A 288358-nucleotide genomic window follows, 5' to 3' on the forward strand; every position below is an offset into this window, starting at 1 on the left:
AAGACATGAAATTGAAGACTTCGTCTAGCTGTAAAATTGTATTTAGGTATGCATATAGGAAATGTATACAGAAGAAAATATCCTGTTGAATTTTATTCCTTGCCTTTGACCATAAAAACATAAGAGAATATATTACTATTAATTGTGCATAGAAAGCAGGCCATAAATTTCTTTCTAAAAAGCCTGTGAAAAACTGGTGGTGGTAACGCAAGAAGAAGGTTCATTTTTACTCCTGTTAATGCAATAGGTCACCACAAAAGCTGCTGCAGTAAAAACCAATTAAAGAGCCTAAAGAATGCAAAAAGCTTAACTATACATAGGACTGCAGTCCCCTTGCATTTATCCTGAAGAGAGAAATAACCGTTATATCATATTAGCAAGCTTCAAATAAATTTGAGAGACTTGTACTCCTATGAATATAGGGTCTGTCCCACAAGCCTCAGAGTAATGGACACAAACATCATAACCTGACCTTAGCAAACACCTATCTTAAAATGCAGTGAATTTAATGCAGGAAATTGCACTCTGTTCTCTACGTTGTTGCTTATCTCAGTTATTGTCAATTCATCTGTGTCACATACACATTCTTGCTCTTACCACCCATGTGAAAAGCATAGAATCTAGCCAGAAAAAGGAATTCAACATAAATAATCTAACAAAATAATAAAAAAGCAAAGCAGTAACAGAGTATCTGCATTAATTATACTTCTCCTCACACCACTCATGCATCCCAAATTCTATATGTGGCCATCACTTGGTATTAATTGAGCAACGTATCAATCTCATATACTACCAGCTATACTTTCAGAATCTAGAAAGCAAACAGTTTGCATCTAACTGCTAGATACACAATCACTTGGCAATAATCTCGATTAAATCAAGACTCTAAATTGTTTGTTACTGTCTTTTTGGTGGAGATTATGACCTGTACATTTGAACCTTGTAAAACGAAAGGTACAAATACTTTTCATGTGCTTCAGTGTGAAGCTTAAGCAGATGACGATGTTTTGAGGCAACTCAGCTGACTTATGAATATCAATACTTGGAATGTAAAAAGGTATTTTTATGTGCCTGGCAATAGGAAGACTTCTAATTTCTTTGTTTAGTGTAAAAGCTTACATTTCAGCAGGTTATTATAAATCAGGTTGTTTGGCTTGACTTTCTGTGCTGATCTTCAGTAAACATTTTTCTATGTGCTTTGTTCATGATTACCATTACAGTAGAAGAGCAAGAACTATATGAAAGAGGCCAGTGATGAGAAATGCATTTGTTTAAATAATTACTTGTACAGTGGTAGCACACCTAGAGACTCCTATGAAGCCTTCATTTTGCTATGAGTCGTGATTTAAAAAACAGTTGTTGAAGAGCTTATTGTGAGAAGGCAATAGGGAAATCACAAGTGAGGGAAGGCAGCAAGTGACACAATTTTTATTAGCTTAATAAGCAGCAGAACTGTCTATGGCTGCCTGAACTGTACTTGCCTGAGTTGCAGCTTACCAGCAAGAACTTAATTTAATTTCTAAGAACGAGAACACTACAAACAAGAATCCTTCTTTTTTCAATCAGGTTTTTCCTGCTGACAAAATGGTGGAAAACTGGCAGTGCTCTCAGTTAAAGTCATCCTAGCTTTGCAAAAGCAGCCCCCCATGCTAGTCTTACTTGTGCAGTCTAGTAAATGTCTCATGTATTTCCTACTTACACGCTCAATTTCAGAGCTGCCCAAAACCTCAGCTATATCCCTTAAGAACAGAGAAAAGGTAGAGTTCAATTTTTAATAAGCAGCAGAAACCTGAAATTGGTGCAAGCTGTTTAGCTCTAGATAAAACTACGGCAGTTAAACCACAGTTAAAACCCCAAAGAGAGAATGACTGAGAATCAGGAGCACATCCAAAACACCTGCAGCATTTAATTGACTCTCGTGATGCACTGTAAGCAAGGTATGACTACAGTCACATGAAACTTAAGAAATCTTCATTTTATTTTCTTGATCTTCCTTTTCTTTGAAAAGAAAACTAATTTTGTTGTTCTTGTTTCCCATGCTGGAAGCTCGGCTACCTACATTGCAGTAAAATTTGAGGCCAGCATCTTTAAAGAAACAGAAGACGGGTTATAACTGAGACCGTCACATTTCCTTGTGGTAACTTTTGAAACGGATCTGGCAGCTTACTCTTGCCTTTCTCTGGCATCAACTGCAGCCAAAAAAGGCCTGGAATGCAAGTTGCCCTGCCTCAATACTGGAAGCGCTATAGCAAAGCACTTGAATTTTACTTCCTTTTAAACTGCGCTGCCCCACAAAAAAAAGACCATGGCCACTGAAGTCAGCCCACAGGCATGGTACAGAGATGGCATTTTTTGATTGGTTATGTCTAAAGAGGAAACTTCTCTGCCTTTAAGGTTTTTTCAGCATCTTCAGTGACTGCTCTGTAAAAATAGCCCCGAGTTTGCCAGTAGGCATCTCTTTGAAGGGAGGAATAGACTTCAAGCATGGACCTTGGAATAGAGCTGCAGTGAGAAGTCATTCTCTCAGCTGCATTTATAGATGCAATTTTTTTTAATGTACCAGTACACTAAAGAAGCAATTCTGTGTTTGAGTATCAAATTTCTACCCACTGCAAGTGAGAGCAAGTCAGATCCACAACCTTTCCGGTATACTCTGCTCAGGCTTAGTACAGATGAATTATGGTAGCCAGACCACTGGCCTGGTCTTCCAAGCTTTCTCCAAGAGTAGGCAAGTTTGATGCGTAAGTGCTGTTCTCTTCAAGGTAGGCAGTGATAGTAAGATTTCTTTCATCTCTGAGATGCCTAGAGCGACTTGACTTCTCTCTAGCTTAAACCGTATTTGGCTACTGAAACTTGTAGTCTAAATAAACCTGCTGTCCTACCATTGTCCTTGACCTGCTTATGATTTGGTTTTCTGTTCATTTAAAAGTTGTCAAGGATTTGTTTAAAATTTTGGCTTTATTGGGACAATCTGTGAGATTTGAGTATGTAATTTTTTCTTAATTCATTTTCCCAGCTCATGAGAGCATCAAATCCATTGTCCTTTGTCTAAGATGTACCAAAGCTGCTCATGGCTTTAGAGGAAAGAAAAAAAAGTTTGAGACACTCAAGCCCTAACTAGCAGGCTGTACTGCAGCAGTGCAGCAATAAGAGAACTGCATAAAGCAAAATTATGTTGCTTTTAACTTCTCTATGTTCCCTTGCTGGCATCCAGCCCGTTTCTAAGCTATGTCAGAACAATTTCTATGGGTTAGTTTTCCTTGATGTCAGAGTAGCAGCTGAGCAATTAATTCTTTTTTTATTTCATTTTGGAAATAAAAAAAGCCAAGAAACAAACCCTTCAGTTGCATTACAGGCAGTTTTTGCACGCAAAGTAGTCAGATATATTTCTGTTTAGATAAAACAGAATATATTTCTTCTGAGGTACAGCAATGAAAACAAAATAAGTGATTTTTAAACATTAACTGCCTGACAGTGTAAGCACAATGAGCTTCTCTGCAACTTGCACTACGAAGCATTTAGAATAATTTCCAGGTACCTTTAAGAGACAGAACTGAGAACGACTTGTCTAAACAGCCAAACGTTTCCGTCCTCAGCGCTGGAGCCAAAGATGCATTTTCAGATCACATCCACAGTGCTGTGCTTCTCTGAGGAAGACTCTCCTCAGATAACCCTTTTGGTAACCCGCTTGTCTTTTTTTTTAAAAAAAAAAAAAGCATAAAAAGTCTGTTGGGAAATACTTCATAGCCTAAGACTGAGCCAAGCCTTCGTTTAGTGCTAACAGATCTGTTAAACGTACATTTCTGGTCTGCAGAAAGCACGCATTTGGCCTGCTGACTTCCTGTGAGTGTTTGGGTATCTGCATCGGAGCACGATGCAGGGAGCCCTGAACCTCTGCCAGGGCAGGGCGAGTTCACCGAGCCCAGTACTGCACCGCACAGACGAGCTAGTTTGGATCCAGCAGCAGCAACGTCCCATCCGCAGAAAGTTGCCTTGGGGCTAAAGAGCTCAGCTTTTCCAGTGCAATCTCCTATGCACAGCTCTGCCTCTTCTGGATACGAGCTGGTTCACGCAGCGTGGGGTATGAGGAAGGAATTAGAACAGTAAATAAAACCCAAATGTAAGTACCAGTGAGATTTATCTCTATCATCTCTGTCCCTGCTTTAATGAATTTTTGCTACACAAATGGCAGGTCATCGGAACAGGCCTGGCTCCTAAAACATATTTGATGTTATAGATTATGCCAAGTCATCACTAGCTAAGGATCTTACAGTCACAGCGGCTTTAGATCACTGAACATGGATAAAATCTGTTCTCCCCTCTTTTTTCTCCCACAGTGGGTTGGCAGTAGAGTTGTGTGAACAATTTTCCTCAGTCATTTCAGCATGCAGAAAAAAAGTACTTTCCTTTGTCTGATCCAAACCAAGTTTTTTCAATTTAAAAAAAAAAAAAAAAGTTTAATCCAAACCAGAATTTTTTCTTCGTTTCAGGCATCTTTAATCAAAAATAAGGCAAAGGAAGTGAATGACTATGAACCTTACCAAACACACATAAAGCAGCAGCTTGTCAAAAAACGTGAGATGCAGTAGTTTTTAATCTACCATCAAAAGGTGCCTGTTTTTTTGAGAGAAAGCCTCAAGTATATGCTTAGAGAAGATTGTGATGTAACTCTTTTATCACTATTAACACTGCTTGCTTTGAATTAAATGCTTAAGCGTACACAACTACAGCACAGGTATCTCACTTCCTAGATGAGTGCCTAGTAATTCATCCCCAGTCTTTGGCTCAAGGAATACTTACAATTGTCCCATGCAAAGCAGAAAACCTACAACAGGAAATTTCTGAAAGTCGTTTGCGCGCCAATCTCACAGGGCCCCTCCCCCGTATCAAGGATTTCCTTGTGGATCTAGTAGGTAGGAAAAGTAGGTTTAGGTCTTCACAGGTAGAAATGGGATTTTTAATTTCTTGGATGATCCTGGGTGAAAATGGAAGAAACTAATTCCTTCAAAGTCCCTCCTCAGAAAATTCAATGTTAATTCTTGAGTTGTTTTGAAGAGACTAAATAAATTACTCAACAAGAAGTCACCAAATCTGTACCTCTGTACTAATTAGAGGCAGCAAGAAAATTCACCAAAGAGGAAAACTGTCCAGGAACTAGCATTTGTACTGTATACTATTAGTAAGATTAATTTAATTACCTGTGGGAAAAACAGTAGCAGACATCCAGATTTGTGTTCAAATAATATGAGTATTGCAAAGAGTAACTTTTATTCCTTGTCATGGATAGGTAGGTTGTGGCAGGCTTCTCTTGCCCATCACAATATCAGCCACATTTTGTGGTTGGTTTTAGCTGGTGTTCGTCTCAGACAAAAATCTTTGAGCTTTTCTTATTCCTGTAGATTCTGGTCAATGACCTTTCTTTATTTGAACACATGGACGTTCAGCTTTTTTAGCACCTGTGGTGTGCACACCACCGATCTCCGATGTTAACCATGCAGTTACAAAGACTATGCTTCCGTTCAGCTCAAAGAGGTGCGAACAAACTGATTTGCCACTTACTGCCTCAGAACTGGAGCCCCTTTATTAGAAGGTTTCTAACCTTCTGCCCATTAGACAGCTTTGCTCAGTCAGGTTGCTGAGTCGGGTGGGTAGTTTGGGCAGAAAGCTACTCAGTTCGGCCAGGCAGGGAGCCTTGCCTTCCCTCCCTGCTTATGAGCAAAGGCAAATCGACAACGGCTTTAATCCTTTTGTTAACGCAAAGCGTATTGCTAAAGAACTTAAGCCATATTACAGTGCAGAGAGTTTACATTTTTGTTTCTTGAGACCAGGGCAGACGACTCTGGACACTTCAGAAGTTGCTGGGAGTCTCTGCTGAAGCCCCGCTAATGCTCGTACCTGCAACAACTACAAGAGCTGTTTGAGCGTGGTGCCTGCCTTCAAAGCCCACACGGGGAGCCCTGCTAAAGCAGCAGGTGATGGCAATATAGCAGTTAGAGGGAAGGAGGCAACACTGGTGAGGTCCTTGCCCAGAGAAGGGAGGACTCTGTAGGCGAGATGGCAGAGTGCTATTTACAAGTGCTATCACACTCCTGGCTTGTGATAAACAAATGAACCTGTGTTTCTTACAAGCAGGGAGCATGTGAATGTACTTGAAAATAGCATCTGCGGCTTCACGTGCACGGAGGCTGACAGCAACTGCCCAAAGCCTGTCGCAAGCACTCAGCGAGGCTCTGATAGCCCCCACTCTGTTCGCTGCACAGCCCTCAGAGCAGTGGGTCTACTCAGCTCCTCCTGAAGCCTCTGGCTTAAAAGACCACCTTTTCTAAGAAGACGGGCAAAAGATGCTTCTTCAGTGGGAGCTTTTGCATCCCTTTGAAACAACTTCATATTCTCCCTCAGCTATTTGCTGCTTGTTCCCAGAAGAGGATATTGCTTGCAGGATCATCTTCATATCATCAGATATTTTTTTCCTGAATCTACAAAAACACCTTTCTCCTGCTTTGTTAAATGCTCCACGTTCTATTAAAAGGGGTATGCTCCCATTAAAAATACATTGTTTTTTTTTTACTTTCACTGCTTATGGTGGTTTTCAAATGCCCCATATTGCTGGCTTGTGAGCCCGCCTTTAACTGAAAACAAATACACTTCAATCTGATAGCTCACTAATCTTCCATTGCAGCACTATCCGCTGAGTCCCAGAGAGATATAGTACTTCTCATGTTTTTTGTTTATACTGAGTATACTTTGCCAAAATTAAACTCCTGCCAAACCATGGAATTTGCAAGAACCGTGGTTGTTCTTCTAAATGCAAAGGATTGTCTTGGCTTATTTTGTTTTTCACAACATAAATAGCTTTGTATGTGGAGGGTTTTTTTTTTTTGTGTGGACTCTGCCTTTTGCTTTCTCTCTGATTTTTTTTTTACAGCATTTTGAATTTTCTAAAAGAGAAATGCTCAACCTTAGCAATGAGACATTAACTTTATGACTTTCTATAGCCTACACAAAGAGCGTAACAAAGCAGTTTCTGCTCCAGTGCTCCATAGATGTGTGTTTGAACCTGTCTGGGTCCCTCTCTCAAACCACATAAAATCAACATCTCAAATATATTGTCCATAAGCTGCTGTATGGACTGCCGAACTTCTGTTTGGCATTCTTCTCTTTCTAACTATTAGTTTTGTTTCGCTAGTGGCTGTCTTTTTCTTGGCCTTGAAACTTTCTTATTGCCTGATTTTTCATGAAGGGCATCACAAGACAGCAAGAAGCAGGTGAAAATATGTTTTGCTTCTTCAAACGATTTGCAAGCTACCTTAGGATCTCCCAGACTTTTCACCTTTGTACAAATGTTATACTTTTCAAATTTCTGTTACATGGTTTCATAGCTGAGTTAACAGAAAACTATTTAACACATCTAGTGTTCAAACCCAGACATTGTCAGAAAATACAAGTCTATTCTGATTGCGTTCCTTTTTCTGGCATCCATTCCTTAGAGTGACAAAGTTCTGTTTGAACCCTTTCCAATTGTCTTCCATAATTCCAGAAAAAAAAAAAATCATCTCAGATGAGGCTTTTAACTGTACCATTTTTCCATTTGGGATATTTTTAAATTTCACTTAACTCCTAGTACTATTGTTGCTCAGCTGTCATTTAAAGTTTAATACAGGTCTGCTTTGTTGAGTCACTGATTAGAATTGCATACCCTGAGCTGCTGTACAAGAAAAGCAACTTAATTGTTTTGGGTGGCTGGGCTAGAGCTTCTTAACTCACTACAAAATCAGGCTTTGAGGGCATCAGAAAGAATAGCAGAATACCCTGCCATTCCTCTACGGGGAATCCAAATTTTGAATAACCCAGGTCAAATGCACCAAGCTCTAATACTTCCAGCTTCATGTGCTGATTAAAATACACCTTTTGTTCTTTTAGAGAAGATTTGCAGGAAAGCAAAGCAAGTGGCAGCAAAACTCTTCCATGTGCTCCCTCCTACCCAAACCCTGGCCCTGGGAGCCTAAAACTAAATGTGTGTTTATAAAACACCAAATAAATGGATCCTGACTTTTTGACAGTGGTCTGCAGCTATCTCTTCACCCTGGCGCAGCATGCGTGCCATGGTCATCTCTGCAGTGCAGGTCTCGGGCTGTGTCCCAGTGGTGAGGCTGGCGCAGCCTGTAGCATCCTGCACAATCTGGTCCCTTGGATGTCGAGATCGGAGCACACCCTGGCTCCCTCTCTGCCTGGGAATACAAGAGGACCGTGCACACTCATTCACATCTGAACACGCAGCTGGGGCAGGGGTCTAGGCACACAAAGCAGGGTTACAAACTGTGCTGTGGAGCCCACCTGCCTCAGCCTTGATAAAAATGCTGAATTCAAGCACCATTAGCACTCTTGAAAGTCACGCAGTCTTTTGAAAATCTGTGGAAGAATTTAGCGCCCCAACTTTAAAGCATTTAATCTTTAATAACCTTGATATTTTCAAAGCAGGCCTGCTCCTCCTCTTATAGAAGGTGACAGCTGCCACCTGCTTTTCAGGACAAAGTTCAGAAGGGTCCTACAAAGAAACTGTAGTCAGACCTTCGTAAACAATCTGGTTTTCTTTCAGGAGGTTTATAGAGCTTCTTGGAATGGCAGAAGCTTGGCTGATAGCATATTTGCCTGCTTAACTTTCTCTGCTCTTCTCTGATATCAAAGGAAACAAGTGTTTAGGGGGAAGGGACGAGGAGGAAGATGGAGGGGGAGAGAGGAAGGAGATGAGTTAAGTGAACGATAAAAGCAGCATTTGCTGGCATCAGATCTTCTGTGGGAGAGTTTTGGTGGGTAGGTCAGCCTGTACATTACAGTGATAAAGTACTAGCATGAGAACTAGAGTCCAGTGAAGAATAAGAGCCGCTCAAACCACAGGAGAGGAAAAGGATCTGGACCTACGACATTTCTCAGATGGAACTCTGCTTTACAGAGGTTTTACTCATCAGCTTCACACCAGCTTCCAATGTGAGAAATCCAGAAGCCATCAGTTAGCGTATACATATTGCGATCTAACTGAAAGACCTTTGAATATGTTTTCTGCTGAAGCTATAGCATGAAAACACCTATCCAAATTTAAGATACTTAAAGCTTTTTCAAAAAAGTATAGATTTGTACAGACATTTTGTGTCTTTTCATTACTGGAGAGATATTACTGCCTTATCTTTATATAAGTGGTAGAAGAAAGAAAAAGAGAAAAGAAATAAAAACCTGCCTGAAATGGGGCGTCTGGTAGAACGTATGCAGTCATTGTCAAAGAACACAGTGTATCTACCTTTAAATCAGTTCATTAAGCAATTCAAATTCCCCCCAGTATCAACTGTTTAGTCCTACAAGCAATTACTACACTGGCCTTTCTATTATCTCTGAGCTCTATTTCTTTCAGCAACGTAATTATTAATGGTGAAATTTTTTCACTTCCACATTCTCAAATCAAGAGATAAATTTAAACTTCTTTTAAAAAAATCCCTTGTCACGCTTGCTGACTCTGCTTTGTAATCTTTAATGGGATATGGCATATCAGGCTACTGAATAAATTGCTTATAGAGACAATCTCCAAAAACTATAATCTAGCTTTCTCGAAGAAAGCTCCAGTGAGCAGTGCATGAAGAAAAATGCAGTATATGCCTACAATGAGAAGCTAAAGTAAATCAGCAGTCAAGAAGGAAATGGTAGTACGGATCTGTCTAAACCACAGGTTCAGGGACTCACATGACATCAGGTTGTGCAGCCCAGAATTACATTGCAGCTATTAGGAGAATTTGCAACTCTGCATCACCTGGAGGACTCTCTCACATGACAACTCTCCCTATACAGACCTCTTATACTACTAAAGCGCCCTTAATCTGAATGGAGCTATAAGTAACAGGCAAATCTGCATTTTGTTCTTCAGTAGCCAGAGCATGCCATGGACACAACCAAGCCTTACCACAGAAGATGCAGTTTTGATATTGCAGTTGTGCATACACTGAAAGGACATGCCCCAGGCTCGGAGTTGCCCATGAAAGGTCTAAGAAACTCATTGCACTGGAGTCTTCTGCACATTAGTCATGACAAGCAGTGTGTATCTGTTAGTATAACTGTGTTGTCAGAAATCTGCTGTGAAAAAGTGACCAAGAGAAACTACTAATGGAGAGGAGCAACATTAACAGACTTCTCCTACCATTTAAAGAAGGAAAAATATTACCATATGCTATATGGCTCTTGGATTTCTGCAGATGGTACCTTCTGTTGCACAGTTGAGAGAAAATTGGATTTTACTCAATTTTTACACAGGTCCTACAAAATTTGCGCACATCTCTTGCATGTCAAGTGGGTGTGTTTACTCCTCTTTTTAATTTACCACACTTTCTCTGCATACCTACCAGCTGCACATTGTGTTTTATACTCCACCACAGTGAGGCAGCACGATGATGTGGGGCAGCCTCCAAATATATGTATGGCTCTTCACTCTTTTTATGCAAGCATCTTCCAATGACTCTTAGCTTTGGGAGAGTTTGCCATGCAGGCTGCAAATCTCTCTACCTTTCCTTCTCCACATGGCTCTGAGTTTGCTAATGATCACATTTAAGACCATTTGGTGCCAGCAGCTAACTTTTAGGGCTGCTCAGTGAATATGCTGTACCAATGTGGGATGAGTGGGTGGAATGTTTTCTACTGTTTTACTTTTTATGGGAAAATACAACTAATCTGGTGGTTTTAACAGTTGTACCATCACTGATATGGCCACAGTGATGAATAAATTGTTCAATTTTGACAAGATCTTCATCAGCAAGATTACTCATTAGATTTCACAGCATACACACTTCAACTGCATTCTGTGCACCTGTGGTGCTGCCAACTGTTTAGGATATTTTTTAGATATATACACACAGATACCCATTTTTTTTTGACTTCAAGATTTGGTGCTTGTGGCTTAGTTTATAAACAAACAGGATCCTAAATCTTGACATTTTACTTCATTGCTAATGCATAATCTTCAGTACTCTGACTGGGACCTAGTGCCTTGATAAGAGTCGCTCCATTAAGGATCACAATATCATCAGAATGGCTTCTTTACAAAAGTCTGTATAAAATCAATTTTGCTGGTTGATTTTAGTTCATTATTTTCAAACTAAGATGGGCATTTGTTTTCATGCCAGATGTTTCTGTGAATCATCTATATTATGATGTATTAAAGCTTTTATAATTTGATAGCATTAAGAGCACCCAGATAACCAACAAAAAGTTTCCATGTCATTCCACAGTGCATTACGTTAATTAGCAAGAAAACATATTTTACATTTTTCAGTAATAACGGGTCTGTTAAGCCTATGAGAAAGTTTCCATTTTAATTCTGGGTGTTCTGCCTTCAGGCTTCTCTCAAGCCACATACATCACGGCAGCCAACATTCAAGGCTGACTGTGGGTGGACAAAGAAACGTGCCGTTTTACAGATGCTTTCAGTGAGAACCTTGGAATTACCTTCTCAAAGGACAGAAAACACATGAGACATGATATCTTCCTCTTGTAATGAGTCAGAACTTAACATTGAAATATATTGCCAAAAAAAGTTTCAAGGCTATTGTCTAGAGGAGCAGCAGAAAATATCCCATGGGTGTGTACATACTATCATTAGTGTTTTAAAGGGAAAAAACTCAGCTCTCAATGACTTCCATATTCTCCTGGGATTCAGTTGACCTACTGTCTTTAAGTCAGTTACCAACAAATGTGTAAGTGTCACTAAACTTCACAACAAAGTTATTTTCCCTAAAGTTTCTGAACAGATACATTGTTCTCTTTCTGATATAAAAAAAAAGAGTTGAATCAGCTGTCATCCCTGTTGTCTGACCAAACTCACTCACTCATTTGTTTCACAAGATCACAGGACTATGAATCGTGAAGGGATGTGAGGCCTCTGTTCAGAAGCTGCAGATTAATTCACAATAATTTGATCACTTCAGCTTACTTCCTAGAGCATTGATCATAAAATTCCCAAGACTTGATGTCATGCAAGTGCTTAATCTTATTTTTTTCATACTGAGGTCTTTGCTGATTTAGACCTCCTTTGGAGATAAATGAGGAAATCCTTTTTCGGAAAAACAGGGATTATATTAGGACACCACAATGGCAATACTGGTTCTACAGCTAATTGAAAGTACGGCAATGTTATTTATAAAGGGTTTTCATCATATGGATATTAGATTGTCAGCCCTGTGGAAAGCATCTCTTCTATTGGCGAATTGGGTTAAAGTTTCATTTTTTGCCAGATGCCATCACAAGTAAACTTTTTCATAGTTTTGGTGGTCTTTTAGGAACTTTTAGCATCAAACCATCTGCTGATCCTATCAAAAAGATTGTCTGAGAACATCTTAATCTATCGTGAATGGATAAGGAGTTTTCCTTGCCTTGACAGTGGCATACTGATAGTGGATTATAAAATCAATTTCAACATTTATAATGTATTAAAAAAAGCAACCAAAATATAAAACCAACATGTTTTTCAGAAGTGTTCTGTCACTCATGTTTTATAGATGTGTTTGGTTTATTTATTACTGTTCCTAATGAGCTACTGAGAGTTAGAAAAAATTGCTAAGAGATTCCTATCTTCTAAACTGTATTTACAATTTTCTCATGACAAAGAGACCCTCATTGTCTTCCTGGACATAAGCTTTGCCTAGTGCTGTCCTGTCTCAAGTGTAATGAAGCCATCAGGGTCTTCCTGACTGTAACTAAGTTACAAGAAGAGAAGTCTCCATTCTCTGTAAACACAGTCCATTTAACAGTAGAATAAGACATTCTAATCAATGAGAATTTAGTTATCTTAAATACAGCTGGTTTATCATTCTTCGTTATTTAGTAATAAAAGAATATCTCAGAGTGCCAAGTCATTCTCAACATCATCAGAATTCACTGAGAAGAGCCTTTTTGCTGTAGTGCCTTGTTTCAGAATGAAACCAGAGTGCTGGCATGATAAACTGCTCCTATTGCCTTCATGTCACCAGCATTTAATTTTGCCAAATTGATTTATCTTGAGAAACTGTAACAATAACCTGAACACAATGTTTCCTGTATTGTTATGGATCGCCAAGGCAGGTTGGAAAGTGACATGTCCCACTGCGGCACTATTTTTAATTTTTATATTTTTATTTTTTAGTTTACTGTTTCATCAATATCGCTACTTCTAAGTAACTCTTTGGAAACAGGGCTTTTCCTCAGACTGTACAACAGGCTGAACACATTTCAAGCCTTTCTGACTTTGCTGAATTGTACCGTAACTGACAAGACTTACATGATTTCGCTTTATTAGGCAAGGAGATGGCCTTCACCTAATTTATCTAGCGAAGCCAGAAGATTCGGTGTCCTAAGGACAGAGGTTTATTGCAATATCCCGTACTGACGTCACAGAAACAAAAAATACTCATTTACCTGCTTATTTTTAATAAAATTGTACAAAATTCCCTATTGATAGCACTGGCATTAGAACAAGTCAGTAATATACTGAGGGATAATTATTCATTTTCATCTCATTTAATATACTTTACTTTTCCCCCATGAGGTCAATGTCTCTGGCTAGCAGTCTCTCTTGCAGTTTTATTCTAGTCACACATTTCACATCACAAATATCTCCGTGATCTTAACATGCATCAGCAGAGAAGACCAAGGAGATGACTTGGGTCACTCACCATGCCACCTGGGTTCACTTAGGATTAAGCAACAAGTGCTTAACAGACTCTGTGTGTGTAGGGGGAAGGGACTGACATCATTATAATATAATACTATACCATATGGTTTATCAGGAGGTCAAGCTTTATCTTCTGATTATCTCGTTCATGATTCACCAACGTATTTTTTTTATTAGTGTTCATATTAGTGAACAAATGAGACTCCTCCAAGTTTAAGATCTTAGAATGCAGAGCCCATTCTGAACACACAGAATATGCATAAAATTAAGATTATAGCCATGTAAACTACATTTCTGATCAGTTAAAGTATCTTAGCAGTTAATATTTACAGATAAGCCACTCCCTCTCCCCATTTAAGTACATCAGAAGGACTATCCTATAATTTGCAATAGCAAATCTCATTTTCCTTGGCTGATCCAACATTAACTAACAAGATCGAACATTTCTTTTTGATCATTGATGTTCTATTAATAGAAAAAAAAGCTTAGATTTAGCAACTTATGTGCAATTTGCTATAGTGATTACAATTTGATATTCTTCACAGTTTCCCTCAAATCATTCTAAAGAACTACTTGATAGCAGCCAGTTCTTCCCCACTTGTGGCATGGCACAGCTGGAGCAGTCATTCTCTGTGGGAATCTCAAGTCTTCCTTCTCTATAGATACAAAGATATTCAACAAGACCCTCAGCTAAGATTCTTTAAGAAACTAACCTGCCATGGGATAAAGGTCCTCAAATGATCATGTAACAGGTAAAAGATAGGAAAAAAAGGGATTTTGTATTAGGAGGAGGTCACCAAAAAAGTCCCTTAGGAATCTGCACTGGGACATGTCCCATTCAACATACCAGAAATTATCTAGAAAAAGAACATGCCACATGATAACAAACTTTATTGGGAAGTCTAAATTAATAGACAAAGATCTACCACAAAGAGTTGCCAAAACACTGAACAGAAGTGTTATAAAAAAAGGCAGAGGAGGTACAGTGTATGTAAAGCACCACCCACAGGGAGCACCAGCAACTTTACATGCACTTTTGTGATGACGGTCAACACTTTGAAGTAAGGTCTTAGCATTGTAAGAGAACTGTGAAAAATGCCAGTTCATTGCTCATCAGTGGCCAAAAAGCAAGTGGAAAGGCATGACCAATTAGGACAGGAATAGAGACCAAAGTGGATCATCATCATGCAATTGTATACATTTACGATGCACTCACATTTTGAGTATTGCATCATTGCCCTGGTACCCTCCCCCCAGACCTATCCCTAGAATCATAACAGAACTGTAAAAATTAGAGATGGGCATCAGAGCCCCAGAAATCACAGGTAAAATAGTAAGAGAGTGGATAGGAAATGACTTGAACACAAAAGCGAAGAAACAAATGCGACAGATAAAAAATAAACAAAATGGTATCCTTTTAAGTAAGGCATAGTTGAACTGTGGAACTCCTTGCCAAAGGACATTATCAACACCAGAAGTTTACCTAAATGCAAAAAGTGACTGAACACATTCATGAGAAAGAATCGATTCAGTATTACCATATCTAAAAGCATCACCTCCAGTTGAGGAAGTACCTGAGCAGTAATCAGGCTGGCTGGTTTGTTAGTTTAGATGTTCTTGTGTCACATACCCATTTGTAGAGTGCATTGAAATGCATGATCATATTTATGCTGAGACATTTACACTCTGACCAACATGATTATATCATCCTCATCCCCCATCTATGATACATCCCTTTTATGTGACATTATTTTCATTTGCTGCCTTGCAGGTGTTGCTTCCTGCCTTTCAGAGACAAACCAAACTACTTCACAAACAGGGGGCTTAGACAGGAAAGGAAATAATATTGCCTCAAACCCTGCTTCCTGTGTCACCCTGAAACCTCCTTCCAAAAAACAGGTGCAAGCGCTCCAAAAGACACAAAAACCATCCTCCTTGATCACCAGTCCCAAAAGATGTCACAAGTTGCCATCAAAACTCAAAGTAAGATCTTCTTCCACCACTAGCAAAGTTTCTGTGAAGACCATCTACCTTACTTCTACATTCAATGTCCTTCAATATTTGGGAAACACTGTAGTGAGCAATGTAATTCTGCAGCCAACACCTTCCTCTCAGGATAGCGTGCAGGTAGCTGGCAAGTCCTCTGTCCTTCTCCAAGGCCCAGTGAGTTTACACAGTCCATGCCACACGATTTCAGATTTCTTCATTCTCTCCACTTGCAGTCTGCTTTCTAGTGCTTGCTGGATGAGAATTCCCCGATAGCTCAGCTAGGCACATCAGCCCTTCACAGTTTAGTGTGCGTTATCAGGATCACCTTTTGTGCTGCAGGCAATTCTTACCGTCACCCCAGGTGAGTATAATATTGAATATGTCAAGCTGCTTCAACAGAGCTCAGGTTGTCCAGGGTTTAAGTAATCATTATAATTTAAATCATCATTATTCAACAGTAGGTCTTCCTAGTAAAGGTTAAAACCTAATAATGAAAACCATTAACAACCATCTTTTAACAGAGCATTTCAAAATCAGGTAACACATCTGTGTGTATTCACTTATATGGTTTCAGCTCTGGTCAGAGACTCAGGCTTACCAATCACAAACCCAAAACTCTTCAGTTACTCATACAACATGAGCACCTTCATCAGGAACACGGCAAGCTTTTCCTTGACTCAGTCCCTTCTGTCAGTCTCTTGACCTTGAAGGAATTCAAATCTTAGTTATTTCTAGACATTAAACAATTGCTAAGTTAAAATCTGTAATTTTTAACATTTTCTAAGCAGGTCCATTGTCAGAGAGATGTCCTTAGATCCATAAGAAAACAAAAATGTGTTCATTTTGTTAGCTGAGCTGAAGAAGCGACTCTTGCTTTTGCCTTGCCACACCATAGCATTGTTCACTACTGGGGAATGGCAGTGGCATTCAGAGCACCTACGCTGCTGGAGGAGATGTCACTGTCAGATAAATTTTTGCATCCTGCACAGAGCTGTTCTGGAGCGTGTAGAAAATAATTTTATGGAGGATCCTAAGATGAGTGACCGCTCTGAAGGTGCTGGAAGATGCACTTTATTCCAATAGAGAGACATAACTGCCAACACAGAAGTACTAAGCGTTTCGAGAATAAAAGAGAAGACACTGCCATGGAAGTACAGAGCAGAGAAGCTTTTGTTGCAAATTACCTATTTAAAAAAAAAGGCATCCTATGTGTTTACTGGTGCTTGGAAGTATACAGTCAGAAAGCCAATGTTGCTTGTTGCAAAAAGCTGATATGCAAAAGTTCAAATCTGCTTATCTTTAAAATATTTTTGAAATTAATAAATTGATTTCTAGTTAGTTAGAATATTAATGTTATTTTCATAAGCATAATATAATTTTAAAATACTTAATATAATGTAACAAAATGATTGCATCTTATCTGCATTCTCATGTGAGTTGGACAGGTGCCTAGTTATGCACCGATATCTCACATCAGCACATTACCATGTGACAAGTAAACGGCAGATCACTGCCCACAAGGACTCTTTGTCATGTCTCCTAGTGAAAAGGAGCCATAAAACTTCTCTAAGAGAGTCATCAGCGCATTCCTCCACAGATGGGGAATTATTCTGGTTCCAGACACACTCCTGCATCCCAAAGACGGAATATACCGAACGGTAATAAATGGCTGCAGGGTTATTTCAAACCAGCATAATTAATTAGCTCAGAGGCAGAACACATCCCCAGCTGGCCCTAGGAAGCAGAGGAAGAATATAAAGGTGGCATTCCCACTTGTATAGTTAGTCCTCAGTGTAATCTTGTCATTGGGTTGCAAGGCAGTGCTCATGGGAACCGTGTAGAAGATAAAACTCACAGGTGGAGAGGGAGAGAAAAGCATACATTAATCTTGAAACCAGCAGCTGCTCTGCCTGTAAAGCTGCACATAGGTATGCTACTATTCAGTATGCTGTGGGCTGGGTGAGTGCTTTCTGGTACACAGATCAGGCCAACATCAAGCTTGGGACTGTGCCAAGGACAGTGTGGCACTCTGTGTGACATGTAAGACTGTGTTGCACTCAGACTTTCTGAGGATGTTTTTTCTGTAGTTGAATGGCTGTTCTAGGAAACAGAAACCAAATCCTTGTTAAATCTGTAAGCACTTTTGTGACAGTATCTCCCATTTAATGCTCATCCTCTTTCCCTACTCTGATACCCTCCGGCAACCTTTCTTAAGAGATCGATGTTTCATTGCTCTCCAGTGACAGCCCCTCAATCCCACAGCTGTCACCAGTCAGCAGAGCAGCTCCACCTCTCTCAAATTACATACACCACCCTACAGGTTAAAAAAAATCAGTCTGCAGGAGCCTGTGAAGTGCAGAGCTGGCTCAAGCTTCATCCTTCCAGAAGAGGAGCCACATAGCTGGCTGCTATTTACTGCATTTTTCCCCCCTTCCTCTTCCTTAGGATGAGGCTTGAAAGGCGCAGTAGCGGCAACTGCTGTTACCAGTTTTTGCAGTATGAAGTGATTGCTTTTGAACAAAGACTGAACTCCGTTAATTTATTCTTCATGTCAAAACCTCAGCTCTAGTTTAGACAAGATTCTACTCAATAATTTAATTTAAATACATTTTCTCCTTGGATAGGGGAAAACAGCTTACAGTCATCAACAGCTACAGAGCAGCACATGAAGCGAATTAAAGAAATACCTTTTCACATTTATAAAGCCTCAATTGAAGCTTCAATTTTATTTTTAAATATTCTTGTTAAGCGAAGTTTCTCAGTATTTTCTCCTGGAGAACTAAACATTATTTTCTTACTCTCCCTTTTGTTTTCTCATTTGATGGGCTGGGTCTTGCCACAGCTTCCCTCTGTATGCTTTGAAAAAGTTGAATGAGGAATTGTGTGGAATTTTTTCCATCTTAATCTGTAGAATTGAGTAATCCCACAACAATGTTATAGATAAATGAGCAGCACTTGGAGGGGAAAGCTTATGACTTTTAAAAGATCTTCTTAGTCTAAAATAAATACAGTGATGGTCAATCCCATTCTGGCCAGAGTACATGACAGCCTAATACAATAGCAGTACCTGGCGATTTGAGGTTTGGTACCCACTCCAGCATGTAGCTGGGTATTATTCTTTGCTCATTTTAAATTTTTACACTTACTTTTGCTACAGTATACAAAGACCTCCCACAAAAGCATTATGCAACCTCATTATTTCCTTATTTTTGTTCCCACATCTCCTGCCTCTGCTACTGTCTGTTTAAACTGGTCAAACTTTTAAAATTCACTTGTTTAAGTAGGAATCAGGTCAACAAGTATTTGCATCATTTGTTATGCTAACATTATACATTTGCATAATGTTAGCATACCCATTAGCAAATACCTGATGCAAATAACTGCATTCTCATTTCAGAACGACTATTTCTGGTAGAGTTCTTGGTAGTTGACATGTACAGTTTTAGATGAAGAGACATCTTCCTTTAGCTTTGTGCCATTTCCCATCACCTCTATTTGTTGATTCTTAAATCAAGCCTGTACAGAAAGGGTTCAGCACACTTTTCCATCTACCTACTCTTCCACAAAATACAGCCGCCTTTAAACTGAGGCCTTGAGGAGCTATTTTAATGTGGCTGATTTATTCTATCCTCACTGCTAATGAGGACTCACAAATTAAACTTTCATTTTATGAAAATCTAGTATAATGTTGATTTCTATTTCTCCCTTATGTGTATTTTAGATTCAGCCATCCCCATGGCATCGTCTTTTTACATTTTTGTCTCATCTCCCGATTCAGTTGTTCCAAGAGATAAATCATCCTTTCCTTACTCCTGCCACAAGGTCTTCATGTTTGCCTTCTCATCAAAGGTTCTTCTCTTCCATTTCATTCAAAGAGCTCAAGGACAAGGTCCTAACCTCCAGTTCTTCTTGCCAGAAGAGGAAAATTAAGACTCCATCATCCTGAATCCCCTCCCAGATAATTCAGGAGATACTGCTGAAAAAGCAAACAGTTTTTATAGCAGAACTTGCCACATTTCCAGTGGGAGCTGGCGGAAATTTCCTCTGCAGGATAGTACTTATGTGCCCTGTGCGACCTTCTGCTGGAGGCTCGTTCTTTATGGATACTAACCAAAAGCCATGGTCTTGGAGATAAAAAAAATGCACCCAGGGCAATATAGGTATTATGGTCCAAGAGCTGCAAACTATTAAAAGGCAAGGTGGAAATCATGGTTAATGCCATTCAGCATATGATCAGATTTTGGACAATGCCTTCCAAACCTTAAGGATGCCTCTAGTCACCTCTAGTTCTCAGGATGACTACACCAGACTCCTTTGTGCTTTGTGCCATTGTTCTCTTGCAATATATGTCATACAGGCCATCAGATTTCATTTATGGTGTTCAAGTAATTACAATCAGAAACGCAAAGCTGTTCAATTCTCTTCTTGAATATAACCTTTTTACATCTTGCCCTTTGCGCTTTCTCACTACTAAAAATGTTAGCAAGTCCCCATTGATCAAGAGTTTAATCCTCAAGAACTCGCTCTGTGTACAAGACAAATATTTGTGCAGTCATATCTGCCTGGGTGTTACTTAGCTATCTGCACATTCATCTGTGTTTGCATCTGTGGGTTCTCCCTGCATTTCCCAATAATCTGGTCTTCTCATAAACAGAAAAAAAAAGATGTCTTATCAGCAAACCATCAGGACAGTAGTGGGGAAACACATAAAAGGATAGTATGAAGGATGCCCACGGGCTGCTATAGGAAATAGCAGGCAAGAGGTGGAAGATTTAGGATCAAAAGCTAAAAAGGACCCAAGTGAAACCTCTATGAAAATGTTTATTGCATCAAGAGGGAAACCACTGCCTTAAACTAGGAAATATTCTGCGCGATACAGAACCTGATTTATAACAACTCTGTAAACAAGTCTCTATGTTTTTAAGTGGTGGACTTCTTAAAGTGTTATTTTCAATTTGTTTTCTCGTACCACAGACTACATAGACTCTGAAGCACTGTGTTTTACAATCCACAGCCTCACTGTCCTTCTAGAGCAATCAGAAATTTTCCTCTTGGCAGCTTGCCAGTACACGTTCTGCATACATTTATAAAATAGCAAGCAGTTTCTTCCCTGCCTACAAAAACCAAAACAGAATAGGTGAATTTTCCATTTTCCTTGACATGAACGTGTTGCGAGGGCAAAGGACTGACGCAGGAGTGGTGGCTGACCACTCCTAGGAACTGTACGGTACCCAATGAACCATGCAACTGACCCAAACAGATTTTGCTACCCTGGGTGTCACAACCATCATAAACTAAACTGACTCAATGATAACTAAAATAGACAGTTTAACTTAACCCTGTCAGCACAATCCAGATATATACATATATTTTGAAAAATCCTTTGATCTACAGAAACAACTCTGCCTTAAAGTTCTTGAGATGTTCTCACTCCTAGAATATCTCTGGAGCAGATACTTATGACATGATCTCTGGACAGCCTTAGCCACAACTTAAGGCAAGTCCCTAAACACATACAAGCAACCTGATCTTCAGTAAAGCAGAGTGCATCCACCGGCCTTCTTTCCATGACATGGTGTTTGCAGCAGAGAACAGAATTGAATCCTTCCAGCATAGAGCGTCACCAATGTGATTCATTCAGGCTGGACAGAGCTGAAATGTTGACTCAGAGACCTCTAAAAATATCCACGCACTGAAGAAAACAGAGGTTGTAATTCATATATGACATCCTTCCTTTTGAGATAATATTTAGCTGACCAACAAGATGTAAGAAGAAACAAGGACTTCTATACACACTGTCTAGCAGAGGCAGCACAGGAAAGAAATTCTGAATGATTGATTTTTTTTTTGTGTTAACCTTGCCTGTCACGAATTTTCACAAGTAAAAAGCCCTCCCTGCATTTTAACCACAGGTCCAGTATATTTCACTTAACATAAAAGTCTTCCTTGCAATTCAACTGAAAGTACGTTTCATTCTCTGTTGTGAACTGTCATATAATATTGCTGAGATACAACTGAATTTAACCCCAGAAATAGCAAAGTTTCAGCTATGGCTTAAGTACAATTTGTACAGCTATTTAAACACTTTAGTATCTTTAAGAAGGAGTGTCGATGTATAACAAAGAACACTTCAGAAACACAGGACCTTTATAAAGAATACCCTGTCTCCCACTCTCTCAAAATTTTGTACCAATTTCAACCCCAAAGTGTCCTTTCACATAAACAACTTTTGAACTATATAAAGGTGCCAGCTACAGTTAATACAAAACATAACTTGTCACAGTGTTTTATATTATCAGTGGACCAATCATATGTTATATCATCCCAAACAAATGACCCTGCTCTCTAAAGGGTGTTCAATATACCAAGGCAACTATGGCTTTTGCTATGCCTCTTCCAAAACAGCCTGAGAGGCAGAGCCGTGGTGCCTCCCTTGTACACGCAGTGCTGCGGCATCTGCAGACATTGACCTACAGCAGCTCTAGGATGAAGCTGTGCCTCCAGGCACTTCTACCTGGAAAGCTCGACCTCTGTGCCCACACAGCACTGCCTGCTCCCTTGAAAGGCAAAACAGAGCCTTGAACAGAAGGGGAGGAAGAGAACAACAAGGGGTTAATAGATTTACGTGCCAATACTAAGAGAATCAGCTGATGGTGTTGAGGGCACTGAAGAATACACATAATATCAGAAGTTCATCGACTGGAGAAGCTGAGAACTGGAAACAGGAGTGGATATGCCAATAATAGACTCAATGTGGCTGATTTCAAGTGGCTGTTTAAACACTGTCTGATAAAGGACTAATGGGAGAATAAGCGACTGGTGAGGTTTGTTTGGAAGGCAGCACACAGAGGGGAAGAGAGAGAGAGAGAGAGGATGGATGGGCTCTGATCGTCATGCTTCGGTGAAAGAGAAAACTGCTGTTAATCAGAAGCTGTCTGACACTGATGAATATATTAAAATCCACTGTGGACACATTGCCTTCCTCCCTCCTTCCACCCAGAGGAGCAACTAGGAGGTTTCTGCTGTGGCTGCTGCCAGTGAGTTGTCTAAAGCTTTTTGCATTTAGAAAATATGACCCCTATGGAAGGTTTGTCTGCTGAGAATTTGGTCTTGCCTGCCCCTAACCATAAAGGTGTCTGAAATAAATCCAGGTAACTCCCATCAAAAGGAAGGACATGAGGATCTGATGATGTATAAAAGATGAAAATGAGCAAACAAGCACAAAGAAAATTTCCCTGATGCTAGCCCTCTCTCTTAATCCTCTGTTGAAGTAATGAGTCAGTTGTGGTTGGGCAAAAAAAATGACAGACAGCCTGTTTTCTGCAGCACAGTTTTCCCTTTCTCGTCTTAAACTACTGGCAAATATTTTTGCTCAATGTTAGTCTTTCTCCATGACCCAATTTCTACCTCCTCCACAATTTGGGATGTTTTGGCAGATGCCTGCAATTTTTATGAATTAAAGTAAATTTCAGAAGGGAAGCTGCTCCCCCCATCATGTTCAAAGAGCTGGAAATAAACCTCCATGTCTAAGGTTATAAAGCTCAACGTTCCATTTTGGAAAATTGCTAGAACAAGTTCACTTAGCAGTTCCACGTTCAAAAACGCTTCCAGAAGAGTTTCTGAATTCCCTCAAACCAAATCAAAGAACAACAAAAGCTATATCCCAATATCATTTTTACAAATGCTTTTCCCGTAACAGCTTCAGTCTGCACACTTATTTTAGCACCAGTCCCTTAATATTTTATACTTTTTCAGATAGATTTGTAACTGTAGAGGTCTTGAAACAGAATTTTAAAAGTCAAGCTGGTTGCAAGCTGAACTAACTGTACTGCATTGATCCCAAACCTCAAGATTGGATAAGGAAAGAAAACTATTTCATGGTTGGAGGTGCAAAGCTACAGAAACAGGTGCAACTTCATAGCTGTTCTTGGGAGTCTGATGGGGTAGAGATGAACTCTCTCTCACCAGCCCCAGTTTGGGTTTTTTTTCACCCCCCTCCCCCCTCGTTTCTCCTCCAAGCTAGTTACTGCTCAAAAAATGCAACGAAAATGGCTTTCCCCAACTGGACAAGAACCTTGTACTCCTTTACTTGTCCCTTTGAATGCAGCAGTTTTCTCACTATGAATACTCTCCGAGATCCATAGCAGCCCCCTTCTGATGCCTGCAAATGATTCCCATGGCCTGACTTCAGGTCTTTTTTGCTATGACAGAGGATAAAAGACTTGGCAATGAGGAAAAGCTAAAAGACAGAAAAGTTTCCTCAAACAGCGTGATGGGACAGAAGGGCACAGATACAAGCAAGGATTCCATCTCTGCAACTTTTTTGGGGGAGTTTCCTTCCCATCTACCCCTTAGCATAGTAAACCTTATTTGCAGCCCTTGATTTGAAGCTCACAGAGGAACTGATCATTTCAGGATCCCTCAAAACACTATAATAGGATAAATTACTACACCAGTGAGATATTATCTTTCTTCTACATATCTGTAGCTTCTGTACGCTTTCAAAGAACAGATCACGTTTTAAAATAAAATTTGTTTTTTGAAATTCTCATTTAATAGTGCTGCACTACAACTTCTGAAAAAAAACAGTGAGCCTGCAATACCAAATGAACATTTCTAGTCTCAAGATTAATTATGTTAATGGTCTAAGCAAAACTAATCTCCTCTAACTCAGACAAATTAGTGTTTCCATGTGGCTCATTAATCCCTGCCTCTTCATCTGAAGAGGCTATGCTTCATAGGACCAATGTATGCAAAAGAATAGCATGCCAGGATACCTCAGTTTGGAAATGCTGCCATCAGTAGAAGCATTGTCTGATTTTATCTAGACATCTAAGGTAGCTTTTTGTGCTCTGTCCACCATTCATTTATCCCCCTTGCTTTAAAGAAGCCTAGGATATACCACCAAGTGCCGCGATCGGCTGTGATCCCACTGAAACTAGAATTTGAAATTTAAGGAACAGCCATGTATTGCACATTTTGTCAGAGAAAGCTTTTGCACCTGGACAAAGGAAGAAGGAAACAAAGTGTCTGCAAATCTAACAACCTTGTCGCTGACATTCATCCATTAATAACAGTTAAGAATCATCTTGCTGACAGACCTTCACATATGGTTTCAAGTAAAAGCAGGCAACTGAAGAAATTTCTTCCCAACCCTTTCAGACTTTCTTCAGAGGTTGGGCTGTCCTGTCCCTGCCAGCTCAACTCAGGTACCCCCCAGATACAACTCCCTGAGAAAGGAACAGCCCAGCACCAAGCTCAGGTTCACCTCCAGACAACCACTGCCTACGTTTCGCCTGTTTTCGCTGAGGATGTGCCTTGGTTATAGTCTTCAGCTGTCAGTACCAATGCAAGCAATAAGCACAGGCCAGTCAACGTGCTGCTTTGGGTGGTACAAAATTTACAATACAATTAAGTTACACTTGTGATAATTTTCAGTACTTGTGTATGATCACACATAAAAATCTATGGCAAAGTAAGGAACTGATTTGTTCATTATTATCCTCCTTCAGGATCTAGCCTGGGTATCATCTCCCTTTCTTTATAATCCCTCCTGATTTAAAATTACTTTACTGCTCTCTCAAGGTATTTGATCCCTGAGGCCTGAAATCCTCAGTGTGGGTGCCACTGCTCACAAATCAGTTGTTACTGTCACATCTGATATCGATTCCTGCAGTGCAGTGTCTAGGAGCAGCAGACGCAAAAATGCCAATTTCAATTACTAAACAAAACAGAAGATTTATTTGTGATTAGATGACAAGAGGAAGTTTACCACTAGCTACATTCTGGGAAGAAAAAAATTCAAATGTCCTCACTTTGCAAAAGATATGGAAATCTATATAGATACTAGATATATCCAGCTATATTATGTCTTTTTCCACACTGTTGAAACAGTTGATATATATACGCATATAAATCTATAAAAAGACATATAAAAAAAGACACATAGAGTTGCGCCACAACAACATATACCTCTGAATGCAATTCAGACCAATAAGAGAGAAGTGAGACAGGGTGATTTTCCAGTGCGTTTCCTTGAACTTCCCTGTGCTACACGCATTTTGATGAATTTTAACCAGATCCTTTTAATGCCCTCCATCATCACTGTGTCCAGGCACCTCATTAGCATCACTGAATTTAGCCTGACAAAACACTCCGTTGTGGGAAGTGTATCTCATAGCAAACACAGGGAGATGAGTGGAGCTGAAAAAATAGGTCCAAGAAGCACAGAGGGGGTGTGTCTTGGCAAAGAGAAGAACCATCTCTAGATCTCCAGGCCCCTGACATCACCATCTCTTGAAGGGCAACTCACACTAGAAGAACCACATAATCTCCTGGCAAAGAAAACTGAAGAACAATTTCTTTTCTGTGTTTTGGCCACTGCTCCCACTGACATGTTTTCAGCCCTACCTCTGCCAGCAATAACGACCTTCCCTTTGGAGTCCTGTTTCCTGATGCCCAAACTCAGAGGACCATGTTACACCAGGCATCGCGCTCACTGCTGCAATAAGAGATCAGTGATCAGCTGACCCATGGTGGCAATGCCACCCCAGAGAGGGTGACAGCAGCAGCACAGAGGAGAACAAAGCCTCTCTGCCTTTGGTTCAGCCAATGCTATTTCCATTAACTCCTGCAGATGTTGCACAGGGCTGTTCACCTTCCTATTCATAGAATCATAGAATGGTTTGGGTTGGAACGGACCTCAAAGATCATCTAGTCCCAACTCCCCTGCCATGGGCAGGGACACTTTCCACTAGATCAGGTTCCAGGTTTGCCTGACCCACAGCAGGAGAGGTGACCACAGCCCACGCAGGCTGGCTTCCACAGAGGTAACCACTGCAGGTGGGCAGACTAGGCAGACATCAGTGCATGTGGCCAGCTAATGGTATGACACCTGCGGAAATGGCTTTGCCTCCATGTTCTCATTGCAGATGTTTCCTATCTGTGGTTTAATCTCCCCAGGGTACATCTGCACAGGCTGCAGCTTGGCTTCCTCATACTGTGTAGAGAAATCTCAGTTACATTGCAGTGAGCAAACTGACACAGTATGAGACGGTGATGCTGGAGACACCAGTGACTTCCTGACATCAGCACATCAACCTCTTCCACCAGCAACAACGCTTGGGCAAGCAGCATTGAGAATCGGCCATCGCAGACACTGTCAGCGGGGATATCCTCTTGGTTCTTGACTTGGTGACAGCTGTAGTCCTTGTCTTTGGCTCACATGTCATACTAAAAACTTTTTCTATGTTCTCCTATTTCTTGAGGGGCGGGGTGACTGTTCCTGCATCAAAACTACAGTACTGAGATGCAGGTGGGCAAAACAGTGAGCTCCATGGAGGTTGCAGGGCATTATTCAGGGAAGCAGACCCATTCTATCTCATGTTTTCTCTTCTGCTGGAAGGAGAGGTAGGGAAAGCAAGAGAAAAGCAGGCTAGATGCGCTTCAGCTCTTATTAAGAGAGTACTCCATGCAGCTTTCACATAGCTTCTGATTCAGCTCAGAGCATGGCTGCAGGGGATGCAATGCCACGCAATGCTATGAAGGGCAACATCTGAGGCACAAAACATATAGAATAAAATCTGCACACCCTCATACTTTGCCTTCCTCTACACTCCCCTAACTCTCTCTCTCTAGTTTAGCCAATATGTTTCTTGCTAAAACCTGATGCATAAGAGGAAAAGGAGACTTATTTCCTGCAACATGGCTTCCTTTTTTAAAAAATAACATTGCTTTTTGGACTAGCAACATCAACAACGTCCATCTGTCAACAACAGTTAGAAAAAAAAACAGTATTTTCATGCCATTGCAGATCCTTGTGCTGGCCCTTGAACTGCAACATGAGTCAAAGTTATTTCTGAGACTGTTAAAGCACAAGGAACATTTTCCTGAATCCATTTCGCTGGAAAATTATGTGCAAAACATTACTTTAGACATCTAGAGAGATCTGTATTTAGACTTCGATTTTTCCTTTGAAGATACCACTGATATTAAGACTGAATCTTACGTGCAGAAGGGATGCTGTTCCCAGTGGCACAATAAAAAATATTCCCACTACAGCCTTGGTGCAAAGGGCAGAGCAAACCCTTGACTTTTTTAGAGTTACTACCCCAGGTCCAGCTCTACAAGGGGTAGCTGATCTTGCTGCTTTTAGAAGTGTAATTCCTACCTTTCTGTAGCTTGAAGCAACTTCAGTAGAAAAAGCTGAATTGCATTTGCTTAAATATGTGTTTTGTTGGGGTTTATTTTACTGTACAAGAGCCTCAGGTTCCTGTGTCAGCTGGTGACTGCAAAGATGCACAGAGCAAATTAAGAAGCGGTACGGTCTTGCCACAGGGCCCCTCTGATCCACGGTTCATGGAGTGTGACAGACAAGCCCTCATAGACTTCAGATGGCTTCTGACCCAGACCTTCTGCATTAGGTATGCCACAGGATCAAGGCAGTTCCATCAAGCCCTGAGTCAGCTTTCAGCAATCTAACATCCCTGGTGGGACTCCATGTCATCCTCCATACTATTCCTCTGCATCCCTTTACTTCAAAACTGTAGTTTGTAACTAGCTTTAATCAGCAGAAAGGGCAAGCTGAGTCTGTTTTTCTGGAATTACTCATACCTCAGATCACAAAGAACACTTAAAAACATCCTCATTGACTTCAGATCAGAATATCCAAGTCAAGCAGGCTAACAGAGAAGAGAGTAGGCTCCTTGATTTTGCAGGAATCAGCAAGAGAAGCCCCAGCTGTTGCCTGAGTGAGCAGCTGTAACGTCTGGGAGCCAATAGGTGAATCCTACAAATTTGTCATGGTTTAGGCCCAACCAGCAACTGAGCACCACGCAGCCACTTGCTCACTCCTCTCTACCCTGGTAGGATGGGGAGGAAAAAATATAACCAAAGGCTCGTGTGTCGAGACAAGGACAAGGAGGGCTCACTCATCAATTATGGTCATGGGCAAAACAGACTCCACTTGGGGAAAAAACATCAATTTAATTTGTTACCAATCAAATCAGAGTAGGATAATGAGAGATAAAACCAAACCTTTAAAACACCTTCTCCTCACCCCTCCCTTCTTCCTGGCTCTACCTCCTCCCCACAGCGGTGCAAGGGGATGGGGAACAGGGGTTGCAATCAGTTCATCAGATGTTTCTGCCACTCCTTCCTCCTTGGGGGAGGACTCCTCACACTCTTCCCATGCTCCAGCATGAGGTCCCTCTCATGGTAGACAGTCCTGCATGAACTTCTGACATGAGTCCTTCCCACAGGCTGCAGTTCTTCACAAACTGCTTCAGCGTGGGTCTCTCCCGTGAGGTGCAGTCCTTCAGGAACAGACTGCTCCAGCATGGAATTCCCATAGAGTCACGATACAGCCACTCGCTCAGGCATGGGGTCCTCCACCGGTTGCAGGTGGATCTCTGCTCCACCATTCATCTCCAAGGGCTGCAGGGAGACAGCCTGCAGTCACACCACAGGCTGCAAGGGAATCTCAGCACCAGTCTACCTACTCCCCCTCCTCCTTCACTGACCTTGGTTGTCTGCATAGTTGTTTCTCTCACATCTCACTCCTCTCTCCCCATGGCTGCGCAGGGGCCGACTAGTCCGACGAACCCTGGCAGCCCTGCCCACAGACTGCCATCCGTGTGGGAGGCAGAGGCAAGGCCCCCACCTCCTCCCCTCTCTCTGCTGCAGGTTCCCCAGCAGTTTTTTCTCCCTTTCTTAAATATGTTATCACAGAGGCACTACCACCATGGCTGACTGGCTCAGCCTTGGCCAGAGGCAGGTCCAACTTGGAGCCAGGGAAGCTTCTAGCAGCTTCTCACAGGAGCCAACACTGATGACCCTCCCCCAATACCAAAACCTCACCATACAAACCCAACAAAAGAGTTCATCCAAAATGCACCAAAAGTTACAGAAGCAAAAGCTTCTTAAATAAACATCTCATCTCACAAGGACTATTTTGGCATGCCACAATCAGCAAGACCACAAACTGGGCCAGAAGGCTATTTCTTGAAGGTGAAATCAAACAGCTTGGCTCAGGGAGTTTACAAACTCCACTGGATTCTTGGGCAGAGCCCATCAGTCTCCTGTGAAGGGAGAAAAGTTTAGCCAGCACTCATCAAGTTCACAGGCAGTGGTAGGAGAGCACATAACCGATTTGGACCTGAGTGGTAAGGCTGGTGGAATTTAACATTAACTATCTGCAAGAGCACAGCCCAACTGCCAGCTCTCAACCCAAGCAGTGGGGCTTACAGAGTTTGGGAACCTCAGTCCCTCTTCCACAGCCCAGCACCACCAGCCTATGGTGTGCCTTTTGAGCACACCAGATACAATCTTTAAGCGGGCTTCATGTTTTCTGGCCTTTGCTCTGTAGATACCCAAGCAGGCATGGATCAGAAAAGTTAGAGAAGTACTGGATGCTCTGGAAAATTCTACCTCTGCAGTCTGCAGCCAGCGAGTATTGCAAAAATTCAGAGGCCTGGCCAAATGCTTAAAAAATATTTCCTAATTTGATCTGAAGTTGTACTTTATGTCAGCATATCATCAAGGATTCTTGCAGAATCAGAGTTTCTAGGCCAAGTCACTTTTGAGATGGAGTCTGAGAAAGAAGTGTTTGCAAAAAGCAAACAGCACCGTTGATATTAGAATTTCATTCCAACAAAACAGCTTTAAATTGCCAGAAATATGGCTTGTTGGCCACACTTCACACAAACAAACAATCAAGAGAATGGACTTTGTTACTGAGGGGATTTAGAAGGCTTCGAAATTGGATGCAAAGCTAGTTAAAATCATTACCACATAGACATTGCCAATTCTCCATGCTGTATGCTTATGTACACAAGTTGTGTAGTCACAGGGGCGAACTTGCTGAGAGAAAGTATAAGAAAATATTCCACTTTTGTGGAAATGTTTACTTCAAAGGTATAATATGTTCTCCTGACAAGGAGAGGTTATACCATACACGATTAGGAGTGCCTCATTATACCAAAATTTGGATATTGCATCTCTTATAAAAATTGGTCTCTGACAACACCCGAGTTGTTTAATAGCACTTGGCATATTAGTAGCACACACAGTATTAGCAGGAGTGTGACAGTCATTGCTAAATAATCTGTGCAGCTTTATCAACGAGCAAACATTGCAGATGCACAGCAGCAAAATCTTTATAAAACGTGCTTCACATATGCAAGCGTGAATAATATTTTCAAATCCTCTTTCTCTCAGTTGTGTCATCTCCTTGTAAGATGGACCTGCCTAATATTGGTGGAAAACCCTTTTGCGAATGGAAAAGGCTCCTTTTCTGATAAGCTTTACTTATACAGGGCGAGCAATCCTCATTCATAACACAGTCTGCACTTGTCCCCGTTTATGCAGTTTAACTGTTAGAAATTAAACAGTATGTTTTAAGAAGCTCCCACTTTCAAGGTCGTATGGCTTCGAGCAAAGTCCATTAGGGAGCCATTTGCAAGGCTGAGTGAACTCGGGACTTTTGCTTAAAGACCTGCACGTTATCTGTTTGATGTACATGTATTGGTAGGTTCAAGATATACATGATATAGAGGCAAAGTAGTCCACTCTTTGCTTTCTAATGTCTCTGGGAAACGCTCCATTTAGCAAGGCTTGAATCTATTTCGTTTAGCCTAAGGACAGCCTGAAGCCTGCGCCTACCCTAAAAGATTAGGATTTATTTTCTGGGACAACGTTGCAAATATCCGCAGTTCACAGAATCTTCCCAGTGATGACCAGACTTGCTGTAGACCATAGCACTTCATATTGACAAAACTGATTTTGAGCCTTGAAAAAGCACTAAGAAGCAAGTCTACCCACCTTACCTACCACTAGCCACAAATTAAAAAAAGGTGAAGGGATGTGAAGAACAATACTGTTCAGTGAAAGATGCAGCTTTTCAACAGAAAGGCTCGCTTTCTTGTAATAGTTCTTGGGAGAGTATCATGGGTTGGGGTTCAGACTGGATGAAGATGATGCATTTGGTTGTTTTTTTTGTTGTTGGGTCAGTAGGTTTTTTTTCTTTCCTTTTTTTTTAAAAAAAAAACCCTTAAGACATTACAGGAAACACTAAAGTGTTCTGCCATGCGTTAGGAGATGCCCTGACCTTTGCAACCTGCCAATTGACTAAGCTGCATCAAAAAAATGAGTCATAATATTTCCAAATGGAAGGTCTTAGTGGCTGTTTTGTAGCACCAGCCATCTGACAGTGAGCTGCTCTTGGATCATCATAGGGAATATATTGGCCGATCATTGGCTTAGAGAGTGGTACTTTAGGGTGCACTAGAGGTTTATACCTGATCTATCAGGGCAAGTCAGCCAATGCCCTTATACAGAAGATCAACAGCCCTTGGAAATATTACTTTGCACATTGGAAGACACACTGATCCTATTATGCATGGTCAACTGAGCTCACTCAGGGCTGGAATAAGGCAGGAAAAACTCCACCATGATGGTTGTGTGTGTGTCTGAGCCCACTCCTACCAAGCCAGACTGGGAGTCCAAGCACTGCACTTCCTGGTGTTACCAATGTGGAGAAGCCTTTCCAGCTCAGGCCCCGAAACTATAAGAAAAGACAGTGCCTACTCGAGTTCGGAGAGTGAAACGTTTCTTTATCTGTAGGAAGTGTTACCCACAAGGAGAAAAACCTTTCCACTGGTCACAGAGCACTGCCTGTGCAGTGTCGCAGGAGCAATGCCAATGCTACATCCTCCTCCACATCCACCAGCTGAGCAACACTGTGGCCCTTGCATTCAGGATCTCCAGTCCCAGGGACATATTGAATACTAGCCTGCAGACAAGAGTCCTCTAAGTGAAATGAAAAATTCAGCTGCTTCTTTGCCTTGCCCTGCTGGCCTCCTCACCCCCTCCCTTGGTAATGCTGCAGGACACTCTTTGAAGGCCAGGTGCTTCTTGACAATTAGTGACATGATTTACATTTCCATGGCACATTTCACACTAATGGATACCAAAGGACAATTCAAACCATCTTTTGTAGAGAAAGTCTTAGACCTGAGTTATAGTAAAACACTGCAGCACATAAGTATCAGCACAGTAGCCTTATGACAAGCAGCAAAGATGAGTATCAAAGGTAGCTATAAGGGGAATTTTAGTTGGGTGGATACAGTTTCTCACATTGTTTCTGGCCAGAATATCAGAACTAATATCATCCTTGTGCTTACGAAGAATGACATAGAGGTCTTAGTATCTCCAAGTTTTTATATCTCAGAAGATGATGTGTCCTGGAGCCAAAATCATACAGAGGAACTGGAATTAGTAATAAATCAAAAAGAAATGAGTTCCACTTACCGGGTCAGTCCTCACCATGACCTATCATAACATATGTCTTCCCTTCAGCACTCTCTCATCAGGCTTGTAATGACTTATGATGAGATCCCAGCCCAGCTCAAGGCAACATGTCTGGATGCAGAGGGCTAATCCTCTGCTGATGTACACTGACAAGATACCACTGAAGTTGATGAAGCGGTATCAATTTACAACAGCTGAGGATATGTCACATAAGGTAATCAGACTTTAAAAGAAATGTGATGGCGAGAGTCCTAAACATCTTCAAAACACTGCTGTCAGAACAAATCTCAGAATACAAAACCCTTCTTTGAGAAGTTGTCAGACTCAGATGGATTGCTGGTTTGTTTTGCCCTGCCTGGAACATTGTGCACCCATCTCTCCTCTTTATTATTCCTGTATATATAATATAATAATATTCTATTATTATTCCTGTACCCTGAAACCCTACCGACAAGAATCTCTGGTATCATGTCAGCCCCAAAGTTTGGCTTAAAATTGGTCAAATATTTGGCTGAGCTTTCTCCCCGCCCCACCCCGGCTGCTAAAACTTTAGCTTAAAACATTTATTTTTTATTATGCCTGTGAAATGGGGAGTTTAAAAAGAGACAGAAAAACCACCTGTAAAAGGCAATTAATAAAATGTGCCAGCACTCCCAAAATTGTTCTGAACACTTCATTCAACAAGGCATTGAGACAGAACAACAGCAAAGTTGCTAAATAGCATGCAATAAAGCAAAACCCAGGGAAAGGCAAAATAGTGACCTGCATTTCTTAGCATCTTTTATCCAAAGTACTTTGCAGACATATATGCGTATTATATAGGGATCATTCATCTAACTCTGAAATATAGCTGGCTTCACATCAGAATTAAGTTATATAACAGCACATAATAAAACTGTATAGCTGAGTTAGAGAGCGGAAAATGAAGAGTAACTGTTCTAGTTGAAATACAGAACAAATGCCAAGTCAGCAGAATACCACTTTCTCTAGGTGAAATTTAGTGGAACATTGAGGATTGCATTCAAACTTGTGTGGAAGATGTTACAGCATCACTAACGACTAAACCTTTTTGTTTACTTGTAAATGGAAGTATAGTAGCTCCAGCAGCACAATGCCTCTACCACAGTGTTAGAGAGGGTCCAGGTGTTACCCAGGGACTCATCAACACTCATTTCTGAATCACCTGCATTTCCTCAAAGGTCTCCCAGCTGAGTATCAATCAGAGAAGCCCAGTGAACATTAGTATTACTCAAGAGCAAGTAGGTTCATAGCCCTGGCACGAAACCGCTTCTAACACCTTTTTTAGGCCAGGAGCACTCAGTATGGTTTCTGAGAGAGGCCAGTCAGGCCACAGGATGCAATCCCTTACTCTAAAGGCTGTGGTTAACACTATGATGGAAATGAAGTCCATCATATACCAGTGTGATTGCATGGAACAGGGAGGAATTGTGTCTGGCTGTGGACCAAGCTAGCTAGTTAAGCTGCATGAACCCCTTCTAGGTCCTGGAGCTTGGAGATTTGCACAGAGATTGCTGGCAGGTCACCATGCTCATCCAGGAACTAAGATTTTAATTGTTGTTATTTATATAGAAAGTCACTGTTGCATTCTGCATCACAGAGTGCACGTTACAGGCAGGAGCTTTGCTGTTAGGTGACCATTTTCCTTATCGCCTGTGAGTGCCCAGCTCTCACTTGTTTGCATCATAACAAATTTCACATATTCAAATGAATTCAGAAATTTCTGGCCATGGATGCCTGGGGGAGTCAGCTCTGCTCAAAAGCCTTCATTCTGGTGGTTTGCTTTTTCAAGCCTCAAAGTGCATGAAGCTGTAGTTGGTTCATGCTTGGAAGGTTTCTTTGCAAATAAAGGCTAGAAACATTAGTGTAACACCATCTTTGATACTGCAGAGCCTAAACCTATTCCACAGACCAAGGGTAATACCCCTGCAACAGGATTTCCTTCCTTTATCTTACAATACATAGTACTTCTCAATGGTCCATCACAGCACTGCAACCAGAACTTCTCTTGTAGGTAACACCCCCCCCCCCCCCTTTATGCTTCCAGCAAGCTTGGAAGGTGTCAGAAATATAGAACAGTAGAAATACAAGGTGTAATTCACCCTTTCTCCCAACTAGAGGATGGCCAGGCAAAGCAGCTTGTGTTCTTTTCCCACAGAGAATTGCACAAAAATCTTTAGAGGTGAGAAGCAAATGGGAAACCTGAACCGGTGGTTCATCCAAAAAATGGGATCACCACACTCATGGCTGACAAGAAACTGCTGCTGGCTCAGAGCTTGCTCTGAGTCCATCTCCTGCTGAAGCAATATCACTTTCTGCCACCTTCATGTCTGTCTTTGCCTCATCCATCCTCCCAGCACAATTACAAGAAGGCTGCAGGCATACTTGCCCTCTTTTCTTTACACAGTCTGTTTCCTTTCCTCATTCACGCATGTATATTTCAATAGAGTGACTGTTTTCTGTGATTAAAATTATATCCCAGACATTTTAGACCTGTAGCCAAAGCAGATTTAACTAGTCTGAATTCACCTTTGAAGAACAAATAGGAACGTGGAAAGGTGTTGAAATCAAAGCTGTCACAATCAAAGACTGGAAGTCTCCAGCTATGTCTTGAGAGGCTTGATCTGGAGATAAGAGAGCCTTTCCAATTTAAGGAAGAACAAGGAGAGTATTGAGCAACTACTATGTGACTATTTCACCTCCAAGTCCTCCTATAATTTCTCATCTCTATGTGGCTTTTTTGTTCCTGAAAGTCGTCTCTTTCTGAGCCCTTTACTGTGGCATGCCAGCCTGAACACAGGAAAATACCTCCCCAAACCAGGGAGCTTACAGGGACAGACCTGAGTCAGTTAGTCAGCACCAGCTGATAAGGATTAATGCAATACAGTCTATTCTACAGTCTCTGGCCCTGGGACACTAATCCAGAGGCTAATAAAGCAGTAATCCCTTGCTGATCCATAGGCTCTGTTTCCCCCGCTCAGCCCCACGTCATTACTCCTGGTTATATCTGCTCTCGCCACCCTCAATCTCCCTTCCCTCCCTGCTCCCCGACCTTGTGCCATCCTCACCAGGGCAAGATAGTTATAGCCACCTTTCTGGACCCACCTAACAAAGCCATTCATATTTAGTTATTTCAACCTTGCTTCCCTAATTATTGCTACCCCGAAGCACAAGCTCTGCTTTTTGAGCTGGTAGGGTTGAGCTTGTCTCAGAAGTGCCTGTGGTGCTCCAGCATGGGAGCTGCTTCTGGATCCTGGGGAACTGCTGACAACCAGTATGGGAAGCACCATCACCTCCAGAACAGGTTCCCCCCTCCCCAGGCACCCTGACCTGCCCCAGGATGGGAGATGTACCAACGAGCTGATGGGAAGCCCTGGTTACAATGTGACAGCCCCCGTTTACCCTGCCAGCTGCTCGTTTATCTGGAATGGGAAGCCGTAAGTCATGCCATGGATCAACCAACCCTCTGGTTCACTTAATCTTCCTGTAAACATCACTGGCAGCCACAAGTAAGGAGGGAGCAAGGGAAGGAGACGTACAGCTTCCTGGCAAAGCGTAGGGCTGTCATCCCAGGCTAAGCCCCTCTCTAGTTTGGTCTCCCTGTGGCAACTACCAGACACTACAGAGAAGGTAAATGATGCAGAAGCATTGATCTGCTGGGTTAGTCTTATCAGGCTCCTAACAAATAGAAATTGGCTGAGGAACCAAAACATAAGGTTTAGCTTACTATCAGTAAATATTATTATTTATTCTGAAACCTCTGGATTTTCCCAGTTACCTCTCATGCCCAGCCCAAATGAATCTTGAAGAGATTTTGCTTTCTTTTGCTGTTCTGGGGCAGGGAGTTAGTTTTACAGTGTGCTTTCACTTAGCAATCATCTGGATCTTAGTTCCAAGCTTGCCATCTTTTAATTTACTCAGATGGCCTTTGAATAAGGTGCTGTATTTTAGGCATCCCAAAGAGTCTGATATGGAGAGAGCTGAAGTGCTGTTTCTTTCCCACCTTTGAAAAAGCACACCTTTGGCCCACTGCTAGAATTCACCCTGAGACACAAGAGCCAAAGAGAAAAGAAAAAAGGACCCTTAAGAGGATATAGGAAAAGAGATATCAAATGCTTTCAACACCCATTGACTTCTAAGCATGAATTATTTGCTTAGGGTGTCGAACACTAACTAGCAACGCGTATAAGGGTTGCAGGGTAGACTGTCAGTCGTGAGCTCTCTCCCTTAATTTAGAGGATAAGAAAGGCTCCTCACCTTCCACATGGATCTAACTTTACTCCAATTTTTGAAAACTAAGCAGCACTTGAAGAGATCTACGTGCTTCAAATCACAAATAGATTCAGGAAACACAATAGAGCCACAGCGGTCTCCCCGGCTGGTAAAGTGCTATTTAAAGAGGAGTAAGAAGCTGACTACAGTCCTCACTTTCCATCTGTCCCTCCTACATCCTTTTCATTCTCCCCGTTCTTCAGATGCTGAGGAAAATGGGTGCACTATAGAGATCAACAGGTTGGGGGATTTCGGCTCCTTCTTTCCTGCTGGCTAAGGAGGAATAGAAATGCAAAAGCAAGTACACAAGCCGTAAGCAACAGGATTGCCTTAAAGATGTGCGAGACATCTCTAATGCCACATCCACAGTAGCTATATATAAAAATGACCATAGCAATAAACCCCCTTGTCTAAAAGACCTCTCCATCCCTCAGTGAGGCTTTTCAGAGCTGTCCATTAGAGGTCAGTAGCACTCAGACACAGCAGGAGCCTGGACCCTGCAGATGAAATCCCAGGCACCAGACCTCCAGCCAAAAAAACTTTACCCCTAATCAAAGAGGCAAACCGAACAGAAAACACACACCCTTCTTCACCCTATTGTACGTGAGAAGAAAACTGTTAGTGGGAAAAAATGGAGCTTAGGACCATAAGTGCACATGCCTTTGCCAGAGGTTTGAAGGAGGGAGCCTGGGGAGGCCACCAGCTGCAAGGGCAAGCAATCCTTCCCTTGCAGTGATCCAGCACTCTCAGCAGCAAGCTCAGAGAAGTTATGATTTCTTAGACAAAGGCAAAGATTTAGGCAGGGAAGCTATGCCCTAGATATTAAAACTGCCAGGCCACTCAGGGTTTGATTTCAGCTGCCGTGAGAGAAGCTGCAGAAGAAAAGCAAACTGCTGTCCAGGGCTTGGGAACTGGACGCTCCCTCTGCTCCCATCTGGGAACCATGTCTCTGCTACCACTACCCATCCACCCTCCCTCCCCTGAAGGAGAGAGCACTCCCACCGCAGCCTGCATGTGACACCAGGAGAGAATAATTGTGCTGTGACACCGCACTTGTAGCAAAGCAGTGTCTGCCTGTCCTCGCTGAGAACCCGCTGCAGCTCTCAGCCAAAGCCTCTGCCCCCATCATCCTGTGTGGGTAAGGACACAACACGTCCCTGCCGGCCCAGAGCCGAGTCTAGGAGGAATCTTGGTGACCCAGGTCAAACTGATGTAAAGGGACATCACAACATCTCATGGATCTTGAGAAAAACAAAACAAAAACGCCAAAATGCCCCCACCCTCCAAGTTGCCACCTATTTGCTGTGCTCTGTGGCCAATAACCTGCCTATAAACACTGCAATTACATTGGATCCCAAAGCAGGGGGGCAATTCATCAGCCAGCTGCATCCCTCTCACACACCACCATTTCCTTTTGTCCTGCAATGAGGATAATTTGGCACCTCTCTCATTTCCCAGCCAAGCACACATGACCCTCATCGCGGCTCCGTCCACAGAGCTCCTGGCTAACTGTTGACCCTCAGAATGACATGCTTGTATTTAAAGGTACTCTTGTAGACAGGACACAAGAGCTGCAATGGAGCCATGCTGCTGCGTCAATGTCTGAAGATGTAAAAGCCAGGCTGCAATCTCTTCTGATCCCATTGCCTGCTCCTCCCTCCAAGACAACAAAACTGTGAAAGCAATCCCTCCACATGGCCACCTTGCATCTCTCCAACTGCTCCTGCCCTGGTAGGAGCTTCTGTCCTTAAGCCCCTGACTAGCTCATTTGAGATTACGGTCACAGCCACAGCATACGCTCGCTGTATATGCTCTTTACGAACCCCTGGCAGCATGAGGATGCGGCACACAGAGGCAGCAGGGGGCCAGAGAGAGGGGAAGGATATTTGAGTGCTGATGGGGCTGTCCTCCTGATGAGGGACAATGACAAGCCAGGATTCATCGTCTGCAGCTGCTCCCTTTTAACTGATTATGATGAATATTTACAGAAGGGGATGGGGGGAATCATGAAATTATCTGTTATTTTTTTGCAGCAGGTTTTCTTTCAGAGAAGAGGCCAGTCTGACAGCCACCCAAGCTGCCTCCAGCCCTCTGTTGATACCCAGCTGGCAGAGGCTCTGAGAGTTTGTATGTACACACACGTCTTGCTCGCCTTGGTACTGCCCTGCAGACAGCTAAGGGAGGCGATCAGAGAAGTCAAAGGCTGATGGAGACATTACTCAATGCTATATTGATTTTTCTGACCTGGCACTAGCAGAACCAAAATGAAGCCCAAAGCTGTTAGACAAACCACTTCCAGATCTCATCCTCGTGTTTACGACTGGGTGCGCTGCTGACCTGGGCTGGACCTACAGCATAGCTCAGCCTGAGAGGCTTAATGTCTCCTCTCTAAGGACTGCTATCATCTGACACTTAACTGCTACTGGGCAACCTGCTGCATTAACCAGACTCCCCAGGGGTCATGCCATAAATCTGCCCTTAATTTGCATTCACCTTCACCCCAAGCATTAGCTGCAAGAGGGACCGCAGCTTGGCAAGCCTCGGCTCATAGAGATGTGGCACAGCTGAAGAAGAATTCAGCTAGAAGGGATTCTCAGGAGAAAGAGCCATTTCTTTTCCCACCTTGCTGTTTTCTCCACCTCAGGAAGGGAAGACAAAAACGCAAGACAGAGTTTGTTCTGCTCTTTCCCTTCTGTCTGTGTTGCACAGAAGAGAAAGTACCTCCTTGTATAGCTCTTTATTCTTGCTTTTTCAAGTTTTGCACACAGAAGCACATTCTTGATCTCCAGGCTATGTTTGCCAATGCTTTGAAAAGGCCCTCAAGAGGAAAGCTGGGCAGTCTGCTTCGCTGAGCCCTCTGGTTTGGAGAAGATGCAGGTGAGTTTACTTTGTTGAGCAGTCCCATGAGGGCAGCAAGGAGCAGCCCGCAGGTTTGTTCTGCCCTCAACACCTGCCAGGATATTTGGGGCTTGTTTGGAAGGAAGACAGACTCCCACTGGAGGAGCAGGTGAAGCAGCTGCTCTGTTATTTCAGTGCTCCCCAACTTCTGAGCTAGAAAAGCCTTAGTTCCAAGGATATCTTCTCTCCCATGAGAGGGTGGTAACACAACTCTCCAACAGGCTGAATTAGAGCTCCTTCAAGCTCCCATCCTCACTCTAAGACTGACAAGCAACTACCTCTGCTCTCTAGTCACCTCTGGGCATCACCCATCAGATTTTTCCACCTTTTCCTCCACCTGTGGAGCCCTCTGTAAGCACAGAAATTTTCTGCAGCCACTGATGGTTGTGGGCAGGAGGGTGGCTGAGCATGAAGACTTCCCCTTCTCAGAGGCTCAGTGGCTTAAAAGAGTTTTCCTGAAGGGTAGAGAGCAGTACAAGCCCAGGATTGTCCCTGTCAGCCAGCTCCTTTGCCTTACCCCTGCCCGAGCGAGTGGGAGAGCGCTGTCTGCTTGCGTTAAAGTGATTTCACTGTTGATAAGCTGCAAGCAGGCAAAGAGTTCACTTGTGGAAAACCACAAAGCATGGCAGGGCAGGAGAGACTCTTTTAAAACACTTTTGTCTTTTGATAATCACAGTAATAAGACCTCTGGTGGAAAATCTATACCTAATAAAAAGTTTAACAACTCCAAGGAGATATTAAAGGCTACTGAGACCAACTGGCAAGAGCCTGAGACTTATTCACCAACCCTGAATATGTTAATTCACAATTTACCTGAGAGAAGAACATGACCCAAAGCTCCACAGAGTTACAAAAGCATTACTGCTGGGAGGATCAGGTGAAAATTTTTTACTCTGGTGGTGGTAGCAGCCACTGTTCTTTCAGGAGGAAAGCGAGAAAGAAGCAGTTCAGCTATTTTGGAAGAGACAATTGCAAAAAACCTGCCTGAATCAGTGTTGCAATCACCAAGACTGGTTAGCCTGAGTTTCCATGGAAAGCATTTCCACCAGAAGCTTGAAGCAAACGGTGAGGGCAGTTTTGATGGAGGGGTGCAGAGAAAGGCAGGAGAGGCAGGTGGGAAGCTGGGGAGACATTTCCCACACAACACAGAGCAAGCTAAGGGAGGGGTTTAGTGCAGAACACAGGCAAGGAGAGACACCTGGACTTTTGGGCAACTGTGTTCAGGAAAACAGTAGCTTGTGTATGTTCCTTGTAAATAAAGCAAGCTGCACCAAGAACAGGCTTTCCTCCACTATCATCAGTAACTCATCAACCCTGAGCTAATTGGAGAGGACTGGAGGTAGCACCAGCTGCTGGAAGGGTTTGGGGAGATGCTGTCTCTACTCCTACAGCAAGCACCATCAAAAGGACTCCAGCAGTGGGGAAAGCTGGCAGCATAACTCATGGTACAGGAGAGATGGAGCTACCACTTGCGCTCAGCATCTCCAGCTTCATGTTTGGGGCACACAGGATCACAAACATAGGCCAAGGAGTACATAAGAGCAGTCAGAAGGTTTTACTCTGGGCCCCGCTAGCCCAGGCATCTCCACTTAAAATCCCCCATAAAGTCATTGGCACAGAGATGCACGCAGGGGATCAGTCCCCTCCCATCCAACTAAAAAGCAGTCCCAGAACAGCAATCCCTTGGCCTGGTCATGCACACATACTGCTGGGGAAAAAAGCCTTGCTATCGCTGCTTGACCACCCGTCCCCGAGCTATTCACAAAATACCAAAGCCAGTGCAATGCTGCTTTTCGGTCCCAGCAACAGCAGAAGGCTGGGGAAGGAAACTGCCGGCCCCACCACCCCTCCGCACCACACAGGCAGATGTACAAACTTACCTTTCACTCCTTCCTTCACTAACTGTCTTATCACCATAGCAACTGTAATCCTAGGTCATGCAGCTAGGAAAAAAAAAATTAAAATATATAGCACAAATGAAGACATACACTATCGTCAAACACAGCCTTAGTAGTATAATCTAATTTTCATTAGAGACATAACAGTGGTTTTGCATAATTATACATATATTAATGCCCAACATGCCCATCTTCAGTTAGAATTCATGAAATCAGTTCCAAATAAAAAGCATTGCTCACTGCAGGTTAATTTTAAACATTTTTTTTAAAAAGGAGGAAATATTTCTAAAAGCTCAAATCGTACTTGCACAGCTTTTTCTTAATCCTGAGATTAACAGGGAGAGGAAAATGCAAAGATTAAGTCAGCTCTCAAGTCGAAACATGGTATAAAACATAACAGAAAACTTTGCTACTTTCACAATATGAAGAGTGAGAGCAAGCAATAAAAAAATCAGCCAGATGCTGGAGCATACCTGAAATCAAGACCCAAAGGAAAGCATCTCACGCCTTTCCCTTTAGCGTTTGCAGTGAGAGCAAGGCAGCAGCATCATACTGAGAAGCAACGAACTGCTGTGAGTAACTGAGCGCAGGTTTGCCTGGTACCAGAACTTACTACATGGCTTGAGGTCAGCATTTACAAAAGAAGGTTTATTTACTCTGATGGCACAGATACAAGATAACAGCACCAAGGGACAGCCACAGCCAAGAAAGCCCTGTAAAGCAAAGAAACCCTTCCTCTCTGCCCTTCCTTTTTTTATTTGCTCGTACTACCTTCAGGTTCCTTCGTTACCCACTAAATACAAATGACCTGAGCCTGGTACCCTATTCCCCTCTTCATTACCAGGTTTCCAGGTGGGCCTTGTCTGAGTGATGGGGAGCCCTTGGTGCTGGTCACACCCCACCTTCCCTGGCCCTACCCATGGGGCAGTGCCTGGAGGGTGGTTACTGTCACTACAGGTGACAGGGACCTGGGTATGTAGGAGCTTTGGGACCTCTCAGCGAGCTCTTGCTTTGCAAGCATGCACACAGCTCTGAGGGTGTTTGCAAAACTCTGACCTGCTGCATGCTGGACTTGATATTAAAATAAACGTGGCTTCCTTAGGAGGTGCCTCTTCTTTAATTGTATTGATAATAGCCAGGCAATAAAGGGAAAAGCTACTACCTGGGTTTATCTTCACAGAGGCTTACTTAATTCCTCACTTACAGAAAAGGCAAGGAGGACAGGGACAAAAGGGAGAGGACGGCTGGGCTTGAGAGAAGGGTTTGGGGCTGGAGAAGGGGTAGGGGAAGGAAAAAGAGAGAGATGGCAAAATGAATGGAAAGGCAGAAGAAGAAACAGAGAGAGATCTGTCCTAAAGAACAACGGCAATCCCTTTGTGGCTGTCAATCTCCAGCTCCTCTCCTGCCTGCGCTGTCATTAGCACACAGCAGGAGGAAGAGAGGCTGAGCACAAAGCTCAGCCGGTGTGGGGTAAAAAGCTCCCTTCTTGCTCATGTTTCTGGAGGAGAGAGAGGGAGTCCACCAGCTCTGTGTCTAAGCCCATGTTCACCCTGGCCAGGGTGTTACTTATCCTCATCTCTGCAGCAGGGAGCCCTGGCTGGCACAGACCTTCAGCAGGTGCACAGGGTCCAAATGTGGCCCCTTCACAACATCCTATGAGCACCTCCTGCCCCTTTCCATGCACCTGAGCCCTGGAAGTCCACCTGTTCTTGAGGAAAAGAGAAATAATAGCTTGCTTCAAATGCTGCTGGTCACTAACAGGTTCAATTTTTATTTATTTATTCATTCATTTATTTATTTATTTATAAATGAACATATACCTCTGGCTTACTTGTGCTCATTTTGTTCTCCCTTCTGAAGTGGTGGCCCAGACAGAAAAGATCTTTTTAGAGCTGTCAGATGAGGCCTGACAGAGGCTTCTGCTGGGCAGGAGCTGGGAGCAAAATGGAGGGAAGAACTCACCTCCTCTCCAACTGCTTCCTCCTCCCCCTTGTCTTTCACTTTGGCCCCTGGTTGGGAAATAAAAGGTTGAAAATAAGCTTATACATGTATAGGGTAGCCCATGCTTGGCAAAGCCAGATCTTCAATAGCTGTGCTGTATAGCTGACCTCTATACCCAAAGCGACTCTGACCTGCCCAGACCATGCGTGCCGGGGAGGTGCAGGGTGTTGCAGAGCTGTGCTGTAGGTTTGTGGGGGCTCTTTGCCTAGAATTGCCCACTGCCTAAGAAGGCAACCCAGCCTCCTGCCTGAACAGAGAGCAGTGGCATCACTAAAACCTCCAGAAAAACAGGGAAGGTGTTCAAGTGCCTCTGAGTTACCTCATGGTAACAGGACAGGCATCGAGAGATTGTGGTTCCACATGGGAGGAAAGCCATTAGTCCTAGTGTTAACTTCCCTGTTGTGTATATGGAGAAAAGGTTCAAAATCTTTTCTGAACTGGTGGAGGAAACAAAACCAGCCGCTCCTCTGATTTTTGTGTTATCTGCAGTTACCACCTCTGACTGCCACAAAAGGAGGAAATGAGACACAGAGGGACTTCAGATGGAGGAACGGAAAGGCAAGGAGTGAGACAGGTACAGGACATGTCTATGTGGCCATCAGCGGTAGAACAGCAGGTAAGGTCACCCCAGGTGACTTTCGTTTCACACCAGCCCAGATGCAGGGAGCAGTGAAACTACCCTGGCACAGAGCTGCACAAGTGCCATGTCCCACGTGCACTTGGAGAACTCATGTTGAAGCCTTCTCCTTCCACTCCTTCACAAATGAGTGCCCTGAGTATCTATACTGAAGCAAGTTTGAGTTTGTGACCACAGTCTCCTGTGGTCCACAGCTTTCTAGCAGCTGTGATGTGGGATGGGCTTTGAGGGGACATGGGGCTCTTCCTGGGGGTGAGATGGGAGTGGGACCCTGAAGTGACTGAGGAGGTCCCTGAAGGGGACATACATCAGTCCCCCCAACAGAGGATGTGCCAGCAGTGATGCTGAAAGCCGGGGGTGAGACTGGGGAAACTGGCTCAGCATGGACATTTGTCTCAGGGAAGGGGCATTAACACGATGATGGCTTGAAAAAAGTGAGTCCCCACTCTGAGGGAGCTGAACAGCTCAACGTGTTTAAGGAAACTTGCACAAGCAGCCCCTACATTAGACAAAAGAGGCTCGTGCCAGACCCTCCTCCCCCATGGAGCCAAATAAATGAGCTCAGAAGAGAAAGAGACGAAAGGAGGAGAGGGGTATATAGGAAGGAACTAGGTTAAACTCAAGGAGAAGCTGAAATGATGACTGAGGAAGCTCGTCTCTTCCCCAGAAATGTCATCACACCCCCCCTTCCCTCTCACTGGCTGCTGCGTTTTTTGTACAGGCTGCCTCCCCCTTAGGATTCTTCTCCTGCAGACTCCACTGCACATAGACATTCCTCGATGAGGTGGGGGGAGCCCTGGACCCCCCTCCCCACCCCATCTCTTGGGGATGGGGTGCCCCTCTTACCTGCTGTGGCTTCCACGGTTCTGGGGCAGCGGCAGGGAGAGTTACAGCTCTGCTGGGGACCCCGGCAGGATGGTCCCCTCCCCACAAACGCGGTGGTTGAGCTGCACTGAGGGGAAGCAAAGCAGCAAGAATTGAAGTGACATGGCCTTCGTTCCCCTTTGGAGGGACATTTAAGCCTGCTGGAGAGGCAGAGGGGATCTACGGGCATATCCAGCAGCACAAGCTTTATGATTTAGGCAAACAGTGTCAATGCTTAAGTACTTACACGCTAATGTCTTTCCTAGCGCTTTCGCAAATGGTCTCTCCTGCCCACCTGTGCAGAGCAAGCTCTGCTGCAGCCTCCTAGCGAGGACCTATGTAATTGCCTCCTTCTGCCTACAGGAATCCCTGGAAATCGTATCTGTGCAGTATGGCATCAGATCCTCTCCCTCCACCCTGCCTTCCCATCAGAGGGGACAGGCCAGTGATGCTCAGCCTATCCCCCCACATTGCTGAGGACCTCTGTGCCATGCAGGGCACCTTGGAGGGTGGTATCGAGGGGTAGAACAAGGGGCAGGAAGCAGGTGATTTGTTTCGATGTTTTGCTTAAGTCGTACAGCAATTCCTGATCAGACGGAGAAGTGGAAGACACAGCACGCTGGCGCTCCCCAGACCGGCGCTGGGCTGGAGCCGATGCACGCAGCCGATGCCCGCGCGTACCAGGGTGCGGGCTCTCCTACCCCTCACGGGCCCAGATTTGCTCTCGTGTGTTCCCACAGCAACGGCGAAGCAATCGCATCCCTCCTTCTGTGCCGTGCACGCCGATTAAAATCACACTCGTCACAAGCGCCTTAGCTGGAGCGCCCAGCCCTTTAATTGCTGCAATGAAGGATACGAATGCAGGCGATTCTGAGGCCAGCAAAGCAGAAAATTAGCATTTAGCGTGAAAATGATACCACTGCATCATCACCAGCGCAAAGCAAACAACGCAACCTGCCAGGCTGCCTCTTTCCCTCCCTGTCTGCCTGCTTGGACCCATCGGGTGCAGCAACGGCCCCGTAGCTTCCCGCAGCCATGGGTCCCACTCCGGCGGGGCTGCCACCAGGGACGCCTGGCAGGCAGGGGGCTGCAAGCTGGCATCTGCTTTCTGCCTCTGGACTTTTGATGAAGCAGATTTATATGCTCGCTTCTGACACAATCCTCCCTCAAATGTCAAAAGTGCCACATTAGCCACTGCATTGATTCCTGCAGTATTTACAGAGCAGAAAAATGCAGTGGCAGCGAGCACGGGGCTGGAGGGAAGAAACTCGCACCCTCGGGGTGTCCCTCCGGGTGAATCATCCCTGTCTTAAGCCGGTAGTCAGATCTTCACCTCCTCAGACCCTTAACTAGCTTTCTCCATCGTTAGTGCAAATTCCCCTCAGGGCTTCTCACCTCTCTGTTACCTAGGCTCTATTTTTGCCTGGTTGGACACAAATAAACATTAAAATGCTGTGTCCATCCGAGCACAAAAGGAAAGGCTATTTACCAGCCAGGCTGGGATGAAACCAGGACCCTTAGCCCCACTAAACTTAGGGTTTAGCCTACCAGCAGGTCCCACCAGATCAAGGCCTCGGAGCTGGCTGGGATGGAGTCGATGGCTCTGCATCTGTGGTGGTCGCTGAGCAGGAGTATGGATGAGCGATGGAGGGATCACTGTGGAGCAGGATCCAGAGCCCTGGGCTTGACCCCAGTCACAGAACCGGCAGTCACATGGGCACTCCTGCTTTATTGTGAGATTTCGGGCCATTCAGCCGTGCCCACATTAGAGATGATGAAGATTGAAAGCAAAATCCAAGTTACAGGTCAGACTTCAAACAGGCTCCAAGATGTTGGGGTCTGGGACAGGGGCTTCTGGTTCCTGCTGGCCGTCAGCACTGTCTCTGTTCCACATGCAAACCCATGTAAGGAGCAAGGTTCAGGTGGATGATAAATAACCCTCTGAATTCCTGAGCTGCACAGGGCTGCCCACCACACTCACCCAGCCCAGTCAGGGCTCTGCATGCTGGTGGTTTCTGCTACACAGAGAGCTGACATTTCCCTGGCATCCCTTGTGTGGGTGCCTGCACATCTGTGCCCAAAAGGAAGAGTACTTCTACATGTTTCAGCATGTACCTGTGACCTCTTTGGATTCCTGAGGGGATCATTGATGCTGAAGTGTGCCACAGCTCGAGTCCTGAACTGCAGATGGATGAACAATTTACACAGTGCAAGGAAGGTCCTGGTGGTTCCCAACAGTGCAAGTACCTGCCCATGCCCATGCACACACCTACACAGAGCGGCCCCAGGTCCCTGCACCCCTGGCCACGCAGTCTGCCCCAGCTCCCCATCTGCCCGACCGCTCTCATTTTCCTGCCCCACACACCATGGTTCCCTGAGCAGCAGCCTTGGACATGCCGCGATGGCTGATGTGGGTTGCAGCCGAGCCATGCCTGGCTCCTCGGGCTGCGACGCTTCAAGGTCACCCTTTGCTCCAGGCCCACAGTGCATGGCTGGGACCTGGGGCTCTGTGCCCCAGGGCGAGCAGAGACCTCTGCAACTTGTTGCAGCCAGTGATGGAAGTGCTGACTGGGCACTGTCTGACGAGCGCTGAGGGGACTATTGGTGAGCATCTTCCTGCATCAGCAGTTTGGGCTGTTTATTGCTTTAATATACACTTGAAAAAAAAAAGACCAGTGGGAGATCTGGTTATAAACCACAGCCACCCTGAAACAAGCACATGCCTACACCCACATACACACACACACATGCACACAAAGCACCAGTGACTATGGAAGCATAAGAATAGATATTGAGCAGACACTAAGGGATTTTTGGAATAGTATCTCTGGTTTTTTTATTCAATGCCATCTTGTTTGTTGTTGGCTTCTTTTTTTTTTTTCTTCCTGATTTATTTTCTATGTCTGGGCTTACTATAACAGCAGAAAGTAATCAGTGGCCAATGATGATTAACAGTCTCTCACGTGTTATTAACTCTACATTCAATGGAAGGTCATTTTTAAAGACAGTGGCAAGAAATATAAATGTATGGTGGGGTTGGTTGTATGTATGTAGAGAGAATATAGACACAAAAGCAGCTCTTTTATCCATGCTGCTCCATTCGCATTGCACTTGACTCTTTCTCAGAAATATTTATTATTGTCTAGAATGTGTGTAGTATTTCTGTGCGTAGATTATATCTTGAAACAAACCCTTCATATGGCTCAGATAAGGAGGTGGGAGAAGAAGTGCGTAAATGGGAACATAAATTAACTGTGTTTGTGAAGTTGAAATTGAAAGCAGAAATGGGGTCATCCACTTTCATTGTTATCATCCCAGCGATTATTAGATGCAGCTAAAGGTGACAGTGGCAGCTTTAGAGGAAAGCCCACCTGGTACTTCATGTTGAAAGCTGTGATAACTCAAAAGCGAGGCTTACAGCAAGGACTGACAGGGTAATAAAAATGCCCGCCTGTGCGTGGACCGCGTACCTTAGGTTCGTGCATGACATTTCTCCTCCTCGTGTGTGGGCGGTAGCTCTCTCCTAAGAAGGCACTTTGCAATTTAAGAGCAAAAGCTTGGGTTGAAGATGTTTCACTGAAAAATATTTGCTCTTTGGATTGCCATTCACATGGCCCGTGGTATCACTGATGGTTTGTTTTGCATCAGCATCTTAGCCCATATGGGTGTTTCTGACGGAAGGCGAGGCTGCCACCCCACCTGCTTCTGCTGGGTGGTTGCCAGCCCCCTTTTTGGAGATGCTCTGCCGGGCTCTGTGAAGGGAGAGCGCTATTCCCTTAGCAGTAGTCATGAGAAAAATAAGAAGGGAAACAAAGTGGTGGCAGCAGGGTAATGACAGGCAGCAAATCCCACTGCATCATGGTCAGCACAAACAGGTAACTTACAGAGCAAAAAATTAATCCAGGATGAATAAGCTGGAGGAAAGGGAAGGCAAGAGCTGCGGGAGGAGCTGCTGTGTGCACTGACCCTGCCCCAGCAACCAGAAACAAACACACAAAAAAACCTAAGCCACAGCATCTTTTGAAATTTTCAGAAATAATACAGATAGCTGGAATGGTGTTAGCTGGGGGGCTTAAAGTGCTCTGGTCTCCAGGACAATGTTCTTGGAAAAACAGTCCCTCTCCCACTCTATCATTCTGCTCCGTGGACCACGAGACAAAGAGAGTACTGCATCTGCTGACTTCGGGGACTACAGACAAAACTAAGGAAAAAGGTTTGTATTCCTTTGTGCCCAGCAGCACGGTGCAGTGAAGGGGGAGCATGAGTGGGAGCCTGCTGCGGCTTACGTGGCAACAGCCCAACTGCTAATGGGAGTGATTTCGTGAGGTGCCGAGTCCTCCCTGCTCCTGCTAATGTCACGAACGTGAAAGATGCTCAGCACCTCTGCTGATGGGCAAAGCGATGCTGAGGAGATACCCGGCCATAAGGTCCATCTGTGTGATCCCATCACCAGGACAAGGGAAAGGGCAGAGCCCTTATTACTGCGACTGCTGTCGGAGCAAATGCAGAGTCACGCTGCAAAGCAGAGGCTGGGATGCCGATTTTGCTGGGGTGAGAGCTCTTTACTTGTAAATTGAGCACATCTGCTCTGGAAGTTGCCGAGAGGCATAAATATTGAATATCACACTGCCAGCGCCCGCTCAAAGTGTGACAGGAGCTTCTCAGAAATAAACAGGGGGCTTGGAAATATGCAGAGGAAGAAAAAGTGCTAGAGAAGAAACATATATATCTAAATGAGATGGAAGAAATGAATGATAATTCAAAGATACTGAGATTCTGAGTTCCTACCAGAAGCCAGTCCCTAGCAAGGAACAAAAATAACTTGGAAAAAACTGAGAAGTAAGGCAGATCTCACAAAATAAAGTATTTGTGAAGACCAGGGAAAGAAATATTTGGAAAGACAGATCACATGCCAATAAACTGAACTGGATGGCATAACCCAGGGGCCTGACTTTGCAAAGCACCAAGCACTTCCTACAAGGTGCACTATGTGTTTTGTATCACAGCTAGTCAGAAAATCAGTGGAGTTTAATTTTCCTCCTCTCTGTGAAATTCTTATGATGAGAACAACCAAACCAAAGCCCGTCACGTCTACGTCTTCCATAACAAATTTTAAGGTTTTAGTTATGTCAGCTAAAATAAAATTGAGACACTGCTTCGATGCCTTTTGCTCTTGTTGCACAGTGAGTGTGCAGGGCACATCTCCCATGGCACCTTGTAGGCATCTCACCGCCTGGAGACCCATCTTCAGTGCCCTGTGGGGTGGCCAAGGGGCCTGGTGTCTCCAGGAGACAACCACTGGGAGTCATGTAGGGCACAACATCTCTGCAATGTCCTATAAGGGCATTTTGGACACAAGAGAGCCATTTTGGTGGGAATCATTTCGTTTTCAGTCAAAAGGAAAAGTAGAAAATTCCCAGAAGACATCTAAGTTTTCTGCTTTGAGTTTCTTATATCTGAGAAATTATTTTCCTGCTCAATGACACTTCCAACTTTTCCTTCAGACTGCTCAACTTGTATTAATTTCACAGAAAGTTGGTGGTGTTCAGTCCTTCACAGGACCTAACCTCACAAGAAAACCCCCCCAAAACCCCCAAAAAAACCCAAATGCACAACACTGCCGACTTCCCATGGAAAAAACCCAATGGTTACAGTGGCAATTGCTTCCCATATGTCTAATTTCGCAAAGAAACTTTTGGTAGTAGTAAGGAAGATATATGAAAACAGAGAAGCCACCAGAAGTAGTAAACCTAGCGGTACGCTTTGTTCATTTGACAATTCTGAGACAAGAGTCTCTGGGAGCAGCAGAAATAGTAAACACAGGTGCGTTTTTCATGGGCAGGTTGGAGTGAGGGAGGATTTCGTATGTAAGAGAAGATGGGAAGCCCTCAGGACAGACTCTGCTCTGCAGCTGCAATAAACCACACCGGGCGGGCCCAGAGGTGAGAGGGGAAGATGTACAGGGAGGGCTTAGAAGAAACAAATCAAAAAAAGGTTGAAAAGTGGTGGAGGAACCAGCTGGCAAGCTGACATGAAAGGAGCTAAGTACACCTAGCTTGGTGGAGCCGCTGCCGGAGAAAGACACGGTAGCGGTGTGTGAGCACGTGGAGGAGCTCGGCATCGAGAAGGGAGAGGGACTGCTTTCAGTGGCAGACGCGGAGGAGAGCTGGGCACGAGGGTAACGTGGCAGCGGGACAAAACAGAGCCATCTCGGGCTGACGACAGCAAAGAGCCTCCTGGCAGGAGCTGCCTGTGATACAGTCCCCTGTGGGAAGTGGGAGTACAGGAGGCTGAAAAGACGCCCCGGCAAATCCTGGCTGCCCTCAGGTGTTGTCTGGGAGGTGGGTGGGTGATGACAGAGGTTTTTCCTGGTGCCAACAGCCCGGCATAGCTGGGAAAGGCAGCTTTTGCCAGGAGAAACCGCACAACCCACCCCGCCACAGAAATCCCCAGCAAAAACACGAGGCGTTTGCTGGGTTTTAGTTTTCTGCTTTTTCTTCGGGAAGGATGGATGTTTCCTCCTTCTTCTTCAAACAGTTAGTAAATAATTAAAAGAGAGAGACAAAATATTCTCTGAAGATAACCTAGTCTTCTATTTCCATGGCAACCTCCTTCCTAAGCCAGAGCCTTTTGCTCGAGTCATACAGCGGAGGGTGAAAGCCCTTTTGCAGGGAGGCGGGACCAGTGGCATGACCCCACTGGGAGGTGAAGGGGAGACCTTGTGCAGAGCAGAAGGACTGTCCTGAACCCCAAACCACGAGAGAAATAAAGTTTTTCCTTGCAAGTAATTTCCATGGAATAAGCTGAGAGAGCATCCATCCTAGGGGCTCTAAGTGACCCAGTGAGTTCACCACCCCTATCTTTGCCACCGTTTTTTGACACTTCTCCCCTCCCAACCATCCCAAGTGCAGACCATACTGCTGTTGTGACCAAATATTGGAGTAGCTTCTAGCACCGCACATACCTCTGACCTTTCTCGCATTCCTCAGCTGAAATGTTTCACAGCCCACATAGCTGCCAGGACAGCTCGGAATCCCACCTCCTCTCCTTAAAGCCACCTTCCAGGAAACACTGTGCATTGAGTCATCTGGGATTTGGATGGGTTTCAACTGTTTTGGGGTTTTTTTTGGTAAGCCCTACCTCTGTCTCCAAAGCAGATCTGGGTTTGAGCATAAGCCTTGTGCAGCCCAAATTCGTTGTTCAGCCTTTTGGGGACTGACGGCCCTCCTTCCCTGAGGATGTGAAACCATGTTTCTTGTCTCTCCTCTCTGCCCACAGGAGAGCAGGCAGGAGCAACTCACCCAAAGAACAACCAGTGCAAAAAAAAGCATTTAAAGACCCTTATTATTGCTTTAATAAATTTGGATCAGCATCCTTTCTGCAAGGACATGGACATGGGCTCTCCTATCCTTTCTGCAGGCTTGACCTCGCTGCAGTTAGTGTGCGTGCCTGCCACACAGCAAACATTCCTTCCAGCAAATAAATCAAGTCCATGCAGTAATTATCCTCTTCCTGGCTGTGGGTCCCGTTCCATGTGCTCGCAGTTTACAGCCCCGGTTCGTAAGACGCAGTAGCTGCTTAAAAATCAGACAGGTCACAATAAAACCAGAACATCTGTTTTGTACTTCCCACTTCACAACACTTCAAGTGCCAGCTGGAAGAGCGCTGGGAGGGCTGCAGGGGCCCTGTTATCTGATGGAAAAAAATGGGACAGGAAACCTGGAGGGAGCCCCGCTCCTCCTCTGAGCAAGTGCACCAGACTCCAAACCTCCCTGTCTCCACTGGGCTGCTATCCTCTCCCTGCTGCCCTTCTTGCTCCGTCTTCTCTGACACACCTTGGTGGGGCTTCCCTGGGGTGGTAGGTGACATCTCAAACTCTTCGTGCCCCCAGGTGTCTGGCTTTCCTACCCCACCTGCAAACCTGGGAAGCGTCTGAAACCTCGAGGCTGCTGCCGGAGGAGGTTGCGCTGCTGGGAAGGTAACAGGGGATGCAGCCTCCAGAGGCCTCGCTGCAACCACACCGGGAGCGGATCGTGTGTGCCGGATCAAATCTTGGATCCTGAGGCAGGTCATGGTTCGAGGAGTTGGTCTGCCCTTGCCCTCCACACCGCAGCTCTCCCCACTCCCGGGGTGAATGTACACTCCCCCGCAAGGCAGGGGCAAGGAGAGCTGCAGTTCTCCCTCTCCTCTGTCTCTCCAGCTGGTAAGCCAGTTAGCCCGGACACAACGCACATAACCACCCTGACATTTGCATGCTCACACACACACACACACACACACACACGATAGCATTCCCTGCTCTCCATGTTGCCACTGAGCAGGACTCTGGTCCCAGCTACACTGACGCAAATTAGGAAAACACCAGAGGACGAAGGTGATGCTGGAGAGAAGGCAGAGACACCACTGAGCCAAGAATGTTCTTGCAGAGTCTTCTCCCTGGGACTTGCAGCTGGGTTAGCCCTCAGCCAGGGGACCCACTATGTTTTGTGTTGTTGAAGCCCCCTTTGCTTTTATTTGTCTTTTTTTTTTTAAATTCTAGGTTTTGTCTTCTTTTAATATATATAGCTATAGATACAAAAATAACAGATAGGTTTCTCTAGAGATGATTTTTGCACCTTTGGGCTTCTAAAATAAAATATCACAATTACTGCAAATGAAATAGGGAAAAGTTTGATTTCCTCTCCCTTTTTTACATCCCCCTTCCCCCATGCCTCTTCCACTCCAAATTCCCCCACATATAATTTTTTTCCCTTAGCAGTTCTCTTTCTTTGGAGAACGAAAAAGACAAAACCCAACAAAACAACAGCAAAAATATGCCATGTAGCCCCCATCCCCTCCTCCCATGAGCATGCCCGCTGTGTTCACACATTCCTTTCAAAGCAAGGCTTTTCACCTCAAAACGTTTCACATGCTCCATGGCTGTTTGCTTTTCCCTGCTGCCGGAGCCAGATTTTCACCTGCTGTAAATCAGCATGAATCCACCTCAAGCCAGAGCTCCGCTGCTTTACACCAACAGAAGCGCACAATCGCGTTTTGCCAATTTACACTCAACCTGAAGATCTGGCCCACAATTCTTCATGTCTGAAATGGAAGCATGAACAATCGAAGTTCCCAGAAACTGGCAAGGCAAAGCCCAGATGCTCTTTCCCTTTGCCCCCACCCTCCTTGTTTGGCATAGCACCTCCTTCAGCCCCCATTCGCTTGTTCCTCCTTAGCACTCTCTGAAATTCATAATCTCTCGGTAAAAAAAATAAATAAATCGATCTCTCTCTATATGTATATGTATATAACTAAACAGCTGCCACACAGCAGCCACCTGGCCAGAGGGTCCCGTCCCTCCCAGCCCCACGGCCTTTTCTTGTCACTATAGTCTCTGCAGTGATGGTCCAGGTCTTGCCCTCGAGCAGGACTGTTCCTGTATTGCTTGCACTCTCCCACGCCTCTGAGGTACGGTACCAGAGTATTTATTCTATATATATACATATATATATATTTATGTATATATATATATATTTATAAATTCTTGTTTGCCTGGTTCTTTTTCTTGCAAATCCTTTGGAATTGCTGCTGGGGAGAAGCTAGTGAAACGCGCTCCCCACGCCGGCGGCCAAATGCTCCCTTCCCTGTGCCCCAGGAACCCTCATCTGTTCCTCTTGCTGACTCCGTCACCCAGCTCCAGCTTGGATGGGAGCGGGGAGCTGTGGTCTCCCGTCCCCAGTCTGCCAGGGCCATCTGGCTTCTCTCCTTTCCCAGGCGAGGGGGTGTCCTTGCAGAAGTCTGTCACCCAGGAGGGCATGGAGAGGAAGCCCCGGGGGTCAACGGTGTAGAAGGGCTTGGTGTGGTGGGTGGTGGGGCGGCGGGGCGAGGGGCTGGCGTGGAGGCTGCTGGTGCTGCTGCACTTCTTCACCAGCGTCAGCCCTGGTGGTGGGGGAGAGAAGAGGGAAGTCAGGGAGAGGCTGCTGAGGGTCTCTGAGGGCTCGCTGTTGTTGCCACCCCCCCGCAGGCTGCTGCCCACCCCCTCCTCGTCTGAGGGGTCCATGGAGTCGTGGTGGGTGCAGCCGGGGCTGGTGCTCCCGCCACTGCTGTGGCTGCGCTGGTGCCGACGGATGCTTTGCAGGCTGAAGAGCCCCCGGCCCCGCAGGCTCCGGCGGCGGGAGGCGGGGGAGAGGGGGGCTGCCAGGGGTCTTTGGCTGCCGGCAGCTGGCACGGGGCACAGAGTCACTGGGAGGTCCAGGGTGCACTGGGGAGAGTCGCTGAGGTTGAGGCTGTCCTCCAGCGTGGTCTGCAGGCTGCCCGCCGAGCTGCTGCTCCGGCTGTCCAGTGAGGTATCGCTCTCGGGGGCCTGGGGAGCAGGAGCACGAAAACACAGTTCTCAGGAAAGAGATGGGCAGGGTCATGAAATTTTGCATTTTGCGCCTTTTTTTTTTTTTTTACTATTTTCAGGTGTGAAAATAAACCACAATTATAGAAAAGGTGAAAAAATTCCTATTCCTCTCTCACTCTCTTCTGCTATAAACCACCTGAGCAATGCTACAAAGCACCAGCCACACCATTTGCCCAGGGGAGTCCCTTCCAGGGGATAAGGAAAGGTTTCAATATTTTGCACTCTGATTTCATTTGGCTCCAAGATGAATTTTCCCCTCCCACTTGAAATGCTCCACCAAAGTGAAGGGGTGGTGGGTCTGTGAACTCTGCAGCCCCTGCTGCTGGGTTGTTCCTGCTCCCTGGCGGTCTAGGAGGTGGCAGAGCCGAGGTTCCCTGTGGGTTCCCACTCTTGGCTTCCCTGTGAACCTGCCACACAGACTGAAGACATGTCAAAACCATCAGCTGGCCAGAAATCAAGGGACTTCTGTACGTAGACCTCAGGCTCTTTACATAGACCTCCTCTCATTAAAATTCAGCAGTTTGGGGAGAGAAAAGAGGCTTCATGGTTCTTCTGACCAGCACTAGTGGTGATGATGGTATTGATGGGCAGAAAGGTGGGGTCCTCTTCCAGCAGGATTGGGAAACAGCCTTAATTTCCTTGTATCAGGGCTCAGTTAGCTAATCTGCATTTCAGTTGTTCCTAGGAATTAGTCTGCGTTATGAGATCATCACTGAGACACAGCACTGGAAATGTCGTGTGTAGGACTGGAAACAGTCTCCTGAACCATAGCTATTCAATACAGTCTGCATCACCATTCATCAACTTCTCCTTTACAACAGTTCAGTACTTTTGCCCCCAACGGTATGCCAGCTCCAGAGCTCTTTGTCTTCATGTCTATACCTATACCAGAAGTTTCAACACTGCAACAACTCAGTGGCCTCAGCTCAAGGCTAAATTTATCCCTGGCAAATTTATACACATTTGAACTGTGCCAACAGCATCTGTCACACAGAACTGGATAGCATATGATTTTATTTTTATTTTTTAGTTTGTCTGGAATAGAGTGTCCCTGTACTCCTCAAACAGGAATTGTTCATGGAGTATCTTCCAAGAAAAATTACACGGATCTCTACTGGACTTTAATCTCAGCCTCCTCTGCTCTTCAGAGACACTTGATATTCTCTTTCATTACTGAGAAATAGCTGCCTTATAAGAAAGAGATAGCACCTTTCTGGGATGTAAGAGCTAAGTGGGCAGAGGAAAACAGTGGGCTCAGGGATGTGGTGTGTGGATGTGGCACAAAGGGCTGTGGAGAAGGTAGGCGGGGAGAAGCCTGTTCCAACCAAGCAGGTGCATGATCCAGAGTCATGGCACTAAGAGGAGCTGAGGTGGCTGTGTGGCTGCCATCTCCCTGGCTCACATTGCGGCTGCTGTGCATGCAGGTGTCTGCAGTGCGCTCGGCACAGGGGACCCCGGGTGAGCTAAAAGGTGATGCAATTTTGTCTTCATGTAGGGCTAGCTGCAGCTGTCGAACTATTTTTTGATCCAAAGCAGAAGAATTTATGATTTCAAGGAGTGAGAGCTATACAACACCCCTTGGTTATACAACCCTCCTCCTCAACACTCCTACGCTCTGCAGTCCACTGTGCTCTTCCAACAGGTTAGATCTAGGTCACCCAACCCATGACCACAGCTACCTCTACCCTTCCTTTGCCCTCCTCCCCGTTCGGCCCCCTCTGTTTGGGTGTGATGTGAAGATCAAGCTTTTCTAGCAGAGGGAAGTGGGGGTCCTCACCTGATGAAGTAGCGAACAGTTCACACTCGGAGATCTCAGTGACGCCCATGAGCCTTGTAGAGAGATCTTAGGGAGGTTGCGTGGACACGAGACTTTCTCAGGCCCTGTCTGGGTGGCAGAGATGGCTGGGTGGAAAAATTCTGCTGGTACAGGTAACAGCGGGCAAGATGCACCTGGAGAGAAAGGGCTGGGAGGGACTGACAAAGCACCAAAAGAAATGGGGAGGAAAACAGAAAAAAAAAATAAAGTTGAAGAGTCCTCTGATTTGATTTGATGCCTTTGCTGCTGTTACACTGAGGGTCCTGCAAGTCCAGTGTTCGAAGGATATTTAGTAACACACAATCCTGGCCAAGAAGCCTTAGTCTAGTGTTCACACCATGGGTCCCATTTTCTACACAAGGACCAAAACCTGCACCAGATCCAGGAGATCTAACATGGCTCAGAGCCATAAAGCAACAGCCCAGCTTGCCTCTGCCATTGCTGCTCTCACAGAGAAATGCCGAGCCGTAAGACCTTGACTCAACGTATGTATCACTACCAAAGGACTTTCAGCCCAGATCCTGCAAGGCAAGGGAAATAAACAAACCAGTTGTTTGGGAAACCTAGGGACCACAGGAGGCCAGAGCGTGCTCAAGAGAACTGGAGCACTTCCACCAAGGACAGACATGTATTACATGTTCGCTGAACCTGTACCTGAGGAGTCCGGTCTCAGGGGCAGCAACATTTTACCGTGCTGAGCAAGCACAGTTCATCCAGCTGGCATGTCAGAGGAGTCTGTTCCCACTCTTCTCTGACCACGCACGGGTGCACTAGTGTAAGTGGGGATCAGCTCTTTCATGATACTTCATGTAGACAGGTCTGAGGGAAGCTATAAGATCTAGCAACAAAAGAAGGAACTGCTCCTCACCATATCCCTGAAGACTGGCAAACTGAAAGATAATTCTTGGTTAGTGTAACCCCACGTCACATCAGCTCCTGGCAGGGGAGAAGCAGAACGGCAGATGAGCTGAACCAACCCACACTTTCAGCAGACCTGGAGAATGATGAAAGCTGTGCTTACCTTTGGAACTTTCATGCTTTAGCCAAGACTGGACTGAGTTGAAAGGAGTTTTCTCCATTTCGCATAGGTAACTGTCCGGGTGTGTAGAGCCATCTGCACTGGATATTGGGAGCAGGCATTCCCCTAGATCATCTACCTCATTTGAGTCAGGGCTGTCCTGGCCATCCTGCTGGAAAAAAAAAGTAGGACAAAGCCTTGTGAAATTTAATGGCAGATGACAGACCAGCCTTGTCAAAGGCTCAAGAAAGGCTGATTCTGAAGATATCTTCAAGGTAGCTAAGAGGTGATCAGGCTTCCAGCCCAAATCCCTTAAATTTAGGCTCGTTCAGAGGAAGTTACTAACAGTAGTGAAGAGAACTTTCAAAAACATACATCCCTTTTTTGTCCTCAAATCCTTCTCCACGGTATGTCTCTATGGAGAAGCTCTTGAAAAGTGACCAGAATTTATATTCCTCAGCAGGGACACTTGGATGAATACAGAGCACTTCGAATGAGCAGGGGCAGAAATATAGCGCATGGTGCAACGTGCCCATGATTGCCTGGGGCTAACCTTGATCTCCTTAGGACTCAGCTGAGAAGCACTTCGATTGTCTGACTCATCTCCTAGAAGGATGGAAGAGGACTTGTCTGAGTTGAGGGATAATGCTTCCATTTCAGCCAGCTGGACCTGCAGAGAGGGAAAGGAGCTGTCACAGGTCATGCCTGGCATCCACATTCCAATCAGTCACACTGTTTATGCTGGATAAGTGAGAGCCTGTAGACTTGAGATCAATTTTAGGCTACATTCCTTGGATACATTGAGTACTGCCTAACCCAGACCTGGGCTGGGAAGAAGAATCCACTTTTTAGGGATAGTTGACATATGATCTGCAAGCAGTTCACAACCAGTCCATGCTCCTCTAGTGCCAGAATTGGAGGAAGGAGTCCTGAATCTGTCCCAGCGATATGGCTGGCACAAGGCCCTGCAAGTAAAGCCAGGCAGGGAGAGGGGTTCCTCAGGCCGGTGACAAGGCAGTCTGCTCTGCTGGGGGATGAGGAGTGGACCCCTCTCTCTGAAGGCGCCACAGACAGCCCTGCTTAAACATGAGGGTGCTTTCATTCCAGGGATAGTCATGCCTCTTGCAGTCCATGCCAGTATCATGCTTTTCATATTCTCTTACCTTCATCACTGAAACCCTGTTTCCCTCCAGCTTTCCTGTGTCTTCCTTCTCCCCTCTCCTTTAACCTACCCAAGACCTCAGCTAACACCATCTCCCATCCTGCTCTCCATCCCTAAACTCACTTCTCCTGCCCCCTCATACTTGTGCTCTCTTGCTTTCTGAAACTAAGTCTGATCACTGCGTCTTTCTCATCCTTGAGCCTCAGTTCTGCTCCAGTCCCATGCCTGGCCTTGCTTCATCTTTTGGGCTGTTTCATACTACATGTGCCCCTCTCTCATCCTCTTTCTCCTCTTTCCTCCAAGATTTCAATTCCTCTCTGCCTGACATCTCTTTCCCACAATGCCTGAGAAGCATCTCCTTTTTCTAGTGGCCTAAGTGGCTGCTCTGTCCCTCCTGTGCTTGGCTTTCCATCACTGGTCTCTAGAGTCCCACTAGTTCCCACCACCAGAACCTGACCCTTGAGAGTGATATTCTGGGTTGTCTCAGTCAGGACAGCTTGCTTCCTGGCCGTTTATCTTGTCCTCCCTTGTGTTTGTGTTTGCAAGAGGCAGGTACAGCTTTTGTGCTACAAGAGCAGGTGGGACGTTTGGAGAGATGACTCCTTCGAGCTGGGAGTTTAGCGGCTTGTGCCAATGCCAGAGACTGGAAGAGGTCTCCATCCAAGGGATAATGCACTTTGAATAAAGAAGATGGAAAACCAGAGCTTGATTTAAATAAAGGGCATAAATGACATCCTTGTCTGGGATATTATTCTGACATGGGAACACAGTGCCATTCAACCATGAAGAGAGTCCAAAACCAACAACTACTGCTCGGAGCGTGGACGCACCGGAGAGCCCACAATGAAGTATGTCAAGTACTGACAAAGCCACCAGTCATCTACTACTTGTGTAGAGAAACACAGTTTCATTCAGTCCCACTTAATGTGCGTACTCATCCATTACTCGCCTAAGTGCTTGTTACACCAGAAGAGCCTTACAGCTGTGCTTGTAGAGACGCGAGCATGAAATGTGGTAACATCTGCGACTACCTTCTCCCTCCATAAAAAAGGGTTCCAACAAAAGCCAGAATAGTCTGTTCTTCACTGAATCGCTTGCTCACAAATTCTGGCCACCCTGGGATCTACACAAAAAACATAATCAACCAAGTCATGCACAGATACACTGCATGTGTGGAAACAACGGTTCACCGCTGCTCACTGGCAAACTCCTGCCGTTGGCTAAACAAACTATTAGCCACCAATACACAGATGTCTAACTGTCAACCAGCCCAAGAGTGAAAGGATAGTGATGACAAGAGAAGAGGTTAGGGGTATGAAAAAAAGTTGTTTTGTTCTTACAGCTTCTGTTATTGCAGAACTGACTAAAGATGAGGAACAAAAAATTTTAAAAACTGCAGTGAGGGAAGAAGGGCGGTTCACTAGGAGTCCAATCCATGAAAAGTGCCAGGGACATCAACCTGAGACACTGAATCATGCACACATATCTCTTAGAAAATAACTGCTTGCGGATATAACGTATCTTTAAAAATAGAGTAATGATTACAAAAATCCTTAATTGTACAAATAGTTGTTTTGAAAATAAGATCCCAGCAGCGTGACTGGAAAAGATGCTGAGCACTTCTACTCAATGCAACAAAAAGCACATATTAATAACTTTGAGTATGTGTTCAAGTGTTGTGTCCATCCACTGTGCTCAGCATCTCGACAGATTAAACTACAACGAAATGGGAATGAACGTTTTTGGCTAGTACATGATTTTAGTCACAAGGGCAGAGTTAAGGGTGATTCGGTGGGCAGCGAGCACACTATTTGGTTCGAACACACGTGTATTCAATAAGACTAAATGAAAACTGTTTTGCCTATATAACTTGCTGTCGACTGCTTCTGAGATAGTACAATTCTGTCTGTGTGTACAATGCACATTTGGATATGTTGATGTACCACAGTGCACTCTAATTTAAGGACTATGTGCATTGCTGGTGTTAGTGCCGGGACAAGCCTATATGTCACTCCATGTGGTGATTTCCTGTTGGAATTTCCTCAATGTTTTTTATACCACGAAATATGAAGAGAAGGTCATGATCAATCATGACTTAAAATCCTGAGCTGTAGTTTTGATTCACGGTTGATCGGAAATAAAATATCTATATTTTACTACTAAAGTTATTCCTGCAGATATAGATAATTTCTTTTGAATTCCACATTTTAGATATATCAAAATATCAATTTTGAAAAATAATTTATGGCTCTATAACAGCCATTAGAAAATAGGATCTAAGAATAATTCCTTGGTTGTGATTATTCTTTTAAACTCTTTGCTGTGGCTGTGGGTTGCACTTGAAGATTTTGCTGTCTAGTTTCCTTGCTGGGAAGGTAAGAAAATCTGGTTGTCTTCATTCCTAGGCAGGATACTGAAGACTATCTGGAAGGTTTTCAAATGCAGCAAACTAGCTGCAAATAACTTAATTTTGGGGTAGTCATTCTGGAATGCCTTAGAAGACCTGATTTTCTGAGAAGGCTAAGCACCAACTGCTGATTATAAGGGCTTATGGAAAGCAGTGGAAATTGCAGTTTACTGAAAAATTTGGCTGCATTAATGCAGCATCCATTTGTGAAATGTTGCAGTACTGATAAACTACAGCAGTGTTTGTGTTTTGCTACTTTCAAAGGGAAGCTATGGGGACAAGCAGGTAGCTGAAAGGCTGAAAAAATTTAAAGCATCAGAACTAGGCATTTGAAGCCAAACAAAATATTGTTTTCTTCAAACGTGGATAGAATAATCTGCCAATGAGAGCTCTCTTCCCAAGTTTCCTAGTTTCTTTATAAGCAATAGCAACATGTGAAGTTAGTTACGGGGAAGGAGATGGTGAAGATGTACTGAGGTATTGACAGATGAGCCGCGCTACTGTTACAAGTCTGACCACGATCATAGCACTTAAATACAATAAAACGAATTCAGAAACAAAACTAATTCTGCTACTCACCTAACTTTTCCCACACTACTTTGCTCCTGAAGTTCCACAACATGGAAAGATTAATTGCTTAGGAGTAGTTCTCCAAAGCATCTACTAAATTTAGAAGCACAAGTCTAAGCCATTTGATGTCCTGCTCTTAGCAACAACCCATTTGTCAGCTAACAAGTTCTACAGCAGAAGAGAGACTCCCAAACTTTCTCAGTGGGCCTGTTTTTCAGTTTTTGCTCAAACTAATTAACTGGTTTTCACCACAAACCAATCCTTCCTCAGAGATGATGACTCTATTCAACAAGGCATTTAAGCATGTGCTTAAGTCATTGACCTCAACAGTGAATAAGCACGCATATGCTTAAAACGAAGACAAAACACATGCTTGAATCTCCCCCTGAATTGGAGGAGTGAGATCCTTTAAGTCCTCCGAACAACATGAGCTTGAACTTCTGCTTTTCTTGCAGAATTGAACACAACAAGAGCTGCCAGGATGCCTTCGTAGTCATTTCTCTACAGCTCATTCAGTCCATCCTGACCTGTGTCCTGGCACATCTCACCTTTCCACCATTTCAAACATCCCCCTATGGCTAAGGAGGGCAGGCCTGTACTAAAGGCAGTATCAGCAATTCATGACAGATGACAAACACAGGTCAACAAGCTCTCTGTCTACACAATCTACAGCCAGGACAACCTGCAGGCATGTGGGTGTGCAGGTCTTGGGGGAGAGAGTCCCCTCACGCATCCTCGTACGCAGGTTACCTCTTGCTTGTCATGGTTACACTTCTCGCACATGGCCGGCGAGGAGTAATGATGGAAGACGGAGCCCGATAGGTTATCGATGATCATTAACTCCCCGTCGAAGGAGTCCTTAATAATTAAAGAGACACTGTCCAGCCATAAGTTCTCCTAGGGGACAAGAAAGGGGGGAGGATGGGAGAGATCATTTTAAGAATTCTGAGTTTTTTGCTTTAAAGTTTCATGTGAATTTGGGGCTGGGTTCTCCACCCTGACTCATATGGAGCAGCACCTTGTTCTGCAGGTACCTGCACAGGGTCACTGGAGGAACATTTCCTCCTTAGGGTGTGTAAAGATGCCAGAATTTAATTTAAAAAAAAAAAAGAAAAAAGGAGGGACTGTCTTCACTCACTGTCAGTGCACCATGGCACTGCTCATGTCTCCCTTCCAGCTCTGCTGGAGTGCCTCACACTTGATCTGCCATTTCTCCTGCTCTGTTCTCCTGAGCTCCCCTCTCAAATTTGCTCCTAGCACACTTTTAGCTGATCTGCTCCATCCCTCCTCTGCTTGACCTCAGGTTCCTACACCGTGATGACAATGAACAGGACCCACTGCTATCACAGCCTTGTCCTCACATGATGCTAGCAACTCAAAAGTCTGTCACTGAAAGCAAACCTGTCACCCTGAGGTGGAAGAGTCTATCTGCTACAGCTAAGACCGCTTATCATCTAGGCTGCTCATCTTCTACCCACAGCTACTTGCTGCAGTTTGGTTGGTAAGCTCAAAGGTGGTACTCACCTGTGCTGGAGAGTAACATCTCATGCACAGACGTCCTTCAGGATCTGTTCTCCCACCACCTCCTCCTGTTACTGCTCCTTTTCCCTGTCCTGAATTCGGGGAGCCTGACTTGCGAGAGCACAGCCCATGCGCAATTTCCAGCTCAATCTCAGCATCCATCTCTGCATCCTCCTGGGCCTCCTTGTTGCTGTCGTCGAGATGTTTCATAAGCACAGCTACCACCACATTGATGAGGACAAACTGGGCTGTGAGCACAAAGCTGACAAAGTACAGTGGAGAGATGAACTGCAGGTTGCTGAGGCAGCTCCGGTCATCATGGCTGCAGTCACGCAAGGTATCCTTGAGGGGAAGTTGGGTTTGAGAGGGAATGATGGAAGGAAGGAAGGAAGGAAGGAAGGAAGGACTAAAGTAAGAATAAAAGCTTAGCTGCTCTTTCTGTCAAAAAACACTGATGCCAACAGAAAGAACAGGGCAAAAATTTCTATCACCCCATACCCTCTAGGATGATGAGGTCCTCAAAGAATGAAGGACTCTATCTGATCACGTGCTCTCTGCTTCAGAGAAAGTATGTCCAAAGGTGTAGAAAGCAAACTACTTCCAGACCATCACACATTGCTGCCACTTTACCCACACATATGTGAGCAAGACAAAACTGAGCAGTCTGGTACTGCCTTCTCACATTCAGACTCAAAAGCACTATATGTGTTCGAAGAACTTTCCTCTCTCCCTGTCCTTTGAAGGAAGTATTTAGTTTTGATTGCCCTGCTAGTTCTACATTCAGCTTTGATAACAGGTCTTATGACAGTGGATATTCCCTCTTAGTCTGGATAGTCGTCTTGTTCCTCCCAAGGACAATTTAGATGACTACAGGACTAGAAGAAACCAAGGCCTGAGTTACTGTCATGGGGAGGGAGATTCTGGCCCAAGCAGGGACCTTATCTAGCAACTCAGCTCCTGCACTCCTTCCCTTTTCTAGCCCAAGCACTGCTGAACAGAGCACACACCAGAATTTCTCCTTCCCCACAACAAGGACACCCATGTCCCTGAGGCCCAGTTACCTTCATGATCCCATTCCAGTTGTCTCCCGTGGACACCTGGAAGAGCGTGAGGAAGGCCATCCCAAAGTTCTCAAAGGTGGCGTGACGGCTCATGCCCTCACAGGGGTTCTCGTCGTTGCATACTGAAAGGAAGGGGATGGTAGCTATCAGCAGAGGACACACTGCTGGCCCTGAGGTCCACAGCAGCAACTGGGGAAGGGAACTTCAGTCTTTTAACAGCCTGGAGACCTCAGGTAATGGCCTCAGCACCCTGCCCAACAATTGGCTGTTGCCCAGCAATATAGAAAAATCCCTGATAGCTCAGCTCTGGGATATGAGGCAGCATAACTCAGTTGCTCAGGGAGATCCTCCCAACGTGTCATTGTGCTGCCTTTCTTCTTGATCAATATTCTATGGCAAGAGACATAAGTAAGGTTTCCCTGAGTTTTTCCTGCAATCTTGAAGGTAACATCATGGTAGGCAGTGCAGAAAAACAAAAGTTTAAGAATGAAAGAGGAATCAGACAATATTTTTATTTTGTTAGGACAATAACAACGACAATTTAGAGGGAAATTCCTCTTCTACCAATTACGCACAAGGGAGAATAAAGGCCACCAAGTAATTCAGCCTCTTTATTGAATGAGTACCAATTTGGAGAAACCTCAGCTTCCCAGCAGGTCTGTAGCTCACACTGGAGCATGATCTGCTTAAGACTCACCCAGTTTTCCAAAGAGCTCGACTCCTAGAGCAGCGTAGATGAAAAAAAGGAGCATGAAAAGCAGTCCAAGGTTTCCCACCTGAAAGCAAATGACATGGTCAGCCTACCCCAAAGCCTATTTCATCCGTACAGGCAAGTGTTTCTGTTTTTCAAAGCCTGAAGAGAACAGCAGCAAATTCCCAGTGTACAAATGCAATCAAACAATTGCTCAACGCTTGGGAAATCACCAGTGATGGCACCAGTTGCAACTGGACTTGAAGGATGCTCTTTTCCCAGTTGCTTCCACTCCAGCACAAGCTCTGGCCAGGGCTGATAGAAGTGTGCAGTTTCTGGGCTGGGTGAGGACAAGCACATGGGAGTAGGGGTGCAGAAGGTGAAGCCAGTTTGGCTGGGTGAATGACAAGCTATGGATTACAGCCTAGAAACATGTGCTGCAGTGCTACCTGCCCCACCAAACTGCCCAAGTCCCTTGAAACTATGCTCATGTGAAGAGCACAATAGCAATGCTCCAAAAAGACAGGGACACAGGTACACCAGCTCCTGCCGTGAATCAGGCAGAGCATGGTGAGGCCAAGCACCAGCCACATGTGGAGGTTACAGCAGGGCTTGTGGAGGGAGTAGGCAGGTGGGAAGGAAGAAGGGTAAAGAGGCCCTCTTGAAATGTGTGGAGAGGAGGAGGAGGAGAAGAGAGGAGAGAAGACTATGAAGGAGCCAAGAGAGGAAGCAGAGCTTCCTTTGCATCTTGTGAATAATAGGTCAAAGCCTGATTTCTAGGACTCCAGCAGCTGCTGTTTGGAAACCTCCCAATGCAAGGATTGCTGGTCCATGGTGCACAAAGACAGCAGTGCCACCAGCAACATGGGCACTGCCCCCAAGTCCTCACTCCCTCAAATCACTGCTTGCCTCTGAATCTCCTGCCTCCCAGCATGTGGAGTAGCTGGGTTATATGTGAGGAGCAGGAGGGGGTTTTGGAAGAGGTAGGCTGAACAGTAACAGAAAACGCCAGCTATGGTTAGCGCACTGTTGGTTGAATGAGAGAAAGTGGGGAAAAATGAAGGACCTAACTGGTATATGGGTGGTTTTGAAAAACTCAACAGTGTCTGGTCTGAATGCGTGTGGTCACTGGGTCTTTGTTAGGATCATCCACTTCAGGAGTCTAATTTAGTCATGCAACTGCTGTGCCATCCAACTTCAGAAGAGAAATGAATGATTCAGTCCACCCACTCCCCTGGGCTGCCAAATCCTGGCTCCCTACATACTCAGTGGAAGGAGTTACTTCTGGTGACTAAATTGGACATCATAGTAAATGCTCTGAACACACACCCCTTGGGTCTGTGACTGCAGGGCATTAAGAAAAAGAAGTTAATAAAACTTAGCTAAGGGCTAAATTTCCAATGGGCTCTTTAAAATTAAAGCTCTATTTGCTAGTAAGAATTGTTGCAGTATAACAAAGACAGGAAGGGAATTGAAACAGGACAACTGGAGATGCCCTATTTGCCATTAGCAAGCCAAATTCCCTGATGTGAGTCTGTGCTCTAGGAACATAAAGAGAAAGGTCGAGAGGAGGAAAAAGCTCAAGGGAAATGACAGCTTATTTTAAACTGCTTCTTTTGGCAAAGCCAATAAATCTTGGAGAATAATGTTACAGATAATTCAATTGTCCCCTGAACACTCAGTGTATAAAATATGGAGTCTGAATTCAATCTTTTAACAGTGAGATGGGGAGATTTTAGCCCTGCTTTAAGTGCAAATTTTTACACAACTTTAACTATGGAATGATTTTTGATCCCTCTGTTATATAACTTTATTAAGTGAAGCCAACCTGTTATAGAAGGAAGCAAAAGCAGATCAATAGGAAGTGGATTGGCCATAGGCTTTGATGCTGCAAGGATTAAGCACTACTTGGTGTTACCTTCCAGGGAATACCTAGAGGCCAGATCTCTACACATCTGCTTGTGACGGTTTTGTGGCAGATATTAACGAACTCGAAAAGACATGACCTATCATCTTGGTTAGCAAAGGACCTGTAGGTGAATGTGAGAGAGAAAAGCCAGAATTTATAAAGTATGAAAGACTATGCTTGTGGTTTGTGGTTAGGGCCAGACAGCAGGGCTCAGAGACTTAAACTGAGGTCCCAGCTGTGCCTTTTGCTATCCTGAGCAAAACACTGCCTGATGACTCAGTTTCTCCACCTACATGACAGGGATATGAACATTTCCTCCTCTCCTATTTATTCCTCATATTTTGGGAGTAGAAGTTGAGTGTCATCATTTAAGTGCAAATATACTGCAGGGTCCTCTTAACTGAGGACTTCTGGATACTACTTCAGCCAGCTCTTAGTATGTGTGTGTTGCATTTATCTGGGTTGCAGAATAAACATGCCACAGACATTCAGATGCCGGATCTGGAGACCTGCTCCGTTCCAGATCCTAACCTGAACAAATCAGCTGTTGTAGCTCCTGCAATGGAAAAGAGCAAGGTGCAAAGAAGCTGCACTGAGCCAGCCTGGGGCAGCAGAGCCAGAACTAATAAACGTTACTGACCCAAAGCTGCCTGCTGTAAGAACACCCTTAATCTCCTGTTCTTTCCATTGTCCATTGTATCTCAGCCCGCAGCTATCCTGGATTATGATATTATTATATATCTTATATAAGAATTATATATTATTATTAGACAAAAATACAAATTATTATTGTATAATGAAAAGCATGAGAGATCAGACAGCACAGGATCCAGGAAAGATCACACTGTTTTTTGTGCAGGAGATTCTTCTAATTCAGATTGGCGTTTATTGTCACCAACATCAGAAGTAAACTCCTTGGGTAACTACTTATGCTGCTTTCAGACTGATTCTCAGCTCCGCGTTGCTCACTGAGACTGGCACATTAGCTGATAAATCGACTGAAAAATGCCCATGCATTTTGATATCATGCAAGATAGCTGCCTGCTCAGGGCCTGCCAGGGGAATGGTCTGATGTATGATCAGTAGAGCCACTTGGTGCCATTACTCCTTGCTTAACTATTCTCTCAGGAGGATCCAAAAGAAGGGGACCAGTCTCTCTGGCTGCTCATCCATCACGGAGGATCCTCAGAGTGGGCTTGAAGCCTGTGTAAAGCACCGTGTCAGCATCTCATTCGGGAACAGCTGCCGCTCACAGCTCATGAAATCCTTCTGTCTCGCTGTCTTGCAGTAGACACTTAACTGCCGGCTGCGTGAGCCACAACAGAGCGCGTCACTGCTGCTCATACATGAAAGGCTCAGAAACACAAAAGGATCCAGGAGAAAGGAAGAAAAGAAAGTAGGAAGGGGGAGGCACTGGCTAAGAAAAGGAGTGAAAGGAGTGCAAATGAAAGAGAGGAGGGGAAAAGGGGGCACATGTGGGGAAGACTGAGAGGGGCAGAGCTGCAAAGACCTCCTTTCCTCCTGAAATGTCTGCCAGTCACTCTAGTGGTAGACACTGGCTAGACATGATGGGAAGAAATCTGCCCTTGTCCAGGAATCAAGCCTTATTTCATTCACCCACTGGAGAACAGAGACATGAGGTGAGCTGTACCCCCATGATTGACAAGAAAACTTGAACATCACCTTCAGGCAGTTGCCTGCACAACACAGTAGACACCACCTCTGAGACTCCACAAGAATCAACCCTTTGGAAAAGGGTGCATGGCAGGAGGGTTGGACTAGATGACCTTTAAAGGTCCCTTCCAGCCCAAACTATTCTATGAGTCTACGATAAAAGGAGAGTCTTTGGGGCAGCTGGCCTGTTTTACCTGTGGCAGGGCTTGAACGACCGTATCCAGCAGTGCTCGCATTCCTGTGGCCATCTTCAGTAGCTTCAGAACTGCCACAACAAGCACAAGAGAAGTGTCACTCAAACTGAGCTCAGAAGGTCCATCCTTTGTGTGACTTACTAATGGCAGTAGCACAAGACAGATGTCCTGTCTCACTTTGCCCTAGAAAAAACTGTACTGTCTCCCTTGGCCTCCTTCTCCCTTTGCCCACTTCTTTTGACTGTACAACCCCAATGGTTCCTTCTCCTCTAGTGCATTTCCTTAATACTCTGTTTCTGCCACCCATGCCTATTGTGCTTCTTCTGCTTCACTTAGACAGTTTAGCCAAGAGCCCTCTTTCTCCCAGCACTGTGTATCACAATTCTCCCTCTGCTCTGATTTTTCATTCCGTCACTTTCTCTTCCTCCAGCCACCATCTGTTAAGGCAGCTTAGCACATCTTGGCCATCACCAGGAAGATTCAGTCCCCTCTCCCTGTGTAAACTTCAACCTGCTTGGTGGCCCCCTCTCCAAACACCACTGTCATACTTGCCCCATAAAAGAATAACAAGGAAAGCCTTAGCCTCTCGGATGTCCTCCGTCACATCCCCTGCTTCCCTCCCAGGGCTAGGGACAGGGGGAGCCCATGACTCTACAGCCACTGTGCAGTCGTGGCATCAAGTCCCACTTCATGGCTACCTATACCCCTGCCTCTGGCCTGTGTCTCTCTCACCCCGGGCAATGCGCAGCACCCTCATGATCCGGATGATAGTGGGGTTAATTGGGAGAGCAGCATTGATTTCAATCTCTTCCAATGTGATGCCCATGACAGACAGCAGCACAATGGCCAGATCTAGCTGGTTCCACCTTAAGAAGAAAAATTGAAGAGAATAAAGGAAGATGGAGTTTTTCCATTTCCCTAAAAAAGAAGGTGAATTGTCTCCACTTTTACCTAAATATTTTTTTATGTATGAATTCAAGGCTCCACTCTGAGTCAGCCTATATGGGCTTTTGCAGACAAACAGAGATTCACTTTGCACACACCCTGAGCAGCCAGAGGCAAGCCAGCCTGATCTGAAAGCATGGAGCTGTGTTACTATGGTGCTATGCTTTGACTAATGGGCTCAGCTTTTTACGGCCTTGCTACCTCGAATCAGCTTCGTTATATACGTTCTGCTTCAGCATGCTCCCAGTTTGCCTCAAGGGCAGGAAAAAAATGGCGCTCTCTAACCCCACCTCCTTTCCTTTCTAGCCTAACCAGCAGATGCCAACCAAGAGGCAGTTTTTGGACAACTCTTACTACTGCCTAGGCATTGCAGCTTGTGTGGGCTGAGGCTAGGTCCATGCTGTGCAGAGCTGGGAGGCAGTCGGGGCACTCTGATATCACCTCACACTCCAGATAAGGATCCATTCTCAAACTCTCCACCCCAAACACAGTTGTTCCACGGCCACGCTTGACATAACTCTCTGCTTACCTGTCTTTGAAGAATCGCCGCAGGCCAAACGCCACCAGTTTGAGGACTGCTTCCAACACAAAGACAGTGGTGAACAGGTAGTTGCAGTACTTGAGGGCGGTCTCCAAGGACTGCCAGAAGAAAGAAAAGGTAAAGAATTGAGGCAAAAGCAACATGAAGCACATAACCTGTGGGGGGAACTGTCCTGAGTGCCAGTAATTCATCAGGTGGGAAAGCTACTCCATGCCTCCTACCTACTTGAATGTGGAGGCTACCTACTAAGGGCAATCATTAACTAGCCCTCTGCCTCATGCTGTTCTCAGCATCAGTTATTGCTCCTTTCTCCTGTACTGCTCAGTATAACAGGGAGGATGCAGCTGTTGTGAGGATAATCCACCAAGTACCATCAGCCTCCTCCTCTGCCAGTAGCCCCACGCCACCTGGATGCCACCACATTAATGGCAGTGACATAGCTATCAACCAGAAGTGAGGCACGGAGGTTACTCTAGTTGTGGACACATTATCTCTGATGGGAGGAAAGTCGTCTGTGCCTTGGTCTGGGGCAGGCACATGTCATGCCACCATTTGGTGGCACTTTATACTGGAAGGGTTCAAAGCACTTTGGCAAGCTTCTTTAGCAGAGCCTGACAGCAGGCTGGCATGGCTGGACCTGCATTCTAGGGGAAGGAGCTGAGGAGGAAGGAAGAGGAGTGACTTGTTCAGCAATAAAGGCCTGACATGAGGATGACAACAGATAAAGGTCGAGAGTTCCTGCAGAGTTAAACTGGGTGCCATCAAGGGCAAGATAAAAGCTGGACAGCTGGGCAATAGGGGTGAGAAACAGAGGAGACTGGCAGTGGATTTGAACGAGGACAGACAGATTCAGTTCCTGATCAAAGCCTGAGCTGCCTTGGGCAGCATCTGCTCAGGCACCAGAGCTGTCACCTCAACGAAGGGTCTCCTGAAGAGAAAACTAAAATGTCACTGTGCAAGTGTCACGATGAATGCTTTGTCTACATGTGGAGGCAGAAAGCTCCTTTGATACATGCAACATACGTTTTTTCTATCAGAGGCATCTAGAGCTTTACCAGGAACACTGAGAAGTATCTGGCCTTCTCCAATCGAAGTATAAAACTCATTTGGCCGTCAAGGTCCTTTTCTGGGAATCGGCCCCTGCAGCTGAGAGAGGCTCTGCTCAGCGCTTTGCCCCTGCAGCTTCTCTTATGCAACAAAGAGTGGCTCAGTAAAGATATCTCATCCCATGACACACAACCAGCCACTCTAGTTCTCTCAACTCAGGCCATATGGAAGGAGAATTGAACTGAGATTTGGAACTCTGATGCAAAGGCTGAAGCTCTCAGGACACTGCTGTTTCCACCACTCCTCCTGTTAAGGATCCAGGGGAACACAAAAAAGCAGACCAGGCAGCTAAACCTGCGCGACCCACATACGCACATAGTAATATAAAGCACAGAGTCTTAATTGCACTGTGCTTTTTAGGGGCCTGACTCTTGCTTGGATACCTTATCTCTATTTATGGATAACAAGTGTTATCCACTTGTATATCCACTACCTTTCTGGATATACATGAAACTCTTCACATAACTTTGCATACTCCATTAACACTTGCAACACTTTAACAGTACTTTTTAGAGACACTCAAGTGTCCTACTTATCCGGGTGGGCAGTGGTCATCAGAGAGCTGTAGTAAAATAACATAATGACTAGAGGCAGGGCTTATCTCCATGATCTCACTCACCACAGGTTGGTTGTAGTGCTCCAAGGACATAGTAACCACGTTGAGGCAGATGATGAAAGTGATGAAGATGTCCAGATAGTGGCTGGTGCAGACCGAATGAATAAGGAGGCGTATGGGGCAGTAGGTAGCATAGTACGGCAAACGCTGCGCCTCTTCAGTGGAAAGAGGGAGATGGGCAGAATTAGGAAGAAATTGGAAGAAAGAGAGAAATGGGTAAGAAACACTGAGGAGGGAGCAGGCATAAAAGTGGTGATAGGTGTTGAAAGAAAAGGGAATGATGGTGGGAGAGAGAAAGAACAGAAAAGGATAGGTAAAAGGGGACATAGGAAGGAGGGAAAAATGCAAAAAAAAGAAGGAAGTAGAAGTGGGGGAAAAAATGAGTAGAAAAAAGACAAGGAAAGGAATGCTAGAAAGAAAATCTGTTAGTCTATGTTTGTGGGAATGGTGCTAAATCAGCATTTCATGCCTCGACAAATTAAGATCACAAATGATAAAAGGGACCAGATGGTTCCAGGAGAGGCCCCAGGGTGTCACAGGAGAGAGGGAAAAACTGGAGCAGAGGAAAGGAAAGCATGCCCACAGGCTGTAAATGGAAGAAAATCATCAGTCTGGGGTATCAGGGATGATTTCCAGGGCCGAGTATGCTTTTGCAAATTTTATCTAAAAGTAATAAAAGAGAGGACAGAAACACCAGGAAGACGTCTTGCTTCACCCCAGAGAGTCTGGGGCCCCAAAGAGTGACATTGCAACACTGATGGAAAGAGCCAGGAACAAAACACAGGGGTCTTCCTCTTTTTTTTCCCCCTCCCTCATCTTTAAATTTGGATTTAAACACAAAGGATGGTCTGTCCAGGTCTTTCCCCAAACATCAGTTGGGTTACAGGAAGCTCAGGTGGGACTATCCCAAGCCCAGGAGGTGTACCAACACGCGCGTGTCCTATGTCAACAGCGCACAGTAGCCAATGCACAGGGGTATTTTTGGTGCATGTTATCTCCCGAGTATCTAAAACCCCAGCAGTTTCCCCAGAGTCCCAGCAGACCTTGTCAGCCACCCCTCTTCCCTAGACTGCCCCGGTGACGTGTGTAGCGACACAGCAGTGGCGCAGGGAGGAAGGCTGAGAGCGCGGTCATAAGCAATGCGTTTTGGAGACGAGTCCATTGGGAAAGAAAAAGAAGAGGAGGAGGTTTTCCTCAGAAAACCTTGGCCTACGAACCGACCAAACACTTAGGCTGTGCCTTACTCCTTCGCTTCTTCTCCAGGCGACGCAGGCGCTTCTCCTCCCGCCGGCGTGCCTCCTCAGCCTCCTGGTGCTGCCGACATTTGTGGAAGTTCTCCACCACCACTCCCACGAACATGTTGAGCACAAAGAAGCTGACGATGAGAAGGAAGGAGATGAAGTAGAGGAGCATCCAGGGGTTGTTGTTGGTCACTGGCTGGAGGAGTGGGGAGAACAGAGGCGGTCAATCAGTTGGATGGGCAGTGGCATGGAAATGATGGGGTGGGACACGCCATGGTGGTTGGCTGCTGGGGAGGTGGGGAGGGGTTATGGAAATCAGGGGAGTGGGCTGGGGAGAGCTGAGGTTACAGGCAAGGCAGTTTGTGATTGGCTGACTGGATTTTGGCATCAGCTGGTGACTGATGGAGAGGCTGGTAGTCAAGGGCCACGTCTCACCTGCACAGTCACCCACAATTCAGGCACAACCCCTGTGCCCCACCACAATGGGTGGTCCAGGCACCGGGAACACCTTTGGCTGGCAGGCAAGCAGAGATCACATCCACACGCCACAAAAAAGGCAACGAGACCGGAATAGAAATGTGATTCAGGCTCAGACAGAAAGGAGGCCCTGGCTTTGACTGGGTCTCCTGACAAAGAGCCCACAAAGCCAACAGTGGTGCATCTTGTGCAGAGGTTCAGAGGTAACTGGAGCATCATCCTTGAGGCTGAGATTTGTCATACTGCAGCCCATGGCAGACAGCAACACCAGAACACTATCAAGGTCATTGCCTTTGCAGTGGAGGAACAGGGATGCAGTGGGCAGCAGCCCAACAGTCCCTGCTTTACAGGGTATTAAAATCACCATCTGTGGGCCAGGAGGGAGCCAGCCTGCCCAGAAAGGCACATGGCGTTGTTGCTCCATCATTACAAATAGATAAAAACCTGCCGTGTGATCCAAACCGAGTAAAGGGTGAGAATTACTACAGACACCCACTGCATGGCCACAGCTGCAACTCCCCGCATGGACCAGGCATGACTCTGACCCCTTGCAACTAGGTGAGCCAAGGATTCATAAGGGGCATACAAGGTACTCCTGGTTTGAAGGAAGTGTGTGAAGCAGGATGTTAGAGCACTTTACTAGCCAAGGAAACTCAAAAAGGTCGTTTCACAAAAAAGTCTTTGTACCTGCTGGTCAACAGCCACAGCATCTAGTCCATTATACATAATATTGACCCAGCCATCCTTGGAAGCCAGAACAAAGAGGGACATCAGAGCCTGCAACACACAAAGCAAAGCAGATGTGGAGCAGGTGCATCTGGCAGGCTGGGAAAAAATCATAGGTTTACGCTCTAACACACACAACATTGAAATACTCTTCCTGCCTGTGTCTCTGCACATCAAAACCTGCTCCTTCCCCCGCGGAGGAGAGGGAGGTAGAACAGGAAGCCATGTGCATCCAGACCCACCAGAGGAGAGAGGTTGTGAAAAACATCTGTTTCATAGCAGGAGGAAAAAGTAAATCAAGCTCTCTGCTGCCACCACTTTTCTTTCCCCCTCTACCTGTAAGCATCATGCTGATACCAACTCACAAGTGACACAGCTTCTGCATGGATACCCATGCCAAATAACCGCTCCACCTGGCCCAGGGATCAGGCTTCCCAGGCATTGCATCTGTGCCACGGGGAAGGGTACTTACAGGAGGAGACAAGCCCTGAGCTGGTTTAACATCAGATACAGAGGCTGCAGGCACACTCACCTGTCCCAGGTTGTCAAAGTTATACTTGTGGTGCACCCATTTGTAGTTGGCCGCCACGCAGTCGGACCGGTTGGTGATGTTCCTGATGTCAACCCCCAGGCAGTGGTAGAACTTGCCCTTGAAGAGCTGCAGGAGGGGAGTGACTCTATCAGCCCCTTTACCCTCAGGGTCCCCCATGCTCCCTGGGATGTTCAGAAGCTCCTGAGATGGTGGGTGGGCTGCAGGACTGCAAGCCAGGCGCAGCAGGACAGAAAGGGAGGACCACTTTATGTCACAGACTCACACATTGCTAAGGAGCCAAGGCCATCCTAATAAACCTGCACCTGGCTTTTCAGCCTCCTCCACTGCCCCAGGCCAGCAGGGACCGTAAGCCCTCACCATCTGACAGCTATTAGGGCAGCCTTTCGGCACACAATTAGAGCCACCAACCTAAAAGGAAAAAACTCTTCTATTCAGTCCCCAAAAGTAATCTACCCTGCTTGCTTCCTAGTTACTGAGAGAGCTGATGGGAAAAGAAGATCTCATCTGAGGGTAAAGAACTAGAAAAAACATCCCCTGCTTCTCAGATGTTGCTTTTTTTTTTTTTTTTTCCACAAAGCTGCACTGCACTGCTGTGGCTCTTCTGCCCAGGGCTCCTTTCCCCATATGGAAGATACTGGATTGTGCATTTGTACAGATGCATCAGAGCAGACTAAGTATAGCGCACTCCCTGAGATGGAAGTAACGCCCACACCCTTGCTCCTCTGCAATGCAACAGCCAAAAATAAAGAGGATTAAATAAAAAAATAAAAGAAGGTTGTGGGTGGATTTAGGGCTCAGAGTGAGGGGGAGAAATGGAGCTGACTGGAGGCAGGGCTCGTGCAAGCAGGCGCTGAGCTGCTTGCTCTTGCAGCGTGGCATGGACGTGGCCAGCCAGTCCTGTGCTATGCCAGCCCTGAGCTCTCCCTGTAACACTGACCCAAACCCTGATCCAGCTCCCGCCAGGCGTGAGCGTTAACTCCTGTCTTGCACATCCAGCGACACCTGCACTCGCTGAGCACGTGGCTGTCTTTGCCAAAGGCTGCAGGGACATCATGGTGGGAGACAGTTCATGGAAGAGGACAACTGCAGAAAGTTTCCTGGCTTGCCTGTCCCTCCTGCTCTGCTGTGTCCCCTGTACCTGGGGGTACAGATGTCCATGGTAGGGGTGAGGGCACGGGGACTGTTTGACAGGCAGTAACTACCCTACCTGCACACCCAGGATGCCAAAGATGATGAAGAAAGCGCAGCAGATGAGGACGATGTTTCCTATAGGCTTGAGGGAAGAAATGAGCGTCTCCACCACCAGCTTCAGGCCAGGGGCTCGGCTGATGACTCTGGAAGGGATGGAAGGGGAGGGGTGATAAAGGGACCGGGCAGGAATGTTTGGCCTAAGCTAAGCACTTTCAGCAGCAACAGACCCCCACTCTCCCTGCGCAGTGACCCATCAGTGGGAATCACTTTCCTGCAATCAAAAAGCCTCTTCTCTCCCATGGGTTGGTTGTCTGACGAGATATGGAGATGTATGGCTAAGGGGAGCCCTGCTGTGGCTCGTGGCTTGTCACACTTTGCCTGGCACAGTGGGATCTGACTCTGGGACCCTTCCTGGGGGTGGCCTGGTGGGAAGAGGGGGCCAAGCAGGGCTCGGCGGGGCTCTGACCGGAGAGGACGTAAGGTGCGCAGCAGCCGAAGGACTCGCAGCACCCCCAGGATTTTGGCACCGCCAGCAGAGGCCACCGAGACCACAATGTCAATGAGAGACACGAAGACCAAGAAGCCATCCAAGATGTTCCAGCTGCTTCGGAGATAAGCCTGATCCCCAAAATACAAGCCTAGAGAGACCACCTGCAAGAGAAGGGAGAGGAGGAGGGGTTAAACAGCTCCCCTCCATGTTGCCTAGTAGAGGGCAGCTGTGGAGAGAGGGGCAGGATATGGAACAGTTATCAATTCTGTGTGACACTGGAGTGTCATCTCATCATCTTTTCCTTTTGGCTGGAAGACTATGAGGGAAAAGGTCTTTGGGGAAAGTGGTGGCACATAACTCCAGAACGTAACAGGGCAATGGTATTTTCTCACCTTTCCTCTGCCTCCCTGGAAACAGGACACTTCAGAGAACCCCCAGGAAACCTTCCCTTGCCATATCACAGACCTGGGGCAAGTCTCCCAGTCCAGAGATCACCTGGGAGGTAAAATCAGGCACCAAAACCCATACACTGGCTCCTAAGGGGGTGAGATTTGATTCTCAGCAGCTCTCAACACCAGTAGGTGCTTACAGACATTGTTGGCCTTGGGCAGAGCTGAACACCCTGCAAACCATGGCCATAATTTAGGTGTGAATTTTAGGGGGTTTAAGCTTAGGCACCCAGTTTTGAGACTGTCTTTACCCAGTTTTGGGACTCTCCCAATCACAAGAAGGGAATAACAAGATTTCCCCATTGTTATAAAGTACTTTATAACACCTATTACATAATTATCTCAACTAAAAGCATGTTATTCATATTGTTGTTATTTCCTCCATTCTTGCTCCAGGAGGAAGGGAATGGACATTTGATATCATTATAAAATCCATACCTGGAGGCCAGCTATTTCTCCCAGATACTAAGATTCCTTTGGATTTAAAGCCCAGGATAAACATCCATGGTTGACAAAAGAGGACTCAATCCCAGGCAGTATCTGCCTTTACCAAGGTAGGGGGAAGGACTGGCACACTGAAGAGATGGAGAGATTTTCAGAAGGGTGCTGAGCAAACATGAACCATGTTGTTCCTGACACTACGAAAAGGTTCTGAGCTGCTCATCTCCACAGTAACTTACCTTCAGTGTCATCTCAGCTACAAAAATTGCTGTGAAAATGTAGTTGGACACAGTGAGAAAGATTCTCTCCTAGAAAAATAAAACAGAAAAAGGCCTTAAATGTATCTTGACTTCTTGATCTGAAAGTTTGGGAAATAAGCAAGGTGCCTTTGGCAAAGGTCAGTGCTGGGCAGCTTTCAGCTCATGCACCTTGGCTCAGGCCTGTGCCACAGCTGGGACAGGATCCTACACAGCTCTGCAAGAGCAGAGTGGATAGGATTTGCAATGCATCCTGCAAATCTGGTTTCAAGGTGCTCTCTGCCCTGTTCTGTCAGTGCTCCTTAAGTCCTGATCTGCTGCGCTGACCTGGGACTCCTTCCCAAAGGGCTGCTGAGCACCAACCACCAGATTGTGTGTAAGTGCAGTAGAGTCTGCGGCTCAGCTAAGGCAGACATGAAAAAAAAAGCCATTTCACTCGCCAGCTTGAGCCATCTCCAAGACAGCTCAAAAGCAGCATACATGAACGATGACGTGCCACTCCTACAGAATGGAAGTTACTTCTATCTTTTAGTTGCCAGTCTCTGTCCCTTTTGCCAGTCATCTCTTAACAGCAGGTGCCTGGGGGACTTTTTTACTCTTCAAGAGGGAGGGAACTAGGTTTACCGTATTATAAAGCAGGTTGCCCCATTATAAGGCCCTGTAGGGGAAGCACACACTATGTAAATGACTAATACTTGGGCACTTGAATAGAAGAACGGGAGCTGGAGTTTAATGCTGAGGTTCTTCCAGAGGTCATATCAGTGCCAGGAACACTTGCAAACCTCTGTCATAGGTTGTGCTAAAAAGCAGGTGGGAGGAAACGGTGCTCACCGTGCTCCTGTGTTCAATCTGCGGTCTCTCCAGGGCAATGGTGATGCAGTTCAGGAAGATGAAGGCGAGCACAACGTAGTCGAAGAGCTTGTGAGCAATGACAGTTTGGCACAGGAGGCGAAACCTGTAAGAGAGTTCTAGTAGGCATCTGTGCCTTGGGCAGAGTGAGGTCAGGGGCTATGAGGACAGAAAATTGAGAGCTCTGGCCAAAACTGAGCATTGACGTAGCAACTTTCCTATCACTGACACTGATGTCCCTTGCCATGGCAATATCCTGGGGTGGTCCACAGTCACATAGGGAGCCTGGAGCAGAGCAAGCACAAAGCAAGGAGCTGAACATTCATCCATTGCCCCAGTGCCAGAGTGGTTTTCTGACCACTGTGGCTTGGTGCTCCTCTCCTGCCTTGTAGAGAAGAGGCTGAATTTCTGTTTTCCTCCCAAACCCGCATTTTGTACCACCCCAGGGCAAAGAGGTCACATGCTGAAAGCTGAAGAGAGGCAGGTAGGTTGGCTGTCATGGGGTTCACACTTCTATTCACTCTGAAAGACCCTGTGCCCATTAGCACAGGTGTCGCACGGAGCAAAGAGCTCTCCCTCATGACCTGTAATGAAACCCCCTTCTTTTCAAGGAGTGATGCACATAGGTGAGAATATTGTTGGCTGAATACATGGACATTTTTTCCGGGTAGGAAGACCCCTTTAGCAGGAAGAATTTATCCCAAATTTCTTTTTTTTGTTCAGGCAAGAAGATTTCTAACTGTGCCCTCAAAGGTGTGATATGACTGCTGATAAGTTGGTACTGGGACTGAAAACTAAATGAAGAGACTGTTCTGGTACCAGAAATATCAGTATTATGGAGTCGTTAATAATACATTCCTTCTCTTTTTTGGGTTAATGTTAGTATTCCCTGCCTTACTTTGCTATAAATATTTATGATTACACAAAAGAAAAATGGGATGCTCCAAAGGGAGAGAAAATCACAATAGCTATTTAGGATTCTCATCCTTCTTTTAATCTCCAGAATCAAGGAAGAGAAGTGTCGTTTGGCTGCAGAAGCAGAGATGGAGGACACAAAACACATTCCCAGTCGGTAAGTTTAAAGTTGCAACCTAATATGCAGCTCAGTATATATGGCCGGCACGGCAACAGAATCTGCCCCATCTTCTCAACCCTCTCATGACAAAAACTGCACAAACCTGTTTTGTGGAGAAAAGAGATATATGGACCAGTCTTCCCGTAACTCGCACCAGTCTGGCTTATAGACTTCCATCATCTTCCGGATGCGAAAGCACAGGCTCTGGAGGGATGCAGCAGAAGCAAGTGCCACTGGTTACCTTCCCACTTACCTGAGAGAGGTACTCCTCCTTTCTCATCTAACCCCAAAGCACCACTACCTGCAGTTCCCCAGGTGCACTACCTGCCTTTCTTCAAGCCCCTGAATGAGGAAATGGACTCAAGAGCAACAAGCCACTGAAAAGGAGGTAGGAGCTGCTTTGCCAGGGCCTGTCTACCTCTTGACATCTAGTTTCCTCCCCAGATCTTTAAAAATAAAACTGCTGGTGTCCTTTCTAGAGCAAGATGTTGTCCATGATGTCTTCTCAGAGTTGTTGGAGTGGCTCTGTTACGAGGACAGTATTTCCTCACCACCTCAGCTAAACGAGAGGCCAGGAAAGGAAGGCTTTCTGTTGGCACTTGGGTTCAGAGGTGATTTAATTTCATACATCATATAGGTCTGTTCAAATTTCTGCTGACCCTCTCTCCACTTTTTCTACCCTTTGATCTGCTAACAGGCTGGGCATTGTGGTTTCCCAGGCCGGCACCACAAAACTTACTTGCCTTGTCTCTTGTGCCTGTGCTTCCTGCCCTGATCTGCTGATGTTCCCCATGCAAAGCTTGCTGCTCACACAGCCTGACCTTTCCTTGCCTGTAGAAATCACTGGCTACACTGTCCTGAAATAACAGCCCCCGAATGACCATGTACGTGCCTCACATCCGCCTTCCTCCCACTGTCCACCTGTACGACTGCCTTGCAGGCAGCCTGACAACATGGTTTGAGCTTGTCTGGGCCTAAAGGTCCCATCTGTGATCAACGTTGTCCTCCAGCTGTACTCAAAGCACCTTCGCAAGCTCCCCCATCAACATGGCAGAGACTGAAACTTGAGCATGAATTTGGGGTTTCCCATAGCACTGCAGTGTAGCCCCAGGTTCCCTCCACTGAGTACTCACATAATCTATCTCTTCATCATCCTCTCCTCGTTCCTTGCGGTTGTTCATCTTTGGGAAGATCTCCTTGGCAATACTGGGCATTTTACCATTGCAGTCTTGATGATCGCTGGCCCCGGATGCTGTTCCCATCTTACAGGTCACCCTGTGGCCAGATGAGACCGAGGCCAACTCCAGCAGGTCACAGAAGCCTTTGTTGTCCAGGGAGAGCGTCCGGCGGTGATGAAACACCCTTGCTGTGCCTTCCGGCTCCCCATCTGCCACCCTGTGCCCAGAGAGGAGGGATTCGTGCTCGGCAGAGGGAGGTTTGTGCTTCAGGCTGTGTCCCCGAGCCAGGCTGTTCCAGCTGGAGCGACGGCTCCCCCAGGCCCCGCTGCGGCCCCAGGCACCGTAGTGGGAACTGCGGGAGCTGGACTGTAAGAGAGTGGGACGGGACTCAGCAACTCCAGGCTTAAGGAGGGAGCACGCGATCCTATTTCAGATCACAGACTTCTCCCTGGACCCCTAACCCAGGAGGTTGCCATTTCTCAGCCGTTGAGGAAGTTGCATGGAGGGAATTTAGCAGCAATCTCCGTAAATCTGACAATAAATTGATAACGAGTTAGCAATGTATGTTGGCTGTGATTACTTTATAGCACCATCTGTGTGCGACGCACTAATGGGGAAGGTAAATAATAAAGCCAAAGGCCAGATGCCTGATGTTGTTACTTACATCAGCACAGGGCAAGAATAAAGCTCTCCAAAAATCTGATTGGCAGCTTTTTACGCTGCCCTGGGGTAAAGGATTACACAAGGTACAGGCTGATGGATAGTCTGACACACTGTCTTTGAGTATAGTCTTAGTGAAAGGAAGAAATGAGAGAAACAGACTTGTTGGTTACAGTCTAGTCCAACCACATCAGCAACTTATCATGTAGTACGTGGCTGCCAGCTCTCCCTGTTTAGAAAAAACAGACATGAACCCTCTGAGCATCTATGCACCCCCTTAAAGGTGTGTGTGTCAGTGGGTAGAAAGCACAGAAGCTGATGTTACAAGGTGGATAGGTCTGAGATGCATTGGCTGGACAGCCCGCAGTGCTTGGGGAAGCACTAAGGGGCAGCAGAACCTGCTATGAGGAGCTCCAAGTCAAGATTTCTCTCTTCACTGTTACGAAAGCCTCCAGAAAACCCATCTGCTATGGGACTTGGCAATTCTGACATCATCCAGATACTCCTATGCTCTTAACTTACTCAAGGCATCATTTTGTGTCCTGTGCTCTAGAAAAACAAGGAAAGGGTGAGAGGACAAAATGTGTTTCACCCTAAGAGGGAGACTCTGTCTCCTTGGTGTTCTCCTCACCCATCAGAATATAAAAGAACTGAATCCCACAGTCAATGGAATATAGATCAATAACCTGGAAACAGACTTCAAAATAATCTGGAAATTTAGATAAATGATGTGAACTGACCTAGCTTCCTAAAGACCAGCAATGTGCTTGTGTTAGAAGCCTACAGCAACAGTGTAATCCTCCACAGCAATCCCCAGACAACGGCAGAAAGACAACAGAGTGTTTGAACTTCAAAAGAAGGATATGACGCGCATTGCTACTCACTCAGCTCACTCACTCACCAAGGACCTCTGGTCATAGGTCATTCTCCCCAGGGACATCACGCTGCTCTTCCGGGAGCCAACAGCAACACGGATCTGGTCAGGCTGGAGGGAGTTCCGCGAAGAGTTGGTGACCCCCCCAGCAGCCACTGGTGGGTTGGAAGTGGGCAAGGATGGGTCCAAGTGTCCATTAGGTGTCACAGAAATTGCACAGAGCTTGGGATCTGGGTGGAAAGGTGTAGGAAGAAGAAAGAGAAAAGAAGAAGATCGGTTCCTCACTAACCAGTGACTGTTTCGATGTCTAAGCTATTTAGCGTGTTACCAGCAGCTAACAGATTATTAGTGTTTTAGCGTCAATCATCTTCAATTCCTTCTGATCTAGGGTATTGCAGCAAAAGCAGCGCAAGCTGGGAAGACTTTGAAGCATTCTCCTCAGTCCCCAAAAGTGATGGCAGCTCTCCTTGGGGCCAGACAGATGAGCAGAGTGCTGGTCAGGCAGAGCAAGAAGCTGAACCCTGACAGCAAGGGGAGGAGAATGTGCTTCTGCATGCCAAGAGCAGACACCTGCATCTTCAGGACTGAACAAATACCACCAACTGTCAAACTGGCTATTTAAAGCAGTTAGGCTGAGACACTGTGGAAGAGACTGAGATGCGGGGACACCCACAGCTATCCATATATTGGGATCGCCTTTAAATTCCTGCAATCCTACCCTTGGTCCCAGTTTACCCTGCTACACTGGGCCTCTTCAAGTGACTGATCATTGACCTTGAAGATCCAGGATGCCTTTGAGGGGTATGTTAGGTGCTCTGGATAACCATTAGCATTTGTCAAGATGGATGGAGAGGGTGGGGTACTGGATTTTAATGCCTGAAAGGACTATAACAATCATTTTATTTGACCTATTGCATAATGAAGGTCACATATCCTTGCCTGCATGCAGTGTCACAGCCATGAGTGCACCAAGAGGCTCCATAACCTCTTTCTTCCCCATCTGCCCTCCTAGGGGCTTGGCTGCCTACCTTCAAGGTAAGCTCTGAAATGGTGCAGCCATGAAACCCAGGATCAGACCGCTGTGAAAACAGCTAAGTTGCAGGAAAGAGCTGTGACAAGCCAAAACTGGAGCCACTGCTCCTTGCCGTAGGAGCTGCATTTTAAGCTCAGACCTGTGCCTGTGGTCCTTGTCTGGGTTATGCTGTGAGCGTGCTTGTGCCTGACCTTGCACCTTGCTGATCCTGATCTTGTCTTGCTGACTGGACTCCTGGGCTTGACCTCAGACCTGCCTCTCCACTGTGGGCTTACCTGGCCATCACTGAACCATCGGCTGACCCTGGCTAGTGTCAGTGGACCGGCTCTGCTCACCTTGTGCAAGTACTGTGTCTTTGTTGGTATGGTCTCTGCCCTCCTGCCTGGCTGTCCCTCCCCCTCAGGCTCCTGCCTCACCATCCATTGTGGAGTAAGCTACCCTTTCAGCTCCCTGCCACCAAGTCTGGTCTGAAGTAGAAAGACTTGCAGTCTTCAAGGAAAGACTTTGAGGGGTGGAGACCTTACCCGTCAGTTTGTAGGCAGACTGTTCCACCAGTTAATTATCTTTCCTTAAAAATGTATGGCTTTTTTCAATCTGAATTTGTCAAGCTTTGGCTTCCAACCTTTACAATCTCATTACGCTTTTTTCTGCTCAATTAAAGAACCATCTACCATCAGAAATCTCTCCTTATGGTCAGCACTCGTGTGTGATCAAGTCACTTCTCTGGTTTCTATAAGCTTTGTTAGGCTCTCACTATGAGGCAAAACTTCAGATTTGTTCGAGTTCTTTTTAACATCTTGGTATCACCTATTCAAATGTGGGTCTCATATTTGAACACAATGTTCCTGAAATTGGGCCCCTGAAGCTAAGCAGAGACAGCCTTACTTCTCACACCTAGTTGCTGTTCTGTAGGTCATTCAAGAACTGCTCCCCTTAGCTATCACATTCCTCAGGATGCCAACACGACTCTGTTTTTCCACAGATAACACCACAAACTAGCATAAAGTTCAAAATGAGAACTGGTAAGTTCTTGTAGATAGGAGTGAATTTTCTGCAGAATCTGCTTTCAGATTTCTCATCAAACAGTAATGGGAGATAAGCAAATGAGGCTGTTTGAGCTATGGTACCTGAGCCTTCCTGGACCTCTTGGAACTGATCTAACTCTTCCATGTTTGATGAACTCTGATCTTCATCTGAGTATGACCGGTTGGCATCACCCTGGAACACACAAATTTAAAAGTTGGGAACTCTTAAATAGAAAAGATCATTATTTGTTCTTGTCTTTCATTGCTGGAACAACTGTAAAATTCTCATTGGCAGCCAGGCATCAGGCTGATCAGTGGAAAGAGTCTCGTGTGACCTGGGACAGCTGACATACCACATTCTTGCTTTTGGAGAGGCAAAGGATGCACCCCTAGAAGGGCAGGGTCTGTTGCAGAGGATGGAAATTGTGAACTCCATTCCAGAGGGCTTCCCTCTTTCCTTGCAAGGATTAACACTTTCACCATTTTTTCTTTTCTTTTTTTTTTTTAAATGAAGCCTACCCTGAACTTAACAAAGTAAATTACAGAAGTGTGATACTTTGGGAGTCCTCCACTGCAGTACCCTCAAAATGTCTTGAAGGTCCCCTTTTTAGCATCTCTATTCTTCCTCCTGATGAGGCCTCAGTGGCAACTCACCTCAGCCTGGAACCCCTCCACGAGAATGGCCACCAACAGATTGAAGAGCACGTAATTGCCAAACGTCATGAGAGCCACAAAGTAGAGGGATGCCCATGGTGAGGTGGAGGCCATGCCATTATAGAGCACAACGTTCCAGTCCTCTTGGGTTAGGATCTGCAACCAGGAGCAGAGGCCACATAAACATGAAAGAACACCACACAGGGGATTCTCAGAAAAGGACAGTGAAAGGATACACATCAGGACCACATCAGGACTCTTAACTTCCCCATAACCACACATCCGCTGTCCAGTGTCACTGTCCAGCTGTGGTACTCCCTCGATGACATTAGCTAAGCAAGAAGAAACAAGAGTGACCACGAGGGCAGTAACATGCTGAGGTTTCGGTGTTAAACATGGCAGTTGCCACAACAGGAGTGACCTTTGCAAACTGTCTCCAAGGAAGGAAGGAGCACCCCTGTCTAAGAGATTGGTTTTGTTTGGTTACAACATGCAATTGTTCTTCCTCCAGACATCACATGCTGGAGTCTTTTGTGCAGCTTTTGTACTGTCAGGAGCAAGTGCAATGCTCTGCAATGAGAAAAAGCACCTCCTGATCCTCTTCATGCTGCTGTGGCCCACCTTCAGAGAGTAAAGTGGGCTCACCTGGAAGACGGTGACGATGGCCCACAGCAGGGAGTCAAAATTCTTCCGGTCAGGAACTGTATCTCCTGTGTCTGTCCTGAGGCTGAACTTGCAACCAAAGATATGCATTCCCAGGATGCTGTTGGGACAAGAAGTGGAGACCAGTGTCAAACATAAATATCTCTGCCACCACAATGAGCTCATCAGAGTCATTCTCTTTTCCTCCTAACAATCTAATGTAATACCACAGGAGTGAGGGGTAGAACAACACAGGCAGACCACTGGGGCTTACCCATGATGAAGGAGCTGTGTATTGCTCCCTTATAGCTCACCAAAAACCTTGCTTTCCATCTGTTCTGCCTCAGAGCTCACGTATTCTCTCCAACCCATCCTTCAGATCTGCTCTCTCCAGTGTTCTTGGTTGCTCTCATTTTTCTTTCATCTCCCTACCACTGCATCCACAGAGTGCACCGACAAAATTTCTTCGTTGCTTCCAGCTGCCCAGCTACCACAGTCAGCCTCCAGACTGAACTGCTCCTGCAGCCAGTGTTGATTACTGAAAGATTTCGCCTATCCCGCGACAGGACATTACACTCAACCCGCCCATTTGGTGGCAGTATTCCTCCACCCCGTTCAAGCCAAATCTTCAGCTGCTGAACCCAACTTAGGGCAGCAGTAACCTCAGCCCTTGTGAACAAATAAACACTTGTCAGTGCTGCCTGAGCCTAAAGCTATGGGCAAGACGAGTCATGCAATCATGGTCTGAAGTTGCTGTCCACGTGAGCCACACAGTGCCTCTGCAAAACACTGCAAGACGACTAACTGCCTCCTCACCTGAATATAAAGATGAAGAGCATGAGGAGCATGCAGAAGGTGGCTACGTTGTCCATAGTCTTCATCAGCACCACAAGCTGGCGGCGCAGTGCAGGCATGAAACGCACCAGCTTCAGCACTCGTAGGAGACGGAAAGTCCTCAGCACAGACAGGCCCCCGTCTGACTGGCCGATGATCTCCCAGATGCTGTGGCCCAGAGAGGCACAGGGAGTACAAGAGACAAAATGAAAGACAAGTGAACAAACAGAACAGAGAGAGGAATAACAATGCTAATCTAACTTTTCACCTCTACATTGGCACCAAGCATAAAAGAGTCAGAAAGAAAATCTGTTTGAGCAAGATACATTTAGAAGTATACACTATAGGCTTATGTGTAGAAAGCTGCATTTCTCCCATAAGAACATGAACATGGCACTGCATGTTGCAGGAACGAGGAAAGGATTGCAGCATTAAATTCCAGCAAGACAAGTTCTTCTATCACACATTAACCTTCTCTTTTCAGCCTTGAAAAGAGAAGACTTCGGGGGGACATAATAGCTGCCTTCCAATACCTGAAGGGAACCTACAGGAAGGCTGGGGAGGGACTTTTTACAAGAGTGTCCACTGATAGGACAAGGGGAAATGGGTTTAAGGTGAAGGAGAACAGATTTAGATTAGATCTTAGGAAGAAATTCTTCAGTATGAGGGTGGTGAGACTTAGGAATAAATTGCCCAGAGAGGTTGTGGATGCCCCCTCCCTGGAGATGTTCAAGGCCAGGTTGAACGGAGCCTTGAGTAGCCTGGTCTAGTTGAGAGGCATCCCTGCCCATGACAGGGAGGTTGGATTAGATGATCTCTAAGGTCGCTTCCAGCCTATGCCATTCTATGATTCTATGATTAAACCTTTGTCGCATCCCTAACTTGCACATTTGAAAAATATTTCACAGTCAATATTTGTTGTGGACTTGCAAGGCAATTATAATTGCCTCCATTCTCCAGAGGAGAGAACTGAGGGGCAGAAATGCTCTGTGGATTGCCTAGGCCCACCAAGTGTTGGGAAAGGACATCTTGGTCTCCCAATCCTTGGGCCTGTGCATCAGCACAGCTCCTCCTAGTACACCTGCTAAACCCTTTTTGAAAAGACACAATGAAACATGCAAGCTCTATGTGTATTTCAGTTAATTCCCAAGGTCCTCGTCACCTGATGATGACGATGATACTGTCAAAGATGTTGTAGGGGTTGCGGAGGTAATCGAAGAGACCAAAAGCAGCAAGTTTCAGGATCATCTCCAGGGCAAACATGCTTGTAAAGACAACGTTGCTGATCTCCAAGATGTTGGTCAATTCCTCTGGCTGGAGAGAAGGCAAATTCAAAGAGTCAGAACTGAAAGAGCCCTGAAATTATGGGAAATAAATTGCCACCATTCCCAGGGGATGGGCTTTGTAGGGAGCTGCAAAGCTCCCATGGGTGAGATTAGAATGGAGCTGGATAGAGCCACTTGCACTCCGATTCCTTTGCACATTTACTACCTTCATCATAGATTATGTCACTAACAAATTCTTTTACTAGAGGCGGTCAGGAGCCCCACAGCCATTCATACAGCCAAGGTTGACCAAGTATCTCCCACATCCCACTTCACACCCTGGTCCCCTGCATAAAAGCTGCTTTACTTTGTGCAAAGAACTTGAGTACTTTTTGAAGCAGGGCAAGAGTGACAGATCTGTGGCCAACCTCCTTCTTCAAGGGTTTCTTCCTCTGAGGTTTCCACAGGTAGCTGGCACAATTTTTGCTGAAATTCTGAAAACATTTGAATGATAGGAACACAGTTCCCCATCTTCCTCTAAACCTCACTGCACTTCTGTGCACCTTTCCCCTCTATTTTTTCCCTTCTCCATTTTTCTCTCCCCTGCTTCCCATCAAATCCTTGATATGCATTAGTTTTCTGGCCTTGCTACAGCAGTTTTTTCTCATGATTCTGTCCTCAGAGTGGTCTCAATAATTACCCAAGTGAATATCAGACTGGATGAACAAGACAACAGCGAGAAGGGGCACATTGCTAATATCCACCTATAAGGGACAGGAAGAGCAGGACAGGTGAGGAAAAGAGAAAATCGGACAGCAAGAGGAGAAAGGCAGATGCACAAGGTGAAAACCTCTAGAGATGACACAAGACGACTGTGTTGAAAGAAAGAAAAAGAAAAAAAAAAAAAAGGAAAGCTGACCCTGCCTCAGGCATCTTTTTTCTGTTGAATCTGTGACACATCTTTCAGCCCCAGTGATACAGCTTTCTCCAGCAGAGACCGATGTGTTTGTGCATATGAGGGAAAGTGTTTTAATGACTCTATCAGTGGAACAAGTCTGAGCAAATTAAATTACTCCCTCTTTTGTTTTCTGAATTAATGACTTCTTCTTCTGTGTGTGCAGCCTTGGAAACTTCTCTGACAAGGTCAGGAAGGGGTCTAGACCGTTTCCTCAGGAACGACGAAACATTGCTTCAGAGGGACACAGAGGCTGCGCTGATGTCATTGATGAGGGATACCAGGATCTTGCCATCCCCTGTGAAACGGTGGCATTCCCTGCACTGAATTTGGGATGGACTCATCTGCTCAAAGCACCTCTTACCCAGGGACTAGGACTGCACCAGGCCAAATGGCAAGGGCTGAGGTCTCGATCAAGACCAGATGCATGAGCCCACCCATGTTTGCACATACTCAGACACACACATACATAGCTCGAGGAGACCACCACAGCAACAGCAAGGTACAAATGTTTCCAAAGTGAGAGGAGAACTTCCTCCCAGTATAACAGGTTGCTTCTTGGGGCCAGGCTAGGCAACCCACGGCCTTCAGACCACATGAGGCTGCTAATTCACCTGGTTGTAGCATGCTGCTGGCCATCACCTTCCCAAGCAGCAGCTGGTGAGGACCTGCTCCAGACGAAGGTGTGCTGCCTTCTCAAGCCGAGGACAAGGCACAGCAGCTCTAAGGCACTTCTTCAGGGCTCCTTTGGCCCAAATTTCCATGTTTACCTTGGGGCAGGTATGTCACACTTCAGACAAGGTTACATATTTGATGCTTAACCTACTAGGCTGCTGAGCCCCAGCTCCAAGCCTTCGAGGTGAGACTGACCCAGGCTCTGTGTACTCTCACAGTTTGGATATCTGTGACAAAAAGGTGGCTGAAGACTCCCCTCTTCCTTCACATTGGTCTGAGCTGTGCCTGGCCACCAGGCCACTCTTTCAAGTATCGCATAAAGTGGATGGGAACAAGAAAACTTCAAAAGCTTGTTGTTTGGGGCAAGAGAGGACAGACGCTCCTGGGACTACAGAAACAAAAATGTGAGTGTCTGCAGGTCAGGGCCAGTATTTTTACCATGAAGTCAGTATTAGTGCCCACTAGGAAGGGGAGTCATGGTCTCTTCCTCAGGACTGCAAAATTACTCTTTTTCTGAAGGGCAGCCTTTGTGTTGGCTGTGTCTGTTACTTCTTCAGCTGGTGGAAGGGGAAGTGAGGAAGGAATGCAATTCTGGGTCTGACTCTCCCCCTGAAGCTGGGGGCAAGCTTTAACCCCTACTCTGGGACCCCCAGGGGCCCAGATCCTCCCAAGTGAGTGAATGGACTGGAAACTGCTCCTCACATCTGTGGCTCCCCACATCCTTTGCTAATTTCTTGCACTCCTCTTTGCGGATTTTTATTGAAATAGTCCATTTCTTTGAAATCAAAAAAGGCGAGATGGCTCAGTTTCATCCATAATTACATTTGAATAATAAAACTAACCTGAAAATGAGGGGGAGAGGATGGGAGATAAGAGCAAAGAGAGAAAAAGAATGAGCAAGTGCACACGGGAAGGCAGAGATGAAGATCACTTCATGGAGACCCAGGCAGTAATGACACTCACTGGGAACATGAGGCCTGTATGCTAAACAGAGATGCTGATTTCAGCCTGGATCAAATGATTATGTCAGTGAGAACGAGCAATGTAAAAAAGCGACAGGCTTTGATGGTGGATTATCCTCTCTGCTGTCCCCACGTTCTCTCTTGTGCGGTCGTAGGGAGCAATTGATGTCTAAAAAGTCATGCTTGCATCTCACTTGTGGAAAAGGTCACCTGTTCCCTTGTCTCTCCTTCCCTCCCTGACATCTGTTTCTCTAGTCAAGCCTCCACCTGTTAATCTTTTTCTAATGGGCCATCAATCAGCCCCAGCAAAACATCCTTCCTAGAGAAAGGGGCAGGAAGAACTGGGCAGAGAGAAAGGCAGTGGAAAAGGAATCAAAAAATAAAGGTGGGGGGAAAAAAAGCAGTAAAATAAACTCACTGGCACCCACAAGAAGTAGAGAAGGAGACGTTTTTAAAAATGGAGTAGGAAAGAAGGAAAGGCTGGAGAAGGAAGATCAACACAAAAGGAATGAACCAAGAGAAAAAAGAAGAAAGGAGAGAGGAGGCAGCTGGAGAGGCACGCTGACTGCCGAAAGGCAGATCCTGCATCCCAGCCCTTCCTGGAGATACAGATAATTCGGCAGAGTGCAAAAAGCCATCGGACAGGAGCTGGGGCTGCAGGGTGGGGTGTGTGTGCTGTGTCCTGTGCGGGGATGCCCCCACACCTGGGGCAGTGTGGCCGTGAGTGACAGTGGACAGGGCCGGTGGCTGGGACACAGCTGGTGCTGGGGGCTCTCTCTGGCCAGGGAAATGCTAACTCGATGAAGGGGGCAAGTGAACAGGGAAAAAGCAGTTCTCCTTTTCTTCCTGCCAACACACAGGATCCCCAACACAATGGATGTGTCACCTCACAGCTATGACAGCTCCCCAGAGCACAGCTTCCTCCTCCCAGACCACTCAGGTTTACCTACAAACTGTAAACTGAAGTGTCCACGAGGCTACTTTAATCTAAGCAAAACCAGGGAACACCAGAAATCTCCCCACAAGAAAAGTCTGTTCATTTTGCCAAGCCAGAATAGACTCATTTACCCATCACACCAGGAGAGAAACTTGAACAAAACTGTGGGAGCTGAGTATTGGGGTGAGGAGGGTGGCTGGAAGGGGAGAGAGATCCAAAGGGCAGAGTATGCTCAGAGCCACTGTTTTAACCAGACTGGTTCATCTACTCTGAATATCGATCTCTTTTCAAATCCAAGAAACTACCTAATCCAGATCTTCATAGCACTAAGTCCTTCATCCCTACCAGTGTAGATCAAATGCTGAGCGTGAAGCGTACACGTTTCAGGTCTACTTCAGGGCTCCAGCCCAGTGATCAGAAACTAGACCTGAGGCAACAGAGGGCAGCTGCTCAGCCTTTTTATCCTTTTCAGCTTCTTACTAACTAACATTGGAATTCTTATCTCATATTAGACTGAAAACGTAATTAGTCCATTATCTGACAGCAGCCAGAAACTCCTGCACTATAGGAAAGGTTAAAAATATGCAGATCAGCACGAAGCCGCTGCAGGAGGAGTTTCTCCTTACCAGGAGTAAATTGGCAACTGTCTAGAAGCTGAAGAGTAATTGGTGTGATCTATGCAGACCAGCCCTACCCAAACTGTACCCGCACATCGTTGCCTCTGAGAACATGAGAGAAAAAATTCCATATAGAGGTCACTCCATCCTGTCCATTTTTACTTACTATTTCAAAGTCACTTGACAATAATCCAAAGAGTCGTAGAAATCAGTCATGGAACATACCAACTAGCTTTTATTTACTCTAATCATAGCCCCACAACCAATGCAGGATTTTGTGATGTTTTGTTATACCCTAGTTTTACAAGACTGAAGTAATGTGGTTTCATCTACCACCCCAGGGAGACTGTTCCATCATTTACTAAATGTCAGTATGACGAGCTGGCTTGGACATTTGCTGAATGTTTCTGACAAGCAGCAAATAGTAAAAAGAGAAGCAATAACTGTAAAATATGAACTTGTGGATGCAATAAATGCTGGTATAAAGGGAAATCACACAGGCTAAAGGATATGAAGGTACTGATCCTCAGGGCTGGTCTAGTTGGGAAACAAGGGATCGTCTCCTGATCCACACAAGACATACTTTATAAAGTATTGATCTGATGTACGAAGGAATATTGTAAGTAGATATTGGAGAAGATAAACCAAGTTACTCAGCAATTGTCTCATTGGCTACTAATAGCAAAGAAGCTGAAGTTCAACAGGCCATTCAAGAAATATATGAGAAAGACAGCCTGGAACATTCAGCAGGGACCAGCCTTTCATCCTCATGCTGAATAAGGGAGAAAAATGGGCAGCACCAGATCCTCTGTGAATATTAAAAAAAATGTAAGCCTCTTTAAAGGATCCTTTTGGACAGCCACAAGCATCTAATATCTTGATTTTCTACACTGGATTTTAAAAATAGGCACTTCCAAGTAGAAGCAGATTTGAAGAACTGCAAAAACTATTTCAAGCAGGGCAAAGCTTGAAATGATGGATTTTAGCTTGTGCAATGTCCTAGCAATATCTGAAGGCCTAATACTGAGGTTATTACATGGTATAATGCACACTGATGGATTTGAATAAACGTATCTATTTACAAGTGATAACTTGTGATAAGCTTAAGGATTAAAAATGACTCATAGCAGTGCAGTTTGTCCCAAAATGAGTTGATTTCCCTCTCAAAAAATGTATAAGAAGATGGGAAGCTGCCTTGGCCAAACAGGACATAACAAGGGACTGGATGGATAAGTCAAACAAAGCCAAATAACAAGGTGATTTGGATCCGAGTAAAGTGGCTTGAATTGCTGAGGTTAAGTCTGCTGGCAGAAAAACACTGTGAATATTAAACCCCTGATAATTTTATTTCATGTTTTTCTTTCTGTTGGTCAAGACTCAGGAATTGAAGGCAAGACTCGCACATGGGCTCTGTCCTGCAGGTTCCTGTGTTTCTGAGCCTGAACCTTGTGCCTGGCTCCTGCAGTCTTTCTCATCCCTCTACCTGGTGGTCGGTAGTGTTTTGGTCATCAGGCCAGGTCACCTGGGTATAGTCTGTGAGCAAGTGGAGCAGCCAGGAGCTGACGGACATGCTGCTGCCAAGACTGCTCAAACCTCTGACATCTTCAGGCTGGGTTTCTGACCTCCCATGCACCAGAGAATAAAAGCTCAAGACATCTCTATACATATTAGGTCTGGGCCAGGAGTGATTCAAGGAAGAAATTTTTCACTCAGAGGGTGGTGAGGCACTGGAACAGGTTGCCCAGAGAAGTTGTAGATGCCTCATCCCTGGAAGTGTTCAAGGCCAGGTTGGATGAGGCTTTGGGCAACCTGGTATAGTGGAGGGTTTCCCTGCCCATGGCAGGGGGGTTGGAACTAGATGATCTTTGAGGTCCCTTCCAACTCTAACCATTCTATGATTCTATGATTCATATAATGAAGTAGCTGAAGCAACAGAAGCTACTTCGGTCATAGGGTGGCGTCACTCTGCAAGTCCCAGATCTCTGTGGGATATCGTTCGGTGAAAACTTGTGTTTCCGGGAGGAAAAACAACAGGAAAAAAGAAAGGAAGGAGAGAAAAGGAGGCAGTGAAGCACCAGTCTGAGATGCACTGATAGCATGGCTTGAGGAAAACTGAAAGAGAGCAAAGGGAAGTGCAAACGTGTATCTGCTTTTGAGTTAACTGCCGACTGAAAAAGACCTGGAATTCATGATATGGTCTGAATATTACTTTTTTTTATCTTCTTGTGTCAGGGAAACGGGATTCAGTACACACATTTCAAATAGACAGGCTGCACCGCGTTTGTCAGTTATGATGAATTCGGCTGACATCTCTTTCTAGTAGAAACAGCATGCAGGGTCATAAGCTTTTCCTAGATACTTATGGATAAAAAGCGACAGCATAAGTTTCAGGACGTGTCATTAATAACCTGCTACTAGAAACCCCAAGGCTGGAGGCAGCTTCCACTCTGCTGCAGGCTGTACAAACACAGCAGAGGCAGCCTAGAAGGACTTAAATTTGCACACACAATAGCCAGAACATGAGAGTGAATTCTCTACCTCCAGCTCAAATATTCTTCTACTAAACTCTTAATTCACGCTGTCTCCAATAACCAAAACGAACAATGGCTCTCCCTGCTTGGTGCTCGTGTCTTTAAAACATCAGTGGGCAGTTTTCATATTATCCTGGGTTTCAACCCTTAGTCATCTCTCTGCTACGTGATAAATACATCACTCTTTTTTATCTATTTCCATGAGTCAACCCCTCCAACCTTTTCTTCATTCTCCTCTCCTCTGAGCTCCTGCCAGTGTTTTTCTGGTACTGAAGCATCCAGTGCAGTTTTGCATTCTGGGATCAAACTAAGGTTTCCCATCCTTGTATCAGAAACTAACTGGGCTTTGAAAAATGGTCTAATGCTTAGTACGTGGGTGAGATCCAGACATCTGGGGCTCCAAATACTGGCTCAGACATTGTGCTGCTTCAAACAGGGAATTTAGGATACTCTGGGTCTCAAGACATTTCCATCCTGATACAGCACAGGACAAATCTGAGTGCCTTCCTTGAACCAGACTCACTGCCTGTCTCTTTGCTGCCTGAGACTGTGTTCAGGACTAGACTTCACCTTGGCTCCAAAGCTTCAATGCAGTCAGCATCTCAGCAGTAGAGTGGTCTCTTATTTTTGTGATCTAGGCAGACACATGGAGCGAATAATGGTCACATTCAGACTAATGGCATAGGTCTGAGACATGGATGTACAGCATGGACTCCTTCAATGCAAAGTGCAGCAGAGCTACCAGCCAGCGTTGCAGATGCAAGGTCATGGGTGCACTTAAAATCCTCTGAAGCTGGTTCTGCACATCACAAAGTAGACGCAGCCTCTGTTTCTCGGCTATAAAATGAGGGCACGCAATCCTTCTCCATCTCACGTCTGTCATTAGGACAAAGCGCACTGCTAACTCAGAGCTGCCTGCAAACTATCAGCATGAAAGTCAAACCTGTGCCCACACCTGCTGTCTATGTCTGACCTATCTATCACTTCTTGCTGTCAGGACAAAGGAAAGGCTCATGTCATCTGAGCCCCCAAAATGACTGGAGATGATGCTTTTCCTAGCCTTCTTGTATAGATAGACTGTGCTGAGGCATCTCTTAATTAAGCTGGAAAGGCTAGCAAGCTGGTGGTTTTGAATTGAGATGCTGGTGAAGTGCCTGTGACATCCCCAGAGGGCACATTAAATTAACCAAATAGACTAAAGATTCAGTAAGCTAATGAAGAGAGAAATGAGAGAGACAGATAAGGAAGGTGGAAGAGATGATGGTGAAAGGAGAGAGAAGAAGATGGAAAGAGAAAACAGGGTAAAAAAGAAAAACAAAGGGATAGAAGTGAGCAAGGAGGAAGAAGAGAGATTGAGAGGAAGTAAGAGGAAGATATATAGAGACAGTGAAAGCGATTAAGTGCAGAGACAAGGAAGAAAAGACCCTGCAAGATCCTGAGGTTTTCTCCAAAGCCATGCTGGCACCATCTGTGCTGTAGCCTGGGGCCAAATTGCTCAATCTCTGCCTTCACCAAGTTGCATCAGCTGCTTAGCAAGGCTGTAATCCTGAGCAGGACTCACCAGTCCCTGCTGCCCATCCTTGTGCCCTGAGGTGCTTTACCTGCTCGTGGTGCTCGATGCCCATGCTGATTGTGTTCACTAGGATTGCGATCATGATCCCACGGTTGAAGTACTTGCTGTCCACAATCCCTCGAAGCTTGACCCTCACTTCTCGCCACATGTCACTGCAAAGCTTCAGCCGTCCGCCTTCCTCCACCCCCTCCTCCTCCTTCTCCAGTGCTGAGGCACCCTGGTCCTGTCTGCTGCCCTCTCCTTCCTCTTCACTGGCTCCTCCGTCCTCTTGGTCTGAGTCAGCGCTATCCAGGACAGAGAGCCTTCCGGATGCTTCATGCTCCCCTCTACGGCATTGGGGACAGTTGGTGGGATCAGAGGTTGCTGTCACGGCAATGGGCTGGACCAAGCCCTGAGGAGGGCAGTCGAGAGAGTTGTGCTGCTGGCAAAGCTCTGGGGAAAGAAATGGTCATGCTTAATGAAGAAGGCTTGGAAAAAGACATCCAAACTGGGCATCTATTTGGCTTTTGGGTATTTAGACAGGGTAACTGGGCTGTAAGGATGATTAAACACTGGCACATCATCTCAAGGGCAGCAATAAAAACTATTGCCATTGGGGGCTTTACGCAGACTGGCTGTGCCACCAAAAGGCACAGTACCGTTCGGCTGCTGGTGATTAGGCTCAACGGGGGCTCACTTCCGTCAGAGGAAAAACTGTTTTGTCTGATGCAGGAATCACAGCTTGAGACTCAGTAGTTTGCGTTAAGTGGGAACTGAGGGAAAAACGATCACGAGGGCTGCTTTTGGCCTGAACAGCTACAAGTGGGGTCTGAGAACCCACATGCTGAGCTGAAGTCTCTAAATTAGGGAAGCTACATTAGCAAAGCATCTCAAGAAGCCAGAAAAAGTAACACAAGGACAGTTCCTCCTGATAGTCTGTACGCTCTGAATCAGAACAGATCTGCTCACTTCAGTGAGAAAACTAAGTTTGTGCTCCACCATCCTCCAGTTGGGCCTGGAAGATCAAATGGACACTGGAGGAATGAATCAATTAATTCCTTAATACAGTGCATGAGGCCTGCAGAAACTTTTCTCCCAGTAAGTAAAGAAAATTAAAAACTGAGGATGCAAGATCAGCTGAAAAATCCACCTTTTCGCTTGTTAATGGGAGCACTACTTATGAAAGGCATCGACAGGCAGTTAATACTGACTATAAAACTATTTTTACAGTCATTTTTCAGGCCAGGAATCCAATTTAAATTGTATCTCATGTCTAATTTTACACAACAGCATGTGCTCCCATCAAGAGAAATTGTCTTCGTTGCCCTTGCATATCAAACTGACTTCTTCAGTATCACTCACTTGGCTCAGGAGACACTACTGCAATTCTACTCCCTTTGCCTCTCTCTTTAGGTCCCACAGTGACACAGTTTAGGAGGAGAGCTCTAGGAGACCTGCTGTGTCAACCAGTACAATCCTGAGTCCCATTCTTTAATATCCTCCTAACACTTAGCACTCCCAGACTGCTACCATCCTCCTGCTATACCAGACCTGGAGCCCTTTACAAGCCTCAGTCGGTGCCTTTAGTGTTATCCCATTGTTGTCTTCTCTGGGTTTCAGACCTGGGTTTCCCATGTTCCCCATTGGTCATCCCTGTTTCATTCCCATTCTTCCTGGTTATCCCCATCTTGCAGGTCTGGTGCACTGGCCACGTCCCTGTGCTCAACTGCCAACGTCAATTCTAATTCTGTGCTTTGTAGACACAAGCCCTTTGTCAAGCTGGCTCATGCTCCCATTACTCTCATGTTTCCACTATTGGCATTTCCAGCTTTACCCATGCAATCCTTACTGTAGTGCCTCTGGCTTTTCCTGTTCATGCCTAGCTTGGCATCGCTCGGCTCCAAGCGGCCCTGGCGCCAGCTCTGTATGCTGTTGTACAGCCCAAGGGTGCGGCGTTTGGCTTTGCGCACGATGTGGCAGACGTATTGGAAGATCTCCTCGTAGCAGTCTCCCGGCTCCATGTAGCTGGCGACAGTGCTGGAGGAGAGGTACCGGGCCCGCTGCTCCTGCATCAGCTGGTGCTCACGCTGCTTCGTCTCTGAGAATTGTGTTGCAATGACCACCAGGCACAGGTTAATCATGAAGAAGGAGCCCACCTAGTAGCAAAGGAGAGGAAGGGACAGTCAATGTCAGCTGGAAAAGCATCATGCAGGAGAGGGAAAGAGGAGAGAGGAGGGGAAAGTGACTGGAGGCAGCAGAGGAACGGGAACCAGTCTGCATATGGAGATGGGATTTCAGAGAAAGCCAGAGCTGGCTAAGCTTGTTTTTAAGAACTCACTCAATGTCATTTCCATGCAGAATTTAGAGCTCTGAACTGAAATTCAGGAAACACAAGCCCTACTTTTGGCTCTTTTGGCAGGATTTAGGACCTTAGAAGGACACTTAGGACCTTAGGTCCTTTAGGACCGTAGCACGTCACTTAGAAGCTACCTGCAAAGAGTTTGATGAAAACTGGACTTTTTCTTTCTCCGTCCTTTGCGTTAAACAGAAGGTGGGAGACAGAGGACTAGCTTGGTAGTTTGGATGCTTTCTCCTCTGCTTGCTCTTTTACTACTGGAAAAATCATGCACTGTCATTAGTAGTCTTCAGTTCTTGGAGGACATGTCAGTATTCTTGGAGCATTTTATTTCTTCCATTTACACCTTAATTCACCATACAGGGAGCCACCACTTTGCGGAAATGAATGAGCTTTTGAAATCAAATAGGAGTTTACAAAAACTAATGACTTTGAGAAGGACACTGTGATGGGTTGAAGTAAAGTAAGTAGTCTGGCAAAACAGTGCATCCTTGCTCATTTTCTATTCTTTTGATACTAGACACATTATACTAGCTCTTATTTTACTTGTCCTCCAGCCTAGGTAGGCTTTCCGCTTCAAACACAAAACCAAACACAACCTACTCCCTCAATTTCTTAGAAACAAAATAAAATGCCTAAGTTCTTCCTATTTTCCATACAGAAGCTAAGAAGTCTGTCAGGCTTATTTTACACCTTTGCATGTTCCCTTTAAGCCTACTTTGCCTCAGTTTTCCTATCTGTAAAATGGAGGAAATATTTCTTGGTGCTGAGAGACCTGAAGGTAAAAATGTCATTCTCAGTGTTACATATTATGATATTACAGATGAATCTCCACTAGAAGATCTGTCCATTACACTCAGGATAAAACCTGGGCTTCAATATGATGAGAATTACATACATAAAAGGACTGACAACCACGTTCAAAATCATTCTCAACAGCTATGATGCCTTGATTGGTGCCTACTCCCCGTAGAGCTGTAAGCGGCGATACGGCATTGATAAAACGAAGAGTCTTATCTCTGAACAAAGACCACACATCTGCACTGCTCTGAAACAGACTGCGGGGCAGCCCCCAGGGAGGAGAGGAAGTATCAGCTCAAGATTTCTGCTTCCCCAGGACCAGGGAGCATCCCTGCTAAGGGACAACCTCACACCGTATTCCTCCTGTATGAACCCACACAGGACCCAATCTCACCTCCCTGTCTCTCCTTTCCAAGCAAACAGCTCTGACACAGAGCTGGATCCAGTCCTGCCCTCATCTTCACAGGTGTCCTCCTCCATTCCAGCAAAGGGGAAGAGGCAAGCAAATGTGATGACAACCTGACCCCAACCCTTGTGCATGGAAAAGGTGGAGGGTTTTTTTCAGCAAGTACCCCAGCTTGCTTTTTCTATCCAAGCCGCCTTCTCAGTGCACAGCCCTTGCCACTCCCCCGCCAGCTTGCCCCCTTGGTTGTCCCTTTCTCTTGCACACAGGTGCCCAGCAGCTCTGTCCAGAGGCTCAATACAGCAGCTCTCAGTATTTCAAAGGGGAGATGTCCCTGCCAGCATCTGAATAAGCCTTTGAAACATGAAGCCCCTCCCAACCAGATTCAGCATAAAGACAATAAACCATCTCAAAATAAAGAGCTCTTTGTTTTTCTCCTCATCCTCTCAGCACCTTTCAAAGCTATTCTAACTCTGTTTCCCTTCATCACTGAACCCTTCTCTTCCTTCTCCTCCTGCTCATATTTCAGCTTATTTTCCCTTCCCCTTCTGTTCATGGCCTTGAAAATTAAAACGATGCCGTGCTCAAATTCCTTTGCTTTCCCCCAATGTTTTCCCTAGTCCATGATGTCTTGCATGTTTTCGCTGATGAGAGTATGATTGGGAATCCAAATTCTTCTCCAACACACTGTCCAGCTCTCTTACCCCTCGGCACCCCACGACACTTGCACAGGCTTGCCTATTCAATCATCTGCCTCCGCTTGCCCTGAGCAAGGCAGGGTGGGCACCCGGACTCCAGCTGTGCATGCATTTCGGAAATGCTAATTGTGACACTGACTGGTACTTTGCAACTCCCAATGACTCCACAAACAACACGAGATTAAGACTTGCAACATCTTCTCTGTAGGCTATAAGCAGAGGAGCTGAGGGCAAGAGATGTCCTCAGCAGGGTCCCACTGAAAGCCTGCAGTTGAATCCAGAGTAGGGTTCACCAAGCCCTGTCCTCACAGGCAGCATTTGCTGTGGTGTCCCTAAAAGATGACCAAAAAGGGGAGGAATGGGAGGATTGGACATGGCAACTAACCCCCAATCCTTAAACCTCTTAGGTCGGAACATCAAACGCAAAACAAATGAGTTTGTTTAATCCTTAAGACGACAGGCAAGTCCATAAACTCTAAGGCTCTGCCGAGCTTGACTCTTCTTGCCAGCTAGAAGGAGGACAGGAAGGGTCCCAGATGGCTCATAATTGAGTGATCCATTTCAGCTAGCTGAGCGGGGAAACCGAAAGTGCCTGACATGGAGTCAGACAAAGCATCTGACAGAGGCAGGAGGAGACCATTGATTCAAAGCTCCAACACAGGAGTCCCGTTCAGCCCTGAGACTAAGCTGTGTCGATTAAGCAGATGCTGGCCTTGTTCATCCCAAGACGATCCCTGTCTCTGCAACACTGGTGCTGGCGATGCTGGCTGACTTGTCCACTTTTTTTTATTGCATACACCTGGATATCCAGCTTGTCTTCTGAAGCCCATATATGTAAGCACAGAGCACTTTGAGGAGGCCATTAAGTGCTCCAATGCGGAGGCCAGCCTGAGAGTTCACAAGAGCTTTCCCTAGCCCAGGAGCCACACCACTGGCCAAGCAGCCAGAGAGGTGACAAACAGACAGCTGGACCTCAAGCAGGAAGACCCAAATGAAACACTGATCCGAGAGGTGAAAGCGTTCCTTCCTCCATGTCACCTCCCTTATCTCTAGCAGAGGGGGAAGCTATTTACGACTTGCTGAATACATGAAATGCTTCTACCAGGTTGTTCTGCAAGACTACTCTGAGTGCCAGAGTCAGCCAGCACTCTTTCCCACAGGGGAGCACGTCTATGCAGGAGTCCTAACCATGCTGGGAATATATCCAGGTGGTGGAGCCTTCTTCCTGCCAGATGAGCAGTAACAGGTAACGTCTTTATGTAGGCGTTTGAAGGCATCTCTGTGACAGAAGGAGAAGTCATGGATGAAAGCACAGCTCTAAAAAAGAGGCTGCGGAGATCTGGCCCCCAAAGAGTAAGACTGAGCCAAGGCTAGGACTTATGTGGAAAAGCAAAGAGTCGGGGCTTGAAGTACGTCTGTCAGAGCAATCCTGCTTAGAAATCCAGACCTTTTGACCTGGAGAAGGCTGGAAGGACTGTGCTTCAAGAGACTTGAAGAGGGATTGTAATTTCTATGAGAAGACTCAGAGGGGAAATGAAACCAAGTGATTTCAAGTTCACATTGTGGTGTTGCTATGTACTGCAAAAGATGCATTGCACACGCAAAGAAGGTAAGAGAAAGGCTAAATGCTTTTTTGGTGTAACTCCACCAAAGACAAAGGAAATATCCCATCTAGCATATGGCTCCTTTGTTCTGAGCAGTCACCAGAGTAGGTTGAGGTTCATGTGCTCCTGTGTTTGATGGAAATAAACCTACATGGCTTCTGCAAATGAGGAGGGAGTGTCTAGAAACGTCAATGACACTCTGCAGTAAAATCTCAGGTGAAGTGCTTAATTGAGGGTTTTCAGCCGCCTGCAAATTCAGAGACAAAGTTTGAATCACTGGGAATCCGCATGAGATTAGCCTGCACTAGAAGGATGTTCCCACTTAGAAACCAAAAATATGCTGACAGAATTTATGTAGTTTGGAGCAGGGGATGAGGGGCGGTTTATCGAACTGGCCTGCAGAGGACAGCCATGCCCACCCCAAAGGCTAAACACTGACTCTGCACAGTCCTTCCTGACTCCAGGAGAGACTGTGTCTGAGGCCAGGATTGAAGTCTGTGCTGAACCGCACGTTGTACAAATCTGCGTATCCTGGATACACTGCTCGAAGCGAAAATGCAAGTATGTGCTAAATATGCAAGTATGTGTGCATGGTGGGAGATCTGAACAAACTTTATGGGAGATAATTGTTTTCTGAACTCACAAAAAGCAGTGGTGTTCAGTTTGCCTTTGGGAATAGAGCCAGCGGAGAGCTCCCCTCCCATCATGTGCAATCATACCTCTGCACTGTCTCTCCTTGGGACTTTCCAGCCTCAAAGTAAAAGCAGTATTCCTCAAGGTGTATTTCACCTCTGCTGTCCTGCCTCATGCAGGTCATCTTTCTGTTTTTCTCTCCTTGTCTTTCCCTTGTGATGGTAGAAGGCCAGAAGGCAGGGACAAATCAAGGATACCATGAAGATTCCACTTTTTCGTAAGTTCTCTGACCTGAACGGACCAGCAGATTTTTTTTGTGTGTGCCACTCCCCATATATACAAGCTGCAGAATTTCTCAGAAACTGGATCAAGATTTGTTTGCTCTCAAATCACGGCATGTCAATTTGAATTTTAACTAGATCCTGTGCCAGATGAGTCTGTTATTGGGTGACTGCTTCTAGAGATCCTATTTCTAGGAGGCCATGGCCACATATGACAAATAGTAAGTGCAGAGCAGAGTCTTAGTCAGGTCCTTTCAAGAGTGCATCCAAATGCAAAGGCTTTGGAGATAGCACTGAGGTCCTTACTGGCTAAACGACCTAGAACTAAATTGCACTTAACTGTGTACAGATTTTATACTTCTCATAATCCATCCTAGGTCTTTCTCTTCTGGTCTTGACTTTGGTCTCCTTGTGGGAAAAGTGCGAGAGTCTTCATAAACATAAAATCCTTCCTTGTTAGAAACAGGATATTCTCTCCAAGAAAATGCACTTACATGTGGGAGGCTTGAGGAACGGAAGAAGCAATGGCATCATGTTTCTTATCTCTCTCTCTCCAGACACCAACAACAAACGTTCTTATAGCAAAACAATCTTCATTTGCATAAATCCATGGGGTTTATAAACTGCTTATTAAGTTCTCATCATGGACACACTTCTCTTTCCATTCCCACCAGCCACAATTGATCTCACATAGCCAGTTTATGTTGGACTGCCGACACTTTTGGAGCAGAGCTCCTTTTTGTTCATGGTGAGGAAGTAATTCAGTGTGACTGACCCTGAATTTGAGACATCCAGGTGCTGCCAAAAGCCATAAAACATGGCTCAAGAAGACTCAAGAGCTTAAAACGTATAAAGAGACCAAGTAGGAGGGCATATGTAAAAACAGTTTCTGTGCTTTTGGGCCTACTGGTTCGGGAAGTTTACTTTCAGAGAAGACCTGTGGATGAGAACGTTATCCTACACTGAGCGTGTATATCTCTAGGAATCAATCCTGAGGATATCTTCGAGTGAAAGAGAATAACCTGACTAACAACTATGTGATTCTGCCACCAACTCTTGATGAAAATCAACTAGCTGAGTTTCTGAGATTCCTAGAAGAAATCCAGGTAAAGTACTTTGCTACTCAGTATCTGTGCTGACCTAACACCTGTCCTAACACCAGTTTGCAACACTGACAGTCATCAAGTCTTATACTTACAATTATTAGCAAAATAAAGTAGATAAAATTGTAGAAGGAATGGGCATCCATCACGTAGTACATGATCTCCACCCACCCTTCCAGTGTGATCACCTGCAAAGACAAACAACAAGAGAAACAGGAGGGAAGTGGGCTTCCAGAGTTCACTCCTCAGTGTATACAGGCAGATACTGGCAGGGCTGTTGCAACCCAAGGAAGGTGAGAAACAACAAATCATTTTAAGGATGCCAAATTTCCATTCCAGAAAATCAGCGTGGTACTCCTCAGTGGCACTGGCATACCATCAAAGCCTATGAGATCATGCTAGTCCACAGCAGGAATATTTCATTAAAATAGTTCATTTCCCTGGATCACAGCGGGGGCTGCCCCTTGGACTGGACACAGCGTACAGACAGCAAAAAAGAAAAAAGAGATGGATTTTAGCTCTCATGTGCGACGTGTGCTGGGGATTAATAATAAATAAATAGGCTCCTTTGCTATTCTGATCTGGATTGAGGGGAAAACTGGTACAAGTCAGCTTGAAGGATGATGGTTGATGAGAAGCTCAACATGAGCTGGCAATGTGCACTTGCAGCCCAGAAAGCCAACCGTATCTTGGGCTGCATCCAAAGAAGCATGGCCAGCAGGTGGAGGGAGGGGATTCTGCCCCTCTGTTCTTGTGAGACCCCACCTGGAATACTGCATTTAGCTCTGGGAGCCTCAACATAAGGAGGACATGGACCTGTTGGAGCAGGTCCAGAGGAGGGCCACAAAGATGATCAGAGGGCTGGAGCATCTCTCCTATGAAGACAGGCTGACAGAGTTGGGGCTGTTCAGCCTGGAGAAGAGAAGGCACCAGGGAGACCTTCTAGCAGCCTTCCAGTACTTAAAGGGGGCCTACGAGAAAGCTGGAGAGGGACTTTTGACAAGGGCATGTAGTGATAGGACAAGGGGCAATGGATTTAAACTGAAAGCGGGTAGATTTAGATTAGGTCTAAGGAAGAAATTGTTTACATTGAGGCTGGTGAAACACTGGAACAGGTTGCCCAGAGATGTTGTGGCTGCCCCATCCCTGGAAGTGTTCAAGGCCAGGTTGGATGAGGCTTTGAGCAACCTGATATAGGGGAAAGTGTCCGTGCCCATGGCAGGAGGGTTGGAACTAGATGGTCTTTAAGATCCCTCCCAACCCAAACCATTCTACGATTCTCTGTAGCTCATTTCAGCAAAGGCCTGGAACACCTCTATATCTCTCCCCATCTTCAGGAACACCGTTTGTGGTGTGCTCGGTCTCTTTTGCCAGAGTAGTTACAAGGCCCTTTTCCCTCTGCAGCTTTATCACACCCTGCAGAAACCATCATAGGAGCAAAGAAAGATTGAGTTGGAAAAAAGAAAAATCGCTCAAGCCTTGTTAGGAGGCTAACTCAGGCTTACCTGAAATATCACAATCCAGGCATACCCGATGTTGTCAAAGTTGATGGCACCCTTGTGCGGGTTGGCGTTGCCTGTACGGCACACATTGTAGTACTGGTTCCAGTTGACACACATACCACTGATGTTGAACTCTTGCCGGACTGAGTTGTAGTAATAATAATCATCCTTGTCCAAACAACATTCATGGCCCCGCTCCTTTAGCGGAGGTATCTCATGACAGCCCATAATTCCATTGTCTCCTGACAGTGAGCAGATAAAGGGCATCTCATCATCTTCCTCAGGTTGGTAGTAAGGGGGCAGGACAATGTCACCTTGTCTGCAAGGATAAAAACCCCACAGTTATAAAGTTCCTTAACAGTTTCCCATCAGCTACACTGGTGCAGCTGGGAGCTCCAATTCTGACATGGGGACTGCACTGGGTAAGGGATTTCCAAGTTTATTGCCTCAGGAGAAGGAAAGGGAAGACAGAATTCCTGGAAAACAGGCAATTTCCAGGGTCAGTTCCCAGCTTTCAGAGCTTTCCCTGCCATCAGATCACTCCAAGCCAAATTACACAATCTGCTTTCATGGAGATGAAGAAAAGCTGGAAAGCAGAGGTTTGCATTCTGATCACTCTCCTCATTAGCATCAAAGCTAAATCAGATGCAGTGATATTAAGGAAGTTCATCAGGCTTTACTGTGATGTGCTCATGTATGTAACCGTTGATGGACATGTTTTATAACATTTGGCAGTGAACCTTCTGTACTCTAAAAACCCCCAAAAAATCCAGTTCATGCATAATTAAGGTTGCACAGTTAAGCCTTAAAATCAGGAAACGCAAAGTTAAAATTGACTTAACCTTAACTTTGACTCCTCGTTGACAGTTGGCATTACGGGTGCAATGTTTCATGACAAGTTCACATGCTTTTTTCCAAATAATGTAAGCACCTTCCAAATGCATGAAAAATTAAAATCATCTATGCTTCCCAAGCTGGAGATGAGCTAATGATGAGAAAAGTGAAGGGTGGAGATTTAAAATTTTCCATTAAACTTTATGTGGTGCATTCCTTGCAGTGCTACAATACGCAGCTTTCACCATTGCATGAATGCAGACTTTTTCACTGCGTCGTTGAAAGAGGACGGGTGTTGATGAAAGAGGAAGTCTCAGATTCCGAACTAAGCAGACTAAACCACAAAGATCTGTCTTTACACATCCACATAGCTGGTGAACCGGGTGCCTGCAGACTTCATTTCTCTAGTAGTGGTCAACCAAAGATTTTCTACTATCTGTCACTGCGCAGGCTGTGGCCCCAATTCACTTCTCAGTTACGTCAACTCTGCATGCATGTAATTAAACTCATTAAAGTAGTACTACTCCCAATCTACATAAAAGATAATCATCCTAAACATTCATTTTTTCCCAAGGAATATATAAACACAGAAAATGGCTGTTTTAAGCAGCTCCTACTCTCCAACCCCACTGCTGTTCTGTAGATTGTATTTTCACACTTTTTTTTTTTCCCAATTGGAGATGATCTAAAGCTTCAGAATTGTTTAATCAGTCTAAACTGATCTACAGCTTTAGGGTTTTTTAAGCAGTCTACACTGCTAGGACACCTGTGATTACTATACAGTTTTAAGAAGACATTTTAAAGCCTGAGCTCTGCTAAAGCCAGAAAGTCAACAGGAGGAGCTGTGCCCTGGAACTGGTGCTCTGCTCCCCAGGAGGTTAACTGGAGAATTCACAGCAAGCAGCAGCTTTTCCATCCCACTGCCTCATGCTCTGCAGACTCCCCTCTGAGACACACCCCGCCCCCCTCCCCCCAAATAAACTTCAGATACTAGTAATCAACTCCTGTGTGGCTCCAAGCTCTCTTTGCCAGGACTGTGCCCACATTTCCCCATGGTTTTTTTTGTCTCATTCAAGCAGCCATTCTTCACTTTCAGATGCTCTCACTTCTACAAGCCCAGCTGTGGGACACTTCTCCCAACAGCCCTCTGTCCCCTCCCCAAGACATCTCCCACAGGCAATTCAGCTCCTGATGTTTTCCAATAACTTCCCCATGTCCCTCCAAAGCCTCCAGAGGTAATACACTACTGTCCAAGCAGTGACCTCAGCTCCACCTTGGAGGTGCCAATGATGTCCCTGGAAGCATCAGGCAGCACCATGGCTTTCCACAAGACTCCTCTTGTTGTTTTTTGAAGAGAGAGCAAGACCAGGATAAAGATGGCATTGTTGGTGTTTCAGAGTTTAAACTATTTCTGGGAGTAGGAGCAGCATCTTGAATCCCTGAGCATGGTTGGAGGAGGCAGCTACGCTAATCTGTGCCTTGGTCAAATCCAAATGAGGCCAGGCATCTGTGGACCGTGAAGACAGACTAAAAACAACTGCCTTTTCCCTCTCTTCCTCTCCAATCACTGCAAGATGTGGCCAACACTCTGCACGGTATCACCCTACAGCCATTCAGAGTACACAGAAAGCCAAGCAGCAGAAGACATGAGTGCAGGGAAGTGGAAAGATAAATGCGTCCAGAAGAAAGAAAGGGGACATCACCTCCCAGGTACTCACATTGTGAAGTTTTCCTCCATGAAGCAGCGGTTGCGGAGCAGCCCAGCCCACAGCTGCACCCCAATGATGCCGAAGATGAAGAAGACAAAGAAGCAAAGAAGAAGGACGTTCCCCAGCATGGGCAAGGTGTCCAGGAGCAAGTTCACAAGGATGCGCATGCCTGCAGCGGGAGAAGAGAGCCGAAAGGAGTAAATGTGGGATGAAGGAACAGAGAAAGAGAGAGAGAAAGGGAAGAGGTGAGGGAAAAGAAAGGAAAATTCAGGAGACAAACCAGAAAAAAAAAACAACCACGCCACAGGAAGATAAAAGCAGAGTGTTGGAAATTAATTACTACCAAAACCAGGCTAGATTTATGATCATTGCTCTTTCTTGTTGTAACCTCTGCTGACAGGCAGCCAGCAGAGCTGCTGTGATGCCATGATCTCTTAACCCTGGGCCTGTCTGCAGCAGCAAGAAGAAAAGTGAATGACATTTCAGGTACCATCAGCTGTCTGACTGATATCCCTTGCTCTTCATTCCCTGCAAAAGGGCAACGGAGTGAAAACTCTGTCCCAAAGGTGCACGGCGACTCAATAGCCCCATCCTCAGATGGCTCGGACTGAAAGTCATCCAGGTTAGTTTGAGGACTGCATGCTGCAACCCATGAGAACATCACTGATGGCCCAAGCCCAGCCTGCCTAGCAGGATGAATCTCTCTAGCACACGCAAACAACTGGCATAAATTAGTCTTCTCAGACAATCTCATCAGGGGACAATTATGGAGACCACACTCTCCTCTCTTGTCAAGACCTCCATCCCAACAGGATGGAGCACACAGGTAGCAGGCACAGCCCAAAATGCTGTTGGCACAGCACCTCTGGCCTTTTTTTTTTTTTCCTTAATTACCTAATGAATTCTTTCTGTAGTTTTATTTCTCCCTGGCTCTTCAGCTCACATAGCCACAAGTAGGAGTAAGGCTAAGCTCGTTTCCCCACAGAGCTAATGACTTTTCCTCTGCTCTCCACGGATGGCGAAAGTCTAGAAATCCTTCTGAGGACCACCATACGGCCTTTACCCCCACGCACACCTCACACAGTCGTCTCTCCTTGCCTCCATGGGGTTCCCTCCCCCAGGGGCTCAGGGAGTTCCTTCACCGAAGATGTTCATGTAGGCCAGCAAATAATTAGCTAATTAGGTATTTATAACCAGCTCATTACTTCAGATGGCAGTAGAAGGGAAAAGAGGAGGGGAAGATGAGATTAGGATTCTCTGACAGCCCTTTGAGGCACTAGTTAATCCCTCTTGTGTGCCCAGCATCAAGTAATTAGCCACACGACGCTGTGCATTATGTTCTGTCTCTACTCCCCAGACTGCTCACACCATGGAGAAGGGAGGGGAGTGGTTTCTGTGGGGAGCACGCAGGCGTGGGTGCACACACATCGAAAGGAGAGGGAGAAGGGTGCCTGACATGGGGCATGGGACTGGTTTAGCTCAGGAGGGAATGTTTCAGGGACAGATGGGGGTTGGAGAGACAGGAGTGGTATTTGCAGGTAGGTGATGTTTAGGAAGGAGAAGATGCTTTAGGATGGCTACATGGGATCATGAAGGACAAGGAACTGATGGCACTAGCTCTAAGGCCAGACTGTGGAGCAGCAGTTAAAGCCCTGCTTGCCTGACTGCCCAGCTGCATCACTAGTCACCAGTTAAGGCAGTTTCTAGACAGTTCATCAGTAATTCAGCAGCGCAGGGGTGCAGTTCCAGCTGCTCACTGGGGATGGTGGACATGCCATGAGTCACCGATGGCTTTCTGATCCATCACCTCGCAAAGTCCAACAGCACAGCCGCAGCCCCCGCTGCCTGTCGCTGCCACCTGCCAGGCTCTGGAGCAACGCTCTGCACAACGCTCTGGCTTTAAAGCCGCACGCCCTCACTGCAGTGCAGCGCATTCCCGGTGTTAACACTGCTTCACAGCATGAGCTCAGTAGTTCCCATAAACCGTCCTGGTCAGTGCATCAGGGAGAGGCAAGTGATGCAGGAAGCTGTGCCAGCAGCACTGCAAGAGGGAGTGATGTTTTTCAGATCAATTGACACTCGCTCCATCTCAGAGCAGAGAGAATGGGAAGAATGAGATTACCCTTACACTGAAACACAGAATGGATAGAACAGACATCCTCACCAGAGTTTTACAGACAACACACTTGTCAGGTCAGAATTTGAAAAAATTGATCTTGTCCATGTTCTGAGAGAAGACAAGCAACTTGCAAAACTTGCCTGCCTTTTCCTTGGAAACATCCTGCCTGCCCATACGTTCTCCATCCTGACTCTCAGAGGGTCTACTGACTGTAGAGCGTTGTGCTATCCACAGCTCCAGGATCACGGCAATTGCCTCATGCTAGGCCTTCTGGGCTACCTGGGCCCATAACCCAAGAACCGGCAGGTGGCCCCAGCATTTGGTGTCTTTTCCAGATCACAAAGAATTTCAGCATCAGTGGGTTCCATTTCTAAGTCCAAATGAAACCTAATTTTAATTTTTAAAAAATCTGTCAGTTGAACAGAGTCATCCTTCTCTGCCCATTGACGCTGACTGTGGATATAAGATTGGCTTTTCCAAAAGCAGGAACGCTGAAGCTACACCCATCCAAACATCAACTACAATTCTCCTGTGGGCCAACCACCTCTAAAACAAATCCATCACTTCACTTTGTGCAAAGCCTCTTTTGCTTCTTGTCCTCATCCACAAAGCAATTGCTCTGGGAAACCATTTTTCACCAGAGGCATCAGTTTTCCATCAGGAAACAAAATGGACCTCCTCTGCTGAGTCCACCCAGTTAGTGGAGGCACTTCAGCTACTACTTACACATATATGAAAGGTATAGTGTAAACACAAGCTCAGTACCTTTGTTCTCACCGCTGTTAGCCTCCCCTGCTGCCTGCAATACTCATGCCCAAGTCCCTGAGCCCCATCCTCTGCTACAGCATTTTGGCAGTGCCTCTCCTGCACCTGTGCCAGCCCCTATGGGCACTTTGGGAGGAAGTCCTCACAGCCTCCCCATCCCTTGAGCTGGCAGCCCTGCATGGGTATGTTCACAGCTGAGGCTTTGCAGTCCCCTGGACCCAGGAAGGGACGGGCTGGTCCAGCAGCCATGTGAGGGCACCTGCTGTGGGTCTCCAAGGAAGGATCCTTACTGCCAGATGTTTGAATGCTTTCATGGGCAGGAGGGGATGAGCCCCACTCAGGCAGGACCCACAGAGCAGTGTGTGTTTTGAGGTCCGCACAGCCTGACGGTGAGCATGCTGCAAATGGTCCCTGGTTACTCAAGCACTCACAAGGTGTCAGGGAAAGAGAGAGAAAGGCTGAAAAGCCTCAGGATGGAGGGTGATGATTTACTGCAAACCCTGGTGGCTGAGATAACAAGGTCTCTACAGCAGCTGCAAGGCAATGGAAACAGGTAGAAGGCATATTTGTCAGTGCAGCTTTGAGAGCATCCTGCCTTGGAGAACTAGGACACCTCTCTTTTCCAAGGGGCCTTTGCTGGACAAGACCCCATCCACAGCAACACTGGCACATCTTGCATGTCAACTTCTGGAAGATGCTAGAAAGCCGGTTCTTCAGCAAAGTCCTGCTGCTGCCTCCTTCCTACCTTCTGCTGCCTCCGCCTGCTCCTCTGCCCTTTACTTTTCTCTCGCTGTGCCTACAACTCCTCTCTGCTTCTGCACTGCTCTGCAGTGTACATGTGCTCATCTCCCGGCTTCCTTCCCCGCTGCTGCCTTTCCCCACATCCCCAATTGTCCTTTACCATTGGCAGAGCAGAAGCCACGCTGGCTCACAGCAAGGAGGGAATATGAAAGGGACTATGACCTTTTCTGAAGCAGCCTTTGAAAAAAGGAGACGTTCCCTGAGAAGAGAAAGGAAGAGGGGCTGGGCAGTCTGGAGGAAAAACATCGATGAAGCAACATTCAGCAACCATACAGGCTCCCAGGGCATCAAATATGAAAAGGTTTTACTCTTCAAGGGGAAGAAAAGCTAGAAACATGAAATATTCATGAGTGCCAGGTGTGGGCACTGAAAGGCCTTTTCTCTCCCCCACTCACCCTCACAAGGAGACCAGGGGAAAGGAGGAAACGAAACACATCAGCTGTGGGCATCCAAGGAAGGATCTCATGAAACAGACGCTCTGATAATGCTTCCCTGCTGCTCACTCATGCCCTCAGGCAAGGGGTGAGGAAGGGTGCTTGATGGGACCTCACTGCAGGGCTAATCCTGGTAGGATATCCTGCGGGAGCACAACAGAGATGGGTTTACTGCTCCAACAGGCAGTGGTCATCAGGGGGAAAGTATGTCGCAGGGATGAGATGCAGTGGGAGGGTGAGAGGAGAGCTGGGGAGCGAGCTGTTAGAGGGAAGCACAAGGCTGAGCAAAGCCAAAAGACAAAGCAGAGTCGCCAAGATCTCTCCCGGGTTCGGACAAAGCGAATCCTTTGCCTCACTCCCGTGGCATCCAGAGACCCTTCCTGACAAACTCTGTAGACGCTACAGTGACTGTAGCTCCCTCCAGACACTTACCATCAACCCTGATTAGCCTGGCCGTCACAGCTAAGCAGGCTCGCCTGGCACGTGCCAGCCCCGGGGAAAGCGTGGCGGTGGCAGTGGCAAGCCACCGGGCAGGGCTGGAGAGGGGGCGAGCTCCAGACAGCCGGAGCCAGCTGCGCAGCACAGGTGTGCCCAGCGGCTTGCCACCGCCTCCTCCTGCTCCTGCTCAGCAGCACTCTGTCGCTTTGCCTTCTCTCCACCTGCCTTTTTCCAAGAGTGAGGCCCAACAGCTGAGCTGATTCACTCCCCGGCACTAATTACTCCATGATCTGAACGAATGACTGGCTGAGGAGAGGGGATGAGAAACCCTGCTCTTTTTGGTTTCTTATCTCTCATTCACCTCTGATGCTTTTGAGACCCATCCAGCAGTACAGTGAGGGACAAAGCTAACACACATGGAGTCAAAAGGAGGCAGCAGTTTGAGGCAATCATTCCCTTGCTTAAGGGAAACCATATGGAAGAGAACATAATTCTTAGGACCCATCTTATCCACATCATGGGCCTGGTCACCAATTGTCTTTCCCATCAGCACTCGTGACTATAGCTGGCAGGACATCTTGCAGCGCAGAGACCAAAGCGTCATTTTGTCCCTCAGCCAGGCCGCTTGTCCAAGCATGCCTTCTTTCCTTCCTCCCCTGCCCCAGGACACATGGCAGTCCACCCAGCTAGCATGGGGTTGGCAGGGTTTTCCTGTGAATGCTCCTTTACAGGAATTTTCAGAAGTGAGGAACTGTTCCAGCAGATAGATTGTATTCGTGCAGAAGGTACAAAAGTACACAGAGATGCACCTCTTTTTTTTGCATCTAACCTCTGTAGTTAAGATAGTCTCAGTTTGTGTGCACAGTGCAAGCTGGTGCCCCAGCTCGTGGCCCTCTTCACTGATTTCTCACTGATCTGAGGTTCAGCCGTCATTTCACACATTGCATTTGTTTACATCAGCTAAAACGTGGGGCCAAACTGCTGCAAAGAGAAACTGATCAGCTCTGTGTGTGTCCAGCAGATGCACTGCAAAGTTCATCGTTACTATAACCCACAGCTTCCTTTCTGTATTCCTCCTAACTAAGGACTCTCCTGCAAACATACATTTTCACCGATTTCTTTGTCTCATTTCCAGAGTGTTTGTAGGATACGTTTAGGGCTGGGGGTTTTGAACTTGCAGGTTGTCAGCATGATCCGCAGTTTAGGAGCACTGCTCCATTCCTCACTGCCACCCTGCTCTTGCCAACAAGCAAAGCTTTCTAGCATCTCTGACTGGCTCAGACACCTCATCCCACTCAGCCTGTTGATGACCTAACCTCCAATTATCCAAAACTTTGTCACTCCTCAGCTTGACCACGGACACAGAAAATATCAAAGCATGACATTTCCAGCACTTACAAAGCTTCAGCCAGTACAAAAAGCTGTTGCTCGTTGTCTCAGTAGCACGGGCACATCAAGCCTTGCCTTGGTTCAGTGACTTCCCTTAAAATACTGAATCGAGTTCAAGCACTAAGTGTCCTCAGTCCTTACTTTCAACGTGCTCCTCAGCTTAAGCCCAAGGTAGCCAAAAGAGAGACTAAAGCTCCAGGAAAAATCTCAGGTCAGAGCTTCACCCTGCTGGGACAACAGAGCTCTCCAGCATAGGTTTAAAGTGTACTAATATAAGAGGAAGAGTTTTCTCAAGATTGCTCCGAGACTGTAGAAATAATTCCCTCAGGAGCCAGGGACTAGCACAGACCTCACTGCTCTTCACTTCGAGAGCAAGATGCTTACCTTAGACGGATCAGGTCAGGGCAATGCGAGCATCATGAAGAAAAAGAAGACAGGAAAACCCACAGCACTTACAATACCCCTCAACACACATTCAGCTAAAACAACCACCAAAAAGAGAGTGCAAATGAAACCCGAGATACGCTGTTTTCCCTCAGAGCTTCCCTTCCTACCTGCCCATCAAATGTCATATGCCTGTCAAGGAAACAGGCCTCTCCTAGTGAGACTTAGCACACAGAAGTGTCAGCAACCTTGAAAATTGTGATTTCCTTTAGCACGGTGTAGAGCAACAAGTTCTGTGGAGCTCTGGCCTGGCTCACACAAGTAGTCATTGCCACATTCCTTTGCTGGAGACCTGCAGTAAATCCTACAGAGAAACAGGTCTAGTTTCCATCACAGGGTAATGAAGATGTCTTTATAAAGGGTTTTTTTTAGAGAATATCAAGATATCAAAGGCAAAAAACACTTAGAGAATGCTGAGAGAAATACACACCAAGGTCAGGGAAAATTATCTTCTCACTTCATAAATAATGCCAAAAATGAACTGTGGCTTGAAGGCTCAGATTCTAGTCTCACCTTCTAAGCCTTTCACAAAAGTCAGGTGTTCTAAATAGACCCTGTGGAGTCAGCTTCATCCAAGGTGCACAAGACCCAGCACATAAAATAGTTCCTCCATGATGGACTAGAGCCTCACCAGCCATACAGAGGGACCAGAAACTAGAACCATGCCAGGTGGAGCTGCCAGGTGCTTTGAAGAAGTAAGCCCAGAGGTGAGGCCTCCTAATTGCAGACCCGACCCCAGGCTTACAGTAGCCTCAAAATGAGGGCAAAATCTAGAGCATTTATTTTGACACCTAAATGCTGACATCCCTGGAAAAAGAGGAGCCTTGGTCCATGCTTTGCTGCGATCCGAACAGGAAACACCTCAGTTTTGCAGCAGGCTGCACCCTATTAGGGATGCTCTGTGCAACTTATTAGGGATGCTCTGAGCCCAACTAAGGTCCACGGGTAGCAGCACAAAGCTCGCCACCACAGACACTCATGTTTGGTATGTGCCACCATAGCACGGTCGGTAGCCACATAATCTCCATGCATGAGCAGAAACAGACACAGGCAAAAGTCTCAGTCGGGAGCCCCCTTCATCACTCACTCTCCCCACTAACCCTTGGAAGCTTTGGGCTGTTAAGTAACCTTGTCTTGGAGAGTGATGTCAGGTGTCAGATTATTCCTGAGAGGTGTCTCTCTGGGGGATTGCTGCTGTTCTGTTCTTTTTTCTAATACTGAACATCTAATAAGCAACACCTACTACCACCTGCTACTGTTGTTCATTCACCGATCATCTCGTTTTTTTCCCCATTTATCACTGCAATGATGATTGCACTCACTTTCAGTGAAAACTCTATTAAAAATATACAGTGCCAGCTTTTCTTTCGGAATTGGGGGGTCACCTAACACTGGGGACAAAAAGTATCTCCAGTGCCATGGCTGCGAGCCACTCGTCTCTGTTCTATAAATACCCTTAAGTTCTTTACACATCTGTAGTGCTGCGTAAGTAGGACAGAATAATGCAAAATATTATGTAAAACAGTGTTAATGCAACTTCTGGTTAACATTTAAGAGAGCTAATATCCTCTTGCTGTCACTAGCATGAATCATGTTTCTTTCTACTGCAGGCAGTGATGTGATGTTAGGTGAAATGTGTATGAAGAGGAGAATCAGGCCCAAAATACACGAAGATCAAGAAATTTAAGGTTATGGTTGTAAATTATCCTTCCCACACACACGAAGTGTAATTTGCATTAGTGTAATATGACATTATCTTTCACCCCATAATACACTGTCATTATTGCTCACATTTCCATGGTATCCATTGCTTGATAGGTCCCATGAGACAGATTTTGCAAAACAGCTCAGCTCCCATTTAGGCAGCAAAATACGTGGCTGGGCTTTCGAGAGCACTGTGTACACCAGAGGCTAAGCTTGTTTGAACAGGCAGCAGAATTGTCACAATGGGAGCTGTGAGGTGCTGAGCATTTTTTAAATTCTGGCTGTGCAAGTTCCCCTAGAGGAGAAGGGAAAAATAAAGATTCCAGCGAAGGTCTCTTTACGACTGGTTTTTGGTTGGGTTTTTTGTTTTTTTGGTTTGTTTGTTGTTGTTTTTTTTTCCCAGGTTTGCTTTACTTCCAATAACACAAACTCCAAAGTGCTGTTGCTAACTCTTGTGATTTTTATCGGGAGTCTCAGGATGCGTGGCATAAACCTTCAGGCGTGAAATCTTGCTATGACTTGATAATCTCGGATCACAATAAAAAAAAAAAAAAGGAAGAAGTTTCTATTTCTCACTACTGTGGGGGGAAAAAAGACGACTACAAGATCCGAGTCATAGGTCTAAAGGTCTGAAAGCCAGGGGAAAAATAAAAATAATCTGTGATTTTTTTTCCCTTTTCTTTTTTCAGATCTCATGGTTTTAAATTCATCTGACATCCTACCAGCACACAATTTGTGCCTTTTGAACACTTGTTTATAATAACAGTGAAATTGAGCAGACTGGTTCAGAGTGGGAAAGATGACTTTCTCCCATGATCTGTGGCCACAAAAAAAGGAACTAAGCAACATATGGCACAAAATAAGGCATTACCAGGTCTACATTTTCTGCTCTTCAGCGTTCTCTAGATCCCTGCCATGATGCTACACTAACACAGAGATATAATTATCTTTGGTTTATTTTTCTCCCAAATTTACTTTGATTATCCATGTAAACATGTGGCAATATATTGCACACTGTGGAACGCACATGAAAACCAGCACTGAGATCAGACAAGTAAATAAAACTGAAGCCTGTCTTCAGTGACTCAAGACTTCCTCCAGCACTACATGATGTGGATCTGTCCCAGCCCGCTCAGTTGGCTAAAAAGCCCCAGAGAAGCATTCATTTGCAAACTCATCCAGCATATTTATCTGAGAGTTAACAAACTTTCTTTATACTAGTCCTTGCCCTTCCTCCACCGCCGTTTCTCTGTATCATCCTACACAAAGGTGCATCACACCTTCGCACGCTGTACCCGACAAAGCCTGCCGCTCACTGCTTGTGCACTTCTCTTTCAAATCCCACTCCTTCTCTGCCTCGTCTCTATCGATCCTCACGCTGCTCCGCTTCCCCTCCCGCAGTTTCCCTGTATCCTGAACACGCCTGTCTCATTTAGGGCTTGACTGACTTGATAAAGAGCTCCACATAGAGGAAAGCGCAGCTCCAAGTTATGTTTCCATCTCTGATCTGACCCCTTCTCTGAGGAAAGGCATCCTTTAATGGCCTGCTCCAGGCATAAATCACATTGCTCTGTTCAGTGCTTCGCTCCACTTCGCGAGGAGATTGGTTTGGGAACAGAGGATATAGACTGAACTCGACCCTGTCGGTCAAGTTCATCTCCCATCAGCTTTTCTCCCTCCTTTCACTGCCTGCCTGCCTGGGACAGAGCCTACAAAAAGCTGGCAGCTTTGTCTTTGGATGCATTTGAGTCACACATAGCCTGACCAGGGAATGAAAAGGGCTTTTTGACCTCTTAACATTTGTGTATGGTTGCTGCGAGAGAACCTCCCTCTTGTCCCTGTACTAACCTGCTCAGGACTGCGGCTGGGTGTGGATAAACCTGCGTGCGTACACGTCTGCACATGGTTCTAAGTACGGTTTGTGTGTCGCTGAGATGTGATGATAAATATTTACAGAGCTGCTTATATGAAGAACTGTGGATGGGGTAAATTTAAATATTTGGAAAATACAACAATATGAGTTTCAGTTATCGCTTCACAAATAAAGCTGTGAGGGGAAAAAACATATTTCCAATATAGTCAAATGGAACAGCACGTTTTTGAAAGGGACTCAGCAACAGAAGGGAACAAGCAAGTGACAGTCCTCTTTCAGAAAGACTGAGGCATCTGAAGCAAAGACCTTGTAGGGGAGGGCTTAGAAGAGGAATCTCATAATCCCTTTGCATTTCCAGCTGGTAGGGCAAGACTGTGCCCGTCAAACGCACTTGCTTTTTGTCTCATCTAGCTGTAAATGAGGCTGTTTTACAACCTAATATATCTCAGTCAGAAGCTAATTTCACACACGCTCATCAGTGAAATTAGTCCTTCAAAAACACATTTAGAGAAGTAAATGTCATCACTTTTCCCCCGTGCCAAGCATGAGGTTCATAGCCAGACTGCTCGGTCTTAGGCACTGTTACAGCACCAAACACAGGCAGCTTGGTGTGGAATACAGATTTAAGGCAGGCATATAAATACAAAACATCTGCTTTTCCTGTGCCAGGGTTCAGCTGCTTCAGACTATTTTTATATTGGTGCTTTGGTTCAGTGAGCTGAACGTGGAGCTAAGAGTTAGGAGATGCCAGTTGTATTCCTGAGTCAGCCAGTGACACTCACTGGGTCTCACTCAACCACTCTTAAACATGAGGAAGATTAAACTATGAAGGCTTGGTTTATATCTGTGAGATCTGTAGAAGAAAAGTAGAAAACTCCAGTTTATTTAGACCCATGGAGCTACTATAATAACAATAATTAATAAAGAAAAATGGAGCTAGACCAAGATTTTCCTACACAGCACATTTACCAGCAAAAAACCCCGCTATTTCATTGAAATGGAAACACTTCAGTGTTGTGATAGTTATTGAAACATCATTTAGCAAAAAAGAGGACAAGAGAAGAGGAAAGCATGTTTATACTAGAATGGCATGGCCGAGGTTTTTTGATTTTTAAACTTCTTTGTCATGACAAAGCATAGGAAAAAAAAAAAAGACAAACAAGCCATCTAAAATTAGGCAGAATAAAACCCTATTAAAATGGATAGGAAACACTTATTCTTGTCCTGACTGAGAAAAAAAAAACACATTTAGAAAGAGCAGAACTTCCCACGAATCTGAAATTCTATTTCCTGCACAGCTAGTAATAAGAATATAACATTATATTTCTAATGCCTATACCTCCACATAAGTATTTCTGCACTTACACACCAAGCATTAGCACATGTATACACTTTCTGTTCAATAAAGTTGCTATGCAACACTCTGCAACAGACTCCTTCACTTCCGTACAGTGTGCTCAGCTGAAGTAATCTGCTTCCAAATGATAAATCAGTTACTAAATTGTAAGTGGAAACTGGAAGACATCAAACATAATGCAAGGACTCTTCTTTGCATAAAACCAATGTGACAAGACAGAGTAAACTGAAGAAACATTTTCTGCTCCAATGTCAAAAAGACATAATAACAGAAGTAAAAGAAATTCAAATTATGAGAAATTTCTACAGACTCCCTGTTCAAAAGCAGGCAGAAATAAAACAAAACCAGCCTCCCCCCCAAATCTTGTGCCTTGCCATGAGAAGAAGGGATGAAAGAGCTAGCAGGAACAGCGATGTTTCACCTAGCAACCTGCCACACAACGGCGAGAGGACAATAACAACAAAGGGATATGGAATTTCACCCCAAGTCCAGGACACAGACGAGCACAGAGCAGAAAGCAACTACCTCTGATAGAGACCTGGAGGGTATTTTTTCCCTCTTTACACTTGTTTGGTGACTTGCAGAGCTTGTTGCACCAGCTCGCCACCACAGAATCAAATCACATGGTAATAGGACCAGAACGATTTATAATTTTTTATTTCATGCATTTTTCAGACAAAATCCAAAAAGGCAGCATTCCTGGGGCTGTAGTCAGGAATGCAAGAGATAAGCAGGAATACTAATGAAGGTATGATCCATGTTACAAAACCAAGGCGCCTCATGTTTTCTCTACTACTATTCAAAGATTACTTGCAAACGCAGGAACGATCAGATAGGTCACTCAGGTTCCTAGAGCCACAGATTTCTTCATCCAGAAGTCAAATTCGAAATGGTCAGTAGCACATCCTGCTGAGAATTGCAAGAAATGCAATCATAGAATGGTTTGGCGTGGAAGGGACCTTAAAGATCATCTTGCATCAATTGCTGATAACCAGTAGCTAAAGATCAGCTCCAACTCTGAAGCAAGAAGGTTTGAAATCTAAAAGTATCTCCACATGAGCTCTCATCCCTCAGACAATCCCATTTTACCTTACTTACATAGTGGCTCTTACTTGATTTGAGGCTGGAAAGACTTCTCATGGCAGAGAGTTTTACAGTCTAATTACGAACTGCGTGGAGAACTTCTTCCTTAATGGATATTCGCCACCCTTTGGTACACTGGATGTCCTTTTCTTCTGCTGTCACAAATCAGGTAGGACAGTTCATGTATCCTTCACGCTATACATAATGAGTATGGCACGTGCAAATAGTATTTGTCAGCTCCTTGTGGAATATTGTTCCAAAGCCTCACATGTTTCACTGTAAGGAAGGGCTTTTGGTAACATCTTGAGAACAAACACAGGTAACCAGAATTTAGGCATATCCAATTTGGACATTTAAACTTCAGCCTTGCCTACCTGCCAAGAATATGAAATAAGTTTATTTAACTTATTTAACAGGTGATACTTTATACTCTACCATGTTACTACTGTTTCCTTAGAGTCATGCTGAACTTCCTCCCTCCTAATTTTCTAGCATCGCTTCTATTTTTGCTTCATGGAGTACGAAATTTCTCTCAAATTTCTCCAAAATTTCTCACTTTAGGACGTAGCCTTTTCAAACAGTGGCTGATTATTAGTGTTACTGTTCTTTGGGCACTAAATAATCTACCCAGATAGACCACTTCAGCACTCTTCCCCTCATGCAGTAATCACTCAGGTTCCTAATCACTTTGCCAGTTCTCCTGATAATAAACTGCCGTTATTGAGTTCACACGGCCAGACTCCTCCGTGAAAATCAGTCCCTGCCTGGGTGCCCACATGGAAGCCTTTGAAAAGGCCACCGGTGAACGCTGGGCCGCATTGTCCCATCGCAGCCTTCTAAACACGGCCGAATATCTGCCGTTGGGATTAACCCTCCTGCCCCTCCCCAAATATCTCACGCTCCCACCAAGACCTCAATCTCCTTCTACCTCCCACTGCCTTATTTCCCACTTTCTTTGCTAGCACCTGCAATACCTCCAGCTTGCTATCATCAGTACATCTCACTAATAGACTTTCCTCTAGCTTCAGATCAGTAATAAAGAACTTCAAAAATATATTAAAAAAAGATTTGTGGCCAAAGGTCCCATTAATTATGTTTGCTGTACCCCACTAGGCACCTTCTTCTAACGCAGCTCATTCCCATTTATCACAAGCCTTTGTTTACAGCTTCTTCACCGGTTTTCAACCCTTGAGTCAGTGCTTCCTCTCCCAGGGAATCTGATTTCTTTTTATTGGTTTTTTTTTAGTTAATGGCAGGTTGTCTTTCTTTCAAAACGTTCTCTGCATATAACCACAGATTTATGTAATGAGAAAGATACATAAAGGTTTAACCACAGAGTGGACATTTAAACAGCATCAATTTCGTACAGGTAGAGTTTTATACCGATAAAAGGAGCAGACAGACAGCGTCACAGCTGGGCAATCAGGGGAAATTCAACAGCCTGTGCTCTGCAAAGGTCAGGCGAGATGATGGAAAGCATTCCTGGTGCCTCCACAGGGACAGAGCGGGTCCTCGTGGGCCAGTTCTGATGCTGCCCACATTCCCGGGACAGCACCTGTCAGTGGGGGGACACCTCCCGCTGTTCCAGCTGATAAATAGGAATAAAATAAGGCCTCAACTTTTTGTCAGTCAAGCTTCACTCCTGACCACCAGTGTACAGCAATTAACAGGCAGAGGTCTGCAGGAATCGATCGGATGTCATTCGAGATGTTCCCACCCGCCACCAAGGTGAAGTCTGCCTTGGTACCAGGGGTCAGCCTCGCAGTGGTCCTTGAGCACGAACTCACGGGACTCCTTGTGAAGCAGGGAGGAAAGGGGGCTGCATAGCGTGAGGACGGTGCTGCCCTCACGCAGCCGTACGCTCCATGGAGGGGGCGAGCTTGCCATGCATGACCTCCAAGACACCTCCTCACAGAAGAGATGACCCCCACCACCACCGCAGTGCATGCCCACAGCCAGGACCGTGGCTGGCTCCCAGACTTCTCCTCTCTCGAAAAGGGACAGAGAGATGGAGGCAGCCTGGGAAAGTTGTTCTGCTGACAGTCAATAGCCCAATGCTTGTTCTTGGCTCTCATTTTTATCACTCCATGACAGACCTGTGACAATCCTGGGTGTGTGCTCAGGACCCAAATCAGTTGCTTGCTCCTCTGCCTGACATCCTCCTGCCATGCTGGGCACGCAGGACTGTGCCTCAGTTCCTCCATCACACCTTTCAGCATCCTCTGTCCCTGGCCATTGTTCAGAGATAAAAAATACACCCAAGAAGACAGAAAAGACCCCTTTCCAGAAAGGCTTTGCATGGAGCCAGAGACCCTGAAATCCACCTCAATAGCATGTTCAAGGAATAGGTGGCATTGTGAAAGTGACTTTGGCATAAGGAAAAACATACGATGCAGACTGGGAGGTTGACTGACCAAACTTGCTCAGATCTCGAAAAGAAAAATGAGCATCTGAGCTCAAGAAAAGGATTAGGAGAGCTCTGACAAGGTCTTAGCCACTGCAGACAGCCTGATTAGAGAGATTTTGGGGAAGGACAAAGAGACTTGCTGCCATTCTGTAAGACAGAAAATCTTGTGGAAGAAACACCTAAAATCTCAGAAGGCTGCACGTAGCAGCTGCTGTCTTTGCACATGGGATAGTCGGAAACATTGGAGTGACACGGTACACTGAGTTCAGTGCTCTTGCAACCCCCTGACCCCAAGAGCATACAACCAGCCCGCCAGTTCACTTCATCCGCCCGGATACAACCACTGTGAAGCCTGAGCCAACTCCACCAGTGTTTCCTGCAGTTAAGTAATGACGCGCCTGCTTACTCGCACCAGGGTTGCAGGGAGAACAGCACGTGGGAGCCACGCGTGTGGCTTGCGTCCCGGGGCTGCAGCCCCTCTCTGGTTTGCATGCAGACCTGAGCTGGGGAACGTGTCTTGCACCTGAATGGTGCTGGTGAGCAGAGTTTTGGCTGCTGACACATCCAGGCTCACACACAGCCTTGGCAGCCCTGTGCCCAGCAGTGTTCAGCCCGGCTCATACACACACGCCAGCTTGCAGCGGGGATAGTTGGCACAAAAAAGAGAGTACAAAGCACGGGGTGAGGAGGAGAGGAAAACAGCTGGTGCTGGGTGCCCCTGAGCAGTAATGGCATGAAAAATTTTCGGATGAGAGGATCTCACACACATCCCTTTTTGAGGCTGCAGACATTATTAAACCTGTGATGTCTTTAGTAACAGCGAGAAAAAAAACCTTTCCTTTACTTCACATTATTCAGCTTCAGCTCCTGAGCCATCAGCACGGCCTTGCATGAAGGATCACCAGGGCAGATACTCTGGGAGGGTGTAGTTTTCCTACACATCCAACAACACCTCTTGGCCCCATGATGGGGAAAAGCCTGCACACACCGTGCAGCAGCCTCCACTCAGTTTGCACCTGAACCCAGCCAGGAAAACACCACCACACACATCCTTACTGATCAGGTGTTCCCCACAAACGAAGCTGAGCAGCTATGAGAGGGAAACACGACTTACTAGGCACACGGTTGATAGCTTTCAAGGGTCTCAGGACACGGACAGTACGGATTGCAGACAAGTTAATGTTTTGGAGATCTAGGGAGTACTCCACCATCCTGCAGAAGGGAAGAAAGAGAGAAAAAGAAAGTTTAAAAGAATCCAGAAACTTGGCTTGAGTCACAAAGTCATTGTCTCTTCATTCAAGGGTTTCTGGAAGTCATGGGGACAAAGCTTGAGTCTTTGGGAGCAAAGCTGAAGCCTCCAGGAGCAGGGCTGAAGCCTCCAGGATCAGGACTGGAGCTCAGGGCTCCCTGTGCAGAAAACAGCCTGTCTGTGAGACGGCAGCAAGGCGGAGAGCGGTGAGAGCGTGCCATGAGGACACAGGCCAGGAGCTGCAAGAACACTTACCTACAGTGACCATCAGGAGGGAAAGGAGCTGCAAGAAGATGCCCCAACAAGGCGCGCGTGCTCCTAGGAAGGGCATGCACGCGGGGTGGACATTTCCCACGAGGCCAGAAGGAGGGGGGCTGCATAGCCGGTTCTGCTGAGCATTACCTGCAGCACAGGGGGTGCTCCTCGTGTTCCCCTCATCTCACAGTGCAGGATGACGTCCCCGCAAGTGGCTTCAGCTACCCTGTTTTACCTCACGTAGAAGTAAACTCTCTACTTAAAGCCGTTGCTTCAGCTCGGTAGGAAGGCTTCTCCCATAGCCATGAATTACCCCTTTCTGACACCGATCAAAAGGGGAAAAGCCTAATTTTAGGACATATGCTAGACCTTAGTTTTCCAAATCCAACAGCATGCTCTCTAAACAACCTCAAAGTGCAAATAGCTATGACTAACACATTGGCTTTGCTGCAAGAGCAGCAGGTGCATTTGAAAAACACTGACCTGGTGCAGCATCCCCCAGCCTAGTGTTCCCTTCCTCGCCCAGTATGGCAAACATCCGGTAATTTGCCTGCCCCTTGAAAAGCATAGCGAGAAACTAGATTGTACTAGCCGTTTACCCTGGCCAGCAATTTCCACCTCAGGATCTCTAAGCATTTTGCGTGTTTTAGTGAACCTAGGTGCACGAGGTCTCCAGGAACACACAGGCTGTTGTCACCAGCTTCCCTGGGGTGACCCTGATGGCAGAGGGGATCAAGAAGGTGACAAAGTTGGCAGGTGAAACAGCAGCAGAGTCAGGACAGGAACTGCTTCTCCTGAATTTCTTCTCAGATGTGAATAGTGAAGCTACAAAAAGCTCTCTTTTCCTTGGCCTTCCAACACGCTCAACAGACAGGGATAGAACAGGGGACACAGGCTTTTGTTACTGCATCCCTTCTCAAACCAAAGACATCACAATTTACATACTACGACCCAAAAGTCAATAGTCCAGTAGCTTAAAGTCCACACAAATCCCTCTGCCCAGGAACTACCGAGGAGTGAATCAGGGAGCCTAAGTGGGACATTGAGAGGGAAATGGGGTACAGCCAGTCCATAAGAAATATCAAGGAAAGGACTTGGGTGAAACTTGAGTGAAATGGATTTATCCTTCCATTGATCGCTCTCTTCACTCAAAAGGACCTTGAAGAGCAAATGTCTAGTTATCTGTCTACACCTTTCACAAAAGGGACTTGTCAGAGTGATAGATTTTCAAACACAATTGGGTAAACCTGTCGAAGTGTTGTGATTATTCTCTCTCATGCTCTCTTTCTTTCTCTCCCTCACTCCTTTCACTCTGTTCTCTCATGCACTTTTAGGGTAATTGCATGAAATAATTCTTCCTCTGAAATGCAGTGGCATTCATTTACCTCCCTGGAGCTGTCAGTTCCACATACACCGAGTGCAGAAGGAGAGAGGAGGGATTTCATGCAAGTAATCAAAATATTCACACTCTCAAAAAAACGCAACCCAAAAAACCCCCACACCAAACCAAGCAGCAATACTTAGATAGCCTACGGAAAGCATTAGTGATAGACAGAGGCTTAGGATCCAGTCAGATTAAATTAAGATTTGCGTATAAAGAACGAAAAACACCCACTGATATAAACGCACAGACACAGGGGCATCATGCAAAGGATATAACTACATGGTGCAGATGAAAACACTGCAAAAAGCCTTGAGTAAGCACTGATCAACCTTGCCCCAAAAGCATAAAGCAAATTGCCTCATCAGCATGTTGAACTAGACAAACTTGCTGAAACTTTGGAACTATGGTTAAGAGCAAAGCACCTTATAGATGTGGCTGTATTGCTCTCAAGACATGGACTAACACCTGTTGGCAACATGGACCATGGGACTGAGTGCACCCTCAGGAAGTTTGCTGACAACACCAAACTGTGTGGTGTCGTTGACATGCTGGAGGGAAGGGATGCCATCCAGAGGGACCTTGACAGGCCGGAGAGGTGGGCCTGTGAGAACCTCATGAAGTTCAACAAGGCCAAGTGCAAGGTCCTGCACATGGGTCTGGGCAATCTAAAGCACAAGTACAGGCTGGGCAGAGAATGGATTGAGCAGCCCTGAGGAAAAGGGCTTGGGGTTGTTGGTTGAGGAGAAACTCAGCATGAGCTGGCAATGTGCGCTTGCAGCCCAGAAAGCCAACCGTATCCTGGGCTGCATCAAAAGAAGCGTGGCCAGCAGGTGGAGGGAGGGGATTATCCCCTCTACTCTGGTCTCGTGAGACCCCACCTGGAGTCCTGTGTTCAGCTCCGGGGCCCCCAACAAGAGAAGGACAAGGAGCTGTTGGAGCAAGTCCAGAGGAGGGCCACAAAGATGTTCAGAGGCCTGGAACACCTCTCCTACAAACAAAAGCTGAGAGGCTTGGTGTTGTTCAGCCTGGAGAAGAGAAGGATCCGGGGTGATCTTATTGCAGTCTTCCAGTACATAAAGGGGCCTACAAGAAAGGTGGAGAAGGACTTTTTGCAAAGGCCTGTAGTAATACGACAAGGGGCAATGGCTTTAAACTGAAAGAGGGTGGATTTAGATTAGATCTAAGGAGGAAATTTTTTACATTGAGGGTGGTGAGGCACTGGAACAAGATGCCCAGAGAAGTTGTGGATGTTCCCTCCCTAGAAGTGTTCAAGGCCAGGTTGGATGATGCTTTGAGCAACCTGATCTAGGGGAAGGTGTCCCTGCCCATGGCAGGAGGGTTGGAACTAGGTGATCTTTGAAGTCCCTTCCAACTCAAACCATTCCGTGATTCTATGATCTCTTCACAGCAGAGAGACCTGACATGTAGAGGCACATTCGTGACTGAAGGAGTGCCTATGCTGCAGTTTGTTATAGGAAATAGGTAGATGCACAGTAACAAAAAGGTCTCCAAGCTTGATGAAGTCCCAGAGAACATCCCTTCCTCTCCTAAAACACATCCCCTCGAGCACAGGGTTGATGTTAGATCTCTGAAGACAAAAAAAAATTTTTGAGCCGTAGCAGAAAAACCTGAAACACACTCCATCAGATGCCAAATAAGCAAATAGCCAAAAATATTTCTAACTTTAAAAGGTGGTCTTTTCTGAACTGCAAGTGACCAAATGAGAAGTCCTGAAGAACATCATGACCCTCACAGAAACTGGGCACAGGAGCAAAGCCCAGAGCTAGGGCCAAGATGACATCTTTTTTTAGGCTTAGCCACGCAAAATTAATTTAAAAGCAGAACCTTCGCTTACAAACCATTCGAGTTTTGTCCTCTCATGGCTACAGCTGTGCTGCTGGCATTACAATGGGAGTCACTTTAACCAGGTGCACATTGCTGCCCTCTCCTAGGTGGAATGAGCTTTCCACCTATATGGCACAGTCTATGTGTCACTAGAAAAGTAATCATCATCAAAGTAGTGAGCCTGGGTCCTTCTGGAGCAAGACAAACATTGCAGCTGTGCAGTTCCTACAGCCTGCGAGTCAGCCACCCTCAGCCCTCAGTGGCTGCAGATTTGCTGTGATTACGTTCCTGTTTAGCTAGGAAAAAAACACCAAAGAGTCAATCACTGCCAATGAAGACAGCAGGCTGTTCCCAGGGATGGGTCAGAGAAGAGCAACTGTTAAATTTTTCAGAGGGCAACTTCTCGCAAAAACAAGCTGAGACCTAGCAGGCTCCAGGGCTTCGGCTTCACTTAGCAGACCTCTTCTGCCTACGGTTCTTCTTGAAGGCTCCTGGTCTTGGCTGTAATAACAGAAACACATCCAGGATGCTTAAATCCCCGAGGATGAGTTACACCTGTTGTAATCACGTAAATCATATCCAAAGCAATTCCAACACAACTTCAGTGCAATTTTGCATTAGAAATGCTCATTCGTGCCTTTTCATTCCTGGTGGTGGCTTTAGCATCAACTTATGTTCACGCTTCTCTTTGCACAAGGGTAGCATGCTCGTACCCTGATAGGTTGCAGGTCACCAGGGTGAAACAAAACCATCAATTAACAAAAAAAAAAATATTTTCTGTGTAGGTAAAACCGATAAATCCAAACATCACTTACTTTCTCTAATGAAACGGGATCTCTAAGTGACAATGCTGGAGTCTCTGGGCACCTGCAGCATTTCAGGGATTGCCAGCCCAGTTGTTTTCGCTCTTATCTTTCTCCAGCCATCCCTGCTCCTCACTGCCTGGAAATCCTATACACATAACCCTTCTAGCTTTGTGCTGTACCAGATCGCCTACTGCCAAACGTGGAGGTGGTGACAGGCTGACAGAGAGTCACAAGGGCATGTCACAAAGAGCTATCAGCCAGAAACTGGGGGCAGATTTATGTCAGGAGGTTCACATTTTCCTGTGTCAGTGTCTCAAGATCTTGTGATGGTGGATTAGGCAGATGGTGCTTATTTGGACTCTCAGGCAGGCATCTGACTTTTGGTGCTTGGATCCTTATTGCACCAACAACTGTGTGTTTGCTGGTGTTCATAAACAAAGAGCAGGGACATGTTAAAGTTAGTACAAAGCAGTTGTCTCCTTATTAAACTCCAGGAGCTTCCAGGCTCCTTATCCTTGCTTTATGGCAGTTCGGTGCCATGAGCAAGAATAGTCCTCACAACCTGACTGCCCTTCATCTAGTTCTTCCCTCTCTTGGCTGCTTTAAGCATGTCTTGTTTGTAAAAGCCTTAGTTTCTTTAAGTTCCAGGGGCAGTCAGAAAAAGTCTTGGAAGAGGAAAAAAATAGCCTGTGCTGGTTGTGAGCTGTCCTTTCCCCTTATCATGATGGGGCAGGGGGGGATGCATCTCTCCCAAAGGAAATGGCAGCTCATTTCTGGCACCACTAAAGTATTTTACGGCCTCTGGCGTGGGTGGGCGAGTGCAGGGGCAGGTTAGGAAGCTGGAACTGTGCTAAATCAGAAAGAAGCTCCTGATCTGTGATGGAATTTGAGCACTGAGCTGTCAAGATAATTGAATTTATACAGTGATTCTTCTTCCCTTGCTAAAGATCCTCTTCTTCAAAACTTTCTGCATGAAACTATTCTAGAAGGTGAGGGGATTGATGCATGCGCTGTCCCCGCACCGTGTGGCTCAAGGTTGATGCATGGTGGGAAATGGGACAGGGGCACCAGCAGTATTCATGGGGTTCATCCTGCAGAGGCAGGGAGGATGCCTGGCAGAGAACACCTCTCCACTCAAGCTCTGCCTCCCTCCCCACTCTCAAGGTATCCCACCTCCTCTCTACCCCCCCTCTTTCTCTTTACATCCTTCTGACTCACGTTTGCCTGCAACATTTCCAGCTCTCATTTTAATCTTCTTCCTTAACTTCCAGTGTTTCCATTTGCCCCTTGCCTTTCCTTCATCTTTTTCCACTTTGCCTCATATCCTCAATTCCCTTCCCAATCCTTTCTTTCCTCTGCCATTTTCGTCTTTATTCCTTTTGTCCATTTCCCTATTCATCATCTCCTGCCTCTTCCTCCTCCTCCGACCTAGTCTCTTCCTGGCTGATGAACATTAGCCTATGCCCAGGTAATCTGCTCAGCTGAGCACACGAGAGACCTTGAGTTTAGCAGAGATGAGACCAAGCTAGCGCAGGGAACAAGTGAGCAATTTGTTAGTGCATTGACCCTGTGCAGAAAGTGCCTGGTGCAGTGTACCTCCATCCCATGCCAAGCCACTGGAGCAGACAGCAAGCACGCACGGACAAAGGGGCACGCAGACCACCAGCACGGCAAACCTTCACTGCTCATGAGGTCTCAACAACAGCAGAATAGCTTCATCAGCTTGGCACTTCTTTCTCCTCTGCACCTGTGAGCTCAACTTGGATCTGTCTTGGCACTCTCTGCTTTCCCAGCAGCAGTGAAACTTGAGAGAGAAGAGTGATGCTCATTGCCTAACAGCAGAAATGCACGGCCAGCGTGGCTCTCTGCCAGGCGCAGGAGAGCAGACTGACCAGCAGGACAGAGGAATAAAAACTAAGTCTGTTTAAAATAGACACAGCAAGAATATGAAAACCATATAAGGAGTCCAGAAAATTCAGACTTTATCTTGCTATATGTGTAACCCAAGATAATGTACTTATGCAGTGCCTGGCTAGCAGCTTCCTTGCAATTACATTCGAGGAAATCCATGGTTAAAACAGTTCAAGCATTACCATCTACCTCTTCATATTTACATCTCCTTATATCTTTATTAAATACCTATTAACTTTCCTAAATCTTAGCTCCTGAACCTCTATTTGCTGAAAATTAGCAGCCAAAAAATAATATTTAAAATGTAGTCTGGAAGCATTCATGAAAAATACTGAGGCAGTATTTTTCTTATGACACAAAGCCAATATGTTTTTGTCAAATTCAAAAGCTGCGTAATTCCCCTTCTCTGATAGGGATTTTCAATTGAAATCTAATTAACTGCAGTCTAATCAATTCATATTTCTTCGTCAAATAAATTTGGGTTTGGCACTGAAGCCAGAAACTTCAGGGCTGTGACTTCCTAGCTGTAATTTCAGGCTAGCTATGAGTCTGTGCAAAATGAAGATTTTCCTGCCTGTGGACTTCTATTTGGTCCTTGCACCTTTGAGTACTTGAGGTGACTGAGGCAGAAGATTATCTGATTGCTTCCTGCTCTGAATTCCTTCAGCTTTCCAGCCATGTCAGAGGTCTATGCCTGACAGGTACCTGTACCATGACTAGATGTGATTTAACCAACATCTTCTGTGTACAAGAATACATCTTTCTCTCCTCAGCTCCTTGATACGGCCATCAAATTCCACAAACTGGTGTTTCTATCACTTCAAAGATCCATATCCAACATAAGAATCACAGGGAAAACATATTTTTCCTGTTTAAATTTTTAATTGAGATACTGGCACCGAAAGTTGAGGCTGATATCTATTTACCAAGGTATGCCCCAGGACTGCAGGGCTCCCAGGCAGGACCTATTTTTTAAGATTTTTGTACCACACCAGCCCTTTTGCTCTACAGCTGGAGCCACATCTGTACTTGTCCCCAGTGGTCTCAGCAGCTACATCAGAAATTAAAGGCTCTTTCTAGGCGTTCCCTTTTCCCTGCTCGAGAGATTTGTGTTGTGGCCCATGCCCCCATTTCCTTCACTTGCTCACAGCTGCCAGAAGGCACAACCTTTACTGGTGCACTGGGAACGGGCAGGGGCTTCAGGCAGCATGGGGCACCAGCCCACATGGGGTGTACTAGGCACAAGCAGACCCCCAGCCACATCAGGGCTGCAGTCGCCTATGTGCTCCTCTTTACAAACATTGTCTTCACAGATGCTCTGGCACCTGATCTTTTGCTATATGGACATAGGTTGCCTCATGGTGCAGGAGGCGTAGGGCTGCCAGGTTGTCCCCAGCACTGAACCTGCTCTCAGTTCCCTTGATAAATACTCGAAGAGCAAGCTGTGCATTTGCACACATTTTGCACGGTTTGGTGCCTTTGGGGCCAGGCTTCAAAATGCACCCTAAACAGACGAGCTAAGCTCCTTTCAACATCTACCATAGAAAGGATGGAATAACATCATATGGGATGTGGCCAGACATTACACAGTAGGCCTCTAAATTGTTCTGCAAACCACAGTGTACTCAGCTAAGTAGTCCTGCTTATCTTTTTTAAAGTTAGAGCTCATCACGCTGCAAAAAGACAACTCTCTGCTCACATAAAAGCTGAAAGATAGAAGTAAAGAAAAAAAAATCCGTTACTAGTAAAACAAGGACTATAAAAATTACATTCTTTTTCCCCCCCTTTATAAAAAAAAATAAATAATTAAAGAGGCTGTAATTCTGTTAGTAAAAAGTAAGACACTTCCTCATGGAGTGACAGATCAATTACTAATTACACAGCCAGTTCCACTGCTACGATGCTTAGTGTTCTTAGAAAACTAACCTGCAACTGTCCCCCCCCACCAGTACAAAACATTTTTTTTACCGTGTTGGGTTTTTTTTTTTTTTAATTGCTCTGCAAGCAAAAGCTGCTGAGAGCCTGTGAGACCGGTCCCTTGCTGTCTGGAATGTGATTATTTCACACCCCTGAACACTGAGATTTCTCTCCAAATTGTGTACTAAGAGAAAACGTCAGAGTTTCCTAATAGTTTTGGAGACATGATACGAAAAGACATAAGCAGGTTTCCACACTGTGATAAGAAAGCCAGAGGGACTCGCCAAGCTCAAATGACTGAAGACGAGAGACGAGGCCTCACTTTTGAAAACCAGGAGCCTGAACACAGGCTCTTGAGCTCTGTAGTTCACTGCCTAGGGGAGAAAAAAAAAAAAAAGAAAAACAAAACCAAAAGGGTGTCTGCATTTTGGTCCTGCAAGCTTCATGTTGCCTTTTTTTTTTTTTTTTTTAAATAAAGCTAAAGATTCACATGGTAAGGAATTAGCTTTTAGGGAGGCAAAAAAATCAGCAGCAATAATTGAGAACTACACATAACACATGCAGGGTACCACTGCCTCCTTGTTTTGATTCTTCTCTGGTGTGATTCATTTAGTTTTGATGACTCTTTTGATTTCAATATGTTGCACATCTATGGATAGTTTTACTAGGAGAAAGCAAATGAAATAATTAGTATCATTAAGGAGGAAAAAGTGAGTGCATGTTGGGGGGGAGAGCTGTGATTCTGATATTTCTGCCTTTGCTTAAGATGCTATTTAGCCTGCTGCTTGCTGGTTTCCATCTTTATCTGATCACTGCTTGAAACACCTAATTGCTGTATTTATTACAGTTTTCTTTAACTTGCCATAATTTTACATAAACTTCCATTTGGCATTGAAGATTAGCTAACTAGGATTTTCTGAACGTTCTGCTGTTTACATTGCTGCTAATAACTATTTAATGGTCAGAGATTTTAAAGTCATAACTATGCAAATTCTGGCCAGGTCCCTGAAGGACCATAGTTAATTAAAAACAAAGAAAAAGCAGAAGATTGGCAACACACTTCCCTGTCTTGCAAGAGTAGGACCAACTGGTGTGTTTCAGGCTAAGTGGCATCTTCCCAGTGTGGAAGGGCATCACGTGGTACCATTTTTTTTTTTTCCTGGGAACAGACGGGCGTTTGAGGCAAGGGGCTGGTAATTCTCATCCTTCAGAGAGCTGCCAGCCCCTTTCCTGGGCTGAAATGCAAGGAGATAAATCTGGGGCTGTAAGTGTAGACTGGTGGCTTCCCAGTAAGAAGAGAGTTGGTGTTCAGAGGCAGATGCACTGATGCTGCACAGCACAGACAAGAACGGGGATGAAAAGAGTTTGGATGGATGGATTTGGGAAAGCAGCATCACCACAAGTTTGTAGAAGAAACGAAGCAATAGCTAAGGAATTAGCAGAAGCAGAAATCAAGGACAGTAGATAACCACCAGCAAGACAAGGTACAAATACTACTAATAATAAACTCAGTTAACAGAGAATAATACTTCCCAGGGTCCCAGCATGGAAGCTGCATAAAGAACTCCTGAAGAAGCAGCTAGCCAAAAGGCATAGGGAGCAAGAAGAAACATTCTGCTCAACCTAAGAGGCTCTGAGGCATGCCTGATAAGGGATCTCCACCTGCACAGAGATGCCAGAAAACCCTCTCCAAAGGCTGCATAACTACTCAGAAAAGAAAGGATGCTTTGGGAAATAAATGAAGATATCAGGACAGCTGTGCTGCCATACTGTAAGTGAAATGAGATACAAAGGCAAATTTAGGAAGGTTTTCAAACTTCCAGGACAATATTTACCTATGATGATGTGTTTTGAAATAAATTGTTTTACTTATCATGATACACCACAGGTTCTAGACAGTTTCTGAAGATGACAGACAAGAAATATTCAGCTGAGCTCCTTGGTGGCCCATCCTGGCCAACAGGCAAAGGCAACAGAGGAATCTGGTAATGAACTGCTGGCTTGGCCAGCCACATAGAGCAGGAGACTTGCAGAGCACAGGGCTACCCCTGGAGAAGCAGAAACATTAAGCAGCATTTCATTAGAAGAGGAATTAGTTTTCAGGGAACTAATAGACCAGTCAGGAGATTGTTAAATAAAAAACCAAAGGCAAAAGTGATGAAATCAGGAAAAAAGTTAATTCTTACAGAGCCTCCATGTCAAGAACAAAACTAATCAAGGTACTAAAAGATGTAAAGCGGGGGAAAATGGTATCGTCTATACACCAGTGCCAGGGGCCTGAGTAATAAAAAGAATAGGAAATGTTCATTTTATGAGCATAAACAGTCTAAATGGCATTAAGAAAGCCTGGTGGGAAGATCTGCGTGAAAGGAATATTAAAATCAATGATTTTATCCTAGCTAGGGAGACTCAAGTGGACAGAAAGGGAGGGGGAGTAGCACACTGTCAAAAACTGGCATTTTCTAACACGGAATCAGTGACAATTCAGAAATTAACACTTGTGTATTAATTTTCTGCCATATAAAGTAGAGGATTCCTCCTGGCTAGAGGGATGGGCTGACAGGAGCCTTCATGAAATTCAAAAGGCAAACGCAAGGTCCTGCACCTGGGCTGGGCTGGACTGACCTGCTACCTCAACACTCGTTGGGTAATGGCTCTGCTGAAAAAGACCTGTCCTGGGGGACAGTAGGGAACACATGGTCTGTGCAAGAAAGGCCAATCGCATGCCAAGCTGCACCAACAGAAGTGGAGCCAGTAGATGAGAGAAGGGATTGTCCCCTTCAGTTTGCACTGGTAGACCACATCTAGAATAGTGCATTCAGTTTTGGGCCCCTCAATACAAGAAAGATGTTGATAAATTGGAGCAAGTTCAGTGGAAAGCCACGAAGATTCTCAGGGGGCTGGAGCACTTACCCTGTGAGGAGAGGCTGAGGAACAGGAGTTTGTTGAACTGGAGAGGAAGTGATTTTGGAGGGACCTAACAGTAGCTCCTTGGTACATATGAGGAGGTCAGTAGGGACTTGGAGCCAGGCTCTTAACAGTGGTGCACAGCAGGAAAACAAGACACGACAGGCATAAATTCAAGTAGAGAAAGGAGGTTCAGACTAGCTACAGTGGGACTAAGGCCCAGAGAGGTGGTGCAGTCTATGTATGTGGAGGTTTCAAGACCTGACTGAGCAACTCTGAGCAATCTCACTTGACTTTGAGCAAAAGGATTGGACTGGAGACCTCACATGGTCCTTTCCAACCTGAATTATCCTATGATCCTATGAATGTGATTATGTCAGGATCACACTGGAAAACAGGCAAGCTAGCTCTTTTGATATTGGTCTGTAATTCATAGGAGAAAAACCCTCCTCTCATCCATCTGCAAGACTTGAATTTGAGTAATGTGTTGAGGACACCTAAATCTCCTTGCATTTTCCCAGCACTTACAATGACACACCTTACAACTCAAAGAAAATAACATTTATGGATGGAAGATATAGAGCTTGTCTATTAAGTGCTTTTTTTTTTAATCATAGAACTTAAAGCTAGGACTACTTGATTACATGTGTTATGTACAAATCAAGTAAGGTCATCAACAGTACTAGATACACTTGGTGGATTAGAGGGGCCATATTCATGAAGTCAAAAACACACAGAAAGAGCCATGCATCAAACTGGTCAGGATAAAGACTTCAATTCATGAACTGTGGATGCCAATCAAGCGATGTTTAGCAATATTTATCAGGTACCCAACAAGCTTCAACAGAAACAAAAAAGCTGAATGAGCTAAAAAGATAGTACAACGTAAGTGAAAGCAAAAGCAGCAATGTCATAGCAAGAGAAGAGAAGCCGATACCCATGCATATAAATTAGGAGATAGAAATTGTAGAAAATTTGTAAGAGAATTGAACGAGCACATAAAATGGTACAGGTTAATCACTGGAACAAGAAAACAGAATTGTCACAAACAGTGTAAAAAAAGGCAGAAAACTTCAATTAAAAAAAAGTTCTACAGGGAAGGTCAGATGATGTGTGTGTACCATAGATGATAATTAGCTAGTTTCAGCTCCAGCTGTGATCAAGTATTTCAGGCTGTGCCTATCAAAATAGGGATATTCTAAGATAAGTAAGCCTGGACAACTCATATCCAAGAGTTTTAAAAGAGATGGCCAGAAAAGATCTTGACCAGTATTGATGATTTTTGATTAGTCTCAGAAAACTGGAAAGCATCCAATGGTCAGAGAAATTCTGATGTTGTGCCAGTACTTTAGAAACACAGTGATCTCAGTAGGCTGACTGGACTGATGCTCATCACAGTACAGTAATGAAATTGCCAATATGCGGCTTCGATAGATTACGGATTAAGGGTGGGTAATAAAATGAACCATAACCAACACAGGTTTAAGGAAAAATAGACATCATCAAACTAATGTGCTATAATTTCTTATGAGATTACAAGTCTGGTTCACACAAGTAATTATGTTGATATGGCTGGAATGATATGAAATCATCATGACATACATTGGCTGGAGAAAAACTGGCTAAGTAATAAACCTCACATGCAATAGTAAATAGGGACTCATTCGCAAGCAGATGTACTTCTGTAACACACAATTCTTGCCGCTCTGTTCTTTATTTATTTATCACAACCTGGCAGAAAATTTTTAAAAATCACTGATAGATTTTGCAGTTGAAGCATATTTTTGGGAGAACAGAAAAAGAAATGAAGAGGACAAGTCGGCGATATAGAACAGCATGAACTGCTTTGGAAATGCAAATAATATGTATTCCAGTGTGAACAAAAGTAACAGCAAACATCTGGGAACAAAGTTTGCTGTTCCTACTAATAGGAAGGGATTCTCTTTCTTCAGAAGAGACTGAGAGGGTAAAAACTCCAACCAACCAATCCTGGAGCCAATGGAGAATGCAACTGAATGCATTGACAGGGAGATGCTGTGATTGATTAGGTGGGCTATCAGGCTACAGCAATCCTTGGCCGTAGGAACAGGGAAATTTCAGGCTGGAATAGAGAGACTGTATTAACACTGAAGGCACTGAAGCGGCTATGCAGAGTACTGTGTCTTATTCTGATGTCCACCACTTTTAAAAGCTGTTAAAAAACCCTGCAAGCAGATCCTAAAATGCCAAAATACACAAAGAGTCATGCCATTCCTCTCATCAAAGGCAAGGCTAGGACAGGAGTTGACCACAGTTCATGAGATTTATGTGGCAAGCTCCAGTGTGATAATGGAAGGAGGCAAAGATGGGGTATTCTCTGAAAGAAACACTAACCTCTCCTTGGCCATTGGAATCCAAGGAGTGAGTAATTAAGGAAAGGTTTTGGACATATTCTGGGCAGACGCTTGTCATCAGAATCATCACCCCGGCCACGCAGTGAAGCCCTCTTCCCCCTTAACCTACCTATTTACGCAAGTAAATTGCATACCAGAACATGTTGTGGGGATGCTGCAGAAGAGGGCAGAGACAGACATAATTCCCACCACAGATTGCTAATTACAGCATTTGGCTCAAGAAAGGCAGAACAAACACAACCTCAGTGGAATTAATACCCTCAAGGCCAGGTAGGTTGCATGAATTCACTCCTTGTATGGAGACCCTCCAGACAGAGTCATGCAAAGGGACATTTCCCTTCCCAGAGGAACAGTGGCCTCATCTCCAACCGCACATGAACACAACTTCTTCACAGAACAGAGCGAGCACTCTTTTTTTTTTGCTAGAGAACTGCCTGACTTAAAAAGCTGATGAGTACTATCCCAGAAATAAGTGACTTTTCTCCTAAATTCATGCACGTAGAGACACTGCCCTGAGTTTCCAACGCGATTAGTGTTCATGTTATCTCAGCTTTCAAAACTTTGTGGGCTCTCAACTTTAGGAAGCTGCCCTTTGAAGTTGCCTCCGATCGAGCTCTCGGAATGCACCCATCACCATGGGAAACAAATGACGACAGACAAGACTTAATCGCAAAAGCAGGGGAAGAGGGACTCCCACCAAGACAGCTGGTGACAAGCACAGTCTGCTTGAAACATCTGGGAACCCGCAACCTCCTGTTGCCAGCGAGCAGTTGGGAGCTGGAGCATCGGCAAGCTGAATTTGCAGCCCTGGTTGCTTGTGTGCACAAGGGCATCAGCATTCGTCAATCCAAACTACCTTGCTTGGTTTTAGAAGCTCCGAGGGGAACAATGAAGGAGAGTGTTGACTTAAGACTGTTGTTTGGGGGTTTTTTTCTAATCCTTTCTGAAAAAAAACGTGTTGAAGGTGGTTGGGGGAGGGAGTGTGCAAGAGGGGAGAAAGCTCTGGTGATGTCAGCTCCTATTGCCATGGAAACTGAACATTTTTAGTGACAATGGAGTCTTCCTCCTTGAGCTGCTGGGTTGCGTGGGGAGCAGGGCCAAGCAGGGCAGGGGCACACGAGGGAATTCAGCTAAGTAAAACTATAGCTTCTGGCTTTCCAAGGAAGTGAGGAGGAAACTACAAATGAATGCCTGAATACACGATTTATGTAACCAAAACACCGTCTAGGGCAATAGCAGCAAATAATCATTATGCTCTTTGATAAAACATGTTGTCATGCAGCGAGCCAGATGGAGGTATCTCAGCTGCCCAGGAGCACCTGACAGAACGGTCCCTTGCCTGCACTTTGCTTTTCCATTCTACAGTTTATTCTTCCAACCTTTGCTGCCTTGTTGGTGTTTGTTTGGAAAGGGATAAAGGAAGAGAAGGCGCTGGAAAGTACAGTCTTTATTCTTGAAATTGAGAGAAGCTGCATATCTTCTAGGCAGTGTGTTACTTCCCAACATGACAGATGTTTTCTTGAGAGTCAAATTTAGGACCTCCCTTGCAGGCAATGAGCGTCCAGAACCATGAAAAGGAGAAAGCCCTTAGCGAAAACTTGATTAGCCTCTGATCAGGATCTAACTCACTACCATGGAGAAAACACACAAGAGCTAATGCAGGGTGTCTTCTCTTAGTCAGAAAGCAAAGACAGCATCTGGATGCAGAGTAAGCTGAAGCCATGATTCCGGTGTGGGACCAATCAGGATAACGCTTGGGGCTTAAATTTGAGGTTAAATGAGAGCCTACAGTCTGTATGTAAGGGCAAGTTTGAGCCTTGGATTTGATTTAAACAGTGCAGAAAATATTAATGAATTTCAAAGAATAATGAATTAATAACCACAAGCTTTTATAACTCGAAATACATTATATAGTCATTAGTTCTATATAACTAAATGGAAAAATCTTTCTTTAGCAGGAGTCTTTTGAGATCAGATATTCTAATGAGATTACTATCATTTCAGCCTGACACTTCATGAGGACAATTGTATAGAAATGAGGAAACAAATTTCTTTCAGTCTTGAACCTGAAATGAAAAATCCTCCACACTGATTATTTTATATCTAAGGAGTCGATTCTAAGTCTCCTTGGCACTGAAAGGAGTTCAGATATGAGCTTTTCTCCTAGTACTGCTATCAGATGCACAAAAGACTCTTTCTCCTCAAATTTCTGCCAGCAATGGCGACCGAGGGAAACGTGTAAATGGGGCTTACTCTCTTCTCCTCTAGGTAGCACAGGTTTCACTTGTTCATGCATGGAATAAATACTTGAGCTCACCCTCTTTCCTTTAGCCTTGCCCCACTGACTTCTTCATCTGTCCAGATAGCACTATTCACATACCATTCTTGCAGGGACATCAGGCAGAGCGAGACCTCCAGTTCTCAAGCCTTTCACCCCATATTCCAGTGATCCTGTGCCCACCTGGAGCAGAGCCTTCCTCCCAGCATACCAGAGCACATCACCCACTCAGAGGAGGACTGTGGGGTCCAAGGTCCCCCTTTCAAACACATCTGTTCTTCCCTTTTCTTCCCAAAGGCTGCTATTGTAGGGTCTTGCTTTCCCTGCATTCCATCACCAGCAATTTTGCTATCAGGGGTTCAGGCTAGAACATACAATGATCTGGCTTTTCTCACCACCATGAGTCAGGTGCTTTAACTTAGCCTTTCCTGATGAACTCGCAGTCACCATGCTGGGCCATTTTAAATCAGATGCTAATCACAGCAGGCTCAGCCGCAGGAAAAGTCTTCCCATCTCACACATGTTGCATTAATTCAGAAAAAGCTACAGCTTTCACCTGCCTGTCCTCCTTTCATACACAAGCTGGCCGAGAATCAGCCTGCAAACTTTTAGAACTGAAGTGAGTTTGAAAATCTCTGCTCCCCTCAGAAGCAAACAATTATAGGTTCCTCCAGAGGGAATGACTTTCAAGTCCTGCTGTAGAACTGTGTCAAAAGCAAATATAAAGACAGTGCTGCTCCACACCACAGGGGAAAACTCTGCAAAGTGAGCTCAAACTCACTGCTGGCTCAGTCAGTAATACACACACTTCCAGGTGTAAGTGCGAATGCAGGTAATTCCTTGCTGGGAGGAAGAGGAAAGTCAGGGTTTCTCTCTGAAAATATATTCACTTGTTTGCTGTGAGAACAGCAATATTACATGTTTATTTCTGATTTTTTTTCCCTCCCTTTTTTTACTATACCACAAGGCAATCTAATTGAAAATGGACAAATTCAAAAAAACCCACATGCCTACTGGTATCAGAGATGGACGTTTTGCTGTGATTCAACAGGCAAATCCTGGTAGGCTTTCCACTTCATACATGCAGAGGGGAAATCAGAGCTTCACCATAGCAACTTTGTTGTAAAAACACTCAAATGTCAACTTGTCCCAATAGTATCGTGGGTAAGGCCAGCGCAATCCAAAGACAAAAAGCCCAAAGTAACAAAAATGACACTCCTACCTTTGAAACACTGCTGCTGGAAACAGAGATGGTAGCTTGGTTCTGGTAAAGGTGACATCTCTTCCACTCAGACATTTTAAAAACAAAAAAGTAGTTTCTGGGCTAGCTCTTCAGCTGGTACAAATTACCACGCTCTACTGAAGTTGTGCAATTTAGATCGCTGCACATCAGCTGGGGAGCTAAGCTGCCTTGTCTGTTTCTTCCACCAACTGCTAACCCCAGCACCTCTGATTCCAGCTCTGTGGATGTACTGGAGTAGCACCAGAGTGGAAACTTTGCCCTTAGTTACACGATGACAAATCAAGAGCTTTACGAAGATTTACTTACACCTGCCATTAGTATAAGAGAGGCTTAACCCTGCTCGGTACGTTTAAGGAAAACATTTGTAGTTGCCACCAACCTTCATGTGGTCTTCAGATGGGGAGCGTTTTCCTGCTCCATGCAAGACGAACAAACACAGAACAAATAAAACCAGAAACTGTCAACCTACCCAGCCATGACGATGAAGAAATCCAGGCGGTTCCAGGTATCTCCAAGGTAACACTTCTTGCCAAAGATCCCCAGGGCCACCATCTTTAAGACCATTTCCATGGCAAAGAAGATGAAGATGAAATCATCAAATACCTGCCAAACAGAAAACCGAGAACACGTTTGATTAGCATTCTCAGCCTTGGACTTCAAAAAGCAAAACATGACATAAATACAAATTTCAGTACTTCTGAAAATGAGTTAGAGGCAGGGCTGGAAAACCTTCCACGCAGCCCTGGCATCACAGCTCCCCATGGCTCAAGTAAGCAAAAAGGGTTTTTTATGGGTTTTTTCCCCATGGGTGAAGCAATTGATGTAGACACAGAGACTCCTTTTATGCAGACTTGAAAGGGGGTGTTGGCTCAGCACCAGCAGGTCTAAACCCAGCCAGGGAAACACCATCCTTCCAAGGTCTCCCAGGAGGGATTCCTCATCACCTCATTGCAAATGGCTCAGCTGAGGACGTAGTGCAGCTTCAGGCACAGCTTGGGCAGCACATTCCAATCACAGATGGAGGCTTCAAATATCTGAACATTGCAGCCTCAGCAACACTATACACGACAAACCTTTGCTGTCACCTTCTCTTTGGGGAAGCAGCAAACACAGCTAATGCATTCATAGGCTGGATGCACCCATGGCTCTTCTTGGCATGCCTTTTGTTTCTTCTTTCTTCAGGCATCCTGAATGCCACGTTACTTGTGGACTCAGTAGCACCCTTGGTCCTCGAAAGGGTAGCAAATGCACTGGGGGCTCCTATTCTTTCCTGCCTGCATGCTATAACCTTAGTTATTTCTCCCTGGCTTACCTCTGAGCCATGTATCTTGTAGCTGCCTATGTCAGGAAACCCTTGCTTATGCATAGGATCAGGAAGGTTAGCAGCTGTTCTGTGTTGCATGGTCACAAGTAGACTTCATTCACTATCTCTCTCTTGCCCCATTGCCCTCTTCAAAGTAAGCTCTTGCCATCTTATAACAGGACAGCTTACTCCCAGGAACATTCTTGCCAACCTGTCTGGGAAGGTGTTGCCACACGCTGAAGGAAAGCATGTGTGAAAATTTGTGACTTGGACTGAGGCACCATCACAACAAGAAGGAAGTCTGCTTACCTGCAAGATTTTACACCTGTCAGAAAGGCAGTCCATATCCTCACACGGCTGGTACATCCCCAGGGTAACGCAGTTTAACAAAATCACCATCATACTGACACACTCAAACCAGGTGGCAAAGAGTCAAGGAAAACTTCTGTAAAAGCATCATGGCTGAGATAAGCTTGCTCTAGGCTTGGGGTGACAAAATAGGAAGATTAAGGGAAATAACAACTGCTGGTAGACCGATTTATTTCATTCTTACGTTTTTTCCCCCTCAGTTCCTTTCTACTCCACTGCTTGATCAAGTCAAAATTCTTTTGAAAAGAGGAAAGCAGAGGTAGCACAAAGGCCCAAGGTATTTATACCAGTCAAATCATCACCACAGTTAAACGCACACTCACTCCTTTCCCCTTGGTTTGCTGAGTCCCTTCCCTCATTGGTTTACTGAATCTTTCAAACACATGGAAAAGACTTTCTGTGGTGGTCTATACTCAAAGGTAGCAGAGATCTTTATGATCTAGGGATATAAATCAAAATAGACAGCTGGATCCCTATGCACACCTGGTGATAACTGCCCTTCTAGGGGGTAAGGCTAGAAGTCTCCCCTCTTCCCTTCTGAGAGGAACTTGGAAATAAAGAGTTGCCATATTGGAAGAGGTCAATGGTCCATCTAATCTGATATTCTGCCCCCAGCAGTGACCCATACTGGATAAAACTCCACAATGGGCCTAATTAAGTTATTCAGTACTCATGGGGGGAAGCTGCATTTCTGACCCCAGCTGGTGATCTGTTTATGCCCTAAAGCACGAGGATTGACAGCCCTTATAATTGTTTTCTCAGCTACACTGGTGTCCCTGCAGATGCTTTGCTTATTCATTTGAATCCTTTGTTGATAATCTTACTAAAATATCTGCTCTGATAATAGTTGGCAGCCGTGAGCCACACTGGCTAATTACACTTTACATTAAAAATCGTTTCCTCTTATTTATTTTAATTTGCTGCCTTTTAATTTCATCAAGTGCCACTTCATTTAAATATTACAGAAGAGGGTAAAAATGGTGTATTTGCTTGACCTGCTCTGTGCTGTCCCCACCCTCTGCCTGCCTCCTCTTCACCATCTCTCTCCTCCTAAAGGCGCCTCAAGACCTGATCCACACTTATCTATCAACTCGTTTACAATATTTTAGCTCTGAAAGCGGCCACGTTTCTGTGATGTCTTTCCCACATTCGCATGGCAAAGCAGTGATGTAGATCTAATGATAATGGACCTCCAACCTCTGGCAGAACCATCCTTCTTGGGTATTTTAACATACCTCTCAAATATATCTGCTCAGTTTCCATTTTCAGACAATTTTTTTTTTTTTTAAATAACGGAGTCAAGAAATTATCCATTTAAAATACAATCCACTAAGTGTGCTCATTTTCAGTCCTTGCAGAACTGAATCCAAAACAGTGGCCTGTATCTCTGGCCACTTCTGAAAGACACTCAACATCTACGGTTTGTTCTGAGCAACTCTTCTGAGCTCATTCTCTGACAGTGATTCATGACTAACCCGCACAATCTGATCTAGAAGATTATTAATTCTTTCTCTTCTCCCTCACCTGGTTTTCTGTGAGCTACCTTCAGTTGCAAAATCAGACAAGAGCAGGGCACCAGCTCTGCTGTGCCAATCATGCTATGAGGTGATTTCAAGAACGTGTTATCACTGTCCCTTGCTAAATTAATCCCAAGTGCTGTACAAAGTAATGCACATGGAGCCCACCCTCAATGTAGGCTTCAAAACCAGAGGCCTTTTCTGGGAGGATTACACCAAAAGGATATAAATAAAATATTTGTCCTCAGAGGGCTACAGAACACAACTTCAACTTTCTGCTTCTCTCTCTCTCACGTGTTTCTTTAACGACCTCATCCAAAGCCCACAAAAGCAATCAGAGAGGTTTCCATTAGCTCTCACAGGCTTTTCAGGTAAGACTGCAATTCTTTTCCAGACTTTTCAAAACCTATTCAGCATGGTCTTTCACAGAGTTACAGAACCACAGAATGGTTGAGGTTGGATTAGGCCTCTGGATGTCTTCTTGTCCAACTCCCCTGCTCAAAGTAGCATCAGCTACAGCAGATTGATCAGAGGTGCATCCAGTTGGGTTTTGAATATCTCCAAGGATGGAGGCACCAGAACCCCTCCAAGACACCTGCTCCAGTGTTTGGCTATCTATACAGTGAAAAAGTGTTTTCTTACGTTTAAATCCCGTGTTTCGGGCTGTGCCCTTTGCCTCTTGTCCTGTCACTGGGCACCACTGCGCAGAGTCTGTCTCCTTTACTCCCCACCCCATGAGGTGTTTATACACATGGATAAGATCCCCCTGAGCCTTCTCTTCTCCAGGATGAGCAGCCTCAGGATTCTCAGTCTCTCCGTTTCACTGCAGGCACTTTGACAGCTACTGGAAAGGCCGTACCAGTACGGTACAGTCCCTGACAGAGGGATCAGTGTTGAACGACACTCTTCAAGGAGCCAAAAGCATTTCAGTGTGAGCTGAGTCAACAGCTGCAAAAGTCTCTCTCCATGGGCATAAAGCAGTCAGAAGTACAAACACAGCCAGGGCTGAGAACAGCCCCACATGAAATTAATACGTAAAAAAACGAAAAGAAGAAACTGTTTTAAAAGCCAGGGTTTTTCTTCAGCAAATATCCAGAAAAACATGACATGAGAGATCCAGAGGCAGGGAGTACTCTCCGACCACAGCCAAACTCAGGGAATTCAGGCAAAGGGGCTCAAAGTCAGGGGTTTATTTCATACAGATCTACGCTTTCGTGCACATGCTTCGGCAGCAGCAGCATGTGGGTGGTCAGGATGCTCTCATGCTCCCTTTGCTGCTCTCATTCCCCTTGCAGTACCCCTCAAATCCCCCAGGCCACACAGACCATGGCAGGGTGCCTTCAGGCAGCTGGTGAGACCCCAAAGCACAAGATTTAGGCAGCTGCAGCAAGTGCTCCCAAAAACTTTGCAATTTGGGCTGGATGCACGAGGCCCTGATCTTCTTGCTCAAAAAGCCGTGGCCGGCTGCACTCAGTTTCTCCTCCCCTGCTTTTTGGATGCCAGCTCTGAAAGTTTGCCAGCGTTGTCCAGGCTTCCTGAGGACGCTGCTGAATCGCTGGCTGTTCCCGGGCTATTAAAGTGACATTAAGAAAAGCTTTCCTCCTGCCACCCCACAGTTTGCCTTTCAGAGCAGGTGGGGACCCTGAAAAGGCATATCCAATCTGCGGCAGAGAGGAAGAAAGCGCAAGGAGAAAACCGGAGCATCTCCTACCCTGAGTCAGGAGGGGTTGCTGCCTGCTTGGGTCGGTGGAGGGGGTAATTAGAAGTACCTGCTGCCTTCAATGTGTCACTGCTGTCAACCACAGCGACTGCCTCTCGTCACCACGGCAACAGCCTGCAGTCAGGTTTATCATCTTTCTTTCGGTGATGCCTCCCTCTCCCCGCATCCTTCATCCCCTCCTTTTCCCTATGCCTGAGCCTGTAATTAACTTCAGCTGCTGACAAAGCTGGTCTTCACAATCTGCATCATTCAGTCAGAAGTTTCATTATTAATTAACTTCTTTCAAAGTTCAAACCTCCTAAGTACAAGCGAACCCATGCACGTGCCGTCCCCCATCCTGCCTCAGCCCTTCCTCCCTGCTGCTCTCCCTTCCCACAGCCCCACTCCCCACGCCTTTCCCAGAGGAGTCTGGGTTCTCTGACAGGTTTTGGAAACTAAAAGAGACCCAGGCAGTTCTGCCTATGGTCAGCTACTCTCTCTTGGCAACCACAAGGTGCTTCAGAAGAGGGTACCAGAAAACCTGCAGCAATCTACTACGTAATAACCTGCTCTTAAAGGCAGATTTCTTTCCCCTAACGGTGACAGTTCACGGTTGATTCAAGCCCTTGCAGATAAAGGGGTCATGGTGCTCATTTCAAAAAGCAAAAACAGCAAAGGAGAAAGGTTCCCTGACTCCTTTAGCCATGGGCTATTCTTATTATCCACATAACTGTCTCCTCCTTGTAAAAGTCCTGTTAAGCTCTTGGCTTCAGCACTATATAGTGGAATCAAGATCCACATCTAGATTAATCATATTTTGTCTAAAACAAGTTTCCTTGGACTGGGTCTATAGCTGGTACTTGCCTGTGTCAGCAACACTTTGCTTTGCTGACAGGTGCCATCCTTGTCCCTCCACATCCCAAGCAGGGCCTGACCAGCTGCTGGCCAGAGGCAGCCACTGTGTATCCATTGATCCTCCATCATGTTTTCCAACAGACAGCACAAGTCAGGGATGGCGAAAGACTCAAGGGGGACATGCATGACCAGCACACACCAAGAAAGAACTATCATCCACCCCAAACCATCTGGGATAGAGTCAGTGTCGAAAGCCACAAGTTACAGGACAATTAAGGAGATCTACAGGTGCTTCTAGCAGCTGGATGTGTTGTGGTAGTGCTTGATAACATGACCATACATAACACAAGATGATGTTAGAAACAGCTGATGAGATACAGGCAAAGCTTTTGGGCTTAATTCCTAAATGACAAAACAGCAGAAGCAAGGTATGCTGCATTGGAGCTGTAAATAGCTTGCACCTGGAAAACTGGGAACCACTTACTGTTCTTGGGATCAGCCTCAATCTCTGCTTTTTATTACTGACAAAAATAAATCAGAGCAAAATGAAACAATACTTTGAGGTCCCCTCTCCTCTTCCTCAATCATCAGCTGAAGATTAAGAGTACACCAGGCACCAAAAGCTCCCCAGGGGCTGGCACTCCTAACAGCACAGAAAACATAAGCTCTACAAGGATGGCAATCCCTCAGTCTTTCCTTTGCTATGTCCAAACCACTCCTAGGGTATGCCTTGTGCCAATTCAGGTCTTGCATATCTCAGAGACCTGTTTAACCTTCAGTAGAAGTGCTTTGGCTACAAAGCACTTACAGCAAGGGGAAAAAGCCAGCCCTGTGGTGTGGCTGGTCATGGCAGCACCCGTTCCTGCCCTGAAACAGAGAGAAGAGTCTGCTGCAGTAAAGCAGTTCAGCAACTGACCTGGAAACACAGAGTCCCATACAATGCATCCTGAATGCCCGTCACCTGAGCACACAACTCCTCATGGTCTCCCACCTCTGAGCCAGTGCCAGGCAGGCACAGCTGTAGGCCCTCCGCAGGTGAGACACCACATTTGCACCATCGCTCCTCCCTGCCTCCCCTTTGGGCTCCGCTCCACCTCCCTCTCATCCCACCAGCTAAACAGCTGCACCCTGTGATTCCAGTTAGTGGCGATTCCATTTTCTTTCCTTCCTTTTGAAATAAGATAAGGCCAGTGTTGTGTTCCTTCCCTATGTTGTGACCCTCCTGCAAGAAGCTGGTAGGATGCTGTAACTGCAGTAGGACAGTTAATATTTCATTTATAATGGAAGGAGTGATTTGTGTTGCAAAGGTCAGAGAAACAAGTAGCTCCAGGGAAAGAAGTGCTTATTTTCTCTCCCTCATTGCTGTTGGCTTTTGCAGATGCCCTCACAGATAAGTCTTTTTTTTTCTCCCTTCTCACTTTTTTCTTATCATCACTCACTTTTTTTCCCCCTTTTCCTATGCTGACGCACAGGAGTTTCATGGTCTTTTTCTACAAAAGAAGCTGACAGAAGCAACAGGGTTCTTCAGCCTGAATCTGCTAAGCTAACCCACTAGAAGTTGAATGTAACACCTGATGTTCACTCAAAGGAAAATACATCTCAAAATGTGTTTGTGTTCAAACAGATCAAAACAATCAAAACATTTCTCAGAACAAAAAGCTTTAAAAATCCTATTTTGGAAAGGCTGAAACATTTCTTCTTTGTCTTTTTTAGTGCAAAGAAATGTTTCAACATTACAGAAAAATGGTTTTTTTGACCTGACTTAGAATTCTTTGAGTTCTGAGTCAATTGGAAATTAAATGCCAATATCCAGCATTGCAATGCTGGGATTTTGCAGCAGCCAAGCCACAGAGGACAAGTTATAAAGCCTTTTTACAAGCCCTCAAGGTCAACACGTTCTAGGTCTTCCCAGGTCATGTAACATCTTGTACGTGTTTGCTTTCATCACATCATCATTTATACAGTCTTCTCATGAAAAAGGAGCATCTGAACTTTAGACAGCTGATACGTGCATCGCTAAGGTCTTCAAGTCTTTCACAATATTGATGCCAAGGAAAGGACTGCAGCACTGCCAAACATGGCAGGGCTGTTATGTTGATTTGAGAGGCACTAGGGAAGACTTACATGACTTGTGATGGTGGTACTGGGAGGCAGGACAACAGACTACAGAAGAGGGAGGCAGTAGAGAGATTTTAAATGCTTGGCAGTACTTTCATTTCCTGCCCTTTGGAAGGGACTTTCCATCAAGAACAGATTTATTAGAAAAGAAAAAGACTCAGTCATATCTAGATGAAATCAGATAAACAACAACAAAAAGCACGATAGGTCAGCCTTTCTGATGGGTCTCACTTGCCAGGACTGCTCAGAAAGCAGGTCCTGTACCAGGCCACATAGGCTTTTGGCTGCGTAGCTCAAATACAGATTTAGCTTAGAGAACTAAGTCAGTTGTGTCTCATACACCATATCGTATCACCCTACAAAGTTAGGTGAGAATTGATGACTGCTTTTGTAAAGTTGTGGTTTTGTTTTATCATTACAGAAACAAAATGAAGTAAATCTCTCATTTCTCAAAACTCCTTTCATAGTGATTTATTTAGACCTGCTAATTGCATCCATTAAACTCTCAAGTCCAGCAAAACCAAAACTAATAGAAAGAAATTTAACCTCTGGCAGGAAAAATGTACACTGGAGATTAAGAGGCTGAGAAGGAATCTGAAGAGCAAATAGACAGAGGTATTAACGCAATGAGACGAGTCTTCAGATACTCCAGAAACACGGAGTCAACGAGAGTACTGACCTAACATAGGGCCTCCACAGGCCACAAAGGGCCCATAATCAAACAGAACGCTGCAGAGAGAAGGCAAGGCTTCCTTACAATGCTCTTCACAACAGTGACCATGAGAGAGCCCGTCAGCCCTAAAGCCAGCATGAGTTATGCCAAGAATTCTGGCTGGCTGTCACACCAGCTGGATGGATATACATTGGTCTTCTAAAGCAACCTGGTGTTTTCTTCTGAAAAGGTGTGCAGATCCCACCGCTAATTAGTCAAATATCTCACAAATACCATGCATCTTCATCAATGCTGCTACACAACCCCACTGTTAATGATTACCTCCTGCCTGCAGCAGCTGGGCCCAGAGCTTCTCTATTGATAATGACCCACCTCCAAATTGCATCTAGCTTTCAGAGTGCAACAGAGCATCTGTTTAACAGCGTGTAACATTCCTACAAAGCTGTTTACTACAGGAAGCATGAAAAAAATACAGTATCTAGAAAAAAAAACACCCAATAATCTTCTTTTAGGTCAGAAGAAAGTAATTACCCAAATTTAAACTTGAGCTGGGTATTAGAGGTAACGACTGTTCCTGGAGAAAGAGATTTTAATATCCTCAGATGTCTGGGACTATGGCTGCATGTCTTACTTGCCAGCAAAGCAATACTCTGTCATGCTGTGGGATCAGTTCAGGACAGACTTGAGGAATCGCACCTCCTGCTGACTCCCCAATGGTACCTCCTGCAGCATTTTGGCTCTGCCTTGGAGATCTCCATCCAAAACCTGACCTGGCTTCACATTAGGAGCTTCAGCAAGGTCACAGCATGAGGGGACAGGACTGCAGCTTGGAACATTACTATGTTATCAGGCAGCTGAAAAGTTTTACTCCAAAATCTCCTCGTCAAAGTGGCAGGTACAGCATCTGCTTCCTGCTGCATCTGGAGCTGTAGGGTAACAGACATCAGGGGAGGACCACCAGCAGAAACCCCCTGAACAAATAAACTGGGACCCAAACTGTAAAGTTCTTACTGCTTATTGAGATTTCACTTTGTGGAGACAATTTCCTACTGACATCAGTGGCAAAGTCAGGATCTTAGAAGAGTTAGTCTTTGGTTTTGCACTCATTTGGACTTCTACTCTAGAGAAGAGGTCCTGGGCATTTCCAACCCAGGAGTGATTTGAATTAGCCATGTGTTCCAGAGTAATAAAATCTGAATTTGATCTGGGCAGCTGAATGCTCTGATACAGGACCCCCATCATGCATGACCCCAGGAAGTGCAGGAAGTGACCCCATTCAGAAAGGCTGGGGCAATCACCATTCTCAAACCAGAGTATGACCCACAGTGGGTGTGGTTTTTATGTTATTTTGTTTTGTTGGTTGTTTTTTTATTTTTTATTTTTATCTGATTTAATCTGGATGTGGTCAAGCTTACTTGTGGGAGTTTCCTTCCAAGGTATAAAAACATGACTTTCTTTGCAAGAAAAATCAAAATCTCTCCTACTCCTCTCTCTTTGCTTCTGTGCTTTACTGCCATGCTTTCCAGAAACACCATTCAGAGCTGTCTAAATTCCTCTGCACCTTTCAAACCGAGGTAATAGTCTTGCCATGTTTGGCAGTATGCAGTCCCTTCTTTGGCCTTCATGTCATGATAGGTTTGAATGGGGTCCTTATCTTGAGTGGGTGCACATGACACATCCACCAGATAAATACAGCACTATAATAGCAATGTCTGTGTGACTAAACTTCAAGAAAGGGAGATGGGAAGAACTAGTGATGATGGATTTGAGAGGGCAGGGAAAGGAAGATAATTTGAAAAAATTAGAAGGCATTGCTTTTATCCCTCCTTACTGCTCCTAATGGTTTCAGGTTTGCTTTTTTTCTTCTGCCTTGGTGTCTTTCTCTTTTGCTTTCCAGAGCCCTCCTTCCCACACCCTAATGAAAGTAATACTTAAATGTTTGGAATGGAACAACATAAAGAGAGGAATAAATGTTTCTTCAGGAATCGGGAACAAAGGGCCAGGTTTTGGAAGACAGGCAGGCCCTTAAGGATGCACAAGATCATTTTGTGGGACCTTTTACAGCGTATAGATCCCTGCATCCCATTGACTTTGGTGAGATCACGTTCTGCCTCTCAAGCCTACCAGGTAAGCTCTCTCTGGTAGCTCACAAAAGCAACAGGCAAAAGGAAAGTGTTTCCACATTGTCCTGGTTCCAGGGGAAAAAGTTGACTGCAAAGCACTAAACAGAGTCTAAAGCAAAGAAAAGTGTGGCTGACTACTTCCATTTCCAGCACAACTTGCACCTTCCCAGTAAAGGGATGTCTTCTCATCTTCCTTTCTGGTGCTTTATAGGTGTAGGGTTTGTGCTCCTATTGTGGGTTTTAGGCTCTGTGGGCCTTGGGAAATGGTTTGTGAGGCACGAAGTGGATATTTCAATGAACCTCCTGAAGTGGGTGCTGCTGCACAGCTGACTGTCTTGGAGGGGTGGGGGGCACCTCCCCACCAGGACTACAGCACAGACATGAGGAGGACAGGGTCCTGGGTGTTGCTTTTGAGAGTTGTTTTCCTCCCCTACTACTTTACAGCAAATACAAAGGGTTGGTGGAAACATCTGCCTTTAAATAAAAAGCTGTTTCCCTGAAGAAAACAGGTAGAAGAAACCCACCAGCACCGAAGGTCTAAAACCCACCACTCACTGTCTTCCTGTATCCTGCTCCTTTTTCCTGCACTGGTCTCTGTTCATCACTGTTGTCTTTCTAGTTCATCCTAGTTTTCAGATGTCACAGATCACTTTTTTCCACTCTTTGCAACTTCCCACCCATCTCTGGCAAAGGTCGCATGAGTCCAGGCTGCGCTCACAGGGACGCACGACTCATGTGTCTGACGGGAGTTCAGGGTACCTTTGATAAAAGGCCATCTTGACTTGCAGGAACGTGGAGATGACAATGAAAGCACAAAGGATGGATTATGGACCTTCTCACAGTTTAAAAGGAGTATGTGTCCTTCTGTGCAGGGGCTCTGCTCTCCGCAGATGTCAGGGCAGTATCCTGCACTCCAGCACATCACTTGGGGAAGGACGTGGAAGCAAGCACCTTGATCCTCCAGCCAGCCAGTTTCCAAGGCTAACTGATCTTAAAGGGTACTCTGACTCCAGTAGCAGTCCTGAATTAGAGAGGCAGAAAGACGGGATAAAGCCACTTTTGCCTTTCTCCCAGCTGGGTGATGCTTTCAGTGGGTACAACATCACTAAATCATGTGCTTGGCGCTTAGCCTAGCAGACTTTTCTGACGAGTGCTTCAATACAGAAAAGAAAGTCATGTGGTGACAAAGCTTTGCAGCAAAGTAAATAAAGATTAATTCAGAAGTGTAGGGAGTGCTCGGTAAGGTCACTCAGAAGAAATTGCATACAGTCTAAGAAAAATGCAGGGCAATAACAAAAGAGCTAGGTATGAGCTCCTGTTGTTTGTTTCACTATTGCCTGTAATTAAACAAAATTCATTATTTTCAGAATTTCAAGATGCCACCACCCCCTACCAAGAATGCACATTTTTCCCCTCACTGTTTTTGATTTTTCTGAAGGCTTGTAGCTGGATACATCCCAGGACCCTTTGCCCTGGCTCCCAGAGGGTATGCTGGAAGAACTGGCACTGATGACCTGCCCGACACGTGCCTGGAGGAAGGACTGATTGCAAATGACCGAGCCCATCTGTCTCAGCAGATAACTGGAGGCTAGGAGCTCCAGCCAACACAGAGGCTTGCAGCAGCTACTGGAACCTCCTGGAAGAGACAAATGGACTCCTGAAAAGAAAGCTCCTGACACGTATGTGTGACGGAGGTATTCTGTGAGGGGTGGTAGAGATGGTCATTATTTAAGCTTCTCATCTGAGGAGAAGGGACTCTGGTGGATGACCAGACGTGCCAGTACTCTCCTCGCACATTTGCTCTCTTTCTCTTCCTTCCCTCCTCTTAAATCCTGCAACAAAGAGCACTCAGTAAAAATTAGATTATTTAAACCATCTAGCACTTCCTTCAAAACACTACGTAAACTTCTACTAATTTCCTATCGTGGGTTAGGCCAACCCGTCAACTAAACGCCACGCAGCTCTCCCACTCCAGTAAAATGGAGAGGAGAAAAATGAAATAAAAGAGCTGAGGATCGAGACAGAAACACAGGAGCACCGACCAACCACGGTCCCAGGCAAAAGAGGCTGTTTTCTTAAAGCAAAACTATTTATTAACAGCTACCGTATTCGGGCTCTGGCATCTCTTCTCGACGTGGATCCTCCACGGGCTGCAAGTGGGTCTCTGCTTGCTCCACTGAGGACTGGTTGCAAAGGGCTGCTCGCAAGGGGGACTCAGCCGCAGCACACGTTGTTCCTTGTTCCGTTGCATCTTCACTGACCTCTTATCTGTGTGGCCGTTTCTCTTAGATTTCAGTCCTTTCTGGGTGAACTCGGCCCGGTGGGTGCCCCGGCAGCGGGGCTCTCCCCGAGTTCCCCAAGCGCCTCCGCCGCCGCCATCCTCGACGGGGCGGGCACCGGCCCAGCCCGGGCCACCGGCCCGGCCGGGAGCCGGGAGCGGGGGCCGTGCCCCTCTCCCGTTCTCCTCGCTCCTGGGCAAAGGCACACACCTTTCCAGTTCCTTTGTCCGATGTAAATAGGGCAATTCGCAGAGGCATCGATTGGCTCAAGCCCCGAGGGGGATAGGAGTCCGGTGTGATGGGCAGCTTCTGCCACCCAGACCTCCCCCCCAACTTCAAACCATGACATTTCCACAACTACCTCTTAAGGTAGATAAACACTTCCCCTTTGTTACTGATTAAGAAAGCAAGCAGGAGAGGAGCAGGTTTTTCCAAAGTGGCATCTGATTTGGGTTCTCCAATGCCTGAGCTTATTAGAGCCTGGTTTTCAGGAGTGTGTAACACTTGTCATTTCTAACGCAGCCAACAAGAACTGTGAAGCTCCAAGCCTTCGAGCATCTGGCTCACACCACCTCAAGTCGGATGGCCAAAGATCAGAGTCCTCTTTAGAAAAAACATTACCCAGAGATCACACATTAAGTCGCTGCCTGGGACTGCATTAAAATTCAGGTGTTCCTGACACCTAGTACATATTCACTAAACCCCTCAGCTTCCTGGCTAGCTGACAGATTGCACCATGCCAGGGAAAGGAGCCAACATGACTCATGCTCCATCACCGCTATGCCGACAGTACTGAGTGCTGTTTTAGGGTGGTTAAACACTGTGAATGTGCTAAGCATTATCAATATTAAAATATTATTAGTATTATTTATGAGGTATCTCCATGTGTCCTAGATGACACTAGCAGAGATGAAATTAAAATTACGCAAAATGTTACATAAACATGCAGTAAAACATGCCGCCTGCTCCAAAGAGTTTTTAATCTAACCAAACAGGATAGGCTAACGATGCATTACGATCTCTGCTTTGCACACAAGAAGCCAGAGCACAGAGGAATGAGCGGATTTACCCAAGGGCAGATAGGAGACATGGGGCACAGCTGGGAACTGGGCGAGAGTCTTCCAATTTGTTCTCCAGCGTCTTTGACCTAAGATCATTCTCCATCTCAATGATAACTGCATTTGATGAGGACAGTGCCCACAGGGAGAATGGTTCTCCCATAAATCTTTCCTGAGAACAATGGAAACAGTCTCCAAGTTCCACTTTATAGAGGCAAGTAATGTACTGCATATAGATTAGCGTAAATGTAGGGCTCGCCGCACCCATTCAGAGAGGTCTCTGGCTGTTCAAGTGCACAGACAAGCTGGAGCCAGAAGACCTATGCTCTCTACCTCCATCTTCCACTGATACCTTCATTGGGATCCCAAGGTAAAATTCAGCCCATAGGTATGACAGTGGAGCAATATGTCCAATCTAATACCCATGCATCTTTCTTTTTTCCAATATGCCAAAGAATTTGCTGCCTTCCAAGGACGCTCTAGGCACCTTCGATAAAAGCGTGCTACGTAAGCACAAATTATCGACACGTTTGACTGCAGAACAACCAGCTCCAAAAAAGGCAGTTCCTACACAGCAAGTTGCTAATAACACAGGCTAGCTAAAGTCTCCATCATCAGTATGGCATAGTTCGGCTACCTCTTTGATGTCTTTCTGCCTGTTATATTCATCATCTTTCTTCAGATTTAGAACTAGTAGTATGTTGCTGTCACCACATTCGTATTCCTGTGACCTATTTGCTTTCATAGAGATTCAACTTCACACTCTATTTATTCTGGAGTTTTTGACAGCCTCTGGAAATATATGCCTCTTCCACTTATTTACAGCCTAACTTACTTTTCCCTGTACAGTTTCCAGTCAGAAACTACAGATGTGCATTAATCTCATTTCATTTTGGACATACCAGTTACAGCCTAGCTCATTGCCTCATCCTTTCCAGCTATGCCAAGCATTTCTCATTCTCTTTTCAGAGTCTTTCTTACGAGCCTATTGGTTTTGTTTTGTTTAAAATTTTAACAGCCATCCCCAATTCTGTGTGACTCTGCAGGAGCTGCTCCTTTATTGGATTACTCTTCACTGTCTCACTGCCATCCATCTTCTGTCACGTTAATTACTGAGCACCAAAGGATCACTTGCATTTTCATTGTCCCATGCAGGTTTCGTTGCCTTCTCCACTAGTCAGCTACCCTCAGATTCCTCCCTCCAGTGCATACACTGTTTAAGTACTGCCCGCTTAACTACCTCATTTCCAGCAGCCTACTTCCTTTTTGCTTGTAACAATAAAGCGACTTTACCTCATTCCAACAGGTCCACATCATTCTTATGCTGGGGGCCCCAGAGCTGAATGCAGTATTCCAGGTGGAGTCTCAGGAGAGCAAAGGGGCAGAATCACCTCCCTCGACCTGCTGGCCACGCTTCTTTGGATGCAGCCCAGGATACAGTCGGCTTTCTGGGCTGCAAGTGCAGGTTGCTGTCTCATGTTGAGCTTCTCATCAACCAACACCCCCAAGTCCTTCTCCTCGGGGCTGCTCTCAATCCATTCTCCATCCAGTCTGTATTTGTGCTTGGGTTTGCCCTGACCCATATGCAGGACCTTGCATCTGGCCTTGTTGAACTTCATGAGGTTCTCACAGGCCCACTTCTCAAGCCTGTCAAGGTTCCTCTGGATGGCATCCCTTCCCTCCAGCGTGTCAACAACACCACACAGCTTAGTGTCATCAACAAACTTACTGAGGGTGCACTTAATCCCACTGTCTATGTTGCCAACAAAGATGTTAAACAGCGCTGGCTCCAATACCGACCCCTGTACAGGTCTCCACTTGGAGACTGAACCATCGACCATAACTCTTTGAGTGCGACCATCCAGCCAATTCCTCATCCATTTAGTGGTTCATCTGTCAAACCCATGTCTCTCCAATTTAGGAACAGGGTTGTTGTGTGGGGCAGTGTCAAATGCTTTGCACAAGTCCAGATAGGTGATGTCAGTTGTGCTTCTTTTATTCACTAACTCATAGAAGGTCACCAAGTTTGTCAGGTGCTATTTGCCCTTTGTGAAGGTATGATGGCTGTCACAAATCACTTATCTTCCATGTGCCTTAGCATAGTTTCCAGGAGCATCTGCTCTGTGATCTTGCCAGGCACAGAGGTGCACATCAGGAACAGTAGCTTCATATGCTGTTCTCCAAGATAACATACCAGCTACTACTACACTCAGGATACCTGCAGTTGGCAGATCCATCACCTTCTGCAAATTTTTTTCTCCTACTCCTTACATGCGAGTGCATCCCTTTCCAAATAGATTTAGCAGTGACTTAAAGCTCACATGTTCTCTACACAATCTTTTCTTTCATCTGAGAAGGATTCTTCCTGTCCAGATACAATCAGACATGAAGCCAGCAGTGTACTAGAAAAGACTACCATAGAAGCTTTAGCTTTAGGCTTCCTTGCTAATAATCTACCCTTATATTTCAGGACTTCTTTCCTGCAGGTTCTTATATCACTGATACTAAGATATACCACGACCACAGGCTCCTTCACAGATGCCTCTAATGTACTCATACACCTTGTGAGATTTGACATCCTTGTATCCAGTAGGCAAATTATCTTACCCGTTTCATGGCCATCACACATCCCACTGTCTGCATGGCAGACAACAGAATTATGTTCTCTCCCCATAACCTGTTTGCACATCACATCCACTCAGCTTATGCAGCCAACGTAGCAGCTATCAAACCCAAACCAGAAGCTGTCTGTGCTCCTGCACAAGCTGACGTCTCTCAAACCCAAATGCCACCTGGCTGGGAAAGCAACGCAGATGCAAACTGACAGTACCAAGTGCGTCCTCATCATCACCATCAGCAAGGTGCTACCGAGCTTGATGGGAGCTCCGGAGAGGAAGGTTGGGAGTTGGAGGGAAGGAGTCCCTCCCTTTAGTCACACATCTAATACTCTGCTGACCACATACATGTGCTTCTCCAAGCAGAAGTAGACCACAGCCCTCGGCCTGTCCCACTGCAGCTTACCTGTGGCAACTCAGAGACAACAGGACTTGGCAAGGAATGTGAGAAAAAACACAAAAGGAACAGTTTTCCTGGAGAGTCAGGAGGCAGGAGGGGGGAGAATATCAAGAATGATAAAGATATGCTGGAAGTACCTGTAGAACAGAAGAAGGGAATTCCAGCCGCTCCAGCCAAGAAGTCAGATTCATACCGCTGTCAGCATGGCACCAGTGCCAGCACCGAGGGTCCAGAGGATGAGGAAGGATCGCAGGTATGTTCAAACGAACTTACACTGCCGTCCAAGAGAACCCCTGTCGCTCCAGCCAGCGAGTCGGCTTTGTCGGAGGCCCAGCTGAAGTGTATATACACCAACGCACGCAGCATGGGAAATAAACAGGATGAGCTGGAGATGCGTGCACATGAGCAGGGCTACGACCTTATTGGCATCACGAAGACGTGGTGGGACGACTCCTATGACTGGAGTGTCAACATGGAGGGGTATAAGCTTTTTAGAAAGGACAGGAACGGGAGACGAGGAGGGGGTGTCGCTCTCTATGTCAGCAACCGGCTGGAGTGCGTGGAGCTTTGCCTGGGGTCGGAGGAGGAGCTGACAGAGAGCTTATGGGTCAAGATTAGAGGACGGGGACGGATAGGGGATGTTACGGTAGGGGTCTGTTACAGGCCACCTGGCCAGGAGGACAGAGCAGATGAGGCGCTTTATAGCCAGATAGGAGCAGCCTCGCGGTCACAAGCCCTGGTCCTCATGGGGGACTTCAACCACCCTGACATCTGTTGGAGAGACAATACGGCAGGGCACAGGCAGTCCAGGAGGTTCCTGGAATGCGTGGATGACAACTTCCTCCTGCAGGTGATAGAGGAGCCGACAAGGAGGGGTGCCATGCTCGACCTTGTGCTCACCAACAGGGAGGGACTGGTGGGTGATGTGAAACTTAAGGACAGCCTTGGCTGCAGTGACCACGACACGGTGGAGTTCAAGATCCATGGGGCAGCAAGGAAACCATTCAGCAAACTCTGTACCCTAGACTTCAAGAAGGCGGATTTCGGCCTCTTCAAGGACTTGATGGGCAAAGTGCCATGGGAGGCGGCCCTGGAGGGACGAGGGGCCCAGGAAAGTTGGTCCACATTCAAGGAGCACCTCCTCCAAGCTCAGCAGAGGTGCATCCCGATGAAGAACAAGTCGGGCAAAAAGACCAGGAGGCCTGCGTGGATGAGCAAGGAGCTCCTGGACCAACTGAAAATGAAGAGGTTAGCCTACAGAGGGTGGAAGCGGAGACAGATAGCCTGGGAGGAATACAGAGAAGCTGTACGAGTGACCAGGGATCAAGTGAGGAAGGCTAAAGCCCTGAAGGAATTGAATTTGGCAAGGGATATAAAAAGCAATAAGAAAAGCTTCTATAGGTATGTAGGGGACAAAAGGAAGTCCAAGGAGAACGTAGGCCCCCTCCGGAAGGATACTGGTGCTCTGGTCACCCGGGACATAGAGAAGGCTGAGGTACTCAATGAATTTTTTGCCTCAGTCTTCACTGATAAAGCCTCTTGTCTTACCACCCAAGCTGTGGAAAGAACTAGCAGGGACTGTAAGGATGAACCACCGCCCACTGTACTTGAAGAGCAGGTTCGGGAACATCTGAGGAACTTGAAGGTGCACAAGTCCATGGGACCTGATGAGATCCATCCGCGGGTCCTGAAGGAACTGGCGGATGAAGTTGCCAAGCCACTGGCCATTGTATTTGAGAAGTCGTGGCGGTCTGGCGAGGTCCCCGATGACTGGAAGAGAGGGAACATAACCCCCATTTTTAAAAAGGGGAACAAGGAGGACCCGGGCAACTACAGGCCGGTCAGCCTCACCTCTGTGCCTGGCAAGGTCATGGAGCAGATTCTCCTGGGAACCATGCTAAGGCACATGGAGAGCAAGGAGGTGGTGGGTGACAGCCAACATGGCTTCACCAAAGGCAGATCGTGCCTGACCAACTTGGTGGCCTTTTATGATGGGGTGACAACATCGGTGGACAAGGGTCAACCAACGGATGTCATCTACCTGGACTTGTGCAAAGCTTTTGACACTGTCCCGCACGACATTCTTCTCTCTAAACTAGAGAGGCATGGGTTTGATGGATGGACCACTCGGTGGATAAGGAATTGGCTCAATGGCCGTACTCAGAGAGTAGTGGTCAACGGCTCGATGTCCATGTGGAGACTGGTCACGAGTGGCGTCCCTCAGGGGTCCGTGTTGGGCCCGGCCCTCTTCAACATCTTTGTCGGTGACGTGGACAGTGGCATGGAGTGCACCCTCAGCAAGTTCGCCGATGACACCAAGCTGTGTGGTGCCGTCGACACGCTGGAAGGGAGGGATGCCATCCAGAGGGACCTCGACAGGCTGGAGAGGTGGGCCCGTACCAACCTCATGAAGTTTAACCAGGCCAAGTGCAAGGTCCTACATCTGGGTCATGGCAATCCCAGGCACAATTACAGACTGGGTGGAGAATGGATCGTGAGCAGCCCTGAGGAGAAGGACTTGGGAGTACTGGTGGACGAGAAGCTCAATATGAGCCGGCAATGTGCTCTTGCGGCCCAGAAGGCCAACCGCATCCTGGGCTGCATCAAGAGGAGCGTGGCCAGCAGGTCGAGGGAGGTGATTCTCCCCCTCTACTCTGCCCTCGTGAGACCTCACTTGGAGTATTGCGTCCAGTTCTGGAGCCCCCAACATAAGAAGGACATGGACCAGTTGGAGAGGGTCCAGAGGAGGGCCACGAAGATGATAAGAGGGCTGGAGCACCTTTCCTATGAGGACAGGCTGAAAGAGTTGGGGCTGTTCAGCCTGGAGAAGAGGAGGCTCCGGGGTGACCTTATAGCGGTCTTCCAGTACCTCAAGGGGGCCTACAAGAAAGATGGGGAGAGGCTGTTCAGGAGGGCCTGTTGTGATAGGACAAGGGGTAATGGTTTTAAAATAGAGGGAGGTAGATTCAGGTTGGATATTAGGAAAAAATTTTTTACCATGAGAGTTGTAGAACACTGGAACAGGTTGCCCAGAGAGGTGGTGGATGCTCCATCCCTGGAGACGTTCAAGGCCCGGTTGGATAAGGCCCTGAGCAACCTGATCTAGTTGGAGATATCCCTGTTCCTTGCAGGGGGGTTGGACTAGATGACCTTTGAAGGTCCCTTCCAGCCCTAACGATTCTATGATTCTATGATTCTATGAGGCAGAGAGAGGCCTGAGGGTGAGAAGTAATTGCTGTGACCTATGCCTCAAGCATCCATCCATTTTGCAGCCAGGATGCACATTGCTTCACACATCCGTTCCCACGGGACATTGTGCTGTGCAGGAAGGATGCCTATTTTGGCCTGAGTCAGGTCAGGGACCAAAACATTTTCCCTCAGGTAGCTGCAGTCACTACTTATCAGGGAGGAAAAGAAGGGACGGTGCTGACATAGCACCTCTTCGAAAGAGAAGAAAACCCCTCTGCACCATTGTTTTTCTGGAAAAGAATTTGGCACACCTGTTGCAGTGGCAGGAGGCTGAAGCAGGAGGTGTCTGCATCTCCACGGCAAAGCACAGCCTCCCCTTAGGCACGCTTTGAGGATCCACTTAGCTTCACCACATTTAAAGAGCTCCCACGTTATTTATGACAGCAAGCGGAACGAAAAGAAAAACCAGAGCTTAGGTCAGGATGATGATGCCAAGACAGACTTGGCACGCCTGGAGGAGCCAGCCGCTGAGGATCCACAGTAAATCTTGAAAAACGAGCGTAAAAGAGCTTCCATCACTTTCCCAGAAAGAACCGCCTGTCCCCAAAGCCAGCTCTGCTCCCAGCCCCTCTGCCTTCAGAGAGGATGATAAATCACCAGCCAACAGCCAGGTGGCCGAGGTCTTGTGGCCCCGTGGGGCGAGGGACCCTTGCCAGGCAGCGGGCAGGGGCCAGGGCAGCTGCAGTGAGCCAGGTCTGGAGCCAACCACGTGCTCGAACCCCTGCATGCTGCGCTGGGCTGATAAGGCCATCTGTCCCCTCCCCTTGCCTTGCTCTGCACCCTTCCCACCCACCTGCCACTAAGGCTGGGGAAGAGGGTGTGGAGGAGGGGAAAAAAAAAAAAATCACAAATTTGCACCAACATTTTGTGTGCAATGACCTCTATTGTATTTTTTTGTTTAAGTCCAGCTTCATTTCTCCAGGGTAATTAGTTCTGGCAACCCTTCAAATACACTTTTCAGCCTCACAGAGCCATAAATTTCCAAGTGACAATTGTCACGCCAGGCTGCACTGTCATGTACAAAGCTCTTTGCTGGTCTTGTCTATCTCCCTGTGCTTTAAGACCACTTCTGTGAAGCCTCCTCACACACAAACAATCCTTTCCTCCTCCATTAGCAGTCACACTTCTCTAGCACTCCTCCTTTCAGCTTCCTGAATGCTGCCTGACAGAGTTTTGTTTGAAGGTGTAATAAAAAAAAAAATATAATCTTACGTTGGCCCTGTTGCAAGCTGCTGCATGACAGCTTTCCAAAGGAAGTATGCCTATGCATGTGTAACATACAAGGATATAGGCCACATACGTAGAACGATCATCAGCTAGCATAGGTCTTTCATTGGGAAGGCACATACATTCAGGTGTTGACGGTTGGTCTAGTGTTTTGTTTCTTTGTCTAGCATACCCAGGCTTTTTGATGACACATTAGTTGCACGTCTTACTTCTAAATGGTCAAAGTCTTCTATTTTAAGCCAGTCATACCTACTTGGAAACTTCATCTTTCTCTTGAGAAGGTCCTTTCCTGCCATGTTTGAGAATTCCCCTACTTTTTCCAATTAACCCTAATTTAAAATAAGCAGAGCAATAGAAGAGGTCGTTATTCCCTATCCTCATTGCACTGAAACCCTGTGCTCTGCAGAAGGAACTACTGTGACCCTTTAGCACCTTCCTCTGTAACTACCACCATCAAGGTGCAAACCAAGCCACTGAAGCCAGCAAACCCCGACATGATGCACAGAGAAAGTCCTGAGTAAAGCAACCACCTTTCGGCTCACAGCACAGAGACAGTGCACTTGTCCAAACACAGAGAAGACATTGACAACTTGAGGTGGGACTAAACATCCATTTCCAGCTCCCCTTTCCAGACTCCATCAGATCTTGGCCACCACATCTCTAATCTCAATAGCACATAAATTTGGGGATCCATGTTTAATTTGCTGCATAATACTTAAAGAGGGAGCAGTGTGGACACACACTTGTATGTTCATTAGCTTGTTTGGTGGAAGAGTGGAATCAAATCTTTGCCTTTTCACCCAGTCAGTGACCACTCTAGGACAGTTTTTTTGCTCCTTGTTTCTTATCTCAGAGCACTGTCCCCACCAACAGCTCTACCAGCAAGCTGGTGAGACCCAGCACAAGTTAGGATAAGGCAACCAGGGCAGAGGAGAGCAGGAACCCACAAAATACATGTAATTCCCAGGGAAATAGAGCCAGTTTTGTACTTGATCTAGGGAGAGAGAATCATTCTTCCAAAAGAAGGAGCCTCCCACTTTCTAGCAATGCTCCTGCTTCCCTTCTAGTTGTGAAACAGCTCAAAAAAGTAAAAAAGCAGATTAGCATTGGAGAAGCTATCATTGGTCATCTTTTAGAAACAGAGATGGTTCTTTCCAGCCCCAGTAGAGCAAGGCTGATGGCACATTACACACCTGACCCTAGCAGGGACAGAAAAACAGCTGCAGGAAAACAAATCTGAATTCCCCAAGCCCTTCAATAATGCAGCCGCTTTCTAATGTGCTTTAGAGCATGTGGTGGTGTGATGGAAAGGTTTTATTAGCACAGAACCTGCATAACCCAATTGTAAGTTTTAATCCATTCCAAATCATGTCAATAAAGTCTGTCTGCCTAATCCTCGTTCTACAGCTGGAATAGCAGAGGATAGTGGCTCAGCTTAAGGAAATATAAACTGGGACAACTCCAGTGCTTACCATCCAATGGCTTTCCAAAAGGGTCCTGTATTTTTACCTGGGCAGGAATAGCTCATAACTCCATCAGTCAGTGGAGCTCTCCACCAATTTACATATCTCAACTCACAGTTCTGCCAACAGCTGCGGCACAGGGACAGACACACATCCTGCTCACTGCAGGAGAACCTCCAGCAGAGGAATAGGGTGGGGAACAGAAGATGGCAATTGCTTCAGTTTCGCCAGTGTAACCCAAAGCTACATGTGGGACAAGACCACACAGCTACAGTCAAAAGCAGAGCTCAAATTTGTCACAGTCGATTTATTACACCACTTGCACGCACACAATCGCATTTTCTGCAATGCAGAGATAGCGTTGGACACCCTCAACCTGCTTTTGAGACATACACTGAAAGCGGCACGCAAAAAAAAAAAACCTACCTCATGGCAAGTCTGGGATAAAGGTTGCGCACCCATGGGTGCTGGGCTCCTTAGGAATGTTTAGATGGAAGTAGAGAGACACCCAGCACTCTGTATAGTAGGGAAGCCAGTTAGTAAGCCTGAGAAACCCTTCTCAACTGTAGCATGGAAGATACTGAGACAGCAGTTTTATCAGTTACCACAGAAAAAGCTGGACGGATTTGGTGCTTGTGACAGCATGATGAAGAGAGAAGCTAAAATCCAGGGCACGGCTTGCAAGACCAAATTCAATCACTCAGCTCTGTCACTTCTGATTTCAGGTTAAAACTTCCACCTCTTCCTATAGCAGCACCTCCAGCTCACCCGGCCCTATGCACAGGCTGGGGAAATGTTTAGTTGTGGTTACAGGTTCGAGCCTAGGAGAAAGGTCTCTATGCTGTCAGGCTCCTTCTGCTGGTGCCCTGTGACAGGATCTCTGTTCAAGCATTTCTGCTCTTTCTTTGCCATGAGGTTACTCTGTTTCTAGACTACACAATTATATTATGAAGAGTCATTTATGAAGGTTCTTGGCATTGGTACCATTTATTTGAAGATGATCAAATCTAGATTTGAAAAAAAAAAAATGCAGATCCCCATCATGTTGGGGAAGTGTAGGAAGGGAGGAATTGTTTGTTTTTCACTGACCCTTTAAAACAAATGTTTTCCTGTCTGGATTAGAAAACATACCACATCTGAGTAAAATTTAACTCAAATCTCCTCTCTGTTTTCTGTTGCTCTTCAAACAGGGAATTTCAGAGACTGCTTCACTGATGAGAAAAAAATGGATTTGGTTTATTTCAGGAGCAGAGGCTGTGCCTTGCTTCTCTCTGATATATGAAACATCCCTTGATTGTGCAAATGCATCCTGATGGTGTCTTTGTGTTCCTGTCACTCCTGATTTATGGGGGCCTTTTCTCCACTCAGAAGAAGAATTTGCATTTCAATTTCCATTACTTGTACCTCTCCCCGCAGGCTCCAGCCCTGGAAGGGAGCTCGTGCTCTGCTCCCCCCCAGACGCCCCACATTGCGCTAGCATCTGGGAGGATACGGGAGCAGGGGTGGTACAGGCACTGCTCTATGGGAACAAGCTCACGCTGCTGAGATCTGCAGAGAGATATGTGTTTGCTTATGCCCAACAAGGGCTCTTGACAGGTTTGGTCCTGTTTCTCAGCTCTTCCTCCATGCTGTGACAGAGGGGGAAGGCAGCAGCACTGTGTTCTGCCTGGCTCCCAACACAGGTCCTCGCTTGCTCACCTGTTTTCTGAGAAACAGCAAACAACAAAAGTGCAAGAAGGACTTGAATATGCTCAGGCTTGTCCTTGCAGGTGACTCGCCCTCCTGCCTTCTCCATTCTTGCAGAGGTGGCAGGAGGACAAGTGGGAAGCCCTCCCTTGGGGACTCATCCCTGCCTTGTTTCCTGTGGGGTTGTGTCTGTTCTGACAACATGAGCTCACAAGCAGACTCTTATCCAAAAATCAACCAAGAGTATAGCAAATGTCTTGGACATGTGGGCTGAACAGGGGTCCGAAAGCTGCTCCCCTCTCCTAGGCTTCATCCTTGCCTTTCCTGCAAACCCTGGTAGTCACCATAAGTTCCTGTGTGAGCCCAGGCTCTGCACTCCCAGCCACACAACGCCTCTTCTCGTTTGTGCAGACTGGATGGGCTGTCACAGGCAGCCTGAGCACAATATAAACCCTCCAAGCCTGCACAAGGGATGGGCTTGGAACCAGCAACATGTGGAAATCCACATCGGCTGCATTGCAGACCCCACTGTTCACCTCACAGCTAAACTTGTGCTTTGATGGATGTAGTTCATGTCTACCTATGAAACATTACAAGCTCTGGGGGAGAGAAGAAGATAGCTTTAGAAACGGAGGAGGAGTTGCCAGGACACATCAAGCTTTAAAGATGAAATGCATTACGGCTCGTTTTTCAGAGCTGTCGGCCCTGCAGCCGTTATCAAAACTAAACTCTCTTAAAAAAAGAGAAACAAACTGAACCTTATTGAGTGTTTGTTTGGACGTTAAGGCCATGAATTCCTAATAGGCTGTTGGAAGTCAAATATGCCGTGTGCCATAAGCCTGCATCTTCTTAATTTGTAATGGCCTGAAACAATATTTTCAAAAATACATTTTGCTTCGATTTGTTTGAAGTACATTGTTTTGACCTAAGGGTTTTGCCTATCGTCATGTTGACTTTTACATCATCATACAAAGCCAAAAGGAAACATGTTGAGCTGATTAAAACACATTATTTCCAGGGGGTGGACGGGTGACGATAAATTTATGCTGATTTCACTGAATCAGCAATTTCCAACTGAAATCAGTCCCAGGGCCAAGTTCTCCAGAAGCACCAGCAGGAACTCACATGCTGTCCCCAGCATGCACCTGAGACACTGCGCACATATGGACAGATTCAAACACCCAAGTTTGGTCCCTTTTTCTCCACTGAACTCCTTTTTTCTGGCTTTCAGAGGATTGTACAGAGTGCTGAAAGCCATTTCGTTCGGCAGTATCTGCCCTATTTATCCAGCTCCCAGCTGGCTGCAGAGGAGCTTTCGTCAGTGGGTCTGAACTCACAAATGCTGACACGGAGATTATCTGCCCCGTGAAGAACAGTTTAACCAGATTAATCTGTGGGAGATCCCATCAGCCTCTTCCCTGCAGAGTCCTACAGCGAAGGACTGGCATAATCTCACAGCCTATGGTGTGTGGCCCCCCAAGGAGAGGAAGCCAACCCCTTCCTCAGGATGCCTAATCCTGTTTTCCTCCCTCGGCTTGGCCCCTTCGCAGTGCCCGCCATCCCCTTCAGAGATGGGCCAGCCTGAAGGACACGAGGGGCTGTGGTGGGATGGAGCAGGAGACTGCACTCTCATTTTCCACACCCTGGAGTTGGCAGCCCTGCTCCCAGCACGGCATATACGATGCTAATAGGGACACAGAGCGAAGCCTCATAGCCCTCAGCCCCTTAACCCTAGCAGGGTTCAGGCGGCAGGGTGGGGTAACGGGAATTACTGAAGGTCTTTTTCTCACCACCTGACTCCGGCTTGCTTGCTTTCATGACAGCAGATAAAAACGTAAAGCAGTTAGCAAATCCAAGCCCAGAAATCACATTCCCTCAGCAATTCACGCAGTTTCAGAGGAGACAGAAGCAGGAAAGACAGATCAAGTCACATCTTACACAGACTCTTAGAAACGGGAGGAAGGTTCGACATTAGCATTTCTACTACTGGCTCTTTTTTTTTTTTTTTTTCTCTTTTACTCCCCTCCCCCACGTCTGGCTTTAAACATCTCGAAATGGGCTGATTTTAAGGTGAACTAGAAATCTTGGCGATGAATGATGACTAATACGCTATGAATGACAGAAACTTGGTGGAACGCTAAAAAGCAAATGGAATATTATAATACCTGGCTGCAAGTTACACAGAAAAGTGGGCTCAAGCCAAAGGGTTGGAGGAAGAATGCAGACTTTTAAATGTCTCCGCGGAGTTAACTCAGAAACCTTAAAACTCTTAAGGGGGAAAACTAAGTGCAGAAGATCATATCATCAACTCTGCATGAATTCACAACCCCAAGAGTTGTAATACATTTATAATCCCATGCTGCACTTTTATCATTAGGGCTCAAAATAAAGGCAACTAGATGTATGGTTTTGAAAGAAACTGTGGCACAACTTGAAGAAAATGAAGATGAGGCAATTCACCTCTAAGCTGCTACAAAGAACACAACAGCTCCTCAGCATTTTAAGCCATTCCTTCTTGGAACAGTTAATTCGAGCACTCACAAGCAAAAGCAGCTACTCCTGACTTCATTTTCAGTAACACACAGGAGCTAATTCATGAAGTGACAATATCTGAGCCCTTAAGTAATAGGGTTCACTATGTAATTAAGTAGTGAAGGAAGAGATACACGAGTGACACTAGATTTTTAGGAAAGTGTTTAGAGCACAAGAGTCATTCAGAAGGACATTAGTTCAGAGTAAAGGAAGCAAGTGCTGTACAGATAGTTTGAATAATATATGTGACATGGGAAGGGAGCTCTTGATGGGGTCGCAGAATCCACAGAGGATATAAGTTATTTTAGGTAGATCAAAACAGCCTCTTAGGACCAGAGAGGACTCTTGGATAGTAAAGTGAGACTTATCCAAGCAAGGCAGGTGGCCAACACAACGATAAATGACACTGTGTCAATAAAAACAAAGTGATTATCTTGGAAAACTCACATTAAAGCTGCACCAAGTCATCTTGCGGGATTTTGAGCAGCAAGAGCCTGTGCAAAGAAGCCAAGGTCCCCACACCCAGCTCAGCGCTCCTCAGCTGAGCACGCTGCCATCAGGCAAGGTGTCCAGCTGCAAAAGGACTGGGAGGAGGAAAGCCACAGATGCTAGGCAGGACTAGTCACCTCAGGTTGCAAAGGATTTTGCAGAACCTGAGAAGGTTCAGAGAAAGGTGACAGAAGTGATGGACAGCCTGGGAACACTGTCCTCTGCAAGGAGAGGGGAAACTTTGGGCCCGTTTCTGGTCTCTTTTACTATGGAAATCCTCTTCCCCACTACAAGCATCAGTTACATTAGCAATACACTTGATTCCTCCCAGGACTGTCACCACAGTACATTACAGTTTATGATTTTTTATATGCTTTTGCGTAGGTCCTACATCTGCAGTAGAGCACACAGAAATATTTCATGACCTCTGATGTGTGAGAGTACGTTTTTGGCAGTTTATTCTGGACGTAACGGCACAGTGGCTCACTATTGCAGAGTGCTGGATAAGGCAACCCCAGCCATCCCTTTTGGTCCCGAGCTCCTCTGAACAGGAAAAATAACAGAATTGTACAAAATAACAAAAACAGTAATTGGGGAACTTCTGTGCTCCCAGGACAGGATCCAGAGGATACACAGTGGCTTTAGAAGACTGCAGATGGGAAATACTGCCTGCCCCCACACCCAGTCATTTCAATATATGATTAAACAGCAGAACTCACTGCCGTAGGAAGGGAGCCAGACCAGGATCCCCACATCAGTCAATACAGGACCAAGCAATCCATAGGAAAATAAAACCATATCCAGAGTTATTGTCACTAGAGAGACTCAAAGTCACAGCACTTACACCAATCTCTAACCCGCATACATGGAATTAATCCACACTTGCTGCAGCGAGGTCTGGACACCTTCTGGTGAGGTGCTCCCTGCTGTGGTTAATCATCAGCAGTTATGTACTGGGCCAGCCCCAGCTCAGCCACTCCTCTCTCATCTGAGCTGGATGACATTTATAATCAAGGCAATCACATTTACTGCTTGATTTTTTTAAGTGCCTAAGCATACGGGGATCATAAGCAGATAAGAAACAGGTCTCTGAGCTGGAGTATGGAGCAAGTGAGGCATCACGTGAAGGCAGCTGTGAGTTGCAGCAGATGAAGTGGGCATCACTGTTAACTTTTCTGATGCTCATTCGTTTTTTTTTTTTTTTCTCCTTCCGGGATCAGTTTTCACTCTCATCATTTTGAGCAAGACCTTCACAGATCAGGCCAAGCAAATCCTGCTTAACACCCCATTTTCAATTTATAAAAATAATTGTATTAATATAGCTGCTATGATTCATGCTAGTTAATACCCCAAAGGTAGACACATCTTTCAGGCAGCTGTCACCTTCCACATCAGTCACTGTCAGAGAGAGACCAGACCAACAATTCAGACATAGCCCAGCACTAGAAATGCCCAACATCCTTATCCTCTTCACATCAGCTTCTTCTGTAAGATAAACTGGCAAAGGAATGTTTGCTTAGCTCAATGTCCAAGGAAAATGCAGCTACAAATTGCATTGCACTGGGATGCTGCAGCGACAGTTTCACAATAAGTAGACTGCTTTGCCAGCCAATTTTATCCAGCACAGTTAGCCACAGTGCCAAACATCCAAGCCTTCTCTGAGCTCCAAGCTCCTTTCAGTCATGGCACTTGACCATCTTTTCTTTATGGATTGCCAGTCAATCTGACTAATGCTCCCAATTCCCAATTAATTTGCTACTCATTTCCTTATCATTGAAAAAGCATATGCATGCAGGATTGCAGCTTACACACGTGTATTATGAGCAGCTAGAGCACATGTTGCTTCCTTTCAATGTAAGATTGTTCTAAATCTCAATAACATCGCTCCCTGCCTGCTGCTGCTTTTCACTGCTCCCAGGATATTGTTTATTCCTTCTCACATCCCTCAGGGTATTCATCTCTTGTACCTTTTGCGCTACTTCCCACTCTTTCCACCCCCTTTCCCAACTCCACTGCCCCACTGTCACGATTTTGAATTTCTTCTCCTCCATTTTTCCTTTGCCATCTTGCTAGAGGTCGCTACTTATACCCCCTGCATGCTCCCACCTTTGCCCTGACATATTCTCACTTTGCAGTCTCCCTCTTCTCAGGAAAGCTAGGAGGGAGGAAATGCCATCTCTCATTTTTATATACAGCATAAACCCAGCCTGGTTTTAGATCAGGCTCTGGCAGAGCCAGAGCACTGGAGCTGCCTGGGATAGCTAATGATCTCATCTTCTGCAAACCAAGAGCTTTTCTTTTGGCTCGTTCTCTTTGACCTTAGCACAGCCTTAAATATTGAGCTGCTGCATCCTCCTGGAATTCAGTGTTGACATCTCTTACTCCTGCCCAGCACTTCTCCTTGTTTGTGATACAACTGCTCTCCCTCCTTCTGTAGGTAATGCCTTTCCTTTGTAGTGCTATCTCCATACATGCTCTTGCCTACTGTAGCCTTCTGATCCCCTTTTTTTAGAACAAAACCGTAAGTGGTCCCTCCTGGACTGCATCAATACCTGGAAACTGCTGCCGTCATGGGTGGGCGTGCTCCCAGTCTTTATCAATCCTTGATGATGGTACCCAGTAAAGTCTAGGACACACTTAATGCTGTGGGTTTTGGCTACAGCCAAGGAAAGAGTGATAGGGCTTCCAATCTGGCTGACTGGTAATTGTCATATTCCTTCTTAATTTTGTGCTGGAGCTAATGCTTCTCTCTCTAGAAATATGTGAGTCAGCAGTGACAGAGGCACATGCAGCAGCCAAGCCTTTTCTCTAGGCTCTGACTAGAAGGATCCTAGCAACACAGTAGAATTTCTAGTGTGTTTGAGCTGGGTTGCAAGTGTCACAAGCCATGGGGCGTTCATCAGCTTAACAACTTCACAGGCACAAAGCTCTCTTGAATATTCAAAATATTTTGTCCCTTTCCTCCTCCATAAGCCTCCAGCATTTCTACAGTCTTAAAGCAAATCCTCTCCATCCCTGGGATAGAAAGTTTTCCTGTTTTTGTAAATTCCTTCCAGGCTCCCCCTTGACTTGTTGCTAAGTCAAACCACCCATAATTGGCACTTTTAATCTTTCCTGCTGAAAAAACACACCTGAATCCTTCCAGATCCTTCAGCATTTCCCTTGTTTTCTCTTTCACTGCTGTTTTCATTTTGCTATTCCCAGAATCCCCCCAGAGCTCAGAGTACTCAATGTGTAACAACACCAGTCTCATAGGAAAAGAGTACTACATGCCAGATATACAGCATGACGTCTTGCTGTACACCCAAACAACAAACTCTTTAAAGCAGGGATCATATTTTCTTCTTATGTTTATACAGGGTCTACCACAACCAGCTTCTGATTGGAAAAGAGGCTGTCTACCACAACCAGCTTCCCTACATAACAGTGAAAGCAAGTGCTCTGAACTGCAGAATTTATGAAGCTTTTACGATTTGTGTCTTATCCCTCCAAGTCTCTTTCAGGAACAGATCTCTGCCCCAGTGCTCCTGAGGGTCCCCCTTCCCACTTCAGAGAGAGAGGGTTGCAGGGGATGAGATACAAGCATGAGGCATTACTAGTTCTGCTGCTGGTAAGACTGCTCTCTTCATCCTCTCTGGGTTTGCCCATCCTCTTTACACCTTGCAACACATCTCAGGTCGACTTCTTCTGCAACCTTATGCACCCTATCACACCACAGTGTTTTTACTTCCTCCCTATGTTCTCAACATCTCAACAGTTTATGACCTCCCCGGCCTAGGTCTATTCCTTGTTCCCACCAGCACACCCTACTCAGCATGGCGTGCCCTACACCAGCATCGCAAACAGCAGCAGCCACCATGGCTGCTCCTGCACTGCACAAGTGCTGGTTGGCCATCTGGCATGGCAAGCTGACTGGGCAGGTGGTCGCTGCCTTTCTGAAACTGCTTGACCAAGCAGAATAGACGAGGATTCTGCTCTGACCATCCTTCCTTTAGTGAGGGCACCAGTAGCACCACTCTCCTCCATCCACCCACCTCAGGTTACAAGACTGAAATTGGCCAACAGGTTTTTACAGGGGGTCATCAATCACCTCCACTTCATTTCCTTAGGAAGCAGAGCTAAAAATAACAATAGTAATAGCATTAACAGCGCAGCTCAAGACTGCACTGAACTTTTCTCCTAATACATGGATTTGTAACTTCATTTCTAATGTATTTACCTTTATTACCTGTAGGACACTCTAAATGTGTGCTAAGCATCTGAACAGCTTTCAGATGTACAGATGGGAAATGTTATTTAGTAGAGTAGCCTTATTAATCATCGTTACAGTTTCCTGGAGTCTCCCTTCCACTGCAACCTTCATCCATGCTTTCATTTCCTCTTATCCTGACCCATTTCCCTATTTTGCCTCAAGTCCCACTTCACTCAAACATGCCCCCAATATCACTCTCTTACTGTTCACTTTGTACAAGGAAAAGCTATCATCTTTATTGCACTTGAACAGCCTCATTAATCTCCAATTCATTTAAAAGATACTAGTTTAACATTTCCCCTTTTTAAAATTTTTGCTCTGGCCTCTTTTCCATTCTTGTCTGCACTAAAAGTGAAAAAATATAGCTGAAGATTGAGGGGTCAGGAGGAGAAGCAGCTCAGGAACAAACCAATATGGTAAAACCCAAGAAGCTACTACTCCCAAATATTACACTACTGATCTCTAAATGACTTGCAACATGAGGCAGCTCCATCACTTAAAAATTCAGTAACATCAACCAAACTGGGGAATTAACAGGCCATACGTTGCGTTTGAAAAGTGTCTTAGGAGCCAACCCAGAGACTTCTAGACAAAGGAGTTTTCAAGTTTGGCCCAGCAAACAGGATGAAATAACCTTTAAAAGTAGATTATCTAAAGATCTGGAAGAAGTGTTGTGACAAACTCCACACTTTTTTTTTAATATATACTGAAGAGAACAATGTATTACCACATCTCAAACATTTTAAACATGACAAGCTAGTAAATGAATGAAATGGGTCAACGTTTATACCCCAGCAGGTTTAAAATCCTTGGCAGTGAATTAATTTCATGATGAATAGAGATTCATTTCTAGGCTGCGTCACATGTTAGAGACACTTATTATCTGGAAATAAGAACACACAGTGAGTGACAAAATTGCAGACAACACCAAGTTATTTGAGGTAGCCAAGACCAGAAGGAACAGGAAAGAACCTGAGTCAGACCTAAGCAAATAGACAATGCAATAATAAGTTACATTCAATGTTGGTAAATGCAAATAATACCTCTAAAGAGAGGAAAACTGTACATTATTCACACATCTTTCAGATTTATGAAATAACTGTCTTGCCAAAGAAAGGAATCGAGATGGCGATAGGAACAGCTGAATGCTGAGCTCAGCTTACTGTGCAGCTGTGGCAAAAACCCAGCCACGATGTCAGAACACAGGAGGAACAGGATGGAGTGATACAAAGACTATGCTGAGCCCTCTATAATTCAGGGGTAGGATCATACCCAGGTTATTATACGCAGTGCTGGTCCTCACCTCAAAGAAAAAAAAAAACTGTCATGGTTTGAAGTGTCCGGACCTCCCCCCCACTTCAAACCATGACAAAAACACACACAGAAATGGGAAGGGTACGTAAAACATAGCTGTGACCATGATCATACTACACAATTTAGGAGAAGATACACCGACAGCTCTTGTAGATGGAGCACTGATCTGGCCTAAGGGCATTCTCCATGTCCCTACCTTCTCCACTGCATTTCAGGCAAAGTAGCCACCCGAATTTCCCCACATATCACTCCCTACCAAAGCGTTTCAGTTGTTTCAGGACTGGCCCGCAAGAGTCAATCTTGCATTGAATTTAACTCCCATGAATATTAAAGCTCATAGCTGGAAACATCTATCTCGTTCTTTCGGTGGTTGATTTCCCCCTTCCCTTCGCTATTGCTATTATTGAATTCCCTACTTCTGTTATGTAAAGCAATTTGTGCTATTGTGTTCAGAGAATACAGCTAGCATGGCAGACAGCACACAAAATAAGATGATATTGTATCACTTATCTGAAAATCTGTGCTTACAGCAGAGGAGAAAGGAGGAGAGAGGGAGCCTCCAGGAACCTCAGGCGGGGGGTCTGCGACAGTACCTGGACTAGAGCAATGAGGTGGGCACTGCCGCATGGCACCACATATGCCACTGGACAGCAAAAGAAGCCCAGGGGAGGTGGCACACATGTATTGCAGATCCCAGGTGCCCACCATCCAGGCAATGCTCCCAAAGAGCAGAGCAAACCCATGCAGCAAAAGGGGTCCCTCCATCCCTCTCTTCCTATGCCAAGGAAACAGCCCACTGCAGCACAGGCTCCTGGCAGCTCTCAGGCTGCCAGCTACTGGATCCTGCTTTACATTTCTGAAAGAGGAGCTGTGACAGAAATGATAAAACTCTCCTCCAGTTGGACGAAGGAAAGGATTTTGTAGCACAAGGGTTTGCTTTGGCTAATTAAAAGCACAAGGCCATGCAAGGAAAGCAGTGCTTTAATCACTGAAAATAGCTGGAATTAAAACTAATCACGAGCATTTAGCATGCCACAGACAAAGATGTTTGAAAGTGTTTGTGCCAGGGGCCTGTGGGCTGCCTTTGCGTAGCTACAGAAAATAAGGTACGCAGAGTCTCTCACTGATGCAGCGTCCTGTCAACCTGTTAGCCTGTACATTCTGCCACCGTCCTCGGGAGCTGAAGAGCCCTGCCAAGAGGGGACAGAGAGTATCAGGGCTCCACTCCTCCAGCAGCAAAGCCCAGCTCCCACCTTGACACAAAGTTAGCTTGCTCCTGGATCAGGAGAGTCTCTCCAAACTGCGCATCAACAGGCCAAGGAGCAGGAGAACCCCAAAGGCAGGGGGAACCACAGCACCCATCCTCTTCTCTCCGTCTGCTGCTGCAGCTCATCAGTCCCTGCAGTCACGGCTCTGCCTCCAAGATTTTCCTCTTTTTACACTCAATGATGCACTGAGGCTCTTGGGTCTGGAAGGTGCTAACAAAATTACTCCAATAACCCAGTATCCCACCACCCGCTCAGTCAAACTTAAAAGACTCTGTAAAACAAAGCTCATCAGAGCCCTGAAGTATGTGGTGGGTGTTTGCTTTGCAGCATGAAGATGAACCAACTCCAAGCTCCTAAGCCAATCAACCACATCAGACAGCCACCACACAGCCAAGAGTCACCACATACCTCATGTTGCTGAGGGAGGGCAGCCAATTCACCCCCATCTACCTCTTACACCCCAGCTTGAAGCCCCAACTTACCCAGCAGCTCTCACGTCAGCCAAGCCCTGCTCTGACACACACACAAAATGGGAAATCACCGAAGCATGCAAACACTCATACAGTCCATGGGCCACCAGTTGTCCTAGCTAAATCGTTAGTGGGGCCTTTCCTTTTAATCTGTTACAACACTAAGTCCTTGGCTCCACTGGAGATTCCCCTAAACACTGACAGAGCACAGCTCCAGCAAGTCCTATCTCCAAGCTTTGAAGCAAAGCTTTTATTCATTTCAGGTTACATCAGGAGAGTGCACTCTTTCCAGCTTCCAAGGAATTTCCTACATCTCCATTTTCTAGTATCCTCCTACAGACTCTAATCATGAATGATTTATAACAAAATTCAAAAGAAAAGGGACTCAGCTTGCAATTCTGAATGGCTTCTCCCTGCAGATTGTCTGTTATTCCTCTTGCTGACTTTCTACTGTATTTTTGAATATTCAAACTGCTTGGGAAATGCCCTGTAATTCATTAATACCATACTTCAGCTACTTACACCAGGCAAAGATGTACATCACACAGCTGTATTAAACCAGCACTGGAAGTAAAACAGCTTTTGAACATCTACCACAGGTTATATTTTCGTGAACCTACAGCTCAGTGGTCATACCAGGCCACGCAGGTGAGGACCATCCGGCTGTGTGAAGACAAGCTTCCATTGTGTGAATGGCAAAGGTCTGTCACGCTACACTGGAATTCAGAATTTATCCACAGGAGAGTCTGAATAGATCGCTTCAGCAGGCCTAAGACTGACGGAGGACTGAAATTATTTAAACGGACCTCCTACGTGACAGACAGACAACATGACAGGTACCTTGCAGACCTAAAAGATTCCAGTGTTTCAGTGGTACCTGGTAGCACATGTTCGGTCATATGAGTATCTGGCCATAGAAACTCAAAGTGCCTTGTTTCCAATGGGTCCAATTTAGCGCTACTAAACAATACATGCTAAATCTTCACTATTTCCAACTGGCTGATTATGAGAAGTTATTTTTGTCGGCTTTTCCTTACAAGAGGCAAGCTCATCCTTATCCAAGCAGCAGATCCCTTTGCAATAGCTTCCACTCACTATCAAACCATCCTCTTTTGCTGACGATAAGGCCAGCAGCTCCATCTTACCTTCAGAGCCCTTACCACCCCCCAGGAGACTGCCGCTCCCACATGCCAAATTCACAGCAGAGATACTGAGCCATGTCCCTTTCGTTCAGGACCAAGATGGGGAAGAGTCAACTGCCAACCAGGGTGATCCCCACTCAGATGCCACAACCAGCCAAATCAGACAGCATGCTTTAAATCAAAGAAAGGTTCAGGAGTCCACTCTCTGCCCCAGCAGCACATGCAGCTGGGAGCACAGAGGGCTGTACTCACAGAACCATAACCAGCAGGTTAAGGAAAGCAATTATTTCCCTTCATACAGTACTTGCTAGACCATAATACGGATACATGGCTCAGCTTTGGATCTGTCGGTACAAGAAAGATGTTGATAAACTGGATCAGGCTCAGTGAAGGGCCACCAAGATGCTCAGGGGACTGAAGCACTTGCCCTGCAATGAGAAGCTGCTGAGGGACTGGCACTTGTTCAGCCTGGAGAGAAGATTTGAGGGACCTAATAGCCCTCCATCCAGTACATAAAAGGAGATGGAGACAGGCTCTTTACTGCAGTACATAGCAGGGTGTCATGGTTTGGCCCAGCTGGCAGCAAAGCCACCACAAGGTTTCTCGCTCACTCCTCCCCATTAGTGAGGTGGAGAGGAGAAAAATGTGACAAAAGGACTGAGGGTCGAGATAAGAACATGGAGGGAGCACCCACCAACCACGGTCCTGGGCAAAACGGACTCAGCTTGGGGACAAAATAATTTAATTAGTTAATGGTTCATTCAGAGAGGATAAAAAGAAACAAAGTCAGATCTCAAAAACACCTTCCCCCTACTCTTCCCTTCTTCCCGGCTCTACCACCAGCCCCAGCAGCACAGGGGGATGAGGAACGGGGGGAGTTGCAGGTCAGTTCATCACACACTCTTTCCGCCACGCCTTTCTTAAAGGAGGAGGGCTCCTGACACTGCTTTCCCCTGCCCAGGGGGGAAAGGAAACTACCTCACAGGACAGTTCACGGACTTCTCCAACGTGAGTCCTTCCCACCATTAGATTGCTCTGCTGCAGGCTTTTACCAGGGTCACGGATTCTTAGAGTCGCTACTCACTCTGGCGTGGGTTCTTGTATGGACTTCAGATGCATCTCTGCTTCGTTGTGAGACTAATTCTCTACAACCTTGCTCAGGCATCTCTGCTCCAGCATGGGCTTCTCCACAGGCTGCGGGCGGCTCTCTGCTCCACCGTGTCTCACCACGGGCTGCAAGGGAATCCCAGCTCCGGCACACCTCCTCCCGCTCCATCTGCACTATAACCTAGTGTCTGTGTGGCCATCTCTCCCAGATCTCAGCCCTCTCTGGACGAACTCGGTCCGGCGGGCACCCCGGGAGCGGGGCACTCCCGAACTCTCCCAGCCACCCCGCCACAGCCATCTCCAGCCGGTGGTGCCGGCCCGATGCAGGCAGCCCCTCCCTGGGAGGCTGGGAAGGGATCAGCTGCTGCCTGCCCCCTCTCTTCACTGCAGGTCCAAAGCCACGTTTCGGGCTCCTTTGTTCCGGTCTTAAATAGCGCATTGGCAGAGGCGCTGATCGGCTCGACCCTGGCCTGAGGGGATGGAGGGGTCCGAGCTGGCCAGAGACCAATCCCACCGGTTTTGGAGCCCAGGAAGTTACAGAGGTTGAAGCTCCTCTCCTGCTACCAAAACCCTTTCACATAAACCCAGCACACGGGGGAACAAGAAACAATAGTCTTTAAATGAAACAGGGCAAAGAGTTTTCCCCACGTAGATGGCATCCCTATAGCAGATGTTGCCCAGAGGGGTGATGCAGACTCCCTCCTTTGAGGTTTTCAAAACCCAACTAGACAACGCCCTGAACAGCCTGGCCCAAGTTCAGTGCTGACCTTGCTTTGAGCAAGAGGTTGGATTCCTGAGGTCCCTTCAAGCCTAAAGGATTCAGTGATTTTTTTTCCCCCCTCAAAACTACAGAACACATTTCCTCAACTTTCAATCTCATCCAGGCATTCAAGTATGGCAGACATTTCAGTAACAAAATAAAATGGGATGGCTTTAAAAAAAACTAAGCCTGTTCCTTAATCACAAAAAAATCAATACAGATATCCGAGGGAATCTTCCCTCCCTTCATCCTTCATGCAGGCAATGTCCCTCTGCCCTCCACACAAAGCATCCTTTCCTGAGGACGGATGCTCCATTTGCTTTTTCATTCTCATTTATTAGGTTAGAGCTCTAACGCTACCCTTACTCTAGGATTCGGCAGCTTTGTTCTCTTGCCAGAGAAGGAAGAAGTTTCTCTGCTGTGACACGAAGAGATGTCACTTTTGTATTCCTGTCATTTTCCCCAGATGCACATCACTCTCCCAGTCTCCAAGGGAATGTACATATTCAAACAAAGTTGGAAATGAATATGCCTGGATCATCCCCCAGACCGGGCATGCATATACAGCCTTGTGCTAACACACCCACCCACTCAAAGATTAACTAAATTTTGACCTGATTGCATCCAATTAACCTGAATTTCTCACTTTCTTGCAAAGCAGTTTCCTTCGCAAGCCCGTTGGCCTTTACCTTGTGGCTATATTATAAGTATGATGCCCTAGAAAAATTGAACAGGAGAGGAAAGCAAGAGTATGGAAGAAAAAAAAGCAGTATAAGACATCAGTATAAGACAAAGACAAGGGAGCAGGAAATTACCAGGGTGTTATTTTCTTACTCAATATAATTTTGCTAAAATGACCATTTGTTTCATACCTTCCCTCTATCTGCCTGTAAATTCAGTGATGGGACAAATTTCACATTTGACACATCGGGAAAGCACCTCCTGTTCTGCAGATGCCTGCTGAAGCAAGGCACTTGGGCACAGGCTTTAGGCTAGCCACATGCCAGGGGAGTCATTGCAATCCCACAGGTGAGAGCAGAACAATGAGAGGAAAATAAAGCAACGGGGAGCATTAATGGGAGGAAAAGAGAGAGAAAAAGCAGGAAGATGTGCAAACAGAACAAAAGACAAAGAGGAGAAAAAAATGGAGAAGAGAAATCAAAGCTTAATAAGACACAGAAGCAAAAAAAGAGTGTACGTAAGGCTGATGAAAGGTGTAGGGCTGCAGTGGATGGAAGAAAAATTATATAGAAATATATTTGGATCAAGAGAAAAAGATTCCAGTCCTGTGGCTGGAGGGGAACCCCAGACAAACATGGAGCTAGTTAGAAGAGATAAAGCTACAGTCAACACAGACCAAGCTCTTGCAGCCCACCACTCCCCAGGTAGAGAGGGCCATCAGTGTCCATCATAGGCGCACCTCTGGCACAACAGATCTAGTCTCAGCTGGGGACATCGTGGTCCAGCATACTTTCAATAAATAGTTATGGTGACATCACAGAGAGAACAGGGGCAGACGGGGATGGAAAGAGAAAACCAAAAATGGGATTAAATGAGAACAAGCCCATTTGTCAAACAGAGATGGAGAAATAGGGACTTATTTTTGGATAGTGCTTCTGAAGTGAGTAACTGTGCCCCCCCTCCCCGCTTGGTCCTGTAGCCCACCTCCCTCCTTCAGTTCACTGCTCTATTTTGGGTTTAATTATACACCGTGCACAGGGACTGGAACACACCAAGATCGTCCCTGGTACAGAATTTAAACTCTTCTGGTTTGCCTTTTCCTCTTTTCATTTCTCACATAGACATCTTAGAAGAAGAAGAAAGAAAATCATTCTTTTGTTTCTCAGATGAACAGGAACATCATTTGTTTTTTCCCCCCTTCAATCAGGCTCATTCTCTGTGCCCCAGAGCCGAGGCAACTCTGTCAATTATGAGCAAAGGTTCTACAGGGCTTTTTTTTTTTTTTCCTTCCTTTCAGAAGGAGATAGCCTGAAAGGGGAAAAATACAAACAACTGCAAAGTAAAACAAGGGAGACAGAAAAAAAGAAGGGAAAGAAGACATTTATTCTTTCTGTAAAAAAGCAAATCGCCTCACCCAGGTACAGAAAACTGTCCACTGCTCTGTCCCCTTTGGGCAGGTCCTCCCCTAAATACCACTGTATGCCACCTGTCAAGATCAGGTAGTCACCCTTGATGCAACAGCAAGACGTGCCAGGTCTGGTGCACGCCCTTGGCCACTAAGGTGGGAGGTGACAGTGAGGAGAGATCTGTGGCCAGCAACAGACCAGCAGCAAGAACTGGGCAGAGGTGACACGGGGCTGGAGGAGCCCCTGTCCCATACGGAGACCATCTGGCATCGAGAGACCAACATCCTTCTGGGCTGCCACTCTGCTCTCAGGGGGGCCTCTGCAACAGGCACAGACCCTGTTTGGGGACACCAGTTTTGGGGACAGCAGGCCATGAGGCTATGTGCAGGCTAAAACAAATCAGCTCCTCCCAGGCCACAGGTGCTAAGTGCTAGGAGCCCACACAAGGTTAAAAGGAAGCTGCCACCGCCACAAAAAGCTGTGCTGATGGCACCCAGGATGGACTCCCTGTTTCTAGACATTTCTCTTCATAAAGCAAAGCTTTCCTCTGCCCAGCCAGCTGGTTCTGAAGAGTTCCTCTGCTGCCCGAGAGCATGTAATTAGAACTACTAATTGTTTGCACAATTGCATTGCTTACGTGCTCTAGTCTGGTCAGGAGCCATATGCCAGGTGCTGCACAGACTAAGCAAAAAGGACAGCACAACAATTTCTTCCCTCCACTGCAGACCACCAAGGGAACCGCAGCAGCCACAGCACTCAAGGCAGCAATACGAAATTTGGGTGGAAGGGAGTGGCTCATCCCCCGCAGCCTCTAAGGGCAGGCAATGCAATTCCTCCTTACCGCAGGCTCCCAGCATAGCAAGCACACCTAAGGCTTTTAGATGAAGAGGAGGATGACAGAAAACAGGGCACAGAGATACTGAGGCAATGAGCCTCTTCCATGCAGAGCACTACTGGCATGGGACCTTCTGCCTTTATTCTTCATCAATGGAAAGATGAATTGGTAGATGCATATGACAGACTTAAAGCTCAAGTATGTCAGTCTGAGAACATATGGTTCTTCAGCAGAAAGATTAGGCTTGTACATAGAATACAAAAGGACAAAACAAGTCTCAGACTCATGTAGGAAGCTGATTTAACCTTAACCCAAGCCAGAGAGAATTTTTCAAATTCTGTGAAATGCAAATTTAGGCTTGAGACAGCAGAAGCAGCTATTCCAGGTGACATCATTTGCAAAAAATAAAACCAAAAAAACCACAAACACAAAGTAATCCCCAGAGCTGAAAGATACAGAAAACTAAAGCAACAACCACAGATCTTCATACCAGAAGTACAAAGGGCCAACTCCACGCCCCATTACAGCCAAGAAAGATCCTCTGGTGCCTCCGCTGCAGCTGTACCAAACCTTACACAAACAGGAAAATAAATCCAGAAAACACTCAACATTTGGTCAATTATGTCATCAGTGCTTACAGACAAGAAATGCTTTTTCAAAGTTATATGGCATCTATAGCCAAAGCCGCTTGCAATGCTTGGGCAGCACCGGAGTAATGATCCATGTCTTTCGGTAACTGTGGTGACCACAGCACAAACTGCTTCAGGTTTGCAGCTACAGCTGAACAATAGAGACAGAGCTCTATCTTTTCTGCCAGGCACTGGTGCTCCGGGCAGTGTTAATCCTAGAAAATGAATAGCATAGCTAAGGAAAATGCAGAGAAATCTAAGGCAAGGCATGCTGCTTATTCAGGACTTGAAGTATAAGGGCAAATAACTATTACCACCCTGCTCAAAAAGAAAAAAATACAGCAGTAGCTTAGTGACAACTTTCCGTACAGTGCATGCAGATCAACACATCGTAGCTAAAAGCCTGCCTCACTGCAATGTCAGGCATGAGAAGATTGGCTGCAAGTGTCTTCTGGTACGGCATGGCTGTCTGCAAGGCCCTGCAGAGGAAAAACAGGGCTCATCTGTCGAGTCGCCCTCCCATCGTGAGCTGCATTAAGATGGAGGGTAATCGCTGCTGAGTCATTTGAATGGGACAGGAAAATAACCTGTGAGTAGCAGGAAGAGGAGGCAGAAGCAACCTTCAGGCTGGAGGTCAACCATCAGATGCATTTCAGAGGCAGCGCACCAGGGAAAAACATTTTTAAAAAATCTCATCTCCATTGTGGTCAAATATTCATCTTCCAAGATGCATGGGCTACCAAGGGGCAAGGATTTCCCTCCATCAGCAGGACTCAACCTTAATGCAGACAAGTGGCAGACTCCTGAGGCACGAGCATGGGCTCTGCAAGGAGCAGGGTCACCCCTGCATGCCTGTGTCCCAAGGCTGAACAGCTGCGTGGAGTCCCTGATGTCTGGTAAGTGTGAGTGCACACAGCAGGATTTCTGCTGCAAAGGCCTTTGTACATGTCTTTTTTTTTTTTAAAGTCTATGTGGCTGCCTCCTTGCAACAGCTTTACTTTGAGACCTGTCAAAAGGGACTGAAGTAGGAACAAGGCATTCAAGAGATGGATGGTCCAGGCACCTACGCTCTTTCCTTAAGGAAACAGAGCTAAAAATTCATTTATCCTAACATACAGAAACCATAATAGTATATAAATTCTGGATAGTTGTATGTCCCAGTTTTAGCTGGGACAGAGTTTTTTTTAACAGCCAGAAGAGCTCCCTGTTTTGGTTTCACTCAGAGGCTCACTCTGAGAAGAATGTTGATAGCAAGCTGATGTTTGTGGTTGGAAGTGAAACTCCAAGGACTTTTCAGTGTGCGGAGTACAGAAACACGGCAGGATAAGGGGGGAGCATAGCTGGGACAAGGGGGACACGATTCCCCTTGTCATTTGTGTGGAACTTAAGACTGAGGGCCAAACTGGCCAATTAGTATTCCATATCATGCAGCGTCATGCCCAGTATAAAAGCGAGGGTCAGCCGGGAAGAAGGGCTTTTGCGCTTTTGCTCTTTTTGCACTTTTGCTCTTTTGCGCTTGCTGCGCTGTTGCTCTGCTGTTTTTTTTCTTTCTTTCTCTCTCTCTCTCTTTCTCTCCCTCTCTGCCCCTCTCTATTTCGGGGCCTCGCGTTCGTCCGGGATTTGCAGTTTTCGGGACGAGACGGGCTTCGCATACGAGGGGTGGTGAGCACCTACATTGTATTAAATCATCTGTATTAAATCACTCTTATCTCAACCCACGGGTTTCACGTTTATCCTTTAATTCTCTCCCTCATTCCTGGGGGTGGGGGAGGGGGAGTGACCGGCTGTGTGTGGGGCGGTTCAACATAACCCACGACATTGTAGAAAAAGTAAAGCTTCCTATAAAGTCAAGAGTCTGTGACTTATTGAAAGGCCATATGAAGTATGGCTATCCAGTGATTCATGGGATTTACATAAAGCCATGTGAACACTATCAGAGAAAATCTACTGCTGAAGAGAAAGCCAAGTTCCCAAAAGACACAGGAGATTATATGTGTATGTACATACAAGCACTTTGGCAAAACACAAGGGTTAAGCTTAAATTAGGGACAGTGCGCACATTGTTCAGATGTCGTCTAAGAGCTGTCTACCTGGTTTTAAATCTTCTCTTTAGGTCTCGCAAAGACTAACTACTTAGATCATTACAGAATTACAAAATAGTGCATTTTAATTATTAAATAATGCATTTCTAATTAGGGTAAGCCATTAAAGGAACAATTAGACAACAGGGCCTAATTCTCCCCTGTGTTATTCCACTTTTGCAAGGTTCTGCCATGAATAACAAGTGGTGAAGAGCACCCTACAGACAAGCTTTGCTGTGAATATACATATATTAGCTAGTAAACATATTAAAAGCATGATTATAGTAGAGAAAATCATCTGTGCTCCACAGTTGAGATTCCCAAGATAAAGCAGCTTTCAGCAAACCACCTAGCAACACAACTCAGAACCATAACACAGGTTTCTCAAGACGAGTTTCCTACTGATTTTTAAGATCACTCAATCCCACCTTTTGAGATAAGAGTCACAGACTTTAAAGTATTCTGCCACAGTAAGAAATCTCACTGGCTTTGGCTTATCGTACTTGACTTTTCCATTTATCTTCAAAACTACAGGGTAGTGAAATTCTCTGGTCCCAAGAGATGCTGGACCTTCACTTGCAGGGGGAAGGATTTTTGGGGAAAGCTGGGTGGCAATTCACATGTCTCATTAATGCAGAGAATCTCAGCATGCTTGGGTGTGCACCTTTGTGCTGTAATATTCACATGCCGACATTTAAGTCTTGCACTGTGTTCGACTCAGGTAACCCACATATAAAAATCCATAAGCTATGGGCTGATCATGACTGTATTCATCCTTGCAAAAACAAAGTGAAGAAATGCATTTTCCACATGATAAATTTGTGTACAGCATATGCATGGATACATCAAAGCAATCATATTTCATATGGTGGCATGTGCACAGAAAACTGATACAAATGGACATATATTTATATGGAAAGCTTTACAGCATACATTTCATATCTGCCAGAGACTAAAGATACAGCAGTACCATGATCCAGAAAACAATATGTACATCTGTTAGTGTCCTTCTCTGTGGGACAAACAGTTCATCTCTGCACAGAAAGTACAACCCATCTTCATTTCAGGAGCCCAGCTCCTGCCCAGCCTTGCATTCACATAAGCTCCTAATAAAATTCAGGCAGATATCAGAGAGGAAGATTCCTCACCTGTGTCCACCTGGGAGCCAAGCAACAGCCAAGCTCTGGGTCATCCCCCTTTTATCAGGAATTTGACTTGCACTGAATGAAGGTGGCTTAAAAAAAAAAAAAGAGCAAAATAAAAGCTGTGGAGTTACTAGCCATGCCAGAACCTAAGTGGATCTTCAAGGATTTGTGAGTGTGATAAAGTTTGAACGAAAAGCACTGCAAATCTACTATTAGGCAGTAAAACCACTTCAAGAAAGTGCTGGAATATGGCTTACCTCCAGCAGCTGGTTTGAAGGGTGTAAAAAGGTACTGGAACAGTTAAACGCACTGATCAACAGGCCAACTTTATACTGTCATTTAAATGTCAGCTGCAATGTCAGCATTTTTTTCCCAAAAAAAAGTACAGAAGGCATTTTGTCCCCTCAGGAGCAGCAGCCAGTTGCATTTGGATTGCAGTGTCTACATGGAGCTAACAGAAACCACGTCCAGGTGTTTTGTTATCTTGCTTTCAAACACGGTATTATATGAGAGAGAGAGAGAGAGAGAGAGAAAGATTAACTGGCTGAAAACCTTTTGAAAGGTTGTATGCCCTTTAGCTTGGTTTATTTTATGCCTACCTTTTAATACAGAACAATAAATTCCCTGATATAAAATTACAATCTCATAAATATCAAACAGATGGCTGCAGGCTCCTCTTAAGAGCGTGCTTTGGAGCAGCACCTAGACTACAATATACGATGCCAAAGCTGAAAATATAATGGAGCTTGTTTCACCTGCAGTTCAATAAATTCACTTCGCACTTCTAAAAATGACGACGCTGTGGTGCAAGGGAGGGTAGCAAAAACTGCCCTTTATTTCCAGGTGGAATACAAACCGAGAAAAGAACCGAGCACACCCACAGCCACATCAGCATTGCTTACGAGCAACGGCCCTGAATGCTCAGGTCACGCAGGACCAACTTCTCCCGTGGGCAGAGGGAGAAGGCAGAGGTGGCTGCAGGCAGTCTCTCCTCGCTGTCACAGCCATACTTGGACTTGCAGTTCCCATGTAAGCGTTGCAACCGACAATCTCAGCTTTCGTTAGAAAACTTGCTGCCTAAAAGTGCGATTTCAGTGAAAAGTCTTGAAAATCAGCCCTTGTAGCAAGAGAATGAGAACTCTCCTGCATTCTCCCAAGCATAAGGTGGTTTTTAAGACAGCGTTGCCTCTATGAAGCAACACGAGTGCATTACACTTTTCTCAGAGTCGGCAGCACTTGCGGGTTTTTTCCACAGCTTTGGGAGGGCTAAATCCTGCCCTGGCCCTTGTTCTCACTCAGCTCTGAGTAGTTTCACACAAAAGTGATGTCCACGCTGTGTCTGGCAAGCAACGTGCACGCCACGCTTGCGCTCAGAGCCAGTGGGAAGCCATGACCACATCAGCACAGCACCGAGCTCAGAGTCACGTGCCATGACCTCAACATGATTTATTGCCTTATTTTTAGTGCCACAACAAACTGCGTGGCTTTGACTCTGCTCATACGAGGCTGGTTGGGAATGCAGGCACACAGAATTTGTGCCTACCTCCGAACGATAGCAGGGACACAGCCTTAGCAAAGCAGCTGTCTCTCCACATCCAAATGTGCAGCATTTCAAGTTGATCGACAAAGAGGTGCCTAATTTTGCATAAGCTGCAATTAGCAGTTTCACAAAGATGGCTTGCAGAAGCAAATTGGGATGGCATTGGACATTGAGGGAAGAAATCAGTGAGGGGAATGTTCTGTTAAATGGAGCAAGACAGATTCCTCTAGCAACACCTAGAAAGAAAAAAAAACCACCACTTGTCCAAATGCTTAGCAGCCAGTCTTGTCTTGGAAAAATTGCAGGTAACAAAAGTTATTTAATTCTGCCATGGGGAGAAAAGCTCAAACAGCAGAGTGGATCATTTGCTGCAAATAGAAACACAGGGGTCCAATTCTCAGCTGGGAAATTTTAGAATTTCACTAAAACACACTAATTTCATCCTTTTACCTCCTCATCAAGATGCACACAGAGAACCAGACGTCCCATTGGACATCAAATATATATGTCTAAAAAGAAGCTAAAATTGACAATCAAGAGCTACATCTATCTCTGCTGGATCTTAGAAACACACCAATGGAAGGATTAGATTTCCTATCACAGATGCCAACAAGTAGACAAACACGGAATTTTTTTTTCCCCACAAGACATCAGTTATCCAAATCTAAGCAAACACCAGACTTGCAAATACAGCTGGGAGAGAGGCAAAATAAACCAAAATTTTACTATGACATATAAAACCATCATTTAGACAATCAACCAGTATGGCTGAGATCAAACAATGACAGCTGGAAATCAAAAAGTAAAGCTGCTCGCCCTGCAACAGCCATGCAATTATGTACTGCAGAGTACAGCAGGTCAGAAAAATGTTTCCTCACCTCCCCAGAGGAAAATCTGTACTTTTTGGAATTAAATCAAAATATTTATTACAGCAAAAAAACATGAACTGTTTGGATTCTGAAATGCAGCTCCATGGGGCTCTCAGCCACTCGCTCAGCATTCAAACTTTTCTCTCTACATTGGGCTCCCTGTTCAAACCCATTTTGTAAAGCAGGGCAGCTATTCTGGCAGCCAGGAGCAGCAAATCCTGACAGCCAAGCAGCTATAATACATCGTAAAAAAAGGTGCCTGGCTGATGTCATACCTTACAGTTGACCTGCTCTGTTATAATGAGACGGAACACGCTGCAGAACCTGGATACTCGGGGCATAGAACAATCATCGCAGGCCTTGCAGCGTTATGCTTGCTGCCCCAAATAATTATTTTCTGTGAAAATGAGACGTTTTCCATGCTAAAGCTTCCATGAAACTGAAAAAACAACTTCTTATTGAAAGGCAGTTGTGATGAGAAGCTCTTTTGAGGAGATCAAAATACAAAGGTACAAGAGAGTAAATAACTAATATTTACCTGAAATACCCAAGACAAAGCAGACAGAAGTTCAAATAGGAAGAGAGACCAAAACGGGCTTCCCTCAGAGGAACTGTATTTTCCATATAGGAATCTCATATATTTCCCAAAAATTCACCGTATGGGAAAAGCAGGGCCCATATTGCCCTGCTTGCAAAACTGGCAAGAGTTTAACACAGGTGTTTGACTCCAAAACAAATAATTGACAGATGCTCCCACTAGGTACAAGGCAAGATCCCACGGATCAGCTGACCCTGAGGAGGCAGCAGCTCCCAGCCTCACTGAAATTGAGCAAAAGCTACACAGCCAAGGGTCTCACTCCACTGCAAGCTGAGGGAACAGCCGCCATGGCATCACCTGAAGCAAAGCATCAACATGATCCCAATGTGATGTGAAGCATTGGGACCTGCATCCCAACCCCCACACCACCCCCAGTCCTTGCTCCCCTGGAAAAGGCTTTTATTACCATGAGAAAGGCATCTTGGTAAAACTTTCTTCCAATTTTGACTGTTGGGCAAGCCATCTACTCAAGCAGCCTGAACCAAAGGTATTTGGATTTCCCTGTTCTACTCTACAGTTTTGGTGGAAAAACAAATGCAATCAGGAAGTTTCCCTCTCTCCTGTGCCAGCACACATGGACTAGCCCACCCAGTGCATCCTATTCTCTCCTGAGAGCATGGTACAATCACACCACCTAGTAACCCATTGCGATGGTGACCCATAGGGACTTTCTTCCAGGGGCTGTTGCTGTCACTGTGGGGTCAGAAGAGAGCTGCACACAGAAAGCCTCTGTCCAGAGGCTCTGACCTCCAGGCAAAATTAGTCACTTTAAGCAGGTGGTCACTAATTCTGTTGTTTTAATATTTTCAGAAATCCCAAGGCCAGCTTGAAGAATGACTGACAGCTCACTTCTGCAGCTGAAGGCTCCACATTTTGAACACAGGAAGTGCTACACTCCACAGGCTCTGAAAAATACCAGTCCCAGGTATCTCCAAGTAGGATTTCAAAAATCACTCGATGCTTCTGATTTCAATCTGCGCCCACTACCAACTCCTCTGTATAAGCTGGGAGCCAAGAGCAGCCCGTTCCTCCCAGGGGTGTTGTAAAGATAAATTAACGTCTGTGAAGCAGTTGAGTTCTATAACGATGAGCACTCAGATACTACCATGATAAAAACAGACTACGAGGAAATCAATAATCCCATCCTCAGAGCAGACTTAAACAGCGTGCTGTCAATAAGGCCTAGAGCCACGCATTGAACAAACACAGGAAAACAAAGTGTAATCTGGTTGCTCATTAAGTGAGCACCATCCTTCAAGCATCTGACAGAGGCAGGAGACTGATAGGAAAAAGATGGTCTGTGTGCACGTAAGGAAAGGCACCGACCAACTTAATTTTGCGCTTCTGAACAGTGGAGCACTTGGTTTTGCATCAGGTCCTTACGTTTCCATCCTCCCCTCTGTCCCAGCTTCTTCCATTACTCAAACAAGCCATAATTAACCATCATAAAAGGCAACAGAGCATGGTTATCCTTATTTTCAGATGAGGAAGTAGTACAGAGGAGTCCAGCAACATGCTTAAGATTAACCTCAGAGGGAAATAAGGAGAGAACTTGGATGATTTCAGCCTTAAACTTTCACTGTGGGACAGCTCTTCCACTACTAGCCAGGTCCCTGACTCAAAGACCATGCTTGTGCATAGAAAAGCTGTAACAGCGATGCTTTCTGCATCCCGATTAAGGCAAAAAGGGAGAAATGCTGAAACATTAATACTGACATATTCTAGTAACATTTATAAAAGAATGAACAGTTGAACACTGAAAATTATTTTCTTGCTGTGGAAAATCATCCTCACACATTTTTAAGTGGCATTTCCAGACAAAACTGAGTCCATAGGTCCAATGCCCTGTTCCAGTAGACCCAGAATTTAGCACTGTGACTCTTGCCTGAGCTGAATGGTTGAACTTGGAAAGTCTCACTGCCTAGGACGACAGGCCCAGGTCTTGCTGGGCTGCCATTGCTTCAGCCACAATAATTTTTTTATATCATTAATAAAATTAGAGGGAAAAAAAAAAAACAAACACACACAGAGAGGAAAGGATGCTTCCCTTGACCCTAGGGGTAAGGAGCAAATGCTATCAACAGGGCTAAAGCAAAGCCAGTCTGCGTGCACTATGAGATAGCTATTCGCCAAGGCGAACAGCAAATTAAAAGGAAAGTGCCAAGAACAGCCACCGTGCCTTGGATTAATGACAAGAAGCAACATCTTTATGTAATAGGATCCAGTGTGTCTAGCACTGTAAACTGCAAGGAAAAATTGAAACATGTACGAAAAAGCTGAAACATTTCCAATTTTGCTCAGGTTTTTTTTTTCAAGCCTTGAGCACACTAGGACACCTCTTCCTGCCAAGGCAAAGAACAGAGAGAATCTGGGGAGCAAAGGCAGAGAAAAGGCAGTGGCAGGAAGAGCTCAGGAGTCAGACAGAGTTCCTCACATCCCTACGCCTGAGGAGCAGCCGCATGTTCACACATGCACGTTGCTCCGCTGACAGCCCCGTCGCCTACTGGGAGCCAGCACCAGGGAACAAAGCGCCTGACCGCCAGCACTCAGAACGCCAGCCTCATCCTTGACGAGCACCACACAAGGATGGAGTGCCATCACCAATGTGCACAGACAGCTGGTGCCATGTGGCTATTAGCAGCCCGAAAGAGCCAAGCTGCCTGCTGCAAAGCAGCAGAAGGACAGCCGAACAGTACACGTTCAGCACAAGTAATGGCAGATGCCTCCCACACGCACCCTCTGCTTCAGATTCCCCTCGTGTCACTTCAGCCAGCAGGCAGGGAGCCCATGGGAAGGTCATGATACAATTTAAGCTAGTAAATCAGGCTACATTTCTAGTAATTGATGGGAGACAGGCACCTCTAGAGGCCATCCAGCCTTGGACATCAGCAACCAGCAGCTCACTTAGAGAAGAGACTTGTCTTCTCAACAGCTCACCTCCACATCTCACACTCCGTGACAGGCCTGTCTGAATTTGAGAAGTCAACTCTCAGCCAAATAAACCCACTCGCAGGGGAGCAGGCTCTCTCTGAAGTGACTTGGATCTATCAGCACATTGCTCACCTGAGCTCAAGAGCCACCGTGATGCCAAGATGATGAGGACACCTGCACCATCAAGCCTGCAGGTGCTCCACAATGAGGTTGCAGCTGACAGCAATCCCCTTTCCTATACCAGCAGGTCTTGTTAGCAGCTCTCCTGCTGGTGTCCAGGCAGGGGGGAGATCCTGTAGCTCTGCAGAGGCTGCGGGCATCTGGGGCTCTCCAACTGCTCTCTGCCTTTCAGGTGAGGCTGGATGCTCAGACAGGCCAAGGCTGCTGAAGGTAGATGGAAAGCCATCCTGCAGAGCAGCACCATCAGCTGCCCTTATTCTTGTCAGCTTCATGTTCTTCTAGCCAGTTCCCTGTCACTCCTCTTTGGAAATACAGATCTGTGTCCACGCCCTGGCCAACTTTAACCTCTGGTTATTCCAGGCTGCCTTAACTTCTGCTTTTGTCATCAAGCCCTCCCTCCATTTGACACACATTGTTTCCCTGTCCCTTGGCTGCCACTCAAACTGTCCTTGTACACCAGGACCCAGAGGAGAAGAGATGCCTGAGGAGAGCCAGTGCAGGAGCGAGAAGCTCCCCACTGCAACATCTCTGGGCATCACCTGCCACGTTGTGGCCAGCTGCTCACCCACACAGATTCCCTCCTTGCACGAATGTAGAATGGAGGCTTTCATGGCTGGTCTGTCTATGCCACCAAAGGTCAGAGCTGACTTAAGTTACATAGGGAGCTTGAAGAGGTCAGTTCCCAACCCAAGGGACTCCAAGGCACCACAGCCATGATCTGTATACATCACACCCCTTCCCCGTATCCACCACACAGTGTTTCCTCACCACTGCTCCAAGGGAGAGCAGAAACGTCAACTGAGGTTGCAATGCATCAGTGAGGGGTGGGGAAAAAAAAAAAAAAAAAAAACAGGTGAAGGAGTCACTGGGAACAGTAAGAGACAAAGGAGAGAGGACCCTGGGGGGAGTGATGTGAGTAGATTAGAGAGATAGGTGCAGACATACTTAATAAGGTAAGAGCTATCAAGGTGATAAAACATTAGATAAGGATCAAGGTGCCTATGACATAAAACAGGTGGAGAGTGTGATTCAGAGAGAAGGAAAATATGTTTATATACTACTGCAAGAGAGACTTCAGGGCAACGTTGCATGTACACCTGAGAGCTCTGCCTACAAGCCTCACTCTCCGAGGAACACAATATCAATCCTTCCTCCTCTTATCAGGGCTCTCTCACCCTGTCTCATCTTGCCTTCTGCCCAGACAGGGACAACCCACAAGGGAGAGCTCAGACAGATACTAAAAAAAAAAAAAAACACCACAAACCACACCATCACCGGTGTCCCTACCCAGTGACCATCAGGCTGCGCCACCCACTGGCAAATGAACCATCTCCCAAACTCCCTCTGGGTTCATTTCATCCTCTGCCCTACTCAACAGTCATTTTCACCCTCTGAAATTTAGCCCAGCACTAGAAAGAGTAATTTTTACAAGTTGTCATTTTCCTTAAGCAACCTTTTAGTCGAATTAGACACTTTATCCAATTTGAATAAATCTCTCCCTTCAACATCTGTCCTGCCTCCCACCATAAATTCCTTCCAAAGATTAACATGAGTTGTATCCCTATGTTTTTTTCATTTTCCCTTTCTATCTAGTTAGGCACACAGACTGCTTCTATTAAGAAGGCAGAGCAGGTTCTCTGGTGACACACTCCTCCAAAGCCTTGGTCATCTTTGTCTCTATTAGCATTAAGCTGTGTTACTGTTATTATAGCACCTGAGAGCAAGCACCATCTCCCAGGGTTTGAAAGCAGACTTTACCCAGGCAAACAGTGAACTACGTTTTCCCATTCCTTTCATTAAGAAATTAAGTAACCACTCTTGCGCGACCCTCAGTCCTTCACAAGGTTGTTTCCTGGATGCCCATGGAAGTCTGTGTTCGTTCACCCCTATCCCTCCCTTCCAGGTCACTATCCTTCAGATTGCTTCATTCTTGCACTCTCTCATTATGTGCAGTCCTGGAAATTAAGCATAAGTCTAGAAAATTTATTAGTAGGTCTTAAAACCACAAACTGCACTGAGTCTAAAGAAAAGGGCATGAGAACAACACCCAAAGCTAAAACCATAATAAAAGAGAGGCCTTGGGTGGAGAAGGTAGAAGGAGCAGTTTGTAGAAAGTAACACTTAACTAATTCTGAGTACGATTTGACAAGAAAAAGCCAGAACTAAAAAGTATGTCTCTCATCCAGACACCCAGCAAACAGCGGAAGCAAAACAGCTCCCTTTGAATCACCTGAATCTTTTGCTGACAAATACTGGTGTTATGACTAAATCCGAACTTCTCAGCCTGTGGGAGCTTGAGCTGTTGTGAGAGTACAGAAAACACTGCAGATCTGGTGTAAAGCCACAAGCAGTGCATGCAAGAGTAGCGCCACGGGTCTAAGCCTTTGTGCAATGAGAGAAAAAAGTTCTGTCCAGCCAGTGGTTTTCTACAGCAGCCTCAGGCTGCTGAACTGCCTGCGCACTTGATTGCTTTGCTACCGGTTTGCCCTTGAATGAACTTCAAGACATGGCTGAGCCTCCCAACTAGTCAGTAAGCTGGTCATTGTAACCAGGGACTGTATCACAGCCCAGAAGGAAAAGGTCACTGTAATTAAATTTTTAGACTACATGCTCAAGGAAGAGAGAGGGAAGATGAACACAAAGCAGACCACAAAGTAGATTCCAGAGTGGTCAGACTAGTGAGAGACAGGCTGACCTGTCCAACCAAGAGAGGTAATCTTCCCCTTGCAAGCAGCTCTTCTCCATGTCGCATCTGTTTACCCAGAAGAGGAAAGTCAGAGCCTGTATTTACCTCTCTCTTCTGGGGGGATTTTTACTCCTGGATTGGTTTTCAGCAGGAGGGATGGAGGACGGGACACTGCTGAGCCTAGGCAGGGATACTTACCCTGTGTGTTCATGCTCCCTCAGTTTGACGTGCTCCTTCGGTGCTCTAGTCAGCAGGCAAACATGGGGTTGGCACCACTGAGTGCTGAGATGGTAGTCTCCAATTCCACCCCACAGATATTGATCATAAAGCAAGAAGTCCCCACCAAGAGGTGTTGAGTAGCCTAGAGCAGCTCCTGTTCCCTCCAGAGCTGGAGGTCTGGTGTCCTTCTGGCTGGGAATAACCATCAAAAGGGCAAGTAACTTGAAAGCAAAGGAGTGGGAAAATGGTAATAAGAATTAAGCAGAAAGGATGATTACTATAGCAAGTGGCCCAAAGTGTTTACAGACTCTCAGAAAGCCTACACAAGTCAGGGAGTAGTCAGAGGAATACAAAAAAAAACCCCACAAATAAATGAGCATCTCGAGTTGGACCAAATGTCTGTCCAGCCTGGGCTGCAATACAGCTGCCCAGGGAAGTGTATAAAAATGGGATGTGCAGACACAATATTTCCCTTAGGCACTCTTCCAACTGCCAACCACTCTCAGCTCATGGGCTTCCTGAGCCAAATCAGTTTTCTATATTTTTTTGCTCCCCCTTCATGGATTCCTCCTAATGAGGGAGGAATGGGAACAGCCAAGAAGAATAACACCACTTGAGGAAAGCTAAGGTAATACTTGATATCAATCTTGATATAGGATAATAGAGAGACAGCATCAACATGTAGGCTTCCTGTACATAATCTACTCAGATGGTGAACCGCCATGCTGCTCTTGCAAATGCAGATGCATGTCTCATATCTTTGGAAGAAATTGGATGATATGCTGCTGTCTTGTACTGCAGATGTTTTATCAATAGCCTTAACCAGACATTTCAGTACCTGGGATCCTATCACAAAAACGATGGGGGTAAAAACTCAAAAGATTTTCTGAACATTTTCTGGCTGTGATTACCAAAGGGTGGGAAAAAAAAAAAAAAAACAGCTCAGGCGTATTGGAAGCCATCAATCCTAGGGAAGGATGCTAGTTCATTATGAAAGCCTGTTATTTTGTCTTCTGAGATAACATTTACTTTTTGTTCACTCCTTCACTTTTATTAACTCATGCTGGCATAGTCCCATAGCACATTTTGCCTTAAACACAGTAATATTTGTCTGCTGAACTGTGTCTTGTGATGTTTCCTGATGCCAGACAGAGAGCAATCAAGAAAAGCTGGAGACCAATGACCCAGGCTCACTTGCTTTGTGAACCATGTCACATATACTTCATATCCTTCCTTGCTTCCCATTCCCCCTCCAAAAAAAACCCCAACATACACTTGCTGGCCTGTGACCTGCAGACCTCAGTTGAATCAGCAGGAAGAAGAGACAATTCCACCCTTTTAGAAAAGATCAAGTGCAGTTCGCAGGGAAGGGGAGGCAGCGAGCAGGACACACCACAAGCAGGAAGATCACAAAAGCAAGATGCAGTACTCGTCACCTCTAGAGTGAAAGATTCAGAATTAAGCCTGGATTGTTTTCTACATTTAAAAACAGTGTTGAGATGTTTATCCTTTTTTAACCTAACCAAAACCCGATCTAAATTACTAAGCGAATTTAACACTGGATTTGGGAGGGGAGCATAGTCACTTATGTTATTTATTAAGTTAATGGGCATGGCTTTTCCCCACTTCTAGATTTAGCTCTCAAATGAGGTCATGGTGATTACACATATCCAGCCCCGAAGGCAACGCCTCTCTGCTGCTCGCATGGAGGGAAGGGAAGAGGGAGAAGCAAAGGGTGATGGTATTGCACATGAGTGCAGTATTTGTATCCAGCCAGAGTGCAGTACACATTGGTCCAAAAACCTCACGAGCAGAGAAAGTTGAGCTTTCTGGTTTCTCCTGAGCTCTGCCATTGCCTGGACGACCAGGTGCTCAGTGCTATCCATTACTTAAAGAGCTTTGCCTCTGCCAGCCAAGGTGGGATAAAGTCAGAAAAATCCTTGTGGATACTTTTACAACCAGATTCTGCTCCCACATCACCTCAACCGAGCTCAAGGCTTCACTGTACTAAGCATGGTTCAAGTCATCCCACTCCCAAGAGCAGATAGTCAAAGGGACCAGGCACCAGGTCAGGGGAAGGAAAGGATTTGAGGAGGAAGTGACTCCCCACGTCCCCAGCTGCAGCAATGGAGGGGTGAGGGAGAAGGCACATTTGTGCACAAAGGGGACAGAGGTATATCCTACTCCAGCTGTAGGAAGGGGGAGCAAGACCCAGCTAGCTTGAAGTCGGTTACTGTCTGATGGATGCTGTCAGTTTGGAGGAGGGGAAAAAGAGGAAGAAGGTGAGGAAGAGCAAAGCAAAAGCAAACTAAAGCCTCAGGAGATGAACAAACTTATCCTTGCATTTAGCATAATTAGACAGCATGTCACCTCCACGGAAGAGAAAGTAAAAGGTAAGAAGATATGTAAAGAAGAGAGCTGCCTGTTGTCGAAATATATTTTTTTAAGCTTCTCATTATCAGTCAAATTTCTCTTGTCTTCCCTCCGCCCAGCATCTCACCACCACTGAGAAGCTAGTTTGATGGAACATCTTAAATATTTCACACAGTCTTCAGACTCGTAATCCTTCTCTCCCCATCTGCTTCAGCCTGGCCCTGCCAAAATCTCAGCTGGCCCTTGGCAGACTGCCTAGGTAAGGGCTCCTTTGGCCCTCCTCCATCCTCTCAATCTACACCTCTATCTTCTCCTCTCCTGCCCTATTAAACCTTCTGTTTTTCCTTCTCTCCACTCTGCCTCCAGAGAAATCAAGTCCCAAAGTAAATTTCTTCCTCCCCATTTCCACACTTCTTCCTCACAATTCCCTTTTCTTCCTTCAGTCCCTTCATTTCCTCTTCTATTTATTTTCTGTTTTATTTTCATTCTTAATGAGACATTGCCTGAGGTCAGGATTAATAACCCGCACTTGAGACATCCATTAATCCATTGGTAATCAAGTATGGGCAGGAGGAGCCTGGCAGCTCGCTGTGCAGGAGGGAGAACCTTTGGCAAAGCTGCCTGGGGACCCTGCAGAACTGGGGAAGCAGGACAATGATTAAAGGGGAGAGCAGCTGGAGCAAGAGGGTGGTAGGGCTGCCCGAGGACTCCACTGGGGCAAGTCACCTGTAGCAAGACTTGAGCCCTGTTTTTTCCCCCCCAAGTGAAGGGTGTTTGCACTGAGCCCTTCAAGCACAAAAGGGAAAGGTGTCTTTTCACTGAAAGCGCCTCTAGCTAAAAGAGGAATATTCCTGGCTGTCGTGGAAAGGGGACGTGGCATGGGACAGGGAACCTCCCCATGGAGAAGCAACAGCTTATTAAAGCAAGGAGAGACTCAGCATGCTGCACTCGGAGAAACAGGTTCATTTCTTCACCACTTTGGAGCTGCTCCCTCCTGGAGCAGGGGTTTTGCTCACTCGGGAGCCCCTGTGGCAGCTCCATTCCACCAAAGGGATCCCACCTCAGCTGAACTGCTCACAAACCACAGGATGGTCACCCTCATGTAGATAAACAGAAGCAGGTCTTCCCTTCTCACTTGATCTCCACTGCCCCCTTCACTCCTTCCTTAGAGATTATTCCCTTATTAGATGCCGGAGGGAACAGTAGCTCAACTGTCTCCCCGTCAAACAGATGGACTGACAAAGGAAGTAATTTTGCAACTGGAGATGGAGGACAATTGTAGGCACAGATGAGTAAGGGGCATTCTAGCTGCATAGGGACTCCTGTACCACAGCAGCTGTTAGAGACAAAAAGACCATGGCAAGTAGTAGAAAGAGACATTGAGCCATGACAAGAGGATTAGGGTGAGCAAGATGTTGAGGGGCAAGATGTAAGAAGGCCAGTAAGATCTGACAGGGCTGGTCCTCAGCATCCTGCAACCGGGAGACTGTGACTTACCCAGCCGAGGGACTGAGTCAGGGCCAGCAAAGGCACCAGCAGGTAGGAGGTCCAGAGATGGATGGGTCACAAGACAGCAGGAGGTGAATGATGGTGAGAAGAGTTTATAGAACAGCCACAGAACTAAACAAGATGAACAGGGTTAAAGTTTCATTTTGTATCCTTTCCTTGCTTCTAATCTCCCTAAGTCATGTTACCGATAATATCTTGTAGTCAAGGCCCTTTTGAAATCTTCATTACAAACCACTAGCTTCCTCTTCGGCTGTTACTGAGTATGTTAAGTACCACCAGACCTCCACCACCCAGTTCTGCTCCTGTTTACCTTAGTGGGAGTATCACCATTAGTTCCACTGCCTCCAGTCCTGGCTTCCCAGAAAGGTTCCTTCTCTCTCCCTGCTTTGTTGTTGGTGCAGAAGCTGTGGCAGGTGCTTTCCTGGGCACCCATAACATGAGAAAGCAACACGTTTGCCTAGGGCAGCAGGTACCAGGGAGGCTGTTTCACCCAGCCTGTGTGGGGGAGCAGGTCATAGAGATGCCCAGGCAGTAGAGAGTGCAGGGGCCAAGGAAAACACACTACAGCAGGAAATAGAGTGCCTTCGCTTCACATTGTTTTTAATCTTCTCGCCATTCTTCTTTGCCTGAATGGGATTAGAGAAGTGACAAGGGAGCTTCACTGCCAGGCACACTCCATGGCAACACATCAGGTTTAAAGACATGCCAGCTCCTAGGAACACTAAGGCACTACCTCATCTTATTCCCCAGGTCCCCTTTCCTGCGTCTTCTCCATGCTCCAGTCCACCTGGCTGTCCTAGGAGGTCTTGCCTAGTGTCCTCCCTCAGACTGACAGAGAGGATCAGTGAAGTACCCAAACTGGGAACCTCTGCAACTCTTAGGTTTGCTATTGTCTCTTCTCTTGGACCTTCCCTCTCTTTCCCTCCAGCAACACCCCCCACACGAGCATCCCCAGAGCGACATCCCACCAATTTACAGGCAGCAGCAAAGCACAGGCTCCTTGGGGAGCTCAGCTCCACACCTGCAATCAGAAGAGAAGGCAGAAGATATTATGCTTTGTCTCCTCTTCCCACTGGGCTTTCATGAAAGCAGAGAAATGACAACTCAACAGCTGCCTCCCTGTCTGGGGGACAGGGTGGGAGGTATAAGCATTTGGGGGAAAGGAGAATTAATCTGAACAAAGCAGAAACCAAGTGAAGCTGAAACTCAAACCCAACTTGCCAGCTCAGATTTCATTTTGTTTTAGTAAATGCCTGGTTCAAACAGAAGCATAAAAACAGCACATACACAAAGGCTTTATGGTATATCCAGCCTGACCAAAACAAGAAGGGTGGCCAAAGTCTTGCAAGACCTTGTTCGCTCTTGTAGGATTTATACCCCTGTTTGAGAAACTCAAGAGGCCCTGAACTGGGGTTAATAAGCAGAGCTCTCGAAGTCAACGGAGCAGTGCCAATTTATTACCCACAGCAGATATGGCACAAACACCAGAGCACTTAGCTGCACTGAGCCAAACACCTTTGGAGGCTCAGCCCACCTTGCATGCAGCCAGCAGGGAGGGCAGCCCCATGCCCACCTCTGTTGAAACTGGGCCTTTCCATCACCATCCCACACACTATCTCCTGTGTATGAACTCCAGTCCCTGCAACATATCTCACTTTTCAAGCAAATCACCACTCACATCCCTCACTGGCTGCCAGGATATTCCAGAGCACAGGGTGGTTCCCAAGAAGGGCTGGGAGGGCTCCACTTCCACCATCAACACACAGTTCCTTGCACTGGTGGTTTACACTGGGATCCCAACACACTTAAGCCAAGTTTGGGACTCTGCTGAGATTTTACCTGTCTGATGCACTTCAGTCACCACTCTCCCCATCAGTGACCTCCAGCTGGCCCGAATTTCCTCCACCATGACTGATCGTCTCATCACAGCTCCGCAGTCTTCTCCCTGCACACCTTGAACAGTAACACCAAGTCTAAATCCTCACTTTCCAGTAAAAAGCTTTTAGGTCCCTCAGGATTTTAAACACGTGTGGAAGTGCCCCCCTTTTCCCTGTATCCCTCTAGCATCACTCAGCCAGATGCACAGGGGAAGGTACAGCAAGTCTCTCCAAGGGATAATTGCAGAGGAACTCGCCAGTAGGTCAAATATTTACCTAAGCTTCATCAATGCAAATGTCTTCTAATCCTCCTGTATCTTTCAGGGACAGCAAGAGAATGGTGAGTACACCTCTGATTTATACAGATGCATATAAATTAGTGTAATAAAGAACTCATTTAGATGATTACGTAGTAATTGTATCTCTTAGTCAAATTTATTTATTGTGTGTGCATCACCAATACAGAGAGTTAATAATATAAAAACTATATATACACTGCAGTAGCAGTTCCTATACTTTGTTCTGTCCAATTCTCAGTACATTTTGACGGTCTGACTGCTGCTCGCACACGTTTGTGCTGAGCGCCACACTGCCTCCATGAGAGTTCTCTCCCAGCCTGCATCTCAGCACGCGCATGATGAGGCCGGGGGTGGGGAGGAAGATTGAGACATAATCTTGTGACAGTGCATTTGAGACCTCCATGCAATTTCCAAACACAAGCATGTAGCTAAGTGCCTGAGGGCACCAAGCATAAGCAGCACAGTTGGTGGGGACAGGGTGCAGAGATAAGGTAAACATAAAGCTTCAGTGCTGTTTGGGGGAAGCAACAGGGTCATTCCATGGAATGAAATAATCCCAGGTGTAACTATTAAGTCCAGAAAGTAAAGACTTTGCATCAGATTCTCTGTTGGGAATTTCTCTTTGCATTTGTGAAAAGCTGCCTGAGACCCATGAAAATGTTAAGCATCAGAAAAGAATAATCCTGTGTCCAGTGGGGAGAGTGTCACAGCGATGGATGAGGAAATCCTTCATGCACGCAAACAAGAATGGGAAAATGCCATAGATACAAGACAGTCTCAAGTGCATGACACTAATCTGCTTAATCACGCTCAAGAAGTAACCAGAGAAGTCAAGTGGCCAGGGCAGAAAATCACTTTTGTGCTCTCCTGCTAGAGCTGTCTAACCTGACACCTTTGCTTCCACTGATGGGACCACATTCATCCTCTGTCCTGTGGGGAACATCCCAGGTCATTTATCCACTCAATCTTTCTCCTCTACACAGCAGCTTTCATTTCTACTTCAAGTGATACTCGGCACCTTCCTGCTTTCCCCACTGCAATGCCCTCAGTGACAGCTTCCCCCAGGGCTATACTCTTCCATCCCTTGGAAACTCTGCCCAGAAATACCTTGACAGCAGCGTGCCCTTGCCCACGCACACCAGCAGTGAGGACACGCTGGCTGCTGCCACAGCCAAATAAGCCTTGGGCATTTTTATTGCCCAGAAACTTAGGAATGTATCTCCCAGGTTGAGCGCAAGAAGAGGGGTGGACTAAGTGCCACAGGCAATCTTTTGAAATGTAAAACTGGAGGAAAGACTCAGCTATCCCAACATGACAAAATAGGGACCGTCAGTGCATTTAACTACTCTTCTAGAGACACCTGGTATTTATCTCCACTGTGTTTGTCTCAGCAAAGGGGAGATGTTGGCACAGGCACAAGCCTCAGGAGCTTGCAGCAGTTCCTCTGCTCTGCCTCCTTCCCCTGCCTCTCCCTCTGACATTGCAGGGGAAGTGACAGAGGGGCTTGCCCCACGTGCAGTGCTTGGTCTGTCTCTCTGTCTATGGGGAACAGGAAAACAGAAAATACAGGGACACAATTCACCATAGCACAAGGACAAGGAGACACAAGGTCACATTCAAATGGGGTAGAGAGGAAGAAGAGTCAAAAAAGAAACATAGAGCAGGCCCCGTGCAAACACAGGTACTGCTGGCCAACATAGCAATGACAGATTCCCTTCTGTCCCTAAACCACAGCCATGCAATCGTGGCCCGACATATCCAAAATGACTGCAGCTTTGGAATTTATGCCTCCTTCTAGGAGTCTAACTCAGAAACACCCAACCCTGAAGTTCTAGCTTACTCCCCCACCTCAGGAACCTGAGTTACAAGAGTCAGGAGTTCCTTGAAGTTTTGGGTAACCTCAAAGCTGCCACCTTCCTCCTCCTCATAGAGGAAGGTCTGAGTACACACTTAATGCTACTTCTGTATCTCTAGAGCATGCTAAAAAGCCCCATGGAGGAGGATATCCCAAAGCAGACCTCCTCAGCCTGTTCTCCCCTCCCTTGCAGCCCTTGGAGGATGTTGTTCCATGGGAAGTGGGCAGATTGTTCAGATGATGAGGAATTGGTTGGATGGTCACATCCAGAAGGTAGTGGTCAACAGCTCAATGTCCAGATGGAGATCAGTGACAAGATGTCCTTCAGGGGTCTGTATTGGGAACAGCACTGTTTAATATCTTCATCAATGACACAGTGGGATTGAGTGCACCCTCAGCAAATTTGTACCAGCACCAAGCTGAACGGTGCAGTTGACGCACCTGAGGGACAGGATGCCATCCAGAGGGACTTAGACAAGCTCAAGAAGTGGGGCCATGTGAACCTCATGAAGTTCAACAAGGCCAGATGCAAGGTCCTGCACATAGGTCAGAGAAATCCCCAGTATCAATACAGTCTGGGGGATGAAGGGATTGAGAGCAGCCCTGCTGAGAAGGACTTGGAGGTACAAGTGGATGAAAAGCTGGGCACGAGCAGGCAATGTGCACTCGTAGCCCAGAAAGCCATGCATATCCTGGGCTGCATAAAACGTAGTGTGGCCAGCAGGTGGAGGCAGGTGATTCTTCCCCTCTACTCCACTCTGGTGAGACCTCACCTGGAATACTGCCTCCAGCTCTGGAGCCCTCAGCACAGAAAAAACATGGACCTGTTGAAGCCAGTCTAGAGGAGGGCCACAAAAATGATCAGAGGGATTGAACACCTCTCCTATGAAGACAGAAAGCTGGGGTTGTTTTGCCTGGAGAAGAGAAGGCTCTGGGGAAATGTTAGTGCAGCCTTTCGGTAGTTAAAAGGGGCCTATAAGAAAGACCGGGAAAAACTTTTCAGCAGGGCCTGTTGCAACAGGATGAGGGGTAATGGTTTTAAACTAAGAGGGTAGATTTAGACTAGATAAGAAGAAATTTTTTTATGATGAAGGCGTTGAAACACTAGAACAGGTTGCCCAGAGAGGTGGTAGATTCTCCATCCCTGGAAACATTTAAGGTCAGAATGGACAGGGCTCTGAGCACCCTGATCTAGTTGAAGATGTCCCTGCTGTCAGCATGGGGAGTTGGACTGGATGACCTTTAAAGGTCCCTTCCAACCTAAACTATTCTATGATACTGTAAGTTCCCCTTCACTGAAGGCAGAACGCACATTTCACCTTCTACAGTCTACCTATAATCTGGATTCATGTCTCACACCCAGCCAGAGAATCCCTGACGTGACAGCTCAGGGAAATCAAATGAAGTGTCAATCCTATTTCATTTTTCAGTAAAATAACCCCCATATGGGAGAAAACACAGTTTCCCCAGACATCTGCCACACATTCCAGAAAAACGCATTACAGGCATGCCACTAAGTGTGAAATAGATTTTTGAAAGTTAAAAAGCTATTGGATATTTAAAGTATGTGTGACATATCACAATATGCTGGAAATGCATTTTAAAGAAATAACAGCACCTCAAAGATACTGTGGATGGATGCAATTAATCCTGTACTTTAAAAAGCACAGAATAACACTTGACTAACCTGATCTCCTTCTATGACAAGGTGGATGAAAGAAAGGCTGTGGATGTTATCTACCTAGACTTTAATAAAGTATTTGACACCATTTCCCACAGCATTCTCCTGGAGAGACTGGCTGCTCTTGGCTTGGCCAGGCATATGTCTTGCTGGGTAAAAAGCACAAGTTTTATGAGGAGCAGCTGAGGGAAGCAAAGTTGTTTAGCCTGGAGGAAAGGAGGCTGAGGGGAGACCTTACTTCTCTCCACAACTACCTGAAAGGAAGTTGTAGCAAGGTGGGTGTTGGTCTCTCTTCCCAAGTTACAAGAGATAGGACAAGAAGAAATGGCCTCAAGTTGCACCAGGAGAGGTTTGGATTGGATATTAGGAAAATGTTTTCACTGAAAGGGTTGTCAAGCACTGGAACAGGCTGCCCAGGGACATGGTGGAGTCACCATCCTTGGAGGCATTTAAAAGACATGTGGATGTGGTGCTTAGGACATGGTTTAGTGGTGGACTTGGCAGTGCTAGGGTAAGGGTTGGACTTGATGATCTTAGAGGTCTTTTCCAATCTAATGATTCTATGAGTTAAAAAAAAAACCAACAAAACATAACCCTGGGTTATAGTTCTCTAGAAGAGGAAGGTTTTTTCAGAAGTACCTACTTTAATAGTTAGTTATTGTATTGTTGGTGAAACTTGAGACTTCAGTGAGAGCTGAACTAAATGGTAGAAGTCTGTATGCAGCTACACTGATAACACTAATTTTAATTAATCCTACCCCAAACTCTTCTCCCTTCCAACATCCAGTCCCATTTGCTTAGAGCTTCATCTGACTGGCAGCTTGAGCTGAAACTTCCATAGCAGGTATCACTGCTTTTATTTTTGTTGGAAAATTAAGGTGAATTTCAACAGTGCAGAAGCATTTGAGAGTTTTTTTTTGACTAGCGCTTGTTGCTGGATGCTCTGAAACACTTTCACACTGGGCAGCAGTTTAGCCTCCAAGACCTCTTTTGCTCATCCTGTAAGAACTCAAACAGAGATAAATTAGCAGCTGCCATGGGGAAAAAAAAAATATATAAGTCATGCTTTGAATATGCTCAGGAGAGACTATTTTGATACGACTCAATCCAATAAATTAAGACAGAATTAAGGATGAATGTGGAACCTCAGTTTCTTCCTCTCCGCACTGCCTTTACGAAACAATCTTTCATTGCACATCAATGTGTTTTTTCCACAGGATCCCTGCATCCACAGGGAGGGATGGTGTTCAGTGAAGACAGTGATGGGCTGCCTGTTTAGCCAATGAGCCTTACAGAAGTTTGCTGACAGCAGGAAAACAGAAATAAGCAGGAGCAAAAAGGGCAGGCTCAAGGGCAAGGACTTTACTTCACCCCACCAACCTCAGCTGGGATGCTTCCATCCCACCCCTCCTCACTGCAGCCCGAGCCCTCCAGCCCTGCCAGCGTGCCTCCACTTGGGCTCACTGCCCCAGCCTTTGCCTTCTCAGCCAGCTTCTTCCCATCCACCTCACCTCCCCCTCTCTGGGCCTTACCAGCTTACGCAGTCCCCAGGTTGCTCGCTCATGCTGTCACTCCCCAGTCCCTTCTCTCTGGTGGGCAGATATCTGGTGGATCAGTTTTCCACCTCAGCTTCCTGCTGGCTGCCTGACGCTCTGGACTTACTTTCCTCCTGGGCTTCTCAGTCCCCCAATTCCAGTATCCTTCCCAGGCTTTTTGACGAGTTCCTGTCCCCTAGACTTCAAATTAAAATTTCACTAAGGGATAAAAAGTGTTACAATGAGAAAAAGTCAGGCAGATTTCAAAAACTATGTTACTACCTCATGTAAAAACAAAAACTAAGTCTTCCATTTCTTTGGTTCTGTTTGTGTGCATAGCCCTTGTATGAATTGTGTGAGTTCAGAGATGCTGCTGGGCAGGAGATGAAGGAAAAATATTACTCATCATCCAGCAAGGAAGAAACTGTATTATCAGGAGGTCATTCATGTAGGGAAAGACGACGGCATCAACCCATAATAAATAGAAACAAGGAGGCTGTAGCATAGGATGAAAAAATGCTACAAGGAAACTGAGAAGACTGCTGTCTCCAAAGGCTTTTCCTGTATAAAACAAGTGGGCTACCACCTAGGGCCCCTCCAGTCACTAAAATCCCATTTGCAAAGAGGGCTCCAGATAGGAAGACGAGCAGTTGCCAGAGGATGCTAAACAGTGGGTCAACAAGTATGGAGAAGAGAGGAACGAACTCCAAAGCAGGGAAGGAACCTACTCCATCAAGGAAACGAATCAGAAAGGAGCCACAGGGAAAGGAAAAAACAAGCAAAACAATTGCCTTGAGGAAAAAAATAACATCCTTCATTAAGAAATATCACAGTTGGCCAGTGGCACTGAACATCAGGCAGTACCACAAAGCAATATATTATTACTGTTGCACTTCTATGAGCACATCTTTTTTAATATAATTCACTTGTGACACGTTTTCAAGGCCTGGCCTGAATCTCACATGTGGGCAGAGCAGAACCTGCCAGATCCACCCATAAAACCAGGAGACTTACTCAAAGGAAAAACTGCATCACAAGTTGGTAAATATGTGAACAAAAACAATGACAAAAATTGTAATACATCACAAAGCACACTTCTCAAATATGTTTTAGCTTAGTTATTGATAACAATGCTTGTTAACGATGCCTTCTAGCTGGCTGGTAAATGATCTGTAGTACATTTTGTAGAAAACAAGGACATTGTATTCATAAGGGGACTTATTGCCACACTAGAGTGTCAAGTTCTTGGCTGAGAAGCAAGATGCAGGATACAGGTAAATGTAGGAAGCATCCTTTTGGAGTGCGTGAATAACGGGGCAAGGCAGATTTGCCAAGTACGCCTTCATAGCATTTTAGTGTGATCCAAATAATAAGCAGGGCTTGGAAGGCAAGCAGAGATTTTGTATCTCTGACTTGAGAGACTATCAACCTCTGCATGGAAGAAAATATTTCTCCACCCTCAAATATTGAGCTCCTGCCTCTTCCATGCCATGAAACAGAACAGCTGCTGTTTCTTACAAACTGCCTGTTTCAATAGGGAGGTTAATATTTTACCATGTGTTTTCTTTCCATTCCTTCTCTTCTTGCCTGTTGAGGCAAATCTCACAGCTAGCATTACAAGCACTAGATTCAGCAGCTTTCTCCTGGATGAATTTGTACTGATGTTAGCCCTTTTCATCCGTGACTCTAAGAGCTGAAATCCGACAAGAGGTACATTCGGTTCACTCCGCCTCTCAAGACATCCAGTTACTTCAAGCTACAAGCAATCTAAAAGCCCTTGTGGTATTTCAGCATTTATGCTACTCTGGGGAGGCAGCAATAAACAAAACCAAGTTATTAAAGTCAAGATGAAACAGCTCTTGCAAAGGTTTGCAGGTCAGTCCTCAAAGGCTGAGGCAGCAGGGGCAGTCCAACTGTTGTAAGCAAACCCTCGAGCACCTTGCCCAGCTTCCGAGCTGAGGCACAGGGCCAGGAGACCACAGCTACGCAGCTCCCAGCCAGCTGAGCTTGCATCTGTCTACATCTGCCCACAAGAGTCAGTCGTACTGAGCAGGGATTAACAGGGAGCTGGCTACCTCCCAGAGGGGAACAGTGCCAGCTCCTCCTGCAGCAAGTCTCACCTGAGCTGATCCAGAGGATGCCCACCTGCTAACACCCTGCTCCGTAGAGCAGGGCCTCGTTCTTGCTGCCAGAGTGGGTCTACCCCTTGTACCCTGCCATCCATCTCAGTCCTACACGCTGACACTCGAGATGGGGATGTCAGGCATGACACTGGGAGGGCACAGGAGGGTAGGTGTTGACCTAGGAGAGGAATAATGCTCTAGATGGGATAGAAGTAACCTGTGAGGACAAGGAGGGTGAAGAGCAACAATCCCACTCTACCACAGCACAACCACCAAGCTTGGGTCACCGCTTCAGATATCACCACGCTTTCATCCGTTCAGCCTTACCTCTCACCAAAATCACCTATTCTCCTGTCACCCTTACTCTGTTCCCCAACTTTGCCCCCTTTCCTGCCCTCCCATAGCCCCATACTGTACCTCCACTGCAGGTACCCACAGAGAGGAGAAACCCACTCTTCACAGGTAAGCTCTATAAACCTCTGCAGAGCCTTGACCTTTTCCCTGCTTCTAACTAAGCCAATGAGTTATGCCCCCGGCTTAAATCCTACCTTCAGACCTTCCCCTTTAGCTCCCGACCATTCTCCCCAGGAAGCCTGTTGTCCACGATGCTGGCTAAGAAGGACACCCTACAGAAAGAGCCAATTCAAGGGTGGCAGCAATCAACGGAGACAAGCTGCTACCAGCAAAACCCAGGAATGACAGTGAGGGATGAAAAAAAAGGAGAGGGGGAAAATGACAGACTGCCACAGATGGAGAAAGGAGAGGGGAGAGACAGGGTGGCTAGTCACAGGAGGGGCTGCTGGAGGAGTTGCAGAGACTCGGCAGCTTCAAGTCACACTCGAGGAGGGGGAGCAACAGCAGATTTTATAGACTCGAGCACGGTAGGCGATGATGAGGGGAAAACAGGAAAGAAAATTAAAGGGAGAAAGGATAAGCAAAGTGTGGTTTTGTATTGTTAACAAGGACAGATTTCTCTTTCCTCCTGGATGAGCTGCAGTACATAAGTGTAAATGGCACCATTGTCTCAGGGGACAGATGGTCACCCACATTACAACTCTGCACATCCCTCGTCCCGTCCAAGGGAGCAACTCCCCTCCCCTGGTCTGCACCGATGCAACAGGCAGGGAGAAAGCTGGAGAAAAGGGAGGCAGGGATAGGCATCCTTCAGACAGGAAGGTCAGGCTGAGCTCTCCATTGCCACCAGCTGACCTTGAAGTCAGGATTGGGCAGGTAAAAGCTGTTAGCACCACAGCACTGCACTTGAATTCCAGCCTCCTCATCCAAACACCTGTGCAGGCCTTCCAGCAGGAGGATTACACCTCCATCACACCACCTCCTCACTCCCTCCACCGGTCCTTGATAGCAGTCAATAAAGATCAAGCATTCATGCTGATTCTTTCAGACCTATCAACCACCTTTGACACCATTGATTACAAGGATTTGTTGAGATGTCTGCCAAGCTCAGCAGGGATTTGCAGCATGGTGCTGAAGTAGCTGTTCCCAACCTAGATAACCTCCACTCATCACTTCCCATCAGTTTCTGTCTTACATCTTCATAATCACACTTCAACTCTTATTTTACAAGTCCAGCTGCGCCCTTACCCACCTTCCTTGCTCATCTCAGCCCTGCTGTCTGTGCCAGGTTTGTGTGGCACAGTTTTAGTAGCAGGGGAGGGGCTACAGGGATGGCTCCTATGAGAAGCCACTAGAAGCTTCCCCAGCTCCAGGTCAAACCCACCTCTGGCCAAGTGGGACCTACCTCTGGCCAGGGCCAAGCCAATCAGTGCCCCTGTGAATTACATTTTAAGAAGGGACAAAGAAACCTGCACCATGCAGGAGTTCATTGGGCCAGTCAGGCCTGGCATGGCTGCAGCAGGAAGAGTGAGATGTGAAAGAAACAACTCTGCAGACACCAAAGTCAGTGAAGGAGAAAGAGGCATTGTGCCAGAGCTGAGATTCCCCTTTAGCCCATGGTGAGATGGCAGGCTGCCCTCCCACAGACCATGGAGATTAACAGTGGAACAGTCCATGAAGACCTGCAGCTGTGGAGGACCCCATGCCAGAGCAGGTGGCAGTGCCTGCAGGCAACCATGATTCCATGGGAAAGCCCATGCTGGAACAGTCTGTTCCTGAAGGACTGCACCCCATGGGAGGGACCCACACTGGGGCAGTTCATGAAGGACCACACTCTGTGGGAAGGACTCACATTGGAAAAGTTTGTGGAAAACTGTCTCCCACGGGAAGGGACCTCCATGCTAAAGCAGGGGAAGAGTGTGAGGTATCCTCCCCCTGAAGAGGAAGGAGCAACAGAAACAACATGTGACAAATTGACTGCAACACCCATTCCACATCCCCCTGAGCCACGGTGGGGAAGGTGGAGTCAGTAAGAAGGGAGAAGTAGGGAGAAGGTGGTTTTAATATCTGGCTTTGTTTCTCATTATCCTCTCTGATGCAATTGTTAACAAATTAAATTAATCATTTCCCCAAGTGGAGTCTGTTTTGCCTGTGACCATAATTGGTGGGTGATCCCTCCCTGTCCTTGACTTGACCCACAAGCCTTTGGTTATATTTTCTCCTCCCCATCCCACCGGGGGAGGAGTGAGCAAGTGGCTCCATGGTGCTTAGTTGCCAGGTGGGCTAAACCATGACACCATCTCAGCCTCCTTCCCAAGCTGCTCATCACAACTCTGCTGTCCTCTCCAGCCAGAATTAAAACATCCCCTCTGGCTAACCCGTCCCATCCTCCGAAGTTTCTCCCGAAATGATGCCTGCTCGTTTCAGCAGTGGAGCCCAGAGCACCCCTCCAGGGAGGGGAGGCAGGTGATGCAGCGGAACCTGCAACATCCCCTTCCTGACAGAGGAGTACAGCTGATGTGAGGCAGCACAGTGCAAACCCATGGCCCAGGGAGCAGCAGCAACTAAGAGCAGGGCAAGCCCAACCCACCAAACAGATCATAGAATGGTTTGGGTTGGAAGGGACCTTCAAGATCATCTAGTCCCAATCCCCTTGCCATGGGCAGGGACACCTTCCACTACATCAGGTTGCTCAAAGCCTCATCCAACCTGGCCTTGAACACTTCCAGGGATGGAGCATCCACAACTTCTCTGAACAATCTGTTCCAGTGCCTCACCGCCCTCAGAGGGAAGAATTTCTTCCTTAGATCTAATCTAAATCTACCTTCTTTCAGTTTAAAGCTGTTGCCCCTCATCCTATCACTATATTCTCTTGTCAAAAGTCCCTCTCCAGCTTTCCTGTAGGCCCCCTTTAAGTACTGGAAGGCTGCTATAAGATCACCCTGGAGCCTTCTCTTCTCCAGGCTGAAAAACTCCAACTCTCTCAGCCTGTCTTCATAGCAGAGGTGCTCCAGCCCTCAAATCATTTTCATGGCCCTCCTTTGGACTCACTCCAACAGCTCCATGTCCTTCTTGTGTTGGGGGTTCCCAGAGTTGAATGCAGTATTCCAGGTGGGGTCTCACGAGAGCAGAGTAGAGGGGCAGAATCACTTCCCTGGTGGCCACGCTTCTTTGAATGCAGCTCAGGATATGGTTGGCTTTCTAGGCTGCCAGCGCACATTGCTGGCTCATGTTGAGCTTCTCATCAACCAGCACCCCCAAGTTCTTCTCCTCAGGGCTGCTCTCAATCCATTCTCTGCCCAGCCTGTACTTGTGCTTGGGATTGCCCTGACTCATGTGCAGGACCTTGCACTTGGCTTTGTTAAACTTCATGAGGTTCACACAGGCCCACCTCTCCCTTTTAACAGCCTGGTAGCACTTCCCACCCCTGCTCAGCCCTCCTCCTGCTGCCCACACCAGCAAGAGACTGCAAACCCTGTTTCAGCTAAGCACACCTCAAACAAGACCTCCTTCGCCCCTGCCCTACAGCTGGCAGTGAAGCACAGGATAGGCGGTGGCATGGAGATGTGTGAGGGACTCGGGGATGGGGCTGGCCAAGGTGTGCTGGGCCAACCAGAACCAGTGGGCAAAGTGAGCACAGGATAGAAGTGGGTGCAAGCTTGAGAATCTTACACCAGGCTGCAGCATTCCTACACCTTCACCTTCCAAAGACAGCATCTCTCTAGGACTACAAAGATCTCCAGCTCAGAGGCTGACAGCTTGGCAGACTCTTCTCTCCTGTTCTCTCCATAGGTCTGAAATGCGCCAAGTGTTTCACAGCCCTTCCTCTTTACCATCCTGGAACCAGCTGCAGGCCATTTGATGCAAAAGAGTAGCAACCTTCTTAACCATTCCTCACCTGAAGCACCTCCTGTCAAATATTGCACTCAACATGCAGCAAATTCAGCTGGCTGCAGGCCCTTCCCCATGGTCTGGGGTGGGAAGAGTGTCAAGTCCTCAAATAGACAGCTGGTCAATTTGTTAGTGGTTAATTGCATTATTTAATTCACATTGTTATGACAGAACATGCTATTAGAGGTCTGGTCAGAGTATTTTATAGGTTTTAAACTCAAAATGAGTATTTTTATTGCCCTATTTATCCAAGAGCCCCCTCCGGCTCCCTCACACACCGTGCTCCAGTGTTCACAAAGGCTGAAAAACACAAAATGACCATTTTTCAAAGAGTAAGTGGTTCTCATCTCCAAGGCAAAAATATATTCCACTGAATAAACACGATATGCTCCAGAAGGGTTTTTCAGCATTTGCTTTGGTTCAGCACCACACTTTGCAGGACAATGGGGAGGTCCACTAAGGCAGGTGCTGCCACCATCCCTGCATTCGGCTGAGCACATCGTCCCTCTCCTCTGGCCTGGCACTACCAGGTACCCCCCCCCAGGCTGGCACAAACCACACTGTCTGCACTGGATAACACTATAGTATACAACAAGACCAGACCAATCTCCCCAACCTAACCTGAAAAGTAACAGCTGGTGCAAATAGGTCTGTTTTCACTAGGTAGAGCAGAACAGCACTGATGAACACCAGACAAGGATGAGGCTTTCATCATCTACTCTCACACCTGCTTTCCAACACTTTGCACATTCATTGACCAGAAATCCAGGGACCATATTGAGATACCTCATAAAAAAAATCTGTTGCAGCAAGAGTCCCAGCCCCACTTTCCTGAAGCGCTAGTGCACAGAGCATTAGCAGGTCTTTTATTGCTTTTGACACATATTGGGTAAACAGGAAAGTACAGCATACACACAGCAAAAAAATTACCCCTCTCCTAAACCACAGTCTCCTCTATATTTCACAGATAGCCCTTCCTCCAACAGCAGGAATCTATCTCCTTCAGTAATAGGGAAAACGCTCAGAGCTTTGCATGAAGACAGCAGGTATGCACTAAGAATTTTTTCAGCCTTATTTCTGATTTTGTTAGACCCCATGGACATTAACACTTCAGTCAGAGCTCTGGTTTTGTTTGTGCTTTTGTCCAGCTTCATTTCCAACCCATGGTCTTTGACTTCTCACTACAAAAACCTCCAGAGAATAAGCTAAAGGGATGGGAGGCAGCAAGATATCCTGTCTCAGCATTTGTGCTTAGATATACAGGGCCAGCTTGCAAGTCAGCCAAATTTAGACCTCATCCCTTTACATCTGCCCACTTGCCTGGAATTGCACACATCTCATACACACAACCCAGCCAATTTCTTACAGATCACAAGCATGCAAATCCCCGTCAAACACATCCATCCCTTGTGTGCTACTAATGACAATGCGCAAGTTTAAATTCCATTTACACCACATCTGACTGTGCAATCAATCCCTCTAAACTTCCCATTGTAAACTTCCACACCAAATGACCCACACTAACCATGCTCCCTCATCACTCCCTTCCTTCACAACTACTCATGCAGGTCCTGAGCCCTGTCCTGCTCCCTCTGCCTCTGCCTACCAACCACAACCAGGAAACAGGGTTTCTATCCCCAGAAAGAAGCTGGAATTTATAGAACTACTTTTTCCCCAATCCAGAGCCCAGGCAGATGGTGTGTCTTTCCCTCCCCTTACCAAACTATGATTGCCCGATATTTCATTACAGAAGCACTAAAATGTTGAGACTGGACCATTTCCAAAAGCAAACCTGCTCCCTATATTCCTCTTTGCCTCCCCCCATAGCATCTGGGGAAAAAAAGAGCATAGCAATCAAAGGCAGCCTGGGATGCTAGACAGCAACTCCTGCAGCCCACTATCCAGAAACTCCCTCTTAAGTAAAAAAGAAAAAACAGTCACCTCCAGAGAGCGACTTTGCCCTCTGAAGGGAGAGGAGGTTAAGTTCCACTTGCTGAATTTCCTGCTACAGCTGGCAGTCTGTCAAATGTCTATGGAAAGCACATGGATGCCTGGTTTTCAGACAGGTAGAGTTAGATGGGGTGAAGCCCAGCCATCTTCCAAAACAAAAGAATTAGCAGAAAAATTAAGGGTCAGTTCTCAAGCATAGGAAACAACTGCTTTTCAAGCTCATATTGTTAACACAGAAGGGGAGGAGGGCAGTTGAGCATAGATTGATCCTGGGGAGATGGCCATGTTGGCCTAGTGCATGCATTCCCTTCAAATATTTGTTTATGGACAATTGGCTTATTAAAAGTCACACTTATTCACTAATAGCAAACTTAATTCCACCAGTAAGGAGCTTGGCAGAAAACCCAGCATGATCTAAAGCAGGCTTGCCCCCTTTTAAAGCTTGAAAAGCATTCGGCACATGCCCAGGGGAACACCACTGCCACCAACACTGTGTGTCCACCAGAGACCTCTGGATCAGCTCAGCTTCCTGTGCAACAGGAGCAACTACGAAGTTTATTTAGCATGGTGTGGACTGCAGAGAGGTTAGATAACCTTTTACAGGAAAAAAAATAATCTCGCACTTGTTGGATCTTGGGTATACAGATATATCTGTTGGCTGGAAGGTCTACAGAGCTGTGTAATCAACAGAAATCAGTCCGTTCCTAAAGGCACAGCAGCAACATCTGCTTGATTATCTAGAACGATACAAAGCTATGAAGTCCTCAAGTAAGTGCCAGATTCTGCAAATCTAGCTCAGAAGACAGGTGAAAAGAGAGACAGGAGTGATCTGTTTTTAAAATGGAGAAGCAGAAATAACATATGCATTTTACTGCTTTCCAAGTATGCACATAAAAGCTGATACTGCTGACCCAAGAGTGGAAAGCCATGATCCCTAGGACCTCAAGAATGATGACTGCTGCTTAAAATTCATAAGCCACTTAATTCTTAATGTATTATTATACCTTCTGGTCACATTTCCAAGCTTTTTTCTACCTACTAGAGAGGCAGGAACTTTTCTTTTTTATTTATAGATACACAACACATACATATAAATAAATGTACATGTGTAAAAAGAAAAGTAAACCTCATCAGAGGATTACAGGAGCTCAGGCCTTAAGACAGACATCAACTACTACAAGACTTGCAATAAATTAGCAGCTGGTGTTTGCTTATTAATTAACTATATCCAGTTGTTATGAAAACTGCATCCAAGGTTTAACAGTACACAAGACAACAGCTTAAGGCAGAAACAAGTACAACATACTACAGAAGCTGCACGTAAAATTTCAGTCACACAAAAACAAATTGCTCAAACCGGTATTTGTCCAGGGTGTAATATATAACACCCTATTCACCCAAAGCTTATTAATGAGCAAAAGATTTGTCGGCCTCTCAGCCATGTGTCATCCGAAAAGCAGTGGCTTTGGCAGCAGTGTCCCCATGCACCATGGCATCACCTAGAGAAGCACCAATTACCAATCCATGCACACATCATTCTCTTTGCTCCTCCAGCATTTGTTTCTCTGCTCCCATAGGGCAGCATCAGCATGAAACACCACTATTGCCATCAACAACTATCCTACACTCAGTCGGCTTGTACATAAATGATAACTGTGGCATCAGGCAGGGAGGAAGTAGGAAATAAATCTGTAGGTTTTCCCAGTTCCCGATCAATATGCCCCAGGCCAGCCCTGTCTCCTTGTGCACCAGGCACATAGTCCAAGCCAACAGAGCCGCCCGTACACGTTACAGGAAAGGTAGCCCCAGAAGCATGGTAGGGCTTTCAGGGACAAGCAGGATGGCAAGGCCCCGACTTAGAGGATCTTTAAAGCTAATGAGCTACAAGGCAGCTCCTCAGTGCACACAGGCAGTCACACTAGCTTCAGGAAGCCACCCTGTTCTATTCCCTATAAAACACAGCTCCTGGTACTAAAAATTAAGTGCATATGTAAGCTTTTGCACAACTGAGACCTGACTCCTTGCTCCTACACCACTGAAATTAACTGAAAATACAACACTTTACTGCCTGAGAGCAAAACAGAAGCCCAAATGGCCAACACACTTCGCAAATGAGGGAAGCAGGCTAGTACATAACAAAAAGTGAGAAAATGACGGAGCGGTGAACTGCAGAGCCTATCTCGTTACTGCTACAGTTTTAGCATTGATTCTTTTTAATGGCACACTTCACTGTTGCTCTCACTGTCATGTCAATATTATAGATACGACAGCAGAGGGAGGTCTGGGCCTCCTGGAAAGAGTTTCTTTTAAAGAAAGGCTCAAAGGACAAACCAAATCTATTGCCTTTGACCCCAGGGATAGATGAAGTGTAAAGTCTTTGTGGAACCCCAAGGAGTCAAACAGGGATGCAGACATCCAGGCATCTCTCTCAATCTTCTCATAATTTGCAAAGTGCATCAGGATCCATTTGTGAGGCGCCATGTGGCATGCCCTTTATTTAGTCCCAAACACTTTATAAATACCTAAGATGAATGCTACGCAGTTGTTTTGGAAACATGTTTTCACACTTTTCACCCTGTTTCCCCTCTAAGCTCGATTTGAAATCCCATCTGACAGAGCTTTGGTTTTATAAAAGCAAAAAAATTTTACAATCTCTCTTATAATAATATCTCAAATATTGACTGTGTTAATTTTGTAGCTATGACAGCCCCATGGTCCACAACTCAGAGCAGCCAGCCTTCTGCCTGTTCATCAAAACAGAAATCAACCTAAACAAATCATTTGGCAGGTCACTCACGTGCTGCGTCACACCGGGCTCCTTTCTGACAGGCACACTAACCAAGAGCAGAGCCAGGCTCCAGGTGCACGTTGCATCGCGTACCCAGCTGATTACGCCGCAGTTACCTGTACCTAACAAGGTTAATCAGGATTAAAATAAAAAACCTGATCACCAATAAACTAGGGCAATTCAAGCATTCATTCTCACTGTACATAAAGCCACTCTGGGAACACGTAATCACCTAACTTGAAAGCATCGGGGTCCTTTTCACCATACAGCACAACAGCAAAAAGCACAGTTAATACTTCCTCTGGGGACAAACGCCACAAGTTTCAGATGGAGCATAGTCCCCATCTTAAAAAGGAGTTAAGGTCTACAATTTTTGCAGTAACAGCATTATACATTTATACACTCATATGCATCCAGAAGTGATTTTAAAGCAGGGATATAAGTGTTTCTTTCTCCTCTTACTGCACTGCAGCAAAGGAATATGGCAGTTGTTTAATAGCACATAACAAAATTGCGGGACTGCTCATGGATGGAAAAACAACCTTCAGGGGAGGGGGATTTAAGTAGGTAGAATGCAATTACCTAAATTGAAATTTGGTGGTTAATGACCTTGTGCTTACAAAAATTGCTACATACTCCTTAACAATCAGAGCTTCCATTTTAAGTCTCATTGACAGTACTTCCGTAACAACAATCATGAAGCTCTGGCCCAGTAGGAAGTCAATGAGAAGATTAACAGACTTCTAATTAATGCCCCATCTTTTTTGCTGAATATTCGGGAAAAGCCAGGTGTTGCCCTGTGACAGTGACTCAGCCTGACCCTGCTTGGCACAAGCACACTGGAGACCCAATATAACACAGATTAAAAACTTCAGACAGGGCAAAAGCAGGCAAGCATATGAATCCTTAGAAGATACAATTTGACTTTCATAGAGGCATCCCTTACAGAGAGGCTCATTCCCAGCCAGGGATGAGACCACAGTGAGTAGTCTGCCACTAGTTCATGGAACTGAACCATTTCTATGGTGTTATTGAAAAAAATAAAAAAAAACCTAAAAAGGAATGCCAAGAACCTGCAAGAAACTTCAGGGTGCAGAAGCAATCTCTCATTTGAAAAAAAATATGGGAACTACTTACCACATGATCCATTCAAAGTGAGGACATCAAAGGAGGAGATGAGTCCTCTCCATTCAGTCTCTGCTTTTCACATCATCTCCTAACTTCACACAGCTGAGCTGAAATCACAGATCCAAAACAACCCTTCCAAAAGGTTTCCAGCAGCCCTACCATTGCCCTTCAGCCCATGTCACATGTGGACAGGTGTAATGTCATCAACAGGAGATTGCATGAGGCTTTTTCCTTCCTTCTATGGCTTCTACTATGAAAAAGTCATTTTCAAATACCATGCATATCTGAGGATTAAAACAAGTGACATTTAAGTACTAAGATGGGCATATAGTGCCTCACTCCTTGAATAACACAGCTCCAACACCTTAAAACAGGCTCCTTGCTATGTACCAAACTGGAAGGACTGTTTTGACTGACTTTTTAGCCAGAAATAAGAACAGGCACATCTCTTCTTCCCCCAAAACCTCCTTCCTCCATTCAAGAGCAAATCTTCATCCCAGACTCAGGCTGTTACTCTTATTTTCTGAATTCAATCTTTGCATTGAGACACGAATCTTTCATGCTTTACTCTGAGGCCACCACATGCTAGGACAAGATTCCCAGGGCACAACAACTAGCACAGACATACAGTGATTGAAAAGCAATACATAACTCAACATGAAGTTTTAAAATTTTAAGGAGCAGCCAGTAGAAACAAAAGCAGAAAACCTAAGCCTCCAACCAGTTCTCAGCCATAACCTGTGCTTGAGACCACAACATCTTTTTAAGAGCTTCTGAGCTTTAAGACAAGAGCTCAGAGCTAAAACAAGATCTCAGAGCTGAAATCCAAACCTTTTCCCACACTTGAAATTAAACAAATCTCCAGCTTCATCAGCCATCTAAGGTTGTCTGTTATTGCTGACAGCACCTCAGGACTTCACCCAGGGTTTGGCTCTTGAAGCCAAAACACCTCTCAGAAACATTTTGCGAGTCTCTGCTGTGTACCCAGACACTCAGATTTAATCTAGAAACCAACCCATCAAAACCGTAACAAGCATCCTTATAGATAAGACCCACCAAACCAGGTACTAAGAAACTTACAAAGATAAAGCACCACCGCTTGAGATTTCTGGCCAGAAAAACATTCAAGTAAAACTTTAGACTAACCCCTCTGATGATTCACCATCTTCTCCACTTCCTCCCCATGTAAAGGGTTCAAACAGCAGCAAATGCTCTCCACCTGTTTTTTATATTGCACCAGGCTCCAGCCCTACAGCGGCCGTTGCTCCCTGGCAGCCTTGATGCTAATGAGCCGTGCAGGCGGTTGTCATTCACACTAGTGGGTCACAGGGGCCCCCTTGCAATCGAGGCACTGAGTGTGAACTGCGACACACGCGTGTTACTGCTGACCTTCTGTGCAAAGGAAGGACGTGCTCACATCCCCTCAGGGCGTGTGAGGCTCAGCGACAAACACTGAACGGATTCTCCCATTCATTCCTGCCTGGACGTCATGACAAGACATCAGCAGGACAGCGACACGTGTCTGCTGGAATGGCGAGGGGTCACCTAGGTATCCTTGCAGTCAAGGTCCAGGAGCAGTGGTTCCCTCACTAAGGGCAAGATGAGCTCTCACTAACACCTGTATGCTCAGAAGGAGGAGCCACCTCTGCCATTTGTGGCAGCCTGCCGACAAGCTCCTAGGCTAGCAGCTCCCGCTCTATCCCAGGGCAGGAGTGAAAAGGGAGCCGGAAAGGGGAAGGACAGGCCTTTCTAGAATACCTCTCCTCACTCCTCCCCTCTCCCCTCACCCAGCACCCTGTGACCAGGGCTGTCAGCAGCTCCCTGTGAAGTCCCTTCTTTCATAATCAGCTTCTTTTGATCACACACCACAACAGCCGAGGTTCCATTTAAACTCAAGCGAGGAACAAAGCAGTTCACTAAATATGTAGGAAACTTCATTCCTTACCTGGCAGGCACCCTGGGAGGGCAGGGAGAGGGGAGGGATGGGGCAGGAGGGAGCAAGAGTCTGGGTGAGAGATGGGGCAGCTCAGAAAGGATATGGGTTGCACACCATTTTGATGCACCAGTTCCGTGGGCTAGTGGTCTGCTTCAAGCAGAAGAAGACAACCGGGGCCAAGTCGGGGTAGGGGACATCAGGGTCCGGTGGCGAGGTGACTTCCTCATCCTCAGCCAGCTCCAAGGAGGGCGGCAGCTGCTCCGGTGGTGTTTGCTGCTCTGAGTCCCCCAGATCCACGGGCTCCAGCGGGCAGACGGCAGAGGCATGAGGGGGCTGTGGGCCCATGGGCCAGGTGGAGGGAGGCTGGGGGACGTACTCTGCCATGCCAGCCACAGGCGAGAACCCCTGGAGACGAGGGGAGAAAGAGAAACGAAACGCACATGAGGAATGAGCAGCAGGAGCACAGCACGCCCATGCTCTCCCAGTGAGTTCGGAGCAGGGGAGAGCTGCAGGACTGATGGTTCTGACAGTGATAAACTGCCGTCGCGCTTTGTGCTGAAGCAAATTTAAGCAAAACTCTCTGGTTTAGCCCCTGCAGTGCAGCATGGCTGTTTCTCTACACCAGCAGTGGGAGCAGGACAGCTTCTGCCAAAATTTCTCTTTTCCGCCAGTCCCTTTCTCCACCAAGACTCTTCCGGCTAGTCCTCCCCATCACTAACCATTTAAATCATCCCTGTAACCCCTGACACACTCTGGTGCGGTGCTGCACCATCTCAGCTGATGGTGCCAACTCTTCTGGAGCCAGCCCGAGCACCTTAACAGAGGACTGCACTTCGGAGCGGCATGGACCCATCCCAACACAAGGCAGCCACTCTGTCCTCACCGTCCCTCACATGGCCCTGCCAGCTCCAGGTTCAGCTCTGCTGCCCCAGCCATGCCCTCACCCACCCCAGGACACGCCGGGTTGGCCTTGTGCCATGCCGCTCCTTGGGCAGGCTCCTTCAGACCGACACTGGCAAAGGCATGTCAAACCCAAACAGAACAGTCACTCATTCAAACAGGGAGCTGTAACGCAGACTGAAAGTGGGATTAAATATTAAGCACCCTTCACTGGAGCTGGTGGAACTCTCCTTTGCCAGGGCAAAGGAGAAGCACCATGAAGACAAGTTGTAAAAGTTATTCAACCAAGCAGAATGGTCAGAGAGTGCAGGTGGACATAGGAAGAGCAGACAGGTCTTACATGCTCAGTGGCACCCGAGCACTGCAGAGCACCATCCTTTTGCTAAAGAACATCACTTTGCCGTCTGGGCACGCTTAACAGCGGACTTGTTCTGGGAGAACGCAAAGCCAAATTTTGTCCATTAAATAGCACAGGGGTAGTGCTTGTCAAAGTGAGGAGAATGAAATAAACCCCAACGCCTGGCTTTGGAGGAGTGTTACAGCAACGCACTTGGGAAAGAGAGCTTGCGCAAGGACTGCCCGATTGTCGCCTGATGGGCACTTTCCTCCTTTCACCCTGTTGGTATGCTCCAGTGTTTGGGGTGCCCGTGCTACCAGTATGAGTTTGAAAGCAACACAAGAGCCCTCAGACACCCCCGCAATACAAAAAGGGCTGAGCAGCAGCAGGAAAGGACGCGTCTGTCACCAAGACCCAGGGCACAGACCTCGTCTCCTTGCTTCCTGGCCACAGGTTATTTTCTCAGGCACTCGGCTCAGTCCCTTTCACTGTAGGAGCACGCAGCCCACCCACATCTCCGCTGACACTGCTCTGCCTTGGCATGCTGCACCCTTGATGTCTCAGCCTGATACCCCTTTGATGCCCACGCTGCTGGATCCATGATCTCCAGTGCTCTCCTCAGTACTCATCTGCCAGATCCGGCCAACCTTTCCACCTTGGGCTCTAGCCCCCCTGTTATCCCCTGGTTAAGACCCTGCAAGCTCTGCCTATCCACCCTGTTCTCTCAGCCCCCTGCTTCCAACACACACTTTGATCCAAAGGTTTGCTTGTTCTCTGAGGCTTGATATTTGTCAGAACAAAGAGCAGCAAGCGCAGAGGTTTAGAAAGCAGACATAGTGTCCCTTAGGGAATAGCACAGAGACTCTTCGAATTCATTACCCCAAAGGCCTGCAGCTACTGGAAAGAAACAGGTATTGTGTCTCCTGACTGGCTTTGGGATGCTGTTCATAATTTTTTAACCCCAGTGACAAAAGTGTCAGCATATCCTCGCCACCATCCAGCACCTCTGTTTTCACTTTCACCACGTTTTTAACTCAGAGCACCCACGGGATTCCTTGTGCCACCTTTTCCGTTCCCTGTTCCCACCAGCTCCCCATTGCCTACAGGCCATTAACATGCGGTGACGGAGCCCAGCTTCTTTCCCATTAACAACACAGAGGAGAAAGGTTAGCAGGGACAGCCAGGAGGAATGACTTATTACGGTGCTCAGAGCATCCACACTGATGAGGGCATGACAATTCCAAACTGCGACGTAGAAAGTTTCATAATTAACGACACAACCAAGCAAAGGAATAGGAGAAACAACCTCATCAGTATTTCCCTGCTTTCCCTCCAAGCAAACGTTCCAGGCCCCACCACTGCCAGATGCAGCTGGGATTTTGGGATGTAGCTCTGCCCATGTCAAACACATGTGCACAGATCAGGTAGCGGCTGCATTACGGGCAGTTTACCACCACAATTTGTGCAGCCCAGAGTGACTCATTAGAGGTCATATGGACACAGAGCCAGGTGAATCCCTTTGGGAGTCCTGAAGCTAAGTACAGTCCTTGAATGACAGCTGCCCCACTGGAGATGTCAGTAGCGGCCCTTTCCTTCCTGAGATTAAATCCTGCTCTGCCACCCAAACCAGCCCCAAAGCTGTGATCACAGCGTATTTCCTACATTAAGCAGGATTAATACGCTGTGTCAAAAGAGGGAGACGGGAAACTCGAGCAGTGGGGCACTTCAGAGCTCTTCACGTGGAGTCAGTCCTCCCGCCTCAACTTCAAATGGGAAGGGAGTGGTTTTCCCACCAGAGATGGATCCAGGGTCCTCACCACTACCAGCTCAGATGGGGAGGTTGGAATCAAATACTTCCACTATTTTGGCCAGGCTGCAACTCATGCAATGCTGATATTTTCTCTTGGGTTGCATTTGGCCTTCCCATGCTGTGGCATTGTTGTGTAACTTGGCTGGAGTGAGCCTGCTACAGTATTTCAACCCAGGAGAGACCCCTTTTAAATCAAAATGGCCAAGAGGAACGAGTTTGGCACACGCACACATCTGCATACACAGAAAAACATGCACCAACGGAGAGAGTTCCTACCCAGATAAAAGACAGTAACAGTAAGACCAGACAGGATTATAAGGCTCCAGAACTCACCTTCGGGATGCTCTAACCTCCCCTTTGCGCAAGTGCTGCTTACTGTGACAAGGGCAATACAAGAGGACAATTAGATGGTTACGTGGCGGCCAGATGCACGCTCTTCCCACTCAATCTTTTGCTCAGGCAAGCCTATCTCCAGCTGGCACTGGCAGGCCAGACCCATCAGTGAAAATCAAATCCTCTCCGCCCCCGACTTTCCTTTTCTGGCCAAATGCCCCCCAAACGCACAGAAACATTCCCCTGCAAAAGTCGCATACCGCCGGAGGAGCAATGCTGCATCTGCTGCACTTCCTTCCCAGGGGATGGGAAGGTATTTGTGGGCTGGCAGCTCCTCCTGCTTCTATCCCTACACAGCCTGCACCAAAGCCTTTCCTGGAGCCAGGTCTCGAGTCTACACTCCTCCTTCCACCATCCGTCCTCAAGGGCCATTTAAAACCACCGCCATTCCGGGCTGAGCCCCCGCTGGTTCTGCATCCGGCACATGCACCTGCCCTGGACATGTGTGCTGGCAGGGAGCTCATTGACTTGGCAGGCATGGGGGAAGCTGCCAACCTCTGGCTCAGCCCTTCCTTGCTTCAGAGAGAGCACTTGGTCTTGCTGGACTCCACTGGGGAAGAAGGAAGAAGGATTCTCTGAAACAGCAAGGGAAGCAAGCGGTGGAATTAATGAGCAGGGGAGATCACTTGGGAGGAAAAAGAGATGTTACAATTCAGGAGAAGTGCTTCAGATTGGGGATGTCTGTCCCCAAAGGCCAATGTCACCTCCTGGCATGCACCACTCAGAGAGGTCTCTGCTGAGACACACTCCTCTCCAGGGCTGCAAATGGCATCTGGGGCTGTTAATGCCATGACTTGCCAGGCACGCCATGGTGGACCAAAGTGCCATCAGCAAGCCAGCCCAAGGTGTCCTGCAGGCATCGCGGCCTGGCTAAAGCCATCTCCTGACTCCTTCACCACCCTACCTAGGTAGGTTTGGGACTGCGGGTGAGGGAGGGCTGATGCGACCTTTGCAATGCTCGTGCAGGCCTTTCCTGAAAATCTCTAAGGTGCAGACAGGGTAGGGGAGACTATTGCATCTTGCCAGTGAAAGAGCCTTTTGCAGCCAGACAGCAGAAAGAAAGACTGGAGAGAGGTCCCCAGAGCACCATCCCAGTGCTGCAGGTGACCCACCCAGAGCCTAGCAAGACGTTTTCCCTCCCGGGTAGGAGCATCTGCAGAGTTCACCTTCTCCACCACCATCCTTGACCCCGTATCCCTCACCAGCACACGTTGCCCCGGGGCCATCCCTTCCTCCCTGCACACTGCTCACACCGGCAGAACCAGGGAGTGCAGCCAAGATGAAAGTGCAGAGTATATTTCCTTTAAGAGCAGCCTTATGTGAATACAGCACCTCCCACCCTGAGGGGTCACAGGTCCTTTACAGACCATCCATCCCGATCACTCATTCACCTGTTCCTCAGAGGCGGCAGGAAGCGCGGCAGCCGCTCCGTCCCGCCAACACCCCACGACACCCTTGCAGAAGAGGGACAAAAATGACAATCTCCCCCTGGCATCGCGAGGGGGGCGAGACGGCCTCGTCGATAGGAGCAGCGCCCACTGCAGATGTAATTTTTTATCATCTCTAAACATCCATCTGAAAGTCAACAAGCATCTTGGGGCACGGCTCGTGTAGCTGGCTTCGCGCAAACCCGGACGTCGCTAAGGAGGTCTCGGACCGCACGGCGTACATACGAACGTGTGTGGATAACCCCGTTCGGCAGCCGTGTGTGCCTCCGGGGCGGTCTGTCGCACGCGGTTGTGAGCCCGTGCTTGTTTGTTTGTTTGTTGCTATAAATGGCAAGCGCTGGCCGTGTGTTATCCTTGATGCACGCGTCTGGCTATGGGGATGTGTTAGTCATACAGGTTTCACGTTTTGAGCATTTGCAGCGGTGCAATGCAATTAGTGGTGCACGGCTCCCACTGTGTTTATGCTCATCTGGCATCGGCGTGTTTCTCTGCCTGTTCATGTGAGGCAGCGCCTGTTCTCATCTGCCTGTATGTGCCCGGAGCTGTATGAGTATCGGGTAAGGAACAGGGTCACTTTTATTAGCAGCTAATTTGAAAGAGGAGCTTTTACATCTCCATCATCTTAGCACCTCCTAATGCGAAGGGACATGGCAGAACCCAGCAGAAAGTGTTTCCAACAGTGCCCAAATCCATGGCTCACAGGTGCCAGTGTGCCTGCATGCCCCTGGCACATGCCATCCGTGGCCTGCAGCAGAGCCAGGGTCTCCCAGCTGCCCCGTCTGGTCAAACGCCCATGAACTGTGGCCTTTCAGCCGCACGCTGAGTGATGGCTGTGCCTTATCTCCACATATGTTACTAACCTCCGCCAGATTTGATCGAGGAGCATGATGGCCTCCCCCCTTTCCACCCTGGTGATTTCAGAGCCCTCCTCCTGCTTGGGACAGGTAGCAGAAGAAAGTCTCACATCCCGCCAAGCAGGGGAAGTAGCAGCGTAGTCAGCACAGGACACTTCTTGTAGAAAAAAAAAAAAGATAATAAAGATAAGCAAGCTCTCCATTCCGAAGCCTCTGCAAGACCCTGCCCTCATCCTGTACCACAGGCAGCACCCCACAGGTGTGGGAAGAGCGAGCTCAGACCTCCTGGACCCTCCCACCTGTATCATCACAGCCAAGGTCCACCACATTGCTTCCCCCTGGAGTGGCTGAGACAGCCCTGTCCTGGCCAGGCATCAGGTCTCCAGCCCTGGCACAGCAAAGGGGGGCTCTGCTTATGCTGCTCAGAAACCTTCTGCCAAGCCTGAAGGAGACATTGCAGAGACCAGTAATGGTGTTGCTGGAGACAGAATCATAGAATCATAGAATGGCATAGGCTGGAAGGGACCTTAGAGATCATCTAATCCAACCTCCCTGTCATGGGCAGGGATGCCTCTCAACTAGATCAGGCTACTCAAGGCTCCGTCCAACCTGGCCTTGAACACCTCCAAAGAGGGGGCATCCACAACTTCTCTGGGCAATTTATTCCAAAGTCTTACCACCCTCGTACTGAAGAATTTCTTCCTAAGATCTAATCTAAATCTGTTCTCCTTCAACTTAAACCCATTTCCCCTTGTCCTATCAGTGGACACTCTTGTAAAAAGTCCCTCCCCAGCCTTCCTATAAGTTCCCTTCAGGTATTGGAAGGCAGCTATTAGGTCCCCCCGAAGTCTTCTCTTTCCGAGGCTGAACAATCCCAGCTCCCGCAACCTGTCCTCATAGCAGAGGTGCTCCAGCCCTTGGATCATCTTTGTGGCCCTCCTCTGAACATGCTCCAACAAATCTGTGTCTCTCTTATGGTGGGGACACCAGAACTGGACACAGTATTCAAGGTGGGGTCTCACAAGAGCAAAGTAGAGGGGGAGAATCACCTCTCTCGACCTGCTGACCACGCTTCTCTTGATACATCCCAGGATGCGGTTGGCCTTCTGGGCCACATGAGCACACTGCCAGCTCGTGTTGAGCTTCTCATCTATAAACACCCCCAAATCCTTCTCTTCAGGGCTACTCTTAACCCACCCTGTGCCCAGTTTGTATTTGTGCCTAGGATTGGCCCAACCCAGGTGAAGGACCTTGCATTTTGACTTGTTGAAGCTCATGCAGTTTGCACTGGCCCAATTCTCAAGCCTATCAAGGTCTCTCTGTATGGCATCTCTATACAGATATGGGGATCTATAGATAGATCTATATCTAGATATGGGGAAAGGTAAATGAGGAAAGAAGAAAAGGCACAGGAGCAACAAGGTCACTTTGGGTTGAGGAGGTACAGAGGTGAAGGAAGATTCCCAGTGGAAAATCTTTACCTGGCCTTAACTATGTGGGGCTTTTGAGACCCAGAGGTTAGTGCTGCAGAAGACCTCAGCCTCATCCCATTGCTTCCCAGAGAATACACATGCTTGCTTTCAACAAAACATTTTCACCTTTGGTGTCCGAAATAAACAGGCACTCGAAAATCTCCTTTGGGAGATGACTCCCGACTGTAACAGATCTGTCCATGGGGAGGTTCTGCCCCACAGCCAGCACTTTCCCTTTCCAGCTCACCCCGCTTCGCTCCCCATGACCTGCTTTGGGCTACACCACTCACAGCGATGCCTCCTCCTCAGGCATGTTTCGCGTGAGCGGATTCCTGTCATGTCCTCACGCTTAAACCACCGCTCAGCCAAGCTACACATCTTTAGCACTTAATCCTTGCTCGTAAATTAATCTCCCCAGCCCTGCGGTGGTTCCGTGCAGATCCACGCCGAGAACCGCCTCTTGCCTACCAACATGCTCCCGATAACGACATGCCGAGCGCCGCCTTCCCGCAGGGCTGGCACCCGGGACAGCCGCAGAGGCGGGCTGCCATCGTGATGTCTCTGTCGCTGGCCCCATTGCGCTGCAAGTCCACGTCTGATATGCCATCTACTGTCACACCTCCATCTCGTTGCATGTGCCGTCCCCTCCCCATCCCTCGCCAGGCCCTCGGACCGTGTGTTTCAGAGTATGTTGCCCCCAGATGCATTAGCTCGCGTTTTTCCTAAGATGAATCTCATTATGTTATTTTCTGCCCATCTTTCTGACCTCATGAGTTCCCTTTGCATTATTTTTCCGCGTCCCCCTCAGCAGGCGCAAACCTGTTTTATCATCATCCAGGAAAGTCACTGACGTGCTGTTTACTCCCTCCTCCAGCAATGAAGATGTCAACTAAGATGGGTCTGATGAGGACGATGAAGAGGAAGACAGGGGTCTTGTAGGCTCCCAGCAGCGACAGCCTTGGGGCTGCCCTCACACCTTCAGCCCTTGAGCTGAAATACAAAGCACTTGTAGGAGAGGCAAAACATGAGAATACCCTGATTGTGCCTCGTGGAGAAGCCCACACCAGGGGAACGGAGCTGCAGCTCCCTCCCACCACGAGGGCGGACGGTGCCCAGTGCTGCAGCTGCCAGCATTGCACCTGTGCTGAGAGTGGATGGAAAAGGCAACCAGGGCTGTGGCCAGGCTGGTCGCTCCCACCTGGGCTGAGTCAGCAGCGAGAAGCTCTGCCCTTTCGCACCATCCTTCCTGGACCAACCTCTCTGCACCATTTGTCCTGGCCCCAGTGCCCGGATCGAACCAGTTTCCCTTCAGGACTGTTGCTGTGACCAGGTGTAGCAAAACAGCAGCATACGAGGAGCGGGGAGACCTCAACCGACCCCCTGCTCCCTGTCACAACACAGCACTGGATGCAACCTCCCACCCCTGCACACATGTCCTCGCCCCACCTCCAGACTGCATCCCAACCCACATCGTCACTCACACCTGGGGAGAAGATTCCTTAGGGTGGAAAGGGAGGTGGGAGAAACGAGAGAGGAAGCAGTGTCTAAAGTGAACACAACACTAAAGGATTTGGGGAGTGCCAAGAGTTGTATCTTACACCTCTCACTCCCTATAAATCACTGCCACCCTCCCGCCTCCAAAGGAGACAATTTGCATCAACCCAGATGCACATTTAAAGCAAACTAACTCTCACAAAAACAAAAACAGGAAGGGAGCTGCAGCTATGTGGAGTATGATGATGCCCCAGGCTCTGCCTCTAGAAAGGAGAGGGGATATGGGAGAGAAACATAGCTATGAAGATGGGATTCATCTAGAAGCAGAGGGGAGGCAACGCTGGTGGCCTTTCTGCAAAGGCCTGTGGGCTCTTGGATCTCTGGTCAGTAGACAGACCATGACCTTGTGGTGGCTCCCTGCATCCCACACGATTTTACTGCTGACACTGCTCCTTATTTGCGTAAGCCTGAAAAGTCCCCTTCTCTCCCTGCTGACACCAGGAAAAAAAACCCAAATCAAAGCTTGGATGGTTCCTTGAATAGAGATGACTGAAAAGCAGCAAAGACACCAAAGCATTTCTGACCACGGATCTGAAATGAACCCCTGTAGTCCAAATCCAATCTCTCCCCATAGCAGACAACCTTGCAAGGAAACTTAGTCCAAAAAAGTCCATAAAACAGTTATCCCACCTCGCATCTCCCATCACCCCCACTGGCAAACTTAAAGTAGCTCTAAAGGTAAAATAGGAAAGAAAAAAAATTGCCCAAGGAAGATGAGCAATTGAGGGCATCGCCAGTGCTGAAAGTCACCGCTTTGGGAGATGAGGTGATGCTGGGCAGGGCACACTGCACACATGCACACGCTGCGCATGCTGCGCACACGCACACTTTGCAGCAGCAGCAGGAGGAGGATCTCTTCCATCCCTGCCAGTCTGACCTGTGGGAAAATCCACTCCTCACCTCCGTCCTGGCAAGCAACTTAATTGAGCCTGTCAGCAAGACACACTAACCCAGCACCTGAGAAACAATTAATACCACTAACCCCACCTGCACTCTCTGTACAGCGCTGGTTTCGTAGCCACAGCCAAACCCTTACACTTTGGAGAAAGGAAATAAAAACCTTCCCCCTCCCCCTCACGTTCACACCACACAAATATTTTCAGCATCGACATCACAGCAGCAAAATCGCCACTTCACCAGCTACCAACAGCGCAGGTCAGCAGCTCCCCTCCATCCTGTTCAACCACGCCACCATAACCCCAAATTCCAGCAGTTTCTCATGGACATGTCCCTTGCTAGCCCTCCCCAGGACGCCCCCATCAAGCTTTACATGGAGGTACGATGTGGTGCCTGCACTGCAGACAATGGTTATGTCAGAAGCACAGACCAGCTGCCTTTTTCTGTTTTTTTTATAATACACGCACTTGATAAGAGGGGACAGCCTTTCCTTTCGGAAGCACCCCTCCGACCTTGCTTTGGTCACACAGAGATCGGGCGGCTGTACCGCGCTCTGTGGGTGCTGGGAAACACAAGCTACTGCGGAAAGCACCAACACGCAGCGTTTCACACCAAGAGCCCGCAGCATGTCCACACGCCCACGGGCTGCAAGGACTGAGGTCCACCTGCAAAGCCCCCGATGACTGAGCCTGGCTCAGCCAAGAGACCACCTGCCTCCTGCACCTCTGGTCCGAGGCAAGCGACCAGGCGTTTTCTGAGTTCTCGTCATTGCAATTAGTCCCTGATACACTGGGCTGATTGCTCTTCAGGGCACACCGCAGCGCTTCAAACACAGTGGCCTGACAAGCACCGGGAAAGCGAGGAGTTTATTACCAAGTTAGTGGGTTGATTTATGCAGTCAGAGTTATGATTAGAGGGCTTAAATAAATTTTGTATCAGTATAAGACATTTTTCAAACCACTACGCAATTTCTAAGAGCTCCAAGGTATGCATTTCAGAAACAGATGAATAAACTAAATAAGCTGACTGTATTAGGTCATTATAAACAACCATGCAGCTCTGCGTAACTGGAAAGAAACCTTTACTTTCCCATAACAGGTTGGAGCTTTGTAGATTGTGAACACTCTCAAAATCAGCCCTACGTTATCCCATCCTATAGATTGAAAAAAAATACAGCTAAGAAATGGTACTACCTGATCTTGCAGATCCACCTGTGCCACTTGATTTCTGAGCCCATCCATGGACCCAGCAGTTTTAGCAAGGCTCTGTGCGAGTGCAGCCGTTCTCCCGCATGCTTGAATTCGCAGGATTAGGACTTTGATTTAATAAAAGATCAATTTTATTTTAAATCATTGGCCAGCTCTTTTTAAGATTCCTAACACTGTGTGTGCATTTCAGCAGTTTCCAGCTGTAGATACTTGTTCTCCTTGAGAAAAATGAATAAAAAATGGTTTCAACATTTTTTTTCCTCAGGAAAAAAAGCTGATCAAGCACATGGCTTCTTTGCAGCAGACCCTGGAATTGCAGGCTTTTCCCAAAATCAAAGGTGGCCAGGGCTCAGCCTCGGTTACCCTGGTCTGGGATATCCTCCTGGTTTATCTTGCTATGGATGGGACAGGGTAGGGCTGTAACACTACGTAGGGCTGTAGGTTGGGACCACATCGCACTGGGCATGGACACATGGGTTCTTCAAAACCAGATTAGGCAGCCATGTGTGAAGTGGGTGGGTGGGTCGGTGGAAGGAAGGAAGCAAGCAAGCAAGCAAGCAAGCCCAGAACTAGAGGAGAAGCCAGAGCTGCATCCTGGGGCACAGGTACGTTACCAGCACTTCGAGGATGCCCAGGGCTGGACAAGCAGGGAAGGTGCTGCTCTTGGTGGGGACAAGGGTGGGGATGCAGGCAAGCTCACCCAGCATCGCGGGTGCACTCTGATAGAGCCCAATCAACCCAACTGGTCTCCTCATATCCCAACCAAGGCCGCCATGCCTACCCAGAAACACCAACAGGCAAGCAGTGAGCATCTTGGGAATCAGCATCCCCCTCCTGTGACGCTTCCCCTCGCTGCCTCGATGGCTCTGGCTGTGCTGGCCCTGCTCCAGCCAGGTCCCCTGCCTGAAAACTCTCCCGAGGCAGCAACAAGGGGAGATTTTGTGAGAGAAAACATGAGACAGGTTGGCATAACCCACCCTTCATGACAGGCACTGTCAGATCAATCCAGGCATCACAAGGCAAACTCTTTAGACGTGGCAGATCAAAGCTCCCTCCTGGTCCTCTTCACTCTCCTCTGAGATATTCCCCACCAGATCCCCTGCCAAGGCACACGTGCATCTGCTGGTGCATCGAGGTGGCCAGTGCTCAGACACACGCTTCCCGGTGAGATCTGCAGGAAAACTGCTTTTCCCCACCTTCCTGCTATAGCCAGGGCCAAGGCTTTCCCAGCTAGGAACTGCACCCTCTCCCAGTCAGCTCAGCGCAAACGCCCTGCCAGCGGGCCAGGAATCCAGTGCCATGCCTGAATTCAATCCCTGCCTGCCTCCCGGCTCCCCTGGGGAGAGGATCGCGGCACTAGACCGTGCACTGCTGCCTTTCTGAGGAAGCTCACGTTCAACACCACTGCCCTGAAACTATTATGTTGTTTAACAGAGAGAGAAATAAAAGCTCTCAGTCGGGCAGCATAAGCCCGTGCAGGCAGCGGGCAGCTGCCTCCTGCCTGAGGCTGTGCTCCTGCCCGGACCCAAGGGACGGGGCAGTGCTGGCCGGGGGAGAGGCTCACAAGGTGTCCTTAAGATATAAAAAGGAAGGAGGGGGGGTGCAGAAACAGGGTTCTTGGATTCCCTTCCCAGCACTTCGAATTAAAAGTTTCTTTGCAGGTAGGGTGTTGAGAAGATAATGAGCTTGCGGATTTCCTTCCACCAATAGAGAAGTTTATGTGTTGGAGCGAAAACATCGAGGGGCGAGGGGTGTGGAGGGTCAGCAGACCCTTTCCTTCTTCTGAGATAATAAATCCTCAATCACCAGCCCAAATTTAAGACCAAGAGCTCTGCAACAGCACACAGAAACAACTGACAACACAGCAGCCTTCTAAGCGACAGAGATACAGAGCCACTAGCAACCCCCAAATCAATGAGAAAAACACTTCCTATTAGCAGAGAGAAAATGCAGAGCAAGTTCTGCTTTTTTATGTTGATCATTTTTTCTTTGTAATAATTTGCAGGGAAATGGTGCATGTTGTATTTTTCTTTCTGGTTTGTTGGGGTTTTTTTTTAAGCCCCTGGTACTTTTCACACAGCTGCTGTTACCAAGAAGCAAAAGGTATCCATCAAGAGTGTTATGAAAACCAGTATTGGCAGAAAATATGCTAGATAATTGCCAGTCAACAATGTCTAACATTATTTCTGGTTCTCTTCTTTTTAATTCTTCTATTTCTCTCCCCCTGACTCCAGCCAACAGCTTCCAGCGATGTACAGAAGATGATGCATTTGCTACATTAAAGTACAACCTATTCCCTGTCCCTTTTCAGACACTTTGGATGTTGCACACGCAATTGAAATGCAATAATAACCATAAACAAAACAAGAAAAGGCAATTTTTGAAACCTAAATCCAAGACCCAACTCTTGCTTTGCAAAGAGAAAAAAATACCCCAAACCCAAGAAGCCCCTCAACAGTGAGATGGTTTTAAGGAAAGTTATATATATACAAGTCTCAGACAGTTACCTCTCCAGGGAGGAGATTTTGTAACCCTTCCTCTTTCCCACCATCCTTCCCCATCATAACAGTACAAATGAACCAGGGCTAAATTTGAAAATCCTGGGGTTATTCACACTCCTTGTATCATTTATAGTCATGTATAAGGAGCCGCTGAATATGTGTGAGAAACACATTCCCTGCTGCAATCGCTCATGGACGTGAACTGCTGGACACACAGTCGTTCCCTTTCCACCACCCTCCCTGCCCAAAACACACACCAAAATCAATTACTGCTACTTGTTGGGTAAACAGAGGCAGCCTCATATACATGGGCACCACACACGGGCATACATGTACAGCTGGACATGCACAGAGACATAACTTTCCCCTCTGGAAAGACAGAATTTTTAACACTACAGACATGTCTACCCTCAGCCTTTACTTCTGTCAGAGACGAAACAGGTATGAAATGAAACAGGAATGATGCAGGTACATGGGTGGGCGCAAGTTTTCTACTGAAAGGACAGGAAAAACAAGCGAAACAAGACAGAGAGAAGGTTAGCCAGGTGTGCATGCGTCTCACCTACCTTTGCATGGAAAAGAAATCTCCAAGGGAGAAGTGTCCAAGTCAGAGAAGCAAAATAAAATAACAACGAAGACGCTTTGAAAAAATTCCCCCACTCAGGAAAAAAAAAAACAAAAAGCCCCCCCCACCTCCCCCCCTTGCACACAGGCACGCTCACACGCGCAGACACACACCTCAGCGCCCGGGGAGGGGGGGGAAAATAGGAGGAAAAAAGATCAGGATCAGCTGAGTGACGGGGAGCAAAGAACCTGCAGGCGAGGAGCGGGGAGTTGTGTTAGATCCGTGACTGCAAGGACTGAGCGTGTGCAGGAAGGAGATGGTTTAAAAGCAGAATACATGGTAAGAAATTGTGGCTGCTCAGGCTGGAGTCTGAAGCTCTGGAGTCAGAGCAGAAGAAAAGAGGGGAAGGAAAAAAAAAAGGACCTCTTCCTTCACGGGAGGGTTTAGAGGGCTCTGCCTCTGTCTCGGTGTGTGTGTGTGTTTTTCCAGGTGAGTGGTGTTAAGAAGTGACAGAAGGTTCCTTCCAAAAAGACGAGAGGGTCAAAACAATCGCGGGGTGCTGGGAAGTGATGGAGGTGTGGGTGGGGGCAAGTGTAGCTATTCCATGGTGGGAAAGCGAGCAGGAAGGGCTGGTGTGTGGTTTCTGTCTGTCTGTCTCTCTCTATGTGTCTTACGGTATGTTCACCAACGGCTTATGGAGCGAATCGCACAGAGAGAGAGAGAGAGAGAGAGAGAATAACTGTACAGGCAGAGAGGGAGAGAGAAACGCCGTCCTTACAGTGACACCAAATGTCTTTAGGGGAAACCTACAATTAGAGGCGCATAAGGCAGGAATTCTAGCAACACCAGAGGAAAGGAAGAAATGTCCTTGCACACCACTGCACACCCGCATCCACGGTGGGGTCTGAGGACAGTCAGTTTTCCCCTGCCTTCAGCCCGCTCATCCTCCTTTCCTGATTGACACCGGCTTTGGTGTGCCTGCCTTGCCCTGAACTTGTGAGCACACGTCCTTCCACAGGTCAGAGACTAAGCAGGTTAGAGAATCACTGCTTGAGAAGAGTTAAAAAAATAACCTAACATCCCCCTCTAAAGATCCTCCCTCAAAACCAGTCCCTCCTCTCCCCCCATCCTATTCCCAAATCTGTTATGGGAACTCGGAGCATGGGAACAACTCACTGCAAATTAGTTTCCTATCATGTTTCGTGAAGCCAGGGGAAATGAGAGGGATGGATAACACATCGAGATCCCACTATATGGGGGCTAGAACAGAGTCCAGCCTCCCCAAGCCCGCTCCGACGAGGGGCCAGCCCAGCTGTCTCTCCCACTGGTCCCATCCTGTGGCCGAGCAGCCTGGCCCCATGCCAGCTCGGGCCCCTCAACCTTGGAGCATCAACCTTCAATTTTCCTGCTGAGGATCCCAGGGTTGGCTCTGGGAAAGAGACACTATATGAAGTCATCACAGTCTTCAAGGCTTTTCATGGGTTTTGCCTGCTCAGACCAATAAAATCCCAGATGTTATGAGAGACGGAGATATTCTTGCTTCCGCCAGGGGCATATATTGTAAATAAGCAGCTAAGAAATGCCCAGCTGGGGTGTGGTACAACGTGCAGTGCAGCTCAGAAGCTCCTCCACTTCCTCGCAGGGTTATCCAAAGCCTTCTCCAGCCCTTCCCCACCAAGACGATGTCACAGACTTTGCGTGCACAGCTAGAATAGCTGGGTCAGAGTAATTAACACATCTGGCCTAAAAATGGCTGGGAAAACAAGCACTTTAATCGTACTGTGAAACAGGCCCTCGGACGTTAACTCTCCGTGGGAAGGCAATGGAGCAAGCCTACCTTCTGGTAAAGCCAGAGCATCTCTAGTTTGACCTCAACGTAGCTCACACACATTCACCATCCAGGATGAAAAATACCCAGCACGTACCCTTTCCTCTGCTGTCCGTCTTTGCGTGGCGTGGCGTGGCTTTGCTGTGCCAGGGGCATCGGGCAGAAGCCACGGAGCCCCCGGCTGTTTCCATCACGTAAGCCAAGTTTTCTGGAGCCTGAACAAGGCAGTTGGCACAGCCATGGTCTCTCGTGAGGCCTGTAAAAGTCTTTGGAGCAAAGACGACGGCCACTGTTCGCTTTTAGCATAACGCTGCTGTGTTTTATAAAGTGTCTAATCTTGTCTCCTCTCCTGAAAGGCAAACTCAGCCCTCAGAGGATCCTCAGGGTACACCAGGAGTGCTTAAAAAAAAAAAAAGTTATCTGATTAACAACTCTCATGAAAAACAGCCCTTCCTCAGGCAAGTCCAGTCTTTCTTTTTTTATAGGTTCTGACCAGGGCTGCGGTTGCATGGTGAACACATGCATCTTCCACAAGCTGGAAAGATATTATTCCAGGACGAATATTTGTGCTGGCCGGACCTCTCTCTGTCAGTGGTCAGAGCCTGCTTTTATCAAAGCCATGCAGGACACTACCTTTGGCCACTTTTGGTACCAAAGATGGTTGTGGTTACCCTGATTCTCCTTATCCTGCAGGGGTTGCAGGCCTCCTATGTAGAAGCAGGGAGACAGCAAGTGCTCATCCACATCAGGAAACCCCTAGAAGTGCAGGACGGACATGACTTCGTGACACATGAACCTCAACTTCTTTGTGCAATGGAGATGTGGCACTGGCCATGCTTCCAGACTCACAGCAGAGTTTGATGTGAAACCAGAGCCATGTAATCATCCCGAAAGTCAGCTGAGGAAGATGCTCAGGCAGATCTCTAGACCATCAGTCTGAATTCTCCAGTGCCAGGCTGCTGCCAACCCGCTGGGACAGCTCCTGCCTCAACCAATTCTTGGCAGCCCCATAAGAAACATTACTCTTCTGAACAGCCACATGTGCTGCAGTCATAAATAGGCTTCCCAGCCAATGAGCTAATACATCTTTCTCTCCCCCAAAGTGGGGAGGGAGACAAAGGGCAAAGAAAGTAAAGAACCTTTTCTGCCAAGTGCTGGGTGCCCACCGGTGAGCGGGAGTCCTGGAGAACAGGGATCTTCTGACTGAGTTCAGCCAGAGTTCTTGCTGGACCATCGCTCCTTCCCTAAGCACACCACAAGCACCACATATAGCAAATATACAAGGAACCGTGGACACTCACACTCCCGTATACACATACCTACATATGCCTTCCCCATTCCTACAGACACCGGAGGGGCTGGCTGGCCTTCCAGTCCCCTCATGCTGGCAAGTCCACCCTGGGCTGTCGAGGTTAATCCCCTTGGCTTCCTCCTCACCAGCCACAAGACACTCGCCACTCCCTCTCCTCATAAAAAGCATCTGTTATTCCTTCCTGAGAAGAAGGGCTTCAGTTCTGTCCCTGAAATGATGAATCTGAGCATTATATGATTTCAGATGCCTGCAATTCACCAACAAGCCCCTTCAGGGGGAACAGGGGAAAAATGCAATTGAATTTATTCATGCATGAATATCAAATGAGAAAAAGAGAATGAGGAGGAGGGCAGGAGAAAGAAGGAGAGGGTGAGCCAGGAGAGAGAAACAGGGTAGCAAGGAGAGGCAAAAGAAATGAGATGGTAAAGGAAGACAAAGGGTGCACACAGAGGGGCACGGGTGAGCAGAGGCACATAAATACACATCCAGGATAATCCATGGGTCATCGCTGATGTCCACATCCCAGGATCATGTTTGTTTGCCTTCCAGCATACCCACAGCATGGAGATAAGGAGATACTTGAACTCTCAGACAAACTCTCCAAATTGATAAAAAATATGCAACAGGCTTGGAAGGAGAGGAGAGGGAAGAGGGCCGGGTGGGAAAATGGAGCCATGCCATTCATCCCTTCACAGATTTGGAGCTGGTGAAAAGAGGAAGCCCAGGGCAGGTCATGCTCCAGAGCAGAGTCCCCTTGTCCCCACACTGCTCCCCAGACCGCACACACCAGGGGGGATTTCCATGGGCTTGCTGGTACGTACACCGCAAGCATTCTGTGGGGTGGCCACTCTGGCATTGTCAACAAGCCTCAGGCTGGGAAGCCACTGCCCTCCCTGAGCAGACCCTCCTCTCCATCAGCCCCAAGGGAAGGGCCCGAAGACAAACAGCTCCTTGTCTTGCGGCTCAGAGTAGTCACGGGGCTCCGTCTTCAACCACCACGGCGCTTTCAAAGAGTTTTGTCGCCCACCTTAAGTGACACATGCGGGTTCTGAGGGGAGGGACCTGAGGGTAGGTCACACCAGAGGTGTCCTACAGATGCACCCAGAGCATTTCCAAGGGTCCCTCCCTGTCCCCTCTGAGATTTTTGAGAGGAACAGGAAAGCTCATGTCATTCCTGTCACCACCTGAGCCAGAAGCACCGGCTGTGGGGGTCAGCAGGGAAATGTGTGATTCACCACGGCGGCTTTAGGGAGGGGACCGAGTGATAGGGAACCAGCAGGAAAGGGGAAGCGTATCAAAGCAGAGAGGCTCCAGGGATGGCACTAGGAGATGCAGCCCTCCTCTCTGGTTTGCAGGTGGCTGTGGGCTGAGCCCACTAGGCAGCAGCCTACGCTGGATTTGAAGGCATCCTCTAGCCAAGCCTGATGGGCATCATCCTGCCTCCTGCCAGAATGACCCAGCCTCAGTCCCTCTCACCAGCCCTGACAGCAGATCCTGCTCTCCTGCCCAGCACGCAGGAGGCAAACACTGATCGTCACTGTGAATCCTGCTGCCGTTGCCCCCAGGAACGGCTGTGCAGCCCAGCCCGCCCTCCGGCTCAGCAGCACAGGAGCACACAGACTCCTCAGAGCTGGGTCCGCTGTGTGCCCCCATTAGCCACGGCCACACATCGGCCGAGCTCGTCCTCAGGCACGCGGCAAGGCAGAGCGAGACACAAAGCTGGGTTTTCACAGTGCTCCCAGGTAGGGCATCAGGTCCGGCATCTGTTGCCGTTGTGGGTTTATGTTTGCTGCTCCCAGGAGACGGTGCTCAGATTTTCCCACACCCTTCAAAATAGAAAGAGAAAAATAAAATGAGAGAGAGTGTAAGCTCTGACGTGAACCTAACTTTAGATCCAAGGGCTGATGACTCACTCCACTGGGGGAGAAGTGGCTGAGCTGGCTGTAGGTTTCTGTTTATATACCTCACTGAGCTAAATATATAGACTGAGAAGTTCTTCTGTTCTAGCCCAACAACTTCAATCTGCATTTTATCCCTCTCAATCTTAATATTCCCTTCCCTTCTAAATCTCTCCCTCTTTCCCCCCAGCATTGTCTTCCTAATCCCCTTTATGCTTGCTTTGTTGTAGGGAATTGAAGAAACACACGTCTCCCCACCTTCCACTCTCCCCGGTGTTTATGGTTAGACTGACAGGGGATTTCTGGGAAATGATTCAGTGTTGTGGCTCTTAAGCAGAGCTCCTCGCACGGATCTGCCGATGCATTTGAGAGCTGGCCTGGTGCTCTCGGCCGCAGTGCCAGCAATCAGATCCTGTGCCACCTCCTCATCCCAGTGGCCACACGTCTCTCGGGATGGACGCTGGATCCCTCCTAGGGGCGTGCTGTCCCAATGCTCCAGCACGCAGCTCTGCTCCAGCACCCAGCTGCGTGCCGCAGAGACCATCCCTGCCTTCTCCAGCTCAGCGCCCCAGCACCCAATGCTGCTGTGCCAACATGCGTCTGGCCCCAGCTATGGCACTTGGGCATCAGGGGCTCCCTGAGGAAGGACTGTCACCCATCGCCAGCTATTCTCCACTTCTTTGACCAGAAAAAGGACTTTGTCATCAACAAAAGGCACCTGGATGAGATCACCACTATTCTTTGCACCTGTGATCTGCCAGAGCAGGGAACTCGCACGGCTGGTGCCCCGCAGCACCCTCCCTCACACCCGCACCCACACCTTGTACATTTATGGCTTGGGTGCCTCCATCCCTCCCGACCACCTGATAAATACAGCATCAGCTTAGGCATTGGAAAAGAAGCCCCTCAAGAGGTGTAACACTGGAGGAGGGCTGAGATGGGGAGTGCAGCGACATATGATGCTGCAGGGAAGAAACATCCACATGCACAAACCTGCCTGGGTTTCTCTTTTACAGGGCCAGAGTGGTGTAGCAGAGCTGAAATAGATGGCTGAGCACACAAGGACCATTTCTGGTTGCACTGAACGCTACTGTGGATCTGTAACATCACATCTGCAAGCTGTGATACCCCCTCACCTCACCCCTCCTCATTCAGAACAAGTCAAGAGAAGTAGAGAAGGGGACAGTAAAAGAGAACAGCTCAGAAAGAGGTGAGAGGGAAAATATAAATTAATACTTCTAGCAGAGGAGAGAAACAAAGAGAGTGCAAGAGAAAAAGGAATCTCTGCCCCCAAAAGGGCAGCTCCAAGCGACAGTGCCAGGCAAGTTTGTAAATGAGAGACAAAGACCATTTATGAAAAGGTGGAGTGTTATGAAAAACAACAGTGGAGAGGAAAAGCATAATGACAGGGTGTGCATTTGAGGGAGAGGTCTCTGAGGGACAGAATTCAATTTAGCCCAACAGCTCAGCCTAGGAAAGGAAGATCACCATTGCAGTTTGCTAAGCAGCTGCTGGGAAGAGGAGCGTTGTCTTCAAATGCCTTGGATGAATTTTCTCTAGCTGTGGGTCCACAGGATCCAACGGTGAAACCTGGATCTGAGCTTCCCCAAGGTGTCCCTTGGGGTGAGACCCAGGCTGAGGTACGTCTGTGTCTAAATAACTGTCTCATAGAGTCAACAGAGTGGTATCTATTTGTCATGTTGCTCAAAACCGTCGCTTCTCCGCTCTTGTCCTCTCTGCCTCAAAGCATCAGAGAGCTGGTTTCCCAGCTGGTGGGCAAGCACTGAAGCTAAGCCGTCCTAACCTGCTTCACCCCGCTGATCATCCAAAGGAGAGCCATGGAGAGTCTGCATACAGCAGCCTGATCATCTTTGATGCAAGAAGGACCAGTGGTTCATATGGAGAGAGCGTTAAGCAAGCTAACCCCGAGTGTGTAAACGTTTGCAAAATGCCCATTACAGAAGGACAGGTTCTGTTTAGGCTGAGGTCAACAGCCCCCAAGAGATCCATTACCCTCTCGGCACAACTGCGCTCTCTGGCTCCTTTGGGCAGCCCCTGCCTGCCCTCACACAGATGGAGGGAGGCCAGAGCAGAGGCAGAGCAGGCAAAACATATCCCCTGATCATCAGCTGCTCCAGGGAGCAGATAAGGCTGCAGCAAGGGCTAAAGAGCACCCTGGGCTGGACTGGGTCTCCTCTCAGGCGTGTTTGCTGCTCCTGGAAAAAGAGAAGAGAGCAAACCTGCATCTCAAGTAACAGCCAGACCTTCTCATCACCCATCCATCATTTGGCCTTAACTCTTTGAGGCTCTGTGCCACTTTCTGCACGGCTGCTTTACCCCAGCTGGCCCTGACCCATGGTGTGGCCCAGCGTCGGACCCAGGGGAGCCTTCAAGGAAAATCAGACAAGAGCCTGCAGTCAGCTGAGTGGCAGAGAGCAAAAACAGGCCAAAAAGCAGGAGGACAGCTGGGGCTAGTAAGAAAAATAGAGAGCGTTTACAAAAAGAAAATAACAACAACAGCAATCTTACGGTAATACCTCCTGATGGATTTGCGCAACGTACCCTGGGCCAAGAAGTCCTGGGTCCAAGGGTGGCTGCATACCAGGGAGTGAGAGCAGATGTGGAAAAGGATTGAGATGGGAGTCCATATGCAGTAAGATCTACAAAAATGTGAGACCCATCCACATTTACTATGCCTCAGGAAAGACACAACCTTGGCTCAGACACTGCTTTTGCTGAGAGCAGCATCAGCTCAGGGAAGGCAGTAGGTAACTCACAGGGCAAATATTAGAGGATGCCTAAAATGCTGATGGATCCAACCCTTTCCCATCCTACTGTGCCCTATGGCGAAGAAGCTTGTGGAGCAAAGGCACAAAACAATATAGGAATGAAAAGGAGAATGCAGTTTTTATTGTGGCACTCACCACTGCAGTAGAGGGGTGGCTGAGATGTTGCCTTTTCCTCAACTAAAAGCATAAACTGGCACAATATGAAAGGTTTGAGATTCACCTGCCCTCTAACGTAACTGAAAATTGATTCCATCCAATGATCCTCATTCTGGGCTCCAGAGCAAGATGAAATAAGATCAAATCCCCAGGATATAAGCTGAGAGGAACCTTTTCCATTGGGGTAATTATCTCCCCAACTTTCTTTCTTTTCAGCTCTATCTGAAGCATGATGCATCCTGATTTCCCCCTCATGAGGGGGAGTATGCCCTTTCATGTACTTGATACTACCAGTGAGGAATTTTCTAGGTCCAGAGGCAGCTGATGTACTTTTCTCTCCAGTTGTTGAGAAACAAAAACCAGGCGTCTCCTCCAGTGTTTTTCAGCAGTAGAGATGTTATATAAGCACTTGATCTAATTAGCTGTCATCTTAGAGATGAGGAAACTGAGGCCCGGAGAAAGAAGATGATTCACCCAAGATCACCCCACAGATGGGGTGCAAAGCCAGGTCTGCCCAGCCCCAGCTCAACACGGTGGGTCATCCTGTACCAGCTGGCAGATCCCCTGGATATCAAATCTCATCAAGTAGAAACCAAATCTGGCGCGTCAAGGTGTGCACTGCCACAGAGAGGGTGAGGAAGGTGTTTCTCACCCAACTGGCCATTGCACAGCTGTATTTTTCACTGGGATGGATGATTTAATTTTCCACGGAGGCAGAATATGGGCAGAAAGGAAGATCTCGGATTAGATCAACTGATCCAAAGTGGCGTCCCCTGTGCTTCTAACTCTTCTCAAGTCTCACGGTCCTCTTGGGTATATTTTCCAAATAAGACAGAAAATAGAAGAGACAGAAAGATATAAATTTGGAGACTAAATCTGAGCTACAGCAGTGCCTGAGAGAGAATTAAAGAAAAAAGAAACAAACAAACAAACAAAAGAATCAGAGAACAGTTTATCAGATGCAAGGTTAGGAAGGGACGGGGGTTACGGTTAATAATAAGCCAGTTTACTGTTCTGCTCCCAGACTACAGACCAGTCTCCCTCTCCCCTCCCCCAGCTCCTCCATCGCTCCTGTTCTGCCTCCCGCCCTCCCTGTCGCTCACTCTTTCTGCTCCGTCACTTCGCATCAGGCTGGGAATTTGATGCACGGCGCCCGCCTCTTCCCACGGCTTCACACCGCTGACCCGGCCGTCAGCGTGGGCGCATGTGCTCGCTCCCCAGGTGCACCCACCCCCCCTGCCAGCCCACCAGTGGAGGGTGGGAAGGGGGTGCTTGGAGGGGAAAAGTTCTCCGTTTGCTGATGATGGAGCAAGGAGAAGGGTCTGCCTGAGCACCTGGGGCCACAAGGTAGAGCTGGAGCTGAAAGGGACACATGGAACCACCACACTCACTTGGCCAAACCAGGTTGTCCTGCTGACCGAGCTACACCATTGCTGGTACCCAGATAGCATCTGCATGGCACTGCAGTGTGCCTTATGCACCCCAAAGGGCTGCTCAGGAGACTTGGGCAAGGAGAGCAGTGCTTATCCCCAGCTTGCAGCATAAGCAGACTCTGTGTCACCCCATCCAAACCTCTCTGCTGTACAGGCTTTGAAAGGAAAAGCCTTCTCCTTTTCCTACCCTGCACGCAGCCCACTGGGACACAGGGGGCCAGACGCAGGGATGTGCAGAGTAGGCAGGTGCTAGGGGGTTGGACAGGGAGGAAAGGACTCTGGTGTTTAAAACTGGGAGATGAAGTCAAGGAAGAGACCCATGTGAAACACCAACACATCAAGAAGAAACCCATGAAATGCTCTGCCCATGTGAGGGTAGAAAAGACACCTGACTTCTCGCCACCACCAGTGCTCCAGAGCCACCATTTCAAAGAGGAGCTGCCTTGACGTTGACAGGAGAGCAGAGCTCGGGCAACTGTCCCGGCTTGGCCACGAGCATTTCAGGAGCGCTCCCTCGCATCTGCAGATCAGGCCAGCGCAATGCCATCCTCCCCAGAAAAAAGGCTGCTGCCCAAAACCCCTGGGAGAAGGCTGTTTGTCTAAGACATGTGGCTACTAAGTGGGCTGGCTGCCGAGCAAACCAGGGCGCTCCAAGCCCAGTGCAGAGCTGCCGGGAACCAGCACTGAGCTGGGATAGAGCCATTGTTAGCTGGCGAGCTGCTGCAGCACAGCAGACACAATCTCCATCTCCTGCTCCCTCCAAACCTTCCCCCTCCACCCAGAGAGGGTAACATCTCCATCTTTTTCACTCAAGAGTGTTGGAAGCCAAGGCTGAAGAACCACCCCTTGGAGCCGAGCGCTTCTTACATGTCTTAAGCACATGGTTAGTGTAGAACTTTTGGCAGAGAGGGAAACAAGGGAGGGAGGGAGGGCACGGGAGGGAGAAGGAGAGAGGAGAGGTGCCATTCCAGCTGAGCTCAGCAGGAGCAGGAGAGGTGAAGAGGTGCGGGCAGGCGGCTCCCAAAACACAGGTGGAGCCAGGGAGGGCTCTCGCAGCTGCTGCGGTGAGATCACACAAAAGCAAAGCCACAGAAGGAAAAGCGAGCAGGGAAGGAAATGTTTTTGAAGGGTAGATTTCAGTTAGATCTAAGGAAGAAATTCTTCACTCTGAGTCTGGTGAGGCATTGGAACAGGTTGCCCAGAGAAGTCGTATATACCCCACCCCTAGAGGTGTTCAAGGCCAGGTTGGATGGGGCTTTGAGCAATCTGATCTAGTGGAAGATGCCCCTGCCCATAGCAGGGGGGTTGGAACTAGATGATCTTTAAGGTCCTTCCAACCCAAAACCATTCTACAATTCTGTAAGTGGGTAGAAAGCAGATCTGAAGGTTAAAGGTGAAGACAAGATCACAAGCGCTGGAAGCAAATGAGAAATCAGAGGAGAATGAGCTTCTGCTAGCCCATATGACAGACAGACTTCCCGTTCTTCCAGATGCAGAGGATAAAAACCGGGGAAGGATGAGAGTGGCAGAATCTTGGTAAATCATTTTCATGCACTGTTTCGTACCCTGGGATGGAGGAAACAAAATCACAACCCCCAGACAGGTTGGCAGAGGAGATCTGAAGGTTGGTTTCAAAGGCAGCTGCCCAGGAAAAGCTTCATCTACTTGCTGACTGCAAAACTCCCCAAGCAGTAGAGCTGGTTCCCACTGCTGAGATGGTTTTCCAAGCAGGATGGGTGCTACACGGAATGAATTGAAAGGTTCTCCGCCCCTGAGATCAACGCTACAGTGACTTTCTAAAGGAAACACACACAAAAAAAATCAGTTTTCTCTTAGACACCTTTTTGGCTCACATCTAAGCCAAGATTCAGCTAGAATTAATTGCCTTAGCGAACAGCGATGCACTTCTATCCAAGTCTTGTGAGGAAAATCTGATGAATGATTTCAGTTGTCTAGAAAAATGACATGTAGTCAAAGTCATATTTGAGGAGTGAAGGATAGCGTGCGTCTGCGTAAGGACTTTTGGTTCCAGGGGTGATGGAGAGGTTTTCTTCCATCAGTCTGAGAGTGATGGGGGAGGAGAGCACAGCACTCCTCCAAATAGTTAGGAGAATCATGCCACCATGATCAGAGATGCAGAAAGCGTGACCTACCAGGAAGGCACCGAGCAAAATGAAGCTGTTTAGAGTACAAAAGATTGAGAAGGGGCACGATAACAGACTTCAAATACATACAAGTTTGCTATAAAAAGATAATAGTTCTCAATTATTCGTATTCACAGTGGACAGAAGAAGCAAGGACAGGCTTACATTGCAGTACAGGATATTCAGTGATAAGGAGAGCAAGGTGTCCACCACACCGACTGCTTGAAGATGCGAGGGAATGTCCTGCACCTCAAGTCTTCAAAACCAGGCCAACCAGAACCTCTTGGGAACGATGCATACATTGATCATCCTAAGACAGATACAAAGTCAGTGACATCTTGGGGACTCTGCCAGGCCTGTCTTCTGTGGGTGTCTAATCCTCAGTGCCTGTGGCCAGCACCACAATCAAGTGTTGCTATTGTGGCACTTTTCAGGGAGAAACAGCAGCTGTCTCTCCCCTGGCTATTCCTTCCCCAACAATGCCCATTTATTTTCTCTTCCTGAGAGTCTCGCAGAGCCCAGCATGTGTTTGCAACACTTTGTGAATAATAACATTCATATATCTCCAGCAAAATAAGAAACTGGGTCAGCTAAGGCACACTCTTGTGTACATCAGGAGCAGCCAAGGCATCTGCTAGTGAACCCTACAGTGCTGCAAAACCCAACCCACCAGGTATGCAGAGGTTATAAGGCAGTGTATCTCCACAGGAGCAAGAGGGGAGAGTTCAGATGTAACTGGGAAAACACAACCATTTTGGTGACATTCCGTAGGTGAAACCATGAATAAATCAGGACCTGAGAGAGGGTTCTAACAAATTGCTCACACTAATATCCTGGCCACTGGGAGAGGGGAGTGAATGTGCAATTACCCCAGCTCCAGAAGCTGCCTCCAGTGCCTCCGACCTGTGTGCAAACATATCAGAAAGGGCTGGATGCAAATTAAGCGAGAGACACAGCTACCTGCTGCAGCCTGCAGGAGGGTGGCTGAGGAGGGACACTCAGAAGGAAAAAGTGAGTCAGGAGCTCTGGGGAAGAGAAGAGCAAGACAAAAGCACAGCATGTGGCAAAACAGAGACTCTTCTAACTGGGAGGAATTTATAAATAAAGGAAAGCCCTGGCTCACAAGTTGGAGCAAGTTCCACATCTGGCAGGAAGGTCTCAGGCCCCTGAACCCAAAGGCTCTCAACTAGCTGCAGCCCATGTATACAGATGTCAAAGCAACCACACTGCATTTAAGAAAAGCCGAGCTTGGGATGCTGGCCAAGAGACCAAGACGATGCATGTTTGATCTGTCCCTCCCCAGTGAGCAGGACCTTGAGCCACCACAGGCACACTTGCGTGCATGTGCAGGTCCACCTTGCTGGGCCAAAATCCAGACAGAAATCAGACCCTCCATCAGAGACAAAGCTGTTTGCTGTGGCAAGGCAGACAAAAGGCAGAGAGAAAAAAAGCCCCAGCAGTGAGACACATGGGCAGGAGGTGCCCAGCTGTTTCCTCTGCCATTTCTCCTGCCATGTTTTACAAAGGCTGGTGACCAGCAGCAGGTTGCCCGAAAATGCTGTCTGGTGTTATCTCAGCATGGACCCGTGTCCTGCCCATTAAGGTGCAGCCCCCAGAAGACGGAGAGCTGTCTGATGTCACCCATCGCCCCTCAATCATCCCTGATCACCTCGGCATAACGGGCCCAGGCCAGTGACTCCCCCCCGAGGAGTGGATGGGGGACAGGAAAGAGCAACTGCCAATTTTAATGCGCCCAGTGATAATCAGGCTGGCAAGGATGTACAGAGCACAAAATCAGGCAGCAGGAGCACACAGGCAGGGAGCCGGAAATAATTACCATGATACTGTAACCAGAAAACACAAGGCCAAGCTATTTACCATACTAATTACTGTTTATCCCTGTTTATGGCTCCACATGGCAGTGGGACTGGTGGCCTGATTGGAGGTGTAAATGCTTAAAGGAACAAGCGCTGGATATTAGAACTATATGCCAGGTCAAGGGAAAGCCTCTGCTGAGCTGAGGACAGGCAGAGAGGAGCCACACGTCCCTCTCTTCCGTTACTGGAGAGCTGGAGATGCTGAAAGGAAGAGCCAGCTGGTTATGGGGAAGTGCCCAGAGCCTGCTACACGCTATTTATCTGCTAATGCATCTCTGTATCTTCATCTCCCTCAGGTCTTTTTCTCCTCTAGTATTTCTCTTGGATGCTGCTACTGGATTAAAGATTTCCCCAAAGTGTTCCTTAATGTTCCTCCTTCTAAACTGCATCTGTTCCAACAAAATAAGATACAGTTTTTCCCATATCAAAGCAGAGTTATTTTTCTTTTCTTTTTTTCCCACATCCTCCCTCTCTCAGCACCTTTATCTTTTCTTTTTTATTTCCAAACAGGTTTGAAGTAGAGGCACAGGAAAAAGGGAGGGATCTGCTGCAGAATGCCCAGTCGCCACTGGCAAGGGTGAGCATCAGGATGAAGACTGAGGAGCTCATAGCGGGAGCCCCTGCTCCAAACCCTGGCCCACCGCTCCGCTCCCGTCCGCGCAATCTCCTGCTGGGATGTTCTGCCCAGCAGCAGCCAGCCAGGCTCCGCTGCCTCTCCTCACCTCTGCCTGCTACAAAGCTACCTTGACAACAGCAAGAGGTACCTGAAATACTTCCCTAAATATTTTTTAATTATTTTTTTTAATACTGTAGGCTATGTGATGGGGAAATACGTCTCTGGAGGTGCTGCCTGTGCTAAGGAAGAGTCAGAGCATCCAGGCACTGGACACTGCTGATCTCTCCTAAGCCTGGGTGCCATCAGTCCTTCGTGCAGGGCTAATTCATTCTTCCCTTGCACTGCTCGTCACTCACAGAGTCTCCTTCCTAGAAGTTGTGCAGCTGGTGAGTCTTGTCTCTGCCCCTTGCACTTCTTCAGCCCGGGGACTAAAACAGCACGTACCTCTCACGAAGCTCTCTCCCAAAATAAAATCAGTAAGCTGTAGTTGCCCCAATCTGTCCCTGTACCTTCCCTCCATGCTACATCACCAGATGCTCTCCTAGAGCTGGGCATGTCCTATTCACTTCCATCGAGGATGTGATATCTGAAAACCCCTGGGAAACAACGGCTTTCCAGTCTGGAGGATCTGCCTCCCCCACTGCATCAGATGTGTCAGAGCAGCATTTCATTTACCTTTCCTAGTGATTTTTATCTGTCTGGTTATTAATGAGCAAGTTTAACCCACTCCTGGGCAATCTCTGAAAGTCAAAGAAGTCATGGCGAGGGGGAACCAGTCTGTAGGGAAACACTCATAAAGTGAGACAGATGCCAAGCAGGCACTGACCCTTCGGTGCATGAAGAACGACTCCACCTTGGTGGATCCTGCCCCTTGCAAAGGCCTGTGGGCGCCCTGCCTGACACCAGCACAGGAGCTGAGCGCTAGCCACATCACTCTCCCCAGCTTTCCCAGTATCAAGCACCCTGTACCACTGTGCTGAGAAGCCAACCCAGCCCTGGCCACCTCGACGCAGTCTCTAAACACAGCCATGACCAAATCATCGGTGCCTATCTGGGAAAGATATTTAATTTCATTCAGATAAAAATGAACTCATAAAATCCATTTGAGTCTTTTCCTCTGATAACCTGTTTCTATCCTTAATCCTCCTCCTCCAAGATGACATTCGTGTTTGCCCAGCACCCTCATCATAACCACTGCACAGAAGGATGCAACCACACACCCTTCATAACCCAGACACCGAGAAAGTGCCATCAGGAAAGTAAAATAATCTTCTCAAAGGGAATAGAGACTACATTAAGACCTCACTCTCATCCTTCTCCTCCTTCAAAGGAGGCTGCTCTAAGCCATCCAAATTCCAGTGTTTCTAAACCTCTCCTTCTCCGTGCCCTCATCACTGTGACAGACACAGCCATACCCATAGCGCTTTCTCTACACCACTGCTCCCAGCCCTTCCGACTGCTGCTCCTGTAACAAGTGCATCTGCATTTACTTTTCGGCTACAGCTGGGAGGAACCCAGAGTTCATGCTGGGGATGGACTTACCCCGGCTCTTGTACAACCGCACGTGGGAGCCAGGCATCTCCTCCATTCCCACCAGCCTGTACATAACTTATACCGACACAGAGTGGCCGTTTGCCCCATGGACCGTACAAGAAACTTGCTCGCCCGTATGTTGACAGCTCGAGCAGTACAGGCTTACACCTTGGCTTGCAGGATGCAAGGGACAGCTCATGAAAGAGCTGAGGGTAACCACACCTCTTGTATACGCGTTGTTCCCACATTCTCCTGGCAGGCACAGGCTCTCTGGCAGAATGCTGCTGGTGGAGATTCGTGCCACCCTAGTGCTGCGACAGAGGCAAGCACCCAAACAATGTCATTTGTTCCTGGTGCCCGTGCGCATCTCGCAGCCTCAGCACAGTTGTCTTAATAGCCAATCTCTGCTGGGAGGCAGCTTAAGGAGGAGAGGGAGAGAGAAAGAAAGGAGCGAAGGGGAAAGCGAGCAAAAGGAAAAGCGAGCAAGGTGAACAGGAGGCCATAGAACAGAAAATAACACTGCCAGGCAGCATGGCAGCTGAATTGGCTATGACAGGCAGACCCTCTCTGCACCTGGGATTCAAACGCAAGATTATTTTCCTGGTTTCTTCGAGAGACAATGAGTCCTGACTACCTGTCAGCGTGCACCCAGGAGATGTCATCGGCAGAAAAGGGGCCCCAGGTGCTCCCGGCCTGCACGACTGACACAGGTATGATGGCTGAGGTCACAGGTGGCAGTTCCCAGAGACGAGTGTCGAGGAGCACAGAGGGAAAAAAAGAAAAACTGAGCAACAGTAGAAACCAGAAACCTGAGGCAATGCTCTTGCCAGGACTCTTGGTGTTCCCAGAGGATGCAGGACAGCTTTGCTGCCTGCACAGCTCCTATTTTGCTCGTCCGAGAGGCAGGGGAGCAGCCAAACGGTGTGTGCCCTCAGGCAGATGCACTTCTCCTCCTCCAAGTCCCAGCAGACGCACAAGTGAAGACATTCACTGTCTTTCCTCAGCTTGCCAGCTCGCTGAGGGGCTGTGAAGGACATACTCCAAGAGAGGTAAGGTCAGGCTGTGCCAGATCTCCTAACAAGCAAGCTACACCCTCAACAGCCCATCAGAACGAAGGTATCAAAACCAGCTTGTCATGTTCGACCACGAGGGATCTATAGTGGATCACATGAAGAAGACCACATTAACACTTTAGCATCCTGCCCTCCCCAGGACTGACAGCTGGTGGGCAACCCCAAAGGTGAAGGGCCACCAGCTGGTATTTTTAGCCTCCCTTCTTGGGAAGGAGCAGAGGAGGTCACCCCACATCTCTCAGTGAGGCACCCAGCCAAGAACCCGCTCCTGTGCCCTCCCATCTGTCCACGCAAAGGTGCTACCCATGACTTGCCACCTTCCCCCGCCTCCTCCTCCTCCTCACCAAACCTTCCCTGCTGCAACAGGCCAAGTAACTGCTGCTGATTAAAAGCTTCTGTTTTCACTGGGTTTTTAATAAGAAAAAAGAAATTGAAATTTAATTTAGTCAATGACTGAGTGACAGGGGAGAGTGTGTGAAAATGAGCCAGCGTTGGCTCAGGTTCCAGCAGGAAAGAGGTCGAACCAAGAGCTGTACGAGGGGACCCAGGAGATGCTCGGGGCAGCTGAGGGGGATCCGTACAGGAGGTTTCGAATCAGGGGCTCTCAAATCACCAAATGTCCCAACCAGATTTCTGCCCAAGCCCATCTCCAGCATTACATGTAAAGCCTCCAGGCACCCTCCTTCGATTATCCATATACTCCAGTGAAAATCTCCCTTCCCATCCCATCCCATCCTCGCAGCCTGCAAGGAGCACGGTGCATCCCTCCTGCCCTCTTCCCCTCTGTGACCGGGGCCCCGTCGGAGTTGGCAGCCACAGGTCCATCAGCACAAGCTGCTGGCAGAGAGGAAGGGAGAGAAGCAGAGAAGAGGGCCCAAGAATAAGATGGGGCTCGTGAGTCATCCCCTCTGCAAGCACGTATCCACAGCCCCCGCTGGCTACCACCGCGCTCCAGGAAGATGCTGAATATTCAATGAAGGGTGGTGGGTTTTTTTTAGATCTGCTGAAAATGGCAAGGGAAACTCCACTGTCAATTTTAAATAAAAAATAAAAAAGGAAAGAGAAAGATCACAATCTCATCGCCGCAGCCGGTCTTACACCTTCCCCGAGGATATGTTAGAACAGCCAAGGGTGCGAGAAGAAAGCAGCCCATGGGGATCTGTTTCTGGCAGGCTGTGGGAAGGGAGGACGAGGGAACAGCTGTGGGAGGGTGCATGTGCTCCCATCCCCACCGGTCTGAATGGGTGTGGGTGTGCAGGCAGCCTGGGTTTGCAGGTGAAGGGATGGAGCAAATACCACGCTGGGGCAAAGCATCACCTGTCTCTGACACCTCTGCCAGAGGTCTCGGCATCTCTGCTGTGGTTGCCACCAGAGGACCTCTATTGGGAAAGGCAAGCTCTGACACCAGACTTTGCAACACCAACCTGTCAGGCAAGGACAAGGCTCACTGGCTGTTTACGCACAGCGTCACACGTATCGCTACAGAAGTATGGGGTGACAAGGGACTGCTTGGGCTCAGCCAGTCTGTCCGCTCTTCCCTCAAATCAATGAGACAGAAGCCACCTTCTGCTGATGTTAACATCATTGGAAAGCCCCTTCATATCAGCAGACACAGGGATAAATCTTCACAGTCAGTAAAACCTCAGCCCAGTAAGAGAGGAAACCTCGTTGCACCCCAGTGTGCCATACAGGAGATGCGGCAGAAGCTCTCCGTCCCAAAGCGGAGGGCTTGGCTGGGGAGGTGGAGGGGAGGGCAGGAGCTGGGAATAGCAAGCAGAGATGTGGGGCTGAGGTTCTGGGCCGAAACCCCTCAGCTCATCCCCAGAGGAGACGGAGTGCCACCGGACGGTGCAAGGGGAATTCCAGTCTCACAGAGCGGCTGAGGGAAGGGAGGGTACTTGCGTGTGTGAGGGAGCGGCAAGGGAGCAGGACAGAGAGATCTACGGAAACGATAGAAATTTTATTTTCTCCCACTCTCCTCCATTCTGTCATTTTCTCTTCTCCACTTTCTCTTCTGTCTCCATCTCACCTTCTGTCTCTCCCTCTGCACGCACTTATTGGCAAGTTTTCTCCAGAACACAGCTATTTTAAACATGTGTTCCTCTACTCCCCTTACAATATTTGCTCTCTCATTCTCAGTATCTTCCTTGCTGGTGAAGCTGATCAGCTTAATGATGATAATATTGAACATGGTGAAATGGCTTCTTTCCCACCGAAGCCAGTTCTTCATTGCTCTGCTTTCAGGTACCAGCCACTTCCATGCCTTTCCTTGTCACATCAGACGCAGAAACGCAAATGCCACCTTGTTCTTCGCCCACCATCTTCTCCACTTCGAAGGGAAGGACATTCTCTATCGTATATTTTTAATCTGCTCCTTGAGAAAGCCTGAGATGTAAACTGGCCTATTTTAGTCCTATCTCTCATTCTCAGTCAGATGTCACTCTTGGGGAACCCAATCTCCTCATGTTAGTAGCTTGCTTAGTGTGGAAGTAGCAAGTGATATATTCCTTCTCTTTATGGGATCTCAATCTCTGCCCAGCCCCTGTCTCCATCACTGTGTAGAGTATAGTTGCCGGAGCAGCCTAACCCACCACAGTCCTTACCCCATCGGATTTGCCCAAGTGCGGGCTTTACCAGTCCTGGACTTTTAAGGAGCCGTAGCCACTCGCTCTGGCGTGGGACATCATACAGGCTTTAAATGCGCTCCGGCGTGGGTCGTCATATCGACCTGAAATGCGTCTCCGTACAGACTTAGATACATAAATGCAAAATGCGTAAATGCGCCTCGACCTGTGCCCATGATTCACAATAGTCTCAGGCTCAGGCAGCTCCTTTAACAAAGCACCTCCCCATCGGCGGGGGTCATCCCACGGACTCTAGATGCCTACCGTGCTCAGGCTCTGGCATCTCTTCTCGACGTGGATCCTCCACGGGCTGCAAGTGGGTCTCTGCTTGCTCCACTGAGGACTGGTTGCAAAGGGCTGCTCGCAAGGGGGACTCAGCTGCGGCACACGTTGTTCCGTTCCATCTTCACTGACCTCTTATCTGTGTGGCCGTTTCTCTTAGATTTCAGTCCTTTCTGGGTGAACTCGGCTCGGTGGGCGCCCTGGCAGCGGGGCTCTCCCCGAGTTCCCCAAGCAGCTCCGCCGCCGCCATCCTCAACGGGGCGGGCATCGGCCCGGTGCGGGCACCGGCCCGGCCGGGAGCCGGGAGCGGGGGCCGTGCCCCCCTCCCTTCTCCTTGCTCCTGGGCAAAGGCACACCTTTCTGGTTCCTTTGTCCCGACGTAAATAGGGCAATTTGCAGAGGCGTCGATTGGCTCAAGCCCCGAGGGGGATGGGAGTCCGGTGTGATGGGCAGCTTCTGCCACCCGGACCTCCCCCCCCACTTCAAACCATGACAATCACTTTTGTGCTCATTGCACAGGCGTAACTCCCCCAAAGCAGAAGCTGAAGGTCCATGGTAAGGTCCTGCATTTTTCAGCAAAAGCAGCCCACAGATGACTTGTGTTGTGATTCATTCTAGTGGAGAGAACAGTGTGGACTCCTCATCTCACTGTGCATCACAGAACCTGTCCCCAGTGGGAGCCCACAGAATAACCGGTGTTGAAAGGTATCTCTGGAGGCCTCTGGTCCAAACCCCTGTTCAAAGAAGGGCTAACTTCAAAGCCAGAGCAGGTTGCGCAGTGTCTCATCTGCTCAAGTTTTGAGTATCTCAAAGGCTGCAGACTCAAAAAAAACTCTGGGCCCTCATCTTACATCTGATCCATCCTCATGATTATATTTTATCTTTATATGGAGTTGTAATTTCCCTCGCTGCAACTTGCCTCTGCTGCCTGTTGTCCTTGGCACACACTTCTGGAAAGAGTCCAGCTCCATTTTCTCTACCACCCCCCCATTACCTTACCATTCAGATCCTCCTGAAATTGTTCTCCACCAGGCTAAACAAAGCCAGTGCCCTCAGCATCTCCTCGCATGTTATATGCTCCAACTCCCTGATCATCTTCATGGCCCTCCACTAAACTCACTCCAGTTTGCCGCTCTCTGTCTTGTACTGGGGAGGGGGGGGCAATGCCTCACTCTACCTCCCCTTGCTTAGGACCTCCCTAGACTGAACCAAAGCCTGCTCTGAATGTTTCCTCTTCTCTTTATTTCACTGTTAAATGGATGGTAAACAGCCTCCAGGCTATCCAAGTCAATTATATTCAACAGAAACTGCAGTTTGGATGATGAGGTTCATATGACTATATCTAGATTTTACTATTAGTAAATCATATTCCCAGTCCAGAGGGAAAAAAAAAATCCCCTGGCAACACCAGGATGAGGAATCAGATGATTTTGTCAACCTCTTAAGAGAGGTGGGGAGCCAGAAAACAGTCTTAGTCTTGTCTTCCCTGCCCAGCTGTCAGTGTGGTTTGGGAATTAACTCGTCATGCTTTATTTATCATCAAAATTTTCAGTCAACAGCCAAAACAGAGAGGCACATTTTTCCCCTGTAAAATGTACTCAGCCATATCCCAATCTCTCTCAGAATTCTTTTCCACCCAGCATCCTCTTCACTTGATTCTTAAACAGGAGGGAAACAAGCTCCAGGAGTCCCAGCTGTAATTGGTGAAGGGAGGAGGAAGACACAGAGTCACACCATCTCGCCATGCAAAACAAACAGAGAAAGGAGCAGGGCCCCAAGAAGGTGGTATGGGGAAGATTCTACTCACTCTGTGCCAAGGATGACTGACCAGGGGAACTCACTGCTGCAGGACATCGCCAACGCAGACAGCTTGACTGGGTGTTTAACTGGAGGTGAGTGGTTTTAAAAGCATAGATGGTACTTAATCTTCCAGTAAGTGTGGCAGCATCTAAGGGTTTCCAGGTGGAAGTCTGTGAAGTCATCAGAGATCTCCTCTTCCTCCTTCCCAGCCAGACCCCTCAAAAGCAGCATGACATGGGAGTAAAACGAGAAGGATTCACCTCCTTCTGAAAGACCCGTGCACTACCTCTTCCACTTTGCCAGGAGTTACCTGGTGACCTACACACACGGTGGCTTGCCCTGTTATAACAACTCCAAGGAGAACTTCAGTGATGCCCCATATTCGCTAGTAGGAAAGTGCCACAATTCCTGGAAAAGGGCACTGTGATTTCAATTATCTGGAGGTATGTGAGAGGGATTCAGAGAGAGATGCAGGGTCCCACCTATTCCAATTTCCCACCCTCAAGCTCTGGTTGCCATGGCAATGGTACTGACAATTTCAATGCATAAACCCAAATTTGCATTTTAATGGCACATAATTAGAATGCTGAGATAAACGATTCTTCCTCACTAAAAGGTAACAGCAAGCCACATCTCACAAATATGCTCTACCAGCAAGTATTGCGCATACACGCACACACACAGAGCCTATACATCGCTGTGCTGTGGGAGCTGGGAAGTTGCTTTCAATTCCTTTACGCCTAACTGGGAAGTTTTACACCCACAGCATAAACCCACAAATTTCCAGATTAAAACAATAGATTCACCAGATATCTGCTGCAAACTGACCATAACACCTCCTGGTCGCTATCCTGCCATGTCATGCCTCCCCTCCCAGGCCCAAGCAGGGTCAGGCCATATCTGCTGTCTCAGAAATGCTCTGTATGCTGGCAGCTCTCAGGGGCTCAGCAGCAGGGATTATTTTCCAAAGATGATGAAGAACCTGTCCCTCTCCAACTGTCCTAATATTTATTTTCCTTTTTTTTTTGTAGCTAGATTTGTAGCAAGATGTGCTCTCTCTTGGTTATCTGCAATATGCCCAAGAGTTTATACTCCAACTCTTGGATCAGGAAAGGAGTACTGTGTTAGCACCTGTCCCACACTGTCAGCAGAGAGGCCAAGTAGTTATGAGAGGGCAGAAGGAGATTTTAAAAAGGAAATGTTTCCAAGACATTTCTCTTTACTTCAGCAACAAGATGGGAAGTGGAACGGAGTGGGGAGAACCCGTTCTGCACTGAATAAGAAAGCAGAAAATGAATTTCTCCTGCCCTTGATACAAAATAAATTCAAAGCAGGCAGCTGGCAGGAATGAATAGAGACAAGAGAGAAAGGAAAAAAATAAATTAAAAAATAAAAAAGGAGAGAAAAGGAGAAAAGCAAACAAGTGAATCATAAAAGCTGCAAACCGCCTGGAAATTTCATTTGGCTTTTCAATTGGGAAGTGACATGATGCCTATATGGGAGGGGGCAATCGCATCTGGGAGAGGCTGAAAGTAGCCGCAGTGCAGACAAGCTTCCCCCGGCCCCACTGAACCCCGCTGGGCTCCCCAGCCCTTGGGGAGCTGCGGGCAGCTCTGCACAGAAGGGGAGGGCACGGGATCCACCTCATCCCATCTGCCTCATCCCACCTGCCCAGGATGTGGAGGCAAAGCCATGGTTCCTGCTGAGCAGCACTGACAGGGCAGACACTGATCTGCTGTCTGCAAATGCATTGAGTAGACAACACAGAAGTTGCTCCCCAGGACCTCTGAGGCCTGGATCTGCACCTTTATTCCTGCAGAGAGCTTTCCAAGGGGTTAGCAAACTCCTTCAAGCACTGCAGCTTCCTATCAGCTCTGGCTAAACAGCCATGTCCACTCCATTAGATCGACATGATTAGGCCCAAGGGGGTTCAGGCAACCTCCTGCTCCTCCTCCATGATCACATCCAGCAGTCAGCCCAGAGCTCAGCAGAAACTCAGTGGTGAAAAGCTCCATATGCCACCCCTAGAACCGCCTGGTCTCAGCACAGCTTCGTGTCCTACAGGCATCAGGGCAGACCGCTCAGAGCTACTGCTCGCAGAGGGGAGATTCCGATTCCTCCTCCAGGAAAGTCTTTTAGTCTTACTCCTCTGGGCTACACAAAAAAGAGCACACCTCCCTCTCGCCACTTCCATCACCCCAGCTTGCAACCCCATTTAATCTCCCTGCCCTCCTTCACTTGCCAGAATCAAATATTAACTGGGCTGCGCTGTGATGGAGCGAATGTTAATGCGCCTTGGCACGCGGTCAAGTGGAGATGGATTCAGTCTCCAGTGCGGCACGCAGACGGAAAAGTATGGCAAGGCGAGCCCAGCGGAGGAGGCTCTGGGGCTCCCCACCACTTTGGCCAGCCCCAAAGGCTGCGCATCCTGGGGGTTCACATCCAATCTCTTTCACATCCTCTTTACCACTGATGCACGTGCACGTGTAAAGGCACACACCGGGTTGCACACAAACACACACGTTTACCCAGAGCCATCCAAACCCCTCGCAGCGAACCAGCTGTACAAAACCAGCACAATGAGGAGCTCACACACTGTACATCCCTTGGCACTATATCCATTCATGTAAGTACATCCAGGGAGAAACTCATATGGATGCTAACACATACATGGGGTGTGCTCTTATACCAGTGTAAATCGTGGTGTATCCAGTAAGGCAGGAAGCTGTATACCTATGCACAACCAAACCAAAACATTTTCCTGGAGTTGATGACTTTCTACATAACCCTCATTTCCTCGTTTCCGGCTTGCAGTTGATTAACTTAAAAATAAAACCCCATAATTCTGCTAAGGACCATCTATGTCACAGATATGGTGCTTCATGGGGCATTTATTAGCCAGTTGCTCTCCCTGAGGACATAGCTGACAGGTTCTGCACAGTAGGGACCCCTCAGAGGATGGAGATGTGATTGCAAGGTTCAGTTCACAATATGAAGTTTTAGGACCAAACAGTGGAATAAGGGAGGAAGATGAGAAAGAAGAAAAGAGGTAGCCTTATAATTTAGAGGGATTCAAGGGCTGGGAGTCAAGATCAAGAGAGAAAAGATCAGGCTGAACTGTCATCCTCCCAGAAATTGCTCACCCTGGTTGGGGAAGCAAGGGCTAGAGGGAGAAAGTGAGGACAAGGAAAGAGGGAACTAGGCAATGCAAGTCAAAAGTCAGCTATCAAAAGAGAGAGGGAGAGAAGAAAGAAAAAGTGAAATAATGAAAGCCCCAAAAAAATGAAGCAAGCAAAATAAATTATAAAGGCATCTGCCACCATGTTGAGAAATGTGCATGCAGACTGTGGGACAGAAGGTCTCCTTGCTCACTGCACAGGGAGGCCTCATGCGAGCCAGACTCCCCATGGGCACTTGGGTCTACCAGCTCCCATCCCGCAGTCATGCCCCACATCTTCGGTAACAGGGACCATGTGCTGGCTTGCCACGTGGCTTCCTTGGTAAGAAAAAAGGCCAGGCCCTGGCAAACCTGGCTATACCACTCACCACAGCTCCCTAGCTCCTACCTGGGCTTTGGTGGCTACCATGGTGCCTCCCCAGTGGTCCTCTCCACTGTAGCCCTGCCAGGGAGGCAGTGACATGGCCACTTGCCGTATGGAGGCGTGGTGCGGCCAGGGCTACAGATGGGTGATGGCAGATGGGGACAGTGAACAGTGATCCAGGGCTGAGCATTAGCAAGGGACCTGCTGCCAAACCGGTGTCATGGCCGGCAGGAGATAAGCACTACTCAGACAAAGTCATGGTAGCCGATTCACACTAAGGCCCTGATCACGACCAGATACAGAGTGGGGTGTTCAAAGGCGGTGGTATGGAGTAGCGCCCCAAAACCCTCCTGCACCTTGCAGGTTCTGTGCTCAAAACTTGCCAAGGCTGGGTAAAACCTACAGCAACTCAACGCTTGTCCTGCAAATCTCTTCTGCATGCTCCTCCTGCTCCCGACAGGGCCTTCCCAAAGCTCAGCACCCATCTCAGCACCAATCTCTCCTGGCTGCTGTGCTTGTGGCAGGCGAAACCCAGCCTCACAGTGACATCTAGTGAGGAGAGCCCTTGTGGCACCACACACCTGTGCTAGAAATGGCAGTCTGGCTTCTTCTCCCGCTGGCGTTTGTTCCCTGGACTTCAGAAGACAGAGGCAGAACAGGACATGTGGCCCTGGAGGAGAAGACAGCCTGGCCCAGGAGGACTCATGTGGCGAGTGTATGGGCACCTCCAGGACCACCCCTGCACCCCAAGAGAGTGAGGAGTTCCCCAAGCACATGCTGGTGGATTTTCAATGTTTTCTAAAAGAGTGTATTCTACATTCTGCTGAGGAGAGACAGATGGAAAGGGAGAGAAAGGAAGATGAGAGAGAGCCACCTGTATAATTGAGAGGGACTCAACTGCTGGGAGTCAAGAACAAATGGTAAAAGGTCAGGTTGAATTGTCACGCTCTCATGGCCTCAGAAATTGCGGATCCTGGTTGGAGAAGCAAGGGCTATAAAGAGAGACAGAAGTCAAGGAAACAGGGAATAAGACAAGGAAAGATAAAATACAGCTATTAGAGAGAGAGTAAAGGAAGGGAAAAGGGAAGGGAAGGGAAGGGAAGGGAAGGGAAGGGAAGGGAAGGGAAGGGAAGGGAAGGGAAGGGAAGGGAAGGGAAGGGAAGGGAAGGGAAGGGAAGGGAAGGGAAGGGAAGGGAAGGGAAGGGAAGGGAAGGGAAGGGAAGGGAAGGGAAGGGAAGGGAAGGGAAGGGAAGGGAAGGGAAGGGAAGGGAAGGGAAGGGAAGGGAAGGGAAGGGAAGGGAAGGGAAGGGAAGGGAAGGGAAGGGAAGGGAAGGGAAGGGAAGGGAAGGGAAGGGAAGGGAAGGGAAGGGAAGGGAAGGGAAGGGGGAGGGAAATGGCAAAAGCAGAGTGCGGCGAGAGACATCTAGCACCAAATGCAGCATGTCAGCCACAGGACAGAACATTTCCTTGATCTGGGCCAGCCTCACATGCTATCCTGTGTGGTTCTGAGCAATTCTGAAAAACATTCCCACAAATAAGGAAACGACAAAGTGTGCATTGTGGCAGTACGCATCCAGCCCCCTGCTGCTTGCAGCTAAATCCACAATGCTGCCTTGCTCCCAATTCCCACATGAGAAACAGCTGTCGAGGGGATCAGTTGATCTGAGCCGCTCCTTTACTGATGCATGCTGGTGGCCCATCCGCTCCCTGCCCTACAGCACATTCATGATCCCATCCCTCCTCCGCTTCCTCCAGTTTTTCCTACTGCCTCCAAACAGCTCTCTCCCACCCTTGAAGGGACTGGGGAACAGGAGGGCACATGACACACCTTTAGGCACTGAACCAGGTGACATGACACACCTTTAGCCATGGGAAGATTGGACAGGTGCCAGCAGAGGATAGAGCAGGCAGGAGCTGCGGCAGCAGGCAATGCTGCCTCCAGCTCCACCAGCTCTGCTCTGCACCGAGCAGCAGAGACGTCCACTGACAAGCCCTGCCTAAGGCAGCAAAAGCTCATGACAGCTCCAGCCCATCTCCTGTCTGTCTCTAAACCCTTAATGGTTGGTGACGAGCATAACCATCTAAACTTTGCTGCATCCAGAGCCAGCTCTGGGGCCTGTAAACATGTTAAGGCCCTGGAGCAGAGAGGCTGGGAACAAAACACAGAGCCTTCCACCTCTTCATCACTGCTTTGAAAGCAGCCATGTTCAACAATGACTGACATTCCCCAATTTCACATCTGCACAGCATGAGGATACTTAAGATCTCAGCTCTAATACAGCCTCTTCTTTGTCTATTTCCAAGCTCTTTACACGAGAAAACATTGTTTCCATTGTAATCAGGATAAAATATATCCTTCCTGGAAGAAAGAAAACTTATTTCATCAAAGGCTACAATATTTCCATAACTAAGATCCACCACTGCCTTTTTACAAATTCTTCTGGTTAAAGAATGTTATACTCAGAACCTTGTCTCAAAATCCCTGTTTCAATTTCTGTCCATTTTCTGTGTATTCGGCAGGGGAATATATTTTAGGGGTGAATTTCTCAGATTCTGGCATGGAATATCTATAGTTCTGACTAAAACACAAAAGAAAGCTACAAAACAATGCCAGGGAATAATAAAGATTAAAGTTGAAAGCCAAAGGTGAAACAAAAGAAGAACGTCAAGTGTCAAGCCAGGGAGGCCAGTCTGCAGTTGAAAAGGGACAGACCAAGTCTAGAAGCACAAAAAGAAAAAGAAAAGATAGGCTGAAATCCAGAGCGAAGAAAAGGAAAAAAGCTAAAGTTAACAGGTAACGGTCCAGCTGCTTGAAGCTGATTTGAAAGGAAAACAAAGCTCCTGGTAAACTTGGAGGCTCAGATGCTGGTAACTGAGGTGTAAGTCTCATCAAGCCCATCGCTAACTGTGAGCTTCCAAAGTAACAACGGAAGATGTCCTGGAAGATTCTTCAAGGGCTTCCACCAAACAGCTTGTAACTCCTGGAAGCTGTGCTGACCCAGCACTGCCAGTGACACACAACCACAAAAACTAACAAATCAGATCCCCAAACTGCAAGATCTGGGCCCAAAGCTCTCAAGTTTTTAATAACTCCCAGCAGTAGATGCTGCCCACATTTTACTCACCATCCTACAACGCATTTAACTCAGCCTGACAATCTATAAAGCAAACTTGAACCCACTGCAACCCCTGTATCAGTCCTGCCTTTGCCCCGTTCCTGCATCCGCTGTTATGTTTGTTCTCCAGCGCTTAGCGGTTCACAGTGTGCAGCTCCCTTCCATTTTGTTCACTCAAGCCACCCCTGCTCCACCAAAAGATCTTTATTCTCTTTTCTCACGTTTTTAGGGGAAAAAAAAGCAACTGCTGTGGGACAACTTTTGGCCTTCTAGACTAGAGGAAACAGTCGCAGTAAGCTCTGCCACTTCCTCCCAGAGCCGACGCTGCAGGACTGAAGTAGATGGGGAGGGCAGGAAGAAGACCCGAGAACCATCTCCATGGCCCACAGAAGGAACAGCAAAAAGTCATTTACTCTGAGCCCTGGGATCCTGCTACTACTTCCTCCCTTTCCTGACATTTAAGGAGAGTGGTAGGAAACACAGAAGGAAATCATTCCCCCCCATCTGCAGATCTGTTTGCCTGCTCTGCTCTAGGAGGCATGCAAGAGCAGCAGGTGCCCCTCTGAAGAGATTTTTCCCTTCAGGCAAAGATAGAAAGTATGAGGGTACTGGAAGTTCAGGCATTTTCATGAGTTTGGATGCAAAACCCCATTATTTCCAATCACAAAAACCTTGTGACACCAACTCTGTATGATATGCAAAATATTACTGGCAAGTGCTTTCTTCTGGTATCTAAGCCCTGAAGACGGACCTGCTTCTGTTTTTTCCAAATATAACACTTATGTTCTTAAAAATATTACCTCTCTACAAAGCGGGCTCTTACAGCTTCAGGAAAGCTACTTTTGCTTACCCTCTTCCCCAAGTGGAGAACAAGGATATGTTCTGGGCTGAGCCTCCACATTGTCGTTCAGAAGATCTAGTTTGAGCATTCATCCTATCTCAGCTACTCTGCGAGTTGCTTAAACTTTGTGCCTCCTTATCTCATCTGTACAGGAGGACAATAACTCCTGTCTTGCTCAGGGGCAGAGTTCATTTCTTACTACAGCATCTGGCATGGTGGGAAGCCGATTTAATCTTAACCTGCGCCAACGTTATCTGCAGAAGCTGTGCAAGGCAGAGCCAGCTTCTCGGTGACCTGGAACAGGCTGAAAAGTGCATGGAAGAGGCAGGTATCTGCACTGGATTTAAAAAACAAAACAAACAAACAAAAAAAAATCAGAATAAAAGACTTTCTGTCAGTCTAAAGTAACTGAATACTTATCCATGCAAGTGTATGAATCAAAGCATTGTCCAGCCCTTTTTCAAATTCAGTAGGCCAGAAAGTCAAATCGCTTCTCAAAGGCACGTCACACAGTTAATGGACAAAGGCTCCTATGTACTCGAGGTACAGGGCAGGCAGTGATCCATGGTTCTTTGTAAGAACAGTGACCACGACACAAACTGCCATTAAGTTCACAAACACTGCTAAATATTAATGACAGCATCTTTGAATACTGCTGCTCAAGAGAAAATACAGAATATGGGATGTAGTAAAACTGGGCAGCTGTCTAAAGCAAAGCACGTTCCATAATCCACATGTGAAGAAACATGCACAGGTGAAAATCTGTTATAAATCAGCTTGAAAATCGGTCTGGTTCATTTTGGAAGAGAAAATACAGATATATGTGTCAGTGTGGACAATACCAAATGTTCAAACATCAGGATCCCATTTCACAAAATCATAAGACTGTTTTGAAAAGAGCCCTAAACTAAATAAATGCTTCTATTGTTGTATTTTACTTCTAATGCTGCCGTCAGCTTCTGTGTTCTAACACAGATTCTTCACAATATTCCTTCCGACCCAGACTCCTAAATAACCCCCTAAATCCAGAAGCTGGAACATAAAGTAAGAGCAAAGAAATGGCTATTATGAACTGCCACAGACAGCAATATGATTAACTGCGAATATCATTAATGTCTTTGTTAGCATGTAGCACAGAATTATAAGGCGGAACAGGCCAAATGTACAACAATCTCAGACATCTTCCAATGCTTTGAGTAATAGAGAGAAGAACAGACACTCCATCAACATATTCAAACAGGGAAAATTTCCATTCTTCAATGCCGTAAGAAATAAAGCAGAAAGTGAACTGATAATATTCACATATGGAAGTTACGTAAAGCTTAAACTGATCTTTATGCTGGGTTATTTGTAATTGAAAAGCCAGCTAGCTCGTGGGTACCCGCTGAGGCATGAGATTTAAAGAAAGCTGTAAAACATGAACGTTAGCGGCAGAAAGCTTTCGAAGACAGCTTAACTCAGAAACAAAGACATTCTCAATCCGAAAGGCAGCGCCTGTGGTTTCTGCCATCCAAAGTTAGATTATTCAGGCTCCGAGACAGCAATTTGTTTGGATGTTACACATACAAATGAACAACATTTGACATTCATTCTGTCCCCAAAGCGCTCCTAAGAGCTAACTGCACTGATTTTTGAGAGATTACAAAGTGATGAAGTTTTCTTGGATGAAATTTTAATTTGAGGAGAGGCCTTAAGACAGTACAATGAAATACTGGTGCGGGGTGGGGGGAGAGGTACTGACACAGACACAGTCTCCTAACATTAGATTTTTAATACTACGCACTAGTCTGGCAAAAGCTATTTGTAGAGTCTGTTCAACTGCTTTCAATAGTGATTCAGGTAAAAGGAAGTGATAGTTAAATGTATACATGATGTCAAAATAAGGAATATATCCTTACTATGAGAGTGATATAGTCATGGAAGCTTCTGCAAAGAGGAATACAGCATTTTATATACTGTGCTCAGCATAAAGCAGATTTATCAAAGACGGGTTAGTCAACTTAATCTAACACCAACAGAGGATATTTTACAGTTTATGACAGGTAGGAGAGAAGATTACGTGATCCAAACATCTAAATTCTACATACATGCAGGTTTAAAGGAACATATAATACACAGGCAAAATCCAGTTCATACTAAGAGACGATCATACATTGCTAATATAAGCCAATAAACTGATATTGTTTAGCGCTGCAGGGAAAAGCTGTAAGCACAATTCTCTATTAAAGTCAAAGAGCAAGGGGAGACTCTGCACCTGTGCCTGCAGGAGTGTAAAAGGTCTTAGTGGTACCAAAGACACCTGGACAGAGACATGACAGATGCTATTATCACCGTGTCTGTCAAGACCAAGCACAGCTGAAGCCAGTATGCAGTCAGGAGGAGCATTAATGATCCCGCCCCAAGAAAAGCTGCCGGACGCTGTTAAAAGGAGATGGAGAAATATAACGCATTAATAATAGGTACATGATTTCACAAAGGGTTAAAAAAATCCACAGACCATGTTGGACCGTGATCTTTGGTAACAGATCCAAACCCAGGGAATGCATCATACCATGAAGCGCGCATCCATTTAGCTTCTTGGTGCTCTAACTAGCTCCAAGAGCCTGACCAGACTGTGAGGCAGGTGACTGTGAAGGCAGTTAAAGAAAGTGCCTTGCTTTCCCTCTTCAGCAAAATGACCCTTGTGTGCTCGTTAAATTTTATTCTGCAGGTAATTGCTGACTAAAATCATAGCGAGTCTGCACTCAACCTTGCTGGTCAAAGGAGGCGTTGCCTGTATTATGGTTTCTTGCTGCTGAAGGTATTTAACAAGAAGGGAGTCAGATTTTCTGAGACCTACATAATTGAGAGCTTTATTAATTGGCACAACAGAAATAGAAATAGTATAGTGTTGCTAGTGGTTTACTTTTGAGGTAGAAAAGGGCATTTCTCTTCCATCAACAGGATAATAAATCAGTGCAGCTTGTACCACACTAATTTGTTAAACATGTTTTGCAGTGTTGGTAATGAAGACGTCTTTGCATCAGGTGCCTTCATAAGACATTGATAAGGTTACACCATTTTGACACTAAGCATGTGTAACAATGTATTAGGTGATCCTAATAAAGTTAAATTATGCAAATATAGTGTTTAACCAGTAGAATAAGCTGTTTTGAATATACTATGCAATATGTAACCATGAACCTCTTACAAAGAACCTGTAAATTGTATTTTAGGAGCTAAAGGAGAGCGTTTGACTGATGAGGTATTTTTGGAAATGCGTTCCCCATGGTAAGATCACTGGCAGCTATCATTTATCTCACTCTGACCAAGACAAAGATAATCCGAGTAGACAAGTAATAACAAATCTTCAGCTGACTAGAATGCTCTCTAGTGTTCTCTCCAGTTTTGACAATAGGCTGTTAACTCATTGCTTGTTTAGTTTCTGCTTTGTAAATCTACAATACCCTCCTCGTAACTTCATTAGCTTTCACACAACTGGCGGGACAAACCTGGCAGGGAACTAAGAGCTGAGCAAGCTCTATCTTCTGCTAGCTACTAAGAGAAAACAAGAAAACGGAGAAGTGCTCTGCATTACACACCCAGTGACTGTCTCTCCTAATCAAAGAAAAAATGGTTCAGATTGCTGTAAAAGGAAAATTAAGAGTGAGGAGCAAGATGCTGAACAAGCAGTGAATGGTTAATGCTCTCCAGCCCTGAAGCCAGGAATGAGCACCGAGCACGTCCTGTCCAGAAAAACGTTATTAGCATCATCACACCGGCAGATACTGGCACAGGATGCTGGGAACCATCCAGGGAAAAGAATAAAAAGACAGGCATTGAGGTGACATCTGCAGAGGCTGGAGAACAATTTCCAGAGAGAATGAATGCCTTTTAATGAACCGAGGTTTAACTGTTATCAGTCTCCACTAGAGATCATTACTATGAGAAACAATGAGAGCCGCTTGTACCGCTCTCTCCCTGCAGGACACGTCTGAGGGAGAATAAACCTCTCTCCTTCTTCTCCAGTGTCAGCTTGTGACTGCCAGCACTGGCTATAATTGAATAAGCTTTATTCAGATGATAGCTAAATTTAGCAGGTATTCGCATCAAGTCTCCAGAGGGGCAAAAACGGGAGGAAAGCTTTAAATAAACAGACTTAAGTAATACTGAATAATAGATAATAATTTACAGTGGAATGAACCTCTGTGCCTGAGGAGCCTGGCACAGCTAAATCTCGACTCTGTGGCCTCGTCGAGACAAAACTTGGCACTGCTGCTTGCCATCACCTTTCCTCCTGACCTGTTATTTTTATTACCTCTATAACGGCAGGTGCCCTTCGGAGCCTTGGCCCAACAGCACTGGCTCCGCGAGGGTGTAACACAGAGAACCTGCGGGCCGCCTGCAGGACCACACGCTGCAGGGGCAGGAGAGAGGGGCGACAAGAAAGGGCCACCACCAAGAACCCGCCGCGGGCGGCGCCAGCGGAGGACGGCCCTGAGGTAACCCCCGTACCACATGGCGCCACAACATGGCGCCACGGCCCCGCCGCCCGCCGCGGCTCCCTCTGCGCATGCGCGCCAGGACGGGCACGGCGCCGGAAGCGTGGCGCTGCTGAGGCGGCAGTGGCGTCACGTGCGGGCGGAAGCGTGACGAAGAGACGGAAGTTGTGCCGGGGCGCGCGGGCGTGCCGTCATGTCGGCCTCCCTGTTGCGGCGGGGCCTGGAGCTGCTGGAGGCACCGGGTGGGCCCGCGGGGACGGGCGGGTGTGGGGTCGGGGAGAGGGTTGTTCCTGACGTACGGCTTGAGTAACCCCGTCCCTCTTCCCGCTGCAGGCCGGGGAAAGGCTCCGGCGGGACTCCAGCGGGGGCGGGACAGCGCCGGGGTGGCGGGAACTGTACGGCGGCGGAAGAGGGCACCGGAGCCCGGCAGGAACAAGGCCACGGTCAAGGGCAGAGCCGTGAAGTCGGCGATAGGTGAGTCTCGGCCTGCCTGCGGGGGGAAGGGGGAGCAGCTTTGTCGCCCTCCACGGCCGTCGCATCGGGTCCCGCAGCCCCCCTCCTCGGTTGCTTGTATTTACCCCTTCCCGTCCTCCCGGGTGCCCTTCTGTTGTCCCCTGCTTAAACACAGCCTGATCTCTGGAAGCACCCCTGTCCCTGAGCTGTACCGATGTCTCTTTCTCCCGGGGCCTTGTTAATCCCCCCATCTCTCTCTTTGCCTGCTGTCTGGATGAGCAGCTGATGTGTTTTGTCCCACTCTGCTCTGACCTAGAGGAGTATCACAAGAAGGCGGCTGTGGATCACTTAAGAGCAAACCTGCAGTACATGTTGAAGAGACGATGTGTTGCAGACAAAGCCATCACAGAACAAGTAAGGCTGTCAGTTCCTTGTTTGGGGATCTGCCTCTTCTGAGGAACACAGGTGAATGGGAGTCATCCCCAGATGTTCCAGCTTAGACCCTGTGCAAAGGAGTGAAATTAAGTTTCTATCTAGAAGTGGTTTTGAGGAATTTCTGCATACACTGGTGAAACAAAAGCTTTAAACTCTTGTTGATATGTTGTTCCCTGCGATGTTCTCTGATACTAGTTAAGATCTACTGACAACCATTGGCTTTTCTTGATTACCAAAGATATTTTGTAGTTTCAGCTGACAAAGAAGCACTGGTTCAGACCTTCCCCTTACTGTCCTCCTCTGTAGCTGAAGGCTGTTTAGCAGGGAACCAGATGTGCTGCTGGCTCATGTAATAGGAATTTCATAGCATCTTGAATGATATTTCTCATAACCTGAAAATTTAACCAGTGATCTTTCCCTTAAGGTAGTCCTATGCCAGGATGGGAAGAGGGGAATAGCTGACACTGCTAGAATATTGGGCAATTTGATGAGATAGAGGCTTTTAACTTACATAAATCAAGTGGTTTTGGCCAGCGTTTCTCAGACTGAAGATCGTGGAAGCAGGTGCTAGTGTGTTAGAAAATGCTGAGGGAATTAGAATCATAGAATCATAGAATGGTTAGGGTTGGAAGGGACCTCAAAGATCATCTAGTTCCAACCCCCCTGCCATGGGCAGGGAAATCCTCCACTACACCAGATTGCCCAAAGCCTCATCCAACCTGTTTTCCACCAACTTGTTGGGTTTTCAGGCTATCTCATGGAGGGATAGGATAAAAGAAAATCACAGTCTCAGAAAGGTCTGAATTGAAACCAGTGTTTCTATCTCTGTGGCAGCTACCCGAGTGTAGTTTTTGTATTTGACTCCAAATACTAAGTTAGTATTTGCTGTTGTCCCTGTTACCTGCTTTGGTTAACATAGGTGATTGCGTCTTACTTTTCTTTGGAGGCATTCCAGGATATAGCAGGGTACTGACGGAATAGCAGAGATGCTGCAGGTGAACTTGAAAGTCACCGTTTTGTGTGGATAACAATGACTGTTGTTTTTTCATTTTTTGTTGTCTGAAGGTTCTTGCTCAGAACAGAGGTAGGAAGTCCAAAGATCAGCCTCCAAAGAAAGCGGCAAAGAAGAAGCCCGAGGGCACTGTCTTTACTGAGGAAGATTTTCGTAAATTTGAGAGAGAATACTTTGGGAGACCATAAACAACATGACAAGGATTCTTGCAGCTTCAGTCTTTCTGCAGCTGAGTGCTCAGCATGCAGAACTGGCCGTTTCCACAATGTGTTTGAGATGAGACGTAGAACATGTGCCTCTGTCAGCAAGTGCTTTGATGTCAGACTTGCAGAGAAACTCGGCATCTTTGTAGAACTTGTGACTGGCCGGCTAGAGCCATGGAGGTTCTCTTGGCTCTGAGATGCTGGCTGGAGATGATAATAAGAACAACTCAAGTCTCGCATTCTTAATGTAGAAGGGTGGATCAAGCCAAATATAAATCTTGTTCTCCTTCCTCAGGATGTAAGGCTTCTGCTACCTGCGTTATTTGGCAGGGAGCTTTAAAGTACTATACCTGAATGGAGAAGTGTTTTGGACCAGCTGTTGTGAATCATCAGCAGGGAAGGATGTTTTGAAAGACTGGAATTACATCGGAGTAGCCCTGCAGTTTCTGTTCTTATTACAGCCTCTGTCAGGTTTTCCAGTCACTGCAAAAACTTTGTATATGTCGTTTGATTAAATAATTGTTGCAGACACTGCCTATCTTTGCCTTCGTAATAGTGATTATTATGACAGGCTGCGACTGATGAAGACAAACCGTGTCACTGTTCTGATCCAAGCATCCCTCTCTTTCGGATGACTCAGTTCTGTTAATGGCCTCTCTGATTCATGCTGACACATGTGTTTAATCTTCTCTCTTACATTCTCAGGCATTCAAAGAGTGCAGGCTGGAATGGAGATGACTTCTCCGTTTTGTCTACTCATGGTCTCCCCTCTCCAAGGAAGAGCCCTTACATGGAGAAAGTTGTCCTTCAGGTGCTTATACTGAGCCTCCCACTGAGGTTCAGCCACGCTCGAAGGGCACTGCTGCCGGGTGCTTCCAGCTCCTGTAGCCAGGAGGGGTTGTAACCCGGATCTTAGTCTTGGCTTGAAGTTAAAATCTTCTGAGCCAGAGATTGTGGTACTGGGTTGAAGGAAATGTTTTTTTCTATTAGACTACTGCTGCAACAAATAGAAGGCCCAGCAGGTGGGAGTGGTGTTCCAGATGCTCTTCCTTGTTAAATCACTGTAAATAAGCTTCTGGGTAGCTCCTGCCACTGCCCTTTCCTGCCCCTTACCTAAGAAAATGGGAAGTGTGTTCCCTTTGGAAAAAAAGGGGGTAAAGAGAAGGACTAATGCCAAGCTTTGGTTAAACTCAGGAGTTGATTGCAAGGGGTTTGGCTGACCTGAGCAGCAGCTGCTTAGATATCAGCCCTGGGGGGAGTTTGATATCCTTTCCCTGCTCTTTGATTATAATTCCTGGTGCCGTCCTCTTAAGCCTGTGCCTCCTCTGTTGTGCTCTTTCCCTCTTGCCTGCATGGGAGGGAAGGTCACCCAGATGTACAAGGTCCAGACAGGGGAAATAGTGAACATACTGAAGTGTGTGTACTGGAAATTGTGTAATAGCACGTGGCAGGGGATTTTTTGTAATAGGATCAAGTTCAACTACCTGCAGCCAAAAGTGGTAAATATAGAACAGTTCAAAGACCAATTTCCTTCTTTTTCAGTTTGTTCTTACTCCCAAAGTCAAAAAGAAAGATAGGTAAAAAAGAGAATGACTGTTTGCTTCTTAAAAGAATGGAAACAGTATTGTTTGAAAAAGTAGTTAAGCAAGGTCTGTATGCAGCATATGTCTCCCTAAAACCTCTGTGCTCTGTGCCTGCTGCAATGTGTGTGAGCTGGTCTAAGGCATGCAGGTCTATGTGAACCTGTCATGGAGACAATTAAGAGTGTCAAAAACCTGGCTGTGCTGCAACTTGACTTTTCCAAGTGGTAGATTTCTGGGGTGTTACTTTGTTTCAAGCTCTCATCTTCAGTACTTGGCAGTTCCTTTGACCTTACAGAGGTCCTTCATGCCAACCCCTGTGCCTCCTCTACCAGTTCCTCCTACGTGGCCTTCTTTCTGTGGTTGTTCAGCTCCTGGGCCCTTCTGCAGGCTGAGGAAAGCAAAACCATCCTTTGTTGCCCTAGAAAGCAGCACTAGGGTAATACAGTTCACTGTCTTTGTACAAAACCCAGCTTGTTTGCTTGCAAATGTAAGCAAACAAGAAAGCTGTTCTTTCAAAGTTAATGAGAAACTTGAACGTGGGGCCCAGAGCAGTTTTCCCCAAGGGTAACACCCTGCTCCGATCTGTGGAGTTTTAAAGTTGGACGGGAGCTCTCTTTACTGGCTGGAGAGACTGTTAGGGCCAACACAAGTAATCAACACACTTCTTGTGGCTATATGCAATGAGGCGTTGTTTTGTTGAAGAGGGTAAAGGTACCTGACAGACTGGATTTTGCCATCTGAAATCAAACTTGGTTGTGCAGCCAAACAGTATCCTTAAATAAATTAAACTTTATCTTGCGGGAGAAAAGAAAACCAAGCAAAAGGGAACAAGTGACTCTAGATAAACCATCTTTTGCAAAGGCAAACGTCTGACATGTTCTAGCCTGGATTTTCGTAGGAGCTGGAGCTCCTACGAAACAATGGCAGTATCACCTTCTTACTGGGTAGATAGGGACAGGAGTTGGCCCCTGTAAGGGGAATGTCTTTGCAATAGAGGGGTAAATAGGTACCTGCCTATTGCATCTCCCTGGTGGTAAGGTAAAGCCAAGCGTCTTCTCACGCTCCCAGCGGTGTATATCATGGTGTAGCCATGCCTAGGGTGGGGCGGCTCTCTTAGAGCCGCTCCTGCCAGCACTCTGTTCCTTGCAGCCACCCTTTGCTGCCCCACGAAAGAGAAAAGAGGGAGGTTGGGGATGGAGCATCTGCCATAGCGGCTTTTTCCCAGTCAGCCTCCAATCTCTGGTTCCCACGCTGGAAGCGGACACGCTACAGCCTGCAAGCCTCGGACCTGCCGGACGGCATATCTCTCCCATGCAGCTGTGAGCAGCTGCGCAGGGAGGTGTCCCGCTGCTGCGGGGCGAGGGCTGCGTGCTGGCTGAGCTCACTGAGCTGCTGGCACTCTTCCCAGCTCTGCGACACCAGCTGAGCATCCTGCAGCAGAAAATAGAGGGAGCTGAGCTAGGGAAGGAGGAGGAGGGTGCCATCTTACAGTGCATCCCCACCCACACACAGCAGGGAGTCGGAATGGGAGGCGGCGGCAGAAGCTTTAATATCAATGCAAATAAAAGCTCTAGAGTGTTATTAATGTGGTAGAACCTTTCCAGGGAAATGGTTTAGAGGAGGCAGAATAGTTCCCAGATGCTCAGTGTTGAGCTAGCTGTGAATAAGATTCATCAAGCCGGTTAATGGCCTATTGCTCCCTCTGTTATGTGAACGGGAAGCACACAGGAAAATTTGTTTGGATGAGTACAAGCTAATGCAAACCGATACAGCCTCTGCTGTATCAGCAAGTCTTTACTTCTTCAGTGTAGAAAGCAAGAACAGCTAATATCAGCATTATACGTGGATCAGGAGAGGGGAGGACTGCAAATGTGGACCAAGAAAGTGTGTTTGCTCAGGACACTAACCAATTCCTTGCCTCTGAAATGAGATAGCAGTAACAAACCTGACTGCCAACGGACAAAGACAGGCTGTAAAACTTGCTCAAGCAAACAAGGCTTGAAATGCTGAAAAAGCTGTGAATGCTGAAAATGCTGGAAAAGCCAGGGGAGGAGGGCCCTAAAAACCTTCAAGAATCTCTGTCTCTGGTTTCTTTTTCATGACTGGCTTCCATTTTGGTATTGCCAATGACCGTTGGCACCTACAACACTGACGGGCTCCTGAATGCCTTGGGTAAGAGACTGGTTATTGTAGAACGGGTGCACAGCAGCAGCACCCTGAAGAACTCACAAAAGAAAAGTTACAGCAAAAGGAAGTTTTTCATTTTGAGACAAGAAGACTCATCAATTCAATTAAAAACGAGGGGTGTAAAAGGCAGCAGGCTGCCTAATGCCTACTTACAGCTCAAAATGTGGAACTCCAGCCAAGTCAGGCTGAAGGGTTAGTAGGTTTGAGACAGATTAAAGGTTTGCATATCTATCCATAGTTACATTAAATAGGATTAACAGTGCCAACCACTAACTGGTGGGGGCAGGGGAAATACAAAGCATGAAGTTTGCTCCTCAGCTCTCTACAGGGTTACGTGCACCTTTTCCTGAACAAATAAGCTGTTGGCAGGGCTAACCAGTAATCAAGCCAAGCTGGTCTGTCCCGAGCTGTGCCATTTGAGTGCCAACAAGCTCGTCTGTCTCCTTTAATGGGAGGTAAAGACTCGGTCTCTTTCTCTGACCATCCACATGCTCCGATGGAGATGCAGAGGAGTTACAGAACTAGGAGATTCTCTGCCCTATATAAATAAGCTGACGCATCTGCTGCCCTTGGAACTTGCTCCCTGCCTTTTTCAAAAGGGTGTGTACGTGTAAAAGAGAGGAAAAGAGCAGCTGAAGGAGAAATGAGAGGCGGCTAGCCATTACTTGGGGAACACGCACCTATGTAATAGGGAAATTGGAGCTTGTGGGTAGAGCTAGCTTCATTCAGTGGCTTGTGACACTGCGTGAGTGCGCTGAAAATAATGCAAAGACAGCATACTTGGGATACCTGAGCAGCCAAAATAGTGTTGCCTAGGTCAGGGGACCTAAATCCTCTGTTAATTCACAAGGCCCAACTAAACAGCCTGGAGCATTGCAATGAGAAAGTCAGCAAAGATAAGCTTTTTCAGCCCAGCGAGAGATGCTCATGGTAAGACCCCAACACTGTGCTTGCACTGGAAATGAAGTGTATCAGGAGTGTGTGTGCTGGACCGCATGGCAAGGCTGTGAATACATCAGGAGGACGGAGGAAGGTAGGTTGTCTCCAGAAGCTACTCAAACGGTATTAATTAAAAAATGAGTATGCACAAGGTGGAAATTAGGCATAGAGGAAGGACAATATAGATCCTGTTGTTTCTGAAGGCCTAAGCCTATGGAAAGATAAAGAAAATGTGTTATTCTGACCAAAAATGTATAGATTTCCCACCCCAAAAATCTTTCTGAATTATGAACAGGTTTATTAAGTGGAGGAAAAAGGTGGCTACACAGCAGCGAGGACTGAGAAAGCCAGGAACATCTCAGAGAAAGTATACGGATATGCCAATAACAGAAGCTGAACCATACCGAAAAAAAAAAGGTAAGGCAATACTTAACGAGGCTGTGGGAAACGCGGGCGAAATAAGGCATGTATTTCTTTCACGAGGCACGTGACTCCTGTCTGGAGACAACACGGCTTTGGGGCTGGGGGAGAGCGGGCTGTGGCCAGACTACCACTTTGTGAATTTGTTTTGATCAGAATAACCCACATTTTCTTTCTACCAGTCCAGTTCGGCAGCGCTGAGAGAGCATTCATCTCCCAAAGGACAGCCTGTCCTTGCAGCTATTTCTGGGCTTTCTGCCAGGGCAAAAGCTATTTGGAAGATTTTATCGTCATTCTTTCTTTATTCTCCAAAGTTGCAGCTGGGGGGGGTTATTTTTGTAAGCGCACTGCAGAGGTGCATCTGGTTCTCCACAGAGGCATGTGAAGAAGTTGTGAGCAGTGGTGGTTTCCTCTTTTTGTTTGCAAAGAGAAGTGCAAGCACCTGGGTCTCTCTGAAAGCAGGGCGAAGAGGAAGGTGGTTATAAATATTGTGATACCAGCAGAAACGAGCTGGTGAGAAGGGGCTGTGTGTTGTCAGAGCAGCTTTGCGAGCAGCGAGCCGCCGGGGGTTGTTTGGTTACGCATGGGAATGTTGGACTCCTGGTTACCATGTAGTACAAAATCAGCTCAGGGATTGGCAGCCTGAGGGTCATGCACGCTGTGCGTGTGAAGTCCACTGCACTGCCCTTCATTCAGAGGCAAAATAACCGAGACAGAAATCCAATCAGCCGTGCCAACTGCGGATTCTAACAGCTTTTATATAACAGAGACTGGGGGAATTCTGCTGTTTCCAAGTATGTAGGAAAACTGGGCTCCTCTGAGGGTAGGTAAAGCCTGCATTTCATGCACTACAATCTATTTCTGCACATGGTGTCACGCTGTATGCAAGCCACAAGGATTCAATTGAAGCACATCTGTTCTGAGAGGCCGTGAGAAAAAGAAGACAGCTCCTGCAGTTTGCAAAATGCAAAATCAGTCACCAGGCAGGAGGCTATCAGGCTTTTTCCTCCCGCAGGCTGGAGTTTGTTACATGACAGTGTCCTCAGTGTTCCTCACCTCCTGCAGCAGGCTGGACAAGCTGCTGGGCTGCAGAGCCAAGCAGCGTGACACTGGCTGCAACTAACAGAAGCCTGGAGGAGAAGCTTAAATGAAAAACGCAGAGGAAGAGTCAGCCCTAATCTCTAGCCAGTGTAAAATCTTAACTAAGTTACTAAGTATGGAAACACGGCGTCATTTCAGCAAGCGTTGCATAAGGTTGCCATATTGGCTGCCTCTGCAAAGCTGCAAGCTCAGAGCCTCAGCGAACAGTAACAACGCCAACCGCTTTATTAAGGACAGATTTCTGGTTCTCCTGCAAGGAGTCATGTAAAATGCACACATGGATACAAGGCAGAGAGCAAAGCAGCACAGGTGCGTCATGCATTCCTTGTCTCCTGTTCCAGCTCTGATCGTCCTTCCCTGGAGTGAGTGTAATTTGGTAAATTGGAGCTCCATACTCTCCAGAGGGCTGTAGAAACCAGAATCATGTATTTACTGGCCAGTACAGACACTGCCTCATCTGCCGGCAGAGCACGGACTCAAAGAAAAATTGATTTGAGTCAGGGGTGGCTCACAGACAGCCCTGCCATGGAGTGGGGGATAAATGTGCGGGCAATCTTTCCAGGCTTTGAGTGAGCTGAGTAAGGGCTGCAAAACACACCTGCTGCCCCTGCAGCCCAGGCTGCTGCCAGGTTTAACCAGAAGCTGCAATGGCTCTAAGGGAAGTAGGGCTGGTTGCTCCATGGTTGGAAAGGGGGATCGGTTTGGGGAGAAGAGGAGGGTTTTGCCCTGCACAGAGAAGCCACTTACTCATACACTCATAGCAGTTACCATGTTTTCTGTGGCTCAGCTGAGACAATCACATGGTAACCTCGGGTGCAGCTTTGACCCATCAAGGGAAAGACTGTCCTGCTCATTGGGCTTTCCTGCCTCTAATTATCCCCATCTCCAGCCTGGCAGGTCCAGCTGATCTGAAGGAAACGGATTAGGCTGCTCTACCTCCCAAAACAGAACAGTCTCTTGTCCCTGCATGCAGTCATCAGTAAGCTCTGGAGAACAAAGCAGCACTTGAAGCAGGACCTTGATGTGCCTGCCAGTTTGCAGTGTGTCTCATTTATATAGTAGCGCATAGTAGCCAGAGCACTTGCTCAGCAGGTGAGATGCGGCAGATAGTCCCATGAAGGTGAAGAGTCTGGGCTGAGACTATTCAAAGAACAGGAACTCATCGTCTCATGAAACCCAAGGTGAGCGTCTTTGTTACCCACACCACTTTCAATGTGGCATGAGCCCTAACTCCAGACAGGGAGTCTTTTCACTGTAATTTTAACAGCATCTGTGTCACCCAGGCACCAGCTGTAAGCATAGACAGGCCAAGTCACCACCGAGGGCCTGGCCCACTCAGCCCTCCCTGCCAGCTTCACAGAGCAGGTCCCAGAGCACATGGCTGTTATCCCGTGTCACACATCGGCTAATGGCTTAGGCAAGGAATAGCACCGGAGGACTGCAGCCCTAACGTGAGAACATAAGGAGCTTAAGTGTCAGAAACCAGGACCCCCACAAGGCTGCAAATGGACAAACGATTTTCTAATAATACCATTAGGGACCTTTTTCCTCCCTGCACCAGCACTGGCTGGAACCCAGGGCTGGCTAAGGCCAGTCCTGAAGCCACTCCACTTGTGTAGGTGCCAGCCAGGCTGGGACGTGCAGCTGCCTGAGCTGGGCAGCTTACTGGGTCGTGTCAGTGCAAGCGAGAAGGAATCTTACCTCCTCGGGGAAGGATGTGCACATCCACGTGCCAAAAGCTAGCTCCAACAGGCCAAGCAGGGATTAGGTGCTGCTAAATCTGAGTATCAGTGGCCAAAAAAAAAAACCCAACAAAAACAAAAAACCCACCCACCCAAAATGGTTAAAAATGGCACGTCCCAAATCCTGAAGCTTCTATTAGCAGAGTACAGCCACGCTGGATACAGAACTTCACTTACATTCAGAACCTCACAGAACTAGAACCAACCACAAAAAAAAAAGTCCTTGCATTGAGTGGCTGGACTAGAAACTTACCTGCTAATAGAAGGGCACTAATTAATATCTACATGCAGAAACCACCCCGCTACACAGGCTCCTGCCTGTCATCTTCATTTGTTCAAGTTCTCCGCAGCGTGTAACAGACACCATCACAGCAGGGCTGGGGTTTTTTTCCCCCTTTGCATCTTTTCTGTTGCCACACTCCAGCACCAGAGCACTATCCCACCTACCACAGCCCCGCTGAGACACACTAACCCCAGGACCCCGCTGTCAACAGCCCATGCCCCACTGCCCCAGCACACCAGCACCTTTGCTGCACCGGCTGCTCAGCTGCCGCAGGACTAGAGCTGGACCAGCTTTAGAGCCAACTCTATCTGTTCCCTTGCTAGAAGTCCCAATTTACGTTTACACCTCAAAATGTAATTGGCACTACTCAGTGGCTGGCTGAAGAAGCCTCCAAGTCTTTCACACTTCGGTACACAAAGCATTTTCCATCATTAAGATGATACTAGACTAACTCCATCCTTTCAGCCCAGTTGACATCCTAGCATGAAGGTAGCCCCTACCCCAGGCTCACTGGTGCAAGTCAGAAAAGGCACCTCCTGCTCACGTTTCAGACACTTGGTGACCCCACAGGGAGATGAGAAAAAAAACAGCCAGTTCAACAGTGCCATTACTTGTTCTGGAGCAAACTCCAAGCAAGCTGTCCATTTCTTCCAACTTATGTTCACAACTAGGGTTTTTTTAATGTTTTGTACCCTGGACCATTCACCTCCTTCCAGATGTTCAGGTCTGCAAAGTCTGAAAACCCTCCCAACATCTAGTCTTTTGCTGATCTTCCACAGACTCTCCCAAGTTAAATTCTTCAAATGGAACATCTTCACTACTGAAGAACTTGGGGTACCTCAGTGTGATCCCCCCCCCCACCTTCAGTGTATGTATCCAATACATCACCACTCAAACATAAACAGTATGTGGTCAACAAGCCACTATATTAACTGGAAAGATTCAAAGCACTTTCATCCATTGTCCCATGGAACAAGCAGCACACAGTAGCACTGTATTGCACTGCATTCTTCTCTGGAGTAAACCCAACAGCTCACAGTGCTTGTGTTCACACCACCCAGCTGTGGTGTAAACGATCTTGTTTTACACGTACCCAGTTACCTCACACCAGAATTGCAAGTTTACTATAAAATAATTTATTAGGCAGTAGCAATACACAGCTTTAGCAGCAAGCTTATATACATGCACACAGACGCTGCTGACTACCCTACTCGGGGACTCTAGCTCTTTTGCCCTTGGCCTTGCGGACCTCTTCAATCAGATCTTTTAAGTACTGAATTTCCTTACTAAGGGAATCTGCTTTCTCCTTCAGGGCCTGATTCTTCTGCTCCAACTCTCTGCACTCCCCAGACAGTGCCTCCTGCTCCGCTCTTTTCTTCTGCCGGTAACGTGTGGCAGCTGTCTTATTCTGCTCCATCTTTTTCAGTTTCTTATCTATTTTCTTTTCTCCTTTTATCTTGGCTGACACTACCTTCTCTGCAGGATGATCATACGGTTTGGACCGCACAGAGCCACAGTTGGCATCTGGAGGGAACTGGTTGTCATTGGGGAATCCAACTGAATTGGTAGGACTATGTTGGGGTGTTCCCAGGTAGGAGTCTGGGCTCATGCATATTCCACTATCATCAGAATGGTTCTCCTCCTCTTTCTCAGACTTGGTGATCACTACCACAAAGGTGGGGCCCTCCTGTTTTCTTTCTCCTTCCAGAACATCCACTTCACTACCTAGTTCTAAACTAAATGAATGGTCTGGAGTGGAAGTCAGAGACCCTGGGGAGAGGGGAAAAGACCAAAGGGAAGCCAATGGGGCCATCGGATCTGCTCCGATTGGAGATTCGGGGAGATGGGTGATTAGGTCAGTTATCAGTGGAGGTTCCTTGTTGTGAAATTCCTGGATGGTAGGGTTAAATAGGAGATCACACGTGTCTTCCAACGTGGCCATCAGCTCGTCTGGTGAGACGGTGGCTTCCAGATGTTCCATACCTAACAGGGCATCAAAATCAAATTCCTTCAGATCCATCTTCTCCACCATCCACTCCATGCCAGAGAAGGCATCCTCTGCACAATAAATAAATTACCATTTCAGTAAACCAGCAACCAATGCAATTCAAGCTTCTAAAAATGATCTAGAAGCTTATCTTTTAACATCTTCCCTCTCTCTCATATTGGTACAAAAAATTAAACCGTAAGAATTTTATTCTTATTTAGCTGCAGAAGACTGGAGGGTACAATGCAAACTGTCAGCTGTTCCAACATTCCATCCCTCTTACTCCAACTCCAGAAGAATTCAGGGCCATTTGAAACATACAGCCACGTTTATTTCTTGGGACCTCTGCCAGGGAGTAGTACCCTAACAGTTGGTATGTTACTAAAATGGCAACAGAAGTGTCACTTTACCATATGCCAGTCCAGTAACCAGTAATTCTCTATTGTGTAAGCAATGTGGTACACACGCTTTCAAAGCGGAGGTATGCATGTAAAGTTACCTTCACATTTATGAAAACCTAGTAATTTTTTTTTAACCAGAATGTTACTTAATGTGTCATTCTAACCGATGCACTTTATTCAAATAAATAATACCTTACCCTGGCTGCTATCTATGGTGTTGCCTAAACTGTCCACAGCAAGCCAATTGGAGGAGACTGCCTTAGCCTTGTCGCTGGAGAACCCATGCGAACTGAGGGGCTCGGCCACCTCCAGGTAGTCATCTAGGAGTCCCAGACTTTCCTCAGCCACCGAACACGGCTGGCTGAAGGGGGATAACGAATCCCCCAACAGCATCTCGTTGTTCAAGAGGCTCATCTTCGTCAGTTTTTAATGCTTTGATGTCGAAGGATGTAGACACGTAGAGGGTCTTTTTGTCGACTACAGCAATGCTGCTGTGCGGTGCCTTGAAAAACCTGCAAATAAAACTTGAATTCATCAGTACTGTTTGACCAACACAGTAGCCTTTTTAAAGCAGTATCACTTCAGGATGTATGGCGGAACTACAGACTTGTATGACTTCTCCATTTTTGGGACTGCTGTTTGCCTGCAACGTAACATCTTTACGCTTTTAATTTCCTGCTGAAGGCGAGCCCGAGCCAGCCGCAGGCTCCAGGTGCGAGCGCCGCGCCGAGAGCCGCCCGGCTTCCTCATGCCCAAATACGGGCACTGCCGCCGCCGGCCCCACCCACTCGCCGCCGTGACTCACGCCCCCGCCGGCAGCCGCAGCCATTTCGTGATCCCGCCGCGTCCCTCTCCCCACCCAGGCAGCGGCCGCCATTTTGTATCTTGCCACGTTTCCACCGCGGCTCCGGCACCGGGCGCCTTCGCGGGGCTGAGCCGCGCCAAGGACCGACGGTGCAGTGCTGGAGACGGAGTGTAAAAGTACAATGGATCTCTCGGGAATAAGCCTACTTACGAAACGAGGGGGTCTTGTGTGAAAAATCGAATCGAGTGTCACACACATGACCTTTTCGCTCCCCCCCCCCCCCCCCCCCGCCACAGAAGCATTCCCCCACGCGAAGTAAAGAAACCCTCCCTAGGGATGTACTCCTCTTACTCCTACGAAAACCTTATGAAATTTAAAAATTTCAAACTTCTGGGAATCAAGTTTTCTTGAACGAGACACGGGAATTTCTTATTATTTCTCCTAAAATGGCATTTCCTGTCATTTCTGACACCCACCGCCTCCGGGAAGATTAAGCCCGAAAAAGGATACCCCTTCCCACCCCCCACCCCCCCCTTCTTATTATCCAGGTACTTCTTTCCCCGGACATAACAGCCATTACCATAAGGGGACAAAGCCGCCCCCGAAGCCCACTTAAAGGCAAAAAACAGGGCAACTAGCAACATGCAGAAGAGGGAACGCCCGTCCCTCACACACAACACTCACGCCATGGTTGCAGATGCCGGGGATGTGCTGAGGCCGCCGCCGCTGCTGCTGCGCCCGCTGCACTGGCCGATGCCGCCGCTGGCCCTGCCGCCCTTAAAGAGCCATGGCGGCCAGGGGAGGGGTGGCTGCTCCGGTCCGCGCCGCGCGGGAAGGTGCTGCGCGCACAGACACCAACACCATGAACCTTCTCTACCACAGACGCACAATGAGGTGGCACCGCCCGCCTGCCGCCTTTATATAGGAAGCGGGTTCAGCAAAACAAGATCCGGCTGTAATATGTCCTTCCGCCAAGAGTCACCTGCCTCTCACCAGCGTCCGGCGGCCTCTAGCCTATCTTTCTGGACTTTTCTGCTTCCGTTCTGCTACAGATTAATTGCGGAAGCCACCAACAAAAGCTACCACTCGACGATGGGGCCGCCGAGGAGGGACTACATGGTCTACATCCGCGTCCGCCATCTCCCGCAAGGCGAGGCTGCGTCACGTGATCGGAGCAGTGGCGGACTCTCGCCCCTCCCCGGCACGGCGGGGAGCAGGGGGTGGGTTCAGCCGCCAACAAAGACGGAGCGCTCGCGGCGGAGGCCTCGCGCACATCGCCACGTGGGACAGGGACACGCTCATTGGCTGGAGGGGGGGGGGGGGGGGCTGTGCACGTGCGCTGTGAGCTGCCATTGGCCAGGGCCCGATGCCGGGTTGGCGGGGCGAGAAGGAGCACCTGGGCAGGGAAATGGCGCTCGCGGCGGGGTGGGAGCTGGAGCTGCCCCTCTCACCGCGGCCCTGCGCCTTCGCGGACCTGTCACTCTCCAAGCAGCATGCGTTCCTCCCTTTAATTTCCAACGACCCCTTCTATTATCTAGACGAAGTCCTGCACCAGGCCGGAGCTGGCGCCTGCTGCTCAGGCTGAGGTGCTGGCATGGCTCCCTGAGGCAAGCTGGCGGCAGGCCACCGCGGCCTCCTGCTCCCTCAGATAACGCGTCACCTTCTCCCCCTGTCTGCCCCGCACATGCCGGACTCAGATTATGGCTGCTCTGGGGCACAGGCTGTGTGTGTGCCTGCAAGATGGCACCCGTGTCTCTGACCTGAGCCTGCCAGCCTTGCAGCAGCAGTGGCGCAGTATTGACCAGGAGTGGTTCATGTGGAGCTTCGCTGGAGAGCCCGCGCTGCTGAGAGCACGAGTCTAATTAGTGCCTTCAACCTATGCAAGAGCTGAAAATGAAGCTGGTTATTTCCCAGTTGAGGAATGAGAACTGCCTCTCCTGCCATGCAGTTTCATGCTGATAGTTGCTTCTCTGTTCTCTGCGCAGACATTACTCAGACTGATGTGATTGTTAATGGACCACCTACATAGCCTCACAACTGTAAAGGGCAGCATCACCTGCGAAAGTTTTTAAAGTGCAGTTTCACATGTTTGATCTAAATCAACTTGCTGCTAGGAAAGAAGGCAGCCTTCTTCCCCCACCCTGTTCCTGGCTATACAGTTCCACCAGCTAGTCTGGCCCTCAGTGAGCTAGCTCAGCTAACCCAGCAGGAAGCTCACAGGAGTCAAGAGTTTTCTGCTGCTTTCAGTCCCTTCACCATTTCACTCAGGTCAGACAAGCATCAGCCAGCTCTGGTGAGCTGGGAGGACCGGTACTCGTGTCCTTCCTCACTGTGTCAGAGTTATCCAACTTCAAACAGCTGCTTTTCTGTGTTGCCAACCTCACAGCATGCCATCAGCTCTGAGAACTGCAGTGAGTCCTTGCTTGTTCAAACATCATCGTCCTGCAGGTAAAATTGCTCTCAGCTACTTCTGCAAAAGGCTCCACTATTTTCCAGTTAGGGCCTCAGCAGTATTTGTGTAAAGCCACGACCTTCACTGAGTTTGCTCAGGTGTAACTGCCTGGAACTTATTAAACAATGTGACCGATAACTTGCAAGGATGGGCGTGACCCAGTTTCTGCTTTTATCAGTCTGATGTTACCATCTCACTACAAAGCAGAGTATGTCATTCCATGTCTGTAAACCGAACACTAGCTGCTGAATGAAAAAGGTAATTATTCCTCCATGTTGGTTTGTTGGGTTTTTGGTTTGTTTTGGTTTTTTGTCTAGAAGCAAGCACATAGTTTGGAATGACTCATTAAAATGGAGGAGGCAGAGAAAAAGGTCCTCCAATGCCAGAAAACACCACGATAGCAATCGAGCGATCTAAGATGACTGTTCTGATAAATACACCACGAAGCAGGCAGATCTTGCTTCAAAGCAAAATTCAGAGGATGCAGCAGCTTTTAAAGAAGCCAGGTGGGTAATTGGATGGGTGGACAACATCTCCATGTCCTTGCTGCCTAAGGGAGAGCTCTCATGTCCCCTGTCGTGCCTGCTTGCCCCTCATTTAAGTGAAAAGAAAAGAGTGATTGTGCAACCGTAATCGTAGCTAAATAAACCCAATCCTTCATCTTGAAAAGATAATTATAGATTTCTCTGAAAGGACTCTGGGTACGTGTGAGCAAGAATCACGCAAGCGAAAATGAAATATGCAATGAGGAACTTAACCCAGACCTGCCTGTTTCCTAGCTGCCCGGTTTCCATTTTGTGTGTAAACTTACATGCAAATTTGTCTACATTATGAATTCCAGACAAATCTTTTAACAATTCTCAATCCCAACAATGAAATCAAGTAACCAAAAGTCAGCTATTTAGTGAACAGCTTATTCTTCTGTTTCCTGAAGGACTGTGGAATTACTGTTGTTTCATAATTTCATGAGCTACATCCCCAATTCCTTTATAAATCCTCTCTCTGCATTTTCTTATATTACATCAGATTTTTCTCCTTTGTGACTGGAGCTTTTTGACTGAGGTGAAAGATACTTCTTTAAGCTCAAGTAACAATTCCTTGGGAATTGTTACAAAGAAACTTGTACAAAGAAACTAACAAATATTTTTCTGAGCCGAGAATTACTAGCTGCTCCCTGCTAACTCAAAAGTGTCTAAAAAGCGTTCCTCTCCACTATTGCAGATCTATCTGTGGCTCAGAGGTGAAGTCTGGCAGCTCTGAAGAAAACTGAATTTACAGTGCAAAAAGGTGGCTTCTGAATGAAGACTGATTTGTGTGTGTGGTCAATGAACTCCTGCTGACACATGAACAGCTTTAGCACTGTGGATGTCATTCATCTGCCCTGGGTACCGTACTTCAGCAGAGAGAGCTCCTGTGATAAGTAAGATCCGTCTCCACCCAAAAGCGAGGGACCAGCCGCAGGCGAAAGGAGCTGCTCATGCAGAGCTCACTGCAGGATAGAGGCCAGAGTGACCTTGCTGGGGAGTGATGAACTACCCTGATAAATACAGCACTGCAGAAAGTCGCCTCCAGCCAAATAGCAGCACAAGCAGGTGGAAAACTAATACTCCTCCATTCACCCTCCTCCTTCATTAGGATGGAAGGTCAATATATGGGTTTTATTTCTTTTCTTTTTTTTTTAAAGTTAACACTGCAAAGGAGAAGAGGTTTTTTTCTTTCTCTCAGCGAGTCTACAGGAGATAAACATGCTGAATGCTATGTTATTAAGTACACAAAAGACAGGGAGGACGTAAATGTTTCCATAGTAACATCTCCTTGCACAGTCTAGACCGTCTGTATAGGATGCGCTCAGGGACTGTGAGAGGGGAAGCACTCGTGAGTCTCTGTAGCAGGGGAGCAAAGCGGAGGGGAGTTCACATTGCTGGGGCCAGGAGGGTAACCAGCAAAAGTAATGGAGATGGAGAGGTTTGCTCTTTCCTGGAGTGCTGGGAAAGCCACAGGCAGGGAGAAGGGCTAGCAGATGCTGCATCAGGAGGGCGCACAACCCATACGGTGGCACTGGGCAGGCAGCTTTGGGACTCACTGAGCCTCAGTGCCCCCCCCCCCCCCCCCCCCCCCCCCCCCCAGAAGGGGCAGATGGGCTTTTGGCTGGCCCTGGACCCTGCTGAGGAGGAGGGAGCATTATCTGCTTTGCAGAAGGATCAGTGTAAGGGCAAGTCCCCGAGGGGAGTCTTGTGATAATTTCTGCCCTTTGAACCTTCCATCAGAAGAGACAGGAAGCCTTACCCTGCACTTCAATGAGAAAAGCATTTCCAGAGACCAGCAGGAATTTTCCCTGAAGACAGAGTGCTGAGGGAAACGCAATGGAAGAATGAGGCAAAGCAGCTAGACATTTTGAGCAATTTCAAGGGAGAATTACCTACAACCTCTACGGCACAAGCTAATTCGCAGTGCTTGGTTGGTTGCTTCTCTCCTCATGCGGCACAAACAGATATCTGAAGGATCTTTTCTGCCAGATTCTCATCGTAAGCTCTTCAGGAATTGCTTTATAGACATTCCATTTTAAAAATGAATTGAAAAGCAAATATATGTAATTAAAGATCAGGCTGGGAGGTATTAACATCCATCTATTACTACATACAAACAGAAGATAAGTTCGCCATATGCTCTGCCTCATTTGTTTTGGACTAGTACACCAAATGGAATCTCTAATAAATCATTCATTGCTTACCCACCCCCTCACTGTCTTCTGTTTCCATCCTGTCATGTAAATATCACTGACATTTGAAATTAGACTAATAAAAAAAAGGATTAAATCTGCAATTTACATTTGCAACTTACAGTTCAATTATTTTAGACAGATATGGAAACAATCCTAGTTGTCCACCTACATTTTTCTTACTGAACAAACGTGGGCATGCCAAGCACATGCTGATGGCTCGCAAAATATGGGTCTCCAGAAGCTTAGTTACTCAGAATCAGCCAGGCTGTGGCCAGCTGCCACAAGTGAAAACATTGTACAAATCTGGTAAGAGGGAGGTGAGTTTTAACTTGTAACTTGCCCAAGCATGAATTTCCTGAGCAAAGCTACAACTGGTTGAAAATGATGTTTAGCAAAAAATATGTGTGAAGGAGGGGAGGAGGGGGTGCTGTCTTTTGTTCAGAACATCATAGGATTTTCTTTTTTTTTTCTCGTTTTCCAGACTTGTTTTATGATGATGGAAGGACTTGGGGGGTCAAGAATAATCCCTCAGGTATTAGCACATGTGGGAGCAGTTTAGCACACAAAGAAAAGCCTTCCAAGCAATAAAAGAACAGAAACATACCTCATGGCAACTGTTGTTCTTCACGGGGCTGTGGTTAACGTGGCCCCCACTGCAGATTGTGTATTCAGTGCCTATCAAAATGCATGTATCTGTATGTTATCAGCATCTGCTGAGTCGCACATGTGCCAGGTGCCTTGTGCCTCCCTGTGTGCATTCCTTCTTTTACTAGCCATGCAAAGCTGGGAAGAGCTAAGGCCTGATAAGCAGGTACAGATTATGAGACTGCAGCATCTCAGTCAGCTACAGACACCAGTGGGTGAGTTAACAGCCTGTGCCCACTTGAGTGGATTTGTCTTTCCCTGTCTCTGTGCCCCTTACACTTGTCAGAATGAGGACTCCTTGCTGGATCAGTCCAACAGCAATTACGCTGCTCTCCTGAACCTGGAATCTAAACTAACAGCTTCAGCTGAAGCATGTGGAAATGTTAT

The 288358-nt window shown here is 46.8% G+C and overlaps 3 protein-coding genes across 5 annotated transcripts; 1 reads left to right on the forward strand and 2 right to left on the reverse strand.

Moving 5' to 3' along the window:
- Positions 1 to 55205: 55205 nt before the first annotated feature.
- CACNA1I (calcium voltage-gated channel subunit alpha1 I) lies at positions 55206 to 221701 on the reverse strand. 2 transcript variants are annotated; one of them, XM_086610187.1, is made up of 36 exons: positions 221421 to 221701; positions 143863 to 143974; positions 142720 to 142853; positions 125177 to 125274; positions 109258 to 109417; positions 106709 to 107024; positions 105299 to 105391; positions 99174 to 99480; positions 97374 to 97777; positions 88993 to 89144; positions 87813 to 87998; positions 87000 to 87117; positions 86355 to 86510; positions 85803 to 85893; positions 83670 to 83872; positions 82064 to 82474; positions 81034 to 81134; positions 79838 to 79961; positions 78989 to 79057; positions 77836 to 78020; positions 77386 to 77512; positions 76158 to 76283; positions 75587 to 75676; positions 74426 to 74618; positions 73185 to 73336; positions 71447 to 71556; positions 70705 to 70838; positions 69973 to 70043; positions 66202 to 66280; positions 65505 to 65626; positions 64447 to 64785; positions 63673 to 63819; positions 59337 to 59453; positions 58787 to 58955; positions 57727 to 57923; positions 55206 to 55907 (listed from the first exon to the last, which is right to left on the reverse strand). In XM_086610187.1, the coding sequence occupies exons 1-36, from the start codon at positions 221699 to 221701 to the stop codon at positions 55206 to 55208; spliced, it is 6576 nt and encodes a 2191-aa protein (XP_086466313.1). The 2 variants fall into 2 exon arrangements, with proteins under 2 accessions (XP_086466313.1, XP_086466314.1); XM_086610188.1 differs by lacking the exon at positions 221421 to 221701 and having other exon boundaries at positions 74399 to 74618; positions 143863 to 143955.
- Positions 221702 to 268794: 47093 nt separating this feature from the next.
- RPS19BP1 (ribosomal protein S19 binding protein 1) lies at positions 268795 to 271001 on the forward strand. 2 transcript variants are annotated; one of them, XM_086611060.1, is made up of 4 exons: positions 268795 to 268861; positions 268935 to 269075; positions 269371 to 269468; positions 270555 to 271001. In XM_086611060.1, the coding sequence occupies exons 1-4, from the start codon at positions 268795 to 268797 to the stop codon at positions 270687 to 270689; spliced, it is 441 nt and encodes a 146-aa protein (XP_086467186.1). In that variant the 3' UTR covers positions 270690 to 271001. The 2 variants fall into 2 exon arrangements, with proteins under 2 accessions (XP_086467186.1, XP_086467185.1); XM_086611059.1 differs by having other exon boundaries at positions 268795 to 268843.
- A 9071-nt stretch (positions 271002 to 280072) lies between these two features.
- ATF4 (activating transcription factor 4) lies at positions 280073 to 283305 on the reverse strand. The gene is made up of 3 exons (XM_086611058.1): positions 282837 to 283305; positions 281545 to 281859; positions 280073 to 281017 (listed from the first exon to the last, which is right to left on the reverse strand). The coding sequence occupies exons 2-3, from the start codon at positions 281759 to 281761 to the stop codon at positions 280167 to 280169; spliced, it is 1068 nt and encodes a 355-aa protein (XP_086467184.1). The 5' UTR covers positions 281762 to 281859; positions 282837 to 283305; the 3' UTR covers positions 280073 to 280166.
- Positions 283306 to 288358: the final 5053 nt, after the last annotated feature.

The sequence above is a fragment of the Tauraco erythrolophus genome, chromosome 4 (assembly GCF_009769465.1).
Source record: "Tauraco erythrolophus isolate bTauEry1 chromosome 4, bTauEry1.pri, whole genome shotgun sequence".
NCBI classification, from domain to species: domain Eukaryota; kingdom Metazoa; phylum Chordata; class Aves; order Musophagiformes; family Musophagidae; genus Tauraco; species Tauraco erythrolophus.

Bases quoted from the DNA above. Each gene is read 5' to 3' on its own strand.
- ATF4 (XM_086611058.1), bottom strand. From the start codon at position 281,761: ATGAGCCTCTTGAACAACGAGATGCTGTTGGGGGATTCGTTATCCCCC. The intron at 281,018-281,544 runs GTAAGGTATTAT...TTTATTGTGCAG, and splicing joins CACCATAGATAGCAGCCAGG to AGGATGCCTTCTCTGGCATG.
- RPS19BP1 (XM_086611060.1), top strand. From the start codon at position 268,795: ATGTCGGCCTCCCTGTTGCGGCGGGGCCTGGAGCTGCTGGAGGCACCG. The intron at 268,862-268,934 runs GCGGGTGTGGGG...TTCCCGCTGCAG, and splicing joins GGGTGGGCCCGCGGGGACGG to GCCGGGGAAAGGCTCCGGCG. The intron at 269,469-270,554 runs GTAAGGCTGTCA...TGTTGTCTGAAG, and splicing joins ACAAAGCCATCACAGAACAA to GTTCTTGCTCAGAACAGAGG.
- CACNA1I (XM_086610187.1), bottom strand. From the start codon at position 221,701: ATGGCAGAGTACGTCCCCCAGCCTCCCTCCACCTGGCCCATGGGCCCA. The intron at 77,513-77,835 runs GTCAGAGCCCCG...CATCCCTTCCAG, and splicing joins CGCACCTTACGTCCTCTCCG to AGTCATCAGCCGAGCCCCTG. The intron at 63,820-64,446 runs GTGAGTACCACC...CTTGTCCCCTAG, and splicing joins GATGTTACTCTCCAGCACAG to GAGAACTTATGGCTGGACAG.